The sequence below is a fragment of the Polyodon spathula genome, chromosome 3 (genome assembly GCF_017654505.1).
Source record: "Polyodon spathula isolate WHYD16114869_AA chromosome 3, ASM1765450v1, whole genome shotgun sequence".
NCBI classification, from domain to species: Eukaryota; Metazoa; Chordata; class Actinopteri; order Acipenseriformes; family Polyodontidae; genus Polyodon; species Polyodon spathula.
In genome coordinates this window covers 60265554-60553911 of record NC_054536.1, presented here as the reverse complement: position 1 = coordinate 60553911, position 288358 = coordinate 60265554, and the positions used below count along the sequence as shown (strand labels likewise).

The 288358-nt window shown below is 36.5% G+C and overlaps 3 protein-coding genes across 5 annotated transcripts; 2 read left to right on the top strand and 1 right to left on the bottom strand.

Moving 5' to 3' along the window:
• Positions 1-64821: 64821 nt before the first annotated feature.
• Positions 64822-119215, bottom strand: LOC121313270 (ER membrane protein complex subunit 2-like). 3 transcript variants are annotated; one of them, XM_041245634.1, is made up of 11 exons: positions 119153-119215; positions 109736-109849; positions 106854-106918; positions 103424-103509; positions 91685-91742; positions 79262-79347; positions 79067-79126; positions 76007-76088; positions 75699-75809; positions 74723-74827; positions 64822-65809 (listed from the first exon to the last, which is right to left on the bottom strand). In XM_041245634.1, the coding sequence occupies exons 1-11, from the start codon at positions 119190-119192 to the stop codon at positions 65723-65725; spliced, it is 894 nt and encodes a 297-aa protein (XP_041101568.1). In that variant the 5' UTR covers positions 119193-119215; the 3' UTR covers positions 64822-65722. The 3 variants fall into 3 exon arrangements, with proteins under 3 accessions (XP_041101568.1, XP_041101569.1, XP_041101570.1); XM_041245635.1 differs by lacking the exon at positions 119153-119215 and adding an exon at positions 110968-111229; XM_041245636.1 differs by lacking the exon at positions 119153-119215 and having other exon boundaries at positions 106854-106940; positions 109736-109843.
• A 34179-nt stretch (positions 119216-153394) lies between these two features.
• On the top strand, positions 153395-202168 carry LOC121313269 (eukaryotic translation initiation factor 3 subunit E-B-like). Its single transcript, XM_041245631.1, has 13 exons — positions 153395-153492; positions 156622-156739; positions 157328-157445; positions 161008-161050; positions 165934-166038; positions 173548-173673; positions 174990-175114; positions 180306-180432; positions 181216-181317; positions 187370-187479; positions 200784-200886; positions 201025-201159; positions 201964-202168. The coding sequence occupies exons 1-13, from the start codon at positions 153403-153405 to the stop codon at positions 201997-201999; spliced, it is 1338 nt and encodes a 445-aa protein (XP_041101565.1). The 5' UTR covers positions 153395-153402; the 3' UTR covers positions 202000-202168.
• Positions 202169-205660: 3492 nt separating this feature from the next.
• On the top strand, positions 205661-274327 carry LOC121313268 (R-spondin-2-like). Its single transcript, XM_041245630.1, has 6 exons — positions 205661-206141; positions 206563-206892; positions 235689-235877; positions 251531-251671; positions 253059-253247; positions 273619-274327. The coding sequence occupies exons 2-6, from the start codon at positions 206799-206801 to the stop codon at positions 273723-273725; spliced, it is 720 nt and encodes a 239-aa protein (XP_041101564.1). The 5' UTR covers positions 205661-206141; positions 206563-206798; the 3' UTR covers positions 273726-274327.
• Positions 274328-288358: the final 14031 nt, after the last annotated feature.

The window sequence follows — 288358 nt, the reverse complement described above, 5'->3', positions numbered from 1 at the left end:
ATCATTTTAAATAAAATTGAAAATATCATAAACCAATTTGTTTAAAGGCTCTGGTTTCTGTTTCTCAGATGACAGTGCTGCTGTGTTTCAAAATACCAAAGGGCTAAAACTCACTGATATCAATTCCCTCACAGGCTTCCCTTTAGTGAAATGCTTTCTATGTTACAAATTTGCATTAGCAAAAACAGCGTTCCATACATGGTACACGCATGGTCAGTGATTCGAAACCGAACCGGAATGACAAAAGAAAAAAAAAAAACAGACATTTTTCATGGAACAGAAACAAAAAACAGCTAATGAAATTTAGCATTACATTTGATTTACTTCGAATTAAATAGCACTGTAGTTGCCTTCAGTTCAGGCTTCCACCTTGTGGTCAGCTACATGCTGTATCCACATTACGTCATCAGTGTTGTATTCACTCAAAATAAACAGGTTCTGTTATTAACTTATTATTAAGTTGTGTACACAGAAAAAAAGCTGTAAAAGAAAGTGTGGCAAGTGAAGCGCTAGTTATATTCCTGGATATTAATAAGAGTTAAGACATTTTACCGTTGACTTGAGAAACAGCAATGTTTATTGTATAACGAATTTCTTTCATTGTATTCTCAATCATTTAATGACTCATAATTTCATTGTTCAGTGTTTCATTTTCATTGCTGTCCAAAAGAAGTATGTAAAAAAGGTGCACTTGTGTACGTGTTACATTTGTTGTGTGTCTTACTGTGAAATGTGCATACTGATGATAACAATGTTCCCCTTAGTGTTCATACGTAACTGATTTCACTAGAGGAAAATATACTTGAACTTTGACCCATTCGACTCCTCAAGACCATCACTTTCAATTGAAACACAAAATGTCTCAGTTTCAATACCTTCACAGCACCCACAGTACAGAAATGTTCATTAATGATCAACAAAATGAGAATACGTAAAAAAATAAAAATTTAAAAAAAAACATGTAATGCTGATACATTTGTATCTCAGAGAAACTGGAGAGGAACAGGAAATTAAAACAAGGTAAAGGTAATGATCCAACTAAAGCTGAAGAACTAACACATAATGACACAGAACATATGTACAGCACTGAAACACTATGTTTAAAAAAAACAAAAAAACAACTGTACTGCTGAACCTCGTCTTCTTTAATATTAGCATTGCAAGGGTATCCATGTATTATAAAAAAGAATAGATGGGCCGCTTCAGTGAGTTACAGGAGAACAATTCCATCTCGGGTTTCTGTGACAGTTAATATCGCATATCCGACTGTCACATAACCGCCCTGATCGATTAACTGCCTCGCTAAATAAATAAATAAATAAATAAATATTAAAATTAGGCTACGAGAGTGATGGCATTGGCAGCAAGTGCAGCGTCCGAGATGGAAACAGAAAGAAAGCCTTATAGCAATCAGCCTTTCCGTGCGTTCCCCTTTGAGAGAGATGGGCTGTGTGCGTGTGTCAGTCAGCTGCGTGTAGCAGTGACGTTTCAATACACCAGTCGAGAAAGCTTTTTTTTTTGTGCAATGTGTTTGTATGATGGAGTGCATGGTTGCAGATATTGGCAGTGTGTTGCTGTAGATTTTAAATGCATTTGAATTAAACATAAACGCAATGCTTACCTGCCATTTGTTTAAAATAGCTGAAGCAATATTCAAACCGAGATGCTTATCGGCTGTTTTCAATATCAAGAGAAAGCGCAAAGTACCATGACAGAGATATTAAGAAAGCAGAACCAGTGAGGCAGGGACTTCTAGAGTTAAGAAAGAAGCCATCAGTTGCAGGTTACTGTACATTTACCGTTCGTTTTGTATTGTTCTTTGTGTGGAGATGGCTTATAGCAAACCGCATAGCAACACTGTGTATTTGTAGTCTACATACATACATAAATACACACAAACATACGCACACACATATATATATATATATATAGCTGAAAGGTGGAACAGAATGGAGAGAAAAAGCATGTGGCATATTTGATGGAGCCATAATCTTGATTAGCTGCAGAGTTAATGTGTTGAATGCAAGGACGCTAACCCACCTAGATTGTGTGATCATTAATTTTAAAGATGAAATTACATCCATACTGTGAAGTTCAGTTTTCAAGCATATGCTCTAGACATGTGTGTCTAATTAAAGCTATTCATATTCCTCTCAACTTTATTTTGTATTGGCAACATTTATGATACGCATTCATTTCATTAAATACATTTCTCAGTTGTCAAAACAGCCTAACTAAAGAAGGGCCTTGAATTTCAGTTTAGATTTTCCACTGTTCAGTTAGTGCAAAACACAACAACAAATGAGAAAACAAAATGACATTAACTCTAAACCGGAAAGGGAGGGGAGATAGACAAAAGTGTAGCACGTCACTGATTGGAGGAACAACATATCAATCACTGCTGCGAAACTCTGGGCGGAAGCACTTGGAAACTAACCGTGGTAAGTCAGTTTTCTCTTGTTTGAATTTTAATAATGTTTTGTATTTGTTTATTTCACTCGTTTTACTAATATAAGGACTAATAAAAACATTATTAAAATTCAAACAAGAGAAAACTGACTTAACCACGGTTGGTTTCTAAGTGTTTCCGCCCAGAGTTCCACAGCAGTGATTGATATGTTGTTCCTCCAATCAGTGACGTGGTACACTTTTGTCTATCTCCATTCCCTTTCCGGTTTAGAGTTAATGTCGTTTTGTTTTCTCATCTGTTGTTGTGTTTTGCACTTAAGAGCCGTTTTCTAATTTGCTATTTTGTTTTCGAATTTGTTGTTGTGTTTTGAACTTCCGGGCCACCATAGTTATGGCTATAAGACTCTACTTGTCCAATCATTACCTGTTTCGATTAATAATATCTGTGATGAAAGATACACAGTGGAGGTATCTGTATATATGTCGAGAGAAACAGTTGTCTAATTATGAAACTTTATAAGGCCATCCATTCTCACTGGTTACTGAGACTAGTATAAGAAAATTGGTGTGTATAGTAACTGTCTGGGGACATTCTTTAGCACACATTAAAAGTGTCTTTTTTATGTGCATACAATGGATGTAGATCATTGCAAAGTATTTTTATGTTATTGTATTTACAAGGGTGTGTATGCCACTGACAGATTTATTTACTAATTTATTACCATGTTGATTAGTCCTTATTTTTCTCAATAGCTTGTGCTTTTATCACCTATCCATACTTTTTCATTTTTGTTCTACATATCACCTTCTTGCAGGCATGGTTCCCGGCTCCAAGTCCTATGAAAGATGTCAAATTAGACCTCAACAAATGAATCAATTAAGCGTCTACCATGTCAGCCTAATATATCTTGCTACATTTTATAGCTTGGCCTCTCTTTATTTTAATGAAAGACAATAAGCTTTGCAGCTGCCAGTCGTAAATTATTTTTCTCTCAGCACCAATATCAACTTTAGGTTATGGCCCATTCCATTGACCACATAAGTCAGTTCCTCTTTCAGACCACATTAAAAATAAAATGTTCACCTTTTTAGTTTACTGTTGCTAGATTTGTTGCAGTGTTCAACAATCCTAAGAACACTGTTCAAAGTAAAGGCTGCACATCACCTGCCAGGCTTTTTTTCTTCACTTTACTTTTATACATTGCGCTCGCTACAGAACCTTCTCGGATTTCCAAAAAAAGCAAAGATTTTATTGAGCTTAGTAAGAGCTTAATAATAAACATGAACAATCTACTCAAGATAAAGAACTGTTACAATAGTCTGCTGGTCAAAAGATTTCACCCTGTTCTACCATTTTAACCAAAAGTTTTAATCCTAATTTTACCATGTTTCTCTATGGGGTCTTTCCATGTTTGGCTATCGATATGAAATTCATTTAATTTGTATTGCCAAATGGTGATGTTTATAGTAACTCTCCTCACAGGTGGATTTTGCACTGCTGCATCTCATCTATCCATGTCAATGTGATTATATCTGAACATTGCAATCCTTTGGCTTTTCAAACAACATACACTTACCTGTAGCCTCTAAGTTGGAGTCTAGTGAAGCAGTAAAATCTTTAAATGGTCATTATTTTATGATTTCCGTGTTTGTATTAATGAGGTGACATCCATGGCAACCGAAAGTGTTGCTGTTGGCTTTTACAAATCCTCTTATTTGAACATCCTATATGCAGTACTTGCAACTGCTCAACACCTGTCAGTTTGTTTCCCCTTGAGGTTGAACAGACCCGTTATGTCTGATTTATTGGTATTTTCAAAATGAACAGTCATTCAATGTATCTTGATGGCTATGTCTGATTTATTGGTATTTTCAAAATGAACAGCCATTCAGTGTATCTAGATGGGTATGGACATGATATTGCCACCCACACAAGTAGACATTTGAAACAACACAAAGGACATCCAGAGGATTCAGTTTAAGTTTGTCTCATCTTTGTCCCAAAACCTTTGCTGAAACATTTATTCTCTAAATCAGTTGCAGGAATCGTTTTTCTTGGCCCCTCAGTAAGGAACATAACAACTTCTGTCAAAGTCATATGAGGGCATTTGGGCCAAAATTGCCAAAACTAATTTCAGAAAGAAATAATGACTTAGCAAGGAATTTCATAAACAACATTACAATCCATGTGGATAGGATAATATTGAATAGAATGAGGCCAATAAACTTGTAAATTTAATAATAATAAATTAGATCTGGATAATAATCTTGGAACTATACTGTGCACACTGTTAGTCAATCATTACTCCTGGCCCTTTAACAACTATTAGGGTCCAATTCAACTATCTTTAAGCTAGGGAAAAGGTGTTTTAGGAAAATGAAATGGATAATGTAGAAAATGTAGATCCATTTTAAATTTGCTAAGCTACCAATAATGAGTTAATTGAATCAAAATAAACATTTCTCCTCATTAACTTTGTTGATTTCATGCATTTATGTGCAGGCGGGGAAAAAAGTAATACATAAAAAAAAAATAAAAATCAAAAAAATTATAACCAAAGCTAAAGGAGCAATGTCATCCTATGTGGTACATACTGACAGACTCGGCATTCTGCATAAAATGTTGACATAAGTTCCTGAGTGAAGGAGCTTGCCAATAGACCATCATTTGCCAATCTCAAAGTATGAACCCATTTAAATTGAAAAAGCAACTCATGCAAATAGGCAAGGCCAGAAGCATTAATAGCTTTGTAAGTGAGGAGTTGTGTTTTTAAATCAATGCGTTGCTTTACAGGCTACTCAATGTAGCCTTAAAACTGGTGAAATAGACTTGGAGTGTGTAAGTATTCTTGCTGCGGCATTTGGCATTAGCTGCAAACTGTTTAATGAGCTATCAGAAAGACCAGCAAACAAGGGATTACAATAATCAACCCTAGAAGTTACAGAAGTCTTGGAGTAAGCCTGAGACAGTGTAGGTCCCAACCTGGCTATATTTCTCAAATAAAACTGAATGTAAATGCTCCACAAAAGTCAAAATAGGATTGTAAAATAACTCCTGGGGCAGTTGTAATGATTGTCAGAATTCAGACTTGAATTGCAATATTCGGTGACTTGATTGTCATCTAATGACTCAACTCAAGTTCCTGCAAGAAAAGACTCGACACGTGTCCGGGCCCAAAAGATTCCACTCAAGTCATAGTCTTTATGATAAAATAAATGACACATTTTCAATAAAATCAGCCCTTGTACAAGCCCTGCCTCTTAATGAGTGAGAGGAACATGTGACAGCATAGAGACAGAGAAGAGTGTCAGCAGCATGGAAGGTAACGCATGGAGCGTCAGCAGCAACGCAGTTAAATGAGGCAGTCTTCCCAGCGACAGCGTGTGGAAGCGACAGCGAGTGGGAGAAGTACAGGCGTGGAAAAGTACAGAGCAGTTTAGAAGCAGTAAGGAGAAATTGCATCTTTAATTGCTTTAATCAGAAAACACAGGACATTGGGGAAACACAGCAGCAGCTCAAAGTCAAACAGCCGCGTATGTTTTACTGATAACAAACAAGCTGAAACTCGGAGCAGCTGATTCAAATTCAGCACCGTTCTGAGATACCGGAGAGGGGAGGAGCCAACAGCACAGCAGAACAACGCCGTTAAACGAGGCAGTCTTCCCAGCGACAGCGTGTGGAAGCGATAGCGAGTGGGAGAAGTACATAGCAGTTTAGAAGCAGTTTGAAAGCAGGCTGACAGCTGCAGAAGAAACTAAACTTCAAAAAAAAAAAAAACCTCAACATGGTCTTCAAACCAGTAATCTGTGACACCTGCTTGATGTGGGAAATCCGAGAAAACCCAGCGGAGCTAAACCAAGTGTGCGTAAAGCGCCGCGCAATCCAGGATTTGCATAAACTAGTAAGTATGCTAGAAATGGAGCTGGAAGAAGTGAGACAGCAACAGGATCTTGAGGAACTGGCACACCCACAATTCATGGAAGTCTGCATCACCCCTAACAGACTGAAAGCCACCAGGGAGATAGAAGGTCAGAACAGCTGGGTTCAGGTAGGCTGAAGCAGGGAAAAAAAGACATTTCGTCAAACACAACCACCAGAAATCAAAACAGCCAACAAATTTGAGTCACTTCAGAATTTTGATGAGCGGAACCAACAACAAGAGAACAAAAGGAACAACATCCAGGACCCTATTGACAGTGGTGACCAGACAGCAAAAAGAAGGGAGGTCATGATTGTTGGGGACTCCATATTGAGAAACACAGCAAGTTCAATTCGCAGTTTGGACCCCCTCACTACAACAGTGTGCTGCCTTCCGGGAGCCTCGGTCAAGCACATCACTGAGAACGTGGACAGGCTCCTAGAACGAACAGGAGACGACCCGGTAGTAGTCGTCCACATCGGTACAAACAACATTGGAAGAGACAGACCAAAATCCCTGCAAAACAAATTCAGAGAGCTAGGAAGGAAATTAAAAGAGAAAACCAAAACTGTGGTATTTTCTGGTATACTACCGGCACCTTGCAAAGGACCATATGGACAGCTGGAAATAATTAATCAAAACGCATGGCTGAAGACGTGGTGCACACGGGAAGGCTTCACCTATCTTGATCATTGGACCACATTCTACAACGAGGACTATCTGTATAGACGGGACGGACTGCATTTAAATAACAAGGGAACCAGTCTACTTGAAGAAAAAATCCTCGAGCAAGTTCAGAAGCATTTAAACTAGAAAGGAAGGGGGGAGAAATCAACAAAAAAACAGAAGAGACCGCATCAAAACAAGAACAACAACTCAGGTAAGGCAACCATTAAATGCATTTATCTAAATGCTAGAAGTATCAGAAACAAAATTCTAGAACTTGAAGCTACTGCACTAACAAGTAACTATGATGTGATAGGTGTTACTGAAACTTGGTTGTCTGAGAGTGATGGGGACAAATATAATATTTGTGGGTATACACTGTATAGGAAAGACAGGCAGGACAGAAGAGGAGGAGGGGTAGCGCTATACATAAGAAACAATCTTGAAGCCCAGGTGTTAAACCTGGACAAAGAAAATAAAGCTGAATCAATATGGGTCAGAATAACGGACAAAAATTCAAAGGGCATAATAATAGAAGCATGCTATAGACCGCCAGATTCAGACGGTGAGCAAAATAATCTGTTATACAATGACATTAGAAATGCGTGTAGCAAAGGAGAAGCCATACTAATGGGGGATTTCAACTTCCCCCATATAAAATGGGAAAACCCGGTGGGTAGCATGAAGGATGAAATTGAAATGGTGGAAATGACAAATGACTGCTTCCTAACACAATTTGTCAAGGCACCGACTAGAGGGGAGGCATGCCTTGATTTAGTCTTTTCAAATAACGAAGACAGAATAACTAAAACAGAGGTCAGAGAACCACTGGCAAACTCAGACCACAACATGGTCTCATTTGAAGTGTTTTTTAAAACCCCAAAAGTAATGACTAAAGCTAAGGTTTACAATTTTAGAAAAGCAAACTATGAAGGTATGAAACAGAGGACTAACAGAAGTAGATTGGAGTAAAATAGAGAAAACACCCACAGAAGAAGGATGGTTGTGCTTCAAAAATGTAGTACTAGAGGTGCAAAACAATTACATCCCTAAAGTAGACAAATCTAAATGTAAAACTAAATTGCAAAAATGGTTTAATAGATCAATTAAAAAAAATATTCAGTGAAAAAAGGCACTTTACAGAGCATTAAAAAAGGACCAAAAAGAAAGTACGCAGAAAGAGTACACAGAACTGCAAACGCAAGTCAAAAAGGAAGTTAGAAAGGCCAAGAGAGAAATAGAAATGAACATTGCTAAGGGAGCTAAAACCAATTCCAAAATGTTTTTTCCAATATTACAACAGCAAGAGAACATTCAAAGAGGAGATTAAATGTTTAAGAGATACAAATGGCAAAATCGTAGATGAAGAAAAAAAAAAAGCAAATATATTAAATGATTACTTTTCACAAGTTTTTACAAAGGAAGATACGGACAACATGCCCCACATGTCATCCAGTTCCTATCCAGTTTTAAATAACTTTAGCATAACTGAGGCAGAAGTGTTAAAGGGACTAGGAGCTCTTAAAATAAACAAATCCCCTGGGCTGGATGAGATCCTCCCAATAGTACTCAAAGAAATGAAAGAAGTAATTTACAAACCGCTAACCAAGATCATGCAGCAGTCTCTTGACACAGGGGTGGTACCGACAGACTGGAAAATTGCAAACGTAATACCGATCCACAAAAAGGGAAACAAAACTGAACCAGGTAACTACAGACCAGTAAGCCTGACTTCTATTATATGCAAACTTATGGAAACTATAATAAGATCCAAAATGGAAAATTACCTATATGGTAACAGGGTCCTGGGAGACAGTCAACATGGTTTTAGGAAAGGGAGATCGTGTCTAACTAACTTGCTTGATTTTTTTGAGGATGCAACATCGATAATGGATAATTGCAAAGCATATGACATGGTTTATTTAGATTTCCAGAAAGCTTCTGACAAAGTCCCGCACAAAAGATTAATTCTCAAACTGAACGCAGTTGGGATTCAAGGAAACACATGTACATGGATTAGGGAGTGGTTAACATGTAGAAAACAGAAAGTACTTATTAGAGGAAAAACCTCAGAATGGAGTGTGGTAACCAGTGGTGTACCACAGGGATCAGTATTAGGTCCTCTGCTATTCCTAATCTACATTAATGATTTAGATTCTGGTATAGTAAGCAAACTTGTTAAATTTGCAGACAACACAAAAGTAGGAGGAGTGGCAAACACTGTTGTAGCAGCAAAGGTCATTCAAAATGATCTAGACAAGATTCAGAACTGGGCAGACACATGGCAAATGACATTTAATAGAGAAAAGTGTAAGGTACTGCACGCAGGAAATAAAAATGTACATTATAAATATCATATGGGAGATACTGAAATTGGAGAAGGAATCTATGAAAAAGACCTAGGAGTTTTTGTTGACTCAGAAATGTCTTCATCTAGACAATGTGGGGAAGCTATAAAAAAGGCTAACAAGATGCTCGGATACATTGTGAAAAGTGTTGAATTTAAATCAAGGGAAGTAATGTTAAAACCGTACAATGCACTAGTAAGACCTCATCTTGAATATTGTGTGCAGTTCTGGTCACCTCGCTATAAAAAAGATATTGCTGCTCTAGAAAGAGTGCAAAGAAGAGCGACCAGAATTATTCCGGGCTTAAAAGGCATGTCATATGCAGACAGGCTAAAAGAACTGAATCTGTTCAGTCTTGAACAAAGAAGACTACGTGGCGACCTAATTCAAGCATTCAAAATTCTAAAAGGTATTGACAGTGTCGACCCAAGGGACTTTTTCAGCCTGAAAAAAGAAACAAGGACCAGGGGTCACAAATGGAGATTAGACAAAGGGGCATTCAGAACAGAAAATAAGAGGCACTTTTTTACATAGAGAATTGTGAGGGTCTGGAATCAACTCCCCAGTAATGTTGTTGAAGCTGACACCCTGGGATCCTTCAAGAAGCTGCTTGATGAGATTTTGGGATCAATAAGCTACTAACAACCAAACGAGCAAGATGGGCCGAATGGCCTCCTCTTGTTTGTAAACTTTCTTATGTTCTTAAATCTAGAGTACCTGCGTTCATCGAGTTCACAAAAACTATGGAGTAGACAGGGAGAGAAATAAGCAGTCTGCATCCTGCCAGCACTGAGAAATACCAAACTAAAATAAACTGTGTCTAAAATAGTTTTTGGTCTTTTTTTACATCAATAAGAAATGACTTATTTGCTGGGTCAAGCAATACCTTTTTATTTAAGTAAGCTTAAAACTTAAATGCAGTAGAACAAATAAGGATTTAATGTGTGTTGTCTGGTTTAATATATGTTGATCTAAGGTTATACTATGTTTTAAAAAAAACAAAAATCATTGTTTTAGAAAACAAAAAAGAACTGGGGAAAAAAGCTGTATTTTGCTAAAATTGTTAGTTATTTTTAAATTCCAAACTGCCACTTGCAAATCCAAACTCATGTACAAGCTCATAAGCTTAAAAAAATGTTTTGCACATGACTTTTAACATAATAATGCACTGTACAAGAAATGAACACAAACAACCCTCTGGAGCTTTAATAATTGTTTTTTTTTTTTACATTACCGTAGCCTTCTACACTATAGCACATGGTACAGATGATCAATGAAGCTGTTGCACAGTTATATTTGCTTTCCAGAATTCCTCTACTGAGTTAATCAGCTCTAGATGTGCTCAATTAATTTAATACATCAGGATTTGAATGCTGAATAGATGTCTTAGAGTTAGTTTGGTTAAAAACGTTTTGCTTTTTTAAAGAATACATTCATAAAAATGAAACTGGGCAGACCAGACCACAGCAGCATGATTTTAGGAATAGGCACAATCAACATTGCCAGAGGAAAGTTGTTTGAGGACAGAAGTGGTCTGTGGATTTTGTCATAGTGGGTGAACAGATCAATTATTACCGGTAAAAGAAATGTGTTCGTTTGCACTGCTGGGGTATTTTGCATGTGTTTATAAATCAGCAGCTGCAATACCAGTCTTTTACATTAGGAGGGTTATTAAAAATAAAAGTAACCTCTTAGTATTACTGTACATTTGCACATTTTAACTAAATTGATGATTTTATTTAGACAAACTGGGATTGTATTCAGCTTATAGTTGATTAAAGGGTTTATGGTGCCATGTGTTCTGTCTGAAATATTTTTTGCTATTTTTAAGTGCATAAGTGAACAACCCTTTATCTGGAAATAATGGAAATTACTTACCAATATTTTGTAACACACATTATTATGCTAAGATCTTAGCCTTTCAAGATACAATTATTTCTGTAATATTAAGCAAATTAAGTTTATTGATTTTGAACTGGACCACATATGTGCGAGCATGTTTCGCCTCAGTTGCATTACTCGGACTGTTTTCCTTTGTAGCTGGTATGTTTTAAACTTATATGCAAGATCTCTATATCAAATATCAAATTAAATGCCACAAAATTTCCTTTTATATGGTTAACATATCTGAAAAAGAAAAACTATCAGGTAGTTTCACTGTTGAGGAAAAGTGAAAAACACTGCCATCAGTAAAATTGTAAATAAATGGTTAAATGCCCATTCTTTTATTTTGAGGGATCCATTACTGTACATCCAATTCAATTGAGCATAGGTAAAAAGTGTCTTTGCATGGACAATAACAAAATCTACTTATAAATAGGCCAAGGAATCCTGAATTCACTGAAATGGAGAGACAAAACATAAGGCAGAAACCGTGGACCTTTAATGGTGAACATCAGTGGGGCAAGTATGGGCACATTATTGTGCATCTCAATTTTACATTTTTAATTGAAATGTTCTTTTCATTTTACTTGTAGATTGCTAATCCCCTGTAAAATGAACTGTCTCGAACTGTCAGAACTAATGACTCCAATTGACTCAAGACAGATAGGCGACTCGAATCGAACAAACTCTGACTCGACTCGAGCTTGGCATGTCAAAGATTCGACTTGAATCATTCCCCATTGTCACTGACTCGAGTCCCTATTTTGTTTGACTCAATTACAAGGCTGTCCCAGAGTCCTGGCATTTGAGGTAGGAACCAAAAGACTACCATCAAAAGGAATAGTAAAGGAGGGAGCCATGCTAAGGTGATGCTCAGGACCTAAATAACCTTCTCATCTACACCCTACAGGTTACCTGGACCTCAGAATAACCACCAGACCACCTACAGGAACCACACAGACAGGTAAGTAAAATCGTTGTTCTTTGTTCTGTCAAACAACAAGAAATCAACAGAACACAGTTTTTTACAATGAAATGCCAATAGCAAGAACACTTATAACCCCTAAAATAACAATGGTTTTCTCAGGGATACTACAATTTAATATCCACACCATAAGTATTGAGGTAAGTAAAAAGTGTAGTTCAGTCCCATCGGATGATTCCAAAATGTCCCACACTGTAGGAGGTAGATTTATTATATCCACAATGCCATTAAAGTGTCACCTTATCTTCAATGGCTGCAGAGTGTCTTGACAAAAGGCAGCCTTCTCCAAAGTGGTCTTCACCATAATACAGGGTCTTTAATTTGTCGACAAAAGCCCAACTGTCTCCTTGCCAATACTTTGCATCCAGATCCCACCCCCACCACCATGGGGTGCTTCCTCCTTCCCTCTGTGACATAGAGCCTGGAAAAACAGTGAAAACAATCCATCCTTAATACATACTCTCCCTTCCCCATCTCTGAGCGGGGCTAATTCACAGACTTTGCATTCGGTCCCTCCCTACAAGAACATTAGTCTTCCGACCCGGCCACTGATACTTAAGTCTAGTAGGCAAGAGCCTTGCTTATCGGGGTATCTGCAGGTAATACAGCAGCCATTTTTTTCTGCAATCCTTTATCTGGAATGGAGGGAAAGAGAAGGTAAGCCCTGGAGAAGGACAAACTACAATGCCTCAGCACTAGTAATACAACAGATATATGCCAGTCCGACAGTATACCTATTCCATTCACAGTCCCTATGTACTGGAGTCGTGTAACAGTTAACACTAACTAGAATGCTAGCATCCAAGAGATGGGATGCTTACATAAACAATACAAGTTATACTCGCAGTCCATTGTAAAACAGTATTCTCTTACTCTTGCAAAGAGTACTTAACTTTCTTTTCTGTGACGTAGAGTCTTCACTGCATTTAGTTGTGCCGTTTCATTTCCTTCTGCTTCTCTTCAATGTATTGTTTGTTTAGGCTCCAGTGCTGTTTCTCTTCATTGTATTGCTTGTTTAGGCTCCAGTGCTTGCTTCTCTTCCTTCCTTGTCTTTTAGTTCCAGTTATATAGGGGAACTAATCGAGTGGCATTGATGGCTTGCACCTGACTAGAACTGAGATCCCAATTGCTTGTGACTGTGCCAGTGATAAAACTAATTAAAAGGATAAAAACACTTCATAAAACTCCTTATTGGGGACTCATTTTGAGAACATAAAACACATAAATTTAACCTCTTATTGGGGCCTCCCTTTGGGTATAATAAAAATAACACACAGTGTAAAAATAACAATAAATAGTGTGAATAGAATTACAAAATGAGCTCAGTAGCAACATATAGTCACAGAAGAGCATGAAAGCCAAAATACAGCCCTGGGGCACACCACAATGTACCTTTGTACAGCTGGAGAAGAAAGTAACCATAGTTACAAACTGGTGCCGCTTAGTAAAATAAGACTCAAACCATGACTCCTGGTGCTCCATGAGGATTTCATGGTCCACAGTGTCAAATTAAAAAATGAAAGCATAGAATAGTGATTTTAAATATATTGTCACATTTTATCAATATATGTCAATTAAGCAACTCTTAATTGAACTTCAAATATTTTCTTCCTTTAGCATCTCCTGTTCCAAAGAGAGATAGAAAAAATCCTTTAAAATGAAAACTGCCATGTGTGCTTCATGTGGATGCTTCTTTTGAAGGATTAGGTGCTGTACTTAACCACGATGAAGAAGGTGCCCTTAAGCCTTTGTCCTATGCAATAAGAGTTTGTCCCCCAGTGAAATGAATTCTCAGAAATTGCAGTTCTTGGCCTTAAAGTGGGCTGTGATGGTCAATTTAAGGTCTTCTGCTTTAGTCCTGTATGATTTCAGCTTGCAGTATTGCCTAGGAAAGGTGAGTATTGATGTAGATTCTTTGTCCAGAAGGCCCGAAGGTTCCCAGAGTGAATCCCAAGATTGCTTGATTACGACTGCAGTAGCTGGTGAACTGGTGACATTGTCCATGAGAGTGTGGTCAAGACTTTGTGCTGTGTCCAGTAACTACCAAAGCCTTTTGTGGAAACTTTGGGAGATCCTCCTGAAGTTTCTACTGTTGCTTTTTCTCATCCTATTAGTTTAGGAACCATGTCTTTACCCCTGTATCAGCCTGCTGACTGGAGAAGAGTTCAGCGTGAGAATCCCTGTCTGAAATATGCCATAATATGTGTGGACAGTAAATAGAAACCACCCAGGAGTGTTTCCCAAAGACCCAGAGAATTGTAGACAAATTGATAATCAAAGAAGGCATACTGTACAGAGTGACAAAGGACTCTTTATAGAACACTCGGTACCAACTGATTTTACCTGCCCAGTATTGCAAAGTGGCACTCAAATCGTGTAGGACTGGAGAAGACTTTGGAATATGTCAGGAACAAATTTTACTGACAACGAATTTTGCAGGATGTTGAGAGCAAATGCATGACCTGTGCAAGATGTGCACAGAAAGACTCTAGGTTGTACAAAATAATCTTGTGGTCCCTAATCATTTTACTTGATATGCGCAGCATATGCAACTAAAGATCAGCACACTGCTACTGTTGCAAAACCAATGAGAATTCACTCGGATAGAGATCAGGATTTTGAAAGTCATCTGATAAAAGAACTGCTGCTTATGGCTGGCATAAATAGTTGAGAACTACACTGTATCACCCACAGGGTGATCCCAAGCCTGAGGCATTTCTTATCTAGACAATGTGGGGAAGCTATAAAAAAGGCCAACAAGATGCTTGGATACATTGTGAAAAGTGTTGAATTTAAATCAAGGGAAGTAATGTTAAAACTGTACATTATTAAGACCTCATCTTGAATATTGTGTTCAATTCTGGTCACCTCACTACAAAAATGATATTGCTGCTCTAGAAAGAGTGCAAAGAAGAGTGACCAGAATTATTCTGGGTTTAAAAGGCATGTCATATGCAGACAGGCTAAAATAATTGAATCTATTCAGTCTTGAACAAAGAAGACGTGGCGACCTAATTCAAGCATTCAAAATTCTAAAAGGTATAGACAATGTCGACCCAAGGAGCTTTTTCAACCTGAAATAAGAAACAAGGCCCAGGGGTCACAAATGGAGATTAGACAAAGGGGCATTCAGAACAGAAAATAGGAGGCACTTTTTTACACAGAGAATTGTGAGGGTCTGGAATCAACTCCCCAGTAATGTTGTTGAAGCTGACACCCTGGGATCCTTCAAGAAGCTGCTTGACGAGATTCTGGGATCAATAAGCTACTAAGAACCAAACGAGCAAGATGGGCCAAATGGCCTCCTCTCATTTGTAAACTTTCTTATGTTCTTATTTTCTTAAGACCAACCTTAATCCTGTTAAAATGTGCCTTAATTTTGCAGGTGATGAACACAAAGGATATGAGGGATTCTCACCCACCCAGAGGTTGAAGTTCTGTGATGATGGGAGAACATCATATGCCAATCTGATGAGGAAACTAATCTTGCTCTGTTCCATTGTCCATAGGTCTTGCCAGCAATCTTGCATTGTTCCACACTCTCCCATTTCATCCATTCTCCCTGCTTGGCCTGGGAAATGGCCTTTACACACCAGATCCTCTCCTCCTGCTTTTGCAGCTCATTGACTACCAGCTTCCTCTGTTGAGCTAGAGTTGCCTTGTGCCATGTAGGAGGAGCTGAATTTAGACTGCAGTATTCCTTTACCATAAAGTCCCACTCTGCTGAGGCAGTGTGGAACTCCCAACCATTTCCTGCAAAGTTTTTCTCTGTCTCTGTTTGGTTTGTTGACTGCTGTATAATCCAGTTTATGTCACGCCAAGTTGAATTTGTTTGCATTTCAGTAAGTTTTAATCACCATTTTAGTGTTTGAAGCATTGTTCTTTTGTAGCATGTTTTGTAATTTATTTTCACATTAAGTTCTAAATGCCTGGTAATGCCCTCTTTGCCTTCTTACAACATATGTATGATGGGGGTTTGGGTATAGTTTTGGACACTTAGAAATTATACGCATTACCATTGGATTATTTATAGCATTTATTTCACATGAAGGTTTACCTGTGGACTTTGGTCTCTAGAGTAAATGTGCCCAATAATAATAATAATAATAATAATAATAATAATAATAATAATAATAATAATAATAATAAATTTACCATTGTTTTGCACTTAACTGTATGATCATGGAGCCCATTAATGTGTGCTGTATACATATGCTATGTTATAAAAGCAGTTATTTTCAATCAAAAGGATGAACTTTTCACAGTATCACTAAAGCTTAATTAATCACATCTTTCCAGGACAGCATTTAGGAATGTCTCCAAAGTGACACTGCATAGGCAGAATGATCTACACTGGCTTCTACATTAATGCCTTAACAGGGCTGGGGCCGTGCAAATAAGGAGGGGGCTTCTGGGATTATTTATTGTAAATATAAGTTTTGTATGAATAAGAACAGGATTAGTTTTAGTGGGGAACCTGACACTCTACGTGTAGCAGCCTGTCTGCTGTGTTTACTTGCAGGAAAGAGTAGCGTGTGTGTTTACCAGCCACAAGCATCTAGTCAGCAGGTGGGTGTGGTGCAGGAGAGCATCAGGAATAAAAGGGTCCCGATTACATATAGGGATCAGAGTGTTACTGCTGAAGAATCGGTTCGTCTGTGCTGCTGAACCACTGGGTTCAGGAAATGAAGTGACCACCTCTAAAGGTGATCGAGTGTATGCTGTGAGTCAGAAGGTGGTTGAGGGTTTGTTCTGGGAAAAGGAAGCTGCAACACGACAATGATAACGTGTCTATTCCGAGGTTGGAGTTGGATGAACTGCCAAGGAACAGGGAGTTAGTTTAGGGATAGTAGATCCCACCCAGTATAGCAGCAGGTGTGTAAGCGGGACCTCCATTTATTAGCTGAGCAACGCAAACTGTTTTTACGGTACCTTTTTTTTTGATAGTTTTTTGTAAAGTGTTTATTTTGTCTTTTGTACACCGGAACGTATGTCCCCCATGAGCTACCATTGCTGGTAGCATCACGAGGGGGTTAATCTGTACCCTGTAAATAAACCTGTGCACCTGTGGGGCGTGTCACCCAACCTTCTAGTCTCTGTCTCCTGTCAGTCAAGTAGAGAACATACATCCTCGTCTTCCAGATCATTAAATCCTCCAAATCATGTCTCCTATCATCACCTGTAGCGAGGCCCCTGTTACAATGCCGCTCTGAAAAATTCCGCTCTGAAAAACAGTTTCCTTAAACCATATAATGCTCATACTTCATACTCGTGTGAAATATATTCCAGGTTATGTATTTTTTAAAGAGAGTATGTGGGTAGGAATCCAGGAAAATTATTAAACAGGAACAGACAGCCAAAAATAGCACTCAGCAACGTCAACATCAAATGGCCAGTGGTGATAGTTCGGTTGAACCCAGCCCGTCATTCTATTTGTGGAATAGTGTGGTATGGGTCTTCCAGATCCCCAGCCGAAAACAGACCTCTCTGAAGACTTAGGACAAGGTTTTGCTCCTGGTCACTGTGCAGCTCTTCGGGCAGTGCATCTGCACAAATGCTGGTGAGCTGATCGGGAATTCCGTATGCTTCGTCTCACTTTGTAAACTAGTCCTGGGCCACTAGCACAAACTGATTTGCCATGTCAGTGCGGGGAAAGAGACCAAATATATCCATCCTGATCCGCTCCAAGAGTGCCGCCATGTGATACTGTTGCAGAGGTGCCCTAGAGCAGCCAGTGGACCCCTTTTTGGCTGTGCAGGTTTCACAGTGCATCTGAATGCATTTTCGGCAGCGCCCAGAAGAATTTTGCCCGCAGCCTAACCGGACTATGCCAGCCTGAAATGTCTGTTGCCAGGCCCTCCATGCACAAGATATTATGAAGTAGGATATATATTTATATGCATTTATTTTTTCTATATAAAGCTACATGTTAAAAATCACAGTTCACACAGCTATTTTTTTTTTATTATTGTTTATTTTAAAATTTAAAAAACATATCTAACATGAAAATTGTTTGGAAAATTTTTCTCTCTTTTGCTCCTTCTCCTTCACCACTTGCTGTTCCCTTTTTGTAATGGGACCAGCTCTGCCTGTGTTTCAAATAAACCTCCCCTTACCTAGTTAGTTTGAGACCCAGTTGCCGCCATCTGCACCATCATCAAAAGCGCTCAAAGCTGACATGCAACCGAGGCCACACCCCGAAAGTAATGCTGGCCACAGGCACTAATGCAGACAAACAATTATGGGGCAAAACATGTCACCAAAACTGCATAACAGGTCAAAGAGGCCGTTTCAAACTCAGAGGCATATGCTTTTTGCCCTGGAGTTAGAGGTTTGCCCTGTCATCAAAATTGGGCTCCAGAAGTATATGACACGCTGCAAAGGCAACAGTTCAAAGAACACAAAAAAGGTAAAAAATGACATCATTTGATTGAGTATTATATTTTAATTTAAGAAAATAAATATTCCACTCATGTTGGTAATATCCAGTGGCATGCCGTCTATGTATGCAAGTAATGTGTTTGCCTCGGCAGCCTTGTTTTGTTGGTCAAGGCCTAGGCAACAAGACACAGTAAGTGCGCCTCACTTCCTGGTGGCCGTGCATTGGAAAACATAGACAAGGCATGCAACTGTAGAACTGAATCCTGCTTGACGAACACTGAGCGGCGCGCAGCCTCTTGTCGTCAAAATCAAAATGAAAAACAGTGCAAAGTCTGTTGTTGAATCAGTTTAGTACAAGAGACTTTGCAACAAAAACAGAAATTATAAAAAATGGAAGGCCAAAACCAAAATTGTAAGTAGTAAGTACATACAGAAAAGCAGGAAAAGTGTTTTTTAGTGAATTGTGAATGGATCTGTGGTATTTGGTTTATTGAATCGTTATTAGTAGCTTTTATTAAAAGAAAATGCTTTTATCTGTCATCTAACAGTTGCTGCATGCCTTGCTAAAAAGTCACTGCACGACACTGGTAATACCACGTAAGGCAAACAGTATTACAATTATTTTTCATTTGAGTTGACAAGAGTTCTTTCAGTAGTGAAAATAAATTAAAGGTTCAGATTGTTTTTACTTTAAATCAGGACAATATCTTCAAATATTTGATGTTCTCCAGAGCAAATTTTAAGCCATTGCTTATGACATCAAAACAGTTAAATTCAGAAACAAACTACGATAGACTTCCTAGCAGTCTGATAATACTAAATCATGAGAAGTCAGCTGAACTTTCCCTGTGTCCAAGAAGTATGGGCTCTGGCAACAAAACTCTAATAAAATGTAATGGTAGGCTATCAGGTTATACCATTAACAGGCTCAAACACAGTTTTATAATCCCAATGCACACAAGGTGATACATTTATGGCATATTTTGTGGTGCAACTATGTTTCAACAGCTGGGAAATGTACAATTTTTCAATGCACACAAAAAGTACATAATTGTTGTGTATCCAGTAAAACTCCCTGTGCAGCGGTACTTTATTGCTGCAACTGCTAAAGGGTACATTAGCACTACATGAAAGATAAAACATAAAATATCCCACCTTGCTATAACAATGCGTATGCACCGAAACATCTGCATAATGCCACACTGCTATGTCCAAAATCACTGTTCTCAAGCATTTCTTCTGAGCCAAAAAGCTTCCACATGTATCCTCACATGTACTTTGAACATACTGGCGCATGCCCAATAAAGTGTTGTATTAGCTACATTACCACCTTGTGGAAACACATTACTCTGTGTGACAAACATGGTCCATCTAATTTGCATAGAGTATAGCGCAGTTCTGGGGGTGTGTAGCTGGGGACCTTTAATTGGTCTCTAATTCCCTATTAAAGCCCTGATCACCTGCACGCCCACTGTCTAGTGTTTTCATTGCAGCAAACGCTCAGACGCTGACATTCGTGCTTCAGCTTACACATCTTCGCTAATATCTAAACTTCGCTGCCTCGCTCCTTTCACTGCAGGTTACTTTTCTGCACAGCGCTGCCAAGATATTATCAATTACTTTCCCACCTGCTCTGGTGATTCCCCGCATCATTCAGCTTCTCTGCTTGGCTGCAGGAGCTGCAACATTAATCTTTCTAGCACCATCCAGTCTCCAGCCCATTGAAAAATTTAACAGCACCATTGAAAATGCAACTCCATTACTCAACTTTCTCCATGTCTTCATTAGAAAGACAAGCCCTCCTCTAAACTTTCAAAGCTCCACCAACAAGACATCTACATTCCCTTGTCAGTGATTGCCTTGCCTTAGTTCTACTTAAATCTACCACGAAGCTTTGTCTACTGAATCTCTCTTTACTCCTCGCCTGCAATCAAGCTCCCCTCCCCGGCTCACCACTCCCCACTTAGCACCCGCTTCCACAGAGCCAGCACAATTTACCGTTCCAGTAGAAGATCCCATCTTGGACCTCCATCAGGTATGTTCAATGTTTAAGACCTATCCAGCCCACTGCAAACTCTATTCAACTGTTTTTTTTTTCCAACTGTTCTAAAACATGTCTCGAAATATATATTATTCAAAAAGAATACAATAATTTTAACCACAATAAGCAAATATATGCTAACCTGCTTCACTGAAGCCAATAGTTTCAATTCCAATCATAACCTCTATACGGAAGCATAATACCACAAGTTCTACATAATTTAAGCTTGTTTGCTATCATTGAGAATCTCGCACACTCCAACCTTTCTATTCATTCCTGCAGTTTGTCATCACTCAGTGGGATTCTCAGTCCCCTCCTGCCTCAACCTTTTGACCCCCCCCTTCGAGGACCAGGTCATGAAGCCATCAAGGCACTTCATACAACTTTCAGTCACCATTTCATTCAATATTTCAGATACGGAAACCATGTCCTACGATTATCAATGTTTCAGTCAAAGCGTCCCCCTACCCCACAATGGACAATACACGCATAGACTGTTCCTGATCAAATCAATTGGTTTTGCAGCAGCCTCAGAGCAACACATTCTCATCCTCTCAGGTTCTGCAGCAGCCTTAGATCTATGCATTCTTCATCTCTGCCCAAAGACAGCCCCATCTCTGAACACCATCTAAAACCGCCTTAACTCTCAAAGACAAATATCCACCGCATTCAGCAGATCTCTGCTCTCTACAGCAGGCCACCACACACTACTGACAACATTCCATTGTTTATTTCCTCAGATCTCTGCCTTCTTCAGCAGACCCTGCCCTCTACTGTTAATCACTCCTCACTACAGCAAATCCTGTCTCCATCTTCAGATCTGCTCACTGTTGCAGCATCCATAAGTTGCTTTAGTTTACTGTTTAAAATCTGCAACAGCCCTTCTCCAGAGCTTCCAACGCTCCAGCTTTCCTCGGATAGTCGCAGCAATTTCTGCAGTCAAGGCTAAATCTAATCTCCATCTAATTTAAAAAATAAATAAATAATAAAATACGGGGCGCTTGACTTCCTCAGCAATCTAGTTATATGTCTGCTCATCCTCTCAAATACTACAAGGATTAATACATGATGAGAGATGTGGTACAAGACTGGAAATCTGTCTTGATTATGAGTTAAGGAGTTCCACTGTTAGGAGAATGGCTGGGGTTGTGAAACCCAAATCTCTGAATGTGAGGTCACCTTTTCCATTCCAAGCAGACATGATAGTAGCAAACTTCTGATCGATCCTGTATTACATAACACATAGGATGGTCAGCATCTCATCTCTCTGCCCTTGTTTCCATGGGCCACAAAGGGCACTGAGCTTCCTCGGCAGTCAATTCTTATATTTGTTCCACTCCAGCTGCCACCTCAACTCTCAGTTCCAGCACTCTCCCTGCCTCACCTTTCAGTATCTAAGTTATGTCAGCTGGTCCCGTCTCCTTCTGCCCGTGAACTGTCATTCGAATGGAGTCATTGACATGATGTGTTCTGCAATATATAAAGTCTGCAGCTCCCTATTTTGCAACAGTTTCAGTCACAATGGGCAAGATAGTAGGTCAGACAGTTTTTGACAAGAGAGGAGCTCCTGTATACTGCAGAGAAACAGACCTTGATGGAATTAGAGCCAACAGTAGATCAGAACAATCTAAACATCTTGCCATGTTGAGTGGGTGCCTTCTTGGATGCCCTTGTTGGTCATGTAACAGACTAGGAACATTGCTGTGGTGCTTTTTGGAAGGAATCCCACATTCTAAATCTGTCAAGTTGCAACTACTAGCTAAGAACAAAACTAAATTGAACAAGGAAAAAGCAGCTCATGAGTATAAAAGTACAACATCAAATGGCAACATGAAAACTGGAACAATGTCACTGAAGATGTGTATATATATATATATATATATATATATATATATATATATATATATATATATATATATATATATATATATATATATAAAAACTAAAAAAAAAACTCCCCAGTTTCACCAGCTGCTATTCAACTGAATCCTACTCTCAGTAACTTCTTTCAATCTGCTCAGCATTACATGTCTGCAGCCCTCGTACCTTCTTTAAGAGCTTCCTGTTCTACAGCCTGGTCAGCGTCTTCAATTTTCTGCTCCCAGAATCAGATTCATCCTATTCCTTCAATCAAAATCGGATCCTGGCTTTCATCATCCGCACTAGGGATTCTCTCTATCTCGCCTCAGTATGTATTAAATCTTACATTTCCAGGATCCAATATCAGTACTGTATCATGTCAATGCCTTCTCCCTCCATTCTCTCCATACCAGCAGTTCGCCTGACCCTCCATGCAATTCTTAAGTGTCTTCCCTCTGCCTCAATCTTCCACGATGGTCTCAATTCGCTCATTTCTACTCTTTGGAAAGACTGTTTCTCCCCTACAAGGATCTACTTATGGAGATCATCTGCCTCTCAGCCTTCTTCAGTCTCCTCAGAAGCTCTGAATTCACTGTTTCTTCTGCTTCTAGTTTCCCCACGTCGGGTATTAGTTTCTGTGACCTTTCTTCTATTACAGACGCCTACTTCATCATTGGGCTACGTACCTCCAAGACAGATTAATTTTGGCGTGGTCAGTTCATTCAGCCGTAAAGTATCAAGTCTTCTATCACTTTCTTTTCAACGGCAAGGTATCTCCCCTGCAGAACCCCCCCCCACCCCTCCTCAGACCTTCTGTTCATTGATTTCTCTCGCTCTATCATCACTCATCACTGGTTCTTAACAGTTTAAATTTAATTTTCTTCAGCAACACAGTGTACGTACACAGGAAATGTCAGAAATAATTGCAGACAATATTTCAATATCAGATTGTTCAGAAACTGATAGGGAGATGGAATTTGTGGCAGAATTCGACTTTCCCACTCAACAGCCTATAAACGATTGTGCATGTGTTGTGTCAGGTTGGATCATCCTCAAAAACCTCATTCCAAAAGGAAATACATCGTTTCCAAATCTCATTTGCTCGTTTATTTGATACGTGTCAATTCTGCAAACATTACGAATCAGCTGGAGCTATATCTAAGACTTTGGGGACGTACATTGAAATAACACAGTGCTGCTATAGTTATGGGTAGGTCCCATTTAGTTAGAAATGAGAACAGCTCCATCTTGGGTTTTCTTTTCCCTGCAACCACTTAACATCACAGACTTTTTAAAATAAAAAAAATTATTGAATGGGACATTAATCATAATAATACATCAAAATATAACATGTGAAGAAAACACGTACAATGTGAAGGATGTCCACTACACAAATAAAAGCAGGTACAAGTTTCTTCCTTATGGAAAATTAGACGGACCATGTTTGTCACACAGAATTTGTATTGTATTTTCTGTGGATGCTAAGTAACAAACTTGGCAACGAAGGCATATACGTCATTGCTTAACCATTGCCAGAAAACTGAGGGGGGTATATATTTTTTTTTTTATCATGGAAAACTGTAAAAATGTTTTTGCAGGCACTTGATTTTTGTGACTGTAACTTGATTGAGACCATAGACGCCTAACTCATACAGCACAGGGGAGGAAATACCGGTATACATTTCCCACTTTACTTTTTTGCTCAGTAGACACTATTATGTTGTTATGGTTCTGCATTTAAAAGTCTTAAAATGTAATAAAAAAAATTAAAAAAAAAATTCAAAAAGTCATTCAGAAGATGCCAGAAGTCTGACATTAATAAAAGAACAAAAAGAAGAAAAAAAAAAACACAATAAAACTCACCCTACACAAAAATTGGTTTGACCCAAGTCCCCACTGCACTGTTTACAGATGTTTTTTTTTTTTTTTTTTTGTGTGGGGGTGTTGAGAGAATTGATCAGGGGTCTGAATACTTTTGCAAGACACTGTGTATATATATATATATATATATATATATGTGTGTGTGTGTGTGTGTGTGTGTGTGTATATATATATATAAGGAGGAAGGTTTTTGTTGCTGCAGGGCCATGAACAGATTTAGCTCAGCACCAAATCTAAATAAAATGTTGTTACTGTTATTAAGCATTAGTAATAATCTGAAGCAGCGGCATTTCAAAAGAACTAAATCATGGTTTTACTTTAGTGAAGTATGCTAGAATGTTTTTATTATTAAAAACATGTCGTTCTTTATTCAAATTTATTTTCAGATTTCATATTAAGCTTTTTGTGCTCATTCAATCAAACCAAGTAGGAATTTGAATTTTGAATTTTGAATTTGAATTTTCAAGTCAAGTAAGTCTGGCAAAAGTTACATTTCAGATGGACTTGCCTAGCCCCCCCCAGAATGTAATGCTGGTTGCACCACTGTGTGAGGGTACATGCAGAAGTCATGTTTTTTTTTCTCAGACTTATGCTCGAGAACAGCAATGCTGGACTTAGCAGTGTGGCATTATGCAGATGATTGGGCACATACGGATTACACCGTGTAACAATTTATTTATTTTTTTTGGGTTCCTGGGTAGTAAGTGTTATTTCCTAATTGCTTATGCCTCAAAAGTATAGAAAATGGCTATTATTCCCCACAAACTTTGCTTTTGTGACCAGGACAGTGATATTTTGAAATTTACCTATTTTCCAGAACATTCTAGATAGATTCAGTGTTGATTAAACTTGGAGTAACTTCTAGAACTTTCTAGAACTTTACAGTAATATAAATAGTAGTATATATACAGGGGCCTTAAGCCCACCAGTTCAGTTTAGTTCCAGCTGCCTAAGTGGATACATATCTGCATTTTTCTGGGAAGTCATAGGAGACTTCAAAATGGTGGCATTCCTGATGGGTCTCCAAAGCGGTTTTACCAAGTTTCCCTGCTATCTTTGTCTTTGGGATAGCAGGGACACCAAGGCGCACTACCACAGGCGGGACTGGCCACAGCGGACCGAGTTCTCTGTGGGGAGGAACAACGTCAAGTGGGAGCCACTGGTGGACCCCTGGAAGGTGCTGATGCCACCACTGCACATCAAATTGGGCCTTATGAAGCAATTTGTCAGAGCTCTAGATAAGGAGTCGGCAGCCTTCAAGTACCTTCAAGACTTCTTCCCTAAGCTGTCTGAGGCAAAGGTCAAAGCCAGTGTCTTCATCGGACCACAGATAAAGAAGATCCTGGAGTGCAATGAATTCCCCAAGAAGCTCACTAGTAAGGAGAAAGCTGCTTGGAACAGCTTTGTCACAGTGGTTCGGGGCTTCCTGGGCAATCACAAGGCCGAAAACTATGTGGAGCTGGATGGGACTCTGGTGAAGAACTACAGCACAATGGGCTGTAGGATGTCCCTCAAAGTCCATATCCTTGATGCTCATCTTGATAAATTCAAGGAGAACATGGGAGCGTACTCGGAGGAGCAAGGCGAGCGCTTCCACCAGGATATACTGGACTTTGAACGCCACTACCAAGGACAGTATAACGAAAACATGATGGGAGACTACATTTGGGGGCTGATTCATGAAAGTGATTTAAAGTATAATCGTAAATCTCGAAAAACTACTTACTTCTAAATCTTTTGTAGTCATTTTTGTATTACTTTAGTATAAATACACGTTAATTTGGATTCATATGTTGTTTTCTCATTGGAAATAGGTAAATTTCAAAATATCACTGTCCTGGTCACAAAAGCAAAGTTTGTGGGGAATAATAGCCATTTTCTATACTTTTGAGGCATAAGCAATTAGGAAATAACACTTACTACCCTGGAACAAAAATTGTTTTACATAGTGTTATTATACAATGACCAAATACATTTGGAGCAGCAAAATGGGATAGTTTATGTTTTATCTTTCATGTAGTGGTGATGCTCCTTTTAATACTGATTTAACATATACATTCACAAAAGTTGCTTCATTCAGCTACTCAACTAACCTCGTGGGCCACAACAAGACCTTGTATAACCTTGGTTAAGTACATGTCACTCAATAGCTAACATAACAAGCAATTAGAAGAATGTGCTAATCACACACTACACATGCACAAGTCATCCCAGCTATTCTGGTTTTGCGGCTAGTTAGTCTGCAATAGAACAATGATGGTAGGACTTTATTCTTTATCGGCACACATGAGGTTTAAATATTAAGTTTATAGTAGATTTGAAAAGTTAAAAGGTAGTTTTTCTGTGCTTTGGACTTATGTGCAGTTACCACTTTTTCACACCTGTTTTTCCCTATACTTTTTCCAAAGTCTTGTAGAGGTTTTGTTGGTGTCCTACAACTTGGAGCAACCTTTATTTGTTTGGTTTTAGTTATAACCTTCTATATTTGTGGCTATTCCTTATGGATGTTACAGGTGGCTGTAACTGTGACTACAATACAGGTGAGGCCAGTGCAAATTTAAAGATGAAGTAAAAAAAAAAAAAAAAAAAAAACCCTAGCCTAAAAACATATATATAAAAATATAAATAAAATATAAAAAATATAGATAAAGAAAGCAAAATACCTTATCCGACTGTTCAGCTGATATTTGACCAGTCTTCCCAATTTTGTCATCTTGGTTCAATATCCTTAGCAAGATCAATACGTTTTCATTTTCTAAGTGTATTTATTAATTTCCTGTTGGAAAAGAAAAAAAATATTTGCGTCTTCAAAAATTCATCCACATCTGGATACATTTTTGTATTATTATGCACATATGGGTTATTTTTCTGTTAGCCTATAATCATCAGTTATGGTAAAAAAAAGAAACTTGATGGATCCCGCTGTTTTGTTTCTGCTTAAGCAATCATTTCATAGTAATGACATTGTTTAGCAGTTTAGCACCTTTCACAGGGGGCCAGAGTTCTTTGGACCATAGAATTTTATTGAAGAGGTCTCCAAGATTTGCCACAGATGTTTCAGTATTTGGTAAATAAAGAAGATTGTTTTGTCTAATCAAAAGATTATTCTTGCCTGAGAATAGTTTTTTAAAACATAATAGTTTTGCATAATTGAAAACTGATCTTGTTTTTTTTTAGCCTTATATCTTTAGCAAGTCCTAACGTTTCTGAAACAATGAATATTTTAAGAAAGTATTCACGCATATGGGTGTGATTACTTGACTGACTGTGGAATAGGCACACCCTAACAGAAGATTTCAGTTAAACCTTGGGGGAACACTCGTAAACATAGAAAAGAAGGCTGCACCTGCAAATACTCTTTATTTTTCAATGGAAATATATCACAGTTACATCTTCTGAAATATGTGTCTAAATTTAGGGAAACCATTATAGTGGCTGTTAGGCTTATTGTCTTTCTATTTGTATTATTTCATTCCATATGCAAAATGGCTCAAAGACACCAGGCACAGGCTGTAAATCTAGAAAAAACTGTTTTTGTGAACAATAAATAATGTGTAGACTTTGATATCTGTAATAATAATGAGAATTATTTGACACATCCAAATCCTATCTAATCACACTTTTTTTTTGTTATTTGATCAAATCAGTCAGTGCTAATAATATATATGAAAGTCTGAGCTGAATATATAATTCTTATTGAGTAAGCAAATTCGACAAAGTTCAACAATTTTATTCAATGCATTACTAAAACATGATTACATTTTCACTGTTCCCTTCATTCTTTCTATTTTACCCTTTTGTGCATTCTGAATCTAATTGGCTTTCCAGTTTGTTTCCATTTACTAAAAGTCCCACACCCGAGATACAAGGTCCTACCATACCTAAGTGAAGTACCAGTGGCCGGTTCGGATGAAAAAACTAGAGTAGGAAGGGCTGAGATCGGAATGTATGTGATGAATGGCCAGGGACACCGAGGGAGTGTGGAGATCAAGTGCTGTTTGTTCTTCCATTGCAGGATCCTGCGTCGTGGTGCTGGGGTGGGGGGGGTGGGACCGTGCCTGAAGGGAGCTAAATATAAGACTTACACGGGACGAACAAACAGATTAGGAGTGTTACCTTCAACTTTACCTTTCCTTGTTGGTGTTTCTACTGGGACAGTATTTGGCGACTTAGATTAAGTACAGGACCTAGAAACTGAGTTTTCTAGACCTTTTTGAGGCACGGTGAACATACTGGAGCTATCGTTTCACCAAACTGCTGCTTATATTGTTCAGGACTGTGTTGTGGTAATATATTGTGTGGTGTTGAATAATCATACCGGTAGTAATAATATTACCTTGAAGTTACAAGTAGCTTGCTAAGAATGCTTTATGGAAGGTTTTAGTGGTTTTTCATGGTGTTTTTAAGATGGTTTTTTACTGGGATATAATGAGAGGTGTTTTGAAGAGTGGGGGGGGGGGTGTAAGTTGTCTCAAAAAGTAAGTTGTATTCTGTTGTATCATTTCCTGTGTTAAAGCAATAATAATCATTTATTTATCTGTTTGTGTGGTTCCTGTACGCTTATTGGGAAGGTCTGGGTGGTCACTTCGAATCCAAAACAACCTGTGGGCAAAGGCTTATAAAGATAATTATAAAAATGTATACTTACCTGGAGTTAGACTAACAGTATTAGACCCTGACACCTACATTACATTACAAGAGTTTGTTGATAGCCGGTCATGTGACCTATACAATGGCTGGAAGATTACTTCCAAACATCTTCAACGTTCACTTCAAAGAAATCCCAGCAGATATTGACCATTAATCTAGTTTGCTATGCATTATACAGAAGACAGATGTGAAATTTTAATATGAGTTGATATAGGAAATGTAACCATGTCAAATACATGTTTTTTTTTTTTTAAAGTAAAACCAAATATAAGCTTTCTCACTTTGAACAATGTATATTTGGCAAAGTTGTAGCAATTCTCAAATAAAATTGTTAATCTTTGTCTTTTATTACTGAAATAGAGATTACTTAATTGTAATGTACAAAACATGTAAAAATATCATATTTATTTATAATAAATTGAAAAGCTCCTTTGTACATGTGCTTTGGAAATCTCTTGGCAAAAGCATATGCAAGATCAAACAAAACAAAAAAAACCTTATATGAAATAGACTTCAAATGCAGAAAACCCGGTCAACCATCCAACTTTCTGTTCATTCCAAATTTGATAGGATTTTTTTTATATACAATGGAAGCTAAAGCTGGAGTATAAATGAAGCCAAAACTTACAACATGGCCTCACACTAGAGCAGAATAATAATAGTGGCCAATATTAAAAGCATGTACATGATTATATTAAAGAGTAGGACATACTCCATTGGTAGGTAAAGCTGCCCCATGGTGTGTCAGTTGATTTCAATGTCTGAATCCTTTATTTCATTTAAATCAACTGATGTTTACATGTCCTTTTCTTTCTTAACATTGTGTACACTCACAAACTAAGAAATAGCATGTTATCTGTGCTGGACATGACTGCCCAACAAGTGCACTTAGAACTGCAGATACTGTACTAATGAATCCAAATTTTGAAACTCAGGTACTGTATGCACAGAACTCCTTATGAGATTCCGTGGAAGTGCAGCACATCATGTGACACCTCTACCAATCAAATTGCAGTGCACTGTGTGCAATATTTTTTTTTTTTCCACCATTACTGTTCAGTGTCATGGTAAAGTAGTAAAGGCTAGTAAAGGTTTGTTGATGCTATAGAAACAAGTACGTCGACAACATGCATTCAATGACACATAATTAGCTAGAAATGACCCAGGAAATCCAAAAATATTAGACCCCATATAAAATTGGGCAGAAACATAGCAAATGAAAATTAAATTGTAAAGTCTTTCTGGTCACAAAAATATAACAAAAATACAAATCGGGGGTTTAGAACTAGAACAGACTCAACAAAAAAAATACCTTTGTGTTGTAATAGTCAAACATCCACAGACAACGGCAACAGGAAGTTGGGATTGTTACAACAGAACCAAAAAATACCTTTGACAGAACATTGAGCGAGACAGAGTCAGAGGATTCCAAAATACAAACAGACTTTTATATTTGTGCTAAAATATGAAAAGACATTTAATAATTCATGTGGTACGAATGTGAAACAAACCTAGAATATTATTATTCATACTTATTATTCACACGTATTTTGATATGTATCAATACACAAAGATTTATGGTTTTGTGGGTACCTCTATCTAGAATTAAACAAATCATTACAGTAAAATCGTTAAGAAAATTAAAGATTTCCTTCACAGGGCAATTACACTGGTTTGTTTAAAAGCAACATGTTTTTAGACCTGTGCATAGCACTTGTTTAATTTGCATCAAGGTTTAAACAGTTTCCCCTCTGAAGCCCACTCTATCTTGAGCAATCAATCACATACAATTAAAATTCAATTTTCAGGAAGAATTCCTTCCTATTATTATTATATGTATTATTATTATTATTATTATTATTATTATTATTATTATTATTATTATTATTATGCCACATGTGGACAATGGTGATGTAAGTTGGTACAGTAGCATTTCAATTTGGGGATCATTGGAGCATGCTGAATTTGATACATTATTTTTAAGGATAATGAAATCCTTTCCTTGAATAATGTAGTGACATACTTTTTCCACAATAATATTTTAGTTGCATATAATGTGATTTAATAAAACCAGTATTTATTTTTTTCTAGAGTACTGTGTGCTATTTTGACAATACTTTTACTGTATGTTTTTACTAGGGCAGCTGAATGAATATTTTGAAGGCACTGAATAAGATTTCGAAGCAATTTTGAGGAAATACGGAAAAACTCAAAGTGCTTTCCCCTTGCGCTGGATTGTGTCTTGTCCTTTTTATGTTGTGATTCTGAATGGAGCTTGAGCTGGGCGTTGGTTGAATTCCTAGTGCTGACCAGAAAAAGAGGGAATCAGAAAATGCTAGCAAAGCATGAGCAACTGACATTCCCTTTAAGAAAACAACAGCCCTAGTGTTTGCCTTTGTTGGGATTTTGATGAACAATAAGATGTTCCTTACTGCCATAGCATTATTTGCTAATGAAATATTTTCATTTGTTCAACAAGTTTGGTACAAGTGACTGCAGTGTTTCCTTATGTTCATAAATAGTCATTATTTTTATACTCCTTTTAAACTACAACAAATAGTTTTTTTAAGATTTATATGATTTAGAACGTGGTGCCATTAACTTTAATGCTGCTATGAAAAATAAAAATTTGTATGAAACATTTATTTTTAAATACATAGGCCCATACCTCATAGTTAATAATTTCTGGAAGTAATTTAGCTCAAAGTGCTTTTTGTATTTTGATATGCACTTACTATGTTGGTTTTGGTTTAACTGTGCATATGTTTCAAACCCCATAAAGAAAAGGTGCATTTAAAAATAATAAATGATCTGGAATAAATTACTAGACACAAGTATAAAATATGGGCTTTGTGGGGGCAAAGTTAAATCAGTTACTTATATTAAAATAGTAATACATTTACCATTGTTTTGCACTCATAAGAAATGCCAGATATAATCCAACATGTGACTTCTTCCTGTCGTAAACTACAAAAGCCTCATTGGAGCGTAACAAGAAAATATGGACAAAAAACAAAACAAAACATGGATTTAAACTCATATTTGGCGACAATTAATTTAATTCAATATATCCTTTTCTGAAAATAAAAATACATGTATTTCAAATTTCAAAAGTTAATTGAAAAGTATTTTAAATGATCCAAAAGCTGATCACAACCTATTGTTTACCTTTGAAATCTCATCATTATGAGTCGTACATAATGGAATTGACATAAATGAATAATTAGAGTCATCACCATAGCATATCTCCACTGTATGTAGATATAGAAACATATGCTTGACATATATTTGAAAGACGGACAGCTGCCTCACAAAGCACCCAGGGCGTGTGGTAAGAATTGTCTTGCCGCACACCCTGTCATGTGTTATTTCTTACATATTGCTAGGTCTTTCATGGTCTTTGCTTTCAATAATATGGATTTAAATAAGAAACATATTTTGGAAGTTAAGTTCAGGAAACATTTGAATTAGTCTAGTGTTATAAAATTTAACTTGTTTGCCAAGTAGGAAAATGTATATTCCAGTCTGAATGCTTAACTTGTAAAGGAGGAAACTCACAGTAAAGGTAACTTTTCTTTTAATGTCACATGTAACAAGGATGTTCAGTACCTGCTACTTGTGTTGTGGGTGTCCGCTGCATGAGGTGAGAGAGACAGAGGGATGCAGTTGACAATGCCACTCAGGTGTCCAGGTTTTATTCAAAGAAACACAAAATTGTGTGACAGGTGGCCGCCATTAGGGTACCAGCAATGACAGCCCTAATGGAGGACATACATAGACACTGTGTAATCAAAATAATAACTCAAAAATTGCAAAACAAAACACAGTGACAAAACAGCTAAAAACAACAGTTTGCCAAATACTGGCTTAGCGTGGAACCCACTAAAACTTGGTTGGGGCACTGTTGTTATTACAAATTCTGTGCTCACTTCCTCAGTTCTTTCTTTGCCTGCCTTTTCTTCATTTGAGCATCTCGCCATCAAGCTCCCCTCTCCCATATCCCTCACCCTTGTTGTTATCTACCGTTCACCTAAGAAAAGCAACTCTGCTTTTATTGCTGAGTTTTCAGAATTCTTCTTCCTCGTCTGCACTTCTACTGAAAAAATCCTACTCCTAGGTGACTTAAACATTCAAGTTGACTTGCCTTCCTCCCCCCTAGTGACCGACTTCAGCATGATTCTAGACTGTCTTGGACTTACACCCGAGGACACACCCTGGATCTCCAATCTCTCTGTCTCAGATATCTCTCTCTCTGACCATTTCTTAATCATTGCTAATATTAATCTTCCTGTTCCTTCCTCAGCTACTGATAGTGTTATCTCCTTCCATCCCAAGAATCTGCTGAATCCTCTGAAACTCTCAGAATGTGTCTCTGCATCCCCTCTAACTTGTACTCTCCCGTCCTCAGTTGATGATGCGGTGACCCTATACAACACCACCCTTACTCATATCATTGACACTGTTGACCCACTTACAACCAGAACCGTCAAGAAAGATCAAAACTGCCCATGGTACACCCTCGAACTTTGATTGCTTAAGTCTGCTTGCCGCAAGCTTGAGCGCAAGTGGAGGTTGTCTGGACTAACAGTTCACAGAGAGATCTGGACTGACCATCTTGCGAGCGACAGGCGTGCGCTTGCCCGCGGCCAGGGTTAAATACTTCTCTGAAATCATAACTATGGGACACGGTAAACCCAATGTTCTCTTTAAGACCATTGACCAAATCCTAAATCCTGCCACTGACATATCCATCTCCCATTTATCCTCCTCTCCTTTCGAAAACAAAATCAACAACATCTATTCTATGATCTCCCACCACAAACCCAGTTTACTACTTGACCACCTTGATGCTCCTCCAGTTGCTCCTCCTGCCCTCTCTTTCTTTCCTCTCTCCATTGCTGATGTTTCCGGCTTACTGTTGAAATCAAGTACTGCCACATGCCCCCTTGTCGACTAACCTTGTTCATCTCTGTGCTTCTGATCTTGCTCCCTCCATTATGCACACTCTCAACCTGTCCCTGGACCCTGCCTCGGTTCCTGCTTGCCCGAGTTATGCCAGTACTCAAAAAACCCTACCTTGACCCAGCTGACTTATTTAATTTTCATCCCATCTCCAATCTCCCTTTTCTCTCAAAAACTCTCTAAAGGGCTGTAGCCAGTCAGTTGATGAAACATCTCACGGATAACAATCTACTTGAATCTCTACAGTCTGGTTTCCGGCCACATCACAGTACTAAAACTGCTCTACTCTGATTGTAAAGTCTCCTGCTCAATGCTGATGCTGGTGCTCCCTCTGTGCTTGTCCTCCTTGACCTAACAGCCACTTTTGACACCATAGATCATGGCATTCTTCTTGACCGCCTTCAGAAGTAAGATGGAATCTCTGGAACCTGTCTCTCCTGGATGTCCTCTTACCTATCTGGATTCATGCAGTCTGTTTTCTATGCTGGACGCAGTGGTGTTGCAAACCCAGTCACATGTGGTTTCACCCAAGGATCTGTTCTTGGGCCCCTTCTCTTCAATATCTACATGCTTCCCTCATCACCTCATCTACCAACACAGCCTTGTGTTTCACTCCTATCCTGATGACACCCAGCTCTACTCTACTCGACCCTGGAAGCCCTTTGCCATGGTTCAGCTGTCGGCTTGCATTCAAGGCATCGAGGCCTGGATGTCTGCCAATCTTCTTTAGCTGAACACTAGCAAATCTGAACTCGTTCTAGTAGGATCTAGAACTCAACTTAAGAATCTAAATATAGCTGCCCTGAACCTCGGAAACTGTCTGCTGCTGTCTTCCCCCACAGTACGAAGCCTTGGTATACTTCTTGACAACAGCCTCTCCTATGATGTTCTCACATCTCCTCCGTGGTCAAATCTAACTTCTACCATCTTCGAAACCTCTCCAAAATCCATCCCTACCTTTCCCTCCCAGATGCAGAGATACTTTGACATGCATTTGTCTCCTCTCTACTCGACTACTGCAACTCTCTATATGGTGGTCTCCTGGCACACACCATAATCTGACTGCAGCTAGTTCAGAATGTCACTGCCAGGATCCTTACCAGATGTAAAAAAACGTGATCACATCACCCTCTGTCTTGCCCAGCTGCATTGGCTACCTGTAAAGTTCGGGATTATTTTCAAAACTCTCCTGCTCACCTACACACAGGTCTCGAGTACCTCCTCAAACTGCTGACCCACTATGTCCCTGCTCACAAGGTGAGGTCCTCCGACTCTGACCTGCATGTTTACTTAGTAAATATATAACTTGTTTACCATGGGGTAATGTGTGACAGCATGAAAAGGGGATGGAGAATCTGTTCCTCTGGTTTTTGCTATTGAACCGACTGTGAGAGACCCCGTAACCCCTGTTTCAGTACCGTGAGTGTTTTGTTTGTTTATCTTTGTGTATTTCGTCTTGTTTGTAAATCACTAGACAGCTAACACGATTTCGGAACTGTCTACGAGGGCCAGCGCTAGCCAGAACAACACTGTACTACTGACACAAAAAAAAAATGTATCACCCACCACGAGCACTACTGCATGCACCCAAGACTGTTGACTGCGTCGGTATTATTATTGTTGGGCAGATACGTATTGTTTATTGTTTAGGGTCCAGAAGCCCATTATTGTCTACCCTGTGCAATACATACTGCTCTATATTGCTGAGGGATTATTGTTTATTGGTCACCAGACATGGATATAAAAATAAAAACAAACCTTTTCACCTGGATTACAATTGTCTGTCTGTTCTTTAATCACCTGCACCTGCACACTATCAACAACTTTTCCACATAGCCCCATCAAACATATTCGTGGCTGGCTGTAGCGTAACAAAAATTCGCTGACCTTCCAAGCCCAAGCAATGTACGGTTTATAGCAAAAAGCTCATGGCTGCAACTGGCTATGAGGACACCGAGATCGTGTCCTCGGTTGTTTTTTTGCATCATCAATGCTGATGCTTATGTAAAAATAATGGTAAAGTACAAAAGACTCTCTAATTTCCTCTGTTGCTTTGCCGTGTAACACAGATCTGGAGGTTGAATAGTAAATCTCAAGCAGTATAGCTTGAAACCTAAGTTTGACCTTGTTAGAGTGTCAGCTCTGGTTACGACGCTGAAAAAGGTAGTTGCGGAATGATTCCAGCCACCTCAGCCAAGGCAGCGGCAGATCTCCTGGCAGAGTAAGGAAAGCTGACGGAGGAGCAAGCAATAGGTCAACCATATTTATCGCCAAAATGTTATATATCGAGCAGGCTTGGACACTGATGTGGTTAACACACAAGTACTTTTATTTCATCTAGTACAAACTCCATCAGGTGCTCGAGTTTACTTCACTGTACTCTCCACATACATACATTTGTGTTGTCTCTATCAGTCCCTTTGTTCCCATAATCCCATGCTTTCTAAAGGCAAACTGAATAATAAACTCCATAATAATAAAAAGGCAGTTATGGCTAGAATAAACAAACATAACAGTCAGCTCTATAAAGTCCAATTCAAAGTTTTCTAATTTTGCCCTAATTTACCAGCACAGGTTATTTTATTGTGAAAGAGAAATGTGGGGACCACAAGAAAGGTGAAGACAAGCAAAACTGTAGTTCAGTGTTTTTATTTTTAAGTTAAAATGTGTTTTTTTTTTTTTTTATTTACAACCAGAGATGATATCTTTACAGACATAGGTCTTTCTGTTTATAGTTGCTGAGAAACACTTGTTGTTAGAATTGGTTTACTTTTTAACATTATGGTACTGTGACAACAATAAATACTGTTTAACTTGAAACAAATGTTTGGCATGGTAAACTCCTTTTTGCATGTATGGGGAGTGTCTATTTCCTCTTCCAAATAAAATAACCTGGGTGTGGAACTACTTCATTTTAGTTTATTTATTGCAATGCTCGGTAGAGCTGCTTTATCCTTTATAGTATTGGGGGTATTAATTATCAGGGAATCGCTGACCTCTCTATATAAACAGTAGTCATGACTATAATTATGACCTGCCATTAACTGTGATTCCAGTAAAAAAAAGTCAACTAATACATTAATTTTATTGGTAGGAGAGTGGGCTCCACTTTTGTATTCTAACAAGAGCTAAAAAAAATAGATTTTTAAAACATTGTTGTAACGGGGTGCCCCCCCCCCCGGTTTATTTATGTATGTATTTCATTTGTATTTATCATTATTATTGTTATTATTATTGTATATATTGTATTTGAGTCCGGACAGACAAAAGCCCTCCTTTATAGTTTATTATTTGAGATAAGTGAAAAGCCGGTCTTAGAATGTTAAGAAAGTAATGCTACCAGCCACCAAACAAGATACTTGTTTTTATAATAAATTTTATAATTGTTTGTGTTATTTTTACTTTGGCCAGAGTGCCCTTTTCTTTTTGTGTTTTGTTTAAATTTTTAGTTTTATTATTTAATAAAAATACGTCCCTGTATCATTTGTGTTGACTACTGCTTCCTGGACCTGACGTCACCTCCCACACGCACCACTCAAACCAACTATGGCCCTTGGTTAGCTGTCATTTAAGGGGGTCTGAAATTGGCCCTCTTTTATGAAAATGAATATTTTTTTAGTGACCAGTTCTCTTGTTACATATGTACTTGAATTACATTTTGACTTTTTAATAACTTAAATAATCCTCTAAATATCGATATCCAACATATTTCAAGATAGCCTTTTAGTTTTAAATTTCAATTTAAAGTTTTAAATCGGCCAATTGAACCAGTCTGGGGTACCTTAAGGGTAAAAGGAATCAGTATGTGATTATAGTTAATGTTTCAGTTTCAGGATTGTAATATGGTGGACAAAAAGCCTTAGACTTATTATTTTAGCCCTTTTTACTAGACCCTAAAACCACATAAAAATATGGCATGCTGTTTCTCTAAAATATATGAACCTACTTGAAGTAAAATATAACAGAAACTGCATTGTGTTGTTGATTCATCCTTCTATGAGGTCTGAGCACTTGCTTCTTCCTCAGGACTGTTAACAATCATGGAGGCTGCAGTGTATCCTGGCACTGTAAAAGATCAACATGAACCTTCAGGGATACACAGTAAATCAATGGAACAACCACTACGGAGTTTACTCCATTTTGAGTTTAAGTTCGACAAGTACAACAATTTCCTGAAGTTGCAAAATTGATGGATTCTGTTCTTTTTTTATAGTCTGTAGTCTTTCCAAATGTCAGATGCTTAAATTATGCCTTACATTTAGTTTCTATTTATTGGGATGCTAATAACAATGGAGGTGAGAAACAATGGCGTAGCCAGGATGTTTGGAGATATTTTGATGATAAATAATAATAATTATAATCTTTATTTTTTTATAGCGCCTTTCATAGTGGACCACCATCACAAAGCAAGATACGAGACTAGGGTGTGTGAACTATGCATCAGTTGCAGAGTCACTTACAAAAATGTCTCACCCGAAAGACAGAGCACAAGGAGGTTAAGTGACTTGCTGAACCAGGGACCTTTTGGTTTCAAGCCTGTGTTTTTTAACCACTGGACCACTCAGGTCAACCACTGGGCCACACAGTCTCTTAGGATGGTTAATTACACTGGCGCAGCAAGGATTTCGTTCTGGGGGTGGGGTGGGGGGTGGGATTGTGAGTTGGTGATGGATCAAGATTTTTCCCCACATGGCTGATATTTTTTATTGTCCCATGTAGCTGGCAAGATGCATCTGGTTTTGCTCACAACTTTTGGTATTGGCTTTCTACACATACAGAAAATACATTACACATGTAGGATAATTGCACTTACTCATACATATATACTGTATATCAGTATTTTATTTTGGAATTCAGTTAAGACACATTTTACATTTGTCAGACACTATGCACGAATGAACATGAGTTAGTTCTCTTTTCCTAAACTAAGAATAATTAATTTTCTGAATGCAGTCACATGATTCATTTTAGATGCGACTAATAATTCCATGTTTACTCTAGGTGATGGTCACACTATAAGCATCTTACACTAACAAATTAATTGTTGATTCATCCAGATAGAAATGCTCCATGACTCCAGGAGGATCTATGAATAAAAGTTTTGCATATCCTAGAATTCTAGGATTGAGACATAATAAAATAAAATAAAAACCTATATGAACATAATTTAATATCATGCAATCAAATAAACTACAAAAGGATATTGCAAAAAATCTACCAGAACCTATAAGAGTATTTCATGTTAGATTTCGAAATGTAAAACTGGCATGATCTACCCGGGTCAGAACCTACCTGCGCAGGACCCGGTGTCATGTGGGTCAGGTGAGCGATTTCACATTGCTTTTGATAAAGCATGGTTGACCTGGGAGACATACGCAAGCAAACAATGCACGTATCAATGTCCCGTTATCAGCTTGTTACTGACGCTTCCATCCAAGTGTCTCTGGATTGAACCATCAGCCCAAATGTTGAATAGATCAAATGTTTCTTCATCCCTGCTGCAATTTGGCTCATGGTGTGTCTCAAGCCACAAAAATATGCCTAAACCGAAACATTCCATGTGGAAGTGAAACTTTCACCGGATTGTTGTTTGTAATTGCATTGGCTCACGAATGGCCATCAAGCATTTTGTCTTGCTGAACTCGGATGAAAGCGTGTCAACCCACATCTTGAGGTCTGACCAGGTACATGATTTCACACTACGTAGGATTGTGACCCTGTCAGGAGTGCCAGTTTGAAAGGGGCTTACAACACTTTTGCACATAAACGGATCACTTCATGTCAAGATACGAAATGGGGTTGAATCTTTAAAGAGAAGATTCTTTTCAACTGTAATTTTAATTGCTTTTTTTAATGGTGTTGGTAATCACCCTAAGTGGCTCCTGGATTCTTGCAGCTCGAAGCCATGCAAAGGCAGTGCTAGAGACAAAATGACTCAATATAGGAGTAAAAGAATCCAGAACCACTCAGAGTGATTACAAACAAATCCCATTTGAGGATTGGGTCTAAACATATCATATTCCACCACTTGTCTTTGCCTAAACCTCAAAACCTTTCACAAAACCGGAACTGCGAATCATATTTACACAGCACTAAAACAAAGCCAAATGTTTAAATTAGACTAAACATATAACAATATTTTGCCTGCTTTAAAATTCAACTAATTTTCTTTCTGCCATTTGCTTTCATGAGTGACGTTTAGAATTGCTAACCTAATTTGGTATTCTAGAACTAAATTAGACCTCTCCTTTATCTTTAAACTGGCCCCATGAGAGTGACTGGATATTATTATTATTTACTTTCTCACTAGATGAAAGGAATTCATGTTCGCTAAACCCATTATTAGTCCACAAACCCGTGGCATATACTTGTACTCCAATATAAAAGAGAATCCTTTTAAAAGCTAGAAGTAGAAACTTGCCTTTTAGAACACTCCATTCACAATACATTCACACTGATCTTTGACAAACTTCAAGGTGCTCTAGAACCTTTATCCATCCCCTGTACCTTTTAGTGCTTTTTCTTTCAGGTTGCATGCTCTTATATAAATTAATAACCAGTATTACTCAAGCACTTTGTGGATTTCATTATTTTGTCTGATTTTACTGCCTTGTATTTTATTTATTTTGTTTTTTTGTTTTTTTTATATATTATTTTTATTCTATTGCTACTGCAACCTTTGTTTGATTTAGTGTCAGTTTAGTTTACAGCATGGGTCTGTTGTTAGCAGTGCTATATTTACGGTCAACACTTTTTTATTTAATGTCTGTGGGTTTTGGGTACAAGATACTCAATGATAACAAACGATATAAATCTGAACCCCTTTTCTATGACATGAAAAACAACATAATAACGTATACGTTCACAGTATCTGCATTAATAAACATAAATCAGAAAAAAACAAGACAAAAATCATCAGGTCTCCACATGCAATCACTTGAATATCATTTATTAACTCCCAAAAGGTCTGTAGGAGGCTAGTACAGTCCCTTTTCCAAATTCCTATGGAACCAGCCCTAATATAAATATCCTTTTATGGTTTCTAATGATGCTCACCCAGGAAGCTCAATCAGTAGCCAATCCCTACTTTTTGTAATTAGCTGTTGGGCCTTGTGTGGCATAAGCCACATGCCTTGTGGCTGTGAAGATGATCTGCAGAGAGATTTGTGGTTTCTGACAGTGGTCTATTGAAGTTGGTAGAGTGTTTTTCATCCCTGTTTCCTCCCCTGGGATTTGCCACATGGCTTACTCTGACCGAAGACGCAGACAAGCAGGAAGCTGATCCACTGACAGACTCGTGTCAAAGCTAACTACACTATGCAAACAATCCTTTTGAAAGTCTGAATTAGGATAGCAATACTGAGCACATCCTGGTTGATTGCCTGCACAGGGGCCCGGGTTCACAGTAATTAGAACTTCTTTGCTGTGTTGCCAGTGTACATAGCTGAAATAGTGTTGTCTTTCTTGGAAACTTTTTGGGATATATGATTTTGGTGGTGAAATATATATATATATATATATCGTATATATATATATATATATATATATATATATATATATATATATATATATATATATATATACACACACACACACACACACACACACACACAGCTCTGGAAAAAATTAAGAGACCATTGCAAAATTATCAGTTTCTCTGGTTTTACTATTTATAGGTATGTGTTTGGTTAAAATGAACATTTTTGTTTTATTCTATAAACTACTGGCAACATTTCTCCCAAATTCCAAATAAAAATATTGTCATTTAGAGCATTTATTTGCAGAAAATGACAACTGGTCAAAATAACAAAAAATTGCAGTGTTGTCAGACCTCGAATAATGCAAAGAAAATAAGTTCAGATTCATTTTTAAACAACACAATACTAATGTTTTAACTTAGGAAGAGTTCAGAAATCAATATTTGGTGGAATAACCCTGATTTTCAAGTACAGCTTTCATGCGTCTTGGCATGCTCTCCACCAGTCTTTCACATTGATGTTGGGTGACTTTATGCCACTCCTGACGCAAAAATTCAAGCACCTCGGCTTTGTTTGATGGCTTGTGACCATCCATCTTCCTCTTGATCACATTCCAGAGGTTTTCAGTGGGGTTCAGGTCTGGAGATTGGGCTGGCCATGACAGGGTCTTGATCTGGTGGTCCTCCATCCACACCTTGATTGACCTGGCTGTGTGGCATGGAGCATTGTCCTTCTGGAAAAACCAATCCTCAGAGTTGGGGAACATTGTCAGAGCAGAAAAAAGCAAGTTTTCTTCCAGGACAACCTTGTACTTAGCTTGATTCATGCCAAAGCTGCCCGATTCCAGCCTTGGTTTCATGCTTTAGCTAACATTTTTATTTTAGCCTCTTCTACTGTAGTTTAAAATCGTATTGCCCATGAGGGTCATTTTTGATTCTCCCAGGGACTTCAAGATCCATCTTTGAATTTTTGTTACATTCATTTCAATTGTACATGTTACCAGGAAGTTACGTCATTTTTTTGGTTGGTTTCCAGTCCTATATCCAAGCAGAAAGGGTCTGTTTGTACTTAAAGTGTGTTTCTGACTCTCTTCTCTTCTGTCAGTCTATTTCTCAAAGATTACCCTTGAACTGCATGTGGATGCCACAAAAAACTAAAATGGAGATCTAATTGCTTCTTGGCTTTCAACATACATTACTAAAGCCTCCCAATTTGGCACGGTCCATGGATTTGTGATCCCATCTAGGTGGAGATAAGTAAACATTTGATACTCTTGATTGGGCTGTTACCAAGTTTCACCCTGAAAATATCAGTAGACTGAGGCTTTGTCTCTCTGTCTGACACCAAAAATTAGGAATAATTACCTTTTTTTCCATTTTTTGGTAATAAGCTTCAGATTGCAAAAAATGTTGCTGCCTGTGTCTTAACTAAACAAACACAACCCCCAAGTCATGACTTAATGTCATGGTTTTCACATGAGCTATGGCTTTCATTCTGAAATTGTTGCTAAATGTTAATTTTTTTCTTGTTAAAAAATAAGATATTCAAATTTCAGATATACTAACTACACTAAAGCTACACCAGACTTACACTTTTGTTACATTATTTAATGCATGGAATACTAAAAATAATCGATTGCTAAATTCCATGTTGTTAATGTCTGATGTTATGTTCTCACAATCTCATAATTGTGTGCTTGTAGTAAATGCATGGAAATGGTTAATACAGTGTTAATACATTTTGTTAATGACTCTATTTTCAAAAGTATCCCAAAAACCAATAAAACACATTCAACTCAAATATCCATGGAATAATATTGCATAAGATGGTGGTGGGTGTTGCAAGGAATTGCCACAGTGTCCTAGAATAAAGTAAAAGGACCGCACGAATGTTTTCAAAAGGGATTTTCCTATGGTAAATACTTGAAAATAAATGTAAAACATTTTCCTATACAATTTCTACAGTGTACACCTAAAGTAATGAAATGAAGCTAAAGCAATATAAATCTGTTCACAATGTTGTAAATGATAAACAATAACTATTGTAGAAACTACTGCTAAAATGCAGTTTTTTTCTGCCATTACTCACAGTTGTATTGAGGTGGAGCCGAACCATTAATGGTTTATTTTTGGAAATGCAGACAAATACAGTATCTTATAAATCATCATGTAGGACAGCATTGCTGAACAGTAAAGGTGTTTTTGACTGCGGAACCATACAGTTCAAGGGACCTCAATAAGTATGAATACTGTCTAGAATTACAGAAACTTATTTTTTTCTGAAACATTTCAACTGGAACTTAATTATATGGCACAAAACATGTCAGACATGCCTCTGTGTAGGGATCAATTAAATAAAATATGAGACAGAAATAAGGTGGAGTTGTTGATTTTGGTCAGCATTCAGCTTCAAATTAGTTCAATGGTGACTTTCCTAATCCCATCTCACTGCAGAGCACATATTTGGTTTAAGGTTTAATTTTTAAATTCCATATTCTCACAAAACTATTGTTTTCTGTAAGTGACTAGAGAGTTTGAAAATAACCATCTGCTGTAGAAAACTCTGTGAACCCTTATATTCCATTTTAATAAAAGCATGGATTCTGGAGCATTTCCAATTTTTGCTCTCTTTTTTCATTTGTAATCTTAGCAAACATACTTACCTCTGCATAAGTGGATTGTGTTCTTAACTGGCGTTTACAGTGTTATGCAAAGATGCTGACCCAAACAACGATTCATGCAACAGAACATGAAGTGTGGTAGGCTGGCTACAAAATAAGGCCTTATTGGAAAACATGTTACTACCACTACTACAAGGATTACAAATAAGTCATTGTAAAGAACAGAATTAGTCTCTTGAACAACAGAAACATCCAAACCAGCAAAATTAATCACGCCAGCATGGCCATGCTACCTAACAAACACCTCTCTCTTATTTTCAAACATGCATAGCAACAGACAATGAGATAAAACAACATATCAATATGCAACTGCAAAAAAGAAAATCTATGACTTCAAACAGCAAACATGTATATTTTTTTCCAAATCAGATCTAAAGACCAATAGAACTTCATTATTGCTCCTTCATGCATTATTCAGCATTAACTATTAGAGAATGAATTAAATTCCTGCAAGTAATAGGATACGGCTTGCAATGCATTCATTGTACCATACCGAACTCCAAATGTCACTAAAAGTTCCTAATTGGCACAAAGTAACAACAGTGGTATTTTGTATTTAAATTGGAGACAAGATAACAAAGAAAAGGCCAACATTATGTCATAGATTAGCTATAATTAGAGGTTGTTTGCATGGACTTTATCTTGGATTTTATCCACTGGTAAGAGTGTTATCCTTATACAGTCGCAGACAAAAGTATTTGGCACCCTACATTTAATATAAGATATTACAAGAAGCAATGTTAAATACAAGTATTTAGTGACTATTAGCCACTAATTAATATGACAAAGGTCAAAATACACAATTTCTGGTAGCTTAACAAAAAAACCTTTGTAAAAAAAATCAAAATCACCTAAAACATTTCCAAATGTTTGTTCATGACATTGACACCTCTGCTTTAGTATTTTGTGTGCACATTTTGCTTTTGTTATGGATTTTAGTCGTTTCTTAACCAGTATGTTACATCTTGTTGATGGAATCTGAGCCCATTGCATATTTCCTTTAGCTCAGACAGATTGGCTATAGCTTTTTTCAGATCAGCCCATAACATTTCTATTGGATCGAGATCTGGTGATTATGAAGGCCAGTCCAGAACTTTTATCTTTGTTTTCAAGAATTCTAGAGTTGACTTAGCTGTTCTGCAGCCATTTCTTTTCTTGTAGTTTGCTATGAGTGCTTTTCTAAAATGTGAATCTAACTCCTTTGTCTTGACCATCAACTACTTACTGTTTTGAAAAAAAATGTTATTGTTCAACGTATGTGGGAAATAATCTATTCCTGACTATTGATTTGATAATGCAGTTTAGTTACTGCATAATGGTTTTCAATCATTTAACTTGTTAATTTAATTAGTTCTATTACATTTTACAGACTTTTAATGTAAAGGTGTGTCAGGGTGAGAGTGGTGCAGGTGAATAATCAAGGTCCACTAAGTAAAGTTCCTTTTCAAAACGATCCGTGTTTATTTTATATAAACAAAAAATAAATAAAGTAACCCTCTACCAAATATGGTATCGGGTGCAACATGGTGGGTTTCAGTCCCCAGATAATAATACAACAAAGTTGTAATCCACAATGCAAATGGAAAAGTACACAGTGTCCCTCTGTGGTTTCATGCTGTGCAGTGCAGTGTGATAGTGAGCTGGGTGTTAGTGCTGGCTCTCAATACTCTGCAAATACATGTAACAAACAAAACAAACAACAGCGCTCCAGCTTAGTTATTCATCAGCAGTAAGAGGCTGTACTCACACAGCTGCGTCCCCTTTGTACTACCAAAACTCCTCCCCACAATCAGCTTGTCACCACGATTGCTCCAATCGGTGTCTGCCTCATAGCTGATTACAGTGGAGTCGCTCAGGGCCATAGACATATATAGAACATATATAGAAATAGTTCTATATATGTCTATGCTCAGGGCGCTTGCAGCTACGCACTTCCCCCAAGATGGCCGACTTCCCGTTCCGTCCTACCAGCGAGTTTGGCAGTCCAGTGGAAAGCTTACCACCAACCTTACAGAGAGTCCTTTCTGGTCGGGAGGGAGATTTACAGTTCAAATTCCTTTTCTCTCTGTCACAAGATCCCAATACCTTTGTCATAACCAAATATTAGAAATTGCTTAAGCCTTAGTGGTCCATTTATTCAGCTCTCGTCAGGTCCAATTTATTTTCTCCCGCACTGTTTTTTTTTTTTGTAAATAAAGATTGTTTGTTAAACAACCAGACATTGTGTATTTTGGTCATTGTCATATTAATTAATGGTTAATGTTAACTAAATGCTTGTATTTAACATGTTTTCTTAACTTATAGTAAGTATAGGGTGTCAATACTTTTGTCTGAGACTGTACATTAGATGCACCCTGTTTTTGTTTTTTGCTTGATTATCACAGTGGAACCAGTCAATGCAATATTAATGCTTTCCTACATTTACTCAGTTTCCTATAAATATTTTCTGTAAAATTTGAAGAAATGTGTTTTCTTGTATATGCTGAGCTATATAGTTTGTTTAAGTTTTGTAATGTCTATGCTGTGAATAAGATTTGTTTTTTGGGAATGGAAAGCACATTTTCCTCTGCAGCAGAGCATTATACGGATTGTGTTTTGAGCATGCATGATTTTACCAAAGCCAGATACATCAGTGCATGGATACTACGGCAGCTCCTTAGCAACCACCAGTTGTAATTGTATTGATTAGAGAAAGCTAATGCACCATCTCCTTTCATTAGGGTAATACATTTACTATAGAAACTGAGGCCATTTGCATCCACATTAAGCAGATCGAGGTATTATCCTATATATATATATATATATATATATATATATATATATATATATATATACACACTGATGCACAAAAGAAACACAACACTCATGTCTAATGGATTTAATCAAATATTTTAACATAGATAGCAAATAAAATCACAGAAAATGTGAACAAAAATACAGATCAAACAATCAGGATAAGTTTTCACTGTCTCAGCCGCCACCTCTGATTTTCTCTGGCCCTCAGAAGACGGCGATGTGGGCTCCGGCCACCATACTTCCTGCCGCAAAAGTGCAGCTGGGGGAGCTGGTCTCCTGACCTCCCCCCTCTTCTTTGTAGCCGGCAGCCCCCTTTTCTGAGGTGCCGGCCCCGGTGTTTCCTGCGGTCCTGCAGAACTAGCAGTAGCCCCAGGCGGCGCCAGTCAGGCAGCGGCCCCAGGCGAAGCAGAGCTCTCAGGGAACCCAGGCGAAGCAGAGCCCTCAGCGACCCTAGGAGAAGCAGAGGAGAGACAGGCAACCCCAGGCGATGCAGGACCCTCTGCAACCCCAGGCGATGCGGGACCCTCAGCAATCCCAGGCGAAGCGGGACCGTTGGCCATCCTAGGGGATATAAGAGTGAGACAAGCAGCCGCAGATGATGTGGAACAACCGGCAGCCCCAGGCGATGCGGAGCCACTGGCAGCCCCAGGTGATGCGGAGCCACCGGCAGCCCCAGGCGATGCAGACGTGGCATCCTTGGGCAGTGCGAGACAGGCATCCGTGGGCGGTCCATCGGAAGGCGACTGCGGCAGCGGACCCTCATGAGGTGACAGCGGGATGAGAGCCAGGCCTAGCTGTGGTGCTGGGGTTGGACCTCTTCATAGCCACTGCAGCGGGGCGGGAGATCCCCCAGCTCCTGCTCAGCAACCTATGCATGGTGCTGGTAGAGACAGGCCAGGATTCTGGACCCAGGGGGAGCTGAATGCCCCTAAGCTCTACTGCAGGGGCTCGGAGTGAAGGGAGCTCGCCCCTCGTGCCCTTCCCCTCCTATGTCGCCCTACTATGGCAGGCACACCACTCACCCCTTGGAGGACGACTCTCACCGTCTCTCCTCTTGAGAGAGTGGAAAGCACCCCTCCCCCCTTGGTGGTGTGGGAAGTGGACTCAGCAGGTCTTGGGGCAGTCGGACGACTCTGGGTAGCTAGGGGGCTGTGGATGCCACGGACTTCAAAACTCTTGGGAAGGGGGCACGCCTCTCCCTCTTGGGCTGGGGACAGCACCGACTCCCCCCTCTGGTCACTGTGGACACACCGTCTCCCCCCTCTTGGGCTGTGGAAGCACCGACTCCCCCCTCTTGGGCAGTGGAAGCACCGACTCCCCCCTCTTGGGCAGTGGACGCACCGACTCTCCCCTCTTGGGCTGTGGAAGCACGGACTCCCCCCTCTTGGGCAGTGGACGCACTGACTCTCCCCTCTTGGGCTGTGGAAGCACCGACTCCCCCCTCTTGGGCAGTGGATGCACTGACTCCCCCCTCTTGGGCAGTGGACGCACTGACTCTCCCCTCTTGGGCAGTGGAAGCACCGACTCCCCCCTCTTGGGCAGTGGACGCACTGACTCTCCCCTCTTGGGCTGTGGACGCACTAACTCTCCCCTCTTGGGCTGTGGAAGCACCGACTCCCCCCTCTTGGGCTGTGGATGCTCAGGCTCCTCCCACTCAGGCACAGGACGTTCTGCCTCCTCCCACTCCAGGTCTGTGTCCTGGAAGACCTCCAGGCAGTGGTGCTCCTCATGTCCGTAGCACATGCAGTTGGTGCACAACTCCTCTTCCTCCCATGCCTTCTTTCCTCTCTGCCTCCTTTTCCTCACCTCTCCTTGGTTTTCTTCCTCCTGCCATATAGGGAAGGTGCCAGTGGATACGTGCCAGGGCTCCCCACAGCTAAAGCACCACTCCTCCTCCCACAGACAGGTGAAGCAGACTTACTACGGCTGTTGCAGCGGCTGATGTCTCCTTCCCAACCTCCCTTTTCCTCCTACCTTTCCTCTTCTTCCTCCCATCTTTGCTCTCTCCAAAACATGATAATAAAACCCCCCGAAACTGCAGTACCCTTCTGCAGTAGCTCTTCTGGCCTGAGTCCAGGTGGTGCTGGTAATTACACGCTGGACACCACGTATGGCAGGAAATGGCGTTGCGGTGACGTCAGGCCAGAAGGCGGAACAACAACACAGAGGTAGGTAACAGTAGTTCACAGGCGCGGCATGCGCCGTTTTATTTAGAACAAAAATAAATAAAATATTTAAACAAAACAAACACTGCTCACAGAGCAAAAAAATAAATCTCGAACATTAACACTAAATGCTAAGGTCAGGCTGAGCAACTGCCTTCACTGATCCTTAGTTCTTTAATTTCCCGCTTTCCACTCTCATTCCACCTCTCGAACACCCCACCCAGAAGTGCAGAGAGCTGCCGGTATTTATACAGGAGACCATCTCCCAATTAACAACAAATTAATCCAGGAGATGGCCACCTTCTGCTGGGTTTTTAATGTGGATGGGGCTTCACATCCATGCTGCGAAGCAATACAAAAACCATAACAAAAACACATGACGTTTCGCCGTCATACAAAAATACAATAAATCATACAACAAACAAATACAGGGGTGGAGGGGGAAATTCTAAAATAAACAAATACAAAATATAAATAAAACAATAACGTGGCATTATTGTTAACCACGCTCTTCCTCCAAATATAAACACTTTAAAATAGCAGGGCTTTCCTACCACCTTGCTACACTATTTATATAGATTCTTAATCAACTCATTTGGGCAATTTTAACTCAACTCAAATATCAGACATTGAAAATCTGCCATTTTTCTGAAATCACATGATTTGAGCTCAGTATTTTGTTATCCAAAGGACTACTCAAACAATCAACAAACCTATCTGCTCACTATTTAAAATGTAAATAACATTATGTATGTGCCCAATGAGCTCTTGATGTAAAACTTAGACTGTTGTGTTTTCATTGTGCATCAGTATATATATATATATATATAGATATATATATATATATATATATCAGTATAATATATATATATATATATATATATATATATATATATATAACCTATATAGTATATAATATGGAGTATACAGTTACTTTAGTCCGAAATCAGGCCTTAACTCTTAGAAGACAGCTGTATATCACCCACATATTCAATAATTATTCCCAGGGATACTTTAAAAATAGAAAAATTTTAAGTATATGTATGGAAGTATATGAGAGAATAAATATTACATGAATATATTGCTTATACATAGTGCTTTTTATACAAAAGTATCGCAAAGCACGGTACAGTACATAGCAGAAAAAAACTAATCACAATACATTTGTATAGCATGTCACACATACAACTGCCACAGTCAGACCATTTAAATAACACTATACACATAATAATACAAAAGCAGCAATTTTAAAGTTACATTAAAACCCAAGAAAGTCATTTTATAAAAGTGTGTTTTTAGTCTTGACTTGAAAACTGTAATGGTCCCAGCTTCCCTGACAAATGAAGGCAGAGCATTCCATAATTTAGGAGCTACCTCCTGTCTTTTGTTGACCCTAGGAATAACTAGCATCTTGTGATCTCAGAGTGCGTATTAGAAGATTCAGGGTCAGTAACTCTTGCAAATAACTTGGTGCTAATCCATTCAGGGCCTTGTAAGTTACAGCAAAATCTACAAATCAATTATCTACTGGACAGGCAGCCAGTATAAAGATGCCAAAACATATCTGCCAGTACATTGTTAATAATGGCTTATTTTCTTACTTAATTTCTTTTGGAGGTAGGTAGAATTCTGAAATGTAGCTGTGATTTTAAAACATTGTTATATACATTACCACTGTTTAAAAATCTGCATCACGATGTATGCAAACTGTTCATCATAAAGAATTATATTGAAGCAGTCAATAACTTGAAAGGTGTTGTTTGAGAATCCTTAATTTAACTGTTCAGTTACTATGGTTTTTTTTCTTTCTTTTTCTGGCTTTAAGTTTGTCTTCAGAATTTTAAAATCCTAGACTCAACAGCCTTCCTCATGTGAAAATGTAACCTTTCAACTCTTTACTCTCCCTGTACATACAGGGTAGTGAGGGGCTGGCAGAGTTGAAAGAGTGCCACATGATTTAAATGGAATGAGGAGGTCAAAGAATTCTATTGACAAACTCTTAGTAACGCAAAGCAGGGTAAAGGAAAGTTTAGAAAAAATGTATAGTAACTCCATATTGGAGCCAGATTACCTCATTATTTCAGGTATGATGTCAAGCTATTTACTCTTTGTGATGGTGTGATGAGTGCAGAGGTAGAAATTATGTCACAAAGTTACGGGTTCAGTACAAACAGCCCCAATACCAGCAGATACTAGTCGGGGTGTGTTTTATTCAAAATGGGCTCACAGGCCAAAGGAACTGAAAAGGTTAACAAAAATAAAATTCCCAACAGAATGAGTCCCTCTCAGTTCTGGGTGCACTTCCCTGGTGTGGTGAAAAGTGCTTGTGTTCAAGTGCAGGGTGTTCAGGACCAAAGTAATAAACAGCTCCAGGGTTTGGGTGAACTGGTAGTGGTGCAGCAGTTCCCTGGGGTCAGTCACTTCCCAGTACTATTAACACAAAGCACAACACGTAGACAAATGGACAAATAAACAAAACACACAGCAACTCAGGTTACACATTACATCTAACCTCAAAGACCTTGCACTCACAGAATGTCAGCCTTTATATATCAGGAGACTCCACCCCATGATCAGTGCGACTCGACACACCCGCACACTGTCTAATGCAACACAGCTGATCACAGTAATCTCGTCCCCTAATATGGGCATTCTGTCCTACACCAAGACATCTGACTTCCATTTCCACCCCAGCCTTCAAGCCAGCTGCTCTCAGCACAGACGTGTAAGTACCTCTGCTTAGCGCCCTCTTGAGTCGGGAGGGAGATTTACAGCTCTGATCCTCTCGCTCCCTGTCACACTTTTTAACAAAGAACATCATCCAGAAGACATAAGCAGTTTTCCCCCAAACAAACCGTTCATTAAGATTATCAGAAACCAGGACGCATGTATGAGCTGTATCCAGCTGTGTAGTGGAGCCCATATTTTCTTATGAGGTGTGGCATCACTCCTCCACTTATTTATTAAGTCAACATTTTAATTTGGTATTTGTATTTTATTAACAGACATTTTTCATGGATCCTAGTCACAACTTACACTTGTCAAGAGTGCATAGCCTAATATTAACTCTCTCATAGTCAGATACTGTAGCTCACAGTGGATACGCTTCAGTCACACAGCACAGGCTTGCGTAGAAAGATTTTTTTATTACCAAATGTAAAAATGCCCAAATGCTGTGAAAAACTACTTAATTCAACACACTTTCTTCTTTTCTTTTAAAAGATAGGATATGAAGAACTTTTTAACCTTTCAGTTTTCACCTTCTTATTTATACTATACCCTATCACTGCAACAACACCATTATTCATTATATGTACTGTTAACACAGACTTTCGCAAACACAGGTGTACATGCAGCACTTTATTTAATTTACATCACAACTTTTGGATTTCCTATGAGGAAAAAGTTAAGTGCAAAGCAATGTAAATGGTGCATCCTGATTTTCTCCACAGTTTGGAATGTACAGCAGTTCCCAATGTTCTATAAGAAGTCTTTCTAAAAAGATTTCACTTTTTTTCATATCTAAATTGCTTGATGCAGTTTCTTTAAAAAATATCAGGTAGCTTATTTAGATTTTTTAATTTTTTTTTTATTTTGCTGTTCATCGCTGCAGTTGCTGATTTAAATCCAGCTAGCAGATGCCAATTCTTAAAAGAGGCTCACTGCAGGGTAATCTCTTTTGGTTGAAGAGCTTATAGACAGGACTAATAACTAATCCAGTAGACTTTGTAGATCCAGTATCTTAAGACAGTGAAGTTTACTATAGGTTTACTATAATTCAGAATGTGGATCTGCATTAAGCTGTGCCCCCTACCAAACTTGTCTACTATGACCTGTCGATTAACTATAACAAGGGTTTTCAAACTGAGGACTGCAGAAAGCCTTCTTAGGATTGTGAAACAATCACATCATAAGTAGGCCAGAGAAATCTTTATTTTTCTTTAATACTTATTTGTTTGCAGTGCATTAGGAATCTAGGAACTAGCTAGACTACCCACTAATAACAGGGGCAGATTAATATGTTGTAGTTGAGGGCGTCCCATTTCAGGGAGTCCTAAACTACCCCAGCTCGAGACCCCTCCACTCAATGGAAATGTGAGTGGTTGTTCTTACTGTCACCTCTTTTAATGCACAGCATAAAGCCACTTATTTAAAGGCATATTGTTAATCCAGACACTGGAAATTGAGGCTTTTATACTGTATGTAAAATAGAGTTGAAGACAACTAGTTTGTGGACCCCTAATTACAGGTTAGAGTAGATTCCAACAATGTTTATATTTTTAATTATATCATGAAGACACAGATATTTTAAAACAAATTAAACAATTAAATATACAATGTAAATGTTTATACTATTCTGCATTTTATAGATGAGGTGGTAATATTATGCGACATATGCCACTCATTTGGATTTCTGCAGTTTACTTATTTTAATAGGCTCAGTATCAATCCAGTCTGATTTAAATAAATTGGGAATAAAAAAAGTCATACTAGTTAAATGTGCAGCAAGCATCATCCAGTATCCTATCTGCTGAGCGTCTAATTCCACGAATGACAGAAACTCACTTCTTAATTTCATTTACCTTGGTATTCTTCCAACACATAATCACATCTATAGAATCTGCCCTTTTCTATCTACTTATTTCACTCAACTTCTGGTCCAAGCTCTTGTTCTTTCTAGATTGGATTATTGTAACTCTCTCCTCGCTGGTCTTATCAAACACACCAAATCAGGTGTTCAATATTTAACTGTATTCAAGTGTCAGAATGTTAACATGTATGAAACAGTACGTAATAAGAACTTTAATTTTATTTTATTTACATCTTTATATCCTAGACTACACAATTTTTTAATCATAAACAAACAGGTTTAATCAGTAACCCGGCTAGGATTCCCCAATTCAGCGATCACATGAATTATTACAAAATTCACAGTTCTGCACAGGCATTTGCAGAAATTGGCTCACATAGAAAACAGTTTGTTTATTATTATTTTTCAATCAGAAATGCAGACATGTTGATTTGCTGCAGTTTATTTTTGCCGCACACCAGCAGTTACAGTTATACAAATGTGTAACATCTGCAAATATAAATGTGAAGGATTTACCACTGTTCAAAAATAAATAAATAAATAAAAACTTTCTAACACGGTCCAGTTCTGATAAGTTTGTTGGGGGTCGTCGATGGACTGCAATCTTCAAGTCTCGCCATAAATTTTTGATTATATTCAAGTCAGTACTTTGACTGGGCCACTCAGGAACAAAATTAGGAGTCACCTGTACTTTGCACCATTCATTCTCCCCTCTATCCTGACAAGTTTCCCAGTCCCTGTTGAAGAGAAGCATCTCCATAACATGAAGCTGCCACCACCATACTTAACAGTTGGAATGGTGTTGACTAGGTGATGTGCAGTGTTGGGCTTGCGCCAGATGTAACGCTTGGAATTTAGACCAAAAAGTTAAATTTTTGTCTCATCTGATCACAAAACCTTTTTCCACATGTCTGCAGTATCATCTGCATGCTTTTTCGCAAACTCTGTACATGCTTTAAGATGAGACTTTTTGAGTAATGGTTTCTTTCTTGCTACCTGCTCATACAGGCCAGAATTGTGTAGGGACCAGTTTATTGTTGATGTGTGAACATACTCCCATCTCAGACACAAAACTTTGCAGATCCCTTAAGGTTATTGTTGGCTTCAGAGTGACATCCCAAACCAGTTTCTTGCTGGCCCGGCTGCTCAGTTTGGGAGGGCGACTTGATCTGGGTAGTGTCTGGGTGGTATGATGCGTCTTCCACTTCTTAATGATGGACTTCACTGTGCTGAGAGGGATAATCAGCACCATTGAAATTTTCTTGTACCCTTCTCCTGCTCTGTGCCTCTCTACCACTTGTTTTCTACATGTAAAGTCTAATTTAAACGCGTCATGAGGTACGCTCAGGTGCCAACAAAATGTGAAAACTTTGCAGGGGGTGAACACTTCTGCAAACCTCTCTCTCTTACAAGAAATAGATGTCGACAATTATTTATTTCAGCAATTTTTTGCAAAACTCCAAAAATGCTAATTCAAAATATTCATACCCTCTGGTGTTATGATTATATTTTCTACAAGGTGCTAGAAATTTCAATATGATAATTCTAGAAAAGTCTAGAAAATGCTGGATTGTAGGTGAACATTCTTAAAGAGTATGAAAATAGGGTGACCAGATACCAAGAGTGAGGATCAGGACACTTTCAGTTGGTGCGGGGAGGAAAGAAACCTTGTGCATTACTGCACAACACAAGCAACACAAACTGCCTATCTTTCTTCTGTAGGTTTTTTTTTTTATTTTATTTTTATTCATTTGCCTTCCTGTGTGCATTGCACTTAGGCAAAAACAAAAACTTAAGAGAAATATAATTAAAAAAAAAAGAAAATACTCAAAAACGGTTAACATTCTTTTTTCACCCAATCTGATTGAGATCACTCAATCAATGGTATTCAATGGGACGTTATCAAGCAAAAATCATCCCATAGGAAAATCATCCCATAGGAATTGGCCAGTAGGTACCTACTAGCCTCCCAACAAGTAGACTAGGTCCGGATCAAGTGCTTTAATGGACGTCGGATGTAGTAGCCTTTAGAGGGTGCTAAAAAACGGTGTTAAAAATAATAGTAAAAAATACTTTAATAGTAACACAGTTAGGTTTAGGGGTTAGAGGTAGACATTAGATTAGTGGTAGACATTATATATAGGGGTAGGGGGTAGATTTAGGGGTTAATAGGCTAGTAGGTACCTACTGACCTATCCATATGGGATGATTTTTGTTTGATAACGTCCCATTGAATCGATTGATCTCAATCAAATCGGCTGTTTGTTTACTGTTCAGATTAGTTCATTGCTTCAGAACTGGCTTTTCTGTGACCTGCTATACTGTGCGTAGCAGGTGGGACAAAGTCAGTGCTGCATTATTTTGATTTAGGTAAAATACCAAAAATGAACGACAAAGCAAAACAAGCAAAGCATGTTTCGGCTGAGGATTGTGTCAAGACATTTCCCAAAGAAACTATACATGCAGATGGAGGTAATTGTTTTGCACATCTTGTAATGTGACTTAAAGAAGATATGATCGATCGCTAGAACTTCAGAATCACAAAAGGCTACCACAGAGGCTGCTGAACAGAACGTAAAACAAACAACAACAGCTTTCAGAAAACAAACTGGAAAGTCAGCACAGACAAAAAGTATTCTTGTCGGTTTGAATCCAAGTTAAATCAATACTACACGTATGATCTAGCACAGCCACCTCACTTTCAACAACCTGCTGTTTACATTTTAAACACAGTTAGAATTTTAGACCCGAATAGGCACGTTTTCTTTGTTTTGTCTCTGTACTGATAAAATAAATTCCTGGATGGAACAAATAACATGACAATGAACATGTTTTATATATGGATTTTATTAAAGAATGCCAGATACCATTGGATAACCGAGTTTTAGGACTGTTTCTAATTGAAGTCCACATCTGTACAACTTGGCAAAGCTTTGTTTTACACTTCCAACCAATTCAGTGGGTGCAGTCTCAATGTATGGACAAGTCCGCACCAGACAGAGAATGTCAGCAGCAACTGCTGGGGGATGTTGCATGCTTGCCTTTCAAATGACAGCACTCTGTTTTAGTAAGGAAGCAAGTATCGCTATTTTTAAGCTTTTATATTGCTCTGAAATATTAGGTGTATTTAATGTTTAAACAGGTTGGTGAAATGTTTGTGAAATCCTAACTATAATCCTGATTGGATGACTTGACCATGGGCATATGATTGAATCAATGTTTCCCCCACTTTTTCGGTATTTGCTTTTTTGCTTTTTAGTGATAGGTTCGTCAACAACACTAGCCATCATGACACTTCACCAGTAAAAACGGACGCACAGGTGCAGGCACCAAGAGAAACACATGACTCATACCGCATCATATGACTGCAGGTTAACGTGATTGCATAGCTGCATAAATGCAATGCAAACAACTCACTCAAACAACACTCCCAAAACCAGTAGAATATGCTTTTGCACTGCGAGACAGTACAGCAGCCACATATATTAACTTTCCTAATGGGAAAATAAAAATGTCACATTTTACGCCTGGATTGTCAATGTTTACACAAAAAATCTGGGCAAATGGCATCCCGACAGTACCTCGATCGGGATGCGGGACAAAGACATTAATGTTGGAACGATCCCGATTTTATCGGGATGTCTGGTCACCCAGTATAACAAGTTTAGGCATAAGATGATTGCTGTCATTACCAATAAGTAGAAACAAACAAGTAGAATAATTGTGAGGAAGGTTAATAACAATCCGAGATTGACTGCCAAAGGTATTCAAAGTGAATTGTCTGCAAGTGGGATTGTGGTTTCTATTTCAATCATAGGCCGAGAATTGCATGGTAAAGATCTCAATGGTCGCGGGCCAAGGAAAAAGCCACTCTTAGAAAAATGACAGAAGGACAATCATTTAAAGTTTGCAAAATGATATTCGACTGATGGATATGAGTTCTAGTAAAAGGTTTTGTGGAGTGATGAAACAAAAATCGAGCTATTTGGAAACGTTGATAGTCATTATGTTTGGAGAAAGTCTGGTGAGGCGTACAAAGAAAATAACTCATATCAACTGTCAAGCATAGAGGTGGTAATATCCTTCTATGGGGCTGTTTTTCCTCTAATGTTACAGGAAATTTTGTTCCAATACATGGTAAAATGGATTCCATAGCATACCAAAAGATATTGGCCAATCATCTGAAACCCTACAAAACTTGATTTAAAGTGCAACTGGACATTCTAACACGACAACGATCCAAAGAACACATCAAAATCTACTTCAAAATGGTTAAAGAAGAATATCTGGAAGAATCTGGAATGACCTAGTCAAAGTCCCTATCTTAATCTGAATGAGAATCTTTGGTATGAGTTGAAGAAGGCTGTGCACAAGAGGAGTCCTCAGAATTTGAATGAAATTGAATAATTTTGTGTTGAAGAATGGTCAATACTCACTAACGAATCAAGCCAAATGCTCATTGACAAATATCCTAATAATTTAAAAGAAGTTTTTGTTGCTAAAGGTGCCTCAACTAGCCATTTATTTAATTTTCCTTATCAGGGTATCTGTATTATCTACTTTTTTCCTCATTCACAAAGGCAACACTTTTGCTACAAATACAGTTCTATATATATATATATATATATATATATATATATATATATATATATATATATATATATATAATATATATATATATAGGTCTAGTTCATTTTTCAAAGACAAATTTTTCTGTGGTATAGGTTCATATTAAAAGTTATTTTACCCCCCCCCCTTTGATCTTTCTCGACTCGTCCCACCCCCTTTTGTATAGAAGAATTATCTAGGCATGAAATGAAATACCTTCATCATTCTTTAATAAATATATTAAATAGTCTATGTAGATGAAATAAATACTTGTAGTATTCCTGTCACTGACCAAATACTTTATCTATAGGCAAGAAAATATTTGGATAAAAAATAACAATCAATTATTTTACCGAAATTCTGACCCAGGGGCCAGTCAATCACTATTAGTCTGTCAAGCTCTCATACAGTATATAGTTGCATTTGTTGAGAGATAACATTGTATGTTACAATATTAACAGATGCTTGCCAAGGAAGGAAAGCCTGGTTTGATTTCAACAGTAGTACATTGCTAAGCTGTCCTTGTTGTCTTCTATGTTTAAAGTGGTATAAAATAAACAAACTGTTTTCTAATAATTAAGGATCTTTCTGGATATGAACTAATGAAATGGATCTTCTTTTCAAATCTAATAAAAGGACAGTTTTAGCAACTTTAACATGTTTAAAATGGATAATATAGGTATATTACAGTTGGGAATTAATTCTTCCTATATTTTAAATATATATTACATTTCATATTTAAGGTTTTTACTTTTTAAACTTCTGATGAAAATATTCACTTTTCTAATATCTGGGGGAAAAAAGGCAATGTTCTTTTTCTCATTTCTGTTTTCACAAATTCAGTGTGAACACAACTTTAATTAGCTTACTACAGATGGCGCTATTGGCCTAAATTCTTTATCTTCCACTATACAAGCTCAATGAAACAAACACAAACATCTAAGTAATATTTACAGCATGGGTTAGTTGTCATTGTGTTTACCAGTATAAAACAAACCACAATAAAACCAATTTATATACATCTTAATTAATGTATAAGCAAGTTGTCAAATGTTCTGTTTTCTTCTGTGATTCTTACTTTTTAGCAGCAACAAAACATTGCTGATGGTGGACATCTTTTGAGAAAACACAGGCCATATTGGCTGCCGAAATATTTATGAAAAGTCTAAGTATCCTAAACAAGCAGAACTATAAAACTGGGTTCAAAGTGAAGTTTAGGTACTGTGCTAACATTAGCCCTATATTTTTCACTTGTGTTTAGAAAGGGAAAAGTTTGTGAAGACACACACACACACAGTGGTTTGCAGAAGTATTCACCCCTTACCATTTTGTTGAATTACAAATAATTTATAAACTGAACATTGTTATATGAGGAGGAGGTTAAATGTCAGCAAAATATTTAAAGAAAATTTACAATATGAATTTTATTGGTTGCATGAGTATTCAGCCCCTTAAGTCAGTACTTGGAAGAAGCATCTTTTTGCAGCAATTGCTGCTATGAGTCTTTTTGGGTAGGTCTGTACTAGCTTTGCACAGTAGAATGGTGACATTTTTGGCCATTCTTCAAGGGAAAATTGCTCCAGTTCTGATAAGTTTATAGGGGAATGTCAATGGACGTCTCAAGTCTCGCCATACATTTTCGACTGGATTCAAGTCAGGACTTTAACTGGGCCAAGGGAACATTAACTGTTGTTCAACCAGTCCAGTGTGGCTTTGGCTTTGTGCTTTGGGTCATTGTCCTGCTGAAATGTAAATTTCCTTCCCAGTTTCAGAGTCTTCTGACTCGAACATGTTTTCCTCAAGGATTCTCCCCTCTTTCCTGACAAGCTTTCCAGTCCCTGCTGAAGAGAAGCATCCCCATAACATGATGCTGCCACCACTATGCTTGGCAGTTGGAATGGAGTTGACTGGGTAATGTGCAGTGTTGGGCTTGCGCCAAACATGATATAACAGTAGGAATTTAGACCAAAAAGTTACATTTTTGTCTCATCCTGACCACAAAACTTTTTTCCACATGTCTGCCATATCATCTACATGCTTTAAGTGAGGCTTTTTGAGCAATGGCTTCTTTCTAGCCACCCATCCATACAGGCCAGCTTTGTGAAGGGTCCGGCTTATTGTTGATGTGTGAACACTGACTCCCATCTCAAACACAGAACTTTACAGATCTCTCAAGGTCATTGTTGGATTCAGAGTGACATCCCAAACCAGTTTCTTGCTTGCCTGGCTTTCCGGTTTGGGAGGGCGACCTGATCTGGGTAGTGTCTGGGTGGTATGATGCATCTTCCACTTGGTAGTGATGGACTTGTGCTGCGAGAGATTACACTGTGCAACAAATTTTATTTATTTTTTTTTGTTGTTTCTGGGTAGTAAGTGTTATTTCCTAGTTGTTTATGCTGCAAAAGTATAGAAAATAGCTATTATTCCTCACAAACTTTGCTTTTGTGACCAGGACAGTGAAATTTCAAAATATCACTATTTCCAATGGGAAAATGGGAAAATGTGTGTCTTTTCATTCACATAAAGTCAGAAAAAAACAACATATGAATCCAAATGAACATGTATTTATACTAAAGTAATACAAAGATGACTACAAAAGATTTAGAAGTGAGTAGTTTTTCGAGATTTCGAGTAAATACAGTATAATTCAGTTTTTTCTGACTTTATGTGAACGAAAAGACACACATTTGCCCATTTTCCCACTGGAAATAGTGATATTTTGAAATATCACTGTCCTGGTCACAAAAGCAAAGTTTGTGGGGAATAAGAGCCATTTTCTATACTTTTGAGGCATAAGCAATTAGAAAATAACACTTACTACCCAGGAACAAAAAAGTGTTACATAGTGTTATCAGTGCCTTTGAAATGTTCTTGTACCCTAGTACTCCTGCTCTGTGCCTCTCTCCCACGTTATCCCTGACTTATTTCGAAAGCTCCTTGATCTTCATGGTTGCTTTGTTGGATCACTATGTGAGTTGCAGTTTCAAAGTCTTTATATACCTGAGGGAAATTACCTACAAGTTAAACCACTTTGAGTACATACAGGCTGAAACCATTTTACTAATTTTGTGACCTTTCAAACAAATCAAAGGGGTTGAATACTTCTGCAACTGAGATTAATCTGTTTTTCTCTGTCAATCTTACTTATTTATAATCTATATGTTTTTTTTTAACTTTATCAATGTGGAATAGTTTGTGTAGATTCTACATGTAAAGTTTAATTTGAAAGTGTTGTGGGGTACGCTTAAGTGCCAACAAAATGTGAAAACTTTGCAGGGGAGTGAATACTTCTGCAAACCACTGCGTGTGTGTGTGTGTGTGTGTGTGTGTGTATATATATATATATATATATATATATATATATATATATATATATATATATATATATATATACACACACACACACAGTGCATATAGAAAGTCTACACCTCGAACTTTTTTCACATTTTGTTTTGTCAGTTCCTCAAGAATTTCATGCATTTAAATACACACTTAGCTACACACCATACTGTTAAGGGGAAAAAAGTTTTTATTGAGAAAAAAATTATATATTAAAAATACAAAACTGAAAGATCATAACTGGATAAGTCTCCACCCCACTGAGTTAATACTTGGTGGAAGCACCTTTGGCAGCAATTACGCGAAAACCGCTTCTCCCACAGGGTGTAAACTTTCTACAGGGATATATATATATATATATATTCTATAATATATATATATATATATATTATATATATATATATATATATATATATATATGTACACATGTCTCGATAGAAAGTCTACACCCCCTCTCAAAATGTTCATCTTTTGTTGCCTTATAGCCTGGAATTAAAATGCTTTTTTTTTTTTTCAATTATCGACACATCCTTCCCCACAACTTCCAAGTGAAAAAAATATTCTAGAAATTTGTAGAAAATTAATTCAAAATAAAAAACTGAAATAGCTAGGTTGGATTAGTGTCCACTCCCTTTGTAATAGCAATCCTAAATTAGCTCAGGTGTAACCAATCACCTTCAAAATCACACACCAAGAGGCCTCCACCTGTGTTAAATTATAGTGATTCACATGACTTTAGGATATAGTCAGCAGTTCCTGTAGGTTCCTTCTGCTGGGTACTGCATTTCAAAGCAAAGACTCAACCATGAGCACCAAGGCGCTTTCAATAGAACTCCGGGAAAAAGTTTTTGAAAAGCACAGATCAGGGGATGGGTATAAAAAAATATGAAAGACCTTGAATGTCACTTGGAGCACGGTCAAGACAATTATTAAGACGTGGAAGGTGTATGGCACCACCAAGCCTGCCTAGATCAGGCCGTCCCTCCAAACTGGATGACCGAGCAAGAAGGAGACTGATCAGAGAGGCTACCAAGAGGCCAATGACAACTTTGCAAGAGCTACAGGCTTTTATGGCCAAGACTGGTCAAAGTGTGGATGACAACAATATCCCAAGCACTCCACAAATCTGGCCTGTATGGTAGGGTGGGAAGAAGGAAGCCTTTACTCAAGAAAACCCACCTTGAATCCTGTTTGAAGTATGCAAAAAAACACTCAGGAGATTCTGTAGCCATGTGGCAAAAAAGTTTTGTGGTGTGACAAAACTAAAAAGGAACTTTTTGGCCTAAGTGCAAAGTGTTATGTTTGGCGCAAACCCAACACAGCGCATCACCCAAAGAACACCATCCCTACTGTGAAGCATGGTGGTGGCAGCATCATGTTATGGGGTTTTTCATTGGCAGGGACTGGAGAACTTGTCAGGACAGAAGGGAAATGATCAAAGTAAAGAGAAGTTCTTGTGGCCCTCTGCAAGAAAGTTGAAACTGGGACGGAAGTTCATCTTTTAGCATGACAACGACCCAAAGCACACAGCCAAAGCTACACTGGAGTCGCTATGAACAAAAAGGTAAATATCCTTGAGTGGCCCAGTCAGAGCATCGACCTAAATCCAATCGAAAATTTGTGGCATGACTTGAAGACTAAAGTCCATCAATGCTCCCCAAGGAACTTGACAAAGCTTGAACAGTTTTGTATAGAAGAATGGTCAAATATTGCCAAATCTAGGTGTGCAAAGTTGGTAGGGACCTATCCCAACAAACTCACAGCTATAATTGCTGCTAAAGGTGCTTCCACCAAGTATTAACTCAGGGGGGTGAAGATTTATCCAATTATGATCTTTCAGTTTGGTATTTTTAATATAAAACTTTTTCCCCCCCTTAACAGTTTGGACTATAGTGTGTAGATAAGTGGAAAAAAAATCCTCATTTAAATGCATGAAACTCTGAGGCACTGACACAACAAAATGTGAAAAAAGTTCAAGGGGGTGCATACTTTCTATAGGCACTGTGTATGTGTGTGTATGTATGTATGTATATATATTAGTTCTGCAAGGTGGCACTTAGTGTAATATTACTTTATGACATGGTAACTTTTCAGACTATTATTAACATCGTATATAAACATTTCAAGACATAAAAGCTGGTCTTGTTAACCACATTTAAGAAAGGAAACAAATTAAGAATTACTCAACTGTATGGCTTGCACCATGTAAAATGCAGTTTTATTTATTTTGCTGTTTTAAAAGTTTCCATTTTATTTACTTTTTTTTAAACTTGGAAATTACTGGTAACTTATGTAAACAGAACACCCGTTACTTATAAAATACATATTTCTCTACCCTTCTAAAGCATGTAAAATTAGTCTGACACTGACTTCTCTAACTGAATGGTGTGAATTACAGCTGGAAATCACTGATGATTATTTATTGGTAAGAGGTTTGTGTTTAATGTAAAACAAATTTATCTAATATATATATCTATATATATAATATATATATATAGAGAGAGAGAGAGAGAGAGAGAGAGAGAGAGAGAGAGAGAGAGAGAGAGAGAGAGAGAGATAAAGCAATTAAGCCTAGAAGTAGCATACAGTTACGTGTAATATGCTAAGGCTTTAAAAACAAACTAATTACCGGCTTCTTACATTGCTAAACCACCCAAAAAAGACTACGTAAAATGTAATGCTGCATAAAAAGGCAACACGTAACTATAAAGAAGAAAAAGAAACACATTACTTGTTAACCATAATGTATTTTGCACAGAATTATTTAAGCTACAGAATTATTTATTCACATTCATGTTACTTTTCAAATTTTCAATAGATTTTGAACAATAGTTGAAAGAGTATAGTTAACAGAAACCTAAAATAGATATTCTGTTTAAACTGATGTGCAATAGCATAGCCTACCATGGAAAATAATATTTAAATACATAAATAAATAACTTATCTAGATGATTTTTTAAAACTTGGGTAACAAAATCAAAGCCACATTATTATAATGCTGTCATTGAACTTATAAACAATGGTTAGTCTTTACTAACAGTGTGTAGTGCTGTGGGGGGAGGGGGGGGGGGGGATTGCTACAATTAGATGTAATAATTGCTACAGTTTTTATTTTTAGACCCATATATAAGAAATAATGAGCATAAAATAAGCTAAACATTTATTTAAAAGGTAAAACTCAATTGCAACAAACAAATAAAGGGTACCTGTGGCCTTACACACCTTTTTTTGCAAAGAAATGCATTTCTGTTTCAATACCTCAGTCTCATTCACTCTTAATCGGCTGCAATAGGACAGTGAGATGAGCTGATTCTGGCTCAAACCATTCAAACACGAGAAGGTGGAGTGGGGGAGTGTTACACATAGGATTAATAATAAGAATGACGGCGTTTTAATCATGTGTATTAGCGTATGAAACTGGTTGTGAAAATATGTACAGTATGTGTTTATTTATTTATTTTTAATATAAATGCTGTGAATGCGGCTGATTTCCGGTAGGTCGACTACACTTAATTTTTCAAGAAGTCCTCTATTTGGTGTTGGGGGGGGGGGCAACAAAATGCAATTGTGCAGCTTTCATTTGACAAGTTTATATACTAGAACGCATTATAATGTTAAGTTCATTAAATCTTCCATTACTATGTAAACAAGGTTAGATTTGTTAGCTGTGTATAATTCAGGTAGGAAATGTGATTATTATGTTAAAACTACTTGATCTTCGCTATTTACTCCCACCTTAAAGGAAAATAATAAAGGGTTTGACAATCTCTTACGGGAACCTGTGTGAGTGAAACACCTTATTAGAAGAACAGTAATTCCTTATGACCAGCGATTTACAATTAAAAATGCACCGATGAATCCAGAATATTGCTCTGATAAATATGAGAAGTGTAAAGTGTGCTTTTATTTGTCAGATTCTCAAGGCAATCTCTGATCAATTAATCAAAACAAAATGTATATACAATAATAGTGACCCTGAAAATGTTTGAGGGAAAAAAAGTATTCAAGATATTCATGCTCTTCCGTGTTGCAGTGAAGTGGCAGGATGAGCTGTCATTCATCAATGGTCTGGCTAGGTCTAAGATGGCATAATCTGCATGGATTCCAACATCTCCTCCACTGCTTTCAGAGAACACTTAGTCTCCTTTGTTCCATGACCTGCCAACTACGAAAGTAAAAAAAAAAAAGGAATCAATAGAAAGGAGTACGTACAATATTAATATCAACAGTTGCACAGCATCGTGCCAAGCAAGGCCCTTTCAGTTTTTAAATGGGTGGGACATTACACGCCACACCAAAATGCCTGATCAGGTTATTTAGAGTACAGAATTATTCCCGTTAAAGCATTTCTCCCCAAGATAATCAATTAATGTGATATAGCCCTTTCGGCCATAGCTTAATGAAGATATAATGCATTTAAACATCTAATCGTTAGCAGTATTTCTACATCTTTACCAAAAGGATGACCAGGCATTCAAATTGCTGACTCTGCTTCAAGTGAGCCTGATCCAGCCGTGTCGTTGATTCAAATCTTGCCACTTTAGCGAGTGACGCTGGCTCAGCTTGCAAACTATAGCCCTGAAGCTTAGCTGATGCCCAGGTATAAAAAATAGTCATAAAAGAGACATTGTGCTATGTGCTAGGAAAGTTTGGATTAGCTGAGGTAAAAAGTGGAGACTGTAATGCGCTATAATAATGTTCCCCCTGTCTGTCTGGATTCAAATCCAGATCATGTCAAAAGTAAAATTAAATACGGCAATCACTGTATTCTAAAATTAACCAATTATTTCACAAATCTCTTATAATAAATTGTTAAGCAGTCCTAAATGTAAATGGATAGTCTATAACAAAAAAGAGAACAAAATATGTGCAAATCTCTCAATTGTTAGGTTACATTTACCAGCTACATCCTGTCCTGCTGGACAAGTTTAACAGTCACAACAGGTAATTTCCTTTCAATGCAGACACACCATTAGTGATCCAATTAGTCTGGCTTTCCATCCTGTTATAGCGCATATTGAGCCACGAAGTAATTAATAAGGAAAAGCACAATATATTTATATCTATACCTGGGCTTTTGAGCACAAACATCTCTAGTTTTACTTTTTAAATGTATCTATGACAGGTTAAATGTACTCTAGTCTACACAGAACATTCAGATTATATACAACTAGCATAATTCTGATAGTACAGTTGGTTAACCAGCTTATATGGAGGGCTAACTAATTTTATTTGCCCATTTCATCTTCTCACACTGATGGATCCCACTGATGTATCATGAAAAATAAACATGCATGCTTATCTTAAATGTTTGCAGAGTTTAAAGGAGCAGTACAAAATGGAAGTCCAATGGTGGGTAGGATACTAGGAGCTATGATAAAAGTTTGTACAAAATAAATTAAAGCTATTTATCGTATTCCCCATGTACAGTGTGGTAGACACGATCAGGCCACATTTTAATAAGCCTTTTAAACTACTAATGCTATTCTAAATTTACAAAATATAAAAAGCTATTCCAATATGGCACATTTACTATCCCAGGTAAGAAATACCATCATTTTCAAATATAGATGTGCACCAGTATAAAATGAGCTCCGATGTCCCTACAAAGTTACAGATTGCAAGTTACTTATAAAATGTTACATTTAACTTGAAATCTGTTTAAGAGCTGAAAACAATAAAAAAGGGGTTATTATTTATTTATTTATTTATTAGCAGATGCCTTTATCCAATACACAATATCACATTAGATAAGAGCAGTTAAAGTACAGTAAAATAAGTAAGAAACAAGATCAAATTCAAACAGCAAAATAAAGAATACAGTAAATAATCACATGTAAGAGTGAGTTCGACTAAGAGCAGTTAAACATAGTAAAAATATTTGCTTATACTAGTAAAGTCCATTAAGAGCACGTAGTAAGTACAATAAACAGATAATAACGATTTAAAATAAGACAAATTACAAAAAACGTGAATATGGATACCTGTAAGAGTAAAATCAAGTAAAAGATATAGTAAGTATCTATAATTAAGAGCAGTGGTAGAATACAGCAAGGTATGGAGCAGTTCAGTGCAAGTACAAGCTGATATAAGTACTGGTACAATTGGGTGCCATGTAGTCCAATGTAGTAAAGAGTTGTGAGGTTTATAGATGCTGTCTGAGCAGGTGTGTCTTGAGGAGGCGCCAGAAGGGACTGCGCATGTCCTGATATCCGTGGGTAGGTCGTTCCACCACTGAGGGGCAAGGGTGGAGAAAAAGCAGGCTCTGGAAGCGGGTGGGGGGTGGGGGGGGGGGGGTGGGGGTGGGGGGTGGGGGGGGGGGGGTGGGGGGGGGGGGGTACAGCTAATCTGTCAATGGTGGAGAAGCACAGTGGGCGAGGGGGTGTAGGGAGAAATAATAGTCTGGAGATAGGAAGGAGCAGAAAGGTCGAGATAGCGATAGGTGAGTACAAGAGTTTTGAGTTGGAGGAAGCAGAGCAGTGGTGTAGCTGGGAGAAACGAGGAAGTGAAAAGACAAGGCGAACAGCAGAGTTTTGGATGAGCTGCAGCGGACAGATAGCAGAGAGGGAATTGCAGTAAGCAAGGTAGGACAGTACCTGGGCCTAAACTAGGAGCTGTGTGGAGTAGTTGATGAGGAAGGTGCGAATTCTGTGTATGTTGCTGAGGAAGAAGTGAGAGTGCTGAGAGTAGGTGAGGGAGGGGTCAAGGGTGACCCCGAGGTTTTTGATGGAATCAAGTGGAATAGCAATAGAGACATCAGCAGTGGGGGAGGAAGAGGGGGGGAGAAAAGGAGGTCTGATTTGGAGAGGCTGAGTTTAAGATGATGCGAGTGCATCCAGCAGGAGATGGCCGAGAGGCAGGTAAAGATATGGGAGGAAATTTCAGTCAGAGGGGGGAAAGGAGAGGAAGATCTGGACATCATCAGCATACAAATCATATGAGAGCCATGGGAGGAAATAAGGGGACCTAGGAAGCGAGTGCAGAGAGAAAACAGGAGGGGTCCTGACAATGAGCCTTGGGGGATGCTTGTAGAATGAGAGCAAAAGACAGAGGGTGGGTCACACCAGAACACCCGGTACGTGCGATTGGAGAGGTAGGAGGAGAACCAGGCAAGAGCAGTGCTGGAGAGTCCCAGTTCAGTGAGGGAGGACAGGAGAGTGGTCAACTTTGTCAAAGGCAGCAGAGAGGAGAGGGAAGTGGCGTGGGCACAAAGTTAGTGTCGGAGAGAAAAGCAGTTTCAGTGGACTATATGGAGAGAAAACCAAAAATTGAGAGGGTTGAGCAGAGAATGTGTTGGCAGGAAAGCAAAAAGCTGACGATGTTATGCTCGCTTGAGGCTTTTAACAGGAAAGGGTTAAGGGAGACAGGACGGTAGTTCTGGAAGGATGAGGGATCAAAGGAGTTTTTTTTTTTTTTTTTAAGATGGGGTAGTGCAGGCCTGTTTGAAGGTAGAGGGGAAAGACAGAGAGTACAGGTGTTGAGAAAAGAGAAAATGAAAGGGAGTAGAGCAGGGGCAGCAGCCTGGAAGAGGTGAGTGGGCCCATAACACATGTGGTGGGTTTATGGCTCTGGAGCAGGGAGCAAATATCAGAGTGAGAGGGGTGAGAAGGAGGAGAAGGAGGGTAGATTAGTAAGGGTTGCAGAGGATGATGGGGAATGAGTTAGCAGAGGATAGGGGGTGGGTGGGGAAGGAGGAGAGGTACTGAAGAGTTTGCGGATGTCTGTAATTTTGAAGGAGAAGATGGAGGCAAAGTCATTAGCTGAGAAGCTGGAAGAGGGGTGGCGGGGAGGTAGCGGAAAAAGTTTACAGGGATTGTCAGTAGAAGACTGAATGATACAGTGGAAGTAGGAGCGTTTGGCAGAGGTGAGTGTAGAAGAGAAGGAACAGAGACGCGAGAGATAGAGATCTAAGGCAGAAGGACGATTGATCCAGTTAATTGAGAGCTCAGTTGGAACAGGTTTGGTAAGCCCTGGGTTTAACTAATCCAAAGGCGTTTCTTTGACTATTCCTACTTTATACATAGGCACGGAACTGTGCATGTGACTCCCATGTTACGCAATCACAGGAAGCGAGATCAATTGAAAAAAACTAAACAAATCATAGATAACACGCTTCAATGCATTCTGCACGCCCCTCTTCGTTATCCTCAATAATATGCAAAAAGATGTACGCTACACTTTAAAGACTACGGTATAAAGGATTAACAATTTAGGGTGGCTGCTGTTCCTATTAAGAACTGGGCAAGGGTTTACAAAGGATAGAAAATTCTTAAATCAAAACTAAATGTAGTTTAAATACAAAACAACCTAAAAAACACAATGTGTCTGAAAACTCCTATATACTTTGAAAATGCAATGAACTCTGACGTTTGTCTAAAATTGTCCGCTGTCAATGGGAATGTTAATATATACTTTGTTAAAAATATCTGACAGATTTTTTGCACCTTATTTTCTGAAGCTTATGTCAGCCCTGTCATCACCATTGGAAAACTCCTTCAGCACAATACACTTAATGGGGGATCCACAAGTCTAATATATCTTAAGTAACACAATTAAGACAAATTTGAATGCTTTGTTGAACAACATAAAGTGGTCACTTGTAGGTAGTATAATTTCACAGGCACGTCCAAATGACCATAAACCTTCACCTGACCCCCTTGTTAGCTTGGATAATTGATATTCCCCAGTGCTAAATTTGTTTATTCCCAGCTCAAGGTATGATAACAACTAGGTACCACTTGAAACCTTTAATGTTAACATCAATCAGTGTACACATCCCAAAATGACAAGGAGCCTCAGCTTCACAATAAAAAAAAAAAAAAAAATCACCAGCCCCAAAGGCAAAAGTACCATGCCCTTTAATTGAGCTTTTTACCAGTAGGTGCAATCTACCTATTCAAACATACTTGGTTCCCATAACTGCTCACTGAGATTAACTTTGAAGCAGTAGCAGAGATTGCTCATTACTTCCTTTCCCCAGCTGATAAAGAAACTTATGCCCTAAACTTGAAGGGAACAGAAGGGCTTTTCTTTTATGGCCCCTATTCCCAGGCACACAGAAATGGTCCTAATCAGATGCTTAGGGAGTTCCAATTCCTCAAGAATGAGCTTTGATGCAAAGAGAGCTTAAATTCCATTATGGTTCTTGGGAATCTCAAGATAAAAATCACTGAAGCTTGAAAATACAGAGGTCAGAAGTCCCAGCTTTACAGCTAAAAGTGAGAATTCACAACACCAGAAATCCGTGCTTACCTAGTCATAACATTAACGAACAATGTAATTCAACAATAAAAGGATGGCATTCCCGTGAGTCCTCAAATACAATTCTTAACAAAACAACAGAACAACATTTTGTAGTATTTTAATTTGTGAACAGTGCCTTTACTACCAAAGATATCATGTGCAAATCAACAAGAACTCCAATGTAATATGATCAATGTACAGCCAACTTTTACTGGTGAAGCAGATACATAGGCCTATCTATAAAAAGGTATTAAGGTTACTCACAAAAAGGTATGATCATCTATTCAAATCACTAATTATTTAATTGTTTAACAGCTGCCATTTGTCCCAAATAATATCTATATTCCCTGGCTGAGCTAGGGGGATATAATCCCTAGTACATGTCCTTAGAAAGTTTTAACAGAATCACAAAAACAATATCACTCTACCAGTTTTATTTGTAACAAAATGTAATTTAAAGTAAATTTCAAGCTTTTTAATAACATGTCAACTGAAGAATGGTTAAGTCAAAACGTCCTGGAAAACAAGGCAAGCACCTGGAGATGTCTACCAACGCTGTAAGTAGATTATGAGAGTACTGTTGGACAAACTGAAAAACGTATTACAATTACAACGACTACTACTACTACTTGTGCTAGATATGGGAGTGTTATTGAACAACAACATTGAAAAATGAAAATACACAATTGGGCAGTTCATGTTTTTCAAGACTAGTTAAATGAAAAGAATAAAAACACGCATTCTGAGGAAAACATTTGCCAGACTTTAAACAGACTTCACCACAAATTGCATGCACCGGTCAAAAATAAAGAGGAACAACAGTATGGTATACAGAGTTATATTTCTTTGACAGCTGGGATACACAGACATTTAACAAGCCCTCCATACTGCAAACAAATAAATATAATACAAACTCAGATTATACATCAGCCAATAATGGGTTTACCTCAACAATAAACCAGCTCTGGAGAGAGTGCAAGGATGAGATCATACATCACCCTGCTATCAGACCTGACAAAACTAAAGTCCTCTAATGTTTTAAATACAAACACTCCAAGGCCTGTTGTATAAAATTGTATGGTTTGACATACAAACAGATTTTGGACGATGAGGAAGAGAAAGCTATAACCTCATAATACGATCGAAACCGATGAAAATGTGTCAATAAAAGCAACAAAAAAAAAAAAAAAAAAAAAAATCACAACAACCCCACAAACACCTTAAAATCCAACTTCTGAAGGAGAATGTACGACAGCCTTGATGATCCATCAAGTCACTGGAGAAATACATTATGAAATGTCCTAAGAACCTGACATCTGCAGCAAGCAGCACCACTTCCAAAGGCCACACTTCTACTGTCCAATTACAAGGCAACTTTCCCAGAAGCATTTTTAATAACTGCCCAATATTTGAAAACAATCACCAAGGAAACTAGTACACCCAATTTCCTTCGCCGATCTTTGTTCTCAGTTTATTCAAATAAAAGTATAAAGTTTTAAAAAATGCTGTTTTGTACACTCATTTTACAGAAAAGTTAATAGGCAACGCTGTTATAACGGAGAACTATATATTGTAGAAGATTCATTTTAGAGTGGAAGGATACATTCAAAAAAACGAAAAACAATGAATGAATGAATGAATTATGCTGTAACACTGAAGTATACAAGCAGAAAGACCCTCCACATCAGGCATTATGGACCATTTGGATGTACTCAAGCGGTCCATAATGACTGGTAATGCACTCTGTCGGTATTAGTGCTTACATATATATATTTTGCAATGTCAAATAAAAATCTTATATGACCTCATACATCATACATTTCTGTGTTCTCCATAAGCTGTATTGTGGGTCTCCAGAGTGGTGCATCCGGTTAAAGGATGTGCCCTGAGAGTTTGGAGATCGCTGGTTAGAATCCAAGCTATGCCACGGCCGACTGTGGACGGGAGTTCCCAGGGGGTGGCGCACAATTGGCCAATCGCTGCCCGGGCGGGGTAGGGGTTGGCTCAGCTGGGGAGTCCTTGGCTCACTGCACATCAGCAACCCGTGACTGGCCAGGCGCCTGCAGGCTGGCCTGTATGCAATTCACAACTGCGCAGTACTCCGACGCCGTAAGTCTGGATATGGCTGCAAAGCGGGCATGCGGAGTGAAAAAACAGCGGATGGCTGATGGAACTCATTTCGTAGGACGCGAGTGCTTGTCTAACCCAAGTTAGATCGGGAGTTGCAGCGGTGAGCCAGATTTAATAATAACTGGATATTCCAAATTTGAAAATGAATACAAATTATTGTTAAAAAAAAAAAAAACAGATTTCAAAAATGAAGAATCAGGGTCTTTCAAAATTGCAACCAAAATATATAAATTTCCCAAATGATCTGTAAAAGTCTTAACTTCAGCAATTTTAAAACATAAATGGATGGATCACTGATACTCTAGGAATGAATGGTATACCAGAAAAGCATTACGTCAAAAGTGTATCACGTTAAAGTTAAAGTTACTTTGGGAGCACTAAGCCTGCTTTTACTAAAACAACTCAACTGGAAATGTTAAACCGACTACCTAATTGTGAAAACAAAGTAACGGAAACTGTTATCAGTACCACATTCTGTTTGGCTTATGTGCCAATAAATGCTTATACAGAAATCCAGTTGAGCTCATAGTGTGGGGCAAATCTCATCTGTTAGACCTTTTAATGGTGTGGTGCAATTTCAGGACTAATACTTGCTGAGTAAGGAACCACTTATTATGTATTTAAATGTTAATGCCTAAATAAGTAACATATATCCAATACTAGTAGTTAGGTTTGAATGAAATACCAATTTAAAAGATGTATACACTCAGTATGCCATAGCAACAGTGTAAACTAGTTTAGTGATACCATCTGAATATCACCTCACTTTTTCCTCTTACAGCACAGTGGTAGATCTGAATAGTTTTCCTATATGATGGGACTGCTTTAAGTTTATGAATCATCTACTTAGTATGAACACATGTATATATATAATATATATATATATATATATATATATATATATATATATATATATATATATATATATATATATATACACACACACACACACACCCACACATAAATACACATCATCCATGTTTGATTTTCAAAATCAATCTCTCAGATGTCAGGGCCATGGTGTACATATTATGGATGAAAAACTACCTTTAAATAGTGCAAAAAGTATGGAAATTAATGAAAAGCAGCCCATGGTTTCAGTCTAAGGGCACATATGGAGTTCATCAGAAACAAGTCTGATTATGCCATTATCGCACAACTTCAATATTCATTATTTCAATAATCACCCCACTAGCGGGGAAATCATTACTACTGATTATTCTCAGCACCATTTCGAAACACATGGTACTCTGAGGGTTTGCATGCCATAGGATTGCCATACCCATAATGTAACAACACAGAACATATAAGACGCAGTATCATATAGTCTATCATAATAATTGACATGAGGTTTTTCTGAAAGTATCTTTTGCTAAGCATGTTTCCTATCAGCTTACAGGCAGTTTATTCTTACTGCTGCAATTACATTTCACACAACACTGATGCCAAATCAATGCAAAATGGCCCTCTATGCCAGAAGCTTCCTTTTATAGGCTCCACTAGGCAAGTGGATTTACCAGATGTACTGCTATGTGGTTCTCTATTACAGTTGAGCATCTCTTATGTACGTTCTTTAATTCCATGCAGACGACAAATGGCTTGCATATTACAAATACATTTTGTTTTCAACTGTTATCTTGTTAACAATGTTTTTCAAAAAGAAACAAACGGGATACTCCAATGTTAAACATCAGGGAGGACTCACCTGGTAAGCTCTATTGATCTGGCTTGCCGCCCAGGCTGCATACTTCACATTGTCTTTCTTCACTTTAACACTCACTTTAGGGCTAGCAGCAATGTGGCTTGCAGACTAGAAGAAAGTGAGGCGAAAAGTCTTTAAAATGGATATGGAAAAACACAACAGTAAACAGTCTTACTTGTTCTTGCATCAAGAAAAATGAAGGAAAAAAATGTAAGAAACTATTTTCAATATATATATATATATATATATATATATATATATATATATATATATATATATATATATATATATATATATATATAGACACACACACACATCACTGTTATAATCCCTCACAGATACCGCTGGTTAACTGCTGACAAGCCTGACATTCCATAGAAAAGTGTGGTGAAAGGAGAGAAATGTGACTCATCCTCTCCACCCTCAATTCCACTATACTCCTAACCACAAACCATACATCAAATCTACATACTATTGCCGTCGTTTATTGAAACACTAATATCTGAAAGTATAACTGGCAGCACTTCAAACATTCTTAAGTTGTGCTTTGAAATTTTAAATATCGTGGCAACATGTATCCATGTTTTTAGTAGAAGTAGCAAAACATTAGCACAGTTCTTTACAAAAATCAATTTGTACATTTTCTTTTTTTTGTATTTTACTGCTGTACAATATAGGCATGAAACTCTTTGATGCACAGATCCTCTTAGGTTCAAATACCATTCACTGTATCCAACAGAGTACCATAGTTTAAACTAATGTGCCACAAGACATTCAACATGTCCAATTTTCAAAACAGCGTCAAGCTGTCCCAGTTTCTTACAACATTTCTATATTTAAAGTGGTTTCCTACCAGTTTTATTTATGGAAAAACAAAACAAAGCAAAAAAATCAGCAAATCATTGTATGGACTTCATTCCAAGAATTAACAAACTATATTGTGTTCTAAGCTTTTATAAACCAGCACTTTAGAGCTCACCATGTATAGGCCAAACAAAGCTCTCATATTTCTGTTGTTTAGCTTGAGTGCTTGTGCGAAGTATTTTCTTGACAGTTCCAGGTTCTCGATTCCACCCTGGGTGTACTTAACCTGCAAAAAAAAAAAAAAAAAAAAAAAAACAGTGTAGACTGTACGAAGGTTCCAGTTCATGTATCAGAATATGCTTTACTTTTCACAAATTGATTATTTATTACATTAAGTTTGTTGGGCTAACATTCTGTAGTAAATAACAAGAGCACGCTATACTTTGTGCATAAAGAGGTATTATTGTATTTTGAAATAAATACCTCTGCGTACTGCTCACAGTACAAGTGATTGTGCGGATTGGTCATCATAAGCTCCTCTAGGGAAAATGCTGCTTTTGCATAACTGAAGGAGAGGAAAAATAAATAAATAAATAAAATCTAGGTTATACATGTCTTACAAAAACAAAACAATACTGCAATCTCTCTTATGTTATTAACATCTTGTTCATATTAATTGTGTGACTATTCATACAGCATTACTTGAGAGGAATGTTGGTAACATGCATTTTCAAAGGGTGCACTATACATGTGACAGCACAGTATATAGGCTGATTCCTGAGAAACAGAGTGCACCCCTTGGCTATTAGACTCCCTATAATGAATGTGCACACTTTCAGTTACTTCCATTAAATAAGCCTCAAATGGAGCACTCCATTTTCCTGATGTGGAGTCTGGAGAGAACCCTGAAAGGCTAATAAGATTAAGTTGAGTGCCATTATGCATTTGAGATAGCAGCATATTAGACAAAGCATATTGTCTGCTGTTTATTTTCAAGTGTGGTTCTAAAGAATATTATGTATTTGTTTTTAAAAACCACGGGTCAATATAGAACCCAAAAGGCAGAGAAAGCCGCTGTTATGTTTTTTGCAGAATAAAACTATAACTATGACCATTTAATTGTATGATTATCTATACCCCACACACAATATATAAAAAACATTCACTTCTTTTACATGCAAAATCTTGGCAAATTGTTCAACTAATGTCACTTCCGAAGGTTTGTGTATTACAGTTCCCAAATGAGTTCAAATCCTCCAGAACACTGACCTTTTATCACCCATGAATGCCATGCTTTTGAGACCAGACTAAGGTCATTAACCATAATGCTATGCATACAGTACTAAAAACCAAGAGTCATGTAGGTTGTGTTCAACATATGATGGTACCTCTCAAAGAAACCATTTTCTAACACAATCATTTTACAGTAAAGACAGAGTTAAACTGGATATTTGGGCTATCTAGAAAGAAGTGCAAAATCTTAAATTGAATTTGTTTAGTTGTAAAATGTAAGTGCACGAAATAAGCTGATTTGAATGTACTTGTTTGAGTTTTGTTTAGTAGGGATTTTATTAGGTCGCTGTCTGTTCTTAATCAGACCATACTCTGCTCTACTTTATTGCTACTGTGTGGAATATAAATACAGTTAACCTTCATAAAGACACATTCCCTGCATATTGTAGGATCATGTGTGTGACCTCGCACAGTTCTGCATTACTACAAAATGGAATTTACAATTTGTGATACTTGTGTAATCTTATCAGTGTGCAACTAAAATTTCAAACAAATGTAAGCACTTCACCAGGATATGAACGAACACCTTATTAAACTGCATGCAATGAAGTTGCCATTAGTTCACTTAATGTCTATTTAACGGACTTCAAAGTAAAGAAAGGTTCAAGAGACCAGATCTGCTCTGGCTTTTTTCTGAAGACTGAAGGCTGCTTACAATTACTGCTTCCTTTTTCATAAATACTTTCAGATGTTCTTGTACAACAGTTTTAGCTGCTCAATGTTATTTATCTGTAGAGCAGCACTTCAAATACTCTGCAGATTCTGTCAGCACACTGAACAAATAAAACTTGATATACTAACATCTTAATAAACCTCAAATTGTAACTACTTAACCCCTTCTCCTTGAGAAAGAGTTAAACAAAAACAGCAATTTATGGTACAGAATAGTAGCTTAAGGAGACTTCCAAATGATCAGATTTATAGGATATCTACTGTAGCTGAACATTACTACAAAAGCCATATTTAAAGTTAGATCTCACAGTATTTATTATTTCCTCTTGTACAAGCTATTACTTCTAAACCATGGCAAGCTAAAAATTGAATCTACATCTTTTATTTAGCTCAGCTTGTTCTTGTGAATGGGGTGTTTGTTCCCTTTTAGCCAAACAATATTTTTTCTGGCTTGGAAAGGGCCACCACCTTCTCTTGGGAATAGTGTCTGTACTGCTCCCTCTATGGAAAAAGGGAGGAGATAATGCAATACAATCTCGGCAGGAAAGTAAAGTTTGTGACAAAAAACTGGCCCGCCTTTAGATAGCGGGTGGAATTAATGCTGCAATATTAGAAAACCTTCACTAAGCTGTGAGCTAATCCGTTCACACTGGGATTTCCTCCTGCCACAACAGCAATAAAAACTACTAACAAAAACATGAAATATCCAATAATCAGGTTCTTACTACGGTCAACATTCTTGGGACTACTTCTTTCTTACCAGGGTGACAGACTGTGTACTGCTCAAGGCCTTTACTCCTAATTCTTAGCTCTAAACAATAACAAGGGATAAAAAGTGACACAAACAAAATGATTTTCCTAGCACACTTGTCTCCGAGACAATTCTCCTAGCAACTGAGTTATCAGCAGGGATATGGGAAGTTTTTTTTTATCCTACAAGGGTGAGAGGCTTACATTCAAATCCTATTAAGCACTGATGCCTTGAAACAAACAGGGACAATGCCCACTATGGCTCCAGCAGAGCTTGGCATTTCATGCCCTATTGTATTTTTCTAACAACCTGCTTGGATCAAGCTGTTCAGCATTGTTGTGGGGCTGCAAAAACAACCTGTAAAGAAAATTAAAGTGATTTATAAAGAGGACTTTCACAAAAGTTGTATGTCTTTTAAAGGTTTATCTTTTTCATTAGAATGCCCAAACCAATTAAACCAACACGGGTTGACTACAATGGTAAAGTTGTTATAGCTAATTTTCAGGATTAAAAACTTTAATACCAATAAACAATTACGAAAATCTGTACAGAATATAACTGAATGGCAAAAATGCAAATCACATGAAAAGACTAGACTATGTATGTTTTTTTTTATGTCCATTTATACACAGTTGTTGCATAATCAAACAAGTCTTTCATGTGTCTTTGGCTCAGTCCATCAGACTATGAACCAACCTACTCAAATCTCTCTGAAATCCAACTCCCAAATGTCTCTTGATGTGTGTTGAAAGATACACTTCCAATTAAAAAGTGGAAAAAAAAGTCACACCACAATTCTGTAAGAGAAATATATGAAGTATAAGTACTCATGCTCGTTGATGTAAAGCGCTGCTAGTTCATGCCAAGCTTCCTGGTCTCCAACGAATCTGTAAAACAGAAAGGGACAAGTCTTAGAAATGACCAGAATGGGAGAAAGGGGGGTGTAAATAAAATGCAAATTCCATTTTAATTAAAATGGGTTTATCCGAAGGCGTAGTTCAATCCTCTTGTAAAACACTCACTGCTCCAGATACTCATTCAGCTCCCGGATGGCCTCTGTGCTTTTCCCTTGGGCTTTGAGAATGGCAATCTTACGCTTCCTTGCAGCCTGTGGATTGACATTAATAGAGGATTAAAGTCTCAATTCCTCAAGTGTTTGTTAAAAAAGGGTAATTTGACTGTGCAAATTATTATCTCAATGCCATTGGAATTTCACTTCTGGCTGGAGGTTTACAAACATTCCCCCAGACATCCCACAGGGTGTTGTAAAAACTCCCTTCACAATCACGTTACGTATGCTGTGCTTTCGTTGCAAAGAGCGCACGCATCATTTCATCCTGATAAATGATTGTCCACATTCTAATAATTAAAAAACAGCAGGGGAGCCTAATCTTTATCCATCCCTAATGATTTTCTGTCATTCATAAGATTTACATCTCAAGGACAGAGTGTCAAGTAGGATTAGAGAGTCTCTCACTGGCACCTTCCATTTTAATGCGTTTTTTTACAACCTGTTGCACATGATGCCAAGGGTAGACTGAAAAGTAGGTTTGCATTTAAAAGTTACGTTCTTCATAATAAAAAATAAATAAAAAAGTGGCATATTATTCTTAAAAATAATGAAGACTAGCTAGCACAGTCAGTAGGGCGTGTGCTAGAGAAATGTATCATAGGCAGCACTTTTAAGTGCATTTCTCTATACATGTCAAAGAAAGTGTATTATTAATCACCACCACCAGCAGTTTTTCGTCATGTGCAGTTACATAAGACAAAGTGTCTATTTTAACTTTCTATCCGCCAGAGGAGGGCGCTTTTCCCTAATGTGTAATATCACATCATTGTAATGTTCAGAAGGTCCCATTTGTTCTCTAATATACTGTAAATACAATATATTCTTTATGATGCTATGCCACGAATGATCAATATTATATTAGTGGAAATAAATCAGTTCTTTCTTGTTCAGGTCGGACTGCAAACAACAATACCCCAGTTGACACAATTTGGCACAACTGGAAGATTCTGCTTTAAAATGCACAGAAATGTCAAAGGATTTTATTTTGTGTTGGGGCTTTTATTTTGTACATCTGTTGTGTTTTACCTTTCCCTCCACACACCATGTGTAATACTTACCATCAACAAGTTGTAAACAAAATGTACTTTGTTCAGATAGATTATTTTCAATTTCATTTCTTATTAAAAGTTTAAAAAAAAAAAAAAAAAAAAGTAAATAAAAAAAAGTTTTGATAAGCGACTGTCGTTAAAATTCTCTCCGGTCTTAATGTGGTTTTAAAAATTGCAGATCTTAAAAGCTATGAAAGGGAAAAAAAGGTGGGAAATGCAAGTTTGTTCTCTGGAAAAAACCACTATCATAAAGTAAAGACATAGTTCTTGAGAGGTTAACCACACATGCTTTCCCCAATCATTCAATCCTACTGCATATTTAATAAATATTCATTATTTTCCCCAAAGGTTTTTCAGCTTTTACCTAATTCCACAAATCACTTGTACCAAAAACAGGTATTTTTATATTTTTTTGTAAATCTTCATTTAAAGTGGTCATAATCACTGTGTAAACAATACACTGAAATCCAGTTATATAAGTGTCTTGAACAACAACAGAAACAAATGTATCTGTAATGACAAAATAACAACATGGAATTTATAATATTATTAAAATTAACTTGAGTTTCAATTTACTGTGATTATTACCTTGTAAATCTTGTCTGTCGTGCAAGACACTATAAAACCTGGTTTTAAAAATCACTCATATTTCCTTGGTTAAAATATGTCACAATAGGTCAACTGTACTGGAGCAACCAAATTAAGGTGTTTATTTAATCAATTTATACTCCACTGGAATAAGCAATACAGAAGTTTTTTGTTGTTTTTTTTGTTTTTTTTAAATCGCATTTTTACCGCACTTTGGAATCTCTGTGGATTGCCAAAACACCTATCTGTGGTTTCCCAGAATTACCCCTCAAATAAGTAGCTGATACAAACCAGGTGGCTTATCCTGGTACTGTAAAATGCTGAAGCTGGGTTTATTTATATCCAGCTGGGTAAAGGCTGCTCACATAATCAAGACCAAGAAACTTCACTTCTAATCAGGACATCTTAGAAGTCTTTGAAAACTGCAAAAGTGTCCATCATTCTAAACTTTTACATCAATAAAAAAATGGACGCACCACAGCTTACCACAAATCTGTTTTACCTACGCCACAACTATTGCTGTTGAATATTTATAATGGAGATTTAAATTAACCTCACGTGTGCATGACATATACTGAAGCCAAATCATGCAATGATATTATTATGCATGTTCTACAAACTCTGAAGAACCTGTTACTGAAACAGCTCAGGAAACTCCTCATTTCACACCTAATGACAGGACTGCTACACTTCTGACTTACAAAGCGCAGACAATGATAAAAGATAAATTATTGCTATAATCATATTACCAAATTTATGTACAGTATTTACTCAAACTTAAAGTTCAAATTTGGTGGGAGCAACTTGACTTTGAGGGTGACTTGGATTCAGGGTGAGTTGTGTGTCAGAAGATGGAGATTCAAACTGACAGCCTATTGTTGCTTCTGAACGTGACAAAGTCATGTTGGACAAATTAAACAAAGAAAAATACAGATTTACCCTTTCTTAACTACCATAAACTGCAAGACTGTTGTTCAATACTGTAAGTACTCTACAGTACATATTTTCTTTTCCCAATTGCAATATTTGGTGACTTTGATGCTTTAATGTACGGTAATAGTGTTCCCTGCTGTCACCTAGAAAATAAAAAGGGTAATTTAACCGTTTACTGTGGTTTTTATTTTTTATTATTATTTTTTTTTTTTTTTTAGTTTAAGAGTTAGATGACTTTCCGGGCCCGGAAATATATAATATATATATATATATATATATATATATATATATATATATATATATATATATATATATATAAATATAATGGATATATAAAAATAAACTATGGCTATTTTACCACTCACCAAAAATAACTGTTTTTTATAAAATGTCAGTGAATTTATAAATCAGCAATTTTTTCATATATTTTTTGTCAATTTGCACGAACATGAATAATGTTTGCTTATTAATCCAACCATGTTCCTGCGGCCAGGCCACCAGGAGATGATTCACCTCCCCTCACGCAAACAGGCGTGTCGAGCTGAATTTGGGGGGTATGAAAATGCTTTAAAAAGCCAGTATGCTGTATGACTTCATGCTACTGAGACAGGCACTCACTATGGGAAGAGCAACTCCAGTCATGACCTCTACCACCACGAGTCATTGTGGTATGTTAAAGTGATGTCTATGTGAAGACCACAATGACAAAATAATTTTTCAAAGAAACCTTAGCTACATTACAAGAAAGCACCTGTATTGTAGTACATTACACAAAGGGCAATCGTGTTACAGATGTCAGTTAATTGGATTAGAACTTCCAAAAGCAGACGTGCTTTTATTGCAGATGATATCAACAAATGGCATGATTTCTGTATTTATCACCAAGAACAGCTCATAAATGTCCACTGCTGGACGAAAGCCTCTCCAACAACTGCCAAGTCTGTAAATTTTGGCAAAGAAAAACTGTTCTGGCCAAAATCATTATTTTAGTTTAACTGACACCTTACATGCAGGTACTTGATACGTCACATTTTTTTAAACCAAAAAAAGCACCCTTCCAACTTGACTGGTTAAAATGTAAAATGTATACAAATTTATTTGAATTAATCCTTTTCAGTTTAAAAACTGCTGTCCTTATATCATTTTTTTCTAAGTTACAGGTACCACAGGGAACCAACATTAGACTGCTCTGTATGGATGTTTGACAGTCAATGAAGATATTTTTTCATGATGTTTCCTTTCATTCTTAGTACAGTAATCTGTTGGGTATCCACCCGTCACATATCCGCCCGAACCGTTTATCTGCTGTGATCAGCCTCTTCAGCAACGTTAATTTATTACTGAACAGATAAGATCCTACCAAAGTTTTCATACACTGTGTTGTATGCTGGTAGTGTCACGCGAGCTGTTCAGTGTGTTGATATGTAAATAAATCTTGTTCGTTTGCGGGCGTATCAACTTCTACCTCCGTCTCGTTCTCTTGTTTGTCACTCAGCGGCGAGTGCACACACCCACACGGCAGATGACTACTCTGTCACGAACATTAATACCCTGCATCTTTCTAAACAAGGGATTTAGCATAGCTACCTAACACAAACTGAACCTCAAAACACTAATATAGTATAGTAACTGTTACAGCTGTGTATAATGGCATTTAAAACAGGATTCATTCATCCGACTTTTTACATATCCACCCTTATTCTGGTCCCACAGCAGTCAGAGATGCGACAGATTACGGTAGTTCTTATTGTGATTACTCACACACAAGAATGTGACCAGGTGCTCTGACTAGGAGTTCAGAAGCTGCTCTTCTAGTTGCCTGCAATATACATATGTAATACAGGCTAGATCAGCCAAAGTGTCTTTATATTATTAGAAAACTATTCAGTACCATCAGCTTCAAACAATAGCTGGCTTCTATTGCAAGGTAGATGCCCGCTGCTATGGCACACCACCAACTGTGAATCATTTAAAATTAATCCGCGCAAGTACTGGCTTATTCATTTTGACTTGCCGTAATGAAAGCTCACTTTACATCTCATGGACAGCAAATACTAACCAAAGACAATTGGCCTAAATTCATTTTATTATCTGCCAAAACCAGCCAAACAATACTTGCACCAACAAAAGCAACCAGTCCGTACCAACATCTGCCGAATCAGCCAATCACAGCCTGTCAGCTAGACTGAAGCTCAGCGTCTTTTAACAAACCGAGACATGGACAATTCAGTAATATTGCTCCATTCAGATATCTGGCAATGTCCAGATAAACTATAAGTAAAAAAAAAAAAAGAAAAAATTGTTTAATAGTTTTTTTTTTTTTTTACTTTCTCTCATTATGTATGTGATCATTTACAAAGTTTTTCAAAACCTTTTTCTAAAACTTATCAGCAGAAGGGTACCTGACGAATCATAACAAGTTCAAGGTAAATCTAAGTTTTTTTTTTTTTTTTTTTTTTTTTTTTTTTTAAATAAAATAATGATAAATACCCTTGTCTTCGGCTCTGGACGCATAAGTCCAGTCAAGACCAACTACCTCACGGTAGAAACTTCATCAACGGGCACTATCGTTCAAGTAAGCTTGAGCACCATCTAAGGCCAGGGGTGACCAACCCTGGTCCCGGAGAGGTGCAGGGTCTTTTGGTTTTCGTTCCACCAGAGTTCTCAGTTGCTTAATAAAACTTATTAACTTATAAAATTATTTTCTTAATTGGTCAACACAAAAACATTTTCCAGGTCTTTAGCTATTAATTTCAAGGTACCCATAAATCTGCCTTAGACAACTAGAAATGAAGAGAAGTTCCTTAACTCAAGTATATTAACAGAAACTAAATCACTAATTGTACTTAGAGCTGTTAAACATTGTATACATCATAAAAATGTAATGGGAAAGCACAAAGAAAAAAAAAAACTAAGAAAATGAAATGTGGAGCTGCTTACTGTTAACATAGTAAAAAGGTCAAGACTGATGAACTAAGGACACACGCATATTAAAAAAAAAAATGCCTTTAGCAGTAAATGTCCTTTTACTTTTAAATTTGAATCTTCTATGGGGAATTTAAAGTTTCAGAACGCATTTTTCTGAATGCATATCTTCATACCAAATTGTAAACATGTGGATACCTTCCTTCTATTCTGAACAGTATACACATATTTAAGTTTTGTGCTTGGATTTTAAGAAGCACTTGGGACCTTTACAAACATATGGAAGTAGGTAGTTCAGAATGCCATACAGAACTTTATTAAATTCTGAACCTTTCCAAACCCATTTTTTTTTTTTTTTTTTTTTTTAACTTGGCAAAGAGACCAATATTCCAGTTGTCATGATTCTTTTTAATTAGCATAAAAGGAGCTTAACATGAAGATCTGAATGTTTACATCACTTCTGGTTCTCATTAAAACAACATAACCAGCACTGTTCTTTGGAACTGCCCAGATTTTTCACGGTCTAAGAAGAGCTGGTGCTATCAGTTAACAATGCAATTAGGTGAGGACTCTGCAACCTGATACAAAACTGGTCAGATCTCCTTGAGGTTATTCAAGGGGTGTTCCTATAAATCTCAGGTCTGTACGACAGAGACAGCCCTACTTGCTGGACAAAAGTTAGTGTCAGGAAGTCTGCTTTAAGTGCTAGGCCCTTTTTCATTGATCAGAGTAAAATCAGAGAGCTATACAAAATGTCTACAGTTTTTCTATTATTAAAACCATTGTAAATTCTTAAGTCAGATATCACATGATTAACACTAGAACGACCGTGTTTATAGACATACCTAGAACAACCATGAGCAGTCAGTTTGACCGGTGTATTAAAAACAACAAACATTATAATGAAAGGACAAACATTGAATATAAGTTGTAGTTTTATTCAGGAACGTCATATAAAGACATCTACACAACCGAAACATTGTAAATAAAACATTTGAACAGAAATGTGTATATATAGACATATTACATAAAGCGCAACCTCAAAAAATGGTAAAGAATGAAATAACAAACATTTGAAAATAAATGTGTGTATATACTGGTATATCATGTACATACAAAACTGAACTGAAACGATGTAAAATAAGTATATACAGTGTCTATAGAAAGTCTACACCCCCTTGAGCTTTTTTCACATTTTATTGTGTCAGTGCCTCAGAGTTTCATTCATTTAAATAAGGATTTTTTCCCACTTATCTACACACCATACTCCACACTGTTAAGGGGAAAAAAGTTTTTATTGAGAAAAAAAATTATATATTAAAAATACAAAACTGAAAGATCATAACTGGATAAGCCTCCACCCCCGAGTTAATACTTGGTGGAAGCACCTTTGGCAGCAATTACAGCTGTGAGTCTGTCGGGATAGGTCTCTACCAACTTTGCACATCTAGATTTGGCAATATTTGACCATTCTTCTTTATAAAACAGTTCAAGCTCTGTCAAGTTCCTTGGGGAGCGTTGATGGACAGCAATCTTCAAGTAATGCCACAAATTTTCGATTGGATTTAGGTCGGGGCTCTGACTGGGCCACTCAAGGACATTTACCTTTTTGTTCCTTAACCACTCCAGTGTAGCTCTGGCTGTGTGCTTTGGGTTATTGTTGTGCTAAAAAGTGAACTTCTGTCCCAGTTTCAAATTCTAGAATTTTTTTTTCACTTGGAAGTTGTGGGGTAAGATGTGTAGATAAACGAAAAAAAAAAATAAATAAAACTTTTAATGCATTTTAATTCCAGGCTATAAGGCAACAAAAGGTGAACATTTTGAAAGGGAGTATATACTTTCTATAGGCACTGTACAATACATGGATTTATATTGCCTACATAACAAAGAACATATACACAACTGAACCTATGCGTTTACATATAGTATAAATCAAAATGACATGAATAAATAAATAGTTCAACAGAATGGGCTTCATTAACAAAGTGTAAAGTGCTGGCACAAATCGCACAGATCCTGCACTTTTCAACATATGAACTGCACTTACCCCAGACTGTGCGCATTTGGCACAGCTATCAACAGTCTTATTGCCATTACATTTTGCAATCTGGCATTGTCGTCTCCTGCGGCTGGCTCCTCGGCCACTGTAATATTCCTTCCCGATTTGTAGCAGAGAATGCTACTGTCAATGAAGTGGGTCCAAATTTCAGATGCCAGGGCAAATGTATCGTTTTGAAGAAGTCGGGAGCTTTTGGTTTGCTTCAGATGAAAATGCAGAAACTGTCAAATTTCACAAAAGCAATTCCGTGGCATTGCTTCTGAAAAAAAAGCAACTCCCCAGTTACTGGACTACAAACTGTAGTGACAGACTTCTGGCACCAAATGCTCCACAGACATATACTAGTGCAATGAAAGCTTCTAATTCCTCTAAGTGCATTGACCAGGAGTCATCTTGTAGTTGTCGACAGGTTTCTGCTTCAGTGCAACATTGTATGTGGTGAAGCGTATGCATGTCAATCACAGTCGAAAAGCACTCAATGTGCTCTTATCAATGTTGCGTTTTGCATATGCCGTGGGCCCTGGAAGTTCCCCCTCAAAATACTGAATTCACCCCTTCTACCTGCAGCTTCAACATCAGGATTTATAGTGTTCTAAACAGTGCCATCGTTACCAGCCTCTTGAGTGTCAGGTGGTACTGGTGCTATTGCTGGAGAAGCGGCTGGATCAGGTGCAGGGGCTAATGCAGGTGAAGTGGCTGGCAACTTTGCAGGGGGTGCCACAGAATTGCTTCTTCTCTCTATGAGATCTCCTGCACCCTATTCGCACACTTGGTCCTGGCACTTCACTACCCTGTTTTCTCAAACTATCAATACCAATTCACTCCCAATCACCTCCCACAAACAAAAGATTTCTCCCCATTATGTGGCCACTCCCCAATTAGCTCTCAACTGCCTAATTGGGGAATGGCCAGACCTGTGATGGTTGGCAGGGCTAGATTTAACCCCATCCCTGCCAACCTTACAGTCCCATTCATACTCTTTACACAAGCAGGGCTTTTGCACAGCCACAAGGCTATAGACACATTTTGATAAAGTAATAACATAACTTTTTAACTTTCATAAATACTTCCAATAAATAGATTTACTCACTGTTTAATCTATTTTACTACATTCCAAATAAAAACTTGGATTGCATCATGAACGAAATAAAATGTGCATCACTATACACGTAATTTCTTTTGCAAATGTGATGTATAGTACCTGACCTGTACCATATTGCAGATAAAAATGGACCATGATTGACTCTCTTCCCAAATCTGAAGCACTGACAACCTCACATGTATGTAGCGATCCCTATTTGGCAGCTTGCATGTGCAGCGTAATCTGAATTCTGTTTAATGCTAAAGTTTTTAAATCCCACATAGATAGAGCTATTCTTCCTCTTGCTACTTAGAAACCATCACGCAAAAGGGGTGATTGAATAAACAATGCATGTTAATGAAATAATTCCATACAATTGTATTGTGCACTTCCCATTCACTATGTAGATCTCAGATGCACAGCTGACAAAGAGAAATGTAATCCAGGGCAACAAAAGCTCTCACTTTTAGCCAGTCTGTTATACCAACATGTCCTTGATCACTTCACCTGGAGACCCAAATTCTTTCAACCTTTTCTTTTCATGAACCAACCAGACGATTCACAGAATTATTAACATACTCCGATTCCAGTCAGAACTTACATGTTTATATAATGTGCCAGTTTCAAAACAGCACAAGTGATACCTAGACAGCTAATGGAAGTCCATGACAAGTTATATTTGTGGATTTATTTAATTAGCTATATGACTCAATGAAGTGTGTTTCCATAATTGTTTCCAGTTCTGTATATTAGCTTGATTTTTAGAATAAAACTACAATGAGATTATTTACTTCTAAAGCATTACTCAAGATATAGAAATAGTTCTGAACTGATTTGACTGATGTTCTGTTAGTGCACCCAGATGTTTAAACATCACCAGCAGATCCTCCTGCTAGAGAGTTAAATCAGTCTGAAATGTACATTTTAATGTTCCATAACATTAACATATAAACACCAGAACAATTGTAGCTTAATTCAAAACCTTAAAGCAATAAGTGAACCACAAGAGGCTGCATCTGTAATTAAGTCACAGGTTTATGGTAAAAACACACATGGAACTTATTTATGTATTTCTTTAATTTTAACCTTCCTCTGTTACTCATTTAGTAAGCACAACTCGGTTTACAGTCGATCATATTCATTTTACTACTAAAAACATGCATTTTTTCTGCAAAAATTACATGCAGTCAAAAAAAAAAAAAAAGATGTTGTGAACAAAAATAAAGAATCCCCTGGTGTATCTCTGATGGAACAGTTTGTAAACATGAAGTGAAATCGATGTGTGAAAAAAAGACATCAACACAGTACGTGAATGCAACTTGACAAATCTTCAAAAGTTTAAAACCACCTTCGAATTCCTGGCTAGCAAATGAACCTTCGAAGACAGCCCTAGGAAAAGGGCATTTCAATGGTATTTTTAAATGAAAGACTAATTCAAAGCCACTTTGTTTCATTTTAAAGGGCAGGGTATTTTATACAACATAAGTCTACAATTATTTCTGCCTTCCCACTGGAAACCAGGTACCTGCTAGGTAGTTACTATAATTTTGACCAGCTATCTGCTATCTTGTTGCATAGAAGAAAACATGCTTGGGTGGTGTTTTGTGAGACTTGAGAGCAGTGGATTTGATGCCCCTGGGGCTCTGGAACTGATGATACAGTCTGCACCATCATAGTATCTTCCTAAAATGTATTTAGTATGTTAAGAATGGTTTGATACCACACAGAGCAAGATTTCTAAACGTAAGCTAGTCTTGAACTGTGGGGTTTGACACAACTGGGAAACGCACAGCTTTTGTTAATAAGAAAGCATGTTTTACACACTTTCGTTTGTTTTTTAAATTGGATATTTTTCATTTATTCTCATCTGCATATCTATGACTTTAAATAGCAACTTGGTATGGGTATGTAATAACACAACGTTACCTTGCCTAATGTAGTCTTGTTGTTAAGATTCACTTTGTATCATTTTCTGTTTCAGTCATTGCATCTTGGTGTTTTATTTATTTATTTTTAACACAGAGGTTTACAGTACCCACTGGCCTCAACAGAGCTCTCTGAATCAGAAAATGATGCAAATTGAATTGAAAACAAGCAGATTACATTAGCTAAGACAACTGTTCTTTCATATCTATAACAAGTTATAAAGTCATAGAAATTGAGATTAAAAAAAAAAAAACATGATTCAAACTTAAAACCTAAATCACACTGAACAAGCAAGTTACATTTTCCTTGATTCAAACCTTGTGTTCAGTTGACAGACATGGATTGTACTAAAATAAATCTCTCATTTTAAAAACTCTTAGAATCAAAGCACTATCTCTGCTTTAATACTAATAAAACAATACTTCCTCTTATTCAAAAGAAACATATCAAATAAACAAGGGGTGTTATAATTAAAGGATAAGGGTTAGCAACAGATCAAAACAGCACCGCGTCACAGCTGACTATAAACCACACTGCAGCTCATCTACTACATTGGAAAAGAAAGAAACTGTATTCCTGAACAGAGTTTACTGACTTTGTCAGCAAGCATCTATTTGTTTGAATCGGACAGTCAGTGCAGTATATGATTTTCACATGGGTTATGAGAACAAATGTCTATGCTTCACTTACAGCACTTGCCAACCTAGAGAAAATGTTTAATGTATCTAAGCAACTCCATGTGTCAGCACACCAGGAGAAACTGGTGAATGTCTAGAGGGGTGCCAAAACAAATAAGGCCACAGTTTCTGTTTAAAACCCTAAAACATTTATTTTCTTGCATGGCCACATGTCTTTATGGAAACAATTATGAGCAGGTACATTATGTCTAAATTAAACAAAGAATAGCTAATGGTTTTTTTTGCTTTGTTTTTAAATCTGGAATGCAAGAAAAAAAAAGATACCATTAAAAAAAAAAAAAAGTGATTCCTGTAGTGTTTACATTAGCAATAAACATCTCTTGTTCAAACAATTACTTGCTGAAAATCAGGGGAGGGTGTCAACTTAATGAATCTGTTCTAATTAATTATTGTTTTAAAATAAAAAATATAGAAACTACCCTTCATAAACTGAACATTTCATTAAATGTGTGAGCAACAGATTATTGGACAGTTGTTATGGAGAAAGTATAGTAATCACAATGCAGGGCTGTTCTTCAGCCACAAGGCCAAAATCTGTAGAACCTCCAATTTGTGTCTGACTTTTTTGGCAAATTAAAGTTTAAACAGCAAAATATGTTGCAAATAGTACTAACTGTGCTGATAAAATATGCTGTGGACTTCCTGTCCACCAAAGACTAGGAAAAAGTCTGAGGTAATTTCCTGAAATGTGTCCACAGCCCACCCCTCAGGTCATTCAATCCTTGGCTGGCAAGCAGGCCCTCACCACAGCACAGCTCAGTTGTTGTTTAATATCTCATCTCTTTACAGTCCCACAAACCGGTGATCAGCTCAGCACATGCAATGTGCACGGATAGAGATTCACCTGCCTACTAAAATGTTTTTCTTAGTATCTTGACATTTTCCTTGGTCAGTTCTTTCAGTGGCTTTTGGAAACCCCAAAAATGTACCCCTTACAGTGTATCATAAACCAAACCTGATGTTAAGATGACAATATAAATATATGCTTGAACCAACAAGAGTATTTCCAGAATGTTGGTAGTTGTAGAGTTTTCATTAACTGCAATTTAAGAACACACAATAGGTCAATTTATTAAAACATTATAAAAAATTTAAAAAAGTAGTTTTTCCTTACTGTATTTGTCGAATCATCTTGTAATATGTTATTGTACAGTTGGAAGGCTTCATCATACCTGTAATGGAAAAACAAAAAATAACACATTAATCAGTTTCAATTTAATAACTGTTGGGCATCTTTAAAATAAAAAAAAAAAATTAGGGCTGTCAAGCAATTAAAAAAAAAAAAATTCCGATAAAAAAGTAATTTTAATTGTGGTAATAAATGCATATTTAATTGATACAATTACTGCACCCATCTCATTCAAGTTTGTTTTATTACTGATGCTATTATTATTATTATTATATTATTATTTATATTTATTATTATTATTAATTTTTTTTTTTTTTTTTTTTTTTGTTTTTTTTTTTTACCTATAAGGCCTTACATGGTGTTGGATCTTCTTATCCTCAAGATCTGCTGACCCCCATATGTCCCTGGTTGTCCTCGAGATCAGAAAACGCTAATCTTTTGACAGTCCCTAAAATTCATCTGAACTCTGTTGGAACTAGGGCATTTAGATATAATTCCCTTCGTCTTTGGAACTTGCTCCCAATTCATATCAGGAATGCTAGCATCCAAAAAACAACCAAGCATAAAAAAAAAAAAAAAAAAAAAAACTTGTCCTATTTCTGGATTAATATTGTTGCCCCTTCTTTATAGTTGTATGCTTATTTACACAGAATTATACAGAAAAACTCCAGCATTTGCTGTTAAATTGTTTGAACCAACTGCTAAATCACAACTGAGTCAGTTTATTACTCGCCTTACTGCACTTCAAATTATACTGTATACTTTCTTGTCAGTTTCCTCTAAAAGTGTATCCTTTACTGATGTTTTTCATTGCTGTTTTCAATTGGGTGTGTGTGTGTGTGTGTGTGTGTGTGTGTGTGTATATATATATAATATATATATATATATATATATATATATATATATATATATATATATATATATATATAATCATACTTTGCTTGATTCATGGGCTTGCAGTGATCCTGAATTTCTAAGTGTACTCTGTCGAAACTGGCGAGATTCATTTGTTTTGTTGTTGACAGAAGTGTATTTTGAGAAGCGTGTTTACCACGCATGTGGTACATCAGAATTGCTGAAGCCTATGTTTGATACTGAAACTCAATTTGACAGTAGACACATCACAAAGTTTTTTGTTTTTTTTAATAAACTTCCCATTCACAAGTCCTTCACTTTTAGTACTCTGACTGCCCTCATGCGCGCGAGTATAATAAAATGGTGTAAAGAGTGTCAAGACAGAGGAGTGCGATTAACACAAGTTAAATTGAACCTCCAAAGAAACTGGCGTGTTAACCACAGAAGTTAACTCATTAATTGACAGCCCTATAAAAAATAAAGTCTGCAAAACATTTATTTTTATTGTTTAAGAAACTTTAAATGTGAAGGTTTATCCACTCCAAACTTCACAGGTAAAATCCTATGAGGTCATGCACACCCTCAGGTACCCTAATATAATACAAATACCAATTAAGTAGTGATAATGAATACAAACTGGTTTAACACAGAATTATTCACAGTTACACTGTCAAGTTGTTCACTGTATCAATAACTGTAATAATAAAATAAAAAAAAAAAAAAAAAAAAACACAAGATCAGACAGGTTCTCTCAGCCAGGGTACAGCCAATACTTTTAGGCTTTGGTACTACAAATGACCAATTTACTCCAATGGATGACTTCTTATTAGAGCTTAGATTAACCAAACATACATTAGCTTTAAAATAAGGAACTACATACAGTATACCCCGATACTGATACAATATAACCATCTGGAATTTTTTTTTTATCAAATAGTTTTTATCGGACGGAAATGATGTCCCATTAAGATAAACTATATGGTTAATGTTTTATTTAACTACCAACAGAAATAAAAATAAAGACATTAGTATAAGGTGCTTTTCACCACAGGCGCAACATTAAAGAATATAAAATCACCCCAAAAACATAAGAAATAGAAATTTCCAATAGTTAAAACTTAAATGTACACACATGATTGACCTACAATGTGCAGTTTTAGAAGAAATACACTTAGAATAATGTACAAACATGAATATATTTTAAAAGAAATAAGTGAGTGTAGTTGTGTTCAAACACACTTTCATAAACAAACATACTGAAAGATTGGGAAGTTGGCTCTTTTGATATATATATATATATATATATATATATATATATATATATATATATATATATATATATATATAAGCTCAAAGAGCCAGCTGCCCAACGTTTCGATATGTTGTACATATCTTTCTCAAGGGAGCCTGTGTTTGAATCAAAACATTGGAGGTATTTATAGGAGTTTGACGGCATGACAACTGCTTGTTATTATTTATATTCAAATTCATGATTTATTCTTACATGATGTAATGGCGTTCTATATATTGTGACATCATTTTTACTTATATCTTTAAATCTATATTAATTCTAATTAACATTATTTTATATAAACTTATATTTATATTATCATGCAATGCTGGCTCTGAGGATCAGCCTTGATATGGTCTCCCCAGCGCATCAGCATGCACAACTTTTGAATTAAATTTTGTCTATTTAATTATTTTTAACTTTTATATATTTATTGGAATTAATTAGTTCATTATTTTCTGTTGAGTCCCGCTGACATAATTGTGTTCAGTCTATTTATCCATTTACTTTCTTTTATTCTTCTATATGTCGCATTGTCTAATTTTAGCTGTTCTAATACTACAAACTTTACATCATTTATGTAATGTCCTTAACTGGTGAAGTGCTGTACTATTGGTTCATTCATTTTTTTTTTTTATTTCTAATTAATGAAAGGTGGTTCTGAATTATTTTATATAAAATTGTTCCAGTCTCTCCAACATATTTTATTTCATCACATTTTTCACAGGCTATTCCATAAACAACATTGCTATTTTTACAGTAGATATTAGTTTTTAGTGGATACGTGGTGTTCTTGTGTTTAATTATATTTTTACTTTTGTCCATGTATTTACAAACTTTACATGTACTAGTGCAAGTATTTGTAGAACTTATTCTGTCAATTATTCTTTTATGTTTACTGTGAACTAGAATATCACCTAAATTAGCTTCTCTTTTGAATGCTACAACTGGGGCCTTAAGAAATACTTTTTCAATTTTTCTGAATTATGTAGAATCCACAAGTGTTTCCAAACTATCTTAGAAATATTGGGCAAAAGTTTAGATTATGTCATTATCAATGGGATTCTCTTGACCTTTTTATCTCTATTTTTATAATCTAGTAGATCATCTCTTTTTAGTTTATCCACTTTTCTTAACACTGTCTCTATAATTTTTTCTTTGTATCCTCTTTTTTTAAGATTAGTTTTTAATACATGTCTTTGTTTTACATAGTTACTTTCTTTAGAGCATATTCTTCGTATGCTTATTCCTAGCCCCTTTGGGATTGCCCTTTTAGTGTGTATTGGATGTGCAGAGGACATGTGTAAATACTGGTGCATGTCAGTAGGTTTATAGAAGAGGTCAGTCTCAATTGAACCTTCTTCAAGTTTTACTATGGTATCTAAAAATTATATTTCTTTTCTTGTCCATTGAAGGTCCACCTTAATATTACTGTGCATTTCATTTGCCATTTTATGAAACTGGAAAAGAGATTCTTCTCCATGTGTCCAAACCCCAAAAATATCATCTACAAACCAAATGTATTCTAAAGGTTCTCCTTCTGATTTTCTAAGTAATTGTTCTTCCCATTTTCCCATGTATGTACTGGCAAAATGCATTCCTAATTTAGATATTATTGCTGTACCATTGTTTTGTTTGTAATTTTTATCAACAAATGTAAAATAACTGTTTTCTAAAACTATGTTGATCATGTTCAGCACCTCTTCTGTTGGTATTGATTTATCTAATCTATTATCTAGTGCTTTTTGACAAGCTTCTAAAGTTTCTTTACGAGGGACACTTGGATACAAGGATTTTACATCCATGCAAAATAAAATTGTATTCTCTGGTAGGTTGTGCTTTAGTGATTCAAGTCTTTTTAAAAATTGTGTTGTATCCTTAACATTGCTTGGTAATTTCTCAACGTGTGACCTAAGTTGTTTTTCTGCTATTTCAGCTATTATGTGTGTTGGATTATCAATTGTGCTGACTATCATTCACATAGGGTGATTTTCTTTGTGCATTTTAGGATTTCCTCTTGCTAGGCCTGTTCTTGCATTATGTGGCTGCATGTATTTTTTTAATTCTTTTGATACAATGCCTTTATTGTATAGTCTCTCCGCAATTTCCTTAACCTCTTTTACCGACTTATTGATCCTATTGCTTTTAACTTATTCATATGTATCCATATTCTTTAATTCACATTCTACAGATTTCATATAGTCCTCTGTGTTCATTATCACTATTCCCGATCCTTTATCTGCTGGTCTTATACTTATATCATCATCATTTAACAACTCAGTCATAGCTTGTTCTTCAATATTGGTTAAAATGTTTACATTTTTTCTTTAGTCATACTATAATTTCTTGTTTAACTACTTATATATATATATATATATATATATATATATATATATATATATATATATATATATATATATATATATATATATATATATAACTCTTCTCAGAGAAGGTAGGCCTCCTTTGTACACAAATGATAATCCCATGCTCATAACTACCCTCTGAATCTGAGCTATTTTCATTGAAAAAATAATCTGCTAATCTCATGCGTCTCTCTCCCACTCCTTTAATTCAGTGGCCAGTTTATCTTTATCAATGTATTTTTTAGTCGGTTTAAACTTAAGTCCTTTACTCAATACTGCTTTTTGGGATTTTGAAAACCCTTTCACTCTAAAGACTTTTGCCAAACGTGTATGACATAGAATATGGACTTTCTCCTACCTGACCTCTCCCTAATAGTGGAAAACAATTGCCCCAAGGGGCATTTCATTTTCCACTATGAGCTGAGTCTGCAGTAAATATTTAATATGTGAATCAGTCAAGAAAATATGAGAGGCAAGGTTGGACAGTAAATATGTAAATTTATATACGGTAGTTTGTTTAAATATAGGTGATACAGCATAAATAAATAAACAAATAAATAACAGAAAATGTTTTCGAAGTTCATGCCGAATAGTTATCAAAGTCTTTTTAGTGTAGAGCTCTCCGCCTGGCATTCTGACTGCTGCATCTCTCTCTTAATACTGCGTTTAGATTCTGGGCGTCACATTTGTTTACATCGTCGAGTTGAATTTCAGAAACGTTTTAATTACCATTTTAGTGTCTGGAGGATCTTTCTTTTGTAGTATATTTTGTAATTTGTTTTCTGCTAAGTTACCGAATTGCTGTTCAGCAGGTCATTTACTTTCAGCCACATTCTCTTGTGAGGAGTGCAGTGCAACAGCGGTGTGTTCCTCTGAAAATGGGCGGGACTGACGGTGATCTGAACCAAACACATGTCAAAAGGGAGCCTACTGCCCTGTGAAGGAGGGAAGTTTGGGCAATAGTTCAAACTATTTTTGCTCCTATGATAAAGGTTTTAACTAACCACAGGCCAGAATTTCCAAGCACTATATTATAAACATACATACATTATATATATATATATATATATATATATATATATATATATATATATATATATATATATATATATATATATACACATATACACACATATATATATATATATATATATATATATATATATATATATATATATATATATATATATATATATATATATATATATATATATATATATATATATATATTTTACGTAGAATATATTATATTTATCAATCTTTTACAAAATAAAAAAAGAAATAAGGATAAGGCTAGAAATGGCCAGGAAGAAGAGACATAACACATATAAAAACAAATGAAGAATTATAAACATTTAAAATACACAACTAGCCAACTAATAAAATAACACACCCCAGAACCCCAAAACAGCCAGCGTTCCTTCATATTATATATATATGTGTGTGTGTGTGTGTGTGTCTTGTCTATAGAAAGTCTAAAGTCTACACGCCTTTCAAAATGTTCACCTTTTGTTGCCTTATAGCCTGGAATTAAAATGCTTTCAAATAGTTTTTTTTTTTTTTTTTTTTTATTTATTTACACATCCTATCCCACAACTTCCAACTGAAAAAAAAAAAATCTAGAAATTTGTAGAAAATTTATTTAAAATAATAACTGAAATAGGTTGGCTGGATAAGTGTCCACCCCCCATGTAATAGCAATTAGCTCAGTAATCAGTCGCCTTCAAAATCACACACCAAGTTAAGTGGCCTCCACCGGTGTTAAATTGTAGTGATTCACATGATTTCAGGATAAATTCAGCAGTTCCTGTAGGTTTCCTCTGCTGGGTAGTGCGTTTAAAAGCGAAGACTCAACCATGAGCACTAAAGCACTTTCAAAAGAACACTGGGACAAAGTTGTTGACAGGCACAGATCAGGGGATGGGTATAAAAAAAAATATCAAAGGCCTTGAATGTCACTTGGAGCACGGTCAAGACAGTTATTAAGTGGAAGGTGTATGGCAACACCAAGACCCTGCCTAGATCAGGCCATCCCTCCAAACTGGATGACCGATCAAGGATGAGACTGATCAGAGAGGCTACCAAGAGGCCAATAACAACTTTGCAAGAGCTACAGGCTTTTATGGCCAAGACTGGTCAAAGTGTGCATGTGACAACAATATCCCAAGCACTCCGCAAATCTGGCCTGTAAGGTATGGTGGCAAGAAGGAAACCGTTACTCAAGAAAGCCCACCTTGAATCCTGTTTGAAGTATGCAAAAAAAACTGTAGCCATGTGGCAAAGTTTTGTGGTCTTATGAAACTAAAATGGAACTTTTTGGCTAAATGCAAAGCATTATGTTTGGCGCAAACCCAACACAACGCATCACCCAGAGAACACCATCCCTACTGTGAAGCATGGTGGTGGCAGCATCATGTTATGGGGATGTTTCTCATCAGCAGGGACTGGGGACTTGTCTCGATATAAGGGAAAATAAATTGAGCAAAGTACAGAGAAGTCCTTGAGAAAAACCTGCTGCACTCTGCAAGAAAGCTGAGTCTGGGACGGAAGTTTACCTTTCAGCATGACCACGACCCAAAGCACACAGCCAAAGCTACACTGGAGTGGCTAAGAAACAAAAAAGTAAATGTCCTTCAGTGGCCCAGTTAGAGCCCCGACCTAAATCCAAATGAAAATTTGTGGCATGACTTGAAAAAAAAAAAAAAAAAAAAAAAAAAAAAAATATATATATATATATATATATATATATATAGACACACACACACACACACACACCGGTCAAAAGTTTGAGTACACTTGCTGGAAACTAGGTTTTTTTCATAATTGACCATGTTTTACGTCATATTCGTTTCTGTAAATACTTGAAAATGAAAACACATGTTATAATATACAAAACAAAACATAAGGAGTATTAAAGCAATGTTCAAGAAAATTGAAAATTGTCTCTAAATTTTGGATTCCTCAAAATAGCCACCCTTTGCCTTAATAACAGGCTCACAAACATGAGGCATTCGGTTAACAAGTTTCAGCAGGAAATCACCCGACATGTCTTCCCAGCTCTTCTGCAGCAATTCCCAGAGATGTAGGGCACTTGTGGGTAGCTTTGCTTTGACTCTTCTGTCCAGTTCATCCCATACAAGTTCTATGGGATTGAGGTCTGGAGACTGGGCAAGCCATTAAATTGAGTTGTCCTTACTTTCCTTCTTCGATTGAGTTGTCCTTCACTTTCCTTCTTCGCCAGATAGTTCTTGCACAACTTTGAGGTGTGTTTCAGGTCATTATCTTGCTGAAGAATGAAGGACTGCCCAACTAGCCGGAATGGCATGCCTCTGAAGTATGCTATGATAGCCATGCTGGCTGAGCTTGCCATGGACTTGGTAAAGATCATCAACTCTGTCACCAGGCAAAGCAATCCCAGACCATGACATTGCCTCCTCCATGCTTGACAGTGGGAACCACACATGCAGAACTCATGCGCTCACCCTCTCTGCGTCTTGATTGGTCAAACGTCCAGTTTCAGTGTTTTTTGACCCAGGCAAGTCTCTTCCTCTTATTCTGCACTCTTAACAATGGTTTATTTGCAGCAATTCTTCCAGTTAGGACAGCTTCACACAATCTCCTTTGAACAGTTGATGTTGAAACATCTGTACTTCTAGTAGCATTTAGCTGAGCTTGTATTTCAGGGGCAGTTAATCGCCGGTTTTGCAGACCTATGACTCGAATTAACTTGTTCTCTGATTCTGAGGTCACCCTTACCCTGTCTGACCTTGTTCAGTCCTCATGAGTGCCAGTTTCTTCAAATCGTTTGATGGTCTTGGCCACAGCAGTTACAGACACTTGCAAAGTTCTTGCAAATTTGTCTTAAAGATTGACCTTCATTTCTAAAGTAATTACAGTCTTTTTTCTTTGCTTAACTGAGTGTATTTTGCCATTTTCTGCTTCCTTACATTCAGGAATGACAAACTTGTGCCTATGTTACCTATATTTATAGTAATCATGGACCCTAACCTGTTAACAATAATTGGTGACAAAAGGTTAATTAGGGAACATGCGAGTTAACTCAGAGAAAATCTAACAAAGACACTTTTATACTTAGTCCAGTGTTCTAACACCGTGTTATACACATTTCAGACTTTTAACTGATTTCGGCTTCAGACTGAAATCCCCTTGCTTTGGGTGACCATTTCATTGAAATTGACAAGATTTACATTTTCATTTAAAAATTAAATTTTTGAATGCAATTCACTTATGATTACACCGTGTAATAGGGTAGTAAGTGTTATTTCCTAATTGCTTATGCTTCAAAAGTATAGAAAATGGCTATTATTCCCCACAAACTTTGCTTTTGTGACCAGGACAGTGATATTTTGAAATTTACCTATTTTCCAGAACATTCTAGATAGATTCAGTGCTGATTAAACTTTGAGTAACTTATAGAACTTTCTAGAACTTTACAGTAATATAAATAGTAGTATAAATACAGGGGCCTTAAGCCCACCAGTTCAGTTTAGTTCCAGCTGCCTAAGTGGATACATATCTGCATTTTTCTGAGATGGCATCAAGAGGCTGCAAGCATCCGGCAGACGCATTTTGCTATGTCTGTGGCCAATTTATCAAGACAAGAGCGAAAAAGTACTCCGTGGAAGCACCTGCTAAGATGTGTGAGGCCTACAAGGCATATTTCGGCATGCCTGTCGGGGATCAAGACAAACCCTGGCACCTCATTTCACCTGCGAGTACTGCAAAAAAATCTCTGGAAGGTAAGATGGACAATTGTTGCTCGGAATTTTATGTTATAAAATTTGTTAACATTTTTAAAATTGTAAAAGTTTTTAATTTTAAAATGTTTTACAATTTTCAATGTTATTGAAAAAATATATCATATATGAAAAATGTTGCGAGAATCTCTTACACATTAGCCATGGGTGAAATAAATGTATTTTTGTAGGATGGTACAGAGGGGAAAAGAGAGCCATGAAGTTCGCTATCCCAAGAATTTGGCGGGAACCCACTGACCACTCAAGCAACTGCTACTTCTGCATGGTGGACCCTTCCAAACGTCGGACTGGCAAGAATGCATCTGCTATCACGTATCCGGACCTTCCTTCATCCGTCGCCCCAGTGCCACATTGCCATAAGCTCCCCGTACCCACTCCTCTGGAGAGAGAGCAGCCGTCTTTAGAAGAGAGCAGCAAGTCACAGAGCGAGGAAGACGTTGTAGATCCAGATGACAATTTCAGAGGTGGAGCTGAGGAGAGAAACCCATACTACCCCAACCAAAAAGACCTCAACGACTTGATTAGAGATCTTGGTCTCACCAAGTCCAATGCCGAGCTTTTGACATCTAGGCTCAAGCAGTGGAACTTGTTGGATGAAAGTGTGCAAGTCGCAGATCAGAGGAAGCGTCACCAACCTTTTTCCAGCTTCTTCACCAGTCAAGATGGGCTCTGCTTCTGCCACAATGTGACCAGTCTGTTCGAGGCAATTGGAATTGCCTGTAACTAGAATGAGTGGCGCCTCTTCATTGATAGCTCATCCATGTGCCTCAAAGCCATGCTGCTCCATAATGGTAACAAGTACCCGTCTCTTCCCCTGGCTCACTCGGTGCACCTCAAAGAGGATTACAACAGCATCAGGACCTTGCTGGACGCCTTGAAGTATGATGAGTACGGCTGGGAGGTCATAGGAGACTTCAAAATGGTGGCATTCCTGATGGGTCTCCAAGGCGGTTTTACCAAGTTTCCCTGCTATCTTTGCCTTTGGGACAGCAGGGACACCAAGGCGCACTACCACAGGTGGGACTGGCCACAGCGGACCGAGTTCTCTGTGGGGAGGAACAATGTCAAGTGGGAGCCACTGGTGGACCCCCGGAAGGTGCTGATGCCACCACTGCACATCAAATTGGGCCTTATGAAACAATTTGTCAGAGCTCTAGATAAGGAGTCGGCAGCCTTCAAGTACCTTCAAGACTTCTTCCCTAAGCTGTCTGAGGCAAAGGTCAAAGCCGGTGTCTTCGTCGGACCACAGATAAAGCGGCTTGGAACAGCTTTGTCGCAGTGGTTCGGGGCTTCCTGGGCAATCACAAGGCCGAAAACTATGTGGAGCTGGTTGAGACTCTCGTGAAGAACTACGGCACAATGGGCTGTAGGATGTCCCTCAAAGTCCATATCCTTGATGCTCATCATGATAAATTCAAGGAGAACATGGGAGGGTACTCGGAGGAGCAAGGCGAGCGCTTCCACCAGGATATACTGGACTTTGAACACCGCTACCAAGGACAGTAGAACGAGAACATGATGGGAGACTACATTTGGGGGCTGATTCATGAAAGTGATTTACAGTATAATCGTAAATCTCGAAAAACTACTCACTTCTAAATCTTTTGTAGTCATTTTTGTATTACTTTAGTATAAATACATGTTAATTTGGATTCATATGTTGTTTTTTTCTGACTTTATGTGAACGAAAAGACACAAATTTGCCCGTTTTCTCATTGGAAATAGGTAATATTTCAAAATATCACTGTCCTGGTCACAAAAGCAAAGTTTGTGGGGAATAATAGCCATTTTCTATACTTTTGAGGTATAAGCAATTAGGAAATAACACTTACTACCCAGGAACAAAAATTGTGTTACATAGTGTTATCAGCTTATATAAGTACACGTATCATATAATGAAATATTAAGTGTTTATAGACAAGTTTATACAGTTAAAAGCATAGAAATCATGAAAAACCTGGCTTCAAGCAGGTGTACTAAAACTTTTGACTGGTAATATATATATATATATATATATATATATATATATATATATATATATATATATATATATATATATATATGTGTGTGTGTGTGTGTGTGTGTTTTTGTTTATGTGTGTGACAAAAATTAAATTAACTTTTAATTAATTGAATTGTATTATTGTTTGATTAATTGTTTTGGCAGTTGGCTTGTTATGTAAATTAGAGCATAAATTGCAGTATTTCAGAAGAGCAGTCAGTCCATAGAGGTAATCACCTTAGTTGTCGTGCATGCTAGTTCAGGGATCAAGTCTCCCAGTTTATATAGGGTCACAAACCAAAAAATAGAGCCATCTCTGTATTATATATATATCATTATATATATATATATTATACTATATATATAGATATATATATATCTATTAATATATATATATAAACACATACACGTTTTTATTTTGAGAATACCGTACCTCTCCAAAGCTTCAAGACGCATGCCAGCTAATCGCTTCACTCTGTGGCTACCTTGAAATTGTTTCTTCAGCTCATGAAGACATGTCTGTAGGCAATAAACAGAACACAGAATGAGTTAAAGCTAACACTGTAGAATTACTAGACAAGTGATCACTGACTGAAAACTGCATTAGCCATTGTCAAAAAATCTGAAGGCAACAAAATGACATTTGAGGATTCTGTTTCAGATGTTTATCCATTCCCATTATACCTACAATTGCTTTCTGTTTTAATCCAAGGTGCCAAACTTGTTATGCCTTAAATATATCTTAAGGATTTGTTGATCAATAATGTATGACTATTTAAAGTATATGTTTTAAAATGCATAAACTGGCAATCATAATGAAAAAAAAAAGTTTCACTAAAAGGCAAATTAAAGCACTTAATACTGGAATTGCATCCTACTTCCAAGAAATGCATGCAGAAGTTCTCTTGTAAGCATCCTTCTACCTTAGTTATTAAGAAATTAAATCCTATTATCTGACTTTTGGGTCCCTGAATAGGCACATACTGTAAATGAATAAACGCACGCGCAGTTGTCTGTGATTCAAATGCAACAGAACAGAACTGGTGCCGATGACAGTAAGCTGATTTATCAATTACAAAAATGTGGCTTCTTAGTGTAATTATATATATATATATATATATATATATATATATATATATATATATATATATATATTATATATATATATATATATATTTGATTATTTTTGGGGGGATTTTTCAAAATGACAGCAATATAGCTTTAAGGTTTTTGCTTTTTTTGCACACTTTTCTCCCCAGTTATTTATTTTATGAGCATGTGTTTAAGCCAAGAGCATTTAGATGTAACAGTCAATCATTTCTCTTTGTAAAACAGCATGGAGTAAAGTTGTTTAGTTTTCCCGTATGGTCAGTGTGCAATTATACTTGCAGCTCCACTACAAAATAAAACTTGATTGGAACAGAGCAATGACTCCATATACAGTATGTGTGTGTGTGTGTGTGAGAGAGAGAAGTAAAAGACAGATGTCGTCAAAAGTCTGCATACCCTAATGTGTGGAAATATACATATGTTTTAAACTGGATTTAAACTGTTGATGACAACTTTGTTGTCAACACTTTGTGCTGAAGCATTTGTTTATTTCTTTCTAAATAAAAAACGATTTCTATCCGAATATTTATTCTTTCTTGATTATATATTTTAAAAATCCACCCGATTTTCACCCAATTTTTTCATTAAATAATTCTACCTGATTTTTAAAAAAAGCATTCACCCGAATTTGGAAAAATATTTAAACCGAAAATCAGACGCCCTACCTATTAGTCATTCTGTGTTCAAAGGTTTGCATAGAACTTGTTTTGGTTATATATGAAAAGAAAGATTTTCCATGTGCATTTCACAATTCTGATGATTATTCAATTTAAAAATCACCCATTTTAAAAGCTCATATACAGGGTTTGGATATAAAATAGGCACCTGTCATATGCAGCACACACTACTGTGTAAATGGGCTGGGCCTTACATGGCTGATTACTCTGGTATGCAGATAGTGTATAGTGTAACCTGTACCTCCGGGATTCAAGTCTGTTTCAGTCATGATGTGTGAAACACAGGAAGTTGGTGCTCACTTGGCAGGTAATTTTGAATCCACACAGATTACAATGTTTCACGAGAAACAGTTGCAAAAGTAATAATCATTGTCAGATGTCCCTTCACTGAGGAAGTGTGACTTTTTTCTCAAATACAAATAGTGTACAAATGCATGTTAGTATTAGATTAGTAGACTGGTCAGCTGATTTGGTGGATCTTTCTGGGAGTAGTAGAGAGGTCTTCAGTTGTTTGTGGAGTTCTTTCCTAGCCCAGTAAACACCTTTCAGACTTTCCCATTCTCATCCCATCTTAAGTCTAAACCGCTCCACTTGATGTTTGAATAAAACCTTTGAATATGTTCCTACTGTGTTAATGCCGTTATGTAAAGCTGCCTGGCTTAGTATGTGCCTTACACCCCTCAATCTTACTTTACTAACTTTAGGTCCCTACGAGAACAGACCATACTGTATTTTTTCATGGACTCTTCTTAATCCTGAGCTGATCTATTCCTGATCTATTCAAATCAAAAGAAATTCCAATTTTAACATTATATGATACCACATGTGAGGGGACAACCAGTGGTTTTAAAGTTATACATTCCAGTCAGAATAAATCATTTAATTACTTCATAAAAGCAGAACTTAATATTGTCTCATCCTATTTGATTTCAGCATATTTCTTTTTTTTTTTTTTAAACAGATGTTCTGTCTAGTCTCATTTTCACTATAGGGGTTGCTGCTTTGATTTTAAAGCGATTGTAGCAAACAAAATTAAAAAAAAAAAAAAAAAAATTTTACCCATTTTGCACTTCCATTAGCTAAAAATGTGCAGTTTTGGAAAAACAAAAAACCTCAAGCAATGTCAAACATTTATTTTAATTTTAGAACATATCTGGTAGTACACTAGGTTGAAGAAAGTTCTCAGTTCGAAGCAGGATATCTGTTATGCTTCAGCAGTGTCATCTGTGTCAAAGCATGTTACTGGATGAAAGCATGTCAGTTGAAGAGATGGGGACAATTTAATCATCTAGGTGAAATGACCAAGGACATAGAACACTATGTGAAAGTACAGCCTGCAAAGAGATTTTTTTAACCTAGTATAGTACTAGATATCATGTTTAAAAAACACATGTTTGCTATAAACTTACACAACAGCACATTTGAGACCTATACAACAAATGAAAGTGCACAAAATATAAAATGTATTATTTTGTTAGCTTTAATCACTTTAATGATACATTCACAAACTAAACCATCTGCATTTCAAAGCTCAAAAAAACAAAAAAAAAACAGGTAAGGATTTAGTATTACTACATCATTACTAGGATGAAGGGCATCTGGATAAGGGTGTCTGCTAAGAAATAAATAATGAATATAAACGTGTACTTTCCAACAGTACCTAGTTATATCAAAGTACATATCGCAGGGGAATTAAGAAACATAACTCATCTAATGAGTAGGTAATAATTAGGTGTGTGTATAACATAAGAATAAATCACCAGACAGAACAGTTTTAGCTGCTGTATTTTCATCCTTTAAATACTGTAAAAAGTAAAATTACCAAAAAAAAAAAAAAAAGCAAACATATTTTTACATCTGGCAACATCTACAACACATACACAAAGTTGATAAATATAGCTAGAGAATAAACCAAAATACGAAAAACAATGTTTTATCAGATTTTTGGCAGGGTGTTTTGCATAACGAACCACTCAAATGTTTGTTTTGGCAAACAATACAACTAAGTAGCATTGGCTTTTACAAAAAATGTAATTATTATTATTTTTTTTTTAAAGTATCAGTTGTAAAACTTACCGTAGCCAAGTCATCCCGACTGCAGTCCAGGGCAGCGATCATCACTTGCTCATAAATAATCCAAACTGGGCAACAAGAATATGGGTTCTGTTTTAGTGCAAAATTAATACCAAACAAGATGATCAATTACTTATACCTTTCTTTTTTCCTCACTATAAGTAAAACATTAAACAAATTGAGATTTGTTTGAAGATCTGGAAGAAATAAATCAAAAGGTACACTGAGTAGGATGAATCATTTAAACTATAATAAATGACCATTCATTCTTAGCCGATAGACATACATGGAAAAATTGGTTAGTTGTAACTACAATAGAACAGGAGCTCTTTGACAAATAATCTGCAGTGACTTGTTACTGGTTGAGTTGTTGCAGAACTCATCTGTCTTTCTTCCTATCTTTCTTTTTCAGGCAAGAATAAGACAGCAAAGATGGGGATTTAATGCCTTTAAAAAATAAAAAAAAATGCAGCTTTATTTTTGCAAAACTAGAACCACATCTTCCATTGGAAAACAGATCTAAAAAAATGTTCTAAATGGCTTGGAGCAAATGCACCTTTAAAAAGCAAATATGCTACTAGTTTTTTTTTGTTTGTTTGTTTTTTTTGCTTTAACCATATACTAGTTAACACAATAGCATGTAGAAACCAGTTAGTGTGCATATGTAGAAACAACTGAACTACTCAAACTTTCAACTAATTGCATAACAGTACTGCTGATGTGTGTCTAGTTTTAAAACGAGCAGAAAAGAATACTAACTGCACTGAACCACATCCTGCATTATTCTGGGCTTACATTTTAAAGTAATTATTGTTATGTTTTCAGTGTTCCCACATAAGGTGTTCCCAGAAGGTTTTAATAAAACAGCTCATTTTTAGGAGGGGCCCTGGCACATTTGGGGGGGAGCGGGGGCAATGCTATACACACTAAAACAAGCAATTTAATTCTAATGACAAGCAGGCAGTCAGGCCTTGCAGTAAGGAAGGTGCCACGTTCTGAACATGCTTGCTGTAGTGAAGCATACTGTGGGATTATTACCTAGTAGTGGCTCATTTCAAACTCGAATTACTTGCATAGTGTAAGCCTATTCAAAATGTAATATTTTATTACAGTTGGACTCTATCTAAGGATATTAAATCACAAAAACAGAATATTGTAATCCAGTTCTTCACATTCAAATCTACATTAAATCTGTGTTGCAAGATGGTGGAGTGCTAAATGAGCTTAAATTACAGTATGCCTATTTGCATTTCTGAATGCTGACTTGCCTGCTTTGATAAGAAAAGCCCACTTGAGTCAGAGCCAATTTACCTCTAAGATCAAATGAACATACAGAAATCAATTTTTAGCCCAGCTCATTAAATAGTCTTTAAGACAGACTATATTGATGGGATGTCTTAATCAAACACAAACTGTAAACAGTTGTGTAAGGTACAGACTCTTCCTTGGAAAACCACTGCTCCACTAAAAGAAATCCAGACACGACAGCTCAAAGAGGGATATTTGTCAATTGATGTACTATGCTTTTTTTTTTTTTTACTCCACCCACAGTGTGTATTTGTACCAATACTGTACCAGTTCTAGAAGGCATGTTTGAGAGCCCTGGTGTGGTGCTTTAAAACTTTGGGATTTCACGACTGAAACCGAAAAGGATATTCGAATTGAATCTAAACAAGAAGAATACATTGGTAATACAAGGTCACATCCACTGCAATTTTAAAACTTGTCAGTGTGGAGTGTTCTGACAAACAGGCGAAAAACATAATGGAATTACATCTGACAAGCTTTATCGTTCATGTTGAAGGAATATTCAGAATGTTTATGCATTTGTCAAGATTTGTAACTCATACTGCATACAGGTGGCTGTTGCCGAGGGTATACAGAAACACAATGGAGATGGACCAAAAGCACTGCCAACATCACACATCTATTTTTTCTATATCTTCAGTTCTGAAATCTCCCAGCTGCTTTACAGATGTACTTACAGCACACTCAAGTCTGAACATTTTAGATCTGGGCTTCTGAAACCGAGCAGCATTGCAGTTGCCATTGTATTTTGCACACATTATCTTATACAGATATAAGCCCTTTAATCTTCATCTTTTGCTACACTACTTCTGTTCAGAGGATTCCATTCTTTTCAGAAGTTGTGATAACTAGATACAGAGAAATAAGTATCTTTTTAGTTAACATAACCCTGTCTGCATGTTATTTTTGGCTTACTTGCGAGCCTAAGCAATGACAAATTTATTATGGCAACTGGCCCACCAGAGACTCCTGGATACAATTTTTTACTGTTTTGGTTTTAAATATGACTGAAAGAATCTGTATACGCATGGTTTCTCTTTGCACTATGACAAAAGCCTCTCCATGCCAAAGGGTTGTATACATCAGGGGTGTATGCAACATTACTGAACAATATTTGGTGTAGTCCCATTACTGTACCACATGTAGTTATTTTCAAGAAGTTGAAATAAACGGGAAATTCTGCTGTCTACATCAGAATGGTGGTTGTCTACTAGAGGGGTCCTTAAACAGATTTTTAATAAAGGACGTCATTAAATGTAACTATGATATACCTATGTGCCATTGGACAAATCAATTCAGTCCAGCTAAAGTGGACCAAAGCTTGGGGAGCTGTTTCACCCATTTGTGGTTCATACACTGACAACTTGTGATGGGAGAAAAAAGCTTCAGTAGATGTCAGTGCATGCAAAAGCTAGACCCATTTAGACCTATTTTATAGCCGATTACAAAGACAGTTCATGTTATAATGTTGAGCAACACCCCAAGGTGTATTTGAGCTGGAATGACTCAAATCTAAAATTATGTATAGAAAAAAAAATCCTATCATGCAGACCTTGCTATCACAGTGCTGTACTTACTGTCATCTCCAAGCTTTGATGCATGTTCCTGAATTAATTCTTCACCAACTTCCACAATTTGTTCACTGTTGCGATAATTCTCTTCTCTCCATTTTTTAAGTTTATCGCGCATTTCTATCAAAAAAGAAAAAAAATCAGTTTACATATATTAATAGGAAATAAACAGAGAATATAATTTTGCACTTGCTTTTCTTCAATTCTATTTTATTAAATGTATGGGAAATTAAAATATACTGTACACATACAATGTGATCTATGTAAGTTTGGAAAAAAGTCACATTTAATTTATATTGTCTTGCTGCATTTACATATAAAAAGCAAGGCTGCGCCAACTAACAGATTAAATCGGACCGATTAAACAACTGAAGAGTTGAGTTTTTTTTTTTTTTTTTTTTTTTACAATTTAAATCTTTATATATATATATATATATATATATATATATATATATATATATATATATATATATATATATATATATATATATATATATAAAAAAAAACACCCATGGTAAAAGAGATACATTTTCAGGTTAGTAATCACTCTTCTCCGCCATTATTTGTAAGAGGCGGGACAGAAGTCATCAAAATTCGTTACCCTCTCGCAATGTTTTGCTGACAAGGGAGAGCGTTACAAAGACGACTGCAGTGGGTGACGTCAGACCAGAAACAGGAACCAATACAGAAGAGACACAGAGACGTGGAGTTTGGTGAAGCTGAGCGCTTGGTTGCGCTCAGCATTTAATAACTGAATAAACAGAAAATAAAAGTGTGCGAGACAAACAAAACACAGAACACGGCACTGGTAGCCAAAACAAAGAGATGAAACAAAACAGACTAACACTAAAACAGTGGACTAACAGACAAACAAACACAGTCAGTCAAGACAGTTCTAATTACATTATTTTACTTTGTTTACTCTCCTGAATGTTCTCCTGAATGTTCATGCAGCTTTACACCAGCATCAGCAAATAAAAAATGGTAGAGCTTGCTGATGTGATAAAATTGGAACCAAAAAACTTCACTGCGCAACATGAAGGCAAACACCTTACTTTAAGACTTGCAGAAACAAAGCTTGTTGCAAACGTATGCAACTGCAACAAAGTAATAATCTCATTAATGCATTGGAGAAACTCTTTGAAGGAAGGTGTTCATTGCACATAAATGAAAATGGTGACTTTCTGTGATTTTGTGGGATAAAATTTCCAGAAGTGATTCATGTAGATGCAACTTACAAAGTTAATGTTGCTGATTATCCAATGTTTTTATTTATGATTCATGATGGAATGGGAAGAGGTAGAATTGTTTCTTTTGCATTCTTAAGGAGTGAGTCCAAAGAAAACATGAATCTTCTAATGGGCGCCTTTAAAGAATTTTCTGGACAGCAGGAATCACAGGCCTTCATTATAGACAAAGACTTCACCGAACTAGCCGCATTACACAACTGTTTTCCTGACAGCAATATTGTGTTATGCAGATTCCATTGTCATTCGCTACCTACAAAAGGAAATAAAAAAGCATGCAAGATCAGAAGAGAAGCAAGGGCTCATGGATATGGTGAACAAGATGGTTTACTGTTCTGAAGGTGAATATGCTGCAGCACTGTCAAGAATGTCACTGACACACAGCACTTTCCACGCTTACTTTAAAACACTGGGACAGCTGTTCTGGCATGTGCGCTACTTCCAAAATCACCAATGCTACATTTGGAACTTACACCAACAATCGTGTAGAAAGTGAAAATCAGAAGCTGAAAACAATTTTAAATAGAAACATGACCCTAGGGCCCACTGTCCTGAAACTGCTGGAGTACAGTGGGATGCTGGACAAAGAGAGAGCCTTTAAAATTATTCAAGAAATATGTACGAAGATGTCATACAGTAACACAACAATAAATCAGAAGGCTGTAATTAACCCTTTGTAGTCCTATGTCGGACCAGGTCCAACATTACAATTTTCCCTTTGCAGTCCGATGTCGGATCGCATTATTGAGGAGTTTGGTGATAAAACGAGTGATCAGGAGAGGATTTATCAGTATGCACGTCTATAAAGAGGTATGTGAAAATACAGCGAAGAAGGGGAGGGACTTGGCTGGAGATACAGTACTGAAAGTCCTTTTGCAATTCAGTGCCTTGTAAATCTGTTTTACTCTAAAAAAAAAAAAAAAAAAAATATATATATATATATATACATACATACTTAACAGCTCGTGTGAAAATAAATTGGACACTCCGGACAAGTGCTGAATAAATGGACTGCAAAGGGTTAATCAGCTCACAAAATATGCATCAGACTTGGTGGTGGGGGAAATAAAGAAAATATCAGGAATGCGCAGTGTAGCAGAAAATAATGGTGCAAATTTTGTGCGTCTCCTGACAGTGAATTCAGAGTATATTATTGAGGATCATGGTAATTGCAGCTGCAGCTTTTATATGTCATACCAATCTCCATGCAGACATATATTTTACCTTATGGACTGCAACAAAATTTCCCTGGAACAACTAGCTGGTGGTGTTGCCAATCGCTGGAAGAAGAGCTATCAGACAACAGAAGGGGAGATTTCCTTATGGCCCAGATGTTCTGTTAACAGTGTTTCATACAAAACAGGAAAGTGCTGTCTGAGCAGGACAAATACAGGAAAGCTGTTGTAACAAAAAATGAGCTTGCTGCTCTAGTTCCAAGAGAATCAACGGCAGAATTGGGGGTGAAGGTGCTCATTGGAGGCTAGCTGAAAGAGGACCCTTCTGAGACACCAAATGTGGACTTGCCATATATAACTTCAGATGTACCTCTCATGAAACAAATACCCAACACAGAAGAAAAAGAAACAAAAGTAAAAGTGTCTACTGTCACCTTGGAGCACAGCAGAATACTAAGCAATGAATCCCTTTTTTTTTTCAGAAATAGGCTTGCTGAAAAACGCTGCCAGAAGTGAACCTGAAATAACAGAACAAGCAGATTTCGGTTTACAGGTTGATTTCCAACCCCCATCTCACTTGGAGAAAAACACAGAAAATGGCAAAAAAACTGATGTGATTTGCCTTACCTTAGATCCTTTAAACATCATGTTTGCTATTGAGAATTTAACAGAGCAAAGCACTTTAATTTAAGAAAATCAAGGCAGTAGCCTTGCACTTCAGGCTGCTTCCCAATCATCAGAAGTAAAGCACCTAACTTCGGAATTTGTACTGTTAAGCACTACTTCCAAGACAAGCACTTGCTTAAATTATCTGAAAGGTCAGATTAAAGTAACAAGTGTTAAATCTAAAGGAAGACCAAAAGGAATGGTGTGTTTTTCAACATTTTCAAAGTACAGAAAGAAGAAAAACAAACATGAAACATTCAGCAAAACATTCCAAAGCATGCACAGCAACAAAGATGTCTGGGTAAAGGAGCCATTAGCTCTAACATGGGAAGATGAAGCTATTATTAAGAATGGGAAATGGTTAAACTTGGAAATAATTCATGCTTTACAACTTATTCTAAAACATCAGTATCCCAACATACAAGGCCTTCAGCAGCCAGGCTCATCACTGTGTAGTTGAGGCTCTCCATCTAGATTTTCTACAATTTCTGGACGCTTTGTTCAAGTATTACATCTTTCGAAGAGATCCCACTGAGTTTGTGTTGGAAACACCACCACTGAGAACGAGCTTGACATTGCTGTAGGTGACAGCTTATGTAATGGCAAAGTGCATGACGAGACTGTCTGCTGTGTCATCAATGTTTAAACATAAGGAAACTTCATCACTGAAGTTTCATTTGCTACCAATTGATCATCTACAAAATGGATCAGACTGCAGGGTAGCAGCAATTGCAAGTTTACCTTGTCTGAACAAGATCATGGAAATTTAAAACTTCACTGGAATTTAATGAGCAGTACTTTGTTGAAAACTTCAGAGGAGGGAAAGCTAGATAATTGTCCTGTCACTAAAGTCAGAAATACAGATGATGTCAGGGTTCGATATTAACCATGGCCCGGTGGCCTGGGGCCAGTAGAGAGCGCAGTTTGGCCAGTAGTTATGAAGCACCACAGGCCCAGTGCATATAGCTTCTGTTTCATGAATCCAGGAAAACAGGCCAGTGTGTCAAAAAGCTGAAAATTAGTTTACAAACCATTTTTTAAGAACATAACTACAAACTAATTCTAACTTTCCAGCCACGCGTCGTATTTGTTGTACAGTCAGAATCTGCTACTGCATACTGAAGTGCTGTACGTAGGTACGTTTTGCCTTGTTTACCGTCAGTTGCCCAGACTCGCAGATAAAACAGCAGCTTTATTTGCTGTGAATTCAACATTTGTTTTACATATCCAATCTCACAGTAAGATGTCCCAATATGCAATCGAATTATCTAACTTTTTGATTTGGTATCCGATGTGTTCAGGTCAAAAATGCCGTTCAGAATCTTTCCAGGACTCGTTGGTATCACTCAGCAAGATTGGCGCTGACTTGGGAGAGGCTACACAAGCGACAATGCTCTATATAGGATTGTTATTATTTTGTAATATGACTATTGTTTTAATAGTGTTTATTATTATAGGGATGGGAATTTCAAATAGTTTCCTATTTGAATACCCAAACTCTGGTCCCTTACGCTACCAAGAGTAAAAGGCAAATGGGTGTGCACAAGCAAACAGCATAACAACGTAAAGGCCCGCACACACCAGATGCGACACGACAAATTTGCTGTGAAAACACGGTGCACACCAGAAGCGATCACTGACACGACACGACAGCTGGAAAGTTGCCAGATCTTTCAGAAAGTATGATTACTAACAAACGCAATAGAAAATGGCTTATTATTATTATAGGTCAGGGAAATTAGGTACTGCATGTATGATCTTTACCTCCATTTTCAGTGAAAGTGTGTGATGGGGTATCCACCCCTTGTGTGCATTTTATTATTATTTCATTCATTTATTATTATTATTATTATTAGTCATAGTAGTCGTAGCATGTAAATATATTGTGTTTATGTGCGGACAGATGAAAGTCGTCTGATATGATTATTTATTTAAGATGACTGTGACCACCATCTCCCGAGTTAATTCACTGATTAATTGTTGCTAATTGGGAGAAGTTCACCTGTATAAAAGGGGACTCTGGCCAAACTGAAACAAACACTAACAATTAAATTGTTTCTCTATTAATTTATACTCACGTCTCACCTCTGACACTTCTCCTGGAGCACAGAAAGCTGCAGGTTTGTATATAGATGACCATCTCTAGTCACTAATCACCTTCTGTGCGAGCTTTTTAAATAAATAAACAAAACACAAACGCACAGCTTTTCCCATCATCTTAAATAATAAATAATCATGTTGGACGGCCTTCGTCTATCCGCACATAAGCACAATATACAGCTCTGGAAAAAATTAAGAGACCACTGCAAAATTATGCATTTTTGTTTTATTCTATAAACTACTGACAACATTTCTCCCAAATTCCAAATAAAAATATTGTCATTTAGAGCATTTATTTGCAGAAAATGACAACTGGTCAAAATAACAAAAAAGATGCAGTGTTGTCAGACCTCGAATAATGCAAAGAAAATAAGTTCATATTCATTTTTAAACAACACAATACTAATGGTTTAACTTAGAAAGAGTTCAGAAATCAATATTTGGTGGAATAACCCTGATTTTCAAGCACAGCTTTCATGTGTCTTGGCATGCTCTCCACCAGTCTTTCACATTGATGCTGGGTGACTTTATGCCACTCCTAGCGCAAAAATTCAAGCAGCTCGGCTTTGTTTGATGGCTTGATCACATTCCAGAGGTTTTCAATGGGGTTCAGGTCTGGAGATTGGGCTGGCCATGACAGGGTCTTGATCTGGTGGTCCTCAATCCACACCTTGATTGACCTGGCTGTGTGGCATGGAGCATTGTCCTGCTGGAAAAACCAATCCTCAGAGTTGGGGAACATTGTCAGAGAAGAAGGAAGCAAGTTTTCTTCCAGGACAACCTTGTACTTGGCTTGTACTTGGATCATCACCAATCATCCACCACATTTCACAGTGGGTGCGAGACACTGAGGCTTGTAGGCCTCTCCAGGTCTCCGTCTAACCATTAGACGACCAGGTGTTGGGCAAAGCTGAAAATTGGACTCATCTGGGGGTGCTTCAGCAAGGCTGGAATAGGGCAGATTTGTCTTTGTGAAGGACACATGAATCAAGCCAAGTACAAGGTTGTCCTGGAAGAAAACTTGCTTCCTTCTGCTCTGACAATGTTCCATGAAGCTGTTCTCTGATTGGTCAGTTGTGTATTTGTCGCTTGACGAATTCGCAAAAAGAGGATCAGTTTCTATTTTTTTTTTTTTCATCTCTCGCGTTGGAATTTGTGTTGTGGCGACCTCGCTTGTCATGTCACCTTTGGTGTGAAGGGTGCTATTAAAAAGCATAGGTTTTACTGAATTTCTCGCGTCGCTTTGTCATGTCGCGTCTGTGTGTGCGGCCCTTAAGCCAGTAAAGTTTAGCCGGGTTCACAAAGTGTTCAAACAATGTCCAAGATGCGATTTCTTTGCTCTGTACCCTATTTCCTTAGGCACAAGTTTTTTTTTCTTTTGCTTACTGAATTAAAATACAGAGAACTCAATAAGCAGCAACATCACAGCGCGTATCTCTTCCAATTAAATCAACTGTAGCATAATATTACGCAAACCACCAAATAATAATTTTTGCTGTACTGTATTCAGAATAAAATAACATGTATCATATAGCAACCTAAATATTCTACATCTGTTTAATTCTAACAAATAATATTTACAACATAATCTTAGTGTAAATATTGTAACCTGGCCAAAATAGAAAATACATTCCAGCAGAACAATAGTTTAACATTACTAATTACAAGTAGCCATCAAGTACTGACATCAGATGAATCGAAGTCAAGTTACTTTGTTTATTCAATAACCTGTAAATAATTCAAAACAAGGAACACGTGTTATATACATGTTAAGTGGCTGAAGTAACATATATTGAAAGGCTTTGTTTAGCCACTTTCTTTTGAGACATGGGCTCTCTTTGTTTACCATACACAGTTAGAAACATACTGACAATAAAAACCATCATGAAAAAATATACACATATACTGGGCCAGATAAAACTGCATCCGGGCCAGTAAAAACACTAGCTCAGTGGCCCGATGGGCCAGAAGTTATAAATCTAAACGTAAGGCCCTGGATGTGCTTGTTTTTGATGTGTCACTGGTATACAGCACATGCAGACAACCTGAGAGAGGACATATGATTCAGTGTGAAGCACACTATAGTTTCACAAAAGATGCAGCAGAAAGTAAGCTCCAAATCAAGCTTGGAGGTTCTAAGCAAACACTGGTTTTATAAGGACTGTGACAGAAAGGAAAATATGCCTGTAATTGATATTTCACAAAGTAATATTTAGGCTATTGCCCTGTCCTGAACCATATAGTTTTGTTATTTCAACCCTTAATTGTAATTGTATACCTAAATGTAAGTAGCTTGTAAAATACTTTCACATTGATACAGGATGTGCTCATCCTGCAAGACTGTATTTGTATATACTTTTTTGCATGTGGTTTTGTATGTAGTGGGATATACGCTATACATTACAGGTCAATTGGTAAATGTAAAAATGTAAGAATGATTACATACAAGGAACAATATAAACAAGTATATGTACATGATCCTCTGCAGAAACTACACAAAAGTTTAGGGGTAAGCATTGAAAGTTATAGATTCATAAAAAAAGTATTCCTTATAAATATTCTCATATTTTAGTCAATGTCTTTTCTGTGCTTCTGTTAATGAATGTGCATATCTGATACTAATGTGGTCATGTTTAGTCATTGTTGCATTCATGATTTCCTTTATAAAAAAAACACTTACAGTGATAATTTATTTAGTTTCGTCTATCTGGTTGGTTTTTTTTTTTTGGTTTTTTTTTCAATGGGAGAATATTTCTTTTTTGACTGAATTAGGGTACTTAACAAACCATTAAATGCTTAAGTGCTGAGAGTAAATTTCTTATGTATTTTAAATCGTTAATAACAGTTTGGCTAACAACAAAATAGGCTTTAAAAAAGGTATCTAACAGCACAAAAATCTGAAAATAGTCTATAAACATTCATGAATAGGGTCCTGCCACAAAATTATACATCTGCCTTTTTAGGCTAAGGAATACAACATAAATTGAAATGATATAGACCTACACCACTTACTCAAACTTTTTTTTTATATATATATAACGTAAGGTGATAACTAATCAAAAATATGTTAGATTAGCACAGAATGTTTTAAAAATTAAATAAATGACAACTCTTTAAAAAAAAACTGATTTTAGAAAGTATCTGAAAGACACAGTAGTGTATAAGACCACTTTTCTTACTCTGCATCTGCGGGGATAGTAGTGTGTAAGACCACTTTTCTTACCTCCCAAAAAAAAACAAAAACAAAAACAAAACAAAACAAAAAAAAAAAACACGCATGGAAACTCCATCATAGATAGCATGTATTAAATAAAATAATAAAAATACCATTATTTATAGGGATACCAAAATATTTAGAATTAGAGTCTGTTGGAGGGTAAATAGAGGACTCTACCTAACTGATTAACCCTGTACATGTGGCAATAATATTATTTGGCAGCATTATTTAAATAATAATAATAATAATAATAATAATAATAATAATAATAATAATAATAATAATCAAAATTCCTAAGAAATGGCCACATAGTTATTTTATCTGTGCCAACAACTGTGTGGCTGTGGCAACTTTGCTCAAGAATAACCCGAAATTACTACTGTCCTTGTAATGTCCTATTTTGTGCATTAATAATATGCTGCATATTTGTTTTTCCCTGAACATTTCATGAACTGATAATGATGATTGTTGTCACAGCAAACGGGCCTTTGTTTAGCTAGTCTTTATAAAAAGACAAATTACATTCTAGTTGGTAGATTTGAGCATATTCTAATCATTTTGTTAATACAATAAAACGAGACTGCCTCATTTTGACAACTGTACATTTAAACGTACTCAGTAAATTATTGCATGCACGTCCACCAAGCCGTGCTTTTCTCAGACAAGTCTGTTACATACTGTTGCTAATCAAACAGAAAATATATAGTCAATATTTTTGAAGCACAGTCACAGTGATATACAACGCATTTCACAGTAGGGTTGCCAACTTTCCATTTTTCCAAAACCTGACAAAACCAACAATGCGAGCGAAGTGATATGGGGGGTAGGGGTTAAATAATAGATGCTCAGTAATCCGATCAGCCGAACATGCAAAACCTTGTCATCAGCTGTACTGTTCTATGTTCGTGGACGTATCCTTCACAGCATTGCCATTACTTTTCCAAAGAGTATATCTTATTCTTTTTTTCAATCACAAACATTCTCTTATAGTATAACGCTAATAAAAATCAACATTTACCTTCCCAGGTCACATCATACATATCTAAGATAGACGCCATTTTTTCACTACATTGCAACGTAGTCTACGTGCAGACGTCAAGGGTCAGAGGGGTGTACCCTGAAAAAGTTAAAGATGCTTTCAATTCATTAAAATAAATGTGAGAATACAGTTACTCTCAAATAGATCAAATTCAGCATATTTTAATTTGTTTTATTTTACTGCATTTAGTATAGTAGTATATACAACACAGAACATAGGTACTTAGATACCTTGAAGCAACAGTATCCTTCTGGGGATGTTCAACTGGGAGATCTTAACACAATTAATGTGCAATTAAAAAAGTAATAAAATGTGTGTGTGTGTGTGTGTGTGTGTGTGTGTGTGTGTGTGTGTGTGTATATATATATATATATATATATATATATATATATATATATATATATATATATATACACACACATATATACACTCCATATATATATATATATATATATATATATATATATATATATATATATATATATATATATATATATATATATATAATATAACGGATTTTCATGATTTGATGTATTTTATTATTCCCATTTTAAAAAAAATTTACTCCTGGAATTCACATTATAAATGAAAACTATACAAGTGGTCGGTGCCACGGTGAGTATATATATATATAGATATATATTATATATATAATATATATATTATATATAGTATTATCTATATATATTTATATTTGCTAACGAGTGTGAACAGCCAATCAGCTTCCAGATCTAACAGGCTTCTATTTTGCATAGATGCCCGCTGGAACGTTGAAGTGCTTAACTGTGAATTACATTTTAAAATCAATCCGCGCATAAATACCGACTTTATCCCTTAAATTTCTAATCTACACTAATCTGAGAATATAAAAAGCTACTTAAACATACTTTCTGATGCTGGTCTAGACAAGCGAACTCATGTCTGTGACAGGACACCGTAATGAAGGCTAAATTCGCATCTAGTGGACATCAACTCAACAGGAAAAACATTATTGGTCCACAATTCTATCATCGGCTGGACTCAAACAATACTCTCCCTCAAAACCAACCAGTCAAACTTCCAACCCTGTTTCAATTCTTTCCTCACCAACCAATCCACTCCCTGCCTGAGAAAGAGTAAGACCCCGATAAATAAATATGTTAGCAATAATAATAATAATAATAATAATAATAATAATAATAATAATGTTTTCTCTACGTGTATGTGGTTGTTCTATTCTAATTATGTTAAGGACTATTTTCCTCAGCGGAATGTTACCTGACGAAATATCAGAAGTTCAAGGTAAATATAGGTTTTAAAGGGTTTTTTGTAAGAGAAAATAAAGAAATAAATAGTTTTCTAATAGTGATAGAGCCCTCTCAATGCAAGCTCTACAGTGTGGTAGATGACCTTGACTTTTATTAGCGCCCTCGTCTACGGTTCGGGACGCATAACTCCAGTTGCGGTCATCTACCACACGGTAGAGCCCATATATATCAAGTTCCCATTTATTCAAAATGTTTCATGTTTCAGTTCTTTTTAATTGTCATTGTCCATCATCATTGTGACTAACTGTATTCTATTCTGTTGTACTTCAATTTGTTAATTACAGAATTAACTAAATCATTCCAGCAACTCATACTCCATATGAATCACTCACATGATGCTTCACATTTTTCTATATTAAAGACTATGTGAAAAATTGTGAATCATTTTTTTAATTTTTTTTCAAAAAGAATTCCCTTTAAAATAAAAGGACACAAGTATTCTCAGCACAATGAAAAAGTTGCTTATGCAAATAAGCAAGAACAATGATTTAATAAAAATATTAACGTGTCAGATTACATTGTGTTATCAATGTTTTAAGTAAAAGAGTAATGCGAGCTTGAATGATTCTGGGTGTTAAATCTCCCTCCTGACCTGTGAGGGCACTATGTAAAGGGAACAGAGTACCCTGGACTAAATGGCATGACAGTTTATTCCCAGGGTTAGGTGGAAGTTGGCCATCGAGAAAGGGGATGGCGCTACGGTACACAAACTCAATGACCCAGACGGGAAACGGCATGGCATCCACGGATTGGAGGAGCGGATGCGCTCGTTGACCAAGGGGTCATGGGTGAAATTATAAAAAGGGGACGTAGTGATGTGATCTGTTCCTTTGCAAATGGTTAGAACGGGATTATCCAAAAGGAAACTGTGCTGTAAAATCATGATTGTTTTGTTTGTTTATTGTCGTGTCTAAAAGAATACTGTTTGTTATTATTTGGATGGCTGAAACTATCCAGGAGCTGTCATTTAAGGCCAGCACTAGCCTGGACATCACTACACTTAGTTTGAACTGTATTTTCACCACAAGCACTAGAGCACTCACTGTGGACTGGTGTTTGTGTTTGTGTATGTGTTACGTGTGGGTGAACTGAAAAGGTACTGTTATTATTTCAGGGCCAACCCGCGGATTACAAATAAGCAATACACGCCGCTGTATTGCTATTATTATTAGCATTGTTATTATTTACTGTTTTGCCATCAGGCCATTGGATTTAAAAAAGAAAAAAAAAAACATTAAACAACATTGCACCTGGATTCACTATGTAACACAATTTTTGTTCCTGGGTAGTAAGTGTTATTTCCTAAAATAACACTTACTACCCAGGAACAAAAAAAATAAAAAATTGTTACACGGTGATCATTGTCTGTCTGTTTATTAATCACTGCTGCATTACCTTCATCTGCACACAGCTAACCACTTTGCCACAGCTACCAATAATAAATAGTCAGTAGTGGGACAGGTTAGGTCTATGAATAGCTTTAAACAGAATGTGTCCAAATAGATGAGTTTCATAAATAAGAAATAAAACTCTACCTAATCTAGTTCTCAGAAATAAAGTACTGGAGAATAAAGTCTCATTTACATTTTCAATTTGCACACCAACAGTTTACAGCAATTGTTAAGTGATTCGGAGCTTCTGGTAGAAACAGTATAATCTACCCATATCTACCCATTACAGCCAAGACTGCAGGTTTTCATAGTGGTGACCGAGGGATTAAGTAGCAATTAATTATCTTGTTAACCCATCGGTCACATTTTGCACGGGCTTACTATGAATGCGTGACTGTCAGCTAATTATATTAGGTAGATTAAAAAACTAAAATAATAACAAATACTGGTGGCGGCTTTTCATTCGCCATATATACATAAACTCATAATACAATAATAAATAATAACAGCACACAAGCACACACACACACACACACACACACACACATATATATATATATATATATATATATATATATATATATATATATATATATATATATATATATATATGTCCTACTGGTTTCACCTGTACCCTAAATTAATTAATTGAACCAATTTAACCTTGTAATAAGTGGAGATTGGAGGGACTTGGAGGTTGGTGTCACTACGCAACTCAGACATGCAGTTTTTATTTACAATATTTACAATAAGTTCAGTTGCAATAGTGGGTGTGGGTGTCCACCACTTGGGTAACAGCATGTGTAAACAAATTAAATACAGTGGGATAAAACAGCTAAGAAAACAAAAGCTGTCCAAAACAGTGGTTGAGTTGCCCCGCTCCAGGAACTTTCTCCCTAACACACGCTTGCAGGACTGGAAATTAACGCCGGCCATGTGGCAATTGCCTTGGGTGCCCTATCAATTGTCACAATGCCCATCAAATTGTATGTCTGTTAAACTCCCGAGTGGCACATCCAGTAAAGGCATTCTGCACAGATGTGCCCTATAGCCTGGAGATTGCAAGTTCAAATCCAGGCTATGTCACTACTGACCCTGACTGAGAGTTCCTAGGTGGTGGCACACAATTGGCCTAGCGCTGCCCAGGGGGAGGGAGGACTAGGTTGGCAAGGGTGTCCTCAGCACTGGTGTCCTCGCCTGCAGGCTTGCCTGTAATCTGCCCAGAGCTGTGTTGTCCTCCGACGCTGTAGCTCTGGGTGGCTGCCGGGTGAGGCGGCTGACGGCACACGCTTCAGAGGACAGCGCAGGTGTGGTAATGATGAGCTGAGCCTAAAAATAATTGGACACTACTAAATTGGGGAGAAAAAAATAATAATTGGCAATGACAAAATTTATAAATAAATAAATGTATGTCTATTACTGCAATTATGGTCTGTGACAAACCCGGGATGAGCAGGACCATCTTCACTTGTCTTTTGTGTAAACAAAACAGTACTCCACACAGGCACAGGTAGGTTTTCAACAGAGCAGGCCTGTATGTTTATTTTAAACTTCAAAAGAAAATAAATAAAATTTAAAAAAACCTAACTTCTTCCAGGAGTGATAACTAAACTGCTGCAGGTCTAAGCTAACCCGGACAGCTAAGCTGTTTCCCAGTAAAACAAAACCCCAACATTTATTTGCTTGTTTTTGGCTGGGACAGGAATTAACCCCGTCCCTCCCAAACACCACAATATTTACATAGCCGCAGTGCCATTTTTGCTACATCAGCATTACATTTGGCTCTAAACAATAACATGATTTGCTGGTTGAATTGCTTCAGCGGGAAAAAGAAAAACAACAAACACTACCCTTTCAAGCACATGGATTTCTACCACACATAATAATGCCATCTAAGAAAAGAGTCTTGAAAAAAAAAAGTAGAAAGACTTGCACACTGCAAAACATTATTTTTAAAAATTGCAGTTTAGAAATGTTTAAGACAAGTAAGTTTCTTTCAGATTTAAAAAACATTTAATGTAACACTTAAATATGGTTCAATTGCCATTATTCCCTTATTTTAATTCATTTCTTTTTACCACAGCAAAACCAAAACAGTAGGAAATACTTCCTACATAGTATTACAGAGTTTATTATTAATATTTGTCCATCTTATAATAAAAAGTTAATCCATAATGCAACACAGCGCCTCTGCATTTTGTATGTTACACACAGGAACAATATTTTAGAGTTTACCTGGTGTTACCTTTTGCTTATCCTGGTTCTACACGCAGTCATGCAGATTCCCAGCTGGTTCACCTCTTGCTTGCTGAAAACCAAGAATTGGCTCCCCAGCTCCTCTTTTATGGGCTGTGGCCAGGGTTGATTTTTAATCAATAAATCAATTAATGCCTGGCTATATTCCACACTTGTCCTATTATCAGGGAGGGAATTCTAACATCCAGCCATGCCATATCTAGAACAAATTAAAATTTGAATAATCTTTATTTATACAACTAAAAAGAAACAAAAACAAAAACCACTATTTACATATGCAAGGCCTCAGCCCTTCCATAAACCTCCTTCCAGGTCAAAATCAATAAATTATTGAATGATACCTAAGTCATTGGGCACTCCTAATTTTATATTGTAATGAAATGAGGTATATTGTTACAGCATGGCTTCATGCTGCAGATGATGGCACACACTTTTTATATCAAGGTGATTTATTTCTCATTTTTAAATGCATGGTTCTCCAGCCAGAGTCACAAGCCTCTTTGTGGTCTTTTTCATTTGACCAGTCAATCATTTCGATTTTACCTTTGCCGGTGAGGTGACCCAGAGTTTTTTCTTTGTGTCATGAATGGCTGTGTTTTTTCACCCGTGATGGAAGAAGATACACCTTGGTCAATGCTGATATAGTTACAATGTCCCATGCGATTTGCCAGATGGAAACGAAGTGTAAGAGATCTTTATGAATTATGAAGTAACTTCCACTTTAAGAAACTGATAAAACTCTTTATGCAATAATTGAAAGCTTCACAAGACTCTTCACATGTTACCTTCAGAACACATTGCTGCTTTATTATGCACTGTAGAAGTGCAGTCTGCATATTTACAGCAGCAAAATTCTTGAAAGCTGAAGTCAATCCTTTTTTACATCTTATTAATTATTATTTATATTTTAATTCATTTATTCATCCCATATATACAATAAAATTTATATGTTTTTACTTTACATTTTTTATTTTTTTATTCAATAATATTTAAATATGATTTTTCATTTAATTTACTATTTTTTAAATTTTTTATAATATTATTAAAACATATTTTTTTTATTTATCATCATAATAATTTTATTTTTATTTACATACAATTATTTCATTTCAATTTCTATATTATTTATTATAAATTATTTATATCTTTTATTTTTATTTATATATTAGTAATTTAACTAAGGGTATTTTATGTTTATATATCATTCAATTTTTTTTATTATTTTTCTAATTTTCTTATATAATTTTTTTTTCCAAAAATTTCATTAATATTAAAATATTTTTCATTTTTTATAATTTATTTTTTTTTTATTATTATTTATCATATTACATTTTTTATTTTTCATTTTCTTTTAATATTTATTAATTTTTTATTTTTAATACAACCCTAGTAATTATTTTTTTGTATTTCATTTATTAATTTTTTATCATACTTATATTTTTTTTATTTAAATATATTCAATTTTATTTTCACTATTTTTTTTTTTTATTTTTAACCATTATATTGTCTATCACACTTCATGATTTAATTTTATAATCAATATCAATTTAATATTATATTATTTTTTTTTATTTTTTATTTCATTACATTCCTTATTAGTTTTTATTCCATTATTATGAATCACATTCTTTTTTTTCATACATCAATTATAATTTAATTTTCATTTTTAACCTTTAAATAATCTTTTACCCAATATATTATTAATGTTTATAATTTTATCATATTTATGCCACACAATTTTTCATTACTTTTTCCCACAACCCAAATATCCATCACATTAAACTTCTTGTTTTCACACATATTAATCATTATTTATAAATTGATCATCATCATATTCATTTATATCACATTTTCATTTTTTTATTAATTAATAATCAACATTATTTTTTCCAACATTTTCAATCATCATTATTATTTTATTATTTTATTTATTAGATATTTTTTTATTTTTCTTTTTTTTAAATTTTTCATATACATAATCATACAAAAAATTATAAATACCTATTTCATTTTTATATCACATTATCATTTCCACATCCATCCATTTTCATTTATATTTATTTACCCACACATATTTTTTTCATATTAATGAAATTATTTCTACACACTCAGTATTTTATTTCATTTTTTAATTTAAAATTCACTCAATTACTTTGTCAAATTTATTTTATTTAAATATTACATTCATAAATTTTTATTCATTCATTTTAAATTTTAATTTTTTTTTTTCTCCATATTCATATTCATTTTATTTATTATAACTCAATATTATTATTACATACCATTTTTTTTTTCATTTTTATTCTCATTTTTTCAATTGCTATTATTTACTTTTTTATAATATTATTTTCAACAATTTTTTTACCTCACATTTCCATTTTTATTTTAGATCAATCATTCATCATTTATATCATTTTTCTTTATATTTTATAATTCAATTATAATTTTAAACCAATCTTCATTTTATTTTTATTATTTCATTTTTAGTCACATTTTTTATTTTATATTTTTTCATTTTAAATAATTTAATTTTATTATTTGTAAATTTTATATTAATATTTATTATTATATTTTTTAATATTTTATTTTTTTTTATCACATCTTCATACAAATTTTATTTTTTATTTATTTATTTCCATTCAACAATAAAAAAATAATTTTGCATTGTTTTATACAATTACTTTCAACATAAAATTTATTAATTTTTTTATTATTTTATAATCTTTGTTTTAAACCAAAAATGTTTTAATATTTCCATTATTACATTTTCCTTAATTTATTTCACCTATATAAATATATTATGTTTTTTTTTCCATATATTTTTTTACATACATTACCAATTTTTATTTGTATATTTTTTATATTAATTTTCTAAAGGATGCATGCAGACGTTTACCTTTGTGCACTATGACTTTCAGTACCTGTAATGTGAAACACATTGCTTACAGCGAACAGGTTTCAGAAAGAAAGACTATAATGGCAGACATTGTACATATTAATGGATGAGTAAAGGCTTACATAAGGATTATAAAACTACATCATCTCTATTAAGGAAACAAAAATTCACATTATGAACAGTGCGATGTTGCTGATCCATAGACTGGTAATTCTACAGCCAACAGCTGGTAGTCAGCTGATATGTGGCCAGTTTTGTTGGAAAACCAAATAGCGCAGTAACCACATAAAAATAAGCAAACACTGCCCCTTCAAGCAAGTACTCTCCTTTGCTGGCAGTGGCATGCCGGCCCCCAGGGAAGTATGGTCTTGATGGAAAGTGACAGTTCTTCTCAGCTTTATGCTAGCTGTATCTGAACAAGAGACACAGATGGAAATTCACATTATGAGGAGTGCTTGCGACTTTGTTTATCTTGGATACATTTCTTATGAAAATTACAATGACGAAAGGGAGCACAAGCAACTAACTGAAATCAATATAACACTCTTTGACTGCTGCTGAGGTAAATTTCCACATACAGGAACTCCAGTCTACTTATTTGTTTAAGCTTATGGTCAAAATAGAGAATTGTAAGACAGCATTATATATACCACATTATACGAATTATATATTTGTGTTACGTATGCTCACATTTAATTACATGAAATCAAACATCGTTGATAATAGTTTCAGTTAGATGACATACTTTACTGTGATCTAAACTGTATTTTAATGGTTTCTACTAATCATCACATTAATCTATCTATCATCTGTGGAAAATATGTGAATTGATTATTGTTTAGTTCTTATAATAATCATTAAAATATGCTCCCAATATAGATGTAACATAATTCAGACAGTTGTTGGTATGGTTTGAGTCCATGGTGATAATACCACAAGATCTGTACATATTACAGGTATACCTACAGAAATTATATAATTATCCTAAGAATGAGGTGTAAAAAGAACACACATAGATTATTTCAGTTTGAGACAGTTTAAGAGGTGACACTGAAAAAATAAGAAAAATGACATAATTGTTGTCTAAGGTAAGATAGTCCAAGAATCATGCTAATCAGGGTATGTGAAACCAGATGATAAAGTACAGTCAGTACTCACATATCCGACCCTATAGAAATTTTGACTTCAGTGACGTTTAAACGCGCGTGAAGCATATCTGATTATTTCATTTTGGCCCAATCCAACCCTTTTCAGTGAACACAAAAAACATCAAAAATACATATCTGAAAGGACTGTGTTTTAAAAGAAGCAGCCTTCCATTTAGATGTACTGTATTGGTTTTGTTGTTACAGTACTATATTTTCAACAGGAGAAGTATTTTAATTCAGAACGATATGATTCTGAAAATATCACTTGCCAAAAGAGACGACACATGGACTGTAATACAGTACATACTTTTAAATCTGGAACGAATTTTAACAGTATGTAAAATTCCCTGTTAACGACCCAACAGCAAAATTAAATCAAAATGTAACCCATGCACAGAACTGCGTACAGCGTAAAAGGTAATGCAATTTAGCAAAAGATTTAAAAAAAAAATCAAAACAAAGCAAAATAAAAGGTTTCCAGAATTAAAGCAGTATCCCAAGTCAGTATTCAAAATTGCAGGATATAGTGCTCGATAAGGCCTTAATGTCACAGTTCTCTTGCAAATGAAAATCCTCAAAAACAACAAAAAAAATAATACATCACAGTATGTAAAACTATTTAATGATTAACTGTTTTACATTGCCATAGCTTGTCTCATTCGTTGCATTTTCTACAGGTGAAACTGGAGGAAACACTTGTGTAACTTCTTTTTGTAACACAAAGTTAGTCCACCTTCTTTTCTAGTTAAAAGGCTATTCAATTAGCAATGAACAACTTGGAATGTTAATTAAAGGGTCCAAATATGAACCTAAGATATTTTAACTGGTTTTGATAACATTAACTGTACTGCCAATAAGCTTGCAGGTGCTACATCTGGTAAACATTTCTGAGATGACTGGATATGGGCTGGAAATGGTCATCCACTAAATCTTCCAATTACAATGGTACAATTATAAAGTAAATTAGTTTGACCATTTAAATAAATGAAAGGGGATGCTATATGACTAAGTTAAAACATGTTTGGGGGAAGTAATAACATTTAAAGGTTAAATATGGGCAACATCTCACAAATTGTTGATATTAGTCATCTACGTATTTCTGCGATCTAATTCAGTAATTCTGAAAAATGGCCACATGCACCATTATTTCCCAGAAGGTATTTATGGATTATCAGATGTAAGTCTCCAACATAAAGATGAATGGCCTCATGCCTATTAAGAACCCCTTGAGGTATATCTGAACTTAAAAGCACAGGGCACAAACAATATTGAGGTTAATATTGTTACTCATAAGTTAAAAATACTCAATGTAAACAATTACTTTAACTACCATCCTAATTTGTAATGTGTTCCCTCTTGAATGTCTTATTGTGCGTTCTCTTAACTATGCTTTACTGATGACCTTCAATGCATAAGCTTGCATTGCTACGCTTCGCAATCTCACTACTTCAAAAAAGAATAATATTTTTAGATCATTTTTTGCTTGAATAGTTAGCAACATGGCAAATGTTTGAAGCAATGTTAGAAAGCTAAGCAACGCATAGATATTGGAATATTGCTGCTAAGGTTATTATTTACCAGGCTTTATAATTATTTAACCTTTTTCATGTTTCTAAAAAGACTCCTAGAAACTTAATTTCTGAAGTGAGGTGGTTTAAGAAATGATCAGTGGTGGGTTTGCAGCCGGTATCATTTTAAAATAAACAGCAAGTAAATGTTTATTCCAGATCTCAGTTTCATTGAGGCCATGTGATGTACCACACAGGAAGTGATTAGATACTAGAAAGAAACTTTATTATTATTATTATTATTATTATTATTATTATTATTATTATTATTTATTATTATTATTTACAGCAATTTACTTATACACCAAACAAAAAAAACAGCAAAAAAATAAATACATTTAAAAATCTCCAAAACAATAAAATAGGAAGTCTAGTTATATTGCTCATTATGCTAAAAGCACTCCTTAACCTGCAGCAATTGTTTCATTAGTTTTTTATTCCCCTCCTCTACTTTGCTAATCCTTAGAAACATCATGTTCACCATAAGCATGGGTATTCTGTGGATAGTTTGCACTGTAGCCAATACTGCAAACCTGACCATGTGCTCCAAAGATGTCTATATTAAAAAAAAAAGAGCCAGACTATTAGAATTGACATGCTTAATACATTTTTCCTGTTACACATTTTTAAAGTGTTTTGCACATGAGCTAAACAATTACTTGTCTGCAGTGAAACTTTGTCCCAAGAATAAACTGCTTATTTTTAAAAGAACAGAGTTCACCATAACCTTTGCATATGGAATTGATATTGAATATTACTAAAACAAACCATCAAGGTCTAGACAGTGCATTATTGTAACAATTTATAGCAATGTCAGTACCTTGGCAAATAAATGTAGCTGTTATATTCCATATTTTTTCAACAGTGCCAAGTTAATTTAAAATATTCAGTTAAAAGACAAAATGTTACTGAACATAAACAACATGTCAATAATTTTGTGTTACACTATAACAGAAGCCAGCAGTTCAACACACTTTTCTTAAGGAATGGTCTGATTAGGTACCATAAATACTGCTTAGAAGGGTTAGGGGGCTGTCTCCCATAATATTAACATCTACTTAGATAGAGTTGCTTAGCTGTGCAAGCGCCCATATTCCATAGCCCATATTCCACCCATATTCAGTAACTAGTAAAATGTCAGTTGGCGGTTTGCATCAGCTTGTGATTAGTCAGACCTGTCAGGGGCCCCTGCTGATTTGAACTACTACGTTTTGGTTTTCCTATGAATGAGAGCAAGAAGGAACATAGAAAGATATTGTGAAGAAGACATAGTGTGGGTGGTGTTTAAGGAAAATGTAAAAAGATTATTGCATTAGGGTTTATGTTTTAGCCACAGCCAGTAATGAAAGTGCCCCATAATCAAGACTTCTGTCTCATGATGACACGTACTTACACTGATGGCTTCAATTATTAAATGATAGACAATGACACTCTTCACTTAGCATTTGACTGATTTCAAGAGCAAGTGGTTTCAAATGTCTTCTTCCTTTCCCTTGCCTTTTCTGTTTACAATTGATGGGTTCTTTTGCTTCAATTTTATTTTATTTTATAATAATAGTTCTCTATATCTGTCTCTACCCATCTGTGAGCTTGTCAAGGCAATCATATAAAGTCCTTTTAAGTATAGTCATGTGATAGGGCAGAGGTCCTGTACTGTCAACATATTTGTAAGAGTTTCTGGAGCTGGCAGCCATCTTGGTTCAAGAGTGGGCAAACAGCCTAAAGCCAAGATGGACATCTTTGCACAGCAACGTGTTAATTAAGTTAAACTAGAAAAGTGTGTAATGTGGCCAGGTGGTAATTTATTTATTGATGGTCAATTATCCCCTGGCCAAATGCTATAAAAGAACACAATTAATTTGTTTGGGCAGCAGCAGCAGGGAAGAGGTAGTTCAGTGAAGGCGTTGTCAAGCATGAACAAGTATTGAGAGCGAAGTTAGTTTATGAGCCGTGATAGCTGTGCTCTGGTACTGTTTTGTTTACAGTTTTTGTTCCTTTGTTTAAACATGTTGTTTGTTGAAGAAATAAAAGTATGCGTAAGTGCTGAATTGCAGTTTTCTGGGTCTCTGTTTGCTACAGTATCTCTGCGCTGGCCAGCCTTGACCGCGACGCCACTCTACCACAGGCCACTTACAGGATTAACATTTTTTTGGGTGGAACACAGTGAAATGTAAACCTTGGAAAATGGAATAAGATTAAACAAGCCCTCTTGGCTTCTTATTTATCTACACAGTTTACTTTTAGGAAGTCATAAAATGAAAACCCAATTCCAGTTGTCCTGCTGGTTTTCAGAATTTAGATTTTGTTACTTAGAACTGGTCCTTTAAAAATACAGAGAAGTCCAGTATTAAAGCAGAAGGTGACTGGGTTATTGTCAGGATGTGAATATTGCAGAAATTATAGAATGTCCACACAGTGTGTGTATTTACAATAAGTCTTGTTTTTTAAATAACTAATCTCTCTATTAGCAATTGTATCGGGGATAGAACAGTGGGCTTGCAGACCCAAACAGAAAGATTCCCCGAAATAAAACAACAATCACATTCCAAGGTGCACGCACAGGTTGAGTGAGTATACAAGTGCAGGTGCTCCGAGTGCTGGAACGGGTTGAGGTGATGTGGCAGTGGAGATGCTCCAGGTGGCCATGCTGGCTACATGGCTTCAGCTCCAGAATCAGCATCTGTTTGGCAACACAAAAATAATAACAAACACCAGCGCTCTCCGTGGTCAGTACGGCACCATGCTCTATTCAATTGCTGTGCGCAACACAGCTGATCACAGTAAAGCTATTCAGCAGTCATACAGCTACGCTCTTGCCACCAAGATGTCTGACTTCCGGTTCCGTCCTACCGTCGAGTAGCCCACCGTTAATATAAACACAGTTGTCACAGTTAATGTCTGCATTTCTTCATCAATAATGCGATTTTGATTTAATAATTTTTAGAGCCACTAGGAGGTAGTTCTAGAGTCATATACTTAATATCAGGTTTAGACTCCTACAGAAAATACTGAGTGGGCTCTATAAGGTTACACAATGTGGAGCAATAGTGCATGTTTTCCTACACATCAGGGGTTTTGGGACCCATCAAGCCCCCAGTGGGCTCCAGGGACAAAGCCACTGAGGAAAATTTCATTTACAGTGCCAATGCATTCAATTTTACACCTAAAAAGATTAAGAAATTAATCTATAGATATTATTTGGGGAGCCTGGGTCCATGCAAAATCATACTGTTAGATGGATGGGAAAATCTTTATTTGCATGTAAATCATTATATTATGTGAAGATTGGTATGACTTTGTAGGTTACTAATAATCAGTATAATTAGAATTAACAGTAGAACATGCTGAACTTCTCACTTTTGGATAGATTTTCTATGGAGACATTGCTCAGTGGTTAACCATGTGCAGGTGCAGGAATGCAGCAGTGATCAATGAACAGACAGACAATGATAATCCAGGTGCAATGATATTTTATTTGTAAATCTAATTGCATTTGATACTCTGAAATGTTTGTATAGTCTTGTTTTCTTAAACCAAATAAATGATTGGTCCACTGGACCTGCAGATAGTACTTAATTACCTTTTTTTGTTATGGGTTATGATAACTCTTGATAAAATTATTAAAACACCAATCACATGGATATTTGATTTTTATGAACAGTAGCTGTTGCTCTCACATTTGTAAACCTTCTCTCAAGCAAGATCTGTTTCCACTATATTTGTATTGTATTTGTGATTTTAAAAATAAAGAGATAAGTCACTACTGTGGAAAAAGAAAATTATTTGGGCTTATATCCAGCATAGGTCCAGACAAACTCATCTAAACACTTGTCTCTGCGCCAATCTAGCAAATGAACTAATGGCTATGATCTGAGGGGCTGGGCTACATGTATCCTTACAGTAACAACAATAAGGAAATGACTCATTTGATCATTGACCCCTGATTTACTTTGTGCTTGATTTATACTGTAAATTAAAATATAATTTGATTGGCTATTTGATTGCTTTTTTGTAAGGACCGGCACATTTACAATGGTTATCTCCAGGCATTTCACACAAGAAAAGGTGGATGTCTAGTGCTCTTTCAGGACAAGTGCATCTTATTGAATCTCGGTTGATTTTCCCCTGGTGACATGTTTTAAATAAAAAAACCACTGGATAAAAGAGAAACATGAGCCAAAACAATGTTACTGCTGGAACTACAGTATGGTGTTGTATGAGTGTGGCTTGGAAAAAACATTGGAGATGGAATGTCACTAAGCTACAGAAATTCAGAACTTTTCAATACCATCCTAGTGTGTTTATACCAGTTACCTTTGGTATTACCATGATAAACAATAATGTACAAAGGCCTGTGGATTATCCTAAGGGTTTAATGGTTTGTTAAAGCTCCCATGTAAACTATTTATTTTCAGCTATGAGAACACTATCACTACCACTTGCTCCAAGCTTTAGATCTGTACTTTAAGAACATAAGAAAGGTTACAAATGAGAGGAGGCCACTCGGTCCATCTTTCTTGTGTGGTTGTTAGTAGCTTATTGATCCTAGAATCTCATCAAGCAGCTTCTTGAAGGATCCCAGGGTGTCAGCTTCAACAACATTACTGGGGAGTTGATTCTAGAATCCCACTATTCTCTGCGTAAAAAAGTGCCTCCTATTTTCTTTTCTGAATGCCTCTTTATTTAATCTCACTTTGTGACCCGTTGTCTTTGTTTCTTTTTTCAGGTTGGGTCAACACTGTCAATACCTTTTAGAATTTTGAAAGCTTGAATCAGATTACCATGTAGTCTTCTTTGTTCAAGAATGAATAGATTAAATTCTTTTAGCCTGTCTCCATGTGACATGCATTTTAAACTTCTTTGCACACTTTCTAGAGCAGGAATATCCTTTTTGTAGTGAGGTGACCAGAACTGAACACAATATTCTAGATGAGGTCTTACTAATACAATGTACAGCTTTAACATTACTTCCCTTGATTTAAATTCAACACTTTTCCCTATATAACTAAGCATTTTGTTGGCCTTTTTTTAGCTTCCCCACATTGTCTAGATGAAGAAATTTCAGAGTGAGTCAACATAAACTCCTAAGACTTTTTCATAGGTTCCTTCTTCAATTTCAGTACCTCCCATATGGTATTTATAATGGACATTTGATTGCCTGCGTGCAGTATCTTACACCTTTCTATATTAAATGACATTTGCCATGTGTGTGCCCAGGTCTAATGCTGTCTAGATCATTTTGAAATGGTGGTTGCCACTCCTCCTATTTTTGTCTCATCTGCAAATTTAACACGTTTGCTTACTATACCAGCAAATGAATGTAGATTATGAAGAGCAGAGGACCTAATATTGATCCCTGTGGTACTCCATTGGTTACCATATGTCAGAGGAAGGACATCAAAGTCCTCTTGGCGCAAGGAAAATAAAATAAAAGTTGTTTCTTTTTTTGTTTTTGTTTTTTTTTGTCGTGGTGTGACACATTCGCTTGTTGCATCTCACCCAGTGTGTAGAAAGGCCTTTACTAAAAAAAAAAAAAATAGGATTAGGATATGCACTGCCTGGCCATTTTATTGTGTGCATTTCTATCCTATAGAATTTGGTGGGGTTGAGGCCTTTATTGATCATTTTACCTTACATAAACTTTGGCATTGTTAAATACAGCAAAATATTTATATTATATATAAATTATTATTAATAGGCAAATATTTCAATCACAAGGCCATCTTACAAGAGAATATGTACCCCAAAATGTAATCAATTTTCAAGTAATGCAGATGGGAGTGGACTTAAAATGCCCCTCCCCTAGTCATTCTGCATTCAAAGAAAATACTTCTGTGAAATACTGATGAATTCATTTATATTTAACAATAATTTTGTATAAAGCATTTCTAAAAAGTGTCAATACCATAACCGTTCTGTCATTACTAAAATAAAAACAAAAATAATGACTGTTACAGTAATGACAATTTTATGAATTTATAAAAATCTGAGGCCTACACATTCTGATCTTGCATGACTTTGAACATATAAATCATGAAATAATTCTAACCTATAATCATTTGTTTCACAAAACATTTAATCATAGCATGTATGGTAATGACGCATAATAAATCTCATATTCAGATACATGAAGCGATATACACTGTATATTTATGTTTGAAACTGATCTACTCACCATATGGCCATGTTGGAAATATAAGTATTGACACACATTAATTGATTGCAGGTTGTTATGGAGTTTTAATTATAAAATGATTGCAATTAGTATTTGTTTCCTTTTGTCCTTTCCCACTCTATCTCTTTATTTCCCCCCACACATTCCTCTGTCACTCTTGCTTTCTTCAATTCTCCAGGTCTTTTCCCCAAACTCCCTTATTTCCCCTCACTCCTTCCACCTTTACTCAGACCCCCGCCCCCATGTTCTTCTCGCCAAACCTGCACCCCAATTCCCCTACACACACACCCAATGCACTCCCCAGCACGCACACACAACATGCAACCCCTGCATGCACACACAACATGCAACCCCTGCAAGCACACACACACAACATGCAACCCCCTTCATGCATACACCCACCATGCAACCCCTGCACACACACACACAACATGCAACCCCTGTACTCATACAACCACCATGCAACCCCTGCATGCACACACCACCATGCAACCATTTGCATGCAAATATAACACCATGCAACCCCTTGTATGCACGTCTACACTATCCTGATTCTTTCCCTTCCACCCCAGGATTGTTACACCATCCAACCCCGGGTCGAGTCGCCACAGGGTGGGTCCAGGGGGACTCACCCCTGAATTCAGCCCGGCTTGCATTCACATTTGCTGTGCTCTACAATCTACGGGGTGGGATTTCTACCAGGATTGGACGCGATCATTTCACACTATATATTTTCGTCCCAGGGCGCTCTGATGCGTGTCCCTTGCTCCCCTTTGTTTTGTGGCTACTGACATGCATGTTTTCAACCCGAGGCAAGTGTAAGCCTGTTGCATTCACATTTCATTTTTCAACCCGAGGCAAACGTTTCACCCTGGGTTGAAAATTCTCAATTCTAGTCTCTGGTAGGGGTGAATTAGCCCCGGGTTGACAGTTTCGCCCTGGGTTGAAACTCGCAATGTGAATGCACTTGTCTGTTTGCCCCGGAGTCACGTGGAGCGAACAGGCAAATGTGAAAAGCCCTTATATATATGCTGCTGTTTGATGCTTCATTTAGCTTGATATTTTGATCTTTCGATTAGTGTTATAACCATGGTTATTTGTGGTCACAAACGGTTTCCATGTGAAATTAAATGTGCTATATCCTTATTATGAAACAAAATGCACCTGAAATATTGTATTCGCAGCTGTTTAGGTATATTATTTTAGGAAACCACACTGGGTTTTTAAAAGGAAGGAAAGGAGGTTATTTTTTCATTAATAAGGTATAAATAAGTTCTTACTTTTTTCTTTCAATTAATTGACATAGCTAGGGGAAAAAAAAAAAAAAATTATTGAGGAATCAATTTAAATACTAACCAGTCCTAACTTTGCTAAGCTCATGAGATCTGAGATGTAGTATAACATTTATTTTGTTACCACATAACATCTTTTACTAAGAATTAAATATATACACAATAATTAAAGAAAATGTGGTAACACAGCATTCTGCCATGTATAGCTTGTTTCTGGTTTTGTTTAAAAGTACATTATTAAAATTGTTTGACACCTACAGGCCAATTTACTACACTAAGTGAATATATAAGCAGGATTTATTCTAGCCTTATGAATGCTATCCTTTCCCAAGGCCACACATGTCTTCTGTTAGTGGTAGAAAATGGAACAAGTGCATGGAATGGCACTTCACAAACATTCCACATGCCAATTATTTTATAGCTGTCTGTTTCAATAACAGAAGGCTGTCATCAGATGTTTTTTAAATTTGTCAAAATACTAGATAAATATAAAAGCTAAATTGTGACTGGCCAGCCAAGAAAAATATAGCTAGCAAAGTTGTGAAGAAGATTTTGCACGCAAGGTGCGGTTTTCTCTGAAGAATTATAGATATTCTTGGGGTTGTAGTTTGTATTACTCCACAGTTGATGCAGATGTCCTATTTAACATATTGCACTGTTTTAAAATAATTATTTAATAAATGTGTATGTTATTGTTATTAATAAAAACATTATCTGAGCAATACAAATATAGGATGTAACAAATATTAACTAAAAGTATAGGTGACAGAAAAGGAATATATTTCTTTTTAACCGCTAACATAATTTATGAACATATGGTGTACAGATCACTGGGTTTTTTATATCAAACCCCATTTTCATTCCTATTCAAATGTATTGCATATTTGCTGGTTTTGCTCTTTTAGTATTTCTGTTGAATAGCTATTACATATTTGCCGATTCCAGCAGTTATGTGCAAGCTTCAAAGTCATTAATATATAACAATTCGTGCATTTACATGAACATAAGAATTCCAATGTTTTTTGGACTATATATACTTTTCCGAAAAGTAATTCTGATATCAAAAGTCATGTAAACACAGTTTTCAGAAAACACCACTGTGAGGGTGAGACCTTCACTGTAATATTGAAATGCCTGTCATTGTGTTATATTGTTATTGTTCTACTAGCGATAGGGCCACGGTTTATTATTTATCGTGCATGCTGTTGAGCAAGTGTATTTGATATGACAGTGTATTGTTGTATTTAGATTAGGGCGCTTCCCTTAATGAAGTTGTCGTAGCTTGACAGGAAGGGGTAATACTGATATTCAGTTTTTACTGGTAATAGTTATGGACTAGACAATAACAACAATAATAATGACAATGATAATAATAACCAGTAAACAATAGAATATTTTAGATTGTGTTTGTAAACAAAGACAGTATTCTTGCAGGCAAAACAAATACGTATAAATGAGAACATGTCTAATGTAAAATATATGAATCCTTTGTTGATTTCCATTACATGAGAGTAGATGTTGAATTTTCATGCTGATTTGAACTCGGCTCTCGCCAAGATAAGCACCAACTAAGACATAGCTTTGCAGTAAACTAATGTGATCCATCTGCATCTCCATCCATTTGCGTTGTTTTCCATCTGATGATGTAGATATCCTTCTGTAAGGTGTTGATTGCTGAAGTGTAATGTTGGCTCCAGGGATCAGCTCATTTTGCCTCCCCAGCACATCAGCACACACAACAGCTGTGATGCTGGCTCCGGGGATCAACCCAGTGTGGTCTCCCTAGAGCATCAGCATGACAACTGTCTGGATTGAGCTAAGTAGGGTACATCTCTGGGGTCTTCAAGTGGGCACCTTCCATCCTCTGTGTTTTGTTGACTAGCCCACGACACCTCAAGAGGGCTCTACAGTAATTCTGGTGTCCCAGCATCACCCCCCTCCATCCACCACTCAGCTCAGCCCAGCTTACTTAACTGTACATCAGCATTGCTTTCTTTCTATTGTGCTTGAGATCCCCATCCAGAATCTTTCCGTCTCAACCACAGCTAGTTGTTGCTTCTTTCTGCTGCTTCAGATAAGTTCACTGTGCAACGCAACTCTTGTAAAAGTATGAATGTTAAAGAGGAGTTTATTTTTGTATAAAATGATTCCAGGTGAAACATGCTTATTGAATAATTAATCCTGTTAGGAACTGGCAGGCCTGGGTATTATTTAATGACCTTAGGAGGGGGCATTAGTTGATCAGTCGTAATCTTGTCTTTGTGAAAGTCAGTCATTTTGTCTACAACCTGTTAGTCTGTGAGCATCAGTTGTCATATGTGTGAAGTATCCAGTGCCCCAATAAACATTTATGCCTGTGAACACTAGCACGTTCCTGTTTCCTGCATTCTAAAAACCTCAGTGTTTCTGAGAATATTCAAATAGTATTCCGAAAACTAACATAATTTATGTTAGTAAATTATGTTACTGGCAGAAGCACGTAGCTGCACATACACAAAACAAATTCCTTGCGATCAGCTACGGGGCAGGCAGCGATTGGAGAAAGGCTGGCGGCAGGCTGATTGCAGGGAGGAGTTGGGTAGTACAAAGAGGACGCTGCTAAGTGAGTACTGCCCCTTACGCTGAATGATTATTACGAGGCCAGACCTGCATTTGTTTTTTGTTTTTTGTTGTTGCAGAGGAACAGGAGTAGAAGAGAGCTGCAGCCACGGAGCCAGCACTAACCCAAACTCACCGCTTTCACTGCATAGCACAGAACAGCACTACAAAGCACCACCAGCACTCGAAAAGACTTGCACCAAGAGCACAGTTTCGTGCATGGAGGATTGTGGCTGTATTTGTGTGTTTTGTTTGAGACTGCAACCTGTCGTGTTTGCTTCCCCTATACCTTTGCTGATATAGGGGGCGACCTGTTTTTGTTTGAAGAACCTTTTTGTTTTATTCAATTAAATAAACACAGACATTTTTGGGAGTAAACATTGTTGTTACTGATTTCATTACACAACATTCACCATCCTTGTCTCACATTTAAACACACTTTCCAGAAAACTTATTCTGCTCTCCTTGGCTGTTTCTTCTCACTCCATTTTGTCTCTCCGTCTCAGCAGCAGCAGCCCGCTAGTTATCCCCGCACCCAGGGCACGCGCCTGGTGCGCCAACAATCAAACCCAAGCAGACACGGTTTACCGCTTTTGATTTCCTCATCGTTGCAGCATCTTGTCCCTTGGTTTGTGCCAACAATGTTGCAACGGGGTACCACTCGCTCGGCAATAACAGAAAGAATAACCTACTTTACCTGATGTTTACATCCTCCTGTTTTTCATTGCAATTGTGTCGAATAAGGTCTCGGTATTATAAGAGCTGTTTAAAGCATGATTCACATGGGACTAAAAACCAGGTGTCCTCAGAGTTGGTCAGAAGCAGAGGACGCCTAGTAACCTCCCAGATGTGGATTCATAAGTTGATGGCCTCAACCTTACTTATTTGAGGTTTAACCACCGCTTGCCCAATGGTGTATCCTAGGTACTTGGCCTCTGACAGCCCTATGGCACATTTCGCCGGGTTGGCTGTCAATCCTGCCTCCCAAATGAAGTTTAGTATGCAGTAGGGTTTTATATTCACCCTTTCCCCAGGTGTTATGATGCCTGGCAAATATGAAAATGCCACAGGGTTTTGGTTAATAAGCTTTCAAACCTCCTGTTGTTGCCAGCCTGACAAATCTTCCACCACTTTTACTGTAGTGCTTTTACACGGTTTGGGACCCTACGGGGGAAACTTTTTTTCCTCCATTAATACCTCACGGTTTTTCCACACCTTCAATAAATTGACGTGGTATATCTGTTCCTGTTTACGTTTCCCTCACTGTCTAATTTTATAATTTACTTCACCGAACTCCCTCCAAAACTTCGTATGTGCCTTGCAACATGGCTAGAAGTTTATTTTCCACAGTGGGAACCAGTATTAACACACTGTCCCCAGGCTGGAAAATCCTCAACCTAGCCTGTTTGTTATAGGTGACTTGCTGTGCCTCTTGTGCCTGTCTTATATGCTCTGTGACTGTGGTAATCAGCAGTACATGCTAAATTACACTACGGTGTGGAGTGGGCTCCTGTTCCCACTTCTCCTTAACTATATCCGACAGGGCTCGGAGCTGCCAGCCATACAATAATTAAAATCGAGAAAAGCATGTGGAGGCTTGTGGGACCTCTCTAATGGCAAACAGCAGATAGGGTAACAACTATCCCAGTCCTTTCCATCATGGGCTATCACAAATGAATTGTGGCTACTGGATAGTGCCAGGTGTTACCATGGATACAGGTACAAGTAACTCCTAGGATTAATCCAATTTCATGGTTTCCACTAAAGGAGCAGATGCCAATGTTACCATGCTGCCAGAATCAAGTAACGCCTCTACTTGTTTCCCTCTACTTGTACTGGACAAAGATATTGACCTCTTTTTTTTTATATGTTAGTAAATAAGCACAGTACAGTACACTGGTCATATGCTTCTATCTCTGCTACATTGCATTGCATAGGCTCTTCCTTATTTGGGCAATTTGCTGCCATATGTCCCAGTTCATAACACCTATAACAAACAAAAGATTATTTTCAAATTGACGGATAAGTACATTTTGTGGAAGCCATCTCTCTCACTGTCTTGAGAGGCGACCATTCCCAATTTTAGAGGGTTTTTCCCAGTCCCTTCACAGCACCCTGGTACTCTTCTGCCCCTCTTTCCCCAGGAACAGCCTTACCATTTCTGACTCTCAAGTGGGGAACGACGTGAATGATCCTCCTTCTGGCCGGGGTTCGGGGATGTATTCTGAACTAGCTCCATGGAGGCAATGTGGTGCTCCACAAGGCTAACCAAGGCATTCATGTTGACAGGGTCCCCTTGTCCAATCCATCTGTTAAGTTCAGGTGGCAGTCCCCTCAAGAAATGATGACATGTCCATGATGACACGTTCGACGATCTGTGCAGGAGTGCTGGTCTCAGGCCACTTACATGCTAGGTGGACCAGGTCAAACATTTGAGAGTGTGGTGCATTCTCTGCACTATACATCCATTGGTGGAACCGTTGTGCTCGGACTGACTGGGTGAACCCAAGGCATGCCAAGATTTCAACCTTTAATCTTTGGCATCCTCTACTTTCAAGTCAAAGTACACCTTCTGCGCATCTCTGGTCAGGAATGGTGCCAGTAGTCCCATCGACTTCTCATTTGGCCATTCTTCCCTCTCGGCAGTACACTCAAACGTGAGCAGTGATGTCTCCACATGTCTCTGTGGGGGTCATCTTTTTCAGATAGTCACTGGCACTTATATGTACTGGGTAAGCCGGTCAAGGATTGGCTGATTTGTCCATCTTTTCAGCCAGGATCTGGATTTCTTACTGTAGCAGGGGATTAGTTTCCTGTTGGGCTGCCGTAGCCTTCAGCAGGCCTTTCATGATTTTTTCCATCTTGGAAAGTCACTAATATTTGTTCAAATGGTCTGTCCTCGGGTTTAAAAAAAATCCCACTCTACCACCATTTGTGAGATAGCTTCCCCGTTTGGTGGTGTGGCTAGGCTGCTATCCTCATGCTGTCATGTAATTTCCAGGATTTGCGGGTTGTAGGCAGACAACTAACACGTAATAGTGAATAAGTGTTATTTATATTTAAAGTCCAAAACACAGCAACAAGGCGACTGGCCCTTTAAATGTAAAAAAAATATAAAAGGAGAGGGCTAATTTCTGCTCCCCTCTTTCTTAAACCAAAAAGCTATTTTTAGTTTTACCTTTGTATATCCAGTTTAGCTACCTTTACTCCTTGCTTTCCTACAATAGTGTTGCAACCACACCCCATGCTAACACCAAACAACCAATGGCTGGTTGAACTGGTCTTTTATACGAGCCTTTACTAGATAACTGTAACCAGCTGTACAATTAGGTAATTTTTTATACCCCATTGGCCTCATTACACCATTGCCTTCTGGGTGATGTAGTTTTCTGACCCTCTGAACTACTGCACAACATCTCTCTGTCTCTTCAGTCTCCCATTCTTTACCACTATATATATATATATATATATATATATATATATATATATATATATATATATATATATATATATATATATATATATATACACACACACACACAGTACTGTGCAAAAGTTTTAGGCAGGTGTGAAAAAATGCTGTAAAGTAAGAATGCCTTCAAAAATAGACGTGTTAATAGATTATATTTATCAATTAACTAAATGCAAAGTGAGTGAACAGACAAAAATTCTACATCAAATCCATATTTGGTGTGACCACCCTTTGCCTTCAAAACAGCATCAATTCTTCTATATGTAATCGGGATATGCATATTTCAGCATTACAAGAGCCAATGAAATCGTGTGAAAGCCGCCAAAAGGTATCTATATTGACAGTACATTCATGGAGATTAATGTCATAGGTGTAGAAAGATGGGCCAGGCTTTTCAGTGACAGGCCAGCTGAGAGTATTTGAATACTTAAGCTTAAGATTCAAATCAGTGCTTAATTCCAACACATGCATTCCTACCTTAACATGGAAACAATTTGTTTCAATTTTCAAGACTCGATATTGTTGAAAAAAAAAAGTATTTTTACTGGCCTCCATACAATGATATATGGAAGAGAATGAAATTGGCAAAGTCATTTTTCCAATCTCATTAATTTGGATGCTCTGGCATCTCTGTCAACTTGGTGCAAAAAGTCAATAATTAACTGGAGGCAATGAACTCGAAATTTCATATGGGGTTAGAAAGCAATACTTAAAGCCGGTACATCTTTTTCTTGGGTGTTGCTTTAAGATAAAAAGCAGTGGTGTGCTTTTGTTGTAAAGCATCCAGGTTCTCTGAGTACCAAAGACAAGGATCATTTAATACTGCAGAAAAAGTACAGTTTTGTGGTGTAATTTTTCTCAACTATAGCAACAGTTTCCAAAATACTCCACATTCATGTAAACACTGAACGGTACTTTGTGCTCCTATTCAGTTTTTAATATTTATCTATTTCTGCTCAAATAAACAAGCAAAGATCTGTTTTGCTTTAAGAAACTGGTCTTAGAGCACTTAGACCACACCTATGCCACATTCCAATCTGCCCCATTAAACCCGTTTGTAATACTCATCTCATTCCAATACCAAATTTGGGCTACAGTCTACAATTCAATCTGCAACTGACATATCCCATTTACAAATTACTTTGCCTACCATTAATATTTCCTCTGGTGATATCATTAGGTAACTTCCTCCATCCATAAGATTGAGTTGAAGAGACTATTTATGCTAAACCTACCTGATTAATAAACAAGAGTCTCCTTTCAAATTGTTTTGATCTGGCCTTTCTGCCAAAAGAAACTAACAGAATTGATTTTTAGCTTGTGCAACAGTGCTCAAAAGCCAAACAAGAGATTATTTTCGAATTAATTAGTATGAATTACTACTGATTCCTAAACACCCGCTGAGCATTACATATGGGGCAATATTTAATTATCACATATTTACATGCATTGCAAAATTATGTAATTGTATCTTTTTTTATTGAAATGTTCATCAGGTTTAGTTTGACCAATTGGCAAACAAAGACTGTGATCGTGACTCAGATTCTGATTTGCCATAAAATTACAGTACACTCATTTAAATTATTTCATTGGCTGGCCATACCAAAATTTATATTTGATTTGGGGGCCAGAGTTTCACTGTAGACAGCAGAAAAAATATGTTACATTTCTATTACTTTTTTTTTTTTTATTAAACCATGATATTGAGTTGTTTCTTTTGCTTCTATATTGAATTATCATAACTTGCTCTGAGCTTTCCTGGATATCCTAACTGCTTGTACTTAACAAACTTCAAGTCGTGTAAGAGAGACCTTTGGTTGGCCCCACCTACACTACCTATATATTGAGGTTAGACCCGCAGTGAAAAGATTCCATTTTCATTTCAGTTCCAGGCAGTTGGGATTATCTTGGTTAGCTCAAGCAAGCTCAGAGACAGGTAAGTACATATCTATAGAAAAAAGATTATAACAGCACAGGTAAAAAGTTGACATGCCTATTATATGGACGGTTTGAGAAATGCTTGAAACCCTGACCCCACTTCCCTGTAAATCTCAAGATTTTGCAAACAGATTTTTATTTCGATTCAGAGTGGTTTGTGATTTCCTCTCAGAAAAACTCTATATAAATCTAAATTTCAGTTACCCTAATTATGAAAAGGGGGCTTCAGTACAAGTTAATCCTTCTCAAGCAATGCATTCCAACAGCACACAAAAAAAGAATTGTTAAAACACAATTGTTATGACTACTCATAACAAATGGTTTGAGTAAAAGTCTGTATGTGGATTTTCCTAAAATCTGATCCGATGAGATCATCCTTAAAAATGATTGGCTGGCTGAAATGGGAGAAACCAAAGCAATTTGGATACTAAATCTGAATTTCAAATATGTGAATGTTTGTCAATTTTGTTTATGAACGCCATATATAATTATTAGCATATGTATATTTATATAGTTTTGTTTACCTGACGGCTATACTAGCTATAATTGATCTGTATATAGAATATATCTATATATTCGTATGGGAAGATCATAACCAATGGTTACAGATGTCAACACAAAATTGTGTTTATTTTAACTCTAATTTATGAAATTAAAATACAAAGTATAAAATTATGTTTCACATTTATGGAAGTGTGATTTTAACATAAAATTGATAAACTCACAGCCCCATTAAAAAAAAAAAAAAAAAACACTGAATAAAAATGCTTTAAAGTTGTTTTTTTTGTTTTTTTTTGGGGGGGGGGATTACTAACAAAATTGATTGCACCTGGCCTTGTACCTACTATATAATACTTCATTGCATCCCATGCATTTGGTTGTTCTTTTAAATGTAGGGAACAATGGAGAGTGTAGCGCCAAACCCAGAACTGAATTAGGCTTTTACTAAATCCAACCCAGTGTAATGGCACACTGATCGTGAGCCAAAGCTGGCTATGTCACAACAAAAAACTAGAAATGGTTTGGGTGACATTCGAGCTTTTATGACTCATTAGTACCTGTAGTCAGATGGGTGATCTCATGATAACAACAGCAAGATTGTTTTAGTTTAAAGAGAGCAAGTGCAGAGGGCAGTGTCGTGAGGTTGTCAAGAAAACAAGGGCTAGTGGAACCTATTAGAAACGGATCATTTGGTAGCTGATGTTGGCTCTGTGATGCATAGTATGGTCAACACATGAGCGCCTGAATGTAGCAACAGCTGCTCAAATTCAAATATGGTCTGTTCTCATCCTGACCAGCCACAGCAGCAAACAGCCTTAAACCAAGAAAGGTGGTTAAGATTCTGCATAATAAGGCATTGATGGGTTTAATTTTACATAAATTAAGAATAGTTAGATAAAAGGTGGTTGATTTGAATGGATTACATTGCAGATTGTTTGTATCCCCTATGTGCATGTGTGGCAAAGTGGCTGGTGATTGTCAGCTGGTCTAGAGGTGATGCAGTGCAGGAGTAATCACAGACAATTGTGGACAATTGTGGAAAGCAACACAATGGATTTGGAACAAATACTGTACAGCGGTCCTGACACAGTAAAACACTAGTACTGATATAACTTAGTCTGTGCCGTTTTATCCACAGGGCAAAAGGGACAGCTGCCCAGGGCCCCTGGGTGACAGGAGCCCCTTCCAATCAAGGGTTGTGTATCTGTAACATAATCTTGTGATAGCGCAAGAGATCTATTATGTTAAAAAGCAGCTCATACACTCATTGACTTCCAATCTTCTTTCCTTTTGTTGTTTGTGTAACTGGGTGGTTAAAAGGGAGTGATTATTTATATATATATATATATATATATATATATATATATATATATATATATATATATATATATACACACACACACACACACACACACACACACACACACACACACACACACACACATTATCAGTCAAAAGTTTTAGAACACCCCCATTTTTTCAGTTTTTATTGAAATTTAAGCAGTTCAAGTCCAGTGAATAACTTGAAATGGTACAAAGGTAAGCAGTAAACTGCCAGAGGTTAAAAAAAGTTTAGTTAATAATGTACATTTCAGAGTTATACAAAAAGGCCTTTTTTAGGGAACAATAAATGGGGTAACAACTTACAGCTGTTGCAATGGAAGTAAATTAAGCCTTGAAAGTTAACAATGCTAACAATTCCTACAGGTGTCCCAAGTTTTGTTGATTACTTGCATACCCTCTGTCTGCATAAAAGCAGTGTTGAAACAGACTGTGCTACTACACCCTCTTAAGCATTATTTGGACAGTATTGTACTGCAGGAAGTAGTATATTGCTATCATAATGGCGAGAAAAAGGCAATTAACAGAGGAAGACAGACAGACCATTATAACCCTTAAAAGTGTAGATCTTTCCTTTAGAGAAATTGCAAAGAAAGCCAAGGTGTCAGTGAGTACAGTTTCCTACACCATCAAAAGGCACTTGGAAACTGGAGGAAACTCTGATAGGAAGAGGTCTGGCAGACCCAAAGCCACAACAGAATCAGAAGACAAGTTTCTGAGAGTCAACAGCTTGCATGATAGGCAGCTCACAGGACAACAGCTTCAAGCATAGCTTAACACTGGTCGAAGTAAGCAAGTCTCAGTTTCAACTGTGAAGAGAAGACTTCAAGCTGCAGGTTTGACAGGTCGAATGGCAGTAAAAAGCCATTGCTAAGATGGCAAAATAAGAAAAAGAGGCTTTGCTGGGCTATGAAGCACCACCAGTGGACTATTGAAGACTGGAAGAAGGTCTTATGGACCGATGAATTGTACGCCATCGAGTAGGCAAAAGGATGGTTCCTCAGTCTGTGACACCAACTGTCAAACATGGAGGAAGAAGCGTGATGGTCTGAGGCTCTTTTGCTGGATCTAAAGTCGGCGATTTGCACAGAGTGAGTGGCACCCTGAACCACAACGGCTACCACAGCATTTTGTAGCGCCATGCAATACCCTCTGGTATACGTGTAGTTGGTCAGGGGTTCATCCTACAGCAAGATAATGACCCAAAACATACCTCCAGGCTATGTCAGAACAACCTTAGAAGAAAAGAACAAGATGGTAGGCTTCAAATCATGGAATGGCCAGCACAGTCTCCAGACTTAAACTCCATCGAGCTGGTTTGGGATGAACTGGACAGAAGGGTGAAAACAAAGCAACCTACAAGTGCAACACATTTGTGGGAAGTTCTGCAACAGTGTTGGGAAGAACTTTTGAACAATATTTGACTTCCATTGTAGAAAGAATGCCATGAGTGTGTTCGGCTGTTATATCTGCAAAAGGTAGCTACTTTGATGAGTCAAAAATTTAGATTAAATTTTGTTAAACAAAACGGTTCCATGGTTTTTTTTTTTATCTCCAATTGTTTATTTGTTCTATGCTTTAATTTCAGAGTACATTGAGACATTTTTCAATAAAAACTTGAAAAATGGAGGTGTTCTAAAACTTTTGACCGGTAGTGTGTGTGTGTGTGTGTGTGTGTGTGTGTGTGTGTGTGTGTATATATATATATATATATATATATATATATATATATATATATATATATATATATATATGTATGTATATGTGTGTGTGTGTGTAATATATATATATATATATATATATATATATATATATATATATATATATATATATATATATATATATATAAACAGTTGTATGCAAAAGTTTTTAATATGTTACAATGAATCTTTCAGTGAACAGAAGTTGACCTGACCTCTACATGGTACAAAGTTAAACATGACACCTTTTTGCAAATTTTAATAATCGATTACTATTTATTTGCATTTATTACAGATTCAAAATAATAAACAAAAGTGAACATGGTGCGTGCAAAAGTTTGGGCACCCTTTTGGACCATTCTTAATTACTTCTTAAAAAGATGATTACTAATGCCCAAAAAGGTTGATTCACTCGTTAGAGCTTCAGTTATTTAGGTGAAGTAAATTCCAGTGTTGAACTATTATTCTGAAGTAGCTTCATACCTTCTAATCTGTCAGACTGTGATGGTTGTTCTGCCTGGTTTTAACAACCACGGGGTCCTCTAAGCAAATGTCTGAGGACTTGAAAATGAAGATATTGACTTTCACAAAACAGGGAAGGCTATAAAAAACTCTCTCAATGCTTCCAGTTAGCAATTTCAGCTGTCAGAAACATTGTCAAGAAATAGAAGTTAAATGGAACGGTTAAAGTCAAGGCAAGCTCTGGAAGACCAAGAAAAATATCACATAGACTTGCCCGAAAACTGGTCAGATCTGCACAACAGAACCCACAGGTCACTGCAAAGGACCTTCAGAACAGTTTAGCTGACACATGAGTAGTTGTTCACAGGTCCACACTACAGCTTACCTTACACAACAAGGATCTGCATGGGAGAATTGTCAGAAGGAAGCCTTTTCTACGACCTCATCACAAAAGTCAGTGTCTAAAGTATGCAAAAGAAAACCTTGACAAGCCTGAAGCTTTTTGAAACAATGTGCTTTGGACTGATGAAACGAAAATTGAACTGTTAGGCCACAACCAAAGAAGGTACGTTTGGCGAAAAAAGGGTGAAGCATTTCAAGAGAAGAACACCTTGCCAACTGTTAAGCATGGGGGTGGCTTTATTATGCTTTGGGGTTGTGTGACAGCCAGTGGAACTGGAGATATTGTGCGGGTGGAAGGAAGAATGGATTCAACTAAATATCAACAAATCCTAGAAGCTAATGTCCTAAAGTCAGTCAGGACACTGAAGCTGAAAAGAGGTTGGATATTTCAGAAAGACAATGATCCAAAACATACCTCAAAATCAACCATGAAATATTTACAAGAAAGAAGGAAAAAGGTTTTGGAATGGCCATTACAGTCCCCAGACTTGAATATTACTGAAAATCTGTGGGGAAATCTCAAACATGCAGTGCATGCAAGGAGACCTAAGAATCTTTCTGAGCTGGAAGAGTTCTGCAGGAAGAGTAGGAAAAAATTCCAAAGGCAAGAATAGAAAGACTCTTAGCTGGCTACAGGAAATGTTTGAAAGCAGTTATATCTGCCAAAGGAGGTGTTATCAAGTATTAAGTGACAGGGTGCCCAAACTTTTGCACGCACCATGTTCACTTTTGTTTATTATTTTGAATCTGTAATAAATGCAAGTAAATAGTAGTCTTGTATTAAAATTTGCAGAAAGGTGTCATGTTTAACTTTGTACCATGTAGAGGTCAGGTCAACCATGGTGATCTGCAATATCTGTTGGTCAGTTTCATTTAATACCTCCAAGCTTATTTTTAGTTAATGAGTCATAAGATAAATTTGTTGACATTTGAAAAACAATTTGAACAAGAGCAGTAAAACACATTATTAAACAACAAGGCACTAGATATTTCATTTTATTTCAGCAGCTTTGATTCCCTCGTGTACCAGTTCTCTGCGCATGGAAACCACATTTTCACAAAATTTCACTAGTAATCTTCAAAAACAGATTTTTACGCATAGATATCAACCCCCACCTTTCCCATTCATTTGCATGACGCTGGGTGAAAAGCCCGGTTCACTCGAGTGAAATAAACTGAGCGAACGGAAACCCAAAAAAGCATTTTATATATCAGCCAAATGCAGGACTACCCCTTTAAGGCAGGATGGAGAGCGAGCTGTATGTCGGAGAACCTGTTAGCAGAGTGACTGAATACTGACAAGCGAAATAGTGTGTGTGTGTATAGTTTCACGTAATAAAAGCATGATTTTGTAAAAAACTGTGTTTTGTGTTAAGTACAGAACATGTTAAGTTGTACTGTTTTGCCAAGATATGATGTAGCACGTGGGGAGGTGGCAGGGCCTGATGATAAGGTGTGTCTGTTACTTACAGAGGCCGCCACCACGCCACCCTCTTGTTCTGAATAAGATTATTTAACCTTTCTTGCCTACTATATTAGTTGAATAAACTGAGGACCTGAAAAGAACCCCAGACCTGTGTGAGTGGTGTTTAAATAAAATAAGACACAACAACCCTGCTAGGGGGGTTTTACATTTGTGTCACAATGTCTGGCTGTGTTACATGGGATTGAGAGAGATCTAAGCTGCTTGTCTATTTTCTTTACAACCTGTAGCGTAGTTGGTTTCACGCTCGCCTCTCTCCTCAAACTCCCAAGTGTTGAACAAATGGGTGAGAAAAAATAAACAAATCATATAACAAAATTTAGTGAAGCATTTGGTCAGTGTGATTACATTTCTTGCAGAGTGAGGGCTGGCTTTCAGAGGTGATGATCAAACAATCAGGTCTGCACACAATGGTAACTACCTTGGTCTATTGGAATTGATCATTCAATGATGATATGATGCATTCTTAGGAAAGCACATTCAGACTAAAGCTAACAAACACAAGGGACATACCAACTATTTGTCAGCAAGTGTGTGTGAGGAGTTGATTCAGATCATGGGCAAAAAAAAGTTTTAGATTTTCTGATTGGTCGAGTTAAAACGGCAAAATACTATTCAATATCTGTGGATTCACGTGAAGACAACACTCACATTGATCGACTTACTGTCGTTTTGCAATACATCAAAGGAAATTGGCCTACTGTGCGCTTTGTAACTTTGCTTGAGTCAACAAGGCAGAAGGGAGAAGAAATGACATTTCTTCAAGGAATTGGGCTCGACATACAGGAAGGCTGTGGCCAGAGTTATGACAAAGCGAAAAACATGTCTTCTTGCGCAGTATGTTCCTTGCTTTGGACATTCTTTGAATCTTGCGGGAAAGGATGCTGCAAATTCATGCAGTGAGGCTGTAGCGTTTTTTGGCTTCGTACAAACACTATATGTTTTTTTCACTGGCTCGACGGCAGTATAAGAAACTGAAAGAAAAGGCCCTTTCCATTTCAATGCCGAAGAAACTGAGTGACACATATTGGTCATGTCTTGTACATGCTTGTCAAGCACTAGTCAATGACTATGAAAATATCATGGACATTTTGCTGGTGATGACAATAGACTGTCTTGAGAAGCTAGAATGTTGCAGTACTGCACGAGGACTATATGATTAAATGAGTAAACGAGACAGGAATTTTTGCAGAATTCTGGAATCTTATCTTGCTGTGCTTCACAGCAGCAAAACATTGCAGGCAGTGAAAAGCAATTCAAATGCTGCAGTTGGTGTTTTGAAGCCACTAAAAGATTTTATCCAGCAACTACGTGATAAATTTGATGAAGAAGATGGCAAGCGCCTTTCAGGAACAGAAGAATATGTTGTGGAACAACTGTGGCATGTAGAGAAAGGCCTTTCTGTGCTGTATCGACAGGCAATTGGTATGCCTTGAACATCGGTTAGCAGCCTACAGCGAAGTATGTAATGTTTGGATTCTTTATAAACTTTGCAACGATGGACCCTGGCTCCATTAGTATTGCTGCAAATAAGTTGTCAGACTTCTACAAGCATGACCTGGATATCAACTTTAGCGATGAGTTCATTCAGTTCCAGTCATTCCTGTCTTTTTGTATCAGAAAAATAGAAGACTGTAGTCTGGAACAATTTGTGTATAATGTCATACTTGACAACGATGTTCAGGTTACTTTTCTAACAAAAAAATTGCTTTGAAGATCAATCTCGCACTAATGATCACTAACTGTTCTGGTGAACGGTCTTTTTCGAAAATGAAGCTGATCAAAAACTTGCAACAGACTACTATAACCCAAAGTCGTCTCATGAATTTGACCACAGTAAGTGCTGAATCGGGCATGCTTCGCAGTGTTGACTATAGGGACATTATCCACACATTTGCCACCCAAAAGGCACGTAAGGTATTGCTTTGAAATAAATTGCATACATATTTAAAATTGCTATAATCTGAACATGGGGGGTGTAAATATGGATATATATATATATATATATATATATATATATATATATATATATATATATATATATATATATATATATATATATATATCAGTAAGCTTTGCTGTATGCCAGAATTGTATAAAACAAGCGATAAAAACCTGATATCCATGATTTATTCAAACACGAAAGTGGTAGTAATGATGACCGGCGCTCACAGTTTACTGTATGTATCTATGCAATCGCTTAGACTCAACTGAGTATCCAACCTGTCTGTCTGTTGTCAAATACAGTTAATAAAGTTTTCTGCTGTTTGAATTATTTTCTTTCCTTTCCTCAGTAAAGATGGCGGACTACGACCTGACCACCAAGATCGCGCATTTCTTGGACCGGCACTTGGTATTCCCTTTGCTAGAGTTCCTGTCTGTCAAAGAGGTAAGAAACAGTGTATAAGTATAAGAAGTATTTGTTTTTATTTTTGCTGTGAGGTTTTGACAACCATAAACATAGTTTAACAAGCACGTGTGGGGTCTGCAGCTGAATGAACTCGGTCTGTAGCTAGGCCTCACCCCGTTGTGGATATATTTAGTGATCAGGGTTTGTGTGGGAAACACGCTACATTCTATTGATAAAATAATGTGAAAACGCAGTGCGACTAGAAAATACGTAAGCTATATCGCAGTAGGTTTTGTACTTATTTTTGTTTCTGTGTCCAAACTGGTTTTCTTACTTGCGTTTTACTGTTCCCATCACACAGGTCTACCTTACCTGGTCTTTCTTAACAATTTTACTTAATTTTAAGTTTTTTCCTTTTTTTTTATTTAAAGTACTGTACTTGTAACTGTATTGCAACAATGGTAATGTGCAGTATTGTCTAAAAAGATATACGTAGGTGTATTCAGTGCTACCCATCAGCACTGTGACATCTAATAACGTGATTCAGGACACTGCGGTTTTTTGTTTTTTTAAGCAGTGTTTGACTGTTACTCCTGGTTTCACGTTTACAGTAACACAGGCTGGGGTTGATTTGCAAACTACACAGGGAGTCTGTTTTCACCTCTTATTCTTTGACCAAAAATGACTACACTCGCTGAAATAGGGAAAGACCTTGCTTGTTTAAAAATAGGTTGTATGGTTCCAGTTCAGACATGAACAAGTTTTGATTTTGGCTGTATTGTGATGGAAGAAATGTTACTTAAGTTTTTTCCTCAGACAAAAGACCTAGTTGATGCATATTATTTGCCTCGGACTCAAGCCCTGTCTGTTTTGTTTGGCTGAAAATAGCAGATAGCCACAAGATAACATTATTTAAGTTCACAAAAAATAGTCAAATTAATATGTGGACACCACAGGGCAATTTAACAGTGTATTGTATGTGATGTACACTGTTTGTGTTTGCCCTATAGCAGTTTAACTGTCATGTTGTATTAAAGAACACAAACGGGATATACATAAAGTTTGACAGGCACAACACAATTTCAAAACACACACACTGTACATATACATATATTATATATATAATATATATATATATATATATATATATATACACACACACACACACACACACACACACACACATACATACATACACACACACATTCAGCTCTGGAAAAAATTAAGAGACCACTGCAAAATTATCAGTTTCTGTGGTTTTACTATTTATAGGTATGTGTTTGGGTAAAATGGACATTTTTGTTTTATTCTATAAACTACTGACAACATTTCTCCCAAATTCCAAATAAAAATATTGTCATTTAGAGCATTTATTTGCAGAAAATGACAACTGGTCAAAATAACAAAAAAGATGCAGTGTTGTCAGACCTCGAATAATGCAAAGAAAATAAGTTCATATTCATTTTTAAACAACACAATACTAATGTTTTAACTTAGGAAGAGTTCAGAAATCAATATTTGGTGGAATAACCCTGATTTTCAAGCACAGCTTTCATGCGTCTTGGCATGCTCTCCACCAGTCTTTCACATTGATGTTGGGTGACTTTATGCCACCCCTGGCGCAAAAATTCAAGTAGCTCGACTTTGTTTGATGGCTTGTGACCATCCATCTTCCTCTTGATCACATTCCAGAGGTTTTCAATGAGGTTCAGGTCTGGAGATTGGGCTGGCCATGACAGGGTCTTGATCTGGTGGTCCTCCATCCACACCTTGATTGACCTGGCTGTGTGGCATGGAGCATTGTCCTGCTGGAAAAAACAATCCTCAGAGTTGGGAAACATTGTCAGAGCAGAAGGAAGCAAGTTTTCTTCCAGGACAACCTTGTACTTGGCTTGATTCATGCGTCCTTCACAAAGACAAATCTGCCCGATTCCAGCCTTGCTGAAGCACCCCCAGATCATCACCGATCCTCCACCACATTTCACAGTGGGTGCGAGACACTGTGGCTTGTAGGCCTCTCCAGGTCTCCGTCTAACCATTAGACGACCAGGTGTTGGGCAAAGCTGAAAATTGGACTCATCAGAGAAGATGACCTTACTCCAGTCCTCTATGGTCCAATCCTTATGGTCTTTTGCAAACCTCAGCCTGGCTCTTCTTTGCTTCTCATTGATGAAGGGCTTTTTTCTAGCTTTGCACGACTTCAGCCCTGCCCCTAGGAGCCTGTTTCGAACCATCCTCGCCGTGCACTTCACCCCAGCTGCCGTTTGCCATTCTTTTTGTAGGTCACTTGATGTCATCCTATGGTTGCTGAGTGACATTCGAATGAGTTGGCGGTCAGTGGAGAGTCGTTGTCGCCCTCTTCCGGTCTGTAGCTTTGTTGTCCCCAATGTGTGCTGCTTGACCTTGTTCTTATGAACCGCCGTCTTTGAAATTTTAAGGATGGAAGCAACCTGACGCTCACTGTATCCCTCTGCCAGTAAAGCCAGAATTGAACCCTTCTTTTCCTCACTCAAAACTTTCCTTTTCAACTCTTTGGGCATGGTCAATAGTTATTTTTTTATTCCAATTACTTTTGAGTTACTACTAGCACTGTTTTGCCACCCAGCTGGTCCTATTGCAAGAGGATAGTGATGACCACAGGAGTGGTTTTTATTCACCCATGGTCAATAGTTATTTTTTGATTCCAATTACTTTTGAGGTACTACTAGCACTGTTTTGCCATCCAGCTGGTCCTATTGCAAGAGGATAGTGATGACCACAGGAGTGGTTTTTATACTTTTCCTCATTAAATAAGATTTGGTTCAGGTGATCCCCTAATCAGTACCTCATTCAGTAGAATGAGGTGTGCCTGTGTTGGAATTCAACAGACACTGGAATGGAATGGCTGCCATACATGTAGAGATGCTGATTTAAGAAAAATTTGCAGTGGTCTCTTAATTTTTTCCAGAGCTGTATATATATATATATATTACATTGTATCGACACCATTGACATGTGTACAGTATATACAACAGTGATATATAATCTAATATATTATAGAACAAATATATATATATATAGATATATATATATATATATATATATTTAATCTATATAACATGAACTCCGCAAATGATCAAGAAAAGAAATTAATCCCCCCGCATTACTAAAACAAATGTTTTGTTTTAGATCTACAATGAAAAGGAACTCCTGCAAGGAAAGTTGGATCTTCTCAGTGACACCAACATGGTGGACTTTGCCATGGACGTGTACAAAAACTTGTACGCAGACAAGGAAATCCCTCACAGTGAGTAGTTTATGGTTATCCAATACCAGACAAAAGGGCACACATTTACATTTAGAGTACCATGTTTGTTTTGCAGTTTAAATACATTCAGACAATAAAACCTGTCCATAAATAATAAAACACATGTAACATTAGAAACTCTTTTAATAAAGAAACAAAAGCTTGGTATACTTGAATTCTAATTTGTTTAGTTTTCTGTTGTAAGTTATATATGCCATTTGGCTTTTACAAATCAAGTCTTTCTTTTGTACAATATGTACAAAATATAGGGGCCTGTTTTGATGCAAAGGTATTGTAACAGTTTAAAACTAGCCTTTTAAATTATTGTTCCTATCTGTAGTTTAATATGCTGTAGTGATCATGTTTAACACTGAATTCAGAAAGCACAACTATTAATTGTAAATATTATGTACGCTCTAATCTGGAGTATCCTACACATTGCATTGTTCACTAAAAACTAATTGGTTCATAGTGGATAATTGTCATATTCCACAGTCTATTCAAAATAATATTTACAATAAAAACTATATTTGTTGCACACAATACAATTTATACAATACAAACAATTTATTTGTTTCTGTGTTATAGCATTGAGAGAAAAGAGAACTACAGTTGTGGCCCAGCTGAAGCAGTTGCAGTCAGAAACAGAACCTATTGTGAAGATGTTTGAAGATCCAGAAACTACAAGACAGATGCAGTCCACCAGGTAGCCCTCACTGTCTTTCATGGGATCCATGTGGGGCTCTGTCTCTTCTTATACAGGGCATATGCAGTAAAACAGGGTTTTGTGACGTTCACAGTACCTATGAAATATGTGAGAATCAGTGTCTTTTATTGCTTCTGGGATTTAGTAGCTGACTTAAAGGGGGTCCACTGTTTGCCTGGGTTTCTGATTTGTTGAGTGGTGCATCCCAAGTTTAACTGTGGGTGTGTGTTGAACATTTTGTGGCAGGTCCCCATAGTTCCTTGATGGCTCACAGTTTTTTAGAATTAAATTAAATCAGTGTTGATGTGTGTTGCTGACATTGACAATGTAAACTCTGTGCAATATAGCTTCAGGGTTGATGGTGTTATGTAAAGAACATTATTAAAAATACAGTATTTCTATGATTCTATTCTGGATGTATTTTATTGCAGTGTGGGCGTCCCCGTCCCCAGGGGGGGGGGGAGGCTGACTGTGAAGTATAAAATTGTCGACTTCCTTCAAAAAAAAATTTCTGCAATGAATGTAAATCACATATTTTTTCCTAGATTTAACCAAAAAGTCTAGGTTCAGCTGAATACAAATCAAGTTTTTTTGGTTAGATCTAGGAAAAAATACACGAATTACATTAAATCTGGGAAAAACACTGTTAAAATATTAGTGCTTCATTTTTACATTTGGTGCCTCATACATGGAAACTGCCATTTCAGCTGTCATTTATGTATTTATTTAAAATGTTCTATCCTTAAAAAAAAAAAAAAAAAAAAAAAAGTCATAGTCGCGCCCCCTTACCGACTCTTTTCTGACACGCTCCACACTTTGCGCCAGAGGTCTTCATGGGTCTACAGGGACCCGAGGCCTGAAGGGTACTAAACGGGTTTTCTGTTGCAAAGTTGTCACGCAACACTCGGGTAGTGTTCAATTAGGTTTACTCAGTAAATCACAAACTGCTGATTACTATTAGAGGCGCTCTTTGCTACTAAAAATCATTGTTTGTAATTGCTGATGTGTGGATTGGCTTCCCCTAGTAGCACATGACATGGCTTACAGCAGCAGACACGTGACCTATATCGAAGGTGTTTCTTTTAGGAGCACAGAAAAGCTCACAGAAAAATGCAAGCCTGCGGTGTGGGAATCATTTGTTATTTTTGTAGACAAAGAAGGAAAACAAGTTTTGCAAAACACATTTTACATCTCAATTTCATTTGCTCTTGTGTTAAGTTTCTAATAAAGTCACACATTTATGAGATCGTACTTCAGTTCATTTGATTTTCAGATCATGTATTTATCTTTAACACAAACATTATTTAATTTTACAGTCCTCTGTGTATGTTCATGGTAGAGTAAACACTGTAGTTCAGCCAGATTTCTAGGTTGACTGGAAAAAAAAAAAAACACTGCTTTAATACTGTATCTAGTTAGTGCATATACTAAGCTGAGGAATGAAAAAGCGTTCCATTGTTTTTTTGGGCCTGGACGGATCTGGGTCTAATAACAAAAATTTTACATATGGACGGGTTGGGTAAATAATTGTCGGTTTGTGGTCGGGTTGGGTTGATTAATTTGGACCCGCAAAGACCTCTACAGCACCACTGAGTTAGAGTTCAGTACATTTTAATTAGGTTACTTAAAAGTGAGTCTGGTTTTACTTAGGGAACTCTTTGAACTACTGTATAATGCTTTCTTAACATTAACAATTTTATGACATGGTTGCAATGCACATGTACTGTATACGAAAATGTGCACTTGCAACAGGTGAAGGACAAAAAAAAAAATAGTATATTGAAACTTTAGAATATAAACAAAACTGAAGTATTCTTGTTGAATTTATTAATGGATGGTTCTTTGTATTATAACATCACTATTAGTGAAGTAAAATGCATTTGTCGTCCTGTGCCCCCCCAGCCGTGGGGATAAAGAGTCTACAGAGTTTTGCACCTGTATCCCCCTCTAGTTTGAAACAGACAGTTAGGAGGCAATATAAAAGTGAAACAGCAGTTCATTTTAAAATGTTGTACACCAGCCACTCTATCGCGGGTGTCAGGGTTCAGTACAAATCCTCTCTATATAGGTCCGCAGTAAGAGAGAGAGAGAGAGAGAGAGAGAGAGAGAGAGAGAGAGAGAGAGAGAGAGAGAGAGACCTGTAGAAAAACAAATACAGTAGGCTAATAACAAATACTGTACAACCACTCCCTCGTTTTATCGGGGGCGTCAGGGTCCGATATAAATCCTCTGCAGAGGGTTATTGCTTCTAGTCAACTTCAGTCTCCAGTTAACTTCATGAATCTTCCTCTTCTTTCTCAAATGCCCAAACCACTGCATTGAAAAAGTCCATTCCCAATGTAGGAGGCTTGTTGCTAGGGAGCCAACGTACCTACCCTGTGACTTTTTCTAGTGCATGACTTAAAAAATTGCTCCAGCAAGTAGATATTAAGTTTTTTTGTGTTATTGTGCAATGAGTGTTTCTATGATAACAGTACGATATTAATGCTTTGTTTTTAATTGTTCTGTATATTTTAGTTTGTGATGTGACTTAAGAAATAAAATGAACAGTAATTCTAAGTGAAATTGTCTGTGTATACTGCAGCTAAGGCATGCACAGTTAGACTGTGCAAATGGGGAGCCAACTCCAGGACTGTGATATATCCGAATCCGCAGCATAGCGAGGGGGCGGTGTAATGAGGGGTGGGTGTATTTTGTTTAACTCGGATATAAGGGGGTGAAGTTTGATATAGCTGGAAATAGAAACATCTATTAGAATGCAGTAAAACAGTAAAAGATATGTAGTAAAGAAGCTTTATAAACATACTGTGAACATACAAGTAAACTAAACTTATCTCCTCCTACTGAGCTTTGGCAGTTGAGTCAATTATTATTTATTTCTTAGCAGACGCAGCCAAATTTGAAACAAAATGACCATGTGGTGAGCATAGTTACTAACCAGATTGAATTAATCAGTTGCAATTGGAGAAGCAGCACTGTTACATGTTGAACAGTTGGTTCGTTTTTTTTTTCCAATGTCATGTCTGGAAGGTATTTTATAAATCAATGTGTGCAAAACAAAGACAGAAACTGCCATTTAGTCAAATTTCAAGTACTAGTAATAGCATCTTATCCACACAAATTCTGGGCAAACAATCAATATTCTTTGAGATACAAATCTTAGTTGCATTCTTTAAATATCTCCAAACATTTGCTTTCTTCCTACTCAAGACATGTTGCAGTTAGTTCCTATGTGTAGATTGTATCCTTTGTGTTATAATGATAATAAAGTGTAATTATTCTGTCAAAAATGATGCCCTTGAGTGTTACAGTTTCCTGATCATGAAACCTATTTGTCTGTAATCTAATTAATTTTGCTTAATTCAAGCTTGTTAATAGTTGCTTGTTCAGTAATTGAATTCTATCATGTTGAAATAACACTAAAGAATTCCAGTAATATGCACGTTTTTTTTTAAGTTTTGTTTCAATAGACAACATTTCCTTTCATTTAAGATTTAACTGCCTATAAGAAAAAAATAAATCTTAAGTTTTTTTTTTTTGTTTTTTTTTCATTTTTGCTTAGGGATGGACGAATGCTGTTTGACTACTTGGCTGAGAAGCATGCTGTAAGTACACCTGCATAACAACTTTGACTTAAATATTTCATTATAGTAATTTACAGCATGAATTTTATTTTATCTGTCTCTATACATTATGTACTGTTCAATCCTATGTTGTTTGAAGGCAGTTCGTAAAATAGTGTCCCGCAGGCTGGGCAACAACTTTGAAGTAGTGTCATACTTTGAATGATGAGTTTATCATAGCATTTTATTAAATCAGCAAATCTGCATGACTTTTATAGTTAAAGTAATTGTAACTAACAAAATAGTTCCATAAAATTGCATTGCCTTGCACATCTAGGCCTCGATTCATTGTATAGGTCTCCAGTATGCAGGTTTGAAAGAAACGCATTTTATACCTAACATGTATTTTAATTTCTAAACCTGTTACCTGGTGCAACACCAAGTTAAACAAAACTGTTCACAAGCCATGGTACTAGACTGTCTTGTACTTCCTGGGTCATTTCACCTGGTGAGGGTAAATTGTCCCCAGTACTTCATTGACTTTTTTCCTGTCAGTAGTCGATCAGCTGCTTCCCCTATTGACTGATATGTTTTCAGCCAGTAACCTGCTGTGACACAATACAGTTCTGAGGTGAAATTACCCAGTGAGTGCAAGTGAAAAGAGGTAAACCAAGAATAAGGCATAGAAACCGATAGCTTCCTTTAACCTAAAATATTATCAGAAATCATGCTTTGAAATTAAAATACATGAGTGCTATAACATGTGTTCATTTTAAAATTGCACACTTGAGACCTATGTAGCTAATGGAAGTGCAACATGGATAAGGTTTATGAAATTATTTTGTTAGCTTCAATGAGTTTTGTCAAACTCCACACTTGTACTTGTCTTTTGTGCTTGTCTTGTGCTTCCCATAATTTTCCATGTGAAGTGCCATTGTAAATACTATGCATGTTTTAACAGTAATTAAATTTAAATTAGTGCTGGGACGACCACAGGATCTTCATGTTCAGATGTTCGCTCATAATTCAAATATTCGTTTGGATGTTTGTTCGTTTTTCAAAAAGTAATAAGTCATTATATTGCTCTGAACACAGGCAGAGACAGCATAGCAGCAGGGGGTGTGTGCCTTAATTTTACAGCAAGACCTTACAATATGTAACACATTAAAATAGAAAAATATCCCAGGAGTAAAGAATAAGTTGTGTAGGACTTACTTTACCCCAGTGAATTAACTACAAAACAAAGGAGTCCAAATAAGAGTTAAAGTTAAATGTTTTGTTTATTTCCGAAATAAATAGGACATAAAGTTGACACAGCCATTGCCGTTTCTTCACATTAAACTGTGGACGTTTTCATAAACTAAAAAGCTGAACAAGAAAACAAAAACTGAAATTTAAACTTCAATCACGTCAAATAAAACAAACGTGAAAATGGCGTAAAAAAATCTCACTGTTTTGCTTCTCGTTTATTACATTCCACATAGCAGAAAGTGGCAACAAAAAATATATAATATCAGGGCTAGAAGTGAACTTTTTAGGCAGTTGTTTTCTACCTGCCTGGAAAGTAGTTAGCAAAATGGTCTTATTCGATAGCGGTTTATTCAACTAATAATTGTATATAAAAATAATTTTAAAAAAAATACACACCTACCTACTTTTTTAAATAGACTTAACCCAAGCTATCACACAGTAGACCTATATTTAAATCAGAAAGTATTTATTAAAACCACCTTGTGCTCGAGTAAGCTAATGCAATTCCTTGTCAGTGTATTTTGTGTTATCCTTAAGTTATACAAGAATGCAACCATATCACTTATCTAAGCGTTTGATATGCCATCAGTATGGTTAACCAGGTTATGTTTCATCAGTGCAAATTAAGCGGTATGAAATTATCCTTATCTTCAGTTGATGACTGAGATTTCGGTAGCTAACAAATCATACACATCTAGAAAGACAACAATTAACCCCCCCAAAAAAACAAACAAAAAAACATGTGCCGCACTATCGTTGAATCCTGCATTCCAAGCTGTTTTGAAAATGAAAGCTAATTCCAGCATGGTACTGCTACATTTAAAATATTTCTGCAACGTGTTATACTGACTGGTTTATTCATAAATATGTATGCCTGCACTCTGCCTTTTCACTGCATTTTTAAATGCTGTACAATTTTGAGGAAACTAAGAAGGAATAACAGAATAAGGGATATCACCCAATGTTTGAAAAAAAAAAAAAAAAAAACTGCTGGGTTTGTTTTATTAAACAGTGACATTAGTTAGCTATATGTGTATATTAGGCTTGCAACAATAATAATCAAATTATTTATGGGACCCCGCGATAACAAATTGATAATATTTTAATAAAATCGAATATTCCATGAAATTAAAAACGTGTCTTGTATATACAATGCCTATAGAAAGTCTACACCCCCTTAAACTTTTTTCACATTTTGTTGTGTCAGTGCCTCAGAGTTTCATGCAGTTAAATGAGGATTTTTCCATTTATCTGCACACCATACTCCACACTTTTAAGGGGAAAAAAGTTTTTTATTGAGAAAAATGATATATTAAAAATATAAAACTGAAAGATCATAATTGGATAAGTCTCCACCCCCAAGAGTTAATACTTGGTGGAAACACCTTTGGCAGCAATTACATCTGTGAGTTTGTTGGGTTAGGTCTCTACCAACTTTGCACACCTACATTTGGCAATATTTGACCATTCTTTACAAAACATTTCAAGCTCTGTCAAGTTCCTTGGGGAGCGTTGATGGACAGCAATCTTCAAATCATGCCACAAATTTTCGATTGGATTTAGGTCAGCACTCTGACTGGGCCACTCAAGGACATTTACCTTGTTGTTCCTTAGCCACTCCAGTGTAGCTTTGGCTGTGTGCTTTGGGTCATTGTCATGCTGAAAGGTAAACTTCCATCCCAGTTTCAGCTTTCTGCAGAGGGCAGCAGGTTTTCCTCAAGGACTTCTCTGTACTTTGCTCCATTCATTTTTCCTTCTATCCTGACAAGTGCCCCAGTCCATGCTGATGAGAGACATCCCCATAAAATGATGCTGCCACCAGCATGCTTCACAGTAGAAATGGTGTTCTTTGGGTGATGTGCTATGTTGAGTTTGCACCAAACATAACGCTTTGCATTTTGGCCAAAAAGTTGCATTTTAATTTCGTCAGACCACAAAACTTTTTGCGTCATGGCTATAGAATCTCCTGAGTTTTTTTTTTTTTTTTTGCATGATGATGATTCAAGGTGGGCTTTCTTGAATAATGGCTTCCTTTTTGTCACCCTACCATACAGGCCAGATTTGTGGGGTTTTGGGATAGTGTTGTCACATGCACACTTTGACCAGTCTTGACCATTAAAGCCTGTAGCTCTTGCAAAATTGCCATTGGCCTCTTGGTAGCCTCTGATCAGTCTCCTTATTTCTCGGTCATCCAGTTTGGTGGGACGACCTGATCTAGGCAGGGTCTTGGTGGTGCCATACACCTTCCACTTTTTAATCGTCTTGACCGTGCTCCAAGGGATATTCAAGGCCTTTTGATATATCTTTTTTTATACCCATCCCCTGATCTGTGCCTTTCAACAACTTTGTCCCGGAATTCTTTTGAAAGCGCCTTGGTGCTCATGGTTGAGTCTTTGCTTTGAAATGCACTACCCAATAGAGGGAACCTACAGGAACTGCTTAATTTATCCTGAAATCATGTGAATCACTACAGTTGAACACAGATGGAGGCCATTTAACTTGGTGTGTGATTCTGAAGGCGATTGGTTACACCTGAGCTAATTTAGGATTGCTATTACAAGGAGGGGGGACGACGCCACTAATCCAGCCGAGCTATTTTAGTTTTTATTTTTAATTAATTTTCTACAAATTTCTAGAATCTTTTTTTTTTTTTTTTTTTTCACTTGGAAGTTGTGGGGTAGGATGTATAGATAAATAAAAAAAAAAAAAAAAAAAAATATTTTAATGTATTTTAATTCCAGGCTGTAAGACAACCAAAAAGTGAAAATTTTGAAAGGGGGTGTAGACTTTCCACAAATTAAGTTTAGCGTTTTACTGGCATTATAATAATAACCAGGATAAAATATGAAACACAGATAAATGTTGACTGACTCTTTGCTCTAAAACAGGTTCACTGCTATGTATTACCCGATTGGAATTTAAAGAGCACCACTTCTAATGTAAATGCATAATTAATCCTCTCAATTGCTTCTTTCCTAATTCTACAGTGTTATTTGCAAGATTTAAAGAGGCGTATCTCCAGAGTGAATGTCTTTATGAAATCAATGTTGTGCAGTGTAGTGCAGTAGGGAGGTAGCGTGGAAAGAAATAAACTAAACGATAATTAAATATTCAATTAATTTAGCTTACTTCGGGAAAGTGCCGCCTTGAGTGCAGTGCCTTAGCTCTTAGTTTTTCAGCATAGAAGAATGTACTGCTTTGCCATTGCTGTCGTCTTATTTGCTTTCTTATTCTGTACATGCTTATGACTGGCATTATGATATTTAATGGTATTGACTCGTACATGATCACACGAATTACAGCAAAACTTTAAGAATACTATCGCATTATCCTCATATAAATTAAACTGAGTGCAAAAGTTGCTAAACTGAGTGCGAAGGTTGTTGCCAGTTGCTGCGAAAAATGCACTCATTTTAGCCTTAGAGGGAACGCTGCATATTGTACAGAGCACTTTTTCATTTGCCTTTTTTTTTTTTTTTTTTTTTTTTTTTTTTTTTTTTACTGTCACACAAATTCTGGTGAAGCAGTAAAGGTATTTTTTTCATTTGTAGTGAATACGACCATCTCATTTTTGTGTCTGAATACATGTCAAAAAATATTTGTTCGAATATTCGGCTATTTGTCCTGGCACTACTTCTAAATTAACCATGACAGACTTTTTTTTTCCTTTCTAGTTTCGACAAGAATATTTGGATACTCTGTACAGATATGCCAAGTTCCAGTATGAGTGTGGCAACTACTCGGGAGCTGCCGAATACCTTTATTTCTTCCGAGTTTTGGTAAGTATTATATAGCTCAATAGTCCGGTGCGAAGGTGGGTAGAGTCATTTAGCCTGGCTGGTTGGTAATTTCAACTCTATGTAAAATGTCTAAACTAGTGGAAATGGACCAGTTGGCCAAGTACAAGAGTCTAGTTCTCTAAGCCCTTCAAAGCCTTTACATTATGTAGTAGACAGGTAGTAAAAGAGCTTAAGAGACTTGCATTGAAGTGCGTTGTTAATATTTCAGAAAGAATTTTGCAGCACAAACTGAATGTCTTACTTTAATATATAGAAGGTGAGATAAAACTCTGATAAGTAGATCATGAAAATATTTATAGGAAATACTGTGGTCATTTTTAGACAGAGAAAAAAATCCCCAGACTAAGCATAAATTAATGTCATTATGGTGTGACTTTCTGTTCTAGAGCAATGCCATATGTTGATATCTACATATCAGTTGGAAAGCGCTGTACTGAAAACATCAATAGAAACCTGTGCATTTGCTTGGAGATCACTCTCCACATTAGTGCATCATTTTATTGGTTATTGTTTATGATCTGTTCTCCACATTTATTTAAAATACATTTTACATCAGCTATTTTTGTAGTTGACAGCTTGATAACTTGCCCAGGCATTTTCAGTAGTTTCCAGTGAAATACTATAAATAAAAGCAGAAGCATTTTTTTGATGTTAATAGTTAAGAATGCATAACCAATAAAGCAAGTTTTTTGTAATTGTGCTCTTAATGGAATTTACTCTTTATAAGAAAACATTTTTACTATGTTTACTGCTTAATCAAATTCCCTCTTAAATGTATTTACTGTATTCTTTATTTTGCTCTTATTTGAATTTGATCTCACTTTCTACTGATTTTAATGTTTTTTTTGCAATGTAATACTTGGTATTACGATATTTTGTAACAGCTGTAAGTTGCCCTGGATAAAGGGCATCTACAATAATAATAATAATAATAATAACAATAACAATAATAATGTTGTTACTACACAGGGTTACAAACTAACAATATTGTGGTAGTACCTTTTGAAATTTGCTATTCATGTTGTGACGTGCCTAAGTTGGAATCCACAACAGTTGGGGTCCCTAAAAATAGGGAGTGTCCCGCCCCTTTATGTTTTTAAGTGTTTTCTGTTGTATCTAGTGTGTTTTAATGTTGGTGTTTATGTATAAAATACACAGGATATAAATATGGGTTGCGAGCACAAGTGTTTCAAATGTGTATTTTGTATTTAGGCACGAGGATTACACAGTTCTACACGTGCAAGTAAAATAATATGCGAGCACGGGGAATTGCACTTCTATTAATTCACGTGCAAATGTACCGCGACTCCAATTGAATGATTGATTAGCAATCGAGTCTTGTTACAGCTCCATAAAAGCTGCATGTTTTCACTCACTCGGGGTTGCGTGTTTGGTGAGTGGAGAACTGGGTTGGAGACGGAGGTAATTGTAATAAATAATAATAGAAACTCACCGTGTTTTGTCTGTGTAGTCGGTTTTGCTTTGCCTACGAGTGCCGCGTCCTGTGTTTTGTTTGTCCTGCAACCTTTTATTTTCTGCTTGTTTAAATTATTAAATGCTAAGCAGTACCAATCGCTTGGCTCCACCCAACTCCACCTCTCTTGTTTATTTCCTGGTTCCTGTTTCTGGTCTGATGTCACCCACTCCAGCCGTCTTTGTGACATAGGCTTACATTTTATTTTCCTAAAAAATAAACACTTAGAAATTTAGATTTAAAAAAAAAAAAAAAAGAATGTTTTAACAAAGGCATCTTAGTAAACGTTCCTACACCTCGTTACGAAGAGCGAAACGGACACTGACGGCACCAGATGGCCCACGCTTTTATTGTTCATTACATTTGTTACCAGCTACAATTTTTGTAAATAGTATGTAGAGTTGGTGGTTACAGTCTGAGTGATTTGTAACTGAATTACTACCTACAATAATTAATATACTCCATATACACACATGGTCATCACTAAAGTCCAAAATTAAAGACAGCACATTTCACTGTAGGCCTGGGGATGAAATTGTTAGCAAGGTGGCAACATTTTTTTTTTCTTTTTTTAATTAACAGCGGGAGAAAACTGCTTCAGCAAATACAGAACTGACAAATGCTGAATCTGCTAGGTTGGATACTAATTAGAGCATTAAAAGTACAAAAGAAAAGCAAGGGAAACTCAGATCTTCAAGTAAGCTGGGAGACATAAATGGAGTTAAATATGTGAAGGATCACCTTCCGGTTTGTCAGTGCCGCCAGTGAATGTTTTACTTTTTAAATGCTGCAATAACCGTTCTGGTTCTGAGGCATCCACACTATGATTTATTTGCACTATGTTGGACCTTATGTTTCCCCCATTGGTGCTTGAGCCCTAGAGCACTCACGGAATCCCTGCCTATGCACCTATTATCAGTGATTAAAGCCTGGTTTTCAAACTAAGTAATTACCGTGATTTTTGTGATTCTGACTTTCAAACGCTGTCAGGATATTTAATGTATGTATTTAGGAAAAGTCAAGGTATATGTGTACATTTATTAAGTACTTGCCCAGAGGACTACTGAGACACAGACTTCCAACTACTCTTCATCAGATTTAATTTGTATGAGTTTCTAACCCTGAATAAACCATATGTTTTGGAAATGCATAATTCTAACTTTCTTTGAAGTTAAGCCTTAACAGCATTTGTACTTTATATTTAAGGGAGCTTACTGAATGGGAGCTGACACTTTCCAGCCATGTGGAAAAAATTCTTTTTATTATCCTTCTATGAGAAAACTTGTAGAAAATTGTTATTTTGCTGATACTTTGGAAATTTAATTTTGAATGAGATAATAAAAAAAAAAAAAATAGTGCAAGTATTTTGCTGGTTCTGTTTTAAATCTAATTTTGGCTGAAGCAATTCTAATGCTTCAGTCTACTCTTTACAATGTAAAAGTACTTTTAATTTAAATATAAAGTTTATCAGTTTTAAATCCCATAGTGAGTAGCTGACCGATCTGTACCTAGGACTGTCATCCACACACTTTAGCACATTATAATGGAATCGTGATACTGTAAGTCATTTACTTTGGAAATGTAGTTGGAAATGGAAACAGCTTAAAGCAGGACTGTGAAACCAGAACTAAGATACCATTACAACTGCATGAAAAGAGTTGGTTATTCATATTATTTGTTAATGATGGGAGTGAAGGTTGAGAATAAAGATTTAGTGTCATGTTAGATTTCCAACACAGTAAATGTATTGTTGCTGGTCAGTCAGCGAATGTGCCATTTTGCTAACAAATGGAAACTTAAGGTAACTGCTGGAAAATCCAGATATTGAAACTATTCTAGCATAGCACTACTAAAAGTAAGTCACTGTGCAGAGCCAACCATAATGAGATGGTGTCTATCCAGAGAACTTCCAATAAGAAAAGTAAACACTTTTAAAAATATAATAGTAATTTATACATTAGTGTTTTTGTATTTATTTACAAAGAAGATGGTTAATTGAGTCAACAGTCATTTACATGTGTGCTTAAGCTAACTTCACTAACAAACCCCTGTTTTTAACTATCCCAACAGCAAGAACCAATTTTCTCAATGGAAACTAGTCCTATTAGAACAATCACTTGCCATGAACCACCTGGATATAACAATCTCAGTACTGACTGATGTTGAATTTCTCCAGTGTGAATGTGTTATTCTCTGTAAAAACAACGACCATGGTTGGCTAATTCAAAGATAACCTGTTGTAGTGCGCATCATGTATGCAGTCGTTGCCTTTTGCCATCTTAACATAAACTGGAACCAGGCAAGTCAGGCCATTGCATTGAGAAAAGGATGAAAATGCCTGAAGCATCATTGCTGAATCATTTTTTTTCAAGAGAAAAGGCAAATAATTCCTAGGACTGCAACGAAGGCTACATTTTGATCTTCGAATGTTCGGAACACATTAGCGAAGGAAGGTTCGAGCCTTCAATGGTATTGATTTGCATAATTTACTGGTCACATAGCTACTTGTTTATATTTGATTGAAAATCCTATTTGACAATTCATATAAATGGAATAAAACATTCACGTGTAGTTTGAAAATACGTTATATAGAACAGTAATCATGTTTTTATAATTTCAATAAAAATACATGTTTATTTACACACAGTTGCTGCTGCCTGGAGTATAAAGGGGCTGCAGTGGGCTGTGTTGTGGTGTCCTGACCATGTGTGGATAAAACCTTTTTTGACATCTTGCTGCTGTCGTCCCCTTTTGTTTACCCTGGAACGCTACAATACACTACACTTCTTGGTGCGTTGTTGTCAAGTAAAAAAAATAAAATATCAATCATTTTCTTAAATAACTATAAAAACCTTGCTATGTGTTTCAATTCATTTTTCTGTCTTTAAATAACTATTAAAAAGAAGAAAAAAAATGCTTAGTTGTATATCTGTGAGGTGCTGATACCTCCATATTCTACGTAACATTTGTTGCTAGGTAATTCACTCCCATATTGACTAACAGCGCAAGAGTTTAAGGTGCTTTGTTGGGATGAAGGTTATTAAGTAATTAATTTAGTCAAATTGTATTTTTTTTTTTTTTTTTTTTAAGCCAGTCATTTAAGCATTTAACAGCCCAATTTGGGTGGCATTCATTTCATTTAGAGTTTTTGCACCTGTAAAGAGTGAGTGTGCGGTAGTAAGGAGAAGAGAGAGTGAAGAAAGGTGAGGGTTGGGTAGTTGAGACATCACGTATAGTAATGTAAATACTGTCAGAATATTAAAATATCCACCGTTAAAAATGAATAGTCAGTTTCACAAAATGACGGATGATACCAACTAAAAATAAAGCTGAATATCTGACAACTGGATCCGACCAAAGTTACAGAAAAAGATTGGTATGTAGGCCTACTACAAATAAAATACCAAAACAGTGTGGTGTTTAAAATAACAAACTGGTTCGTAGTGAAAACTAATATAAACTGGAAGATATGACTAGACACCTTGATGTCTTCAGTATCTTCCATGACAGCAGGTATTTTGACAGGTGTTTTCTTTGATTTTGGTGGCGCAATGATACGTGATTAGCACAGGTGCAGTGATTTGCCTATGCTCCTAAGTAGTTCCTAATCATGACATTGTAACGGCTTGGAACACTGATGGATCAATCAGCATGCAGCATTCTAACGATCCGTTTTATAAGCGGTATAGTACAATTAAGTATAAGAAAGATATATATATATATATATATATATATATATCATATAAAAAAAAAAAAAAATCTTTTATGTCTGCAGTATTTGATGGAGCCTACTGTAAATTTTGCGTGCATTTTGGTAGAAAAGCACATGTTCTTTATAAATCTGGGATTCAGCCGTTACAAAACTGAAAGAACGTCAAGAAAATCAGGACTCCACAAAGCAGCAGTAATAATTGACAATGAATGTGTGTCAGTGATGCAACTAACTAAAACACCTGTACATCAGAAGTTGAATTTAGCTTATAAAGAAAGAGTGGAAAAAACAGGCAGAAGCTATTTTTATATTTGAATAGCTCTCAAGTATTGCTTATTATAGTTGTATTCTTAGTATGTTACTTAAAATGTACTAGTAAGTGTGTTCCAAACTGCACTGAAAAAAACATGACCTTAAAGTATGTTATAAATTTGTTCAGGTGAGGTGGGGTCACAGGGAACCTTTTGTGTATGTGAAGAATTTAGTAAACCAGTCAAGCTACAAGGCTAGGTTTGCCCTTGTTAATTAGACAAGTAGATTTTTTTTTTTTAGCTTTTTGACAACAAGTTGTTTTTAGAAATTGGCCATCCCTGGACTTTATTTTTAAGCTTTATTTAAGTCACCGTTCCAAGCAGGTTATCAGTCTCATTTTACTTCTACAAAAAATTAATAATAATATGAACTTATGCTTGTTAAGTTACCCCGGAGATTGGTTGTGTCTTCATCAACAGTTGTTTGCATTCAACTACTTAAAAATAAATAAATAAATTAAAATGGTTAGTGAATCATATATTTTGTATGTTTCAAACATATTCTACCATAGCACTTCTCTTGTATACACTGTCTTGTATACTAGGTAGTCAGTGCTTAAGTTAACTTAACTTAACTTAACTTTGGATACTATACCTTGCTCCATACATGGCAGCGGTGCCATAAAGTTGCTATGTGTAATGATTTGGTAGTGGATTTTAATGTCATTTTTGTTTATGTAATATGCATTATACAAATCCAAAGATCCAATTTTTGCATGCAGGTGACATTTAGTTTGTAATTTATTGTATTCACACATTGCCAAACGGTTTCTGTCAACGGAGGAAAAAAAAAAGTTGTGAATGCCACCTGACGAACCTTCAGAGGTTCAAAACTACCTTCGAATTCCTGGCTAGCGAACAAACCTTCGAACAACAGCCCTAGTAGTTACTGTACTCAGCATTAAGTGTACATATTTACTTTTTTAATTTATTTTTTTCCTTTTAACAGTTGATTAATTTAATCTTCATAAATGTACTACATATTGACATTCAAGTCAAATTTGGCAGTTCTTCATTTTTCTGATTCTCTTACTTGCTGTACTTGTAATTTTCTTTGGCTGTTCACTTCTTTCAAGCGATTTAGTTGAATTTGTTCTGTGGTACTTAGTTATTGTTCTGGTTGTGGATTTTGGTATTCCGTATTCCTTTGAAACTGTTCTGCAGCCATTTCATTGGTTCTAGTTTGCTATGAGTGCTTTCCTCAAATGTAAATCCAACATCTTTGTATTGACCATCATCTGCTGTGTTGCAAAAACGTTCTTCAGCAGATGTTGGAAATAATTACCTAGACTTTATAATGCAGCTTAGTTGGTGTGTAATGGTTTTCAATGATTAAAAATATTTTAATTAGTTTTATTAAATGTGTGCAGACTCTTAATATAAAGGTGCCAATGCTTTTGTCATGAACAAATATCTGAAATTGCTTAAGTACTTCTGTTTTTTTTATAAAGATTGTTTGTTAAACTACAAGAAACTGTGTATTTTGGTCTTTGTCATTTAATTAGTGGCTAATGTTTATTAAATGCTTGTATTTGTATTAGGGTGATAATACTTTTGACTGCGGCCAGTAAATGAACAATTAAATCAGCAGTAGTAAGTTCTTCGTCAATTAGTAGCCCTTTACAACTGAAGTATCAGCCATTTTACAAATGCAATAATACACTTGATGGTTTTGTTTGCACTTTTACAACCCACTTCTCAACGCACCCGAGTGCATTGTTGCTTACATATATAGAGAGGACATGTCATGGCCCAACTGGAAATACTGAATTTATTTTTCAAGTTAACCTTGGCCTCTTCACCTTTATGAGTAGCACAGTCACGAAGCCATAGTGGTAAGGCTAATGACCAATCAAATTTATATTTTCAGTTGGGCCATGGCATATTAGGTTTATACAGCATTTCTATTGAGGTTTTTTTTTTTTTTTTTTAATTGGGGTCCTTTTGTATTATTATTATTATTATTTTTATTTTGTTTTTGTTTTTTACAGGTTCCATCTACTGACAGAAATGCTTTGAGTTCTTTATGGGGTAAGCTGGCATCTGAAATATTGATGCAGAACTGGGAAGCTGCTATGGAAGACCTCACCAGATTGAAGGAGACAATTGATAACAATGTAAATATTGTAAAGTGATTTTTATGGCTGTTATGAGTGGTACAGACTTCAAAAATATATTGGTATTCTATGGAATGGTATGCACTGAAATATTACAATACTGATTCAGATAGTAACGTTCCTGTAATCCATAATACATCTTAAAGAAAATACACAATAGGTGCTGAATACAATCTTGGTAATTTTTGTCTCCTGAATAATTATTGGGTTGAGCATTTAGATGTTTTCTTGTCACTAGTAATGATTGCATTAACCCTTCATCAATGGCAAAGGGTGCAAATGCACCTCTTTATGTTTTAAAACTAACATATTTCATAACTATATAAAGATTGCAGGATATTCTTACACAGGATTGTTTTAATGGCTTACCTTTATTTTGATACCAAGAATATCCTTGTCTGACTTGTAAAACAGGCATAATCCTCCTTTGACGTGCACATGGTGAACATTTGCACCCCTTTCCGCCTTCCCTTGGGTTACAGATAAATATTACGTTCATACCATAATCACAGCTCCTGCTTACTGGCAGAATAGATCTAATATTATTGATTTATTTGTTTAGCCAATTGGCGTTTTTCATGAAACTGTGCATATGTGTATATAATACATTAGTTTCCAGCACTGTATTTGGTAACTGCATTCTTTACACTATCCCGCTTATCACCTGATACAGTACAGTAGTGAAAAAAATATTTTTTTTTCTGTCTTTATTGAGCAATAGTGACGTGTCTTTATGTACTGTATGTATATAAATACTGTATGTTACCATACACTGCTCCTATTTGCTTACAGAATAGTGCAGAGTGTTACAGGGGAGCTGGGATAGATGTAGAAAAGGTTGATTTTATTTTTATAGGGAATTTTATTTTACTTTTTTGACAAACACTGAAGCTGCAAATATTGCAGCATGGGTATGTGCTGTTTGCAAGTACAATATAACATTTTTTTATACTTTGTGCCAATTTAAATATGTAAAATGTACTTATAACCCCAAAATAACATTTATTCAATACAAACCGTTTTAAATAATATAAACGAGTTTATCATCCTTTTGCATTAAATTATTTGAGTAAAAAAAAAAAAAAAACATCTTTCTTCAAATTAAGTTAACTGCGTTTATACCTTCTGTGTGAGTTCAGTTATTGACAGTGATGGAGGGTTAAATGTTGAACAGGTGAAGGTTAAGATATAAAAACAGAAATGATTTCACCATTGTATGTTTGTGTATGACTACAAAATATCTGACACTACTTATTAAAATGATCATGTATACATGTCTGTTTCACTTTGATTGGTTGCAATTCTTTTTGTTGCAGTCTGTCAGCTCTCCACTCCAGTCTCTTCAGCAAAGGACCTGGCTGATCCATTGGTCACTTTTTGTTTTCTTCAACCATCCCAAGGGTAGAGACAACATCATTGAACTCTTCCTGTACCAGCCACAGTAAGTGACATCATTTTCAAAGATGCGTAATTCATATATTTTGTACAGTTTGCAAATCAAACAATACCAGCATAATACTAGTATGCAGCAAAAAAGCAAAATGCATGCAATCCCCCCCCCCCCCCCCCAAAAAAAAAAAAAAAAACACCCTTAGTAAACCAGTTTTGTGTTTTTGTTTTTTCTCACTGGAATCCTTGCAAAGAAGAATCTGTTTGACTGTGGTTCTATTAGCAGCTGCTGTTGACCACATATTTTTTGAGTTGAGAGCACCCTCCATGTCATTGTGGCACGATGGGATGTCTTGTCACCATGCGGGACCTTCACACTCTTCTCGGGTTAAAAAAAAGTAGTACTCAAAAAAAACACATTTCAGGTTAAACAGGGTGGTGCCTGTGCGTTTTTATTTTTCATTTACAAAACAAATGAACAAACAAAGACCTAACTCCTTAGTACTAACTCAACTTTTCAATCTTTAACTGTGAGCAGGACCGCTAAGCTGTTTACCTGGGGGTTTTAAACACAAACTTCTTGTGTTAAATACCTTTTCTAGGTCTGGTCCTACAGGCTTCCTCCTCTCGGGTCTTAGCCTTTTCACAGCCACCAGAACAATCATTTTCACCTGCTTATATTCCTGCCTGCTAATTGCAACCAGGTGTTCCTAATTTAATTGAGCCAGGTGATCCTTATCCTGGCTCCATGAAACACTGATACAATCAAACACAAACCAGTTAAACTTTTTATAGGCATTCTTAACCCCTTATCATCTTGTCAGCCTTCACAGGATATAAACGCTGTTTGATTCTCGGACCCACATACCTCCCTCCTAAAAATAAAGAAATAAATTAAAAAAATGGTTGTACATTATGTATTTCATATAGTTTTATAGTAAATAGTAAGTACCGGAGACTAATGTCTAATATTGAGCTGACACAATCAAAATACAGAACATTATGTAAGTTGAGTATAGGGGAGGTCTATCTACCATAAATATTATTTAAAAGGTTTTTTTGTGTGTGTATTTATTCACTAAAAATGTGTATCGATCAGCTGGTGAAGGGGAAGGAGGGTTGCACAAAAGCCAGAAGCACACATTGGCAGTGCATTCCAGCTTACGTCTTCCCCTAAACACTTGTATATGATTTGGTACTATACTTGACTCCTATAATAAAGCTATGACTCCTTTTAGTAATTGTAATAGGACATTACAAACGGAACACTTATTAATGCAGTGCTGTGTAATTAATGATGAATACTATAATAAGCCTAGCCTTGAAATTGGAAATTTTACAGCTTTTATTTTTAATAATGCGACACCCTTTTAAGAAACAGAATTGGCTCAAAATAAGTGTATTTAAACTCAAAAGCTCTTCCTTCCAAAATAGGATCACTTGTTTTTACCTTCATATCTTTCAAATCATGTTGTCCTCAGTTTATAGTGCACCTAATCATCCTTTGTCATAAAAACAATGTTTAGTACATTGGTTCAGTTGAACAGATGAATGTATTTAATTTAAACCGTTACATTGACTACCACAACAAAGGAGATTGAAGTCAATGGTCTTCTGTTTGGAAAGAAGGAACACTTTTTATTGTATCAGATTGAAAAAAATCAAACTGCTTAGTAATTACTCTGAATTAATATACAGCTGTGTGGACAGGAGCACCAAAATCACATTCTTGTACCAAAAAACCTACACGTTAATGCCTTTGGCTGTTGTCTGGCACAAGTGACCAATGATTATGAAGTTCAGGGAATGTTTGGCAGTCCTAACACAGCCCACATGAGATCTTGTCTGCCTACTGCATTGCTTGCTTCTGAAGAATACCAGTGAAATTACTAGACCTCTTATTATCCCCATTGCAGTCTGTTCTCATTTGCCATTTGGAGTGTGTCACTAAGTCTCATTAACCTCATTGCTCCCTGCTGTTCATTTTGAAATTAAATCTTGTCTATTTAATCTCCTGGCTGCATTCAGATAACTGTTTTGTCTTAATTTGCGTGTTCTACACTGGATGGAAAAATCTATATTTTAAATACGTCCTCCCCAGACAAGGTTTTTAGTGTTACTGATATTCAGCAGAAGAACATAGCTGTGAAGCCTTGTGGTTGCCACAGTAATCACTGGGAGCATTGAAATCCTAGTTTTTGATCTCAGTCAAGTTATTTATTGACAATTAATATTCAAATTCTACACTTTGTAAGATCTGCTACCGTACAGTAATGTCAGTGATATATATATATATATATTTTTTTTAAGGTACAGATTATAAATCAATTGATTCAAGTAAACTTACGTCACCTACCTTATCTCATGTAAGACTGATTGCTCCGTAGAAATTTCTCTCTATAAACACAGAAACTTTTTTCTACATAGAACTGAGCCACCCACCTCTGACATGCTGTGGTTTTCCAGATAATGTTGTGTGGGAGAGCCAACCCGACTGTAGTCCTGCTTTGAGCCCAAAAGCTTCCTGAGGGTTTAGTTGTGTATATCATGTGGAAGGGTTAGAGAAATGCAAAATATCTTAATATGTAATTGGAGATTAGGCCATCCCTTCTGTGCGTTCAGTTCAGAAAAAAGTTGAAACTGCGATATATGTTCTGTTATTGCAGTGCACTTCATTTATAAGAATCACTGATATAATAATCAACTGCATGTGGTGATCAAAACTGCTGGGTCAAAATAATTCCTATACTAACCATGCTAAAAGAATCAAGCAATCCGCTTATGAGAATAATTTCAGGGCAAACTGACTACATGTTATACAGTACTGTATCAGTTGCAATGGCATGTACAGCCAGTAAGACTGTTTTTGATTTTGATCACATCTCGCGTGGTTAGGGCCGTATGCAGCATGGATCGTGCAATGACGCAGGGAACACTGAACAAGTTTGTAATTACAGTGACTGCGTGTGTCACTTTTTTTTGTGAAAATTAGTTTCAATAAAATAAATACTCATTAATTGAATACAGCACTGTTATTGTGTGATATATGCTGCGCCCTGAGGAGGAGGAAGGGGGGAATGCTGAGCTTTGTATCTCTGCTTAATGAAAAAAATTTGATTTGCATCACAACTGTAAATAAGTAAACCACAGATGCTTAAATGCAGTGGTAGTCCTGACAGTAAAATACTGTACTGTAATGTCATTTTCATTCAAAGGCCATTACACATAATACCACACTTAAACTAGGCACCCTCACAAGACAATCACTTCTCAAGTATACTGCAGTAAAATAAGATTCTGTAGCCTTGAGTAAACAATCATGATCATGTGACAAGTTGCTTACCCACAAGGACTTGTTTTGATGTATTGTCCTCCGTACTTGAGCACCATTGACATTTGTATACTGTATTTAAACTGATGTGCGGAGGCACGCTTTTGCTAATTAGAATAGTATTGGTCTGCTTATAAGAATCAACCGCTTTCAAGAATCAAATCATCCGGGACGGATGTGATTCTTATAGACGGAATGCACTGTATTATTGTTATTACTTTGCAAAACAAGATAATCACAGGTGTGTCTCTTACTTGGATTCCTCTTAAGACTGTAGTTTATCAAATGCCTGTCCTTGAATGTAGAACATGGTAATGATATTCCCATACTAAAAAAAGTGAATTGCATCATATATTATGACATCCGTTTCACCTGATTTTACTCTCTCCACCAGTTATTCTGTTTGTGAACTGAAACAAAACTGAAACAAAAAAGGTTTAAAAGAAAAGCAATATCAAAGATTAGAGATTGGCTAGTGAAATCTAACCAGGTTCAAGGGCAGCTAGAGTACTGCCATCAGATGGCCTATGAGTAGGTGCTAATAGGAAACCTAATACTTTTGAAATATTATACAGGTACTAGAAGAGTGGATGGATGCATAGTTACACTTGTTTTGCTACTTGTATTTCTAGATGCGTCATGAAATTGGAACAGTGCACTTTGCTGTAGTATTACATATGTTTTGGAGATAAAAAAAAAAAAAATCCTTAAGTTGCTGGACCTTCGGTGCTGCATTCTTCCATCTTATCGTTAACAGTTGTCATGCTATTGATTACATCTCGGTGGTCCTCTCACACACTGCACTTTAATATGCATGAATCAGAGTAAAAATCAGAGAATGCAGTTCAGTTTTATAATAAGTTGATGAGTGAGTTAATTTAGACCAAAAGAAACGTGAGACATCATGTAGTAATTAGGTCTGCTGTGCAGGTGTCTATAAACTACTAAATTAAGGCTTTTTGTGATGAAGCACTGTTCTGTTTTAGACAAGTGCATTTACTTTGGTGATTCTGTTAGACTCAAGTCCAAACTTCTAAATTAAAATCCATTAAAGAAGAACTTGTATAAAATGTCACAGTTGTCTTAACTAATGTGGTGTTCTTGTTTAGGTTTAACTTTGTACTGTGTATACTGCAGTGTTTGTTTCAGTCGTCCCAGCTGGAGAGTTTTTAAAACATGGATTAAATAAGCCCTGTGGTCTCAGTAGAGTTCTCGAACATATCCCCACGCAACACTGCACCAAGTTTATGTAAGAAATTAATTGTTAGGAAATACTGTATGGAACAAAAATTGTATATCTTGCATTCACTGGAGCTGGATGTGATGACAGCAACACAAAGTTATACATAGTGGTTCTTTACAACATGAAGAACACATTAGTTGAGACAAATGTCATACCTGTACCAAGCTAAAGTTTAACTTAATGTTCTGTATTCGACCACTTATCCAAACATTGACAATGAGAAAATCTTCTTAATAACCCGAGGGACCCATTTGGGTTATAGTGTCAGTGATCTAGCTAGCCTTTCTGTTCATGCGTTCCTCAAACGCACATGCCCAAAATTTTGCATCCCATCCATCAGATACTAAACAATTGTTAACACAAAGGCTAGTAAACTCCAGGGGTTGCATTTTGATAAATTTGCAGTAAGGCATTTTTATTCTTCACTCAAAGTTGAAGCAGTTGCAGCAAACCTGGCAGATCCGTGTAGTGTCTCTGTTATTGTGCTTTGACGACATTGGCCTCCCTTAGCATTCACTGTTTTGATAGAATTCAAAATAAAACATGACAACTTTAAGTTTGATATTGGTAATGGTTCATAATGTATATTCGTGAATTTATTTTTTCTGTGCCATTTAGTTGTTGGGAAAACATACCTTTCTTAATGTTGCTTTCTATGCAATTTTCTAGGTACCTAAATGCCATCCAGACAATGTGCCCTCACATCCTTCGGTACTTGACAACAGCTGTCATCACGAACAAGGATGTACGAAAACGCAGACAAGTCCTTAAAGATTTGGTTAAAGTTATCCAGCAGGTAAGAAAGTTACTATTGATGTTTTGATGTATTCAGGAGTGTAATGTGACGACTAACATTTAACTTTAAATTCCATTAGAACAGAAGTATCCCCTGTGTTTTTACTAAATGTTATAATTAACATATTCCCAGTAGGTTTGAGTTCTGTAGTTGACTGATACCTTGGAACATTTTATTTGATTCATATTTACATTTGTTTAAGACAGTCATTTTCAGTATGCCAGTAAAACAAGCCATTTGGGGGTTTCATGTCTGCAATGTGGTTTGTTTTCTTTTCTTTTGTCTTTAACAACAACAGTAGCTTCCTCTATAGGCAGAAAAATAAATTCTGGGTTTGTGACCATGGTATAAATTACTTAAATGTGTTCTTATGCGTTATCTGTCTCCCATTTGTGGTCTTCTAGAGACAGATAGATGCCTTGAGTAGTTTTCTAAATATGCACATTTTTTAAAATTTGGGCAGCCATTCACATTTTGTTCTAACCAGAAGCAATGTGTTACATTGGTGGAGGTTTGATTGATTGGAACCATGCTGCTACATCTGGACAGTGAACTTAACAGTGAGGTTAATCATGCTGTACAGTATATTGACTTAAATTTCTGTCTATGCTTTAAACTGCAGAATAGAAAAGAGAAATAGCTATTTTCAATTTTATTTTTAAATACAGTATTGAATATTTCAAAATACAATGTGGAAAGAAAGATAGAAGACATATTTTACATGAGAACTGTGTCAAATATGTAGAGCATTTCAGTAATTTATTTATTTTTTTTCATTAAAAGGAGTCCTACACTTACAAGGATCCCATTACTGAGTTTGTGGAATGCCTTTATGTGAACTTTGACTTTGACAGTGCCCAGAAAAAACTGAGGGAGTGTGAATCGGTAAGTTACTTACTTTCTTGCTGGCTTGATTTATGTTTTCTCTTCATAAATGTTAAATGATATAGGTTGCATTTGAAGTTGGTAACTAACTTGTATATAGATTTTACAGTCTAAATGTTTTGAAGCCATTGCAGTCCACAAAGCCTATATTTGTATTGCCACATTTTTATTTTGAAAGATTGATTTTTTAGATCCATGCTTGTTTTTGAAGCATCTTAATATAACTGTGCTTAAATTTGCCATTGACATTTTAAAATAGGCGATAATGTTCTGACCACAAAGCATTGAAAAACATTTTTAAAAAATGTGTCTATTCTTTGTCACAAAGAATTCTGTTCATTTTCCTCTTGTCTCTCTTTCTCCCCGATAAGGAGGCTCAACATCAAAGTGCCCTCCTGACCAGACATTGTCTAAATAATACATCACACTTTTTATAGATGCAGTAAACATCATTAGTCACCATGTGAATTAGTTTGGACATCTTGCTCTTTTAGAATCATTAAATGTTTTACTTGTTCTTATCTGATATTTAAAATTGTTATTTTTCAGATGTGGGTTATGAATCATAATTGGTCATGACTCATTACCAGTTTATATGGCCACTAATTGCCCATCTGGTTGATGCTTGAGTACTGTCATGTTTTTCACAAAACTGTTCAGATGTCCATGTTTCAAATCATCCACCATTTAAATTGTAGTAGTCTTGCACTTACAGTGTAAGTTAAGCACTTAGCTCTTTGTAAATTTAGGAAAATATACCAGTTACATTCTCTATTTACAAAATCCAAGTGCTCAACTTTCAACACTTCAGGTCTAGGAAAGATAACCAATTCAGCTGCAGACCTGCTCTAATAGTATAGGAACGATAACTCCAAGTAGACCAATAAACTAATCAGATATAAATATACACATTTATGACCATTTACATTTATTTCCCAGAATAAGATGCTGAAACTATTTTATTGGTTACCCTATGGTAGTTGTTGAGTTGCTTAGTGCTGAAAGAGTTTGGCACATAAATATTATGGAAGCCAGTGACTATGGATAGGTTTTCACTAGGGATGTAACAATACACTACTGTTTAGTGCTGGAACAAATATCAGAATATTTGACATGTATTTGGATACAAAAATCAGATGCTCATATTCGCTAGAAATAACTAAAATACCTTGCACTTATTTACCTCCTCACCAGAAGTTTCCTGACAAATTAAAAAATGGCAAATGAAAAAGAGCTCTGTGTGATATGTGAGAAACACAAGATCAACACAGCCGCTCGAGCCTCAATTTAAAAGTTTGATAGCAAAAAGTAAACAAACAAGATTATGCGCACGCATGCGTAGTGATTTCTATGGAAAGCCATCTGGGTAAAAAAAAGTATTGCCCTGCTTTAGAGCGAGTCACAATTCTTGCTGGAAATGCTGTGTAGTGATTTTTATATAGGTTGTGTGTGTGTGTGTGTGTGTGTGTGTATATATATATATATATTATAATATATATATATATATATATATATATATATATATATATATATATATATATATATTTGTAGCAGCTTTCTGTTATGTGGACTGTAATAAACGAGAACCAAAGCTATTCTTTGTTTCCCCCCTTCATTTTATAGTGCCATTTCCACTGTTTTGTTTTATTTGTATAAAGTTAAATTTCAGTTTTTGTTTGCTTGTTCAGGCAAAAAGGCACAATTAAACCATGTTATTACTTTATTAAAACTTGACTGGCCACTGTTTACTGTGAAGAAACGACAATGGCAAGGAATGAAAAAAAGTAAAAGTAAAAAATAAATAAAAAAATTAAATGCGGTGTTAACTTTGTGTACTATTTATTTCGAGAATTAAACAAAACAATGTTTAACTTGAACTGCTATTTAGCATTATTTGTTTTTTTAGTTAATTCACTGGGGTAAAATGAGGCCTATATAACGTTATTTACTCCAGGAATATATATATTTTTTGCTTTAACCCTTTGCAGTCCATTTATTCATCGCATGTCAGGCGTGTCAGGTCCAATTTATTTTCACACATGCTGTTTATTTTACACGTGCTGTTTTAAAGTATATATTTCTTCAGAGTAAAACAGGTTTAAAAGGCATTGAAGTGCAAAAGGACACTCAGTAGTGTATCTCCAGCCAAGCCCCACCCCTTGTTCGCTGTATTTTTCACATACCTCTTTATAGATGTGCATATTGATAAATCCTCTCCTGATCGCTTGTTTTATCTCCAAACTCCTCAATAATGCAATCCAAGTCACTGTTCTGTGTAATATAGTGACTTTTATTACTTTTTGAAAACAAACTAATATTTAAATTATATATGAACACCAAAATCATGTGTTCATCCCAGAACTACTAATGCTACAATACAACATGTATCGCAATATGCACGTTGTGATATGATATGCATCATGATATATATGATGGGCTATGATGCATAACTAGATCAGTAACTTGTGTATGCATTCAATATATGTGTATCTGTGTGTGTGTAATTTGATATATATATATATATATATATATATATATATATATATATATATATATATATATATATACACACACACATTTATTCTTCATTTAAATACCACTTGGTGAACTACAGTTAGCTAAGTTGTGTGCTTTTGGTCTTGTGTCACGATATAAACGGTACATACCTCTATTACGGTACGATATGTAAGGTAAAGTATCCCAATTCATATATACGCAATGAATCTTATAATGCATGTAGCCTAGACCAGAAGATATAAGAACTAGAAAGCTGTTAGTAAATTAACATAACAAATCAATGACTGCAAAGGATTATGCTCAGAGATATATAGCAGGTCAAATCAAAGTTTAATTTCTTTGAACATGTAAAAAGAAATGTATGTATAATATATGGGTAGACTAGCCCATAGTAAAAGTATAATAGTAGATGTATGACTTTGTCTTTCAGAGAGAGCACACATTAATAAGTCTTTAGTTGTTCTCCCTGTTATGGTATAGTATGTGGTTAGAGGGGGTTGGGTGCGGGGAAGAATGTGACTTGTTTTATTTTACAACAGCATGCTGCCCAGTGTGCACAAAAGAAGTTTCAGAAAACTTACAATATCCACAGTATAATGGAGTGAACAGGTGTATTAGTGGTTTGCATGTGTAATATAGTACTTTTATGCCTTAATGAGCAGTGCCAGTAAGTAGTTAAGGGTTTCTTTAATGAATAAATCATGTTGGCATGTCCAGAAAGAACAAATAGATTAAAAGAATATTTTAGGCTATTTGCATCCTTTTCATGTTTGTCTCTTGAGCGATAAACTTCAGGAATGAGTAACATCTGGCATGGTGGATTGGTGCTGTCACAGAAAAGGAAAGGGGTGGGAGAGGGAGTCTTGTTTGTGGCTTAATGGAAGTTCCCAACTTTGTTAACCCTTAGCGGTCCATTTATTCAGCACTTGTCAGGTTCAGTTTATTTTCACAAACAGTGTTTATTTTGCATGCACTGTTTAATTTTTTTTTTTTTTTTTTTATAGTAAAACAGGTGTAAAAGGCCCTGCATAGAAAAAGGACACTCAGTAGTGTATCTCCAGCCAAGCCCCACCCCTTGTTTGCTGTATTTTTCACATACCTCTTTATAGATGTGCATACTGATAAATCCTCTACTGATCACTCGTTTTATCACCAAACTCCTCAATAATGCGATCCAAGTCACTGTTCTGTGCAGTATAGTGACTTTTATTACTTTTTGAAAACAAACTGATATTTAAATTATATACGAACATCAAAATCCTGTGTTCATCCCAGCACTACTAGTGTTACAATACAATATGTATCGCAATATGCACGTTGTGATATGATATGGAGAGTAATGTCTGTTTTAACTAAGTATGTTATCTTTTTCGCAAGTACATTTAATAAAAATAACTATTCTCTTGTTTACTTCAATGGTGGGAAGTGGTTACATTTTATTTTGTTTTGTATTAAATTTTAGAATGTTGTGCAGTTAGTATTGGCTAACAGGTGTTTCAGGCAACTCTTCTTGTAGCAATTATTAGCAACATTGCATGATTAACCCCAAGCATGGTGCTTTTAGTCATTTGGGAATTTATTGTCAGCTCTTTGGAACACCCAGCTCTAAATAACATAAGGAATAGTTTAATAGCTTCAGAACATTTTAATTTTGGTTATATAACAACTTGATGAGGCATATAACTGGACATTTTAATGTTGAATTTCACATGAACCTTCCTTAGCAAAATTATGAACTTTCCTGAATTTATATAGATTGTTTTCTTACAAAAATGACAGTAAACAAGAAAATTGAGTTGTTTTGTTTTTTTTCCCCCCTGAAAAGTTAACGTGTATTTAGAGTTCACTAGGACCTTTATGAAACCTGTAACAAATATGGAAAAATAAATGAAACTTAAAAACCATTATAAAAATATGGTATGACTGAAGAGGTGCTTTTGCTGGATCACTTTTGTGAACAACAAAGAAATTTGGATCGTGAAGAAGAGCTCTAGAGTGAAGACTTGATCTTCATTTAGACAGTTAATTACTTCTTATACAATATGTATAGCATATGAGAAGACCGCCTTTTTATTTATTTATTATAATTTCTGTATACTATGTTAGTCTTATGATTAATATGTGATCAGAATACATTGTAGTATATTTCAGTCTTATGGTATCAACATTTTTTTAAGTTTTTATTTGTACTGCTAACATGACTAGACTGTTGCTTTTACGTGTTTGTTCATCTAAGCAGAATAGCTGTCGAATGTTGGGCTGCTGTTCCAGCAGAAAGCAAGTCCACTGCTGAGATGATCTAAAAGCTCATTCTGTCCTTTAGAAACTACCCATGTCCCCTTAAAATCACAGCTGACAGTAATTATTGTACTTAACTCTTTGGTTTTTATCAGTTGTATAAGACTTTGTTGTACTTGATGAAACAAAGTTCTTGATAGTTCTGTGTAATTTGGAATCATTCATCTAGGACCAGAGAGATAACTGAAGCAAATGAGGAATGTTTTGGTGACAAGTGAAAATGATTCTGTAGATTTTTATTTATGTACTGATTCCAGACACTCAAACCCTAGCAAACACGTGAATAATCTCTTAAGAGTGTTGAGAACTTTTCCTTCTAATAACGCAAAGACTAGCTATATGATTGATGTATTTTCTGTTTTTAAACCTAAGTAACTAATTATGTTATACTGGTAGGGATACAAGCTGGGCAAACTACATGAATTGTTTTCAAATGTCTAGTGTAATTTTTAAAATGGGACTCTGAATCGGGTAAATAGTCTTTTTTGATAATCTGTACTTATACTCCCACCTCCCTGTTATGTTAAACTCCCACTTACCAAAGTAGAATGCTGAGAAGTGTCACCACTAGGGTAAATCTGGTGGTTTGGTTCATGTTGAGGCATGTTTTATTGTGGAGAGGGTGGTGTTTCAACATTGTGGTTTAATTCATATGGCATTAGCATTTTCAGGATAGTATTTTGAAGTAAAAGTAACTAGGATTCTTAAAGTGGTTAAATGTTTTGCTGAAACAACATTTTATATGTACATAAAAAAATTATTAATAATAGTAATTAATAGCTTTACAGTGTTTCTTGTAAAATTTGAAATATTTTCAACATGGGCTTCTGAGGCAAAAACCTTGAAATATGTATTTTAAAGCCATGAGGCATTGAACATTTCAAAGATGTGGGGAGTAAAACAAATACAAATTGAAATTTCCTGTAGACATGTATCTAACATAGCTATACTACTAATTTCTATTACGGTATCATATTGATTTTAGTCAATCTTAAGCTCTTTCCAAGCTTACAATTTTTACATGTACAAACAGGGTCCCGTGTTTTATGGGACCCTGTTTGTACATGAGAGACCTAGAAATAACTGACTTTCATAAATATTTATATATTATATATATAATAAATATATATATATATATATATATATATATATATATATATATATATATATATATATATATATGAGAAAGAGACCTAGATATTTATTTGCATGAACGTTGTATTTTCTTGTTTCACAGGTCCTTGTAAATGACTTCTTCTTGGTGGCTTGTCTTGAAGACTTCATTGAAAATGCTCGACTCTTTATTTTTGAGACCTTTTGCCGTATCCACCAGTGTATCAGCATCAGGTTGGTAAAATGAAAAATGTTGTTTAATTATATGCGTCTAAAGTAACAAAATATATTATCAAATAGTGTTGGGACAGATATATCGGGAATATTCTAACGAATAGCAGATGCTCATTCACTAAAAATGTCAAAAATACACTTATTTACCACCTCACCAGAGGTTGCGCAATAGTTTAAAAAAATGGCAAATAAAAAAGAGCTCCATGTGAGATTAATATATTAAAAAAAATAAAAACACACACACACACACTGACAGAGGATCAACACAGTAGCTCTTGAGCCTCTATTTAAAAGTTTTGGATAGCAAAAAGTGAACAAACCAGATTGTGTGTGTGCACATATAGTGATCTCTGTGGAACACTATCTGGGTGAAAATGGCGTTGTAATGCTTTAGAGTGAGTCAGACTCATACGACATTAAAATGCCTCTCTTAACAGTGCCCAACTTGCTGGAAATGTTGTGTAGTGATTTTTATTTATTTATTTTTTATATAGATTTTATAGAATATATTTTTTGTTGCGACTTTCTGTTCTGTGGAATGTAATAAATGAGAACCATTTGAAGTGTTTAAAGTTAAATTTAAGTTCTCATTTGCTTGTTCAGCTACAAAAAGGCACATGTAAACCTCATGTTATTGCTTTATGAAAACACGTCTTTGGCCACTGTTTTTCTACTTTAACGTGTTACATATTGTAACGTCTTGCTGCAAAGTAAAGGCACACACACAGGGGGCACGCCCCCTTGCCCCTGCTGCTATGCTGTCTCTGTCTGCATTCAGAGCATGGACGAGAGTGCATGCGTGGCGCCAACCTAGAGAACTCTACAGCCCTGAGTGTTAGGTTTCAACAGAGAAGGGTTCTGGTGGTTCTGTAATGTTGTGGGGCGCATTTTCCTGGCATGGTTTGGGTGCACTCATTCCATTGAGTGATCATCTTCATCCCATGTTGCAGCATTTCTTTCCTGCTGGGGAAGGGGGGGGGGGGGGGGGGGGGGGGGGGGGTGGGGGGGGGGGGGGGGGAGTTCCAGGATGACAATTCCCCCATCCACAGAGCACGTGTGGTCACCTAGTGGTTTGATGAGCATGACACTGATGTTATCCATATGTCATGGCCTTCTCAGTCACTGGATCTGAACCCAATCGAGCAGTTATGGGATGTTCTGGAATGATGTCTGAGACAGCATTTTCCTCCTTCATCAACCAGGCATGAGTTGATTGACTTTCTCATGGAAGAATGGTGCCGCATCCCTCCTGCAGAATTCCAGAGGCTGGTAGACTCTGCCACGGCGCATACAGGCCTTACTGGCCGCACGTGGTGGCCCGACACCCTATTAAGCGACTTTACATTGGTGTTTCCAGTTTTTTGTCCACTACCTGTAGATACTTACGTTTCTTCCAGTCTGTCAAATTGCCTTATGTATTTCCCATAAAATTGCTCTTGAACCAGTCTAGACTGCGTTTCACATATATTATGATTGCTCTTGGTTTTCTGTTGTGCATCCAGACTCTAAACTATAAGACTTGGAAGGCAACTACAAGCCAAGAGCTATGCCATTGCAAACAGTCCCGAATGTATGGATGAAAATTAAATTACAGGAATCGCTGAGTGGCTGTGGCTTTGCCAAAATCACAGCTGGTTTAAAAACTGTGAACTTAAAATTGTCAGTTCTTAAAACAGCTAAAAGGGGGAGACATGTTGTCAGCTTCTTGGTGTATGGTGGTATGTTACCAAACATTATAGTAAAGGGGGTTCTGTCCTCATGTGATTTTACACAGCTGTCTGAAATCCTGAGTAGACATTTTAAAAATGTAGGATAAATAAGATCATTTTGAAAAAGGCTCAAAAGAAAAAGATAAACCTGTGGTTGATTTCTTTTAGCTTTTTTGGTGTTTTTTGTTTAAATGTTTTAATTTTAATCCAGTTCTTGTGAAGGTTAATTTGACTTCTGTTTAGGAAGTAGACATAGGAATAGTGTTGTATTGTACTAACAAATATACACCCTTTTGTGGCTTTACTTTTTTACAAATCTTCTGTTGCTAACATGGAATGCCTGAATGCCATGCCTGAGTGAGTCGCCTGCATGCTTAATATGTCAATAACTTTGTCAAGGTCCTTACAGGTGGTGTCCACTGTAACCTTTATTACCACACACACATTTTTTTCTCATGTCCGTTTTTTACTTCTTGTTTACAAAGCCCTTAATCGGAGAATCTGTACCCCCTACAATCTGCACCCAGAAATTCTAGTTTGTGTGTATACAGTACATATATTTACCACTTTGGCAAAATATGTAGAAAGGTTGGGAATTTCGAATAGATTCCTATTCAAGTACACGGATGCCAACATTTCCGTGCGTTCGAATACCCGAAATAATGAACAGAAGGCAAATACGTATGTGTACTACAGCAGACAGCATAGAATGTGTAAGCTGCTAAAGTTTAAGTTCACTCTTCGGAGGAGCCTGCCGGGTTCAAGAAGTGTACAAACAATGTCCAAGATGTTTCTTTGTTCAAGTTACTTGGTTTATTCAGTAACCTGTAAATTAATTCAGAACAAGGAACCTACCTGGTTGTACTTTTAATGGTCAGTGATGGTCAATTGACGTTATTCCATCCAGTCACAGAAAGTCAACAGTTGTGTTTTACATTGCACTGCAGTCCACAGAGTTAAACTACTTCCATGTTGTTTTCTCAATCATTGCGGTGTTCTGCTTAACATTTAATATGTGTTTATATTCAACATAAAGCTAAATTAGCGTTCTAATTTCAATGTTACTAAAGTTAGGCTTCCTTTTAGCACTTGCAATATCCATTTGTTTCCAAATTTGAAATTAGCCGGTACCGTGCTCCCGGAAGCTGTTTCACAACTGCATAGCAACAGCGGCTGTGTGGGGTCGTTACAGGGGAATTCAAATGGGGGATCTGTTAACATTAGCTGAAATCAAGGCAACAAAAAGTTTAACATTGATTTTGAACATTTGTCAAGTGTTGGCATTTAAAAAAAAAGAAAAGAAACTAGTAGCTAATATGTCTTTTGTGTACTCGAATATGTAATATGCTATTAAAATTGCACCACAGTTTTTTTCCGTGTATTCGACTACACTGACCCATCCCTAATATGTACAGACTTCAGCACTGTAGTAATCAGATTTTAAGGGGAAAGGGGGTGGTTGCGTCCCAGTCAGTGCTGAGATTTTTCTCAAATACTACCTTAGTACAGTAACATTAAGTCTTTCAATAAGTTTATTGGTTTTAATTGTATAACTTCATAAGGTTGCAAGAAAGTAAGTGTTTGTGTGCTTAGTATAGCGCACACCATTGCTGTAAGCTACAGTAAGAGAACTATTTCAGAAGCTGGCTTTATGTTGGTAGAATGCCTTTCCTCCTGGTTCACATTATCGTGGCATGACAAAATAAATCGCAGAATAACAATGATGCACTTCTGCCTTTTTAATGAGGTTCCATAACTAGAAGTCGAGCATCTGCAGTACATTCCATAGCCTGAAGCAGAAACACTTGACAGCTGCAGCTGTTAGCAGGTTGCTTTACCTGTACAATTTATTGCATCCTGTTTAATTATTCCTAAAGTTTTAACTGCTGTATAATATTTCATTAACAAATTGATTGCACATGTTCAGTACACAAATTGTTTATTTTATTATACATTTTATTTAGATAGATGTGTAGATAATGGTATAAAGTTTGCAAGGAAATTGAAGGCTCCCCTTAAGGTATAAACTGTAGAAATGTATGAAACATTGTTATGCTAAAAATGTAAACCTGTGTTTTCAGAAGTGCTTGCAGCAAATTTACATCAGGATAATTGCAAAGCTGTAGAATGTCTGTATTCAAGGTTGAAGTCTGAAATATGATAGTGCTGTGTACGATTCTCATGTTGCACGTAGTCTGGAATTGATTCGGAGTCTTAGTTTTTTTGGCAGCCTACCTGCAATTGGATCCATATACTTGTTAAAGAGCACAAAGGTTAGTGGCAATACTGAACTAGTAAGTTGAGCATGGTGTTATTTTTATTTTTGGTGGGGGTGGGTCAGCCTACCCAATTCTTACAGTAGAATAAAACTCAAGTCCTATTTTGTCCATTTTTAGCCAATACCACAAGAACTAATTGGCAATCCAAGACTAGGGATTAAACTGTACTTCAAATTTAGTAATAAGCTACACAACACTCTTCCAATAATGGACATTTCAAAAGAAACTAAAGCACCCAAATAGTGTGTTTTATTCTGATAGCTTCTGTGGTAAAGAGCATTCAGAAAAGCAAATGGCTAATTTGAATACAAGCAGTTACTACCTGGTACTGTTACTTTCATCATTACCTCTACACTATAGCATGATTCTCATCTGACACTCTATGATTTGAAAATGGCAATAAAAATTGCTGTCAAACCTATTTTAGCAATAATACTTCTTCAGGTTTATTATAATGATTAAATGACAATCTGACAATGCAGGAGTTTTGATCTTATATTGCCTATTTAATGGTATAGACTAGTAATGAAAGTAATTACTGTACATTGGTTTGGAAATTTAGAATAAAAAAATAGTGTTGCATAGAGAACAGAATATGTGGTTCCCTATCAAGTACGAAATGTAACCATTACCTCATGGATATTAATCCTTTGATACCGTCTGACCTGAATAGATATTCCAGAGCTGCACGTCATGCCAGTGATGCCGTCGTGCCTGCCCCCGAGGGCATAAAAAGACTGCTGTCACTTAACATAGTCATCATTTTTCCTTTCACCGTCTGAGAGTGTTGAATAAACTACTTTTCTCTGCTTTTTCACTTGTGTAGTACACTATTAATGCGATGAAATTACGTGTTTCATAGTAAATACTTCACGTATTGTGCATTCAGGCCTGTTTTTTTGTTAAGTCCCTCGCGCGCCGGGAGCGCCGGAGTATATATATATATATATATATATATATATATATATATATATATATATATATATATATATATATATATACAGTACTGTGCAAAAGTTTTAGGCAGGTGTGAACAAATGCTATAAAGTAAGAATGCTTTCAAAAATAGACATGTTAATAGATTATATTTATTAATTAACTAAATGCAAAGTGAGTGAACAGACGAAAGTTCTACATCAAATCCATATTTGGTGTGACCAACCTTTGCCTTTAAAACTGCATCAGTTCTTCTAGGTACACTTGCACAAAGTCAGGGATTTTGTAGGCATTTAGTCAGGTGTATGATTAAACAGTTATACCAAACAGGTGCTAATGATCATCAATTCAATATGTAGGTTGAAACACAATCATTAACTGAAACAGAAACAGCTGTGTAGGAGGAATAAAACTGGGTGAGGAACAGCTAAACTCAGCTAACAAGGTGAGGTTGCTGAAGACAGTTTACTGTCAAAAGTCATACACCATGGCAAGACTGAGCAGAGCAACAAGACACAAGGTAGTTATACTGCATCAGCAAGGTCTCTCCCAGGCAGAAATTTCAAGGCAGACAGGGGTTTTCAGATGTGCTGTCCAAGTTCTTTTGAAGAAGCACAAAGAAACGGGCAATGTTGAGGACCGTAGACGCAGTGGTCGGCCAAGGAAACTTACTGCAGCAGATGAAAGACACATCATGCTTACTTCCCTTCGCAATCGGAATAATTGGCCGAAAGAATTGGCCGAAAACAGTGGGACCCTGGTACACCCATCTACTGTCCGGAGAAGTCTGGTCAGAAGTGGCTTTCATGGAAGACTTGCGGCCAAAAAGCCATACCTCTGACGTGGAAACAAGGCCAAGCGACTCAGCTATGCACGACAACACAGGAACTGGGGTGCAGAAAAATGGCAGCAGGTGCTCTGGACTGATGTGTCAAAATTTGAAATATTTGGCTGTAGCAGAAGGCAGTTTGTTCGCCAAAGGGTTGGAGAGCGGTACATGAATGAGTGTCTTCAGGCAACAGTGAAGCATGGTGGAGGTTCCTTGCAAGTTTGGGGCTGCATTTCTTCAAATGGAGTTGGGGATTTGGTCAGAATTAGTGGTCTCCTTAATGCTGAGTAGTACAGGCAGATACTTATCCATCATGCAGTACCATCAGGGAGGCATCTGATTGGCCCCAAATTTATTCTGCAGCATGACAACGACCCCAAACATACAGTTAAAGTCATTAAGAACTATCTTCAGCGTAAAGAAGAACAAGGAGTCCTGGAAGTGATGGAATGGCCCCCACAGAGCCCTGATCTCAACATCATCGAGTCTGTCTGGGATTACATGAAGAGAGAGAAGCAACTAAAGCTGCCTAAATCCACAGAAGAACTATGGTTAGTTCTCCAAGATGTTTGGGCCAACCTACCTGCCGAGTGCCTTCAAAAACTGTGTGCAAGTGTACCTAGAAGAATTGAAGAAGAATTTTTTTTTTTTTTTTCTCCCCCACAGAAACACTAACGTGGCTGATGGGTTCAGCTGTCCTACGTTAGACTGAGATGCACTGGGTCAGGCTGCTTGCAGTTTTTTCTGTGTCTTGTTGCCACATTAAGATCTGCTTGCAGAATTTGTGTGAAGACTGTTAGTTAACAGTAGGCCTTCCTTAGTTTTTGAAATATTGATCAGCCTAGAGCATTACAGGTGGGTATCCCTATATCGTTCCTGTGGTGACTGTAGGTCCCAGATCTGCTCCCGTTCCTGCCGGTACTTTTGTACAACGAACGAGGTTACCTTTGCCGAATCACTAGTAGTTGGTGGGCTCAGCTCTGCTTCGGGCCTGACTGCTTGCAGTCCTTCCCACAGTGTCTCGTTGCCGCTCTGGTCTCTGCTTGCAGTTCCGTTGTGCCGTGCACTGCACCATTCTGTTTCCACCATACCATGTGTATCGTACCATTTTCACTGTACCATACCGTTTGCACTGTACCGTGCACCATATTGTGTGTGTACAATACTGTAATAGTGCTTAGGCACCATGCCGATACTTAAGAGCAGCGAACCCGGCTTGAATTTGATTTGCGTTGTTTTTATCTTTTTACAGCACTTGCCTGTAACCTACCTTACAATGGTGTTGCTGCTTGTGTTGTCTGAGACAGCAGGGTTTTTTTTTTGTTACTGTATACCGCACCAGCCTTGTTATAGTAAATACTGTATACAGGAGCTGCAGCTTGTGCCCTGTTACACAGTGGTGTTGCTGCTTCAGCAGACTCATCCAGCTGGGGTATGGTCTAGAACGGCAGAGGTGGCTTAGGGGATGTGTAACCCCCATTGTGCACAAATGCACCTACCCTGTGCTACAGGCACTGAACCTGTACCAAACAGCATTGCTTGTCGTGCAAGTCTTTAACAAGCTGAGGCAGCAACTTTTCATTCTTACTGGACATTGCTTGCTATTTGCATTATGTCTGGGTTTATCCCTGTGACACATGCAAAGCCAGCCTGCTTGTCTAGTACCACGCAGTCCTTGTTACTAGACAGGCCTTTATCATACTGCTTTTCTGTGAGTTTTATGCGCATTTCTGGTGTTGGTGTTCACATTTGAGGATGTGGAGTCAGATAGTGCATCCCCTAAGGTTAAGCTCTCCCTGTAATGGCGGTGCTTTTGCCATTGATCATAAGGGCCACTGCAGCCTTGCAGGTGCCCTGGTCTACAGAGGGTCTGCCCTGTTGCAGTACTGTACAGCGGCGTTACTGCTTGAGCAGACGCTCCCTTGTTGGCAGCAACAGTACTGTACACTACTATACCGACCCGGTACCAAACCAGTTCTGACCTGCTACCGACCAGGGTTTTACAATCCCCAGTCTGGTACCAAGCAGACCTTGTTGACAGTACTGTCTTTAGCAGCTGAAGCAGCAACTATAGATTTTTACTGTACATTTGCTTGCTATTGCATATGCCTGGGTTTTTATCAAATGCCAGCAGCTTCAGGGACCAGCATAGCCAACTGTGCCCCCGACCAGACCACCTCCTGGTGCAGAGGCAAAAGCCTTAGGCCAAGTGACAAGGTGAGGTCCAGGGCCCCTTCCCAGAGAGTATTGGCATCAGTGCACTACAGACATCTGGGTACAAACCGGCTACTCACTGCAGTTCAAGCACAGCCCCCCTCCCTTTCGGGTTGTGATTGCAGCTTCAGTCGTGGATCCACAGCACACTGTTGTAGTGTCTCAGGCGGTAGCAGCTCTGCTGCAAAAATGGGCTATTCTTATTGGTACACCCCCTCCAATTGGAAGACGGGTTCTACTCCATGTTTTAGCGTGATGGTGGCCTCTGACCAATTCCCGAACTCAGTCAACCTGTTCTGAGCCAAAGGAAGTTCAAAATATGACGATGCAACAGCTAGTTAGTTATTCAGGCCAGGCAATTGGTTCACCAAGGTGTACTTCAAAGATGCCTGTTTCCATAGCCCCATAAAACCTGGAACACTTGAGCACCTGCGGGTCGCTTGTAGAACAGCGTACAAGTTCAAGTTTTGCCATTTGGCCTCTATTAGCTCCTCATGCCTTTTTCAAGGCGCAGGGAAGCTATGCTTGCCCCAATGAGACTCAAAGGTATCAAAGTACTTTTATTGGACAACTGGTTCGTTTTGCCCAGTCTCCAGCTCAGACATACGCTCACGCGTAACTGTTCAACGGTCACCTTTTACAGGTAGGGCTTACAGTGAATTTGCCAAGAGCCAGCTGACACCTTCTCAGACAGCCTCCAGGATAGCAGATGGCAGCATTCAGAGAATAGACACCTGTTAAAGCTATTCAGAGAGTAATGACGTTCCAGAACTTTTTGGCTTGAGGGCAGCGGCTTTCAACTCACTGCTCCCTGTGCAAGCCAGGTTCAGTAGTAAGGTTTTTCAGCCCACATTGAACCACAGCTGCCCATTTACATTGTTCTTCACTATCTAAGGGCACTCTCTTGTTGCAAACAGCCTGCTCATTTGCACCTCAGGGTAGTGTTGGGCATTGTCACCAAAAAGAGAGGCCATCACAACCAACGCATCCAGCCTAGGCTTGGGCGCTGTGTAGAATGGCACTCAACATAATGGTTTGGAACTGCAGGCAGTTTAACTGGCCTTGTAGCATTGTTGTTGAGGGTTCGAGGGAAGCATGTGCTTGTCCGTGCAGACAACGCAACAGTGGTGGTTATGTCCATCAAGTAGCCCACAAGCTGTTGCTCTGGGTTCACAATCATCGCCTCTCCCTGCGAGCAGTACACCTGCCTGGGGTGGTAAGCTAGGCGATGGACCTCCTCTCAAGGAGAGTTCCCAATGCCTTAGAATAGAGGTTTCTACCAGAGGTGGTAAGCCTCATTTGGCAACTGTTCGAGAGAGCAGAGGTAGACCTGCCAGGAATCAACCCGTCATCCCCTCTGGTTTTCCATAACAGGAGCCGGGGACCAACTGGTGGTAGATGCCTTGGCACACCAGTGGCTGAGGCAGCTGCTGTATGCCTTCTTACCGCTCGCCATGGTCCCGCTGTATCGGGAGAAAATCACACAGGACTGGGCCAGGGTGCTATTAGTAGCTCCTTACTGGCCCGAGTATAATTTCCAGTTCTAATGCAGCTACTGAGCGGCCAGCCATGGAGCCTGCCCGAAAGTCATGACCTGCTTAGCCAGGCACGGGGGACATTGTGGCATGCCAACCCATTGATCCTGCGGCTCTGTCCCCAGAATGGCAGCATTTCGACAGGGTTATTGACACCCTGCAGAATGCCAGAGCAGCCTACTCTCGTTCCCTGTATGGGTACAAGTTGGGCGTTTTCAGATGTGGCGCTTGCCTAAGGACTTCACGTTTTCAGATGTGGCGCTTGCCTAAGGACTTCAACTCCACGACCTGTCCCATGGCAGTTATACTGCAATTTTTTGCAGGACCTGTTGATAAGGGGAATCCCCCTGTACATTAAAGGTTTATTTGGCAGCTATTCAGCTTGCCATATCAAAATTGATTCAGTCTCCCCAGGAGCTCCACTTTCTGGTGGGACAATTTTTAAAAGGAGCTTGGTGGCTTCAGCCACCAATGAAGGACGTTGTCTCTCATTGGAGGCTTAGTGTGGTGCTTAAAGCACTTATGAAGCATCCCTTTGAGCCCTTGCATTCAGCTGAGCTGAAATATTTATCTCTGAAAGAGGCTTCCTTGCCAAAAACTATCTTCGCATTTCATGTCAACCAGTCTGGATTTGGAGGCTTCTTCCACCTCCTTCCAGTCTGACTGGGAGCTGCAGCTCCATACGCTCTGTCTAGTGTGGGCCTTGGCATGCTATGTTGACGGGATAAAAAAAAATCTGGAGGCAGTCTGCACGATGTGTTGTCTGTTCTGGAACAAAGTTCCATGATCATGCCCTGTCTAGGCAGAGGCTGTCCAGATGGATCACAGACAGTCAAGACTGCCTATGAGCTGGGCAACTTGCCCCCTCCAGAAAAGCTCACTGCTCATTTCTTGCAGGGATATGGCAATTTTGTGGGTTTTATTCCATTGTGCATCTGTCAAGGACATTTGCAATGCAGCGATGTGGGCTACTACCCATACCTTTCTAGGTTCTATTGACTGAATGTCGTGGATCCACAAAACCCTGGTTTTGGAACAAGAGCGTTAAGGATGACCTCAAGCTCAACCCTTACAGCATAAACATAGAGGTGAGTTCTCCCTCAATTTTTTAGGCCTAGCTACTTGTACTAGGGTTCCTCATGGTAACACGCAAGATGGCCGTTGGCTTAGCCTTGTAGCATTCCAGCTGGTCTGCAGTATTGCTTTGTGACAGCTTTGGTATTCGTACCCATGAGGTAATGGTTACATTTCGTACTTGATAGGGAACGCTAGGTTATTATCATAACCCTGGTTCCCTGAAATAGAAATGTAACCATTACCTCATGAAACCTCAACAGATATTCCCAAGCTGCACGCAGTTCCAGTGACACAGTCGTGCCCACTCCCGAGAGCATAAAGTGACTGTTGACACCAACATCATCATAATTTTTCCTTCAAGACTTGCTGCAATAATTAATGCAGCGACCTTGAAGGTTAATGGTTACATTTCTATTTCAGGGAACCAGGGTTATGATAATAACCTAACGATTTCTTGTCTTGCAACATTGTAATATTTTGTAAAATGAAAAATCGGCATATTTTGTTGAATGTTGCATCCCCCACATTCAACTATTACTTTACCTGATTTTTATTAAAGTGTGAAGTTTGTCAGACTTGCAGGAGTCTTCACTGCTGGCCCCTGTCAATAAATCACTTTCAGCTGGGTACCCAATAGCTGATGTGAGTGTAATTTAGATCGAAGTAGCAAATTTAAGACGACATCGAAAGTTATGTACAGCAATGTATATTTATAATAGTATTGGGTATAGCCCATAAACCTTGATGCTGATGTAAAATATTCAGGGTCAGGTTGCAGTACATTGGGACTGGTAGGTTTGTGCTCTCACAAGTTCATATTAAATCATGGACAGAAACACAAGATCAGTCTGCATAGGTAATGAAAGCTTTTACTAAGAAGACATTGATACATGTTAACATTAGTGGTACCATTAACATTAGTAATAACATTAGTAATACCAAGTGCTGCCAAGTTTCACAATTTTTATATGTTTCAAGACAGCAGATTTGAATATTTAATGTTTTTTGTTTGTTTTTTTGTTACCATGCTGTGCAAAAAAAATAATATTCACACATTGGGAAATAACAACCTTCGTTTTGAAGTGGCTTTCTTTTATTAGAAGCTGGCTTTCTATAAATAGTTATCTTTGCTAATAGTGAAGATATTACAGGGGATCATATGCACCATCTTGCTAATGTGTTCCATAACCTCGAGTATTTGTTTTGGTGCCAACAGCAAAATGCTCTGTTTTGAAGGTGTTAATTAGTCAATTGAGTCGCAAATTCGGCAGGAAAGTCTAAACGTTTAAGTGAGTCAGGTTCGCAGCGGTGCAACCTGAAGTGAATTACTGTTAAGTTGAGTTAATAGCTTTCTTCTTTAACAACATGACGGCTTGCGTGGCTGTAGAGGATAGCGTGACAGGAAATTGTCCTGGTTTTGTTTAGCATGTTACTCACAGTAACTTACCTTTTGAAAAACAAACCGAGGTTAATGGTGCAGGAAGTGGTGAGATAATGAGGAACGAGCTGGGTCTTTCAGCTTTTATGCTGTTTGTTAGCAGGTAAGCTATTGCAGGTATAGTAAAGTGCCAGACTTTAGTCTTTGTTGATAATAGACAGATTTATAGGTCTTTGAAATTAGATGAAGTCCTGCAGGAAATGCAAGGAGTTTATTGGAAAGCCACAGGAAGCCCAGCTGCAGCAGTGATGCTTGGGTAAAAGAATGCCTGCCTGTTTAACCAAAATGACACATCTCTATCTGATTTTAAAAGGAGTAAAATTGGCTTTGATTTTGGGATAGTAACAGTAAACCTGGCTGGTGGATTAACTTTGGTTGTCACGACATTTGAGAAAGCAAAGTTAGGTAAAAAAAAAAAAAAAAAAAAAAGTGCCGTCACAAGGTACATCAAAGAAAACAACCTGCTGTGAAGTGATTCATTGCTAATTGAGTTGGCCTAAACACTTTAGTCTGCCACTGTTCAACTGAAAAGGAGTGTTGATTGCTGCTTTATGTAAACTCAGGGTTGATGTTCTTCTCCAGCCCAAATGAATACTTCATCATGATTGCCTTTTAGACAAGCAAGAATTTTTTGCTATGTGTGGTAGTGTATTTTTGAATTGCTCTTTAACTGTCAGCTGGTAAATTGTGGTAGATGTATGGTTTTGAGTTATTTTAAAGTTTAAAATGTGTTTTGTTTTGAGCAAAAATGGAGAAAACATGTTGATTTTAAAATAAATACAATCCCATCTGTGCTGTTGTACCAGTGGGGAATGAAATTCCCAGCAATGTGGATATAGTGGTAGTGGTCATAGTGACCAACATTTTTTAAAAGTTGACACTTGATTGGCCAATCTACATGTCTGAATTTGATAAAACTTACCCTTACCCTACAAGAAACTATTTCACATACCATGAATGTAGGTCATTCCTGTATGGATACTGTGTTTATCTGCAAATAATGCAAACTAGCTCAGGTTGTGGACTGACTCTGCTTGAGAAAGGCCAGGAGCTGAATGTCAGGGGTGCTCTAGTCAGAATTGAGGTATACTCGCAGAGTAGTGACTTGCAAAGCTTGGTAATGGATAAACATTAAACAAATATTGAATGTTTAAACTCATCTACACTAGTCTTTTAAAGTGGGTACATAGCTAGAAAACTATTCCCTTTTACATTACGTCCGTATATGCTTTTTGCTACTAAGATAAGCGTTGTGCCTAATTTAATCATCACCTTTTTACCTTTTAGCATGCTGGCAGACAAATTGAACATGACACCTGAAGAGGCTGAGAGATGGATTGTTAACCTAATTCGCAACGCAAGGCTAGATGCAAAAATAGATTCAAAACTGGTAAGGTTTCAGTTTAAGGGCGTTTGTTTTAGTTTGATTGGGGGGTGGGGTTGGGGGGGGTACCACTGTTATTTATTTTTTAACAAATTGAACATTTCAAACAATGATCATGAATGTTTCTTTTTCCATTTTTTCCAGGGTCATGTTGTTATGGGCAACAATGCTGTATCACCCTACCAGCAAGTGATTGAAAAGACAAAGAGCCTTTCTTTCCGCAGTCAGATGTTGGCAATGAACATTGAGAAAAAAATTAACCATAACAACCGGAATGAGGTGAGAACACTGTTTTAAATTTGAAATGCATATTTAGAAAATTGGAAGGATACAGTCGTTCAAAGATGTTTTTAATTTTGTAAATTTTTTTAATACGGATGTGCAATAGTTTTTGTAACCAGTTATATTGTTGTCTTCACTCTCAACCGTTTTTTAGAGTACTTGCTTGTAGTACTACACATCTGTTTTTAAAGTTTTGGAAGCTAAACATGAAATTAACCAGTTTAAATTGGTAAGTTGGCTAGGGAGAATGTGCACTGTAAAAGCATAGCCTAATGCATGTCATTTTACTTCAGTGCTCAATATAAGATGCTGTAGGAACATTTCTTGTTTCATAGCACTTGTATGAAGGCAGTAATTTAATTTAAACCAAGATTTTTATTTGTTATTTTTTTAATATATATATATGCATGCATTATTTGCTGTTGGTATCTTTTTAAAGTTTTTAAATCACTTTAAATTGTTTGTTACTGCTGTAGAAGAAACACCCATAATGTAATATTATAAAAACACTCTTGTTAAGGAATTCAGTAATTTGAGAAAGAAGTTGCTAACAAATTACAGAGTACTACTGTGTCTTAGTCCCCAGGACATTCAGCAATTATATGTGAAGCTTTTACTTAGCAGTCTAGCATGTTTACATGGTACCTCAGGTAGTTAAAATTGCTTTTCTTCATTTACGTTTTGTATTATAAAATTGCTACTACTGTTTTATTTATTGTTTGACTAAAGCTTATTTATTGCTTTTATTATTTAATTTTTTTAATGGGAATGTAATTCCAGATTTTCTTCCTTGTTTTACAGACACCCAACTGGGCTGCTCAAGATTCAGGATTTTAATACAAAATCTAATCTAAATTAAAAAATAAAAAAGTGGTTCAAGGTAATCTTTGCCACAAGGTAATCTCTTTTCACCATCAAATTCCAATTCTTATATACTGCATCTACTTTTAGAAAGGACCATGTTTTGCATTCAACAAATTACTTTCAATAAAAAGAGGCAACAGAAGTATTTGTGTTCATTCATTGTGTGTTTGTTTGTATGTAGTATAAAGTGTACTTTTTGAACAACTGGATGTTTTAACCACTTCAGGTACATCAAAAGGCCAGAGCTTGCAGTATCATGCTGTACCTGAATACGTCAAGGTTTGCCATCTGTTCTGTGGGATTTCTTTCAACCTGGTCTGGCAACATGTGTGCTGTAAAGGCTGTGTTGGTGCTATGGAATGCTATTTTGCAGTCAGTGTTGAGTCGTCTGCTGACATTTGTGTCCAGTTGCATTTCGTGCAAACATCCCTTTTGTCTGTGAGAAGAATGGAAGATACAGCAGCAAACCATCGGCGATGTAAAGGTGCATATGGTAGGACCCCAACCCGAAATACGCCCCCATCTAGATCGGGTTGACCACATCAGGTTGGGGTTAATTAAAATATTTAGAACCCTGAAATCTTTTTGTGGGGTGGAGGTGGTATTTGAATTAAACTGTTTGGGCTAATATGCTACCCTAATGTTTTGTTTAACCCAACAACACACTTTTATTGAGAAAATACTTTATTAATTAGCATAGTGTATGCTGAAGGAAAATACTAACACTTCACTGCAAGATCCAGCAAAATAAACAACTAGACTGCACAAAGCCCTTTTGATTTGACAAACATTCTCTCTGCTTGAGATTCCAGCATGTTGTTTATATGCACAAATTCAAGCACCTACACGTCTGTATGGATGTCACACTGTTTGACAACAGTTTGTCCAATTTTGAAAAAAACCTTAAGGGCCGCATTTGGCACAAGCTATTAAATATAATCTGTGGTTATATGGAGACTATATGTTGCACTTGTATGTTTCCATATATGTAGAAAATTGCTTAGATCCAGTGGTGATTAAACTTGCCAAGGACATTATGTAATTGATAGTATCAAAATCTGGACTAAATAGAAGCCAATTATATGTCAAACTTACATTTTTCCATTTGTCTATAGTTACAGTGTTGTGTTTATTCTATTACTGGATATATAGCATACTGGCAAACTGATATCTGTTTACTTTTAATTTCTAAAGAAACAAATATATACATGTTGTTTTTTTTTTTTTTTTTTTTAATAACATTTTACAATTCAAAATAAAGCTACATAAGTGTATGATGTTAGAGACATAAATTCAATGGGTTACTGCTGTAGTATCAAGACATGAACATTAATTGTAATAATGTATACTGTGTGACCCTTGGAACTAATATGAATGCCCTGTAAATTCCCAGATTTAGGTTAACAGCAGACAGCCATTGGTCTGGCGAGTCAAAAAATTACACAGGTTACATTTAATTTTAAATCCAAAGTAAACCATTCTTCCCCTAATGCACATTGTCTGTAATGTTTGACTGTTTTGTATGAAATTATGTACTTTTCTGTGTTAAGTTGAAAGTTCTATATCACGAAAACTGCAGCAGTGTGTATTGAAAGATGAAGTGCCACACCTAGTGGTCAAAGAAAGAACATCGTTTCAACGAGTTGTATTTCTTTACAGGTGCACCACTTCAGCATTTTCAGTGGCCACTAACATTGTTTCTATGTTGCAGCTATTAAAACATGATTCAGAGTTACGTATTTTTTCTGTTTCATAGCCGCTAAAATGTGAGGGTGTGGGGTCCAGTGGTTGAAGAAAAGGGCTTGTAACCACGAGGTGCCCGGATCAAATCCCGGCTCATTCTAACTCCGTGATCCTTGAGCAAGTCACTTAACCTCCTTGTGCTCTGTCTTTTGGGTGAGACGTTAACCGATGCATAGTTTACACACCCTAGTCTCTGTAAATCAACTTGGTTAAAGGCTTCTGCTAAATAAACTAATAATAACATATAGTAAATGTTATTCAGACAGTATTTGAGACTTCGTAAAGTTCGGAATGCATATGAAAAAAAACTTCTTTAACTTGACATTTTCTACTTCAAAATTTGTATCATAATTGAATTGGATTACTATAAAATTGCATTTGTTCTCATTGATTTATATAACCTCGTGTCCGAATGGCTCTGGTTCTCAAATTTTGGAAGCTAATAATTATAGCACTATAATATAACTTGCAATTTTGTATGATCTCGTACCAGTTATTTTTGGGCAGGGATACAATTTTAAGCATATTTATACATATAAAGTCATACTCTACAAGCATCTCAGAAGACAATGTTATATAATCAGATTACCTTAAGGACCTCCCACTGCACACAGAGGCCCAGTTTGGCATTCACTACCCCCGCGTAGGAAATTACAGCATTCAGATTAATTTGGGTTTTAACTATTAATTTGCAGTGGCAGTTTGGCTTTGTGATTTAAAAAAAAAAAAAAAAAAAAAAAACGTTACCCACCAGTTTAATCAGGTAGTCCTTGCATTAGACATTCATATTGATGGATTACATTTATTCAAAAATAAAAATGTTAAATAAAGTAAAACAACCATTCTGTATAACACACGTTAACATATTTACAGATTTCAGATTTGTGCTTTATGTACCCTTGTCATTTTGTATGCAGCGTGTAAAACGGGGCTGTTTTGTTGTGATATTTCAGCGTCACACTTATCTGATGCAACGATTATTGCAAAAAAAAAAAACCTTTTTTTTTTTTCAATAAATTACAGTAGTCTATTTACAGACGTGGTAGTGTTTGTCGTATATTAATATAGAACGTCTAAATTAAAAATAAAAATCGCACATTTTCTATTAAGCTCAATTGACACTATGTGCTGAGTATTAACTACTGTTGCAAAAGCACGATTCATCAAGGGTTTACGTTAGGGTGACCACCCGTCCCTAATTGGACCGGTTAGTCCCTACATCAAGTCCCGGTCCCGGACTACACGCCTCCAGGATGGAATTTATCCCGGATTCCTAGACACACTGTAAACTTAGGTTAGCGCCACTGTCAAGCTATCTGTTTGGAGAAAAAAAAAAAAAACGTCCCCGTCGCATCATTTTGTAATGCCTTGGTTTAGAAAGCCCCAGAATGATTGACACTTTGGATAGCCGCTCTGATCTGTTTTGGCTACAGCAACCAAAACGCAATTCTTAGAATATTTTCCCGTATAGTACACTATGATCGTCCTAGTTTACGTCAGTAGGGTGGAGTAAAGTTAAGATTGTTTTGGATTAGGATTTAAAATGTGGAACACAAAATAAAAAAAATAAATAAAATAAAATGTAACATAAAAATAACAATAAACAATTTGGAGCGGCATATAAACTAGCTATATTGTACTTCCAAACTGCGCAGTCGATTTTCTTTCTTCTCTAAAACAAATGCTCAAGATAAAAAAAATAATAATAATAATAATAATAAAAAAAAACCTTTAATTGTTGTTTTTATTTTGTCAGTATACAGTTTCACATATTGTAAGAAATGCACATTATTAAAAATAACTTGAATAACCAGCTGAGTTTATTGAAAGCGGACGGCTCTAGGACCAGGCGGGGTTATTTTTGTGAGTTTACTACAGATGCTGTATCACCAAATAGCATGTGTCATCTTCAAAATCTTGACTCTTGGGCTGGCCAGAAGGGGCTCAAACGGAGAAATCCCTCAGATCTTAAAGCCTCACGTCACAGGACTGGTTATATAGAAAAAGTAGACCCAGAGCATCAGGACCAGCAGTGTTACTTAGCCTTAGCAGAGCGCAGATGTAACAAACTACAATCAGTGAAGCCTTCATATGTCTTCGAAATACTCAGTGGAGAGCAACTGTAACCGTCATTTTTGATAAGAATATCACGTCTTGGGAAAAGGACCGGCTTCCCAACAACTCTCGTGCAAGATAAAAACGAGGAGATATATATATATTTTTTTTTTGTTAACATTACAACTACAAGAAAGTTTACCGGTCTCTCTGTCCTAACTTTTCATACATATGGGATGTTTTATAATCCAAACACTGATTTGGATTTCTGAAACGAGTTACATACTTAGAAGTGCACATCTCCAAAATATATGCAGGTATTTTATTTATTTTTTTCGTTTTATTTAAATAATTATTATTTTGACTGCACTTTTCGTTATATAGTTCTCAAAACAATACTGTTTACAATAGGTCTGTTTTTTTTTTTTTTTTTGCTGTATGTGGTTGCTACTGCGAATAAATAATCAAGATACCCACTACAATTGTAATCGAAAGCTCTGAAATTTACTGCACCGTATTCCACACGTGGATCTTTTAAACGCCGTATTTAAATATATATGTTTTAACTTTATTTACGTAACAGTGCTAAATAAATGCAAATCATTGCATGCCTTGTTGAATGTGTGATTAAACCCATTTTTCACACTACGTATCTAACCCTTGTTCAGGTTCTAGTTTGATTACTTTTATTCCTTGTGATCTCAAATGACGTCTGTCCTGTTACTTCTTTTTTTTCAGCATAAGAAGGGATTCCTTAAAATTTGTCTAAGCGCTTTCCCACACTTCATAAAATGGTCTTTGCGAGAGGTGTGAAGATATGTTGTCTCCCCCCATCTAATGCGTGACACCTTGGAATCTAACTGCTTTCTGGAGAAAGCTTCTCATTAAAACAGAAGATCTGGGCACGCTCTCTCTCTATAAAGAAGAGACATACACATTTTCTGTTTCTAAGTAGAAGACTAACAGCTGGCCAAATGCAGTTTCGACTTTTCTCCTTTGCTCTTATTGTCCTCAACTGCGTGGAGTATAGTCACTGTCAGTCGAATCGCTGGAAAAGGAGTAAGAGAGGTCAGTACACTTTTAATGTTAAGTGTTGAGATTAATAGATACGTGCATGCATGCATGCATCTATCTATCTATCTATCTATCTATCTATCTATCTATACACGTTTCTTTTAAATGTATAATGTGTTTCATTGTTGAAAGATTGCTCTTATCAGTTAACCCGTGTTCTCACTTGTCATAACGTTTCTGTATCACATTTTGCGTGATGAAAGATCGTGTTTATTAAACAGAAAAACATTATATCTATTACAGATTATCAGAACATCACAACAGGGAGCATGAACATTTAATGTCTTTTTTTTTTTTTTTTTTTTTTGAGAGATATTACTCTAGCAAAGAGTTTAATACCACTACTAATAGGCTACCGGTATATAAAAAGTTTACATCAGGGGCACATTGACATGCATGTTAAGGTTCATTCTCTCGTCGCTGCCATTTGCTTTGTATGAGTTTTAAAATAAGCAGACAACCAGTTTACATTAAACAGGACGACGCAAACTATCTGCTTAAGTACTGACACGTATTGAGAGGTAAACTAGTTGCACGTTCATATAGCCTAGTGTACTGTGATTCAAGCATCATTTTCTTTTGTAGTTGATTGACTTTTTTTTTTTTTTTTAATAATAAATCATAATGTAGTATTCGTTTAATGTGTTACAACTGTAAAATGAATATAACCTGAGTAACGGTACAAACATTACATTAGAAATGACAGCAATAGTAACGTTTAGGATATACCTGGTAGTATACCTGCATTTATATTATTCGGTTCAGGTATGACTATCATAACGTGGACTTAGAATAGATAATCAAATTTAAAAGCATCACGAAAAGATTATTAGGTACTGAGGTTGCTGCAAGCATGATCACGGTGAACAGAATTAGTCGTCGGTTACCTTGCATTGAAAGCACGCCCTCCAGGTGTTGATGTGGGTCTAATGACATGTAAACTGTCTATTTCCGTTTCATTAACTATTGCCCGACCGCAAAGATTCGTTAAACACTAATTTACGTGAAGGTACCAGATAGCCTAATTTACGTTCTTCAAGTGGTGCTTAAGACCACATAGGGTGAAAATCAGAGACAAGCAAAGAAAAACACGGCTGTTCCAGGAAATCAGCAAGGACTGTTTAAATTTGAGAGAGCCGGGTCCGTGCACGTTGCTCAGTATGACAGTCTTTGGTGGTTCTATCTTTAGGGATTACATTTGCTCATCCGTTAGGAAAAAAAAAAAAAAAAAAAAGCTAAAGTTTACAAAATAATATTAACTAACCGGTTTAGTAAAGAATTCCATACTAAGTGAACCTAATTGTTTTCATTACAGTCTGATTACGTGTAAGAAGGCGACGATTATTAATTTTCCTACCAGGTGTATATCTAACTAGCGCCATTGTTTAAAGCAGTTAAATAGATTATAATTTTATAATCGTCTATTATTCATATTATATTTAGAATGTAGACACTAATATACAAGGTAACACATTGATTAATACGTTGGCATATAGAGAACCCATTGAACCCCTTATACTACAGTCAAAACTAAGATTTATTTTAAAACATGTACTATTATGCGATCAGTTTTAGTTGTGTGATATGTTTATTCTAGAACGTGTGTGGATAACAATATCAGGTATGAATCACCTTTGGTCTACTGTAAAAAAACAAACAAACAAACAAACAAACAAACAAGTAAACCTATGTGTTTTAGAATTATATACTAATATATATTCTAAACTCTTTTTGCCCAAGAAAGACCATTCTGAGTGATTTCTTTGAAAGATCTACCCCATAAGATGTGCCCTTAAAGTGGTGTGTGTGTGTGTGTGTGTTTTAAAGATATTAAAATGTATGAGTAGGCAGAAAAGAGGAATGTCATATTGGTTTAATTTTTGAAGTACTTTGCAACAGATGGTTTGCAGAGTTTTTTACATTTTCAGCGATAGGATCATAATGCACAAAAGTGCCCCTATCTTTACCAACAAAGGGGATACTATGTCCTTAATTAAATGTGGAACTGCTTAGTGCAGTGGCTAGACAGCACAGACTTGGTAGTGATGCTGTGTCTGCCTCAGAACTCAGCTTAAGGAAAGGGTAGTGGGAGTCACTCAATGAATGGTGTGTCACATCCCGGTTGTAAGAATTGGCCCGGTACAAAACCCTAAGCTGGTTTTAATTGATCTTATATCCCCTGATTGATCTTTGAGCAGTGGGTGTGTGCATAACCAATGGTCTTCCTGAAGCTGGTGGATATAGTTCTTCAGCAAATACTGATGGAGATTAAGTTGCCCAACAGCCAACAAACAAAACTGAAGTTTCTCACTTTTTTTCTGTAGTACAAATCGTAAATGCATTGGTATCCTGCTTCTTGGCACATTTTGATGACTGCATTGCATACATGGTTTAAAGGGGAACCTCTATTCCAGTTGTACATTCTTCCACTACCCATCTGCAAATAATCAGGCAATCATTGCGGGATACTGGCAGACACATTTTTTATGGTATTCTGTTTTTGTATTAAGATTGTGTGATCTCAGATGCTCCATAATATAATTTTCTTAATGGGATCCAATTCTTGGCAGAGATGAAGTAGTTAAGTTAGAAATCCATACAGCATAAAGGGACTATTTCGCCTAATTTTAATGATGAACCAAAGCTTAAATAGTGTTAAAGGAAAAGATCTGTGTATTGTAATGTCAGGTTTACTCAAAGTATGTCTTGCTGAACATTCTTTAGAAGGGAACCATGCACAATATGGGAATCCCTGCAAACCTTGGATTGATAACAAGAGCTAAACTAAGTGCCCAAGTCTCATCATAATTTTAATATCTCTTGAAACCTCCTGTTATCATAGTTTTATAATTAATTCTGGGCTAAAAAGCCTATTGGACTGATTTTACATGTATTTAATCTGTACTGTAAGTTAATAGAACCGCAAGTAATTCAGGTTGCTCAAACTCTGCAAAACGATATTTATTAAACATAACAAGTCTTTAGCAAATGCAAATGGTACTTCACCTGTTTGGTAGCACACTTCACAAGTACTGTTTACCAAATTGCTAATTATAATAAATGCTCTTATGAAAGGATCTTGGACTAGTTCTTGACTATTACTATTGTATTACTAGGAGGCATTGTGGTCCAGTGGTTAAGGTCCAGGGCTTGTAACTAGAAGGTCACTGGTTCAAATCCCATCTTTGCCAATAACTGACTCATGGTGTGACTGTGAGCAAGTCAGTTATCCTCCTTGTGCTCCATTGTCTAGACAAGATGTTAAATCAATGTCCTGCACCGTTCACAGCCTCTGTAAAGCTCTTTGTGATGGTGGTCCACTATGATATAGTATAATCTACTGTTGAGTTGGTTTATATCTGTCTGGGCACTCATTTAGCTTTCTTATTGGCTACAGTGGTCCAAAATTGCAAAACTTTGAAAAACTATGATTCTTTTGGCCAGTTTAGGTACAGTATGGTGGGTGTTCTCTACATAAGACAAATAGTGGGTTTCTCAGATACCCTGAATTGCTTAAGTAAATGTGCAAGCCTTTGTCCTGAAAGAGAATCTTAAGGGCTCTGTACAGAGGCATTTTCTTTTTAGTTCAAATATGTAACAGGTTGTGGTCAGTTAATGGTGTTTAATATTGTGCCCATTTTTATGTATTTCTGTGTATGCGGGGATGGGGACATGGATATATTTAACCTTTTTGTGACTCTTCTACTGCTAATGAAAGCCACATTGCTTTACCCAGCAGTATCTGATCCGTACTCTTGTCTTTTCCTTTGGTTGCACTACCTCATTTACACCACAGGGGCCAGTCTTGCCACATTAGCACAATGATTGATCCTGCAAGCATTCATACTAGAAGTTGGATATTGGCTAATGCAGAAACTTATACCCCTTTTCCACTGTACAACAACCCAGCCCTCACAGTGTGGTTAAGGAGAGCCTGGGTTGTTTTTCCACAGCAGAAAATCTGTGCTACTGACGTCATATGCAATGAAAGACAGTTGTTATTAATTATTGTTATTAATTAACTCAGTTTGCCAAAAGATGCACAAACAAATTAAGGGGGCAGCAGGTTTTATACACGTGCCATACACGTTCCACATCTTAATAATCGTCTTGACCATATTAAGGATATTCAAGGCCTTTGATATTTTTTTATACCCATCCCCTGATCTGTGCCTTTCAACTACTTTGTCCCAGATGTCTTTTGAAATTAATAGACCAGTGGTATAGCTGTATCTTGTATCGCTATATTTTGTAAAGATATTTAGGAATTTCTTTATAATCCACAAATGTTATTGATTATATCGACTTAATAAAGTTCAATTAGTTCTATTGAAGCCAACAAAAGGTTTTAAAAATATGATATGCATAAGATATCCCATTTTAAGGATAGATGTCTTTTTTTCTAGAGTTGTTTTTTGTTTCGGTTCTTAAAAACAAACAAGAAAAAGCTGAGTGATCGCAACGAGAGACGTAGTTGTATGCATTGTAATAGTACAGCTGTATTTTGTTTTACTATATTTTTGTAAATAAGTTTAAGGATGACAAATTTGGTAGAATTGTGTGTTTTTGAATGTGTGAGTTAAATGTACTGTACCCACGGTTTATGCCCATTTGCTTCAAATCGTCCTAAATTCGATCATAAACGTTCTCATTTCTGACTCAAGACTCCTGACCTTCCTGAACATGAACACTTCTATCTGCCCACAGATAAACTAGAGCCTGCACTTCCTCAGTGTCCCAAGGCTGTACTTTTCTCTCATCACACTCGCTGCCTGCCATGTTGTTTGTTGTTTATCTTTGTGGAGTGTACTGACTGATGCTACGTAATGACGAAAATCTCGCAGCCAGATTCAGATGCCTTGGGAGGCCAAAGTTTCACGGTGTGGTTCTCTCTCGGCTCGATAAATAGCCAGCGGAGAACCACCCATACCCGTAATGTACTGAGCGCTCACGGATCGGATGTGCCAGTGGAGAAGAGGTATTATTTTCAACAACATGTTGTGTACAGTAACTACAACACTTACCTCTACCCACACTCTATTAATCATATTTCAGTTGTCCTTTCAGCCAATCACGTTTATGCAGTTTAGTGGTGACCAATCAGAATACAATATGTAAATTATACAAAGATGGTAGTGACCATTGAAATTCGCTTCGTAATCATCAAGCCTTGTCTACTTAAAGCTCAGGAAAGTTTAATTGAAGACTTTCAATTTGTGTAAACAGGCTATGGGAAGAGTTTTCCTGTACATCCATAGACGTTTTGAGATCCGCCTGAGACACCACCTCTGCTGCAAGTAGATGCTCGGACTGTATTGCAGTTACATGATTTTTACTGTGCTTTACAAAGTTAAAATGCCTTTTCACAAAATTGGCATGGTACAACGTGTAGAAAAGTTGGTGAAGTGTATGCCCCAATGTCAATTTCATTGGATATACATGTAGTTAGTAAATTAAACACAGACATTCCCTGGAGATTTGTATTTTGATAGAAAGAATTATTAATTTAGGAATAGAGATTTGTAATTACGGTTTCTTTGGAGAAATCTGTTGTCAAGACTGTATTGTTCAGATTCCTGTTCAGTATGATAACTCAGATGTTTATTGCTGTGGATTTTCCTTTTCATATAAAAAAGTGAGATTCTGGTAATCTCATAGCTTTTATGGTAAACCATTCACTTTAAAAACACTGATCTGTATCTAGATAAGCAAGTAATCATGACATTTACATTTTATTTTCAAGTGAAATTTGGTTGCTACCACAGACCTGAATAAATCGTAATATTGTTACGCGCTGGGTCGATGAATACTCAGAGCATGCCTATATCTATTTGTATAAAAACATGAAATGTCTTCTAACTGCATAGAGTGGCAGTTCAAGATCAGCTAAATTATATTATGGCATCCATATTGATTCAAGATGGAAAAATCACCAGAGAAAAAGAAAAAAATCTGCATTGCCCACCCCACAGAATTTGTCCTGTAGGTTCACATTGTGTTTTGCTTGTGCTTCTGTAGTCTTTGACAAACTACATTTTGTCATCGAGTGCACTGCCGTTCTTACTTGAATATGTCCCAGCCTGTATCTATTGTAAGCTTTTTCTGAGTGCACTTTAGTAAACTTGAGATGGTCTTTGCCATTGGTTTCTAATTGCTCTCAAGATGGTCACTTAAGGAACATACAGTAGTTTTGTCTGAGTGTAATCTGAGGCTCATTGGGTAAAATAACATTAGTCTGTGCTACTTAAACACACTCTGGAGGGCTTAAGGATGTGAAGAAGGAAAAATATTTGAGGAGATCAACTGGATGTTTCTGAATACAAGCAGCATCACCTGAGAAGGATTAGAGTTCGCCAAGGATTGACCTGAACTAGAGCTCGGCGTTTAAGATTTGTGTTCCTACCAGATCAGCTGCTGGTAAAAACAATTTAAAATGTGGTCCTTATTAGTTGCAGCTGGTTCTTTTTAATTAGAAAAGTCATAAACATGCTTCACGACTGTAAGCTCTATCTTTTATCCATATGAAATTGCTGCATCTCTGTAAACTAACTTTGCAGATTTGTTAGTATTCAAAATGTATGCGCCTTTTTTATGTTTCATACATTTCTGATAAAATATATTCTAATATTTTTATGTTCTAAAAAAATAAAATATAAAATAAATTTAAAAAGATATGAATACCCGCTAATAACAAATTGCTCTTCTAACATATCATTGAGTTCATTCTGTTTTTTTTTTTTCCATTTTTGTTAAGGACACAAGCCCTGTTTTGTTTAAATTGTACAGTAGATCGTTACAACATCTCCCACTGCAATACTATATCTCATGAGGCAAACATGTCAACTTCAATTTTCTGTAGTTCTGCACTGTAGTTGCACCTTGTACTTGGGATCAACTGCGGTCTGAACTTCGTTCTGATTTAGTGCCAACAATAAAACTAAGCTGTTTTCAATCAATATTAACATTCATATACTGTACTATGCTAAGGTAAGCAGAACTCAGCAGCAAACACTTCAGTTTTCAAAAATCACTGTATTTCATGTCTTTCACATAGTTAAGCCTTTCTTTTAAACATAGCATACCAGTTTAATTGTCCAGTTGTAAGAATGCATGGATAATTCAATATAACATCGATCTGAAATCAAGAACCACACACTACTTAAGATTTTTTACCACAAACGCAGCTTTGTTTTTTCAATTTGCAAACAGGATTTTTGTTTTAAATTAGTATTTTTATATTGTTTCTGTAAATACCAAAAGGACCCCTTCTATACTGTTGTCATCATAGCCTCCCATATGTGTTGGTAATGCTAATTCTTAACATATGTCTTGGTTCCAGGCTACATTTGACCGCACTGTAAAAGTTAATTTTCGGAAATGTGAAATGCAGTTTACTTATTATACATTTTAAATATGGTAGGAATCAGACAAAAAAACATAGCATTGTGTCTTGAAGTACTAGAGACTTCTGTAATATTTACCTACATTTATGATTGAATTATTGTGCCCTATAGCAAGTACAACATAGTAAGTTTTCTTAATAATTTAAGGAGCATGGCCAGCCAGTTTCCTTAATTTGGTCCTGCGCCCCATTTTATTGAGCAATAAACTTTTTACTTGAGATTCCTTCCAAGATGTGTGTTTGAGAAAACGAGAAACAAATCATTTATGAGATTACATTGAATAACAAAACAAGCAAGAGCTGATTGAATATTGACAGGCAAGTCTTTGAAACAAAAAACAGACTAAATGGAACTGAAACTTTTAAAGACATTACAGTATATTGCATGTGTTTTTGTCCTCCCCCTACTGCTGTGATCACAGAGGCACATTTACTTGACCTTTTCTGCCATGTATATATATATATATATAGTGCCTAGAGAAACTCTAGCCCCCTTGAACTTTTTTCACATTTTGTTGTGTCAGTGTCTCATGCATTTAAATGAGGATTTCTTTCCACTTATCTACACACCATACTCCACACTGTTAAGGGGAAAAAAGTTTTTATTGATAAAAACACCCCCCTGAGTTAATACTTGGTGGAAGCACCTTTGGCAGCAATTACAGCTGTCAGTCTGTTGGGATAGGTCTCTACGAACTTTGCACACCTAGATTTGGCAATATTTGACCATTCTTCTTTACAAAACTGTTAAAGCTCTGTCAAGCAATCTTCAAGTCATGCCACAAATTGGATTCGATTAGATTTAGGTCAGGGCTCCGACCTAAATCAAGGACAAATTTACCTTTTTTGTTCCTTAGCCACTACAGTGTAGCTTTGGCTGTGTGCTTTGGGTCGTTGTCATGCTGAAAGGTGAACTTCCATCCCAGTTTCAGCTTCCTTGCAGAGGGCAGCAGGTTTTATACACGTGCCATACACGTTCCACATCTTAATAATCGTCTTGACCGTATTAGGGATATTCAAGGCCTTTGATATTTTTTTATACCCATCCCCTGATCTGTGCCTTTCAACAACTTTGTCCCAGATGTCTTTCGAAAGCTTCTTGGTGCTCATGGTTGAGTCTTGGCTTTGAAATGCACCTACCAGAGGGAACCTGTAGGAACTGCTGAATTTATCCTGAAATCATGTGAATCACTACAATTTAACACCAGTGGAGGCCACTTAACTTGGTATGTGATTTTGAAGACGATTGGTTACACCTGAGCTAATTTAGAATTGCTATTACAATGGGTTGGACACTTATCCAACCAAGCTATTTTTAATTAATTTTAATACATTTCTAGAATGTTTTTTTCACTTAGAAGTTGTGGGTTAGGATGTGTAGAGAAATGAAAAAAAAAAACCCAAACTTTTAATGCATTTTAATTTCAGGCTATATGGCAACAAAAGGTGAATATTTTGAAAGGGGATGTAGACTTTCTATAGGCACTGTATACACACACACACACACACACACACACACACACACACACACACATTCACTTTCCCCTACTCTGCCACCATATACAGTGCCTATAGAAAGTCTACACCCTCTTTCAAAATAATTGATTGCATAAGTATTCACCCCCTTTGCTATGACACACCTAAATAAGCTCTGGTGCAACCAATTGTCTTTAGAAGCCACATAATTAGTTGAATGGAGTCCACCTGTGTGCAATTAAGGTGGTTCACTTGATTTCAGGTTAAATACACCTGTCTCTGGGAGGTCCCACAGTTGGTTAGTACAGTTCCTAACAAAAACTACATCATGAAGACGAAGGAACATTCAAAACAAATCCAGAATAAGTTTTTTCAATAGCACCAATCAGGGGTAGGATATAAGAACATTTCCAAGGTATTAAATATCCCCCGGAGCACAATAAAGTCCATTATTAAAAAATGGAGAGAATATGGCACAACTGTGAACCTGTCTAGAACAGGCCGTCCTCAAAAACTGAGTATCTGGACGAGAAGGGCACTAGTCAGGGAGGCCACCAAGAAGCCTATGGCATCTCTAAAGGAGTTACAGTCTTCCACGGCTGAGCTGGGAGACACTGTGCATACAGCAACAATCTCCCGGGTGCTTCACAAAACTGGCCTTTATGGGAGAGTGGCAAAAAGAAAGCCATTGTTGAAAAAAACTCACATCAAATCTCGGCTAGAGTTTGCCAGAAGGCAAGATGATTTTATGGTCTGATGAGACCAAAATAGAACTTTTTGGCCTCAACGCTAAGATCTACATCAACGCTACATCATCCTGAGAACACCATCCCTACCATGAAGCATGGTGGTGGCAGCATCATGCTATAGAGATGCTTCTCTGCGTCAGGGCCTGGAAAGCTTGTGAAGATAGAGGGCAAAATGGATGCAGCAAAGTACACAGAAATCCTGGAGGAAAACATGTTGAAGTCTGCAAGAGACCTGGGATTTGGGAGAAGATTAATCTTCCAGCAGGACAATGACTCCAAACATACAGCCAAAGCCACACTGGAGTGGCTTAAAAACAAAAAGGTCAATGTCCTAGAGTGGCCCAGTCAAAGCTGTTGAAAACTGCTGTTCACCAAAGGTCCCCATCCAACTTGACGGAACTTGAGCAATTTTGCAAAGAAGAATGGGCAAAAATTGCAGTGTCCAGATGTGCAAAGCTAGCGTAGACTTATCGAAATAGACTTATGGCTGTAATTGCTGTAATTGACTCAAGCGTGTGAATACTTATGCAATCAATTATTTTCTGTTTTGTATTTGTAATTAATTTAGAACAATTTGTAGATTTTATTTTTCGCTTTGACACTATGGACTTTTTTGTGTTGATCAGTGGCAAAAACTCCTAATTAAATCCATTCTGATTCCATGTTGTAACACAATAAAATGTGGAAAAGTCCAAGGGTGGGGGTGAATATTTTTGAGAGCCACTGTATGTATGTGTGTGTGTGTGTATATATATATATATATATATATATATATATATATATATATATTTCTTGAAGGAACTTCATGGACAGCAAAGCTTTCGAAAAAGAGGTGCTCCACGGCGGGTAATGAATTACTGAGACGTCTCTGAGACACAAATTCTGCTACAGAGCCATCTCAGAGATGTTTAAAAAATGCTTTAAAATACCCATTCACACAGCACGGAATTGCACAGTCTATGCCATTATAATGCTGTCATAACCCTCTGGACACCCTGCAATGCAAATGCATTATGCTGCATACTGTGTATCATTTTAAACAACCATGAAGGTTTTGATAGGGACACCTTTACTATTTTAAACACCCTTGTTTAATTTACAACTATGTGTTCATTTTCATTACCATTGTTAAACCATCTGAATTACTGTACATCATGAATATCAGACGATGATAAAACGGGCAATTCTAGCTATACATTCTTTAAACAAAACTGTTTGCTTTCCTCTACCTGTAATGAAGATGTAGTCACTGCAGTACTGTACACACAACTTCTTTCAGAAAATGTACACATTCTGCCTGGAAATGCACTCTTTTTAAGATTAGCAAATGACAACAATGCAGAATTAGCAAGAACCACTGAGCTCAATGGAATGCAAGTAGTACAAGCAACATTTTTTATAGTTCAATAGAGATAGTAGTATGATCTTCTGCTTTGTCTGTCTCTCTATCATATTGTGCGGTTGTGTTTTAACTATTAACATCCTATTAAACAATTATTGAAAAATGAATAAATTATACAAAACAGAAGCATTCGTCATTAGTGACTACTGAGCTGATTTTTAATTTGTCACTGACAAAAAACATTTGTAACTGGCGAGAGTGATGAGCGACATCGAAAACACTGACCACATTATAATAAAATATACAATGTATTTTTAATATAGCTCTTCATAAACGAACAAAGCCACACACATGCAGGCATTGTCAGATTTTTTACCCCAGAGGCATGTGTTTAAAACAAAATTAAATATGTACAGTATATTATTGATGTATGCATTATTGATATAAACAAGATATCTCATTAAAGGCCATGACATACGTGTGCTCTGGACCCCCTCCCCACTCATCTTTTCAAGACTGCTGCACCTGCTCTACTCCCTTTCATTTCCTCTCTTCTCAACACCTCTCTGCTCTCTGGCTGTTTCCCCTTTGCCTTCAAACAGGCCTACATCACCCCCATCTTAAAATAAACTCCCATGATCCCTCATCCCTCTAGAACTACCATCCTGTCTCTCTTCTCCCTTTCCTCTCTAAAACCGTTGAGCGAGCAGTACATCGCCAGCTCTCTGCTTTCCTGTCAAAACATTCTCTGCTTGACTTCCTCCAATTAGGTTTTTCCCTGGCACACTCCACTGAAACTGCTCTTCTCTCCGTCACCAACTCTCTACACTTTGCCCGTGCTGCCTCCCTCACAGTCGACCACTCTATTCTCCTGTCCTCCCTCGCTGACCTGGGACTCCCTGGTACATCTCTTGCCTGGTTCTCCTCCTACCTCTCCGTTCGCACATATCAGATGTCCTGGCATGGCTCACCCTCTGCCTCTTGCTCTCTTTCGACAGGTGTCCCCCAAGGCTCAGTCCTGGGACCCCTCCTGTTTTCTCTCTACACCATCTCCCTGAGTCCCCTCATCTCCTCCCATGGCTTCTCGTATCATCTGATGATGCCCAGATTTTCCTCTCATTTCCCCACTTTGAGTCCGACATCTCTTCCCATAGATCTACCGATCTCTTGGCAATCTCCTCCTGGATGCACTCACATCATCTTAAACTCATCCTCTCCAAATCAGACCTCCTTTTCATAACCCTCCTCTTCCTCTCCCACTGCTAATCTCTATCTCTATTCCTCTTGAATCCGCCACCCTCTCTCCCTCCTCATCCATCACCCTTGACTCCTCCCTCATCCAAACCTCATGATATACTGCTTCTCCACTCCCTCCACTGGCTCCCTATTGCTGCTCGCATCAAATTCCAAACTCTTGTACTCGCCTATCACTGCCTCGACATATCAGGATATCAGGACTGCCCAGTCCCTGATCACCTTTTGACGCCTCCTCAAGACACACTCTCGACTGTAATGGACTATATGTCACCCAATTGTACCAGTACTTGCATCATCTTGTACTTGCACTGAACTGCTCCATATTTTGTAGTTTTCTACTGCCTCTCTTACTTATAACTATTTTATGTAACTTGTACTTGATTTTACTCTTAAAAGTATCTGTATTCAAGTTTTTTGTAATTGCTGTTATTTGAAATAGTTCTTATCCATTTATCACACTTACATGTACTCTTAATGGAATTTACTCTTATGAGCAAATACTTTTACTAGAAGTTTACTGTTCTGAGTCAAATTAGCTTTTAAATGTAATTATTTACTGTATTCTTTATTTTGCTCTTATTTGAATTTGATCTTACTTTCTACTGATTTTACTGTACTTTGTAACTGCTGTTATCTGTAGTGTGATATCTTGTAATGTGATATTGTGTAATGCGATATTTTGTAACAACTATAGGTCGCACTGGATAAGGGCGTCTGTTATTCCCTTTTGTACAAATGCTGCAGTTTTGCACATGTGCAAAACATTTTTGCGTACGCGCAACTTAAGATATGCTAATGCACAACGCTTAGTACATAGGCTCCTTAGAGTATCTAAATTGGAAGCATATGCCAATCTAATACTGTGTGGAACAATTTTCAAACAGAAATCTGCACTATTGAGCTTGGAGGTCTCTGCTGGCACGCCTTATCTTCAGTACCTAATATTTGCCTTGCAGTCAATGATTGGCTATGCTGTGCAAAGTCAGCAGAATTCTGTCTCCCCATTGTAACCCCTAAAGGGGAAAAACCTTTCACCTCATAGCTGAGGAAAACCATGACCAACGTTGAACTTGAGATCTGGAAACTTTCCACAGTGCTGGAGGTGAGTTGAGATCACAACCCAGATGATTGTGTAGGGATGATGTGGCATAGGCTTCTTATGCAGACTTTGCAGCACTTTCATTCAATAAACAGGTAAATAGATTCATCACTCTAGTATTGCTTTCTGCATTTATTGAAGGCTATACTAAAAAGCAGTTGTTGGATGCCAAGTTGAGCAGGTGGTAGTATGTTTTAAACAATTGTGTTACATGGAACCTTAATGAGGCAGCAATGTCCTGAACACTGTCAGTTGAGTTACTGAATGACTTGAGACAGAGCAGAAGAGGGTTCTTCATGCACAAGCCCGCTCATCTTTTTTGTTCATTCCACATGTATTGATCTCCAAAGCAATATGAAACTGAGAAGCCTGCTGAAAACACAAAATGTGTATCTGGCGACATCTTGCTGTGCAAGTCTCTAACTTTCTACAGATGGACACAGTTTTCCGTTTGCTTTTATGGGACCTCTAATTATGCTTACACACCACATCAAAATGGGGCTCAGCATGCAATGTTTTTGACATTGAGAGGAAGTGTGCTGGTCAGATATAATAAAATGTCTCAGAGCAAAACTTGTCTGTAATGTAAAAGTATAAGGAGCACTGATTTAACAATGTTGCCTATCATGTTTTATTTGACCAATTCAGCTTACACTAACCTTTAAACAAACAAACAAACATACTCTCTATAGTACATGAGTCAAATGTGCTTTTAATCAAGGCAAAATATGTTCAGAATTAGTTTTGTCTCGTTTAGCTCATTATCTTCCATCCACTCTTAAAAGAATCCTAAGATGATATGAAGTTTTCCAAGATCAAGTATCTCAGTTACTAGAGTATGAGGGGAAAAGCTGAAGATAAAATACTTGGAATTACTCCAGAAACATTATATGTGAAAAATAGTAACCGTGTGCAAGCTTTGGAGAATTCTTTTTGGATACCTTCATATACCAAGGCATCTATAATGAGCAACTGAAGGTATTGATCTGAAGTACTGTTGGGCTGATGGCTATAGGTAACAAGATACAGTCGTAACAGATATCCCTGCAAGACCATGACCCTATGGTTCACAAGTCACTTAACTTGTGTGTCTTTCTGGCTGCGCATATTATTTTCTTTTTAAAAGGCTGCTGTTGGTCTACTATGATCAGTGTTCCATGTGAGTAATTACAATAATTATATTAGATGTATAATAATTGTGTAATTATATTAGCAAGATATACGTATAATAATGATTAGTAAGATGGTTCTGGCAGTATTAGTAAAAGGAAGAGCAGCCAGAAGAAGACTGTATGGGTTTATATGACACACTCTCATTTATTTATAAATCCAAACACCATTCTGATAACACCAATCTGCAGGGTGCGTTTCAGGAGTATCAGAATACACATACACGTGTAAGCAGGTGTGTGATAGATGACCGCAACTGGAGTTATGCGCCCAGAGCCCTCGAGGAGGGCGCTAATGAAAATCAAGGTCATATACCACGCGGTAGAGCCCGTATCGAGAGGGCTCTACTGCTATTAGAAAACAATGTATTTCTTTATTTTTCCTTTAATTTTTTTTTTAAACCTATATTTACCTTGAGCTTCTAATATTTCACCAGGTAACCTTCCGCTGAGGAAAATAGTCCCTAACATAATTAGAATTGAAAAACGACATACAAATAGAGCGAACGGTTTTTATTATTGTTATTTGGCTAACATATTTATTTATTGGGGTCTTACTCTTTCTCATTATAATTTATCTGGACATTGCCATGGACATGTTGATTAGTCTGTGTAGTATAGAGTCGGACTCGAAACTTGTTGTTGGATGTGGGGCGTCGTTCAAGCTGGCAGGGAGTGGATTGGGTGGTGCGGACAGAACTGAAATAGGGTTGGCAGTTTGACTGGCTGGTTTTGAGGCAAGATGTTGTTTTGATCCAGCTGATGACAGAATTGTGGACCAATTATGTCTTTCCTATTGATTTTCTGTCCAGTAGCTACGAATTGAGCCTTCATTATGGTGTCCTGTCACAGACATGCATCAGAGAGTATGTTTTAGTAGCTTTTATGTTATCAGACTAGTATGTTAAGGGAAAAAGACGATATTTATGCACAGATTGATTTAAATTTTAATTCATAGTTAAGCACTTCAACGTTCCAATGAGCATCTATGCAAAATAGAAGCCCGCTAGATCTGGAAGCTGATTGGCTGGTCACACTCAATCGTTTTCTAATTGTCTTTATTGTACTTAGAACTTCTGTTGTGTTCAACTTCAGTGGAGACTAAAACTGATCAGATGGTTACATGATTCTTGAAATCGTGAGGCAGGTTGTACTAATTTGTGTAGGAATTCAACATTCAAACAGGATCTTGTGGGTCTTGAAAAGCAACTTCTTTGGTAGGAAGATGGTGTATATCTGTAAATCCATTAACATTTTTCAAATTCCTTTTTCTACCGTTATGCACTTGTATTACATTTTGGCTGACTTTTCTTCTACTTGATATTGTTTTATTTGAATAGCTGCCAGCTCCTTCGAAGCAAACTGTATGTCTCTGTATAAACAACTGTCGTGATATAATCTCACATTTCTTTGTGGTATTAAAAGAAAAAAAAGCAGTTAATGTGTTTGCAAACAGCTGTATTTCACATTACTGTATTTTCTGTACTTGTATCTGTCTTTTTTTGAATGAATACATACTGTAGAAGACACAGATAGCATTGCAAACTTTTAGGGTGAAAGCCTTGCATGTTTTTATAAATCGTCCTTTAAAAGTATATCTCATTTTGTGTTTTCTTTTTAAACACAATCCCAATTGTTTTGGTATTTGTATTAACCAGAACCAGTTTCAGTGTACATAGAGATTTCATCAAGGCTCTTGTAAAATGTGGGCAAACATGGCAGATAATTGTTAAAAAAGCAGGTGTGACTGATGTACAGTCTCGCTAAAGCTTAAGCATTGGCTGCCATTCAGTATTTCACATGGGCCTTGGTCAAATCGTCTTTAGAGACCACATTGTGCCTTCAGCATAACACCAGTATAAGCACTGCTGTGCTTGCTTTGAAACCATTGCTATTTTATTTTTAAGAAAGGGTAACAAAAAATCAAACTTTGGTAATGGTCGTGATTTTTGTAAGTTTTACAAAATAGTAGAAAATCCACAGAAGATTTGTATTAAAAAATGTAGGAAGAATTTATTTTACCCGGCACATAAAAGTTAAACTCCAGAGAGAAATGTTACATCGTAATGTATGCAAAACAGAAACATTTTAAAACAAAAGTAAAATATGCAGTGCATTTTTTTAAAGCAATAAAATAAATGCTAACAGTGTGGTTAGATGCTATTAGTTACATTTACTCACATTGTTTCTGAAATAGAAACATATAAAGCAATTATCAGGTTGCAGAGTGATTTGATATGTTCTTCATGCACTTAAACTGGTTTCTATGACAAAGACACCATTGTTTCTTTGGTGACTGATGATAACAAGACATGAGCACTCTTCAGCCAAGTGCACCTCATTTCCTAAATATGTCAAAGTTATGTCATGTGAAGGTTCACTTCAAGTAAAATAACCTAAGTAAGCAAAAAAATACAACTAAACTAAAAACATTTGTCTTAACTTTTAATATCTTGTTATACACAGTTAATGTGTACATTTTTAGTTAGAGTTAAATTTTTTTTTTTCATCACAGAACCCTGAAATGTTGTATACCAAGTTTGTCAAATGTACTTTCCTTGGCTCTCTCTAGATGGCAGTGTCAAGCCATGATTTCCTCTAGTGGACTCAACAGAGAATGATGAATGTACAAGATTGTGGCCTTCTTTTTGGACATATAGCAGACAAACACCTAGAATTCAAAACCCAGAACAGAAAAACCCATTTACTGTAGCTCCTTGTTTTGTTAATATTGGTGCTCCTGTAACTTCTGATTAATTACCCCTCACACCCACATGTATTTCAAACATATTTTTTGTGATATCATTACAAGTAAATACAGCTTTCATGTGAACTCTGTTAATCCTCAGCTAAGAGGTAGCTCGCAACTGACAATTTGGGTTTTTAAAGATTATTTTTAATATAGAATTCTGGTCTTCAGTGTTGTTCAAAACCATGTTAAGACAATAAAAAAAATAAAAACAAAAAAGACATTGAAAAAAACAGTGCATTTTTCTACAGAATGAATTATATGGTGTAAGTACATCACTATCTATACAGATACAGATAGATGCATACTGTACAGGTTAAAGACGATGTGCAAGCACTTCTGAAATTAACATAACGTTACAGGTTCTTAAAAATATAACACTAAATAATTATTCATCAATTAACTATAAATGGTTGCACATAATAAAACCATCTTTAAAAATGTACAGATTGTGCACATATCTTAAATACAGTAAGAAGAACTATTACAATGAGCAAATGGACAGAGTATAGCGGTCTTATTACAGCACTGGTTTTAATAAACTGAAAGGGGCTGCGCTTAATAGCTAACAGATCACAAGGAAAGAGTTTACTATACTTTATCAACAATTAAAAAATGCTTTATCAGTTTATAGAAAATGTAATATATCGGGGTTCTCATTTCTACCAAACCGATTTAAAACAGGAATGCTGCCAAAACTTGATTTTACCTGACAGAGCCCTTGTAATACCTTGTCACCATATAGAAGTATTAAAACTAATCTTATCCATAACTATAAAACAATCAATGGTAAGATATGTGGGCATACTAAAAGCACCTTTGTAAAATTCTTTAACCAAAGTATTTTTCAATGTTTTGTGTTGCCAATACAAACCTGGAAGCATTTCTTGTTTCAAGACGAATACATTTGAACATCTGGTATTTTATTTGTATGTTCTGATAAGATTTAACTAAACTTCCCTCTACTCTGTGCTTAGATGTTAAAAACCATTAACCCAGAAGAGCGTACCAGCACATCAGAACTGCTAATTATAAAACAAGTTACACATGTAGTTGAAAAAAAGCCCAGGCATAAAGAAAAAAACAAAACAAAACATAATGTCTTCATTCTGCTCATATGTGGAAACCAATCCATTTTATGGTTCTTGCCCCCCGTAGTGCTGTCCACTCTTGACCCCGCAGATTATTTCAGATCTCCCACACTGTCCACAGGGGGTGTGTGAGGCTATCTTGTTAAGGGGTTAATGAGGTATAACGGTGCAATGTGGTTCACATACATGTTACTCATAGGGGGTCAACCATGGAAGGAGGAAAGGTTTAAGAATGGGTCAGTTAACATCTAAGGTGGAGGAGTATCAGTTAGGCCTTAGTTTTCTATTTCCACAGCAAAGAATTAGTACATTGTTAAATATATCAAGCTGTTCTGTTAAAAAAAAAAAGAAAGTATACTATAATTTGTCTTGAAAATGGAAGGTGTACGTAACATAATGCACAAAACTTTACTGATACATAACACAGAAAATAAAAGTTCCTTAAATGTTTTCCTTTTATTTCTCTATAGAGGGTATTTCAAAATTAAGGATCTTCTTGAACAGTGTGATCTGTGCACTTAAGGATTTTTAGAGAGATAAAAGTAGTGCAACCAAAAGAAATGAATGAGGATATTATGAACTTATAATTTATAAAAGATACACGTTGTAAGTGATTTATTTTCAGTGTTGTGACATTTTTCTAATTCTGGACTGTCTAGGTGATCTTTTAGGTCAGTTCTTCTGTGACGTCAATCTTGAGATCTAAAATGAAGGTAGCATGCAAAACATTATTATTGTGATTATTAAATATGCATTTGTTGTCTAGCATTGCTTGCAATGTGATTAACACTTTACAGTTGCTTATGTACAAAAGTATCCAAATGCATTTTTCTTCTTTGTTCTATAGCTTCTGATAGTATATGGCAATTCAGACTACTAAAGCAAGGAGTATTCCTTTCGTCATTCTTGCATGCTTTGTTGATGATATCCACTTGATGTGTTATCCCTCTCCAATGATGGACAATCTCACTGGGCATGTGGGAGCAGCAACAGTGGGAGTTTAAATGTACTTTCAATTTACAAGTAACTTGCTTAGTTTCTGTAAAACTCTTTTTCCCACATTCATGAAAAGTCGACGAGTTACTACAACCCTGATAAATGCAAAATAAAAAAACATGTTTTGTTTAACCAGCTCGCAAAGTTCTGACGGCAGAACAACATGTTTGTAGTTTGGATAAAGAACAACTCCCGTTAGATAGTATTCCAGGGATTCATGCTCATTGTTAATCAGAAATGGAGGGATATCAACTATATGCAAAAGAAAACGGTATTGGAATTTTTTTGACCGAATTTTGGAGAAATGCAGAAGAATGATTTCCCAATTTAGCAAGAAAGGCTAAGCTAAAATATATTTGTCGGTTGTTACTAACTCTATGGATGCTGAAAGAAGTTTTTCTTCATATGGACATATTTCTCAGAGCAACTTCAATCCATAAAAGAAGACTGGTGTATTGTTGTAAAGTGGTACATTGTCACAATGTGGTGCACGAACCAAAACTTGACCCATGTAATGTTAGAAAGTGGTACGCTGTCACATTGAAAGTGGTATGCTGTGAGATTTTGGTACAGGTGCAATCAATTGTGATGTGACGTGCTTTCCTATTGTCAAACAAAGGTACATTTGCCATTAATTATACCTTTTTTTTTGCAAACTTAAACTGGAAACAGACAATCAATTTCTCTAAAAAAAAAAAAAAAAAAAAATCACGACGAACAAGACAAAATGAGAAGTCCAGCACAAAGTTGAAAAAGTAAAAATATGTACAAGACCCAATGTATTGCATATGATAAATATTCACTTACTATTTTCTTAATGGTGGAAAAATTATTAATTAAATTAAAAAAAGACTGAAAAACAGCATAACTTACCAGATTTGAATGGGCGCTTCTGTGCTTTAGAAGTGGAAGTTGTTTAGGCTTGCACCAGCAAGCGCATTGTGCGGAGTACCTCTTTTTACCTGTGTACCGGAAAATATAACTACACTGGGTTAACCAACTGGCAGTGCTTAAGTTTAATAGAAAAGTATAATGCACAAGAACTGAAAAATGCTTTTATGCAAACTTAAGTAAGTTATGTGCTTCTTATGATTTTTTTTTTCACAATATATTCAAAGAAGAAAACAAAAAACAATAAAAACAAAGAAAAAATAAACATAGCTTACATATGTTCCAGAATCCATCAAATGCCCAGATTCCAATAAATGGTAATATCTATAGTGCTCAGGGATCAGTGCCACAAACGGGCAATCCATACAATATCTTCGTATTCACAGGGATGTAAGGGTTAAATAAATGTCAGTAGCCATCTACAGCATTCTGGTAATTAATTTGCTAAAATGATTTTTCATACGAGTGGAGGCTATATTGACATCTTGTGGCTGTAGGACTCAATTACAGGTTCAAAGACAAGTGTAAAACACAAGACCCTAATGATAACTTACTGTGCAGGCAATGTATAGGAAACTAGGAACCCTTAAGTTGTTTTCTTGCTCAATGATCAAACAAAAATATTGTAGCTAAGAGTTTTAAAAAGTCTCAGCCTGCTTGCAAAATCAGGGTTGTTAGTTAAAGATATGACTGACTTGTCACAGTGTTAGTTAGACAGTACCATTTTTTTTTTTTAATTCTTACAGAAACACAAAAAGAAAACATAAGGCCCATTAACAGGGATATTATTTTACAAAATGACATGTCCATGTTATCTACAGTAATACACAAACAATACAAACTTGTAGTCATATAAAACTCTAGTTAAGAGCACTGTGAGGTACAGTACTACAGTATTTAAATGTACTGTAGGGTGAAAGCATATTATTGGGTGGGTAAATACAATGAACCTCCATGTGGTATAAAAAGTATACATATTAGGTTCCACTGGTATAAGACCATAACTCACTTGCGTCTTTGTAACTCACAAGCCCTGTGGTTTTCTTCTCACTTATGGGGTAATTGCCATATACTTTAGCACTCATTTTGAATTGTATCTCTCTTTTCTTCTGGTATTTGATGCCTTTGTTGATGAGATCCTGTGTAATAATTGACTTGGGCTTAAATCCTATCAAGGTATGTGTACTGCTAAGGTTAAAGGTCAAGATGGTGATGGTGCTGGAAACACAAAGCGGACAAAAAACTTTATAACCACCATGCATATAGTATTTCTGTTTGTGCTAACACAATAAAATGTATAACAGACAGATTTTATTACAACAGTTAAAACTCTTCACCTTAGAGCTTGATTCTTCCATAACATTCAATGATTATGTGCGTAACAGATCTAGAAAGAGCTTTCAATACAGCCAATGTAGATGTTGAATTTCATTTTGATTACTTAAAGATGCTGAAACTCAAAATAAGTTATCATTTGAAGTAATTTAAGTCATGACCAAGTTCAAAAGGCTTGTGTCTATATTACCACCCGATAGCAACCTGTATGGATTTGTGAAACAACTACAAATTTGTACAACACAGCCTGTAAAGCCTGTTTCTAAATGATCTGTGGTTTACAGCTGTAGACAGTCAAACCCTTCTTCTTGCTTTGTGCCTCAAGCAACGGGTGGGCATTTCGGACAAGCTGCACTGTTCAAGAGGTTTATAAGCGGAAAATGGTTACAGGAAGGAAATGCAGTTTTAAAAGAAAATGGAAATTCTGACATGCTAATTTACAACAGGTGTGGACAAAGTTCTCTTAACAGTTCATACAGCTGATTTCTCTATTTTTTATTTTCTCTATTGTTTAACATAATAATAATAATAATAATAATAATAATAATAATAATAATAATAATATACATGTAGAAATAGGAGAGGCACTGGAGATCAGGAGAAACAGGAAAATAAAACAATAAGATTAAAACACAAGCAAAGCCGTTTTATAGTTCCTTTGACTTTCTGTTATGGGTCTTGATCTCGTTTCATTCTCAGGCTTGATCTATGTGCAAGAATAAAACTAAGCAATTTTGATTTAGATGTTATTTTATTTTAGCGAGAGAAATTCTTCTTCTAACCCAATAATATTAAAATATAAAGAGATGCATTTAAATGTGTCTGGCAGCTTTCCAATGCAATTTTGTACAACTATTGATATTGCGTAACTGTATTATCTATGTTGCATACTTAACAAACAAAACAGCAAACTTGATCATGATCAGATCCCAAATAAATCCTTTCCAGGTCATTTTAAAATAATTTATTTTTATTCGTGTTTTTTCTTTTTTTTTTTTTTAAAGCAACATACAATAAGATGATTAGCATGAAAAGTATTCAAGCACATCCCACTATCAACATTGATTGATTGTGCCAAAAGGATTAAACTGGATTTTCATAAACATTTCAAATTTAAAAGTAAGAATATGTGAGGAAAAAAAAGTTTCAATATAAAAGCTCTTTGGTTTATAAGGGGAGTGTTTAGGCTTCTCAGCTGTGTTTTATAGCATAGCACCAAACAGAGAAACAGCAAATGCAACCTGCCTTGGCCACTGATAGTAAAATACATGATTTTTGTCAATGAACCTCTAGCTACTTTGTGTGCTTGCTTCTTCTTGTTGGGTCAAAGAAGCTTGCCAGGGCTACTTTTCTAAGAAAGAATTGCTTGGTGCAGACTTTTTATGAAATCTTGAACATGTGGTAGGGCTTTTGGACTTGTTGACATCTGCACAGCGTTTAAGCTATTTGCGCACAATCATTTGGCCACAAACTTCCTATAGTGTGAGGAACAGTTTATTTTTGCCCTGTATCTGTTTTGTTAATCTCATATATAATGCTTTAGGGTCGTAGGACAATAAAAAATAAGTACAATTAAGACCAGTACACGTAAAACAAAGAATAAATATGCAGTACATATCATACCTCTTTCACTTTGTCATCTTTTTGTAATTTTAGTTACCTTGCAATTAACTTGTCTGGTTTTTAGTGTTTTTGTTCAATTATGGTATTCTGTACATTTTCTGAAAGCTGTTAAATGGAATTCAGGGAGCATGCAACTTGTTGGTATTTATATTGTGTTTTTGTCAATTTTGTCCACATTTGATTGCCTTTCTCTGTTGTAGGACTCTGCACTTATGTATCTAATTTTAAATACCATATAAAACCATCACTGAAACAGCCAAACTGGTGATGCATGGTCCTTGTACAAACACGTACTCTAGCTACAGGCAACATACCTATGGACATTTACTCTACCTAGTGCAATTTAATAGGACAGAGTAGAGTAGAGTAGAGTGGGGAGGGGGGGGGTAGGGCGCATGCAGGAATTTAGCCAAGAACTATCACGTACAACTCACATAAATTATTACTTTGAATTTGCTAATGAACCAGAAAATACAGAAAAATTCAACTTCATTAAAACATTGAAACATCATGAGTACAAAACAACAGAGGACATTTGTTTCCTCTGCTCCCCCCCTTATTAAAGCAAAGCAATGTTTTGAAATGCTTGCCACGTCAATTATTTGACCATAACCTGCCTCATTACTTGATTGGGGCAAGAATAAAAGAAAAAAAAGAAGCCAGGAACAGAGAGATGAACAATTTGTAGCATGCTAAATATCACTGTATTCTTCCTGTAGGATTTTACTTCAGTCTGTCTCCAACATGAAAAAGCGGTTCTTCTGTTTTATGACTAACTATTCAATATGCACATTCTGGAAGGACCAGTTCACATGTTCAGATAATATGTGTTTGGGGGTCATTTTTCTTTCTAAAGTCTGCTGCAGTATTCCATGATAAAAGCAGTGTAGACCATATCAAACGTGTAGTAACAGTATCATGAGGCTAACAGCTGTTTCATCCACGGATATATTTATCTTTACTAGGCCCTTGTATGATGGACATATATGCTTTTATGAGTCCAGAGTTGCTTATTAGGTCATCTGTTCACGCTTTCTGAATGAATTAGACATTCGACAGCAGGCAATTTCATTGAAATGATTAAAGTCATCACGTCAGAAGGTATACATCTGCTAATCAATTAAAGCTAATGTAAATACTTACCTTTACTAGTCTGATGAATCACTTTTTATAATAAGGCTGAGTCATTGTTACTATGATGGAAAGTGTGTCCTTAAAGAAGCTTGTTCAGTTCTGAAGCTAACAACACACATACAATGACAGCACCTAATTCGCATGTATAAAACACTGAACCAGATTCACTGTTTCTCCAATGTAAAGTTTGTACCACTTTCTTCTTACAAGAAAGCAAACTAGTACAGAAGAGGTATTACTGAAATACAAATATGTAAATAGTAGTAAATGCAAAATTAAAACCAGAGTTCAGATACATCAACCTGTTGCTTTTCCTTTTAAGATAAAACTTAGAAGAAGAAGCATTTTTAAGAAAATAAATGGTGCATTCTTCACACTAAAGCAAATGCACAGTGTACTGGCCCACCGTGTCTTTTTAGAATTAAAACATATACTTTCTGTTACCTTTTATATAGTTTCTTGATTGCTGTTGTTTAAATTTGTTTATATGATGTGGTTTTGTAGCAATAGCCAGGGCAGTTGTAGTGATTGTTTCAAGCAGACATCTCCATCAACACATACGACTACTGGACCAGGAAAAAAGCCCTTTCTTCTTCATAGGCTATGGTCACTGGAAAATATAAATGTCAGCCAAATTAATAGTAAAAACCTTAATTTACGTAGATGATATATATATATATATATATATATATATATTATATATTGAAGCCTTTTCTAGATTTTGTAATATATTCAGTGGTTCTGAGGAAAATAAATCAATAACATCAAAAAGCAGTGACTTTATCCTATTTCCATCTGCAAGTAACAAACATAATGTTTCTTAATGGTCTGATATTCTGATAATATCAGCCATTTGCCTCAACTTCTAGAAAAAAAAAAAGACAGGTTAAGAAATATGATATTTGTAAACTCTTGGGCTGGACGTTTATTTTAGGTTTTTATTGGTCTGTGTTTTTATGTATTGTAGTAGGGCATCGTGTAAATGATGAAGTCATGTGATCTACAAATGGCTCATATTCAAACCTTGGTTTCAATCAATATGTAATGTTTTAGGGTTTGAGTTCCAACTGAGTTCCAGATAATGTAACATTACACCTTGCTAGTCCCACTCTTTTATAACTAGTTTATTTGTGTACGGTGTGAACTTGAGGCTGTTCTCAGCTTTTGTGGTTTAGATGTTTTGTTGTTAAGGGACTCAAGTGAATTATTTACAAGCACAGTATAAAATCAATACTGTATTCATAAACATTGCTGCTGATGAAAATGAGAAAAACATTACTTGTTTTAAAGGAGCCAGAAATCTAAGAGCAGTGTATACACAATGGACACGTAGAAATGTTGTCAGATTTTACTGGTGATACAGTTTGTATGTATGTGTCTAGGATATGATAGTAAAATAAATATTCTTGGTAGAATATCAAACAGATCAAACCTAATTTGTGTAAAGCAAAAACCTGTGTGAGAACTCTTTGTGCTGTTTAAAAAAGAAATGAGAGAAAAGAGGATTAGTCAACCTCTTTGCCCAATCTTTCACATTATACCACAGATGTTGGATAATCAGGCCCGTGTGTGGTAGGTACAGTGCTTATAGAAAGTCTACACCCCCTTGAACTTTTTTCACATTTTGTTGTGTCAGTGCCACAGAGTTTCATACATTTAAACAGGGATTTTTTTCCACTTATCTACAAACCATACTCCACACTGTTTTTATTGTGAAAAAAAAAAAAAATATATATATATATATATATATATATATATATATATAGAGAGAGAGAGAGAGAGAGAGAGAGAGAGAGAGAGAGAGAGAGAGAGATATAAAAAATATAAAACTGAAAGATCATAATTGGATAAGTCTCCACCCCCCTGAGTTAATACTTGGTGGAAGCACCTTTGGCAGCAATTACAGCTGTGAGTCTGTTGGGATAGGTCTCTACCAACTTTGCACACCTAGATTTGGCAATATTTGACCATTCTGCTTTACAAAACTGTTCAAGCTCTGTCAAGTTCCTTGGGGAGCACTGATGGACAGGAATCTTCAAGTCATGCCACAAATTTTAGATTGGATTTAGGTTGGGGTCACTCAAAGACATTTACCTTTTTGTTCCTTAACCTCTCCAGTGTAGCTATGGCTGTGTGCTTTGGGTCATTGTCATGCTGAAAGGTGAACTTCCGTCCCAGTTTCAGCTTTTTTGCAGAGGGCAGCAAGTTTTCCTCAAGGACTTCTCTGTACTTAGCTCCATTCATTTTCCCTTGTATCTTGACAAGTACCCCAGGCTATAATACAACAAAAGGTGAACATTTTGAAAGGGGGAGTAGACTTTCTATAGGCGCTGTATGTAATAAAATCAATGTTCTATATTAATCCATATATTAATATATCTTGTTTCAGTTAATAAAAGTAATTTACACTAGTTTAATCACTAGATGAACCATGACTTTAAAATGTAGGCGTTTTTTGCTCAATTTAAGAACAACTATACAATGGTTTTCATATGACACAAACTGTTAGTTTCACAAAATCAGATAAGCTGTACTTGTAGAGCTGGTTTCACAGATCCTGAGTAGCACTAATCTTGGACTACTTTACCTAAAGTAACATTGGATAGTCCAGGTTTAGTGCTAATTATGGTCTGTGAAAACTGCTGAAAGACTTCTAGCAGTATTTATAAGAACTGCAGATGATTACTGTAAACTAATTACTTAATCATGCATTTATACCCTACAATATTGATCCATTGGGAATTTTTCTTTATTTTATACCCCTGTCCTGTGTGTTCTTTCTAGTGTTCAGTTCCTGGTTATCTGTCTGTATTCAGAAAACAATAAGACTTACAAAGAGCAATGTTGTAATTGCTCTTTGCACAAAAATAATGCAATTTGTTACCATAACGAGATTGTTTGATATGTTGTACATGTAGGGCTTGAACGTTTCAGTTTTATATTTTCCAAATCTCTACCTCCCTTTAAATCAGTACATTTACATGATATAAGTTTTCAGAAAACTAATAATTCGGAAAACTGAATCAGAATATTGGTTCTCAGAAAACGACACTTTTCTGTGTTTACATGACTTAGAACACATAATGCAATTACACTTCTGATAAATTCAACTGTGTACATGGATTACATTTTTGGAAAAAGCTGAGTAATTACACATACGCAGTAGCGACTAGGATGGGAACAGACAGGGCTCGGTTCAGTCTGCAGTAAGACAGTCATGATTTATCAGGTATTTTAGATTTAGCAAAGTTGCATATTCCTATGCTGTATTCAACAGATTATTTTCCTGTACATCTCTGTTGTTCTAATTCCCCAGCTGGTGCAAACTCTTGCAACAGCTCATCCATTTCTTCATATAAGCTACTGTACCTTACATACCGTACTTTAAATTCTCAATGCATTTTACCTACTGTAGCTAGAATTCTTTTGCTGCGCCAACAGTACAGGCATCTTCTGTGTGAACAACTGTAGTTGTAACAATTTAGTTTTCTTTTGATCACTTTATTTAAATCAATAATATAACTTTATCTGTAACTAAACAAATGAATCAGTGTAAACTGATCAGTGACTGAAATCTGACACACAAAATAGAAAAGCATTCCTTGGACTACATTATTATATAATCCAAAATCAATAAATGGGTCCCATTTTGTGCCACTAGCCTGCTTTCTAAATCAATGAAGATGCAAGTGTTCATCTATGTATTTTGAAATAGGAATGAAACAAAACAAAACTTGTTCTCCCAACTCCCATTTTTCAATACCAAGTCTCATCTGTTTGTCCAAAAAAATGAATCATTATTGCCGTTGTGTTTTTTTTTCCTTTTTCCTTTTTTCTGCTAGAAATATGGATATAGTTGCTTTAATAATCATGTGCGCGAGAATGATGTCAATGTTATGATGTCAATGTTTGCACATGCACATTATACTATCAGAATAAGTTTTCTACATGACATAAGTTATATTAGTTTTCGGAATACTATTGGAATATTCTAGGTGGTGTTTTCCGAAAACTCACTTTCTGGATTTTTCGCTGCGTTTTCAGAAAACTGTATTTACATGAATTTTGATATCAGAATTACTTTTTGGAAAACTAAATATTCAGAAAAATATCTGAATTCTTATGTTCATCTAAATCTTAATTAGTAGTTGTTAAGCTGTCTCTGCATCCTAAAAGATAAAACGATTCATTACAAACTGGGTTTACCATTTTTTCTCTTCTTTGCTACAAATCAAGGAGATTTAATCTTTTAAATGAGTGAAAATAACAAAAGAACAAGGATAAACTAGACGAGTGCAAGAATGAAATGAAATTGGGACCAGGGAGCAATTAATGGAATTTGTCACATCTGTTTGAAATAAAGATGAGGCGAAACAAAATAAGGCTCAGTCAAGATATGAAGGTAAAAACACTTGACATTGTTGTGTAATTAACAGCTTTTTATATGTACTAACTCTTACATTTGGTCTTTTTGCAGCTAGTTATGGACCCTACCCAATATGTAAAGGCTGCTCACAATGTTCCAAAGACAATGGATGCCTAAGCTGCCAGCCAAAGTTATTCTTCTTCCTTCGAAGAGAAGGCATGAGACAGTACGGTGAATGCTTGCACGCCTGCCCATCAGGATACTATGGTCTGCGAGCTCCAGAGATGAACAGATGCTCAAGTAGGTGTTAGCATTAGCACCAGAGTGCCTAGTAAGGACTATCTGTATTGGGAGTGTGTAATCCATTAGGTGGAGCAGTCCCAAAGACACCTGTTTAAAATATAAGATGAACATGCTGTATGCCTCTGAAATGAACTTATTACCATTTACAAGTACAAAGTACACAGGATGGCACAGTTGTATATGAAATTGTGAGAGTAACACATGCTATGATGATGGACCCTATTCATAAATAGTCTGATTCATGAAGCAGCTCAGTAGGTTGTTGTTGGGTACCTTGGTAGAAAAACAGTTACAAACCTGTTGTCTGAGTATAAATAATACCAGGTGTTCCCTGAAATATCTCTGAAAAATGCAACTTCACCTACCCCCAAGCCATTCATTTGCTATGTAATACATTACATAGCATATGAACAAATAATGTGAGTCCTAACAATGTCCTAGTTGCTTTATATCTAACATTGTGAAGATTATACATATTTTTCATTGTTAATAATATTTACCACAATTATAATGACATTTCTCAAACCTTTTTTGTATGCTCATAGCTTCCTATAGACCCTTTGATTGCATTAAACATTTTTACATACAGCATATATATATATATATATATATATATATATATATATATATATATATATATATATATATATATATATATATATGTGTGTGTGTGTGTGTGTGTGTGTGTGTGTGTATATATATATATATATATATATATATATATATATATATATATATATATATATATATATATATATACCTTATGCTAATTCTGTAAGACATTCGCACACGGTTGCCAGATTACAATGTCATCACTGATATCAAACATAATATTATAAATACAGATATTTTTAAGCCGGTAGGCATCTAGTGGTCTGTAAATGCCACTTCATCTCAATTATGCCTTCATTAAAAAAACAAATTAAAAAAACAATAATTTCAGACAAACTATTAATTTTATAATAAACAAATTAATTTTCTAATAAAATTTTATTATAATAAAATAATCATTAGTATTCCAAAGTGATTCAACTTAATGAACAATGTGTTAAATAGCTGTCTTCTTCTGTCTTAAATCTTACTATCTGCTGCAGGTGAAATCCTCATGGAGGCATATATGCACACTTTTACATTCCTACTTATATCTGTAGAACCGCATATACAATTATTGGTATTCACATTACTAAGCAGATTGTGGGGATACATGGTGGTATCTCTGTCCATCTGCATGTCACACTTGAATACACAATAAGCTATTCAATATACTGGAAATTAGTCATTGTAATATACTTTACCATCATACCAACACCTGCTTTGCTTACTTATATGTCTTAAATACCACTTATCCAATTGTAATGAAACTTTTCCTCATCACTTCTTATTCTGTACACACTGTTGATATTTGTCATGGTCACCACCGTTTTAGTCCTACTGATAGCTCTAAACGAGGGGTGTTACTAGTTTGTTGTTATAACAGAAATCTTTTATATTATCCTCTGATAATATTACTCTATGTCAATTGAAATAGCTGGCAAATGGTGGATAGACTCAATCACTCCTATTGCATAGCCAGTTACTGTTTATTAACATGTAATATTTTTGCTCAGTACATAAAGATTGCTTCCCTGTAGAAACATTTTTACAAATAGAAGACCACCATTGCCCTATTTGGCTTTTAAAGCACATACTGTGGTTTGTTCAGTTACAAGAGTTTCACATGGTTTCCTATGTAACCAACCCTGAAATCCAATTAGTAAAATATGCTGCTCCATAACCTGAAATGTTGAACTGGCCTGAAGCATCTAATCTGCTTTATTGATTTAAGAAAAACCCAAGGTGCTGTCTGAGTATTTCATGTGAAAACAAAAGAAAATTAACCGTTTCGACCTTAGCCAATTTCCGGACAGATACAGCTTGAACCCCCTCCAAAAATAGAACCTACAGCCTAGACAGGTGCCCATACATGTTGCAGAAAAGTTGTAAATGTTAAATTAGACGTTAATAAAATGATGTTGGAATGGTTTAGGGGGAAACATCCCAATTTAAACTGGAATCTTAACCTCTGTGTGTGTAAATAAAACTATTAAATATTATTATACAATAAAAAAAATTTCAGCCAAGAGGGATTTTGTATTGTGCGTGCTGGATGAATGTGCTTCCATTATTTCACAGCTACTGCCTATCTGGACAGGCCTATATAAGTTCAACTCACAAATGACCAGTAAAAGAAATTAGATGGAAAAAGTTCTCTAGTTCTTACAGCTGTTGCAATAACAGTACCCTATTTTTCTAAGGCTCTTGTTGAATATAAACTACATAAATGTGGCAAAAGTTGCTAAATGTTACCTTCCAAGTGAACAGAACCTGGACAAAAAAGTAGAACAAAACCTTACATTGTCACATTGAATAAAATCTGCTTGTTCAGTGAACTTTGATGTGTTTGTAATTTGGTCATGACTAGGCTTTCTACATTTCAATATTAATCGGTAAAGTTTGTTAAACATCAAATTCCCCAAAAATATGAGTTTGACTGAAATAAATTTATATAGGATAAACGTCACTAAAACCACTCGCTATTTTTTTATTTTCTTACCAAAAATAATCATTTAAAACTCATCTCTAGTTTTTGTAGTTTTTATACTTACTGTCTGCCCCCCCCCCCCCCCCCTCTGAATGGCTAGGGGTTGCTGTCAGTCATCTCAGTGGTCTGTTAGTACTGTAGTTTCACTGTCACTGTCACTTTCACCCTGTTCTGACATCACTGACTGAAGCAGTGCTAGAATGATCTCATTTGTTTACATGGCTGTCAATCATCAAGACCTGCACCAACTGTGCACTTTCATTTGTCAGCTACAGAGCCTGGCATTCAAGCGCCGACTTTGAAATTAGCAGATTAAGGTGTAGGTAAGCTTTTGCTATCAGTGTTGACACTCCATGAAGCAGGAAGTCGCTAGTGAAACCTCGCAAACTTGCTAGATGTCGCTATTTAGACATTCTTAAGTCACCAAAAATGTCGCTAGACAATTTACCACTCCTCTCATAATCTCTTAACCATTAGGCGTAAACACCAATATAAACAACATTAAATGTATTAATGATGGGTAATCATTTTTAAACATTTTATATTTGTCTAGATTATCTACCTATATGTCAGTTTAATGTAATTGATTAACATTAACTGTATCAATCAATCAATCAATCAATCAATCTTTATTTTATATAGCGCCTTTCATAGTGGACCACCATCACAAAGCGCTTTACAAGATGCAGTAAAAACAAGAAAATCCATAATACTTTAAATACAAAGAGATGCATAATACATGATATACAGTAAAAAAAAAAAAAAAAAAAAAGCATAATACATTAAATACAGTGGAAAGTGCATAATACATGATAGTAGCAGATTATGCACCACCACTGATCACAGATTTAATACAGTACATTATGTACATTATTAAATAATAGTTGTCCGCTTCCTTTAACAAGGGGACAGCTGTAGTTTTAGTAGTTATTTACATTATGCTTAGCAGGTCACTTGTGATCTCTTTGGCTCACAGCTGCAACCAGTCTCCCCAGCAGCTTTTCAAAGCTGCGCTAAGCTGTGCAGGATCTGCACAGATTTCTGCAGATGGAGTTCAGTGACGTCACGCAGCAGCCATTGAAGAATGCGCATCTCTGCGATTCTGTCCAGAACTGTGCATATCTGTGCAGAAATGCAGAAATCTGCACTACAGTAATGCCACCACCATACTACTTCTGTACGGGAGAAGCGTGATGTATTGAGCGGATTGTGACTGATGCTGAAGCTTGTCGAATTCTTCTCTAAAAATCATTGTTTTCGACAGTGAAAGTCACTAGATTTGTCGCTAGTCGCTTTGACAATGTTTTTGCCGCTAGGAGAATCCAAAAGACGCTAGATCTAGTGACAAAATCGTTAAGTTGGCAACACTGTTTGCAGTGAGTTACTAGTTTGATTTGAAAATGGTGCGCAAGAGGAAAACACATAACAAATATTGTGCACAATACCCTGACTGACAGCTTAATTCTCCGCAGCAGGACAAAGCGGGCCCGTCTGCCTTGCCTTCCAGTGTCTTTGAGTCCAGCTGTGCTGAGCAGGACAGGGGTGGAGCTCAGACTCCAAATAATAAGTGCAAGTTAGTTCTGTTCAACTATCCAATGTTTTGTTCTATTTTTACTCTAAATTTGCTATACATGTCTGTGTATGTTTTCTATGGTTTATTTGAGAAAATTTTAAAATTGTGTGGGATCTTTATCTTTACACGGTACAGTTCCACTGTAACCAAATGTTATTTCAATTAGAATGTTGGTAACCATGGTTGCGTTGCATGTTGAATGTGATAAACGGGTTTCGCTAAATGATACATTTCTCAATGGCATAAAAAGTCTGTGGGTTTTTTTTACGCATAAAGGGCGATTTCACCCATTCTCTGCTTGAATTGAAAAATAAACATTGAAAAAAACCTGGTAAATTCTTTCTAAAATGAACGTCAATATTAATCATCGATTTAGCAAAAAGATTTAAATCGAATAGTAGCAAGCCTAGTCATGACTTAATAATAGATCCTTTCTTTGACCTGTGCCTCGTTATGCTATATAGTTTTCACAACACTTTTATCCAGCATAATCATATAAACTATCCAGTTAAAACTCACAAAACCCAATTGCTGAGTTAGTGGAAACCATCTGTTAGATCAATAGTAAAGCATATAAAAACTCTTAACTCCTACGTTCAGCTCTAGGTAGCAACAGTTGAGGATGATTATTGATTTATTACAGTCCAGTTTATGTAATGTACATTGATTTACAGTCTGTCTAATAAAACTGAACAAACTACTGAAATTGACCATTGAACTGTACCTCATCTCTGTGCTACCAGTCACCAGGACAGGCAGAGGGTGGTCCACTTGCAACACAGCCAAGCAAATTCGGAAAGTATCCAGTAACAAAAAATGTGGGATTGGAAGATACAAAGACCACCCTTTTATAATCTAAATTGTTGGAAGGTCATTTTTGTAAGCCAGGAGTTTTGATAACCAAAATAAAAAAATGATAATCAAGGTCATGGTGAATCCATTGGACTTGGTGGATGACCCACCTCATTCTAATCATCTACGGATATAGTGACCACACAGATTAGCGCTGGCAATAGATTCATCATAGATGGCAAGTGAATGTCATACATGCTTTGGGATTTCTCCAGATGACCTCACCCCAGCAAATTGAGTTTGCATAATTTCTTACACGTCTTCAGAGGCTTTAGTGAATTAAGGCCATATGCCTCTTATCAACTCAGTAAATGCACACTAAGTCCATTGTGGTTTTGCAAGCCGCTGTGGGCTTCACTGCTAAAACCTGTAACTAAAGCTAACCATATATGTTTCATTGCTTAAAGAAACTATAACTTGTTGGAACCTTGTGAGATTCCAGAGCTTACTGTAATCAATACACATTTTGTATATTATTTTATTTGTAACACAAGTCTGACATTTGCTGGTATTCTAACATAATCTTTTAACTGCAGCTAATCGACTTATGGATTTGTTAAACATAGCTGATTTAACTGGAGAAGAAAAATAAATCAAGAGTCTTAAATGTGTGACTTTTTTTTTTTCAATTTCTACTTTGTTTTTCGACGTTTTTCGACGTTAGTCTCCTTCTCCTCTAGACAAAATACAGCAGTGTTTTCTGCCATTTTGAAAATATATATTGTAAACATAGCCTACCAACTGAGGCTCACTTTTCACCTTAAAACAGAGCCAGACAAAGAATGGTATTTTATAAGCAGATTTGTGCACTTTTATTTACAAAATAAATAAAAAAAACCAAAAAAAAGCCTAACCCCTACACGGAATTAAATTTTTAAATTTTTCTTTCAGTTCTAACTATGGCTGGACGGCTACATTGTTTACAAGCCAAAACAAAAGTACTTTCACACATACAGATTTCCACAGTACCTTTCTCCTTAAATCGTACACTCAGTACTCCTTTGGGTGTACGTGGCTTTTCTTTCATCGGCTGCCCTTCAAAGCAAGGTTTCCCTGGGAAGTGTAGTCCTGCAACCCCTCCTCCCCCTACTCTGCCACAATATATATATATTGAAACTGTTTGTTGAAACTACCAATTTCATACATATTGTATCATTTGGAAAAACTAATTATATTGGTCATGGAAATGTTCCTACTCTAACTGTTTTGGGCTATGTTCAATTGAAGTCTTGCATATCTGTTGCAGCAGTCAAAAACACATGATGAGTTGCCCTCTGTTTGTAAAACAATGCAATCATTTCAATTCATCTCAATTTCTAAATGACTAATGCTTAGATTGATGGTGGAACTTGTTGACACTGTGTTAAATCAGCAGTATTAGCCAACAAGCCGAGCACCTCTGAGCTTGACATCATTTTTTGCATCTATGAAATAATTTTGTCATTTCTTTTTTCGGTTTGCCCTCCAAACCACAGTGGAGAGACGTACTTGCCACAAGTGCTTCAGGATTAGATATTGCTTGGCGGACTGTGTTAGAATGCACTTGACATATATCTGGATTGTTAAAAAAACAGCTTGCAATTCAGTGATTTTAGAGTTTCTGAGAAGTCTTTTTAGTTATATTTTTGTTACATTCTTATTTGGATCATGTATGGTCATTCAAGTTTTTGTTGTATTTTTCTGATTAGCACTAATCTTGGACTACATTTCTTACAAGGTGAACTAACTAAGGTTCGGGTAAACTAATGTTTTGACAAAGTGTCATTTTCAATGTTTTGAATAAAGACATTGTGCCAGATTCTCAACGCCATTTACTCCAGGTTGTCATTAGGAAAAAAAAAAAAAAAACACCAAATAAATCTACAAAAAAGCCAACAAAACCAAACAACTTAATAATGCTTCTAAGTCTGTAAATTAAATGTCTGAGTGGTTTATTTCTGGTTTGGTGTTTTTATTAAGTGTTTTTTGCCTTACTAAGAAAATGTGCTAATTAAAGATATGGACAAAATCTAGCCCAATGAGAGAGAAAGACACTCAGTTACATAAATACGGTGAAAATAGGTCCATAATAGAGCAGGTTTGCATGTTACTGAGTAGCGTTATATAGACCTGCAACTGTTTAGATTCATAAAGGCATTGGAAAATATACACTGTAAGCAATACTTCTGATGCTTCATAATATGATTTCCTTAGTTTTTACCTATACCAGATGCAGGGGCCTCATTAATTTGTATTAGTATCCCTAGAGACAACTAGACAGGACTTTAAAGGTGGTGAGGAGGTTAATCCTACACAGTTGCTAACCTTGTTCTCAAAGTCATCCACTTCTGTGGTCACAGAGGAGGTATAAGGAGTTGAACTATCATTTCATCAGAGATTATCTATTAGCATTTTAATGTGTTTGGAGAGAAGAGTGAAATTCATATCTAATTATAGGTTATTTGAAGTTCTACCAGTTGATTCCATCAGATTTTATTTTAATAATACTTCACCCATTTCTCATGGTTGGCAGCTGGTGAAAGACTTAAGGCTCCTTTTCAGTAAATTGCTGGTACTTTATGTAAAGCAGTGTTTTAATGAAAAAAGGGGGAACACGTGCAGCTGCTCTGCTTAGTGAGTTGCAAACCATATGTATGTTTATTATCAATGGTTTAGGAGGAATGAATTTGCTTTGAGACATTACATTGAAAACAGCACAAATTTAACATCTGTGTTTGGTTACGGTACTGAGGAATTATTACTACTGGTTTTTGCATGCATGGTTTTTATGCTATGTCACATTCAAAAGCACACATTTGTTGCACCCGAACATCCATATTGTTAGGAATAGTAACTGTACCATTTTACAAAGAGAGTTGCTGACAGTTATATACAGGTTTCTCATTAAGTACAGAGTGTGTGTACTAGTACTAACAGCACTAACAAGTTTACAGTCATAACAGGATGCGTTATAAAACAGTACACAAAATGAGACAAGATTTAAATTGTAATCAATGCATTAAAGTGTAAATAACTCCTTTGTAAAGACCTTCAGCAGTGTGAGGCTGATGGGTGTGATTAATGTGGCCATTCTGTGGTTTTTTATTATGGAATAAACATTATGATTCACAAAACTAATCTTCTCTGTTATTTTAACATTATAGTCTGTTATAGTATTTGATGGATCAGTTCTGTGGTTGATAAATAATGGTTGTGCATTCTACAGTGTTATCAGTAAATGTGATGAAATCGATATAAAGGGTGTGTATTTTGTAATGTCTTTGTAAGGAAATAACAATAACAATGTCCAAAGGCCTCATATTACCTTAAGCCCTAACTTTAAAATTGTATTAAAATGAAAAAGGATGTTATTAGATGCAGTGAGGTTGTAAATGACTGAAAGACACATAACATGTTGGTGCTTAAAATGAGTAACAGATGGTAATTGCAGTAAAGGCATGCAGGTGATGACAGGTTTGGGTTGATGGGGTAAAAAAACCTTCATGGTAACACAGCTGCTTTCAAATTATACATCTGATTTATGAGGTGCTCAAGCCTTGTATTCTGTCTGAATGTGCCTAAAATGCCTGAAATACAGAATTATGTTGCTAACCATGTGTATACTTACTTTAGTGTCCAAGTATATAAGATTGTGGTGACTTAAGCTCTCAGGGTGATGGGTTTGATGGGACTGAGAACAATTTTGAAATGCAGTTAGAGTCACAATCAAATAGATGGACAAAAATAAAACTGTATCTTCAAAGTGCACACCACAGGGAAGGTTTTTATCACTTTGGAATGTTGACTCGTAAAAACGACTGGGTGGATATTCTAATTAGTGGGCAAGATGTTTCAAATCCATTTAGAACCGGACAGATCAAAGATCAAGGAATATAGACCTTATTTTCAATTACTGTTTTCTGTCAACTGCTGACATCCTCATAATCCCTACGTATTCCTCATGTTCTGAGTGAATTAAGCACTGAGTCACTGATTAGAGTGTCTATAATATTGATAACAATTAAGCAAGAATTCAAGTTTACTACAGTATTTTTGTAAGTTCCCCATGTTTACACTATGCATTTACCATAGTTTACTATGTTTATTAATATTCTTTATCATACCTCTCTGGGCTTTAGAATGCTTTACCATACTTTCACTATGGGGAACTTTTATAAGGGGAAGTCTGATCTTTACCATGGAATAAAAGCTTCTCTATCATTATTATGACAGATTTGATTTAGCTGATTTTTGTGTTAAATGATTGCCATTGCAATGTAGTTTTATTTTCATTAACTGAGGGTATTTTTCTTTTGCATACCTTTATTAAACAATTGACTCAACCCATCACAAAACATTGGTATTCTACCTGACAGAAAAGCTAGACTAATTAGAATTTAGAAAAATAGTTTTTGGTGCTGTGCTAAATTAAAGCTGTGTTATGTTTTTGCTGGTGAAAGTAAGCCGGTATGTCCCAGTACTGCGTACTGGTAAAACATTTGTTGCTGGTTCATCTTACCGGCAAAAGATTTTGTCAAGGTCATTTTATATTTAGACTTATCACCATTTTTTCATTGTATTTTAAGTCCTTTCCAGCCTCCGAGCTTCTTGGTTGTCCGGTTACTAATTGTTATTAATGTTTAAACAAAAGAATGCAGTCACTCAGGTCCTGTTCATGTGACTTATGATGTCAAAATGGGTGTTCACCATTCGCATGGTCGGACACCCAGGAATTCCAAACTGAGGCTGGGGGGAAAACACGCCATATTATTGCTATGTTTATAATTGGAAACTGTGCTGTGTTCAGCGTATTTGTTCAATAAAATGCCAAAACAATGTGAAGTAGTTGGTTTTACTAACCACAATTTGATGAAGGGAAACAAGCTTTGAAAGAAAACGTGGATAAATGCCTTAAAGAAGGTCAGGAGAGACTGGTCCAAATGGCAATCATTTGCAAAATCCCAGATTTTTATTATAAAAAGAATAATTTATATAGACCTAGGATACATACCTATTGGCACTATCGCTATAATTTATTACCTTGGAAACATAGGATGACTCATTCTTTTGCTAGTATGAACTAGACTAGGGCTCGGACCAAATCAAAACTTTGACAACCCGCTAATCGCACTTCACAAAACTGTATTTAATAGCGTTTTTTTTTTGTTACATAAATTTTCCATTCAGATAAATATGCATCTGATGCACATTTAAACAAAAACAAGCAGTAATTGAACTTATTATTATTATTATTATTATTATTATTATTATTATTATTATTATTATTATTATTATTATTATTATTATTAATTATTATTATTGCAGCCATTTCTCAGTAATACAGTCAGTCCATCAGTGTATCTCTGCACATGTAAATTATGATGATGATTATAAGAAATGTGATCTCAGCAACATTACATAATAATAATAATAATAATAATAATAATAATAATAATAATAATAATAATAATAATAATACATCCCATACGTCTTTACAGGATGAATATTTATGGGGTGTACTCTTTAGAAGACACCTTCATCCAAGGCTACTTACTGGGTTTATATATTATTATATTTATATACAATATAATACAATGTACTATAAAAACTGTTAACACACCTGGTGTCTCGATGAGGTAGATGAAGATATCAGGAAACTGCATCTCGGGCCATAGAGTAGGATTGCTGATCCACACATCGGCTGGGAGCTTCTTTGCAGAAGATAATTTGGCTGCATGACACACTTATTTTATTTATTTATTTATTTATTTATTTATTTTAAGTACAAAACTGTATCTCTGTGCTCAGCAATATAGCAGAGTAGGCCTAATTTCTTAGGTTGTGATAGCACTGTTCAAAAATAAAATAAACAATATTATAGGTTATTTGTTTAATCATTCTAATTATGTGTTTATCATGTTTAAATGCTAATACTAATAGCTGATCTCTTATTTAGATCTGGCTTTTTGTACATTTAACATGTTTTGAGATGACAACATAAAGAAAATATCACTGCAATAAATACACCCGATGTTTAATTTGAAAACTATTATTGTATTTTTATATACTGTTATTTTAATGGCTTCAGAGTATGGCGTTAGTGCATTGAAGAAAAAAAAAACATACCAGTTTTTCACTCTGCAAATCTGGTAACCCTAATTACATGGACAATGCGAGAAAATAAAGCTCTTATATAAATTTGGTCAGACACCAAAATTAGGTCAGCCGAACTATTGGACAAAACTCACAAAAATAGTAAAATATATGCAGTCTTTTCTCAAATTAATGCCCACAGTACGATAACGGTGCAGTGTTGTGTAAGTGAATACCGCACTATTCTACTAGTGCACGTCATTCAACACGTGCATTAATTAAATTAGCAAAGTGCTCCCCCAGTTCCCCTGCTTTCTTCCAGAGCAATATGAAAAGAATCTAAAACATGCCATTAAAAACTGGAGCAATACTTCGATAGGTGCCGTCTTTCAAGAGACCTTGCAGGGTATTGTAAACATCCAGTTCACAGACCATATAAACAAACCAAGTGCACTTGCAAACTGCATTGTGAACAGAAATGAACTCGGTCCTTGAAACGGACCCAGTGTGAATGCAGCCAATTCAATATCAGAATGGAATAAAACTTTAAATAGTTTTTCAAATCAACCTTAACTTAAATTGTTTTTTTTTTTCTATTAAGTGTTGTGTAACTGTTAGTTTTATTCTGTATATTAATCTGTATTTAACTGTGACAGGATAGCATCACGGCCCAAGATGTTACCAGCAACAAACAAACACAGGAACAAATAAACACAGCACAAGGGCCAAAACAAAAGTTCAAACAAAGAAAACAAAACAATACAGGCTGGGCATTCACCTTCACTATAAAATGTTCAGAACAATACAGACATCAGAGCACAATCACCTTCCAACAAACAAAACATTTCTGGATATTTTTATACATGTGGCCACTCCCCAGTTAGCATAAATTACCTAATTGGGGAATGGCCACATCTGTGATTGCTGGTAGGGACAGATTTAACACCAGTCTCTGCCAATTTTACATTTACACACACCCACACAATTTACAGCAGCAGTGTTTCTGCCCTGCCACATACCTCCGCCCTTGTGCAACGCAGACATGGCTGCAATCGACCACCTCCCCCTGTGTTTCTACTCCGGCAGGGGTGGCGATACTGGCGCTCCGGCAGGGGCAGCAGTGCTGGGCACTCCAGCAGGGGGAGGCGCCGCGGGACACTCCATATGCATGAGGCACTCCGGCAGTGGCGACTCTAGCAGTGGTAACACTGCCAGCAGCGCAGGGTACCTCGGCAGTGAAAACGCTGGGCACTCCGGCAGTGGCGCATTGCCAGTGGCGCAGGGCACTCCAGCAGTGCCGACGCTGGCAGCTACGATGCTGGGCACTCTGGTATTGGGACTGGTAGCAGCACGGAAGCTGAGCCGTCTGGACATGGACGTGCGTCTGGCTTTCGCTGTGCTCCCCTCAGCAGTAACATCAAGCCATAAGAACTGTGTATAAATCAGTGAAATCCTGGAAACTTTTTTAATGTAATCATGCTAAACAGTAACACAGAAAAAGATTGGATGTATGTAATTAGCAGTGTCTGACGTGCTACTTACTATTTAAGTGTTCAAGCTCTGTATGATATGTAGTGTTTAGGTGGTAACTGAGATTAATGGACACCTCAGTCAAATGTCAAAATTGTCATTATTTTAAAAAAGGCATATTCAGTGAGAGTTTGTTAGACCAAATTTAAAATTAGACAACTTCAAATCAACTGAAATAAGGCACACTGAAGTAGTAGCTGAAGCATAACTAGTCTCTTATTGTAACATTAAACATGCTGAATTGTAAACAACATTTTTAGGTTTCAATGCAGTTGATTGTTTATATCGTTAAAATCACAGTTTGAGACAGGATGACTCATTGCTTCAAAATTTGTTTTGGCATGTTTTTTTTTTTTTTGGTAGGAGGAAGTTGTTTGTAAATATACAGTGCACTCTGTTTATAAGAATCACTGATATAAGAATTAACCTCATGTAGTGATCAAAACCACCGAGACAAAATCATTCCTGTACTAACCATGCTAAAAGAATCCGCTTGTAAGAATCAAGTAATATGGTACTGTATCAAGTGCAATGACGTGTACAGCCAATAAGGCTGTTTTTGAATTTGAATTTGATCACATCTCACGTGATTAGGCACGTACACAGCATGGATCGTGCAGTGAAGCAGGAAACACTGCATTGTTTGTAATCCAGGATGACAGGATGTAAGGTTGGTCTTAGCCAAGGACGGTTTACTTGGCGTCATGACCAGGTGCTGCGATGTTTGGCCTTAGCATTGGAAGACAAGCGTAACCTGACCAATAAGTTGCCATCAGTTCCATCAAAGCATTACTCACAAAAGAAAATATTCCTCCGTCCAGGAGAGCAACCACCAAGAAAAGGTGTTAAAACCAAGCCTCACCCAGGACAACTGGAAGCTGCTAGAGAGTGGAAGATGCTGGCAGATGTTAGTCAATGGCTTATTTTTCCACCTGAAATTGCATCCACTAACCTTCGACCAGACATTGTCTTGTGGTCTGGATCAGCATGCCTTGTTCATCTGGTAGAGTTGACAGTGCCATCGGAGGATGCTGTGGATGAGGCATATGAGAGGATGAAACTTCGGTACGCTCAACTAGCTGCTGAAGCGGAACAGCGAGGATGGAGAATCCGAGTTTTCCCAGTGGAGGTGGGTTGTCGAGGATTTGTGGCACACTCTACCAGCCGGTTTCTCAGAGTTGTCTGGTTCAATAGCCAAGAGTTGTGTCGCACAGTGAAGAACTTATCTGAAGCAGCAGAAAGGAGCAGCAACTGGCTGTGGTTGAGACGGAAAGATTCTGGATGGGGATCTCAAGCACAATAGAAAGAAAGCAACGCTGATGTACGGGTAAGTAAGCTGGGCTGAGCTGAGTGGGGGATGGAGGGGGGACGCCAGAATCACTGTTGAGCCCTCTTGAGGTGTCGTGGGCTAATCGACGAAACACCGAGGACGGAAGATGCCCGCTTGAAGACCCCAGAGATGTACCCTATTTAGCTCAATCCAGACGGACCATTCTGGGTTGACCCCCGGAGCCAGCATCGGAGCTGTTGTGTGTGTTGATGCACTGGGGAAACAAAATAAGCTGATCCCTGGAGCCAGCATTACACTTCAGCAATCAACACCAGACAGAAGGAATCTACATCATCAGATGGAAAGCAACACAAATGGATGGAAATGCAGGCGGATCATATTAGTTTACTGTAAAGCTACGTCTTAGTTGGTGCTTAGTCTTGGCGAGAGCCGAGTTCAAATCAGCATGAAGTTTAACATCTACTCCCATGTAATGGAAATCTTCAGTGAGTGCATGTTTTTTTGTGTTCTCTGTAAGCATTTTTTTTTTTCAATAAAGCGAATACACATTCATTGAATACATACTGAGTACAGCAGTGTTATTGTGTGATATACATGTAGAGGGAGGAGGATTGTAGTGCAGCACTGTGAGGAGGAAGCTTTGCATCTCTGCTTGGTGAAAAACTGCGATTTGCATCATGATTGAAAATAAGTAAGCCACAGATGCTTAAATACAGTGGTAGTCCTGACAGTAAAATACTGTATTGTAATGTCATTTTAATTCAAAGGTCATTACATGTAACAGCACACAACAGTTAAACTAGGCTCCCACACAAAACAGTTTTTTAAGTATACTGAAGTAAAGTAGGATTCTGCAGCCTTGAATTACCATAATCATGATCAAAGGTCTCCTTCATTTGCAGTACACTACAAAAGAAATGTGGAGTGCATCTCCTGGTGTTCATATAACAAAACACTTAATCAAACGGATAAGAATCTAACTGAAGTGATGTACTAATAGGAAGGGGTAGCCTCTCCCTGTAAGGCCTATGTGTAAAGCATACCGACATTATGATTAGTCTATTCCTGGTTGGTGGTCAGTAGTGGGGTGGAGTTAGGAAAGGTGGAAAGGGTGGGAGGTGGGGGTTCCATTAACTAAGAACAGAAAATAAAATAAAGAAATGGAAATAGAAATGAGAGTAAAAGAAAAATCAGACGAGGTAGGGATTCACTTTATTGGGAAGTCAAAAATTATTCTTTTCATTTGCAAATTGTCCTACTAGGGCAAAGGGTAGAAATAGATGGATGATATCCAAATGAGTGATCATGTTTTGAGAAAAGTAGTGTGACAGCTGTAGGTCTGGAGGTGAAGTTATCTGTATTGCATCAATGCTGAGAAAATTTGGCAGAAATTGATTTTCCTATTTCTCCCAAATTCTGAATCTGAACAGGAATCTTGCAGTTTGAAACACAACCGAATCATGTTTTACAGTCTAGTACAATGCAAACACTATACCCGTTGTCTAAATGGGATAACGACAAACCAGTTTGTAACCCTTGCGGTATACTAGCACAGCTTGACAACATAATTTTGTGGTATTTTTTTACAGGCACAAACACAGAAAAATAACTAATTTCAGTCAAAACATTATGACTAGGAGAAAGAACTGAGTTAAATATCAAATAAGCTATTTACCACTTTTACCATCTAGCATGATTGATACAGGGGTACATTGTTATCTCGCTGATGTGTCCCTCTTTTTTGTTTACAGGATGCAGAATAGACAACTGTGACTCTTGTTTTAGCAAAGACTTTTGTACAAAGTGCAAATCTGGCTTTTACTTACACAAAGGTCACTGCTTTGATGAATGTCCAGAGGGATTTTCACCTTCGGAAAGCATGGAATGTATGGGTAAGGCATTTAACCAAGTCTGTTTTTTATCACAATTGTAAGTTTTTGAATGGGAGAAGCAGAAACCAAATTATTATGTGAATTCAGATCATCAGCTCACTGTAAATAAAGACATATCCTTTGTGGAGATGTACAATTAAAAACTTTGGTATTGATAGTCCATTAGAAAGTGCTATTCATTTGCCTTAGGCTATTTGCATCTTAAAGAATAACAGGCATGGGTAGGAAAAGTCAAGTCACTCTCCTTGCCGTTTAGATCCACTTTGTATCAGAGGTTTAAAGAATCCCTTTGGCTTCAATAGTACATTACATACGACAACATGTAACCAATAATACAATAATGGCTCTTTAAGTGCTGGTTCACTATACTATTATTTATTCTAAAAATGTTAACACAAGTAATATCAGTATGCTCTTGAAATATACCTGACATTTGCTTCTTACACTGTCATAATACTCTTTCAGAAGTTTTTCTGTATTTCATTTGCTCATAACCACTATAAAAAGACACTTGGTGGTTCTAAAATAATTTCTGCCTTAACGTACAGTATATCCATGCATATCACTATTCTAAATAAGTCTGTGACTTTTATACTGTATCTGTTAACCCTTATATCAAAATGTGAATTTGAATTTCTAAATCCGCTTATATAGTGAAAAAACAATGCCGTAGTTTACCATGCTTTTCATCTACTGTTATTTGACTGGGTGTACCACGTATATTTCTACCCATGTATCAATTATTAACTTTAATGAATTTAAAGAAAATGTAGTACAAGTACACCTAAATAATAATAACTGCTGCAACTATTCTTCTCAGGAAAGAGAAACTGGAAAGAAAACAGCACGACAACATCTTGTTGGGCTAATGTCAGTGATAAATCTGTGATCCATTAATAATAACCATGTGGCTTCCAATACGGAATGCTTTATCTACAGCTATTGCGCAGATATAGCCACTTACCAAAGAGATCAAATAAGTAGCCTTTATTTAAAAATAAGTAAACAAATAAATACAGTATTGTGAGCGGTATTCCCCAGAAAACAGACTGAAAACCTTAAACATTTTATTTTTATTTTAATGAGGTAGATAAAAAAGCATGCAGTCCAAAATGCATAAGGTGAAAAGTACAAAATTAAATCAATATGAGAAAAACATTACTCACACACTTACAAGATTATTATTATTATTATTATTATTATTATTATTATTATTGTTTCCAGTACTTAAAAAGTCAACAGAATATGATATGTAGTATCTAAATATGTACATGCACTTAAAACATTAATATATTAGATTTTTTTTTTTAAACTACTAGCAGAAGAGTTAATCTTTTTCCTCAGCATTATGCCAAGATAGTTTACATACTATGTTGTTTTTCAACAGAGGGTTGTGAGGTTGGTCCATGGAGTGAATGGGGAACCTGTAGCAGGAGAAACAAAACATGTGGCTATAAATGGGGTCTGGAGACCAGAACTCGCCACATTGTAAAAAAGCCACCCAAGGACACAATGCCTTGCCCCACTATTGCAGAGTCCAGAAGATGCAGAATGGCCATGAGGCACTGTACAAAGGGTAAGATGATTTTTCTTCTTCTTCTTCTTCTTCTTCTTCTTCTTCTTCTTCTTCTTCTTCTTCTTCTTCTGCGTCCTCTTCTAGGTGTCAGTTTTTCAGACTTAAACTAGGCATTATGTGGACAGTCTTCTGTTTTCATTATATTCTGACCTAACTATTTTGGACGCTGCTTCGGGCGCTATCCCTAATATTTTGGTCTTCTTAACTTTTATATTGTAGTTTTACCTCAGCATCAGAGTCATATTTTTGTCAAATGCACACAATTTAAACTGATGCTGACCCTTATGTTTACAGTTAAGGCAGTTACAGATGTTTTAAAACCAGAGCTTGGCAAAGTTGGGCACTGTAACTAAGTACATTTCCAGACAGTATTTAATGGCAGCTTGACTGTTGAATGCAAAACTGCTGTTGCTATGATTCTAAATGGAGAACACATTATTGAACAAGTCTGCTGTCTTTAAATAGTGTTCACTTGTAGAGCAATTTGTCTTTGGTCCCACTATTAACTATCCATATGTTTTTATAAAGCTGATTTCTACAATACTTTGCAAGATATGTGTAGTTGTAAAACAAATGGAGCACATTGAGAGTGATGATCTTTGAAGTGGCTCAGGTTTTTAGCTTTTTTTAATCTAAAAAGCCTTGCGCTTGGGGGAACACTGTTTATATTGTTCATGGTGTTGGAGTCTCTAAGCTGATTATTCTCTAGGCCATACTGTGACAGTTGTAAATCTTGGGTAGTGGTGCAATCTATCTATTGGAGTGTCTGGTATGTAATACAATTGACTATAAAGAAGGTGTCCACTGTGTATTGATGGAAAAGGCAGTTAGAATAACCTACACTGAATCAAGACTTATTTTGCTAAACAAATAAATACAGGAAATGACAAAGACATAATGAAGAATGCATTAGGAATACAAAAACTTGATTCAAATTTGGTCCAGAAGCTTACTCTGGAATGTTTTATAGTATGCAATACATTATACTTTTTAAAATTGCGATTTTTAAAGCACTGCCGAGGCTTCTGTAGAGCTCTCAAAATGATGTTTAAACACTGTGCACATCAAGTATACCAGAATGTAACCATCACCCTTCCTGGTGGACTTAGTATAGAAATACCACACATGCTGTATGTGGTATTACTTGCTCTAGACGCAACATTACGATAATTAGGTGTTCATGCAGCTACACTTATATAACCATTCACAACATTTTTATTGCTAATTATGATTGAACTGGTACAAAAATACAAAGATACATAGTATGTAGATAAAGTCTGTGAGATTCTGATTTGTGTATGATATCATAAACTAGGAACTGTAATTGAACAGTATTGAACTTCTCAGTTGTTTATTAAGACATCTTAGCTAGAAAGAAAGGAAACAACTCAACTACTTTGTCTGTAGAACTCATTAAGAATCACTGGAAGCAATAATCACAACTCTGTCTATTAAGAATGTCTTTAACTCAGACTCTATATTAGGGACATTTGCATTTAACACATTATATGATAGAAGCTTTAACTATCTTTGTAGATATTAAGGACAGAAGCAGCTGCACACACTACAGATAAAATATTTTAATAATATATTTTACCCATATGTAACACAAATGCCCTCCCACAAATTCCACTACTGTTATCTTCCCCAGGCACATCAAATCCTCGATAGAGATTCAGAATCTGATGCCAACACAAGAGTCAACCATGTTTACTATGTACAGCGCACGTTCATGCAACACAGCAAACACAGGGATGCATTTTCATAACCATCTATACAGAGCTGATGTGAGATACTCACCAATGACATTTTACAGGAAAGAAACAGAGTTGGAAAGAGGGGTTTGTCAGACCCTCTTGAATCCCCTATAGTTACGCCCCTGCATGTTTTGTGGGATGTATTTTTAGCGGGAATTGACGACATCTGACTAATTTTGTAATGATGGGCCACGTACTATATATCTGGTGTCACTACAATCACTGAAGTATAACCACTGTTTGTCTGTAAGAATTCAAGTGGTTGTTTTAACATTAGAACTTGTGAGCCACAACAAAAGCTGTATTTCACAGCTAATCTGAATTGTCATAAAGAGCATAGCTGTGGTGAAACCTTTGTTGCTGGAGTTTACCTAACATTAGCAAGTAAGGAACCAGATGGTGAAGCACTGTTCCACTTTCATGGGCTTGGCTACACTTATAGAGGTCCAGGTGTCACTGAGAGTATAATCATCAGATACTTTAACACGTTGAGCTTCCTTTTTTAATTTCCACGATGTCCTATTTATGCTTTCTCTGTAACTGGTTAATCTGCCATGCAACAGAGAAACAGAGGTTCATTGAACTGTTTCTTAGGTTCTCAGGGACACCTGTGGTGCATTGCAAATCCTGAAGTGGCTATAACAGCTGCTAGGTTCATAGATACAGATGACTTTTCTGGATACTTGTTCAAAAGTAGTTGATGTTTCTGTGTATGGCAGTTATCAGTATATGGTTTATTTTTTTGTTTTTTTTGGTTGTTCTTTATAATGTTTTATGGCTGACAATTAATGTGAATTTATTTGAATAGCTATTTATCCTTTATGGTAATGACATTGCAATATCAACAGAAAGTATGACCCTGAGGCGACTATTGAATCTTGCAACAATAACAAGCTTAATATAAAGCATAGCAATTTTTTTTGTCTGGAATAAATCTGGAACAAGGTATTAAAAGTGTAGCCAGCAACTTATAACTGCCAATAGACAGGTGGCTATCAGCTTTTAAGGCCAGAATAGATAGATAAAGGGTCGTAGGTCACAACCATGTAATCACTAACAACTTGGCTATACTATGCTTTATATAATACACTATAGCTTTTAATGCCCAATCTGCTTAAGTCAGATTACCCCCCAGTGTTAAAATTGCAATCTTTAAATCAGTTTTAAATATAAGTATAAATAAATGTGTTTGTCTATTTTCTGGAAAACACAAATTCGGTTTAATGTCATTTGTTAAATGTAAATCAAAATCAATGCCACATTATTGCTTGGTACAAGAGCTATATATTACCAAAAAGGGTTGAAAGCCAAAATCGATGACCTCTTCATGTGTTTAAAACACTGTTGATAATTGTAAAAGCTGTTAGCTTACACAAAAAAAAGTACCTTGTGCAATAAAACCCTCCAGCATGGATGGTCTTGGATGTCATAAAATGAGATTCACCTGAAGAAAAAAAAAACACAGTTCAGCACATCGTTTAAGTAGTCGTGCCCGTCGATGATGGCTCTACATGGTGTTAGTTGACCGCGACGTGAGTTATGCGTCCCGAGGCAATGGTGCTAATGAAAGTCAAGGTCAACTATCACATGGTACAGCCATCATTGAGAGAGCACTATCTCTCTTAGAAAATAATTTTTAGCACTGCTTAAACCCTAGATATTGATTTGTTGGGTACCTTTCCGTTGAATAAAGACATTCTAAGAAAATAGTCCGGAACATTTTTAAATAAAAAGGATGATATATATATATATAAAGTGAAAAACAATGAGCTTTTATTTAGTAAATAAATTTTTATTTTATTTGTATAAACTTGTTAGGGTTTATAATTTGGACATTATCTGTGAAATGAATGGAGCAATTACTGAACAGCCTGTGTACAATGGAGTCTGAACTGCTGTTATTGGAGTGTCATGACAGAGTGATTGGCTGGCGCTGTAGTGACAGGAACAGGATTCACTGCTTGATTGGTTGATTTTGAGTCTTGTTTGGAGGATCCAGCCGAGGATAATATTGTAGGCTAATTGTGTTTTTGTGTCTGAACATTTGCTGACCAATAGCTGTGAATTGAGCTTCTATTACAGTTTCCTGTTACAGACATGATTTCTCTTGTCACCAGATCAACGTCAGGTAGAAGCTGAACAGCTGTTGCTCTCACACAGTAATTTGTGTACTTTTTGGTGAGGCTGGCTTTTTCACTGATGGTATCCATTAAATTGCCTAGTGTTTTTTTTTTTTTTTTTCCCAGTGGTTTGTAGATATACCAAGTAAGTTGTGTGGCAGCATTTTAAGGAGAGAAAGGCTAGGAGGCATTTTAGGGTGGTATTTAATGTAATTTAAAAAAAAGCCGATATACACGCGGATTGATTTAAAATTTGACTCACAGTTAATGCTAAGACATTCCAGCAGGCATCTACCATCTAGTAGAGCCTTCTAGAGCTGGAAGCTGATTGGCTAACAGTACTGAATCATTTTCTAATCCCTGTTATTAACTACCCAGGAGACTGTACTACATCTCTGTCACCAGTGTGACTGTATTTCAGACGGAAACTGCAAACAATGCATTAATCATTTTTTTATTTAGTAGTCGGCAATTGATTTTACCCCTTTTTTCTCCTAGTTTGAAATAGCCAATTGTATTTTAGGCTCAGCTTACCACTACCACCCCTGTGCTGACTCAGGTGCGTCGAAGACGAACACATGAAATGTGTGCTGTCAGCCGACCGCTTCTTTTCACTCTGTAGACCCATCATGCAGCCAACCCAGAGCTACAGCTTCGGAGGACAATGCAGCTCTGGGCCGCAGGTGCCCAGCCACTCTACAGTTGCTTGTGCGCAGTGAACCGAGGACACCCTGGCCGACCTAAGCCCTCCCCTCCCGGGCAGAGCTCGGCCACTTGTGCACAGCCCCCTGGGAACTCCCGTTCACGTTCAGCAGTGGAATAGCCTGGACTCGAACCGGCGACCTATTGGCTCTTGAACGCATCCTGCACTGCACACGGATCCATTATTAATTTTGAGGTATAACTAGAAGTTAAAGTTGAAAGACTACTGAAGCATGTCGTTGTTTTTTTTTTGTCTTGTATAAGAGGTTATTGTATGCAAGTTGATCTTTTTACTATGTCCTACAGTAAGGAAAATCACACACATTATTAATCCATAATAGGAAATAAAGGTACTTGGTTTGACAAAACTGGAGAAAGAAAAACACTAATTTAAAAACAGTAGCTGTTTCTGGCCCTCGAGCCTAAATACTGGAGCTAAAAAGTAATGAAAAGCCCCCTAGAGGGCCTATCAACATATTTTACACCAAGCATTGGGTTAGTATTGTGGTCAGTTTGTATTATATAAGATTTCAAGATAGGTATTTTCGTGTTGGGTTTAGACAAAATGCACACAGACACACCTGGATTTCCATTTGTACACTGTGAAACGTTTCCATACTTGATATTCAAATATGATACCATGAATATCAAAGATGTTTGCCAGGCTTGGACTCCAAAAACACCTGAGCTTAGTATGGAATGTAATGCTGCACACCTGAATGACTCCTGCTTGCGAAGGTTCAGACTCAAGACCATAGGAAACCAAAATCAGCATCAAACCTGACCCAGTGTGACTTTCATTTAAATGAGAAGCAGTGATGCCCAACAGGCTTTTTTAAAAAAAAATTTTAAGGAGAGCCAACCTGCCCTCTCCTGATAAATATGCCTCAGCGGTTCTGTCTGGAAACTATTAGAAACTGATCCAGTTTGAACAGCTTTCATAAACACAAGATGCAGCTCCATTTTGAAAAAGTGAAAATATGTCTAATAACTACCTCCTATGGAAATAATAAATACTGTTGATTGATTAGCAACATCCAGAAAATTGTTTATTTAAAAAAGAAAAAATTCAGTTTCTGGTTTTCTTCATCAACTTCTTTTTCGTTATCATTGTTTTACATTTAGATGTTGGCAGCTTACAGTCTATTATGAAAATGTAACTTATTGCTTCCGTCTGATAATATCTAACAAGCTTGGCTCATATTTGGACTGAAGAAAGAAATATTTATTTATTTAGAATTTGCATAGAAGAGCCAATACTAAAACACAGCTACATATTTTAGTAACAAATCTATCTGTTATAATGTTCTCATTGACTGATAGTACAGCTGATCTGTAATCCAAAACACCAGACATGCAGTTCTGTGAAGAAAGCCCAATGTTTCACTGCATTGCTTTTCTTCTCACACTACTGGGCAAGTTGAATGACACTAGTAATCCATATGGAAAGTGAGTGTGATTAATTACAGATCATCTAGGCAATAATATTAAAGCCTGGGTAGAATGTTCAGCCAGAAACTTAAAGAACATGATGAACCAAACTGACCGTCTAATTCTTCGTCAGAATGATTATCCATGACCTGGATTCCGACTGTTGTGACTGAGTTGCCAATCTATTATTCTTCACTTAATAAGCTAAATGTATGTGGGCTGAAATGTCTTAATGTCCTCTTAAAAAAACAAGCTGGCTTGTGACGAGTGGTGGTTCAAATAGAACACACTGTGCACGCTCCCACCAGTCTTTGAGTTATTCCTTAAATATACAGACGTTTATGTAAGTGAAACAATCAGTTGCATTGCACTCCACAGTTTTAGTGTGTGTGTTTCCAGACATATAATGTAAGACGACACCTACAGTGATACTGTCTAATGATCTTAACATCCAAAATCTATGCACAGACAGGAGTCTCGAGAGCTCTGTAAAGTGCCAGGACAGTTAACAGACTAGATGAACTCCCTTGCTGTTTAAAGTTAATTTCCTTCCAATAGCAGTCTTTGTTTATCTAATCACTAACTTGTAAATTTAAACAGTTTTATTTCTCTCCAAATGCACGTTATGTATGGGTTTAATAAGCTGTAGAATTCTAGCAGGCTGCTCCAACAGTTCAGTACTAATTTCTGAAACCTAAAACTGGTCATTTTTGAGAAATGAATGGACGGTCACATGTTATGGTCTAACAGCTGGACATAGCAATATCTAATTGCAAAGCAGTAGCAGCAGGGAACTCATCTTGGCGGATGATAAGCTTTAATTGTTGAAAGTGTCAAAAACAAATAACTTAAAACCCTTAATTGCAAGGCCTGCACATGTGAAGTGTGCTGTAGGTGACAGTGCATGTGGCACGCCAGCCTTGTCCTCCATTTGACAGAAATACCCTGCCTTGCAATGCAGCAATGGTACTCTGTATTGAGCAGCCACGTTAAAAAACAAAAGAGAATAGTGCATTTTATGTTGAATAAATAATTGCTGTTGTAAAACCACAGCTTAACAAAAACTACTTTGAATCCACAATTTAGTCCTATTTCTAATCTCCTATTTTTTATCAAAAGTATTAGAGAGAGTGATGGCAACTTAATTCCTTGCAGCGCATAATATATATATGAGAAATTTCAGTCAGACTTCCATCCTGGTGACAGTACTGAAACAGCCCTTATCAAAGTGGTAAAAAATGTGCTATTATCTTCTGATTCAGGCCTTGCCAGTGTCCTCATCCTTCTAGATCTATGCGCAGCATTCTATACCATCGACCATCCGATTTTAATTGACTGCCTTGAGAATCTTGTAGGACTCAGGTTGCGCCCTTTCTTGGTTTAAATAGGTTACAATATGTTTAAATTGAGGAGCACTCCACTTCTTATCTAGAATTAAGTGTGGCGTCCCACAGGGCTCTATTCTTGGACCAATATTGTTTTCTCTCTATATGCTTCCCCTGAGCGATGTTGTCCATAGACACGGGCTAAACTTTCACTGCTATGCCGATGACACATGATTGTATCTATCTCTGAAACCAGGTGATTCCACATCTGCAAAACTACCTGTCCCATTGATATTAAGAAATGGATTTCAACAAATTTTCTACTGTTAAATTCTGATAAAACAGAGATCAGAATTTTGGGGTCAAGAAATCAAGGAGAGAGTAAATCAATGTGCCTGAACAGTGGACAGCTACCCCATTGAGTCAAAGACAGAAATTAGGGTGTCATTTTTTTACCCTGATCTTCATTTCAATCCCACTTTAGGAACGCAACTAAAGTGTACTTTTTCCATCTAAGAAATATTGCTAAATTAAGATGCTTTCTGTCAGCACAGGATGCTGAGAGACTGATGCATGCCTTTGTAACTTCTAGAATAGACTACTGTAATGCCCTATTTTCTGGTATAGGTGGGAGAGCATTCAGCTACCTGGCCCCTAAAAATTGTGGGACAAATTGCTAGTCTCTGTAAGGGCTTTTATAGTCTATCATATACATGATTACTACTATTGCCTTTTCACTGTAAGTTTTATTGTTTTTGTTTTTTTGTCATACTTATGTATTTTATTGTATTTACTAATTTGTTGGACTGCTTCTAATACTTACTGCTCTGTAAATGTTTTGCCCATGTGAAGCGCTCTGTGGCAACTTGTTGCAAAGAGGCCTATATTAAATAAAGATTTGATTGACTGACTGATTGATCCACTAGGAATATGTCAGGAATAGCAATAGAAGGAGTTTACAGCTGACGCCTGGCTTCATTCTGTTTAGAATTGTCCAATCTTTCGGACAAATGACCAGGGAGTTCTTTAAAAAAACAAGAGCTATACATAGCATAACCAAAAAAAAAAAAAAGAGACTACACGCTGCTTAGGTATTTTTTTGTTAAATGTTACATGTTTACTTACAAAATGTAATTTTTTTTTTTTTTTTTGCATTTTGAATGTCTTCAGTCAAAATCTATTGATCAGTCTTTGCCTCTAAATCAAAAGTGCCATACTGTGCTCAATGAGCCTATTTATTACTCAAGATGCATCCGTTGGACAGCCCTAGTTTACTAATAATGAATATTTCAAATAGGAATGCATTCCCTCAACAGTAGCTTCGTCTCCCAAGTCTTCTGTCTGTTGGTAACATTTCGAAAGCAGGAGAGAATGAGAGTTCCAATGTCTGACTAGCTTCCAACAATGTACTCTAATCCTTGACTAAAATAAATCATTTTGAGTGTGTTACTGTCATGTTGTCCACAACTGCTTTCTGATGGCAGTATTTTAAACACCCTGACTTAAGATTGCTTTTATATTCAGAATCCATAGTCGTCATACCACAGGCATAAGTGACACACATGTGTAATGCTTTGCAAGTCTGACAATGTAATGGTTAAAAGAAGGTTTTATATTTCCATTTCAAGGCAACTATATACAATATATGATTCAATATATTTTATTGTAAATTAGATACCAGTAACTTTATATAATATTGAGACTTCTGCAAATATTTAAGAAAGCTGTTCAGATTTCAGGTATCTCAAATTTAAAATGTGATTTTGAATATTTCTGAAAACAAAGTTGCACATTTCTTTACATCATTTAACATATGTTGAAACCACTAACTCATGTGCAAACTTGGGCAATTTAGACGTCTAGAAAGGATTTCTAGATAATCAAAATTCAATTTACCATAAAATAAAAATTTGCCAGTATAAATGAGTCTGCACTTCAAAATGAGTCAAAAAAACCCACCTAGTCATTTTTTTAAAGCACGCATTTAACTTCACTTGAAAGCTACCTACGGTTAAGTAAAAAAAGGTTAGAGGTGAAGGTCATTAATGGATTACCATGCCTTGAAGTAGGCTAGCTGTTGTAGTGCATTTCAGCAGTGGCAATTGTTGGAGAATGAAACAGCTTCACCTGTGCAAGTTCACATGTGTTCTAACTTGTGATACTTGAGATAGATAAGCTTTGTAATATTTGAAATGTGGTTAAATAGAAAATCAAACAACCACATAAAGCAATACGCTGGGCACCCATTTGATGAAGCTTCTGTTTCATTAGGACAGCCACATGTGATGAACTTCAACAGAGGAACCTTGTTTAAAAGCCCCATGTGTTACTCACTATATAGAAATTATACAGTGCATGGGGTATAATGAAAGCATAGGTGGAGGTTGGGAGGCTGGGGGTTGGGGGCTAGGGTGTTTCATTAGGCAAACGTTTTCTTGTTACTACAAGGCAGGATTAGAGAGGGAGAGAGCATTCAGAGGAACAGTGCTTATAAGGCTGCCAGATATTAAATAAGATGACAGTTTGATAACAGAGTATATAAACAAAACTGCAGCAGCGACTGACCCTGAGGAAAGTGGAAACCAGGTAAAACTCTGAATTCTGTTGTACAGTTGACTGTTAAACACTGCTTGTCCCAGTGGACCTCCTTTGATAGGCCATGTTATATCTCTGTAAGCTGCTGTATGCCAGATATGAATCATTGCTAGTGTTGCTGCTGAGGCCTAGTCATACTTTTATCTAAAGAAACTGCACATAAGCACAGTAGCTTTCATAATTTTTTTAAATTAAAATAAAAAGTAAAAACTATAAAATTAAAGTACTTGGCATAATAGTACTAGCAGTAGCAGGTTTATGAATTATTGTGAATAATAACCTGTTAATTAAAACTGTAAGAAATGGTATATCATATACTGTTTGTTAGACCAAGGAAAACCAAATGACACACATTTTAATTGTTATATGTTCCTACTACTCCCCCCACCCACCTTCAGAAATTGCTAAATTCAGAAAGACTCTAAATATAACATCTGTTTTACAGTTGCAAGAGCAAAGGACCTCAAGAAACCATTTTAGAGGGTTGCTTTGTAAAGACATTGAAGACCATAATTGTGAATTGATTCAGAAAGATATTTTAGGTTGCTCCCTGCTGATGCTAAAAGGGTTAGCATGAAATTACCTTAAAGAAAGGCCTGACTTTATTTTCAAACAACATGTAAACCATACTATTTAATAACTCAAAGTGGAATTCAATTATATGTAAATCTGAAATGGATGTGGGTCAATGAGTTCAAACAAAAAATAACAACATTAGCACCGATGCAAATGGTTACTATAAAAAAAGGCATGGTTTTAATTGGTCCTTCAGGGGTTAAACAAATCTGAAGTCCCAGTTAGATTTGATTAATCTGATCATTAAAGGAAGTGTTGGCCAACCATACAAATATTCTTTTTCAAAAAGAAAACTTTATTAGGTGAGGCCGTCAGATCACTGTAATAGTCACAGGATAATCAAAGGATGCTGTGCCAAAAAAAAATGTGCACCACATGTGCTGAACTTCCTGTTTGTGTTTCACTAACTGCAAATGAAATTATTGACACTAGGGTCATTCACAATGAGCAGTTGATGTCGCATCCTTAGACATTTTGCTCAGCAATCACCTTTATACATAACAAGCTGGTTTGTGATATTCTTATGCAACAGTAACCAACAGAACTGTTGTCAAGCTTTAATTGTTTAATTAATTTGACCTGACTTGACTTCGTATTAGAGGTTAGAACGACTACTGAATTCCTCAAAACTTGAGGAATACTGAGCAGAGAATACTGTGACATTCAATTGGTAGAATAATGATCCACATCTGGATCCATAAACATAGCTCTAATTTAAACGGATAATACAGGTGGCAAGGAAGTTTATTATATTTTAAACTTTCATCATATGGAAATAAATATTCTGTATATCAAAACCAATCTAAGCATGCTTATTTATAAATAACTGTCAAGTTATGCAAGCCTAAAGTTCAAACAAGAACAGTTCCAATGCTGGAGAGAGCTAAACACTTGAATTAAGGGGCTGTTTGTAAACAGTATTGTATTGGAAAAAATTCCTGCTTGTTTTTCATACACACAAATATACGCAGTGACCTATTTTGAAACAAATTCAAAGACAAAGGACAGGGTCTATAAGAAAATAAACTGAGAAACACTGCAAAATCTTAAAACAATTAAAGGAATTTGAAATATCCATCAGATTTTTTGCATAAAGAAAAAAACAAAAAAACAAATCTACTGGATACAGTTTAAAACAAACTCTGCAAATCAATACCATGTAGCCTACTCCACAGCTACAGTATTGACTGTGTTTTATCATCAGATTGTGTAACAAAATAACAATTGGGTCAGTCCTGCAGAGTTTCTATTTATATATTGGGTAAGAGCGAGGAATCTAATCCTGACAATGCTGTATTGTGTATGTCTTAAATCACCAGCACTGTGATTCTTTCTGATCATGCACAGAACACTCAAGAAAAAGAAAACCTAAAAGAAGGTATATTTCACATGAATCTTGTTGCATGGGGTGATGCTATGCAGAAGTGCTCTTGTCAGAAACTTGGCAAGGTAAACAGCTTCATCATTTAACTTTACACTAAGAACTGTCATCATACTGGATACAAGTTCGTTTTAATTACTCTGAAGTGTGGTGCGATAAAGTTGGGGTCTTTTTTGCTTTTTTTTTTTTTTTTTTTTTTTTACAATGAAATTTAGAGTTAACTGTGTTTTATTTTTTATCTTCTGACTAAAACTCTGTGAATGGTCTTAAAAGGCTCCCAGAAGTAAGAGGCAAGAGGAGAGGGAGAACGGCTGCAAAATATTGCCTTCACAACATTATAAATGTATGTGAGAGGTCATTAATGGATTGTAATCCAATTGCTGCCACTGAAATCAAATCTTGCTGGTGCCAGAAGTCTTATTCATTCCATGGAAATAAACAGCATTCTCTGGTGATGAAAAAAATCTACACAGAAATTCAATATAAGCAAAAATAAATACATGTATTTATATATTTATAGAATGCTGCTGTTATTCATATTATAGAAGGCAAATTGAATCAGTGGGGGAAGAGATTAAAAAGTATCCTAGGCTCGTGGTCATGTATTGATTTGCATAAAACATCACCCATGGTAATCAGATGATATATTAGAGTAACTATTAAGAGTCATTTTACATCACCTTCTAGATGGAACATTGAAAAGACATAAAGGCTTAAACAAAACTGTTTTCCTACACCATGCACAGTTCACAAAAGTAAATAAATTGACAGTCCATATCCAGAAAGAACCTAAAATATTATTTTTCTTTGGATAAAAAATGCTTCAGCTGAATTCAAAGGAGAAACAGTGGTAACTATGGGAACAGCAAATAAGAAGCACCAAGTCTAGGGCTAAGCTGGGGTTAAAGAGGGTTGTGATTAACACAAAAAACGTAATTGTGCAAAACGTTTTGAAAGGATATTAATGTAGATTTCACATACAGTATATGAACACTGAAATATCATCAAAGGTTTACAATTGTCTGATAGTTGGTAGAGTGAGGTAATTTTTCGGCATTTCGGCTCAGCAGCAGGAATGAGGATCCATTTAGTGTTTGTGAGTGATGCCATCTGAGGACCAGGAAAAGGTATTAGATTGGATATGGGTAGAATGTGGACTTCTGGTCTGGTCAGAGCATGTCAGATCTGCACTTCTTAGCCATATAGGAACATTTGTACGGAAATTGTGCAGATAAACTGTGTTGTACCAAAATGTGACCTGTTTGTTTAGAGAAGTCCTATAGGACCAAATGAAATGTAGCCAGCAGTACTACTCTGAATGTTTAAGGCTCACTTGCATAAATGGTGTTTGTGTAAAGACAATAACAATACATTGAATCATCATCCTTTATTGAATAAGTAAAGAATAAAATGTAGTAAATGTCAACACAGAACTGCATAATGGAAATGGAAGTAATGTTTTCTTGTCTAATGATCTTCGAACAGTAAATCAGTACTACGTATGTTAACCTGCCAGCAGGATAACAGTCTCACATCTTTTCATTGTGCTCTTAATGAGTCATTGAACCTGCACTTCCCGCTCCTTCAAAAGAGCATTAACCAGCTCCTGTAGGCTATGTCTCTGTAACGGTCAGTGTGATCTAATAGGTTCTAACTACTATTTCTGAAATAACCGTTTAGAAAAACAAAACAAAACAAAACAAAACAAAAAAACACTAGTCATCCGTATAAAGATATTAAACTCTACTATATCGTGTAACTCGGCAAGATCTACAAGACTCATACTGCACAGATAAATAAGACTTTTTGTCGTTATCACATATTTAATTGTTGAATACAGTATTATAAATGAATACATATAAATGCAGTTCTGGGACATTTTGTGTCAATAGGGTTTCCAACATGCAGAGCTAGACTAGAAGGACGCAATTTGAGTATGGTTGCCTGTCGATGCAACACAGAATCTTGGGGTGAAAAAATAATTAATGGCAAAAAAAAACGTACAACAGAGTTGATACAAACATGGATGTTTCTGAGGTAGTGTCATCCACTCCTGCAAGCAGCACACTCAGCATAGTGGCCTCCAGTTTAGGGAAACACAAAAAGGATTTAAATTGCAGATCAGTAATAGTGTTCCAGAGAATCCTGGTGTCACCTGTAAATGTACAGTATCCCTTATGAAAGTAGTTTAAATCTTCAACAAACTCATACATGTTGGTCTAAATGAATCACTTAATCTTATAGGAAGCCTTGTGGTCCAGTAGTTAAAGAAACAGGCTTGTAACTCGTAGGTCCCTGATTCAAATCCCAGCTCAGCCACTGACTCATTGTGTGACCATGAGCAAATCACTTAACCTCCTTGTGCTCAGTCTTTCAGATGAGATGTCATTGTAAGTGACTCTGCAGCTGATGCATAGTTCACACAGTCTCGTATCTTGTAAAGCACTTTGTGATGGTAGTTCACTATGAAAGGTGCCATATAAAGATTATTATAGGTATTGACACATTGGTTTCTGAATTTGATTAGCTGATAGAATTATTTTTCACTTAAATCTGAAAGTTGATGTTTTTGGCAGATTTAGATTTTATCTATCATTTGACTTAAGAGGTTATCCCTAAGGGATGCTAAACTTGGCTCAAGAAAATGACAGCAAGCATAAAACTACAGATGTTGTGAAATTTGCTTTATTGAATTCAGTATAACAACAAAAATACAAGAAAATAATAAAGACCAGGTGAAACAGGTTAATAAAAATGAATAGGTCTCCATGGACAGCTCTGGTAATATTCTGGAAGTATATGTTATATGTCTTTTAGATCTCTTGCATGCATCTGAGACATGTACATATTGAATGTTATATATAAGGTGGTATATGTAGTAATACTGAAATAAGTATATGACTAATGTTTTTACTGCTGTATATATTTAATGTCTAAAGAAAATATATCAGGGGTGATACTTGCACAGATGAATCAGTTATGTGAGGGACAGTCAATTTCCATACTATATGTTTCACTGGTGTTTCAGGGTTCTTTGCCCAAATCAATAATAATAATAATAATAATAATAATAATAATAATAATAATAATAATAATAATAATAATAATAAATAATAGGAAGTATTTGAAATAGCAAAATAAACTTAATTACAAACTTTGATAATTTGCTTGTGTCATTACTTTGACTGTAAACAAGAGATAATTTTAAGAATTCAAAGCTTGTTTCAAATACCAGTGCAGTAGGATGAAATATAGCAATTGTATTGTTCACAATAAATAAATACATAAAAGTTATTATATTAAACTCAGTAGAATATTTTTTCTGCTTGTGTATGTTGCCCCCTACTGCCAGATCTTGGTACTGTAGATTTAAAATAATTTACAAAAAATAGCTTCCAAATGTTACTATTGTTTAAATAACAACATCTTTCTTTTAAAATTATACAGATCCTATATATAGTTTCGCTTTTACTCTTCTCAACAGTTACCCTAGTAAACATGTATTATGCCTGCTAGAGCTTCAACAGAGCTTGTGAATGTGCGTAGTGTGTTATATATATATATATATATATATATATATATATATATATATATATATATATATATATATATATATATATATATATAAGCTGTAGACCCTTTAAAGTAATGCATGCCGATAGACATACAGTTTGGCTACGTTAACAAGGCATCTGTATTCAGCAAGTTAGTGTGTACAATAAAAAAATAAACATGGTGCTGCAGTACCATTAACATGTTTTCTGCACACACATGACTACACACACTTTACGGAAATAATAAAACTCAGAATAGATTTCAAAAGTTTTATAGCACAGGATATTGTACTTATGGTTCTGCAGCACTATACATATGGGGGCAGCACAGTAGTACATTACAATATAACAGGCTTTCTGAAATAATCATTGAATTTGGTCAGATTTTTTTGTGGGTTGTAGTAGCATATAGAGGGAATTTGTGAGAAAAAATGACACCAAAGTTTGGTGCTTCTTTCATTTGTTTGGTGTGCAAGGTAATCAAACATTCAATCTTCAGGTGTGAAAAAGTTATTGCCCCCCTAGTTAACTCAACCCAATTAAGGGATAATTAGGGTCAGCTGTTTGAATACTTTGGTTAACAATCAGGCCTGATTTGGGCCAGCCCTACCCAATATAAATCTGTCTAACTTTGTCCCTTTCCATCAGAGTGGAGTTGTCAGCACACAGGTTCTAGAGGCACATCATGCCACGATCAAAAGAAATTCCTGAAGACCTCTGGAAAAACGTTTTTGATGCCTATAAGTCTGGAAAGGGTTACAAAGCCATTTCTAAACCACAATCAGAGCCATGTTGTCCAAATGGAGAAAGTTTGGGACAGTAGTGAATCTTTTCAGGAGTGGCCTTCCTGCCAAAATCTCTTTAAAAGCAAGGCGTAAAATCGTCCAGGAACCCTAGAACAACATCCAGGGATCTGCAGGCCTCTCTCGCCTCACCTAAGGTCAGTGTTCATGACTCCACCATCAGAAAGACACTGTGCAAAAATGGGATTCATTATGTTATGTCTGGCGAAAACCAAACACTGCATTCCACAGTAAGAACCAACAGTCAAGCATGATGGTGGTAGTGTCATGATTTGGAGATGCTTTGCTGTATCAGGACCTGGACGACTTGCATCATTGAAGAAACCATGAATTCTGCTGTGTATCAGAGAATTCTACAGCCTGACATTCTCCTATCTGTCCGTGAGCTGAAGCTGAAGCGCAGCTGGGTCATGCAGCAAGACAAGGATCCAAAACACACATCAAGTCTACATCAGAATGGATGAAGAACAATAAATTTAAAGTGTTGGAATGGCCTAGTCAAAGTCCAGACCTAAACCCTTAAACTGTGTGAGACTGATCAATAACTACAGGAAGCGTTTGGTTGCAGTTATTGCTGCTAAAGGTGGCGTAACCAGTTATTGAGTCTTAGGGGGTGATTACTTTTTCACACAGGGGCATTGGGTGTTGCATAACTTTGTTTAATAAATAAATGAAATAAGTATCAACATTTTGTGTTATTTGTTCACTCAGGGTCCCTTTTATCTAATATTAGATTTTGGTTGAAGATCTGATAACATTCAGTGTCAAATATGCAAAAATGCAGACAGAGGCGAAAATGTATTGAGCCACAACATTGTGCAGCCACATTTATCAATTGTGTTAAAATATGTTTTAGAATTAAACCATTTGGACAGTTTTGACAGGTCTAATGTGTATCTACATTACCAGTAAACAATAAGGGAGAAACAAGGGTTAATAAAGTTCAGGAACAAATAATGGATAGTTAATTATTTGTAAAAACATATTGTGAACACTATTTTGTTGGTTAAATCCACACATTAAAGGAATCTGAGGTTGCACTTATACAATCAGTTTTACAGTGTTTCAAATTAAGTTGTTCAGCTTGCAAGATGTGAAACTTTAGCTGTGCTAAATAATGAATTAATTACAGGAAGGAGGTTTGAATTTAAAACAGAAACCTTAAATATCTGAACAGCATAGTTCATGTGGAACTGTAACAGAACAATAGCATGCATTTATTAAATTCTATCGTTTCACATCACTGCGCCTTTTTCTGCTAAAAACTGCTTCAGAGAGCCAATCAAGGAATTTATTGTGGGGTGCTGAGGGATCTAATTTACCTTGAGTTGGAGGACTGTATAAGCTGTGGCCAAGAGCCAGCAGGTTTTAAGGGGGCGATTAGTTTTTAAGATCTTAAACTGTACCCTTTAGTCTAATTTTACTGTGTGTAATGAGCTGAACAAGTGCAACATGGACAAAGTGAGCCAATTTTTTTTTTAAATGTACTGTTTAAGGGCAATTTTCTGCAGATTTTTTTTTTTTTTTTCCTACAAATGAAAGGGCTGTTCTTAACTTTCCAATCCTGATCCTGTGCAGTTTCTTAAATATTTACTTACTGGCCTTAAATAAAACTTTGCATCACCTTTAGTACCAGGTCCAATCATAGTGATGCACTTGGTGCGCAAATAGCTTAGCAGTGAAGTGGTTGCGATTTTAAAGGCTAGTGAGGAGATCTAAAGGGCTTGTAGGTGGTAGTTGAGAATCGTGGGTCTTGAAACGTAACAGCACCTCGGTCCAAAGTAGAGATTCCTGTATCAAATGTATCCCCACAACCCCTACTCTGCCCTCTAGTATATTTCATACAGTTGGCTTGGCAAGGTGTCAGTGTGGTTGTGGTTCTGGGCTGTCAACTTCGATCTGCTGGGGATCAAGTTGGGGGTTCCAGATCTGCTTTCACTAGAGCCCTGGTTAATTTCCTTGACCTGAAATGGGTTTGAACCTCAATCACACAGCTGAAAAAAGGCAGATCTTACAGATAGAAGATTCAGCTTGCTGGGATGTTTAGCAGCCTTCCCAAAGCTGACTGAGAAAATGACATTCCTGGAATGATGAATTATTGTTTTTTCTAAAATAATGATACATGTAAACTCTCTCCCTGATTGACTTTCAAACACAATAGAATGGTAAGGGAGGTATATATACTGCAAAGTCTTTTTATTAAGGTTAAGGAGATCCTTAATATATGATAGCGCCAAGGTTATTATTACAGTGTTTGTGTATTTGTGTGCTCATTACTTGTTGGCAACCAGAGGAACTGTAAAATTATTTCAATTTCAATGTATTAGGCCTATGCCAACATATTCAAAATGCTGAGACCACTGAATATTCTGCTCTGTTTCAAAGGGTTGACTTAAACTCTTGTTCTTGGAACACTGGAAATACTAAGGCTCAATGTCTGGGCCAAAAGCAATTAAGTTGACTGATTAAGATGTCATAATGGCAGGCTTACTTCTAAAGGAAAACCAGATTTGACTTCAGTCTGAAAGTTGTTAGGTGTTACTTTTACTTTATTTTATAAACTTCCGATAATGGCAACTGAAATATTTGACTTTTACAACATCATAGTGTTGAGTAAGGAAACCAGGGATATTCCAGAGGTTGTTTACAAAACACTATTTACTAGCTATTTATAGAATAAAGACATTTATGACAATCATACAACTGTTTTTATTCTATATGTGTATCTCCTGCAATGCATTTTTTTGTATTTATTTTTTTAGTGCTTTCATTACTGTGTGTTAAGGTGAGAACACTTGGAATAATTGTATGACCCTGGTTGTGTATCAAAATATAACTATTGCTTAACATTTATGGCAGTCTCAAGGAAAATGAAGATTAGATAGATATATTTAAATACCCTCCTCTCACCACAGTGTAGTACCTTTTCAGAAAACAACACTGGAGTGTTAGTGCTCAATTAAGTATGCCAAATGAATGGCTCCTCACTCGTCTGTTCTGTATATGGCTGCAAATCAGTTGCAGTATTGGTTTGGCGTGTGTCGTATTTGTACCTGGTCATCTAATCGTAGTACCCTTTACTGGAGGGATCTCCAACCCTGGTCCTGGAGACCCCTGCTTTACTGTATTTACTTGTATAGCCTTGCATTTTGATTTAAAATGTAGTTTCCAGTGGCGGAGAAAGAGGAAGATGGGCCCCCCTCCCCAAATGTTAATTTAATCCTTATTTATAAACATAGAACACACCAAATCAAGTGTTCAATATTAAACTGTGATTAATTGTCAGAATATTCGCATGCTGAAACAGTACGTAATAAGAACGTTTTCCACTCACCTACCTATTTTATTTTGCGTACATCTTTACATCCAACACTACACTATTTTTTAATCATAAGCAAACAGGTTTAATCACTAACCCTACCAGGATTCCTCAAGTCTTCGATCACAGAAATTATTATAGATTTCACAATTCTGCACAGGCATTTGCAGAAATTGTCTCACAGGAAACCTTTGCTTTTAATTTAATTTAATTTTATTTTAATAATCAGAAATACAGGCATGTTGATTTGCTGTAGTTTATTTTGTTGCCTTTGGCACCACCCAACAGCTTCCATATAAACTACAGGATGAATCGTGCACAGAGACTATAACTGCAAATGTCTATGCTGAATAGTACCCCAAAACCTTCCAATGAAGATGTCCCTCGTACCAGCCTCTGGGGTAAAAAAGTTAGGATAATTAAGACAATCGCGAAACCTGTTGAAGTGAGGGAGGATACAGTCTGAATTACTGGCATCGCACACCGGCAGCTACAGTGATACAAATGTGTTACATCTGCAAATATAAATGCAAAGGATATTATCGTTGTTCAAAAATAAATAAATACTTTCTAACCCCTCTAGGGCCCTCTGAGTGACCTACTGCACCTTCTGTTGCTTCGCCACTGGTAGTTTAATCAACCTGCCATCCTTTACCTATGTCATTGAATTGGAATATTTAGACAATATATTTTATCGTGTCTGTATTCACTAGTCCATTGTCACTCCTCCACATCTTCAACAAGTGGTTATAAGATCAAAATACGTGGCAGAAGTAATAATGCCTTCTTCATTGTTTTGTTCCACCAGGACAAAGGAAAACACCAATCAAGAAGAAGAAGAAGAAAAGGAAGCTTCTAGATCGAGCCCAGAAGCAGCACAGTGTTGTCCTGGCTACAGAGAAGACCAGCCAGTAGAACAACAAGACTCAACCTTTTACACAAAGAAAGTGCACAAAAGCTGCTAGCTGCTCCTGCACACTAATAATGCACTGCGGTCCTGCTGCTTTGTCAGTATTGGTGGCAAATCCCTTGTGAAAACAAAAGTCCACAAAGCTTGTTTATTTTGTTTATACTTCATTATTTCCGGGAAGCACTGAAAGTAATTTATCAACACTGAAGTTGATGTGGTTCAGTGAAACAGGAGCTGGTTGTGCATTAAAGACTTTATCCAATGCCCTGACCGAATAAGCCAAAAAATGATGGAAAAAAGGACATATATTTATGTAAAGGCAGAATTTTTGTTGAAGGACAGGGACTGTTTCATGTATGGCCCTTATGTTTCTTATAATGTACATTTCAAGAGTAATGTATATGAATAACATGCAGAGTTGCAATTTATTTTATTCTCGGCACAATCTCAGTTTGTCAAGAAAGTTGTTAATGTAAAACTGCTTTAAGCTGTAAATGTATACTACAAATGACAATAATATTTCTTGCTGTTCAACTAGCATGGCAGTTCTCATGTAAATAGTGCTGAGAGTCTACATAATAATAAAACGTATTACTCTATTTTTTCTTTTATCATTTCCTGCCAGACGAGTTTTGCCATTCTTTTTCCAACATAGTTATTATCTGAGCATAATATAAGTTTATGGTAAAATAAATGTGTGCACTAGTGTATAATAATATGCACTATTACAACACACATAATCATATATATATATATATATATATATATATATATATATATATATATATATATATATATATATGTATATATGTGTGTGTGTGTGTGTGTGTGTGTGTGTGTGTTCTGTGTTCTTACCCATTTTACTTCCAAAAGGAAATTCAATTCCTTCAATAGCTTACAGAAGCTATTAAAACAGCTGCACAGAATTCTACATTTATGCACACTCTGTCCAGCAGCTAAACTGAATCCCTAGTTATTACCTACCCTCCATCCACAAAAGCAAATTAATTGTCAAAGAACACATATAAGAATGGACCAAGATGGGAGCTGGAACAATAAATACAAGGCTAGGCAAGGCCTTGTCGCTTATTGTAAATAATTTATAAACATGAATTTCCTGTTTGTGTGAATTTTCTTTTAACCAGAGAAATTCTAATAACCAAATTAATATTAAAATACAGGAGGGTATATTTAAATGTTTCTGTCGCTTTTCCAATTTGACTTCGCATGACAACTGATATTGGACAGCTTTCTTAAACTGGGTTTACAAGCCTCACGTGGCACCTTGCTTTTGTGGTTTAAAAATGCCTGTTAATAGAATGGGACATGCAGAGTTCAAGTACAGTTTTTTTTGCAATGGATACTTTTTAAAAGTTCACTTACAACCACATTATCAATGAAGTGGACAGTACGATACATACTCTATATAAATGCTTTTTTGTATAAGGGTATTCACACATTAATAATATATAATATTATGTGGTCAAGCTGGCCGTAGCTTTGAGTTCGTGCCCTTTTAAAAACGTGACCGATAAAAACTTTGATTTTGAAGCGTTTCTGCGCCCTTTTATTCAAAACACAAAACAAACAAACCAAAAAACAAACAAAAAAGCTCTCATTGAGCACTCACTACACACGTGCAGGTCCCTGTCTAACGTGCAGGACAGCTAAGCTGTTTACCTGACATATAACACCAAAACAAAACACTACTACAAATTTTTGTACAACCAAATGAAGTTCCATCAGGCTCTTCACTCCTCAACAACAACAACAACAACAACAATAGCAGCAGCAGCCTAGATCAGGCTGACTGCTTCTCTTTTATATCCTGCACCTGACTCTAATTTTCAATAACTGCCAGGTGCAGGTGAATATTAATAATTAAAACAATTAAACACTCAAATTAAACAAAAGCAATTACCTTAGCTGGGAGGCTTTAAAAACTTTTCTATTGCAGGTCATCCTGTCCTGCTACATGTGTTATGATATATATATATATATATATTTATATATATATATATATATATATTACGATTATTAATGACAAAAGAGAAGACACAATTATAATTTTTTTTTTTTTTTTTTTTTTTTTTACTAATTTAGAGAACATTTTAAGGAGACCACCAACACAACCCTTGGTACTATTCATGAAATGCTGATTTGCAGGCACACATACGGCACACTTATTGCTCTCTCGCTAACAGTTAACATGGTAAATATGTGTCACTTTGATGTTGGTTAAATGTCAGATGTTCGTCCACACATCAGAAGGTGCACACATCTACACCCCTGCTGCGTGCAAAAAATCAGTGATTCTCTGACCCGCCACCTCTGTAATCCAGCTTTGCTAGCTGTTGTTAGAGCTTCTACTACCATACAGATGATGTTTTTATTTTAATTGAATTCAATAAAACTTTAAAAAAATAAGATTTGTATATCCACAAAGTAGAAATACCCAACCACTACACATGTTTTTCGCTATATACATCCAACTGTTTGTTTTACAGTAGGGCCTGCAATCTGGTATTGAAATCTGAAGGCAAAACAACATATAAGTGTTTTCCATCTCTAATAGCTGTATAATTGAGCACTGCTAGCCTTCAGGGGATAAAATCTTAAATGATTACAAATCACATTCAAATATTACTTCCTGTCACAAAGTGCAAAGTCACCCCTACGGCACTGAAGTGAAACCCTCATTTGCTATGTAAGCTTTCCATATGTTCTCTCTGTGAGACCCAACAGATTCTGAGCAAAAAATACAAAAGCACTTATTTTATCCTCTGAGTTTGACAAATACCTTCTTAATTGCAAGTACTTCATGTGGACTACACTCCTTTTAAAATGGATTGGCTTCATTAGTAAAATGTTGCTAAGAAACACATTTATTACATAGATAAATACAGGAGACTATAAAAATGAATGGTCCTTAAACCTATTTTAAAAGTTAAAGAGTAAAGAAAAGAAATATGGTAATGGAATAGGAGGCTGTTCTGGTCCAGTCCAGAAACAGGCTTGTAAGCAGGAGGTCCCTGGTTCAAATCCCAGCTCAGCCACAGACTCATTGTGTGACCCTAAGCAAGTCACTTAACCTCCTTGTGCTCAGTCTTTTAGATGAGACGTTGTTGTAAGTGACTCTGTAGTTGATGCATAGTTCACACACCTTTGTGTCCACTATGAAAGACACTGTATAAAAATATTATTAATAATAATGCAAACTGTGTCTGACAGTGTCTAACATAACATATGCCATGTTTCTTGGATGTCTGCATTCTAAGTATTAATTCAGTCCACTAGTTACAAAGATGATCTTATCAAGGCATCAAAATAGTTGGAGGGAAAAGATTATATGGGAAAGTGAGTGATACAGAGAATTAGTGACACATTAGTACAATGCAGGAATTCCTGATCTCAATAATCTCGTTTTTAAATGCAGTGTAGTATTTCCAGTAACCACAAAGCTGAACCTGAAAACAGTGCCAGGCATTTAGCAATGCTTTCAGTACTTGCTGCCCAATGCTTTTTCTCAAGCAACTTTGCAAAGGAAATTTATACTGTGTAAATAAAATATCTTGTCTGAAGGATACAGTTGTAGCATCATTGATATATATTTTATCCTAAACTGTGTTTTTTAGGAATACATTCTTTAATCATGGGAAGCCAAAAATGTTACCAATAAATAGAGCTGTATTTTTTCACAGTAAAAATGTCCTCATTTCACTGATTTTCAGCCTAAAAATAGGTATTTCAAGATATTTTATGATTAAACATTGTATTTATTAAAGCATAAAAAATAGCATTGTCACATTCAAAATTGATCATGATCGTGAAGACATTCTATTTTCACAATCAATAAATAATCAAATAAAATAAAAACATAAATAAATGTAAAAATAATAACAGCAGTGTGAAATGTCCTCTTCTTGTACTGAGCAGAGCGATCTTTAGCAGAAATATTTCCGATCTTTGATGAAACTGGTGTTCTTTTCGTTGAAGACATTTTAAAGAAATCATGCAGCTCTGTGCAGCGTGTTCAATCATTTACCAGAAGCAAAGTAAACTGGCTGCCAGGTTCCTACATGCAGTTTACAGGTATTGCGTCAATAAGGCAAGCATTTGCTGTATCTATTTTTAAGTGATAACAAATATGTGTTTACACTTTTCTTTCATAAACTGGAATTTTCACGGGGAACTACATATTACACAGCAATAGACACATTTCACAAAAATCACAGAATCTGTGATAACCGTGAAACAAATGCACTTACTGATGAATCAAAAATATTCATGCCATTTGTTTGGTCTTTTCTTATATTTATTATTCCTGTTAACAACATGGTATCATTCATAAAAGTGGGACTATACAACTATATTTCCCAGAGGAGAGTCACATTTTCTGAAATGATGCTGATGTGCATCTTTCAAAGGTTTTGAGTCTCAATAGCCTGGTATGAACTTATAAATAAATACATATTTTTATGTCAGAATATAAGAGAAGCCATTCAAACTTGATAATGTTCTTTCATCACCCTTAGATTCCCTTTTTTGTATAATTTTCTGTTTGTCATCTGCCAACTTTTTAGAACCCTCCGGTATGTATCAGTACAACCTGTCTAATCTCCAGAATGTAACCATTACACTCTGCAACATAATGGATTTAAACACACAAGCAATAGAACAACTGTGGTATTTCCTCCATCCACCAGGGAGGGGGTGTTGCAGGGGACAAGTTCATAGTTAAATGCAGATGTACCAGGTGTACTTTGAGGTTAGATGTGATTCGGTAGGATCTTTTGAGGCCACAGAGGTGCGTTAACCATGACTCTAGTCAGTGACTCGACTTGTCACACTTGAGTGGCAATTTTCTGTGACTCGACTCGACTCGAATCCCTGCAAGACTCGACTGGACTCCCGGCCCAAAAGCCTGCACTCGACTCGAGTCATAGTCTTTATGATAAAATAAATTACACAATCAGTTTCATTTTCAATAACCGCAGCCCTGCTTCTTTATGAGTGAGAGGGACATGTGACAGACAGAGAGAAGAGCATCAGCTGCATGGAAGGTAAATCAAGAGTACCTGATGTCATCGAGTTTATGTTTAAGAACTATGGAGTAGACAGGGAGAGAAATAAGCAGTGTGCATCCTGCCAGTACTGAGACATTCCAAACTTGACAAACAAGGTGTCTAAAATAACTGAAATCGTCTTTGGTCTTTTTTATAATTTCTTACCAAGTATCAATAAGAAATTCCTTATTTGGTGGGTCAATCAGTAGATTTTGTAAATGTATTTAAGTAAGCTTAAAACTTAAATGTGGTAGAAAAAAATAGGGGTTTAAGTGTTTATTGTCTGGTTTAATGTATATTGGTCTAAAGTTATACAATGTTTTAAAAAAAAAAAAAAAAAATTGGTTTTAGAAAACAAAAAAGTTATTTTTAAAATCCAAACTCCCATGAATCCAAACTCATGTACAAGCTTCCAAGCATGTAAAAATTGTTTTGCACACAAATTTGAACTTAATAATTCACTGTACAAGAAATGAACACAAACAACCCTCTGGCGCTATAATAATTGTATTTCATTTTTCACGTTACCGTAGCCTTCTACAGTCACTGGCACTATAGCACATGGTACAGATGATCAATGAAGCTGTTGCACAGTCATCTTTGTTTTCCAGAATTCCTGATTTGAGTTAATCAGCTCTAGAGGTGCTTGCTTGATCAATTTAATATACCAGGATTTGCATGCTAGATAGTTGTTTTAGAGTTAGTTTGGTTAAAAAAAAAATTGCTTTTTTAAAGAATAAATTCATAAAAACAAAAATGGGCAGACTAGACCACAGCAGCATGATTTTAGGAATAGACACAATCAACATTGTCAGAGGAAAGTTGGTTGAGGAGGGAACTGCATAGTTTTTAATGAATTTTTAAGAATTGGTCTGTGGATTTTGTCATAGTGGGTGAACAGATCAATTATTGCTGGTAAAAGAAATGTGTTAGTTTGCGCTGCTGGGATATTTTGCATGTGTTTATAAATCAGCAGCTGCAATACCAGTCTTTTACATTAGTAGGGTTATTAAAAACACAAGTGACCTCTTAGCATTACTGTACGTTTGAGTATTTTAACTACATTGATGATTTTATTTAGACAAACCAGGATTGTATTGTGCTAAGCATATGTGGTTAAAGGGTTTATGGTGTCATGCGTTCTGTGTGAAATATTTTTGTTCTTTTTTTAAGCGCATAAGTGAACAATCCTTTATCTGAAAAAATTGGAAATTACTTACCAGTATTTTGTAACACACATTATTATGCTAAAATCTTAGCCTTTCAAGATACAGTTCTTTCTGTAATATTAAGCAAATTAAGTTGAGTTTATTGATTTTTAACTGGAGCGCATATGTGTGAGTATGCAGTGGTTTTAAAACTCTGATTTTGCCTCAGTTGCATAACTTTTCCATTGTAGCTGCTATGTTTTAAGCTTAGATTCAAGATCTCTATATCAAATATCAAATTAAATGCCACAAAATTTCCTTTCATATGTTTAAGGTATCTGAAAAAAAACAAAACTATCAGGTAGTTTCACTGTTGAGAAAAAGTGAAAAACACTGCCATCAGTAAAACTGTAAATAAATGGTTAAATGCATTATTTTGTTTTGAAGGATCCATTACTGTACATCCAACCCAATTGAACATACGTAAAAGGGCCTCTGTATGGCCAATAGCAAAATCTGCTCATAAATAGACCAAGAAATCTTGAATTCACTGAAATGGAGACAAAACAAAAAGCAGAAACCATGGACCTTAATGGTGAACATCAGTGGGGCAAGTATAACTACATTATTGTGCATCTCAATTTTATATTTTTAATTTAAATTGTATTTTCTTTTTACTTGTAGATTGCTAATCTCCTGTAAAATGAATCTGATTAAATCAAACTGTCTCGAACTGTCAGAACTAATAACTCGAATTGGCTTGTGCCAGATAGGTGACTCGACTGAACTTAAGCAAACTCTGTGACTTGACTCGACTCGACTCGAGCTTGGCATGTCAAAGACTTGACTCGACAAGAGTCTTACCCCCCATGACGCAACTCGACTTGACTCAGGTCCCAATTGTTGGGACTTGATTACAACACTGGCATTAACACCTCCTTAAAATCACAAAGATGTGATTACAGAAACATAAATGATATGATAAGGGAATCTAAACAATAATAAGAATACATTAGTTTAGATAACTGTTCCAAGCTTCTTTGCAATAAGAACAAAGGAGAGGAGGCCATTCGGCACATCTTGCTCGGGTTGTTAGTAGCTTATTGTTCCCAGAATCTCATCAAGCAGCTTCTTGAAGGATCCCAGGGTGTCAGCTTCAACAACATTACTGGGAAGTTGGTTCCAGACTCCCACAATTCTCTGTGTAAAATACTAAAACCACTAAACTAAAGTAAAAAATGTAAATTTGGATTGGTTAGGTCTATACAAAGTATAGATATTTAAAAATGTTATATAGGAGTTGTTTTTGCCCATTCATCATGGTTTTGGTCAACTCACTACAAAAAATACATAATTGCACTCGAGAACATACAGAGAAGAGCAATGAGGCTGATCCCAGGACTTAATGACATGAGCTATGAGATGCAGACATGCCTGTGAACATGTAAGATAAACACCATGTTATTGTGACAGTTTTTTGTTTTCTTAATGTAGGTATATTTTAATGTCCATTTTTTCGAAATGTCTGCGCATATTAAACCCAAAATGAACTGGATATGTGCCAGTTTCTCAAATAGGTATACAGGACTGAGACTCTTTCAAATGGCATCTGTAACCCTTTCCCAAATAACTTATTATTAAAAAGGTAAATGTACCAGTATTTCTTGCACTAAAGCAGGAGCCGAGGGAGGAGTCAGCTGACTAAACAGAGTTGTTCTCGCTTGTTTGATATGTCGCAAGATCTTTTTATCACGTCTGTTTGGTGATATTACAAATGTTTGTGAATGAAGTTTATCATGAAGTTCGAGGGGTAAATCAGAACTGTAGGATTATTTTGGAATCATAGCGAAAGAAAATAATAAACGTGTGACTTTGTCCATTGCTTGTACAACCTGTCACTATGTTTTTTGTAAACGACAGCCGCAAAACTGGTACATCATCTCTGCGAAAGCACAGGTGTAGCTCCCTTTCAACTGGTGGCAGGAAAGGAATAGACAGGTATTTTATAGTAAAGTATAGATAGTTAATATGTTACAATGTTAAAATATATCCAGACACGCTGTATAGCCTATTGTTTAAACTCAATATGTGGAGAATGGTAGAGATATCTGTGTGTGAATGTGAGAGCGTGAGAGTCAGTTGACGCAGGCAGAAGATAAAGGACAAACACTTGCGGTTCGGGTCGGGTTGCAGGTCTTATTAAAGAGGGTCGAGCCGCGGGTAAGAGGACGGTGTTGCAGTGGGTAGCAGGTTCGGGTCGGGTCCTGTAGTACTGGGTCCAGGTCGAAGCGGGTCGTAAAAATCAAACCCGCACAGAACTCTACCTTGCCCTGTGATCAGAATTGGTCCCTGAATGTTTACCTCCTCCTCTACTACACTTAAAAACAAATTATGCTTAAATAGATGCACATGCTCAGTAGTGGATCAAATTATGATTGTAAAATGTATATTTTAAGCCATATGAAATGTTCTCTTCTTGTACTGAACAGAGCGGTCATTAGCAGAAATATTTCAGATCTTTGACTCCAGTCCATTAATGCTCATTTTCCATCTCACTGTTGCTGTCTGACACTGTCCAATATGGCTAGTCCAGTAAAAAAAAAAAAAAAAGGAGAAACGTGTAACAGATTAAGATGATACACAGTTTTTTCAGCAAGCATGTGTCTCTTTTTTTTGTCTCTGCATTGATCTACTACATTGGTGACGAAGAAAACGGATTTCAAGAGAACCGAGCTCAAAACTGTAAGCTTTACCTACAAAGACTGTTTTACAAGCTACAGCAATACACAGTTTGTGAAAGTAATTTTGCGCATTACAAAATGACTACAATTGTCTTTGATGCAGGCCTGTGTACCCGTTTTCCATCAGTTTGATATTGGTATTGTTATCCAAGCTTCTATAGGCTTGAGATGGAAAAAGTGGATCCAGAGATTCGATAATTTTGTGATTGCTTCCAATATCAAAGACAACGCAAGAAAAGGCATTATGTTGCTCCATTTTGGAACTGAGCGAGTGTATGACATATATGATACAATACCAGACACAGGGAAAGCCGGTGACTACAGCAAAGCAGTAGAAAAACAGAAAGACTATTTCACACAGAAAAAGAACATTAAATACAAAACATACAGTATATATTCAGACAAACCACTCAACAAGCTGGAGATTCGCTAGATACCTAACACACATGCCTGAGACAGCTAGCAGCCAATTATGAATTCACAGGCACAGACAGAGAAATCAAGTCTCAAATAGTCCTGAGCTGCTTCTTCTCTAGTGTACGGCAAAAAGCTCTAAGGGAACTTTGATAATTGAATGGTTAGCTTTCAGGAGAACACTAGAAGCTTCCGAGTTGCAAGCTAAAGGCATTGAATAAATTAAGTGCACTGGCGGCCAACTTACAAAATGGTGAACCACATCGTCCAGCACAGACCACACAGCACAGCCAGCTTACAGTTAACAAACCGCTGTTCAACACAAACACATGCTAGAACTCCGGAGGGAAATTGTCCTGTCCTGCAAAGAGAAACCAATGTAAGTCATGTGGGAAATCGAACCACTTCGCCCAGCACTACTATACCAGACAGCATCTGACCTAGGATTCTTTGAGATACTCAATTCAATACCAGCAGCCATACCAGTATCACCTTGTCCACCACAAATCATCTGGCTACAACATGCCGAGACCTATTTGAAGAAATAGGTAAACTGAAGGACTTCCAAGTCAAACTGCACATTGACACAACAGTCCAACCTATCACCAGGAACAGGGTGGAACATGAGCTTGACAGCTGGGGATTGTTGAAAAATAACACCATGGGTATCGTCAATAGTAGTGGCACCAAAACCAAAGAACACAGAAAAAATCTGCATATGTGTTTATATGCAACTTTCCAACACAGCAGTACTAAGGGAAGACCACATCTTTCACTGTTGTGTGAGCTCACAAAAAAGGATGCCACTTGGAGATCAAAACACCAAGCAGCACTTAACCAGCTAAACAACAATTAACAAGCAGCACAGTGATGGCACACTTTGTCCCATCTAAACAAACTGAAGTCACAGTTTACAAGCCCTGTTGGTCTAGGTTTTATTTTGGCCCAGAAGGACATTTCCCAGGATACTACTAAATTAATAGCTTATGCCAGCAAAGCCTTGCACCCTGTCGAGCAACCCTATTCCCAAACGGAAAGGTAAACTCTTGCTATAGTTTGGTGCTGCAAACATTTTCATCTATACCTCTGTGGTGCTTCGTTTGTGCAGATCATTGATCACAAACCCATAGAATTAATCTTCAACAATCCTGTGACATGGGAGATTTCATCTGGCTATCAGGTGCATGTGTGAGCCTGCAGGGGAGAGGATCGGAGGCCCTGTTGAAACCGCCTGCCAATCATGGCGATGACACACTGAGCAAGGGTGTGTCGCCTGGATCTCTTTGATTGGTTGGTGGCGGGGGTCTTGGGGGGTAGTTGATCAAATAAAAATGATGCTCTATTATTCTTTCGCCCTTGCCCTTCTAGTATATGACACAGCTGGAGCGCTGCTTGGAGAGCTGGAGTGACAGAGAGAAAGAAAGTGTCCGGAGCTGGGAGAAAAGATAAAGTTGTAAACAATAAAACGTGTGAACCTGAGCGCTGTTTCAAAGACAGTATCTGACTCCTGTGTTTTCAGTGAATCACCTAAACCCTCTCACAAATCCCAAATCTAAACCACCAGCTTGCATACAGCAGTGTAGACTGCATCTGCTACCTTACAATTTCAAAGTGCTCCACAAACCGGGTAAAGACAACCTAGTGGATTACATGTCAAGACACCCACTGACTGACTTGACTTACCAGCAGAGCAGAATCTCCACAGCTGAAGAATACATCCACTTCTTCATCACAAATGCAGCACCCAGGCCTGTGAAGCTGCAAGACCTCCAAAGAGAAATTAAAGCCAACCCCACATTCCAATTACTAATACACAACCACCAAACTGGCAAATGGAACACAACAGACAACAAATCAAAAGTAGACCAAGCTTTACTCAAAGCCTTCTTTCCAATCAGACATGAGCCCAACAGTCTCGTCAACAGCTGATATCATACTGCTAGGCTCTAGGCTCATCATTACAAAAGAAACCAGGGAGTTGTCAAAACCAAACAGTTCAGGGGCCGAGCTATTTTCACCTGTTTTTTTTATTTTTTTATTTTTTTTTACTGTTGTTAGATTTGTGGCTATAACTCTTTAAATATAAAGGCTACAGGTACATGTCATATATGAAATGAATGTGGACACAATAGGCTTCTGTAAAAAATTGAAATAGTCTGAGACTCACCCTGTTTAGTACAGATAACAAAAACCACAGAAAAAGAGAAACTTTTTAGAAAAAAAACTGTATTTATTGTTTGCAAAAAATGTTTTATCATGGTCAGCTCAAATCTGACAGTGTACAATGAAACTTCAACATGTAGAGAACATGGAAAAACAATTTTGCGCAAATTGGATAATAAATAAAGGCCATATATGCAAAAGGGACCAAAAGCAACCAAGAAACTGATTTATTTAAAATGTGCAAAAGAAAACAAAAATAAAAAAACACATTCAAATTATTCGTCCCTGGGACCCTGAAGATGGGGCTGTTCACTGTGGTTTCAATGGTCAGCACGGCGGCGACCATGGCAACATAACCCTAACAGCTGCTGTCTCATGCATCTGATCCACAAACACGAAAAACAGATTCGTAGATTCGTAGATTCGTAGATTCGTTAATTCGTAATAAAAAAATAGATCCTTGTACCTTCGATGTTGTCATTTTTCTTATTTTGTAAAAATTTTGTGTGAAAATGTTTGTTTACTTCACCGAGTTAGGCCTGTCTTACAGCGCAACAGTAACATTGCAAAACACTCGCATTCACGGCTATCTCCTAACATGGTCCTCTACAGAAAATACATAAATAGGACCTCATTTTAAATCTCTGACTCTCCTCTTTCCAATGATCACAGTGCCTGAGTAAAAATTGATAAAAGGGCCAGGTCAACAGCTGGAACATTAGGCAGACTCTACAGAGTTGAAAAATTCTGGTTTCCCAGGATCAACAAGTGTGTTGAATCCACGATCAAGACTTGCATCCCCAGCCAAGCTGCATTGCCTCTGAACGATTTGCTAGCTTGCAAGATTACTCTATTCTTGCCCAAAGCTAATGCAACTGCAGAGCGTTTTATGAGAACCTTAAGAAAAACCACCCTCGCTGCCACAGCCGCCGATAACCCCTGGAAACAAGAACTCTACAATTTCCTTGTGTGAATTATCGTGCGACGCCTCACAGCACCACCAACAAATCACCAGATGAGTTGCTATGTGGGCGTCAATTCCATATCCAGCTACCGGAACTCCCATCTACTACCATTAGCGCCTTGTAGTCCAATTATTTTGACCCTGTCAGGCTGGTCAGGTCTTATTTAATTTTGGGGAACAAAATAACACTTTAGACCATGTGTGGTTCAAATTGAATTAAAGTGACTTTATTTAATAAAACATGTTTCAAATCATTATATAATCAAAGTGATTATAGAACAAATATTAATATAAATAAAAAATGAAAATAATTCACACGCCTTAGGTAAACAGTTGTAGCAACACATGAGATCATGTAACACGATAAAATAAAAAGGTCCTTATGTACCCTTTAAAACTGATAGTGCCATTTTGCAGCACTTATTTGTGTGAAGCTGGATTCTCCGCACCTGTGTGTATCAAGTTTCGGTATCGAACCACCGTGGATGTAACATCAGAAATTAGATGTGCATTTTCAACAACACCTCTGGATTTTGAAAAGCTGTATCACAACATGCAAGCTCACGTGTCACATTAGACTTGGTGAGTATATTAAATTTACATTTTAGTATGTTGGTTGCTGTGTTTTTTGGTTGCTTTCTGGGGTCACATACATTTTTAATTCTCAAAATGGGGTGGTGCAGGAAAAATGTATTGCAACCTCTGCCCTACACCCTAGTGACCACCAAAGGATCTATGATTACTGCCTTCTCAAAAGGCCACCAGGTCACTCGCAACTCATCCCACTTCAAACTCATCCGTTATCCTACGTATCAAAGACTTATCATCTACCCTGAGGGGGAAGAGAATGATGATGAAACACAGCCACTACCATCTTCATCACAATTTTCACCACCAAACCAAAACCAACAACGCTACCCGACGAGACAGACTAGAAGACCACTCCAACACCTGGAGCAATATGATATGGCAGAAGAAGGGAACAATTAAAGACACAGACAAAACAGAAAATTAACAGTTTTAGAATTTATCATAGTACTCCCAATAGGAGGGGTGTAATATCATGACTCCAATCCATTAATGCTTATGTTTCAGTTCGCAGTTGCTATTCAATATGGCTGGTCCTAGGTGCAGGAAGTGACACTACTATAAAAAGGAACAGATTAAGACAATATAGTTTGTTCAGCAAGTGTGTGGCTCATTATTTTGATTGTGCATCGATCTACTAATTATTAAATTATTTTACTCTATTTATTGTATAATGTGTTTAATATCTTGTAACAGTAATTTAATTAGCAGAATGACACTGAATTTGTTATCCTTTATGATAAATGTGACTGAAATTTTACTAATGTTTTCCTGTTTTCTCTCTCCATGGACTCCATGAAACAAAAATGCAGTCTTCATTCCGACACAACAGATGCTGCTTAACACCTAAAGTAATGTGCACAGATCCTCCATGCACATGCATGTAATCATATGGAATCTTGTGTGCTTATAAAAATGTTTAAATGTTTTATTCCTGCTTGTGTCTACACTTATAATTCTGGTGCCACAATTTCTAACTTTTATATTCTTCTTAATTTTGTCTTAATAAACTTAATAATTTGAGTTATGTTGTTTCGTTTTGTCTGTTATGAGTACTAATCAATCAAAAGTAAGCATTTATGATTGATTTGTGAACTTTTAATGTTAGTACATTGACTCTTAGTTATCTGACTGGTTAACCTCTCTTGATATTGAATCTGAAAAGCTTAGCACCATTTTTATTTTGTAATTTGTTCATAGTTCTTTTCATAACTAGGAAAAATGTAATAATGGAATTGTGAATATAATTTTATAAGAAATATGACACTTGTGAAGGACTAAAACCTTAGTTTTACATTTAAATATTAATCACATAATGGAGGCATAGACCTGTATATTAAGAAGTTAATATGCTTGTATATTACCGACATAGTTGGGGCGTGGCCTAGGATATTGAGGTAATGTTAAATATTATATCTTCATAAATATGCATTACAGATGTTACAGAAATGTTTGACTTCAAACCTCTTATTATGTACTTTACAACCAAGTGACCAAATCCATTGCTCTTCTCATTAAATACAACTGAAGTGAAACTTTAAAATTTTTCTTACT

Coding starts and splice junctions, on each gene's coding strand:
- LOC121313270 (XM_041245634.1), bottom strand. CDS start 119,192: ATGGCGTCTATCTTAGATATGTATGATGTGACCTGGGAAG. Junction 106,919..109,735: donor ATCAAAGCTTGGAGATGACA/GTAAGTACAGCA, acceptor CTTGTTGCCCAG/TTTGGATTATTTATGAGCAA. Junction 79,127..79,261: donor CTGAATGAGTATCTGGAGCA/GTGAGTGTTTTA, acceptor TCTGTTTTACAG/ATTCGTTGGAGACCAGGAAG.
- LOC121313269 (XM_041245631.1), top strand. CDS start 153,403: ATGGCGGACTACGACCTGACCACCAAGATCGCGCATTTCTTGGACCGG. Junction 166,039..173,547: donor TTTATTTCTTCCGAGTTTTG/GTAAGTATTATA, acceptor TGTTTTTTACAG/GTTCCATCTACTGACAGAAA. Junction 201,160..201,963: donor ACCATAACAACCGGAATGAG/GTGAGAACACTG, acceptor CTTGTTTTACAG/ACACCCAACTGGGCTGCTCA.
- LOC121313268 (XM_041245630.1), top strand. CDS start 206,799: ATGCAGTTTCGACTTTTCTCCTTTGCTCTTATTGTCCTCAACTGCGTG. Junction 235,878..251,530: donor AGAGATGAACAGATGCTCAA/GTAGGTGTTAGC, acceptor TTTTGTTTACAG/GATGCAGAATAGACAACTGT. Junction 251,672..253,058: donor GGAAAGCATGGAATGTATGG/GTAAGGCATTTA, acceptor GTTTTTCAACAG/AGGGTTGTGAGGTTGGTCCA.